This window comes from Prinia subflava, chromosome 4 (genome assembly GCF_021018805.1).
Source record: "Prinia subflava isolate CZ2003 ecotype Zambia chromosome 4, Cam_Psub_1.2, whole genome shotgun sequence".
Lineage (NCBI taxonomy): Eukaryota > Metazoa > Chordata > Aves > Passeriformes > Cisticolidae > Prinia > Prinia subflava.
The window spans coordinates 9,006,209-9,293,300 of NC_086250.1; the positions used below are offsets into that span (position 1 = coordinate 9,006,209).

The 287,092-nt window shown below is 43.4% G+C and overlaps 5 protein-coding genes across 13 annotated transcripts; 3 read left to right on the forward strand and 2 right to left on the reverse strand.

Annotated features, from left to right (window-relative positions):
• Positions 1–21,075: 21,075 nt before the first annotated feature.
• FAR2 (fatty acyl-CoA reductase 2) lies at positions 21,076–142,457 on the forward strand. 6 transcript variants are annotated; one of them, XM_063395375.1, is made up of 12 exons: positions 21,076–21,228; positions 79,845–80,070; positions 113,458–113,633; positions 116,526–116,705; positions 121,252–121,429; positions 122,556–122,600; positions 127,223–127,341; positions 128,400–128,467; positions 131,790–131,961; positions 135,780–135,909; positions 136,756–136,883; positions 137,881–142,457. In XM_063395375.1, exons 2-12 carry the CDS (start codon positions 79,882–79,884, stop codon positions 138,041–138,043), a joined length of 1,548 nt encoding a protein of 515 aa, XP_063251445.1. In that variant the 5' UTR covers positions 21,076–21,228; positions 79,845–79,881; the 3' UTR covers positions 138,044–142,457. The 6 variants fall into 6 exon arrangements, with proteins under 6 accessions (XP_063251445.1, XP_063251446.1, XP_063251447.1 ...); XM_063395376.1 differs by lacking the exon at positions 21,076–21,228 and adding an exon at positions 21,556–21,680; XM_063395377.1 differs by lacking the exon at positions 21,076–21,228 and adding an exon at positions 21,729–21,850.
• Positions 142,458–160,205: 17,748 nt separating this feature from the next.
• LOC134549266 (collagen alpha-1(I) chain-like) lies at positions 160,206–184,625 on the reverse strand. The gene is made up of 5 exons (XM_063394833.1): positions 184,617–184,625; positions 177,919–178,917; positions 170,381–170,488; positions 162,810–162,968; positions 160,206–161,685 (listed from the first exon to the last, which is right to left on the reverse strand). The coding sequence occupies exons 1-5, from the start codon at positions 184,623–184,625 to the stop codon at positions 161,638–161,640; spliced, it is 1,323 nt and encodes a 440-aa protein (XP_063250903.1). The 3' UTR covers positions 160,206–161,637.
• On the forward strand, positions 176,622–211,292 carry ARHGEF5 (Rho guanine nucleotide exchange factor 5). 4 transcript variants are annotated; one of them, XM_063395382.1, is made up of 15 exons: positions 176,622–178,012; positions 196,837–200,386; positions 201,795–201,876; positions 202,247–202,311; positions 202,591–202,850; positions 203,764–203,924; positions 204,779–204,931; positions 205,569–205,698; positions 206,636–206,710; positions 207,245–207,334; positions 207,651–207,805; positions 208,485–208,646; positions 209,018–209,088; positions 209,412–209,516; positions 209,721–211,292. In XM_063395382.1, the coding sequence occupies exons 2-15, from the start codon at positions 196,852–196,854 to the stop codon at positions 209,873–209,875; spliced, it is 5,199 nt and encodes a 1,732-aa protein (XP_063251452.1). In that variant the 5' UTR covers positions 176,622–178,012; positions 196,837–196,851; the 3' UTR covers positions 209,876–211,292. The 4 variants fall into 4 exon arrangements, with proteins under 4 accessions (XP_063251452.1, XP_063251454.1, XP_063251453.1 ...); XM_063395384.1 differs by having other exon boundaries at positions 196,840–200,386; XM_063395383.1 differs by lacking the exon at positions 176,622–178,012 and adding an exon at positions 178,782–179,012.
• Positions 211,293–216,428: 5,136 nt separating this feature from the next.
• On the forward strand, positions 216,429–231,571 carry NOBOX (NOBOX oogenesis homeobox). Its single transcript, XM_063395386.1, has 8 exons — positions 216,429–217,256; positions 217,632–217,738; positions 217,856–217,974; positions 218,853–218,986; positions 224,838–225,111; positions 225,596–225,903; positions 227,914–228,218; positions 228,770–231,571. Exons 1-8 carry the CDS (start codon positions 216,578–216,580, stop codon positions 228,794–228,796), a joined length of 1,953 nt encoding a protein of 650 aa, XP_063251456.1. The 5' UTR covers positions 216,429–216,577; the 3' UTR covers positions 228,797–231,571.
• Positions 231,572–244,910: 13,339 nt separating this feature from the next.
• CD9 (CD9 molecule) lies at positions 244,911–264,876 on the reverse strand. Its single transcript, XM_063395387.1, has 8 exons — positions 264,718–264,876; positions 254,301–254,400; positions 251,549–251,646; positions 250,286–250,360; positions 249,256–249,348; positions 248,653–248,742; positions 246,889–246,972; positions 244,911–246,143 (listed from the first exon to the last, which is right to left on the reverse strand). Exons 1-8 carry the CDS (start codon positions 264,781–264,783, stop codon positions 246,078–246,080), a joined length of 672 nt encoding a protein of 223 aa, XP_063251457.1. The 5' UTR covers positions 264,784–264,876; the 3' UTR covers positions 244,911–246,077.
• Positions 264,877–287,092: the final 22,216 nt, after the last annotated feature.

The following is a 287,092-nucleotide window of genomic DNA, read 5'->3' on the forward strand; positions in this document are numbered from 1 at the left end:
AGCAATGGATGCAAAACAAACCCCTTTGAACGGGGGAAACTGAGAGCCCGAGGGTGACTGAATGCTCTGTGTCATCACTGGGGAATCCTGATCCAGAAAGAGCATCCCAAAGGAATCCCCGGAGGAGAGCAGGACCTTCTGTGAGGATTGAGGCTGAGTGAAGCCCCAGGGGTTGGGTTCTCTTTGTCTGGGGGTGTTTGTGCTGCTCCGGGCTGCCTGGCAGAGCAGAGCAGAGCTGGGTTCTGCAGAGATTGGGGGTGCCCTGGGCACTGCTGTGTGCTGCGGTGGGAAATCAAACTTGTATTCAAAGGAGGAGGCTTCATGGTTAGTCTGGGAATCTAGCTTTTCTCTTTAAAACCAAGTTTAGGAACAGTGTTGGTTTGTTGTGGTGGTGGGTTTTTTTTTGTTTTTTGTTTTTTTTGATTGTTTGTTTTGTTTTGTTTCTGTTGTTTTGTTTTGTTGGTTTTTTGGGGTGGTTGTTGGTTTTTTTGTTGGTTTTTTGGGTGTTTTTTTGGTTTTTTTTTCCTCTAGAGGAAATGGGCTATCATACGATTGGCAGAAATATGACTGATTTCCTTCATTGCCCACTAACACAGAAATTTTGTACAAAGTGAATAGGACAAATGGTAAAACTTATGCTAGACCTTAATGCTTGTATTAGGTGGTGTCAGAGAAAATTATCATTGTTAAGCCCTTGAAAAAAGGGATGTTAAACCCATCTTCAGGCTTTCAGCCTTCCACTATCTGTAGATGATAGTGAAGGTTTTATCAGAGTCTTAAGAATACTTTTTGTCCTTCTTTGTCTCTTTGAAAATCTTAAATATGCAACTTGTAACCCCAAGCATATTTGCAGGTTTTTTTTGTTTTAGTCTATCTCTGCAAGCTCCATTTAGATTTGTATTTTTATCATTACTTCCTCCTATAGCTTATTGCTTTTACTCTTGTTAAAGAAACAGTTCAGCTTCTCACAGCAGCTCCATCCCCACTGAATGCAATCGGCGTAATTAGCGCGGCGGACGCAAATGGCGCAATTAGTGCGGCGTACGCGAATGGCGTAGCCCGCGCTATTCACGAACCCTGCGCAGATTACGGAACGTTCGTGAATACGGGACTTACGCAATCTGCGGAACTCGCGCTGCTCCTGCGCCGCTCCCGGCGCTGCGCGACGGGCGCGACCTGCGGCAGCGGCGTTACCGGGGCAACCTGGGGACCCACGTGACCTGCGTTATCGATAATATATCCCGTGTGTGCATAGAGAATTGATACAAGAGATAGCATATAAAATATAATATATGTATTGTATATATAGTATATTTTATATAGTATAGATTATATATTTAATAACGTCTATTTTATAATATGATAAATAATGGGGAGGGGAGCCTCAGCTGCAGCACCTGGAGCACCTCCTGCCCCTCCTTCTGCCCTGACCTGGGTGTCTGCAGGGCTGTTCCTCTCACATGTTCTCATTCCTCTTTCAGGCTGCAATTGATGTTGCCCAGCAGCCTTTTTCCCCTTCGAAATGCATCATCCAGCCATCCCCGATAGACCCAGCCTTGGCCAGCAATGGGTACATCCCAAAGCCAGCTGACATTGACTGTGCTGGACATGGGAGAAGCTTCAGCAGCTCCCACAGAAGCCACTGTTGCAGTCCCACCGCTACCAAAACCTGGCCAGGCAAACCCAGTGCAATCCATCATAAAAGCACCAGTTTTCTTTCACAGATTGGGTGTCCTGGGAGAGTGCTATCCGTTGGAGTTGAGTTGCTGCTCATGCTGTCTAAAGAGTGTGTCTCCTTTGAGCAGGATGTACACCTCTGCCCTGATGGCTCTGGAAATGAAAGACAACTGTAGAAGAACAAAGTCTCTGAGAAAGAGAGACACTTAAACACTCAAAATAAACACAGATGCCAGGACCTGTACTGGTTTTGGTAGCTGAGAGCACTGCTGTTGTGTTGGCTCATCCGACACAATGCCAGGCTGAGTGACATGAAGAGACTGTAAAGATCTCTGGCTGGACATATGGATTTCATCAGGTTATGTGGCTTCTCATTTCATGTCTTAGTCTTTTTCTGTTTTTTTTTTCCAAGTACCAGTGCTAGGCTATGAATTAATGACAGATGTACTTAGTTTTGCAGATTCTAACTATTATTAAGTGTTTATTATTTTTATAGCTCCTCGAGTCATCAGGGTCAGGACTCTTCTTTCGCTTACAAAGGAGTTTAAGGAATAGTATCTCATTCACTGTTTACATTGTAAGCAATTCATGCTCAATTTAGAATTTCTATGATTTTTTTTCCCAGAAAATGAGGCTGTTGCTTAGTGTTTCATGTGTTTCAGCAGGCAGCACCCTAGCTATTTACAATCATACTGGATTTAATTTTCCATTTCCATTTATAAGATTAGTATTTGAAAAAATTGACTCTGATTGACAGTGGCAGGGAGACTGAGATGGTTTTGCAGAAACAAGGATACTTGAAGCAGAAAAATCTTTATCTCACATTTTGATCATTTAGCAGCTTTCTGTTTCTCACACCTCCTTGTTCTTTCTTTTTTTTTCCCTTTTTGCTGATAAGGGAGTTCATCCAATCCTCAGCATGGTTCTGTTGTGCTTACCCTGGCATTTGCATTTGAGAGCTACTTATCCCGTGCAAGGAGAAGGTTGTTCCTGGGTACCTTTCCAAGGAAACTCATGCTGGAGCTATTCTGAGAGCAGCTGGCACTTTTCAGCTTTGGGCTGTGTCACGCCTTGTTTGTTAGCATCCACAGGGATGTGCAAATCATCACTGATGTAATTGTGTTGGTTTCACTTCCAGAGCTTTTACAAGTGATTATTGTAAGCTGTGGTGTCTGTCACTCATCTTGTTCATCACTTGTTATATGGTGGGGTAGGGGTGGGTGTGGGACACTTATTAAAAGCAGAGATAGATCTGTCACTGAAATTTCATTACTTGTCCAGTTTCTTTCAGTTAATACTGAAGCTTGGTCATTTTATAACAAATGGTAAAAGTAATGTCTGTCTCTATTTAATGTACATCTTTTGCTTTACATAAGCACAAGCCTAATATTTGTTTCTGCTGTATTGGCTTAGATTATTTTTCTAATATTCCCAGAAGTATGAAGACAAAGAATTATCAGACTAATGAGCTCAAAATTCACTTTTATGCTCCAATATGTTTCTTTCCATACTATTTTGTGGCATAAGACTTTATTTTGTCTTCTGTTTATCTATAAACTGAACTGAAGATAGTACAGTACATGATGTAACTAATTTCCATTTTAAAAAATCTTTATTTTATTGTTGTTCCAAAGGCAATTTTAGGAGTCTCCTTGTAAAAGCAAGGTCCCATATGTATCTCCACATCTGGAGATCCAAAGATCTGGAAGTTGTGTACTAGACTCTTGTGCCAAGGGAACAGACCTGGCATTCTCCAGCCTTGCAGTTGAAAACATTACCTGACTGCTGCAAGCATGGTTTTATTTCAATCACTGCACTGAGGCTGTGCAGAGGAAGTGTGAGTTATTCTGGAGTACAAGATGGCATTTTTCAAGACTTACTCCTCACTGTTATTTCTTTCACTTAGCTTGAAAGTCAAGCAGGTCATGAATGTCACTCAGCAGGAATCCTGTTTTTTCTCCTGCCCCCACCTTCTGTGCAATTCCTCTTCCAGGGCTTCTTTCTGACTCTAGGTTGTTCCTGAACTAGGAGAAGTGCCATGGTGCTCATCATTCTTGAAGTCCCTCACTGGGTGACAGTTTCTTTGGTCAGCAGCATACTGTATTTTATATATATATATATATATATATACACACACACACACACACACATATATATATACTGTATATATACTACTCCTGCCCCAAAACTGCATCAGAATCCTCTTATATTTTTCCAGCCCCTCTACAGCTCAGATGCTGTGGCCACATGAAAATATTCTCTCAGCTTTCCAGTGGTCTTAGGTCAACAGCTTATAGGCCTACAGAGACATCAGGAAGCCGCTGATGTTCCTCCTGTTCCTCCAGGACGGGGGCACTGAGGAACATCTGGAACACTTCTGGGATCTGGCCAGCATCTGACTCTGTGCTCAGCATCGAAATCACTCATCTGATCCATCTTCTGGGCATGTGTTGAGCTACCAGAAAATCCTACACCTGGCACATGCCATGTCTCTCCTCAGCCCTGGACTGCAAAGGCAGCTCTGGAGAAAGGCTGTAGAGCCCCTGTGGCTCTGGGGAAACCCAGGAGCAAAGAAGAGGTTCTACAGTGAGGGATAAATTCTAATGATATCTGACAGCAGCGTGTCGTGGTTGGGGGGGGGGAGGTGAGTTTTTCCAGGGGGATGTGGGCAGTCCAGTCGGTGGTCGGCTTTTCTGCTGGCACCTGGATTGGTCACTCGGAGGTTTGGACACGCCTCTGGGGACACAAAGAGTTGAAGGCAGGAGTCTGAGGGGCTCGGTCTCTTTTCAGATCCCGGTTTCAGCAGAGAGACGTCTCTGGCCTCCTTCCCCCCTGCCCAGCCACGAGGCTGGGTGGGGGAGGGGAAGCACGTGGTCGGCTCAGGTAAGCCGGAGCCCTGGGGGGGGAGAAGAGAGTGGACAGGACTGGAACTGAGCTGCCCCGTCCAGGATAGAGGGGTGGAAAACTGTGGAAGTGCCTTCTGTGTGTGCTCACCCTCCTCCTCCCCCCCAAACTCCGGGAGAAGTTGCCCAGCCACATGGGGGTTTGCAGAGCCTGGGAGTGCCTCAGCCTGCACCCTGCCGAGAAGAAACTGTTAACCCTTGCTTGGCAGAAAGAAACTTTTCTTAGACATTGATTCTCATGACTGGTAGTTTTCGGAGAGAGGGAAGCGGCCTGGGACCGAGATGGTAAAGCATGATTGGAAGGAACTCGATGGAAGAATGAGAGGAGTAGCCTTGGAGCTGGACTTTTCTTGCATAATGTCAGCCATGGACTGAACTTGAGTCTCTTTTGAACATAAACTGCATTTTTGGGTGGATGCAGCTGCCCTTGTTTTTGCTACAGTGACTGGCACTTGGAAGAGTGGAGCGAGCAGAGAAGAGAGGGGGAGGGTGAGGTGGCGCCCTCTGCCCTCAGGGCAGACCTGCTCCTGGAACCCCGGCCCCTGGGTAAAAAGGGGAGAGCTCGGCATGCAGCATCCTTAAAAAGCCCTGTATGTAGTTTTCAGCCTGTGGACAGCGGTGAGAGCGCTGGACATAGGAAAAAGAGAGTGTCACCTTAGCAGACTTCTCCGGGCGGTGCTATGGGTGACATGGAAACACATAAGGGGTGGACCCATGTTTTCTGAGGAACAGTCTGTGGTGCGAGAGAGACTCCTCTCTCCCTTGCTGAATTGAAGATTAGTTTGTTTTTGAGTGGTGATTGTTTGATCCAAAACCCAAGGGTTGGTCTGTGAAGAGTGATGGGTGGGGAGGTAGAAACTGGGAGAAGAAATGTTCTAAGAAGTTTTTATTTCTGTCTCTGTGTGTGTTTAAGAGTATTTCTGTCCCTGTTCTTATGTAATTAATAAAGTTTTGGTGGGGTTTTTTTTTTGTTTTCAAGATTTAAGCCTGCTCTGCTCTGTTCCTGATCACATCCCACAGGAGTTGTTAGAGAAAAAACATATATTCATGGGTGCACTAACATCTGGCCAGTGCTAACCCATGACACAGCGCTTGTATGTTAGTCAGCCACTTGTGATGTAACTTGATGCAGGAGACAGAACAGCACATCCCTTATAGAACACTTTTTCTTGTATGCCTTTCCTGTGCAAGTTGCATGGAGCCTGTGTGCTGTCCAACAGTCTCCTCCTGCCAGTCCCTGAGCAATTCATGCTTCTTAACCATCCTCTCTTTTCCTGCTTGTCTGCTGGCTTTTCTAGATGCTTTGTGGGGCTTTTCTGTCTTTATTATTTTGTGGGCATTTTGTCATTCCCTCTTTCCTCCTCTTACCTTCCTCACACACAAATCCTGTAAAGAAGCTGGTCATGTGTGTCTTCTTTCATGCTGCAGGTACGAAGCTCAAATCAGGAAAGTAAATCATTCAGCAGCCTACTGAGATGTCTGAGAGCTTTGTTTCTGCAACACCCTCTGGAGTTTATTGTGGGATATCACCAATCAGGGTGATACAACAGGTCTAGATGATGACAAGCATCCTCTCTGCACACAATGTCCCTGCTAGGAAAGGAACAGACCAGATAAACTGAAACTACTGATTTAAACAAACAAACACTTTAAAAATAAATTTTAAAAAAAGATTGGAAGAGACAGCACCCTTCATATCCCTTGCTAAAATATTTTTTTTAACTCTTCAAGTTCCTTGTCAGCCAAAACATTCCAAAACCAGTGACTTGTCATTGGTGCTGCTTACTGATAGCATGCATCAAATGCATTCCTGATAATCATACAAGGCCAGCAATACAGCCAGCACCTGTGATAATGCTCTTGTGCTATTCCTGTTCTTTAGGCTGAGAGTTATTGTTGAAAAAAAACTACAGTCTCCCAAATATAATTTTAGGTAGGAGGCACAACTTCTCTCACCACCCATCAATGATATCAAATTAATTGTGACAGCTCAAGCTTTTAACCCTGATAAAACAGAGTTTTCCTGATCACTGTCATTTAACACGACCTGGCTAAGCCATGTAGTGTGAACACCTCCTATTTCTGTTTGGGGCTGGTTTTTGTTTGGTTGGATGGTTTCCAAAGCAGCCATACCCCGAAACGCTGCCTTACATTCATCCTCTTGCTTCCACAGAACAAACCACAGCCAGCAGGCAGGGCTGTTCTGACAGGCTTGGTGTTCTGCAAACACAGACTCAGCAAGGGGAAAGGTGCCTTTGTTTCCTCGACTGATGTATTTTGTTACATCCAGCTTAATCAGAGCTCACTGCAAAAAACTGGCAGAGCCAGCCGAGCTGCTGATGGATGAGTGAGCTGGGAGGTTACTGCTCTGTCTGGGCTGGGACTGCGTGCACCAGAGGCAGGGAGTTGTTACACGCTCCTCATCTCTCATTAGCATTTCCTGGGTGCACCTTCAGGCTCTCGGGGTGGAGAAGGCAGTTCAGTGGTGAATCCCTTCTCTACACTGTGTCTCCGCTCCTCCCTGCTGGTGAATGAGGTGAATTAACCCCTCTGATATATTTTCCTTAGCTTCAGGAAGAAGTAGAGATCTGGACCTGCACTGATGTTCTCCTGCGTTATCAACAAAATAAAATTGAATATACAACAAAGCAAAATGGAAAATAAATCTCTCCAAACCCAACTGCACAATGCCACTTCACATTTTCATGGATTTCAAAGAAGCTGTGCCTTGCTCCAGCAGTTTCCAAAACCGCCTTCAATGAACTGTGCAGCAGTCACCTCAGTGTTCTGCTGAAAGAATTTGACTGTCATTAAAAAGTGTTCAAGAAAAGAAAAAAAGAACACAGGGAAAGACTCGTACAGTTGCTTTGCACCTTACTCAGGTGAAGGTTGGATGTTACTATTCTGCTTCGGTAGCATTTTGTGCTGCTGTAATTGACTCTGCCAAGTAGGTGGCAGCAAAGAATCCTTTTGAAAGGAAAAATAAAAGGAGAGAAAATGTGCCAATGCAGCGTAGGGCAATAAGCTGAAATCAGAGTAGAGAGTAAGGCACTGGTAATTGGATGCATCCAAACTGCTATGTAAGTGTGTCAGACCACGCAGTGCAATGCTGCAGGAAGATCTAAGCTTTCACAGAGCTCATTCTGTGGATTAAATCTCACATGTCTGCACAGCTTTGAAAATGGAAAACTGTGTATCAGGCTTTCTCACAGCAGCTAACTTTAGATCCACAAGGACCACTTATTAGGCTGCATCTAGAGCAGTGATTTTCAATTTTTGTTTCGTTTCAGTCCTTAACAATTTCTTACTGCAGGTGAACAACCCTGTAGACTGAGCTCGGAGGTACACCTTGCAGCATCCTTAGAGGTACCTGTGGAATACAGGATAAGATTATTGCTTTATGGTTGAGGAAAAATGGAGAAGTTGTCCCTGTGTGCCTTTCAGGACTGAAGGGATGCACTGTGTCACTGTGGACAAGCCTCCCTCTTTTCAGGGGCTGCAGGAGGGCTCTGTGAAGACAGGTTTGCTGTGGCTGAAGCTGCCCATTGGAGGAGGAGGAAGCCTAACTATATTAATGACTGTACTAATCATTCACTCTAATCATGATGTGCACTTCACAGAAATTTAATACACACAACACAACCCCCATATGCCCCCCGTCCTTCTCCTTTCCTGAGAATGAACAACACATTCACAGATTATCTCAGTGCAAACTCTTACTTATCTAATTAATATTGGCAGAGATGAAGGTTGTCCTACTCTGTTTTTCTCATTTATTTCTTCTCTTTCATCTGGCCTTACTCAGATCAGACACAGGACACCACAATCACTTGGATGAGCTGTTCTCTTGACTCGTAATTTGACTTGTAAAATCTTTTACCACACATTTTAAGCACCTCTGAACTCTCTGAAATATGTGTAGTTAAGGTGACCTTGCTGTTTCCTCAGTGTTCTGTAAGTGACAAATTTAATTCCTTACAAAGTCAGTGTGTGTTAAGAGGCATTGGGAGCGGCTGAAGGGAAATTTGGAGATGAGATCAGGTGATTGCAGATGGAGGCCAGGATTCCAACTTGTGATACTGCTTTCCCATTTAGACACATCTGACAATCTCATCTGTAAATCTGGGTGACAATGCCACACACCTCAGCTAAAGAAACTCTCTAAACAAGGAGTGAAAGGGATGAATGATCAGTGGTTCAAGAGGATTGGGAGAGCAGATAAAGAGGAAAGTGCTTATTCAAAAGTTGTCTACAAAGAGCTTTGGTGCTTATGCATGGCATTTTATTTTTTTGCATGATTTGTAACTTCATGATGCATTGCATGATGTCAGTGTCTTCTTACAATACTGAAATATAACTTTTCTTCATAAGATTATTAAATACAGTAGCTCATTTGTACCAGGTGAAATACCCCCCCTCAAACTCTTGAACATTTACACTCTAATAATACAAGTAACACTCAGTCTAATTTACTAGAGAAGATATCTCAGTTCTCATTAAGAGACAATTCTCCATAATATTTAAAACCCCCTCAAATGTTTTATTTCATACTGACAGCACTATTGCTCTAATGTTGTTATCGTTAGTAGTGAAAAATCACTAAATTCTAACTTTATTTTTTTAAAATGCCATATTCTGGTTGGCACTTCATATATCAAAGTGCAATTTAAAAATGGCAAGTTCCCTAAAGCAATTTTCTTCAATGACATTTTCTGAGCTCTGCAAAACAAAACCAAAGGGAAACTCATTTCACAAACTGATTTTCATTCATCATTTAAACAAAGACAAATTTCAAAACTTAACCAAAATATAGAAATGCAAACTCCAATAAGTTCTACTAATGAATCTCTGCAGAATGCTCCATTTTATACCTAAATTATATAATTGAACCATATTCTTTTGGAAGGGACTTTAAAGCTCATCTTGTTCCAACCCCTGCCATGAGCGGGGACACCTTCCACTATCCCAGGTTGTTCAGAGCCCCATCCAGCCTGGCCTTGGACACTTCCAGGGATGGGGCAGCCACAGCTGCTCTGGGCAAAAGTTGACAGGGTGGGATTCCTTCTGGCTTTTTTCTAAAAGAATGCTGCAATAACTTTATCATTTGTAAAATGTTCCTGCACTGGAATTTATTATGACAAGAGATAAAGTACAAGTCAACCTTTTGGAATTTAATAACAGCCACAGACTTGGTATAAATTGCTTTAAATATCTGAAAATGTTATCACCTCTTCCCTCTCTGCTGAGGAAATTGAAACAGCAGAGAGTGCTAGGAGAATGACTGAATTGGGGACAGAGAGCAGGCATCATGACTTCCAGGTCTTTGTGTTCCTTGGTCCAGTGGTTAAAGTACAGGTAGTAAAACTAAATGGACCATGAGGAAGCTTTTATTTAAACACAATAGCTCAAGAAATGAATAGGAAACATATTCCAATTTAGAGAAGGTGCTTTAGAGTGAAATTGATTCAGGAGTGATGCACATGAAATCTTTTCTCTTTAAAAAGATTTGTGTTCATGGTATTGAGCTTTTAGAGCTCATGTTGTAGTACTAATAACCTCTACTGGGATGCAGGGCTTTAGTGGTAAAAATAAACTGTGTTCAACACAGTGCTATGAAACCATTTGTTAGATGAACAAGAGAAAAAAACCCCAACTAAATCAAGCAGACATTAATCTGGCATTTAAAGCAGGTCAGACAAAGCAATGCATTTTATTTTTATATTTTATTCATGCTACTTCCTTCCTCTCTCTCCATCTCTGTTTAGAATATACAAATGATTCACACAAATTTTGCTTCCAGGCAATCTAACTCACAGCAACAAGCAGAACAATTAGAAAAAAAGCCATTAAAATATTAATCTAGACAAGGAAAGTGCCCTTCTTACAGAATCCAGAAGAATGGGGCTCCAAGGGCAGAAGATGCCCCAGCCCAAAATATTAAATTAGACTCTGAGAATGTGATGCAGTTAGTGGTAGCTGGAAGTTGCCAAAATGTATGGCTAAACATCATCCCTCAAAGTGGTGTGTTTAATTTGGTCTGCTAACTGTTCCCTTGAACTCACAGCAAGATTTCAAAAGCATCTTTATTTGGACCCTGTTATCAAGGTATTGGGGCATCTTGTGCCCAATGATGGTTTTTCAAGCCTCTTTTAAAAATTTATTTAATAGATGTACATATTTTTCCTTGATTTGTTTATTAAGGAGTTTGAAGCAGTTGTTATGACCTGTCTCCTTTTTCAAGCTGCCAAAGCTTTCGCTAGGCAGAGATTTCAAAGTCCTAGTTCTAAAGTCATGTTCAAAATTTAGCTTTTGTTAATATTTCCACTGAAATCATAAAACAATTTTAACCTTTATTTCCTTAGGGCCCTGCTGGGATGTGCGTGTCCACAAAGGTATACTGCCTCCTGGGGAAATTCCTTGGAATTTCAGAAAGAATTTTGTAAACAAGATATTTTTGCAACACTGTTTGCAAAATGCTGAAAACCTGCTCGCTTGGGTATATGCACAGATTTACTTCTTACAAAATGGAGGGAGCCTTATTTATAGCAACATCTGTTTTCAAAAAGAATGTGGACCTTGATCCAACAGAGCTTTAAATCCTCATGATTAAAACTGTGTCCAGGTGTACAATTTTAGTTAATATACTGGTAAAGGCTCACAGTTTTTATTTGCCAGGAAAAGTGCACGTCAGAAAAATGTCTGCAAGTCTTCATGTATATTTTTACATCATTCCTGAAGTGCTATGGCTTTAGTAAATACAGCTAAGAAAACAAACTTTGAGGGGCTATATTCACACATTGAGGATATTTTTAGAATTTTCCTCTGCTTTATATGATCTGCAGCTTAAAAAAAATGTTTCTGAAAAGCTGGAGCAGCATATTTGAAAAATGGTAGGCAGTTGAAGAAGAAAAAAGTTTCTGGAAGTAAACAGTTTCAAAAATTCCTAGTCTCTTGGGATTCTTGTAAAAGCAGATTGATTAGTCCTCCTGCCATATATATTTATATTTATATTTATATTTATATTTATATTTATATTTATATTTATATTTATATTTATATTTATATTTATGAGGCTGACAGATTTTAATATATTCATTTTCTATTGGGAGAAACTGAGGTTTGAATGAAACAAAGTGAAGAGATCATAGTTAATGTACAACAGTCAAAAATAAACAACTGGGTACTTTGCCTCATCATTCACCATGTCAAATGTTATTCTGTGCTCAAGAATGATCAAAGTTTTGGGTAATAGCCAGAAAATACGTATTAGGAGCAGTTCATTATGTCACCACACAAACCCCCAAGGGTTATATTTTCATCACAGCACGAAGTCAGTGTCACTTTGCAGCCCCAAACACTGGCAGCAGAACACCTGAGAATGAACTGCTCCATCCCCTGGAAGAAGTGCTGCTCTGGAAACATCAGGAGGCTTGAGAGGTACATCTCCCCCAGGGAACTGATTCTGGCAGAATCCTTACTAAACAGAGTTAATGCTGCACCACCTGATGCACAATTGCATGCCAGTGTAATTGTGCTTTTCTGTAGAGCAACAAATATGTATGAATATGAATATTCTGTTTTAAATGCAGAAGGTTTTAGGTCTCTTTTATAAATGTCCTGGAACTTTGCAGTGATTAATAGACAGCATATATTTTCACTGCAGTTCAAAGGCATGGCAGGAGTGCTCTTTCTTTTTCCTCAGAAGTCCCAGGAGCATTATGTTATTTTTTCCTTCCTTTCCTCCCTGGATTGCAATATTCCACATATGTCCCCTGAAGTCTCACATTTTACTGAAGCAATGGTAACAGTAAGTGTTTAGCAGTGGGATTGTTTCTTGCATGTAAATTCAATCTTGAAAGTAGTATGAATGAAGAAAGACAAATTGCATTTTAAGCATTTTAACCTTTCTCTCAGTTACCCTTGTTTTCCATTGTCAACATGATACTAATTCACTACTCCTCCATATTAACATTTCAAGGTGCTAGGATATTCTTTTAGTAAAATAGATTACGAATTTTTTAAATTTAAAATCTAGAGCTGTTCTTAGTGATTGATTTTTGTTTGTTTTATTCCCTTCTGTTTTCCTCATGAGTTCAATTGTTCAATTTTTTTTTAATATATTTTCCCCAGTTCCCTTCAGGAAAATCTTATTAACATTCATAAAAAAACAATAACATGCCACAGAAGCCATATGAAATTCCGCTGAAGAAAATGTCATGCTAGGAACAGAGTGAATAATGATGACTGGAGGTTTCAAAGCCAGATGACTGGTATGGATGAGGACTGCAAGGAGTTCAGGAAAAGAGAGGCTCCTGCTGCCAAGTAAATCTCCCCCTCAGGGTGGAAAGCTGTCATCCTGCCTCCATTAGGACTTCCTTTCTCTTCTCTTCTGCCTAATGTTGATGAACATTCAAACAATTCTTTTTAAACAACTTTGCAGGTCCAGTAAATGTCAGACTTTTGCATTTGTCCTGAAGACTCAGAACTGGCTCCTACAAGAAGAGTTTGAATGACACCTGTGAGGTCGCTCAAAACCCATTTTTTTTTCTTCAGTGTTGCTGCCTTCAGATCCAAACTGCTCTAAACAGGGAGGCTGAATCATGCAATGCATTTTCCATCTGAGGGGGAGGGAATTGTTTTCTCCAATTTCTTTCAAAGCTGGATGATAAATAACTCTGCTTTTTGCATCAGACCTCATAACTTCAGCAGGGAGAGCACTCAGCCTTCTGCACTGCAGGTTTCACGTGGGGCAATTTCTAAGGTATGTATTGCAAAGCTTAGCCTTGAGAAAGGAGTGGATAGAGATTGGATGCTCTGTCCATGTCAGATAATCCAGAACTCCACCACACATCCCTGGTGCTGCCTAGCATCTTCTATGGGTCTCTTCAACCTCTCCTCCCATTAAATCTTTTAATTAAACTAAACCTTTGTCATTCCTACTCCACACACAAATAGTGTTTCCTGGAGGTTTTGGTGATTTTTTTTCCCCCAAGCATCCTCTTGGACATGATGGAATAATTCAGCTCTAGCACTGTCTTTCCTCCCATAATTTATACATATATTCATCTTTCCTATGAAATCTGGTCTTTTTACTCAAGTTAATTCAGAAGCAGGAAAAGTAATCCTTTAAAAAGCCCAAATTGCTGAAATTGCCTCTGCTGTCTAGAATCCATTATACAAGGTCTTCTAAACTCAACAAGAGCTACAAACAACAACAAATATTCTTAAAGCTTAATTTGAAATACAATTTTTCTTGATTTTTTTTTAACCACGACTAGTGAAATCAGTAGACGATTATGGCTTTGTTTGTTTCATTGCTTTCTGCTTGTTATTTGTAATTTCTGAAAGTTAATTTCCTCTCTCTGACCTTCTGTATAATGATAGACAAGCAAATTTACCTCTCAAGCTTTCTTTCCTTTTCACACAAACAAATAACTTTTCATGTGAGAAGGATGAGCATTCTCAGTGACCAATCGCAAAATCACACAGGCAGCTTGGAGTTCTTCTTTGGTTTATTTTGCTTTGAATTTTTTTTAGCATTTTTAAGTGTTAAAACTCAGTCCAGATTTACCCAGCCAGAAACCTCCTGGGGGCCATGCTTGCAGAGTCAAAATATGGTAGAGCCTAATCACCACAAATATCAGTGAAGGTGTTTCCAGTGAAAGAGTCAAACATTGTGATGGCCCAAAAAGCACTTGCTAAGAGAGTATTTATGCATAGAGGAGGTTGATGCATTTCTCTCTTCTTGCCTTATGAAAATGGCTTTCTGAAAGTTCCTTGCTGTGCTGCCCAGAAGGTTTGACTGGATGTGCCATCCTATCAGCTTCTGTTGTGGCAGAACATTTCAACACAGGGTAGTCAAAAGGAGGGCTTGAGCAACAAAGCTCATCACAAATCTGATCACATCACTGGGAGCTGAAGAGGTGGAAGGATTTAGTAGGCAATGGAATTGCTGAAAATCCTCACACACATGACCTGCTGAGGTATTTTGGGCTCAGTGCTCTGTTACTTCATGTGAGCACATGGGGGCCTGAGATGGAAATGAATAACATCATCTCATGCTTCAATAAATTGTTATTATTTGTTCCAAATGCAGTATTGGCTACCCCAGGTAATGCCATGCTGTAGTAGCTAAATACAGCAGCATAGAAGAGAATGAAGCCTGTTTGAAATTAGAACTATCACTGTAAGATATCAGTGAGATTTCCTGAAGGCAAAATAATGATTTGCTGAGATGATAAAAAACATTCCTACCAGACTAAAAGAAAATAGATCCTGGGTCACATGTGAGAAATAAATATTAATATCTAGCTATTATCTCTTTGTACTCAGAAGGTCGTGTCTGTGTTTAAATGTTTTTACAAATATATTCTTTTTTCCCAGTGTTGTTATGTAGTAGTTAAAAGGACAAAACAAAACCATCCAGTCATCTTTCAAACATCTTAGTCCAACTGCCCAGATTACTGCAGGCACTTGAGCTCTCTGATCTTTGTCTCAGTTGCATGTGGTGTCTTTTTGTTGTTGTGGTCCTCATTTCCATTTTTGCCAGTTCACAATCAGAGCCCTTTGAAAGAGGAATAGCTAAAATAGCTGAGTGTTCTTTTTTTGAATTCTGAAAAATTGAAAACTGAAAAACCTTTGATCCTGATTTTTTCTGACAACTCATTTCTGCACTCCTGCATAATTAGTAATTTAAGGTTCCTTTTTGTTAAACTATGGCTATCATAGTTCAGCTGTGTTTACTGTGATCTGAACATCTTCCTGCAGTGAAAACAATGCATGAAGGAAGCTCATCAGGGCAATTTAGGCTGCCTGAAAGTTTGGTTCCTTAAGTCGAATAATTTGCTATTGAAGGGCTCTATTTTGTTAAAGTTCTCCACACAGCCTGAGGATGTTGGGAAGTGCAGCTTTCATAAAATGCACATATCTTTTTACTCATTTAGATTACTTTTTAACAAAAGGATGGAGATCTGCTCAAACATGTTCCTGTCGCTCTTCTTCCTGACAAAATAGATTGGGCAAATGCTGGGAAAAGAGATCTCCAGAGGCAAAGGAATGCTATAAATCTTCTTGAGAAGGCTACCCACAGGTCCAGCCTTTCCTAAAAGCCCCTGTGCACGCGGATGTTTGGCCTCCTTGCTGGGCAGCTTTGGGAAACCATTGCCCTGTGCTATTTAAACAGGATCACCCTAACTTTTGCTGAGTTCACTTCTGGCTTTACAATATTATATCTTGAGGTTATTTTCCATGTTGTTATTTTTTCTTGATTCTCTTTTTCTCTCAATTCTTTTTTTCTTTCATTGTCACTGTCTTGATTTCACTTCAGTCTTTTCTTACATTGCATGAGATGTAAAAAAAAAACCTCAGGAAAAAAATTTTCTTTCTTCTTCAATCTTCTTCTTCAAAACTTGCTGAGATCACACAGCCTGTGCTTCTAGAAGGCGGGCAGTGGTCAGGGATAGGTGAACTCCTGAAGAGTAGATCATGGCACAGTAATTTGTTCTGGAACTTTAAGTGTTTTGGAGCCCAAAATTTAATAATTAATTAATAATATTTACCAGCCATTTGGTGTTTAGTCTGCTTCTAATGGTCTACTAAGAGTTTGCCACACTGTGAATCTCTTGCTGAAATGCTTACACTCCCTACTCATGCAAAGACAGTTTACAGCAAGGATTGTATCAGGAAGAAATGTCAGTAAAGAATTGAAAATATCAGAAGGAAGAGCCTGTGCTATCCAACTGCAAAAAGACAAAGCATTTTCACTTGTAAACACTTAATCCTACCAAACGAGACATAGAAATAACAACCTGAATCTTGTAGCTGATTATTATGATGATACAATATTCTGTAGTAATTTTATGAATAAACTGGGTTTGTGCTTTCTTTAGAGGGGTTGCCAAGGTGTCTGCACTTTCACTAGCGTTCTCGAGGAATATCTGGAATATCATAGACCAGACATCAGTAGGGAATAATGGATAGCATGATCTCATATACCTAAAAATGAGTGCCTTCAGAAAATGTAATGTACATTTCTGGCTTTCTGCAGAATACTACTCATGGTAATATTTCTCTAGTTGTATTCTGTGGTAGGAAAATCAAATGAAATGAAGAAGTCTTGTAAATGCATACCCCAGAACTGGGTTTTGCCCTGTCTTCTGTAAGGTTTTGGAAGCTCAGTTTCATTTCTGAAACACAGGAAATAGTGGGATGTTGTCAGCTCACATTTCTGTTCTGATTTCCAGATCGAACTGTTTTGGATACAGACCAAAATAATAAAAAAATGCCATTGCAGAAAACTGCTCACAGGTGTAGACTTACATGTTTAGAGATCAGCCAATCAGGAAAGAAACAATCTACCTTTGGATTCTCATTAAAAAGTGGAAAGATTACAGTACAAACATTGTAAGGTCTATGGTTAAAAAAGCAAGATTAAGGCTCATGTGACAAGGAGCCTATTTGTGTCTGGCATCAATCACTTAATGCAAAGTGGCTTGGCATTTTGTGATGTGAGGCACTTCAGACATGCACAGACTGTTATTTGTTTAGGCATAATTTGACCTGAAAACATGAGATATTTAACTAATTATTTGCAGCACTATGACATTTCACTGCTGGGTACTCAGTACTCAGTGCTGCCACTAAATCAGTGAAAGGGGGCAACGAATTTAAAATCTGAGAATTCTGGAACCGTTTTGGTTGGAAAGGACCTGTAAAGATCATCAAGTCCAACCCTCAAGCCAGCACTGCCAAGTCCACCACTAACCCACTTCCTCAAGTGCCACATCTACGTGTGTTTAACACTTCCAGGGATGGTGACTGACTCCACCACAGCCCTGGGCAGCCTGTGCCAATGCTCGATAACCATTTCAGTGAGGAAATTTTCCCTGTTATCCAATCTAAACCTCCCCTGGTGCAGCCTGAGGCTGTTTCCTCTTGCCTGTCCCTTGTTCCCTGGGAGCAGAGCCTGACCCCCTCTGAGCACTGCAGTAGTCGCACTAGTAGAATCCTTTTTCTAAAAAAAAAAAATCAACATTTGTCTCTTTTTTTTATTATTTGCATTCAACAACTTGCCACCTTCTCTTTCTCCTCAGGTATTATGTCCATATGAGGAAGCTGTAAATGGGTTAAATTGCTGTTATTTAAGAAATCAACCTGTTCAAAGTCTCTTTGGCAGCTCTCCATGCATAGCTATGATTTTCCTTCATCATAAACACCAAGTTTGATACAACTTGATCAGGCTGACAGATGACAAGATCTGTTAATAACATCTTCTTACTTTTAAATATTAATTGCATTAATTGTAGGCTTAATTTTAAAATTTTCTTCTCAGAGTCCCTAATCTTCACCTGTATCTTGGCTGAAGGCTAACACATCATTGGAAAAAAAGTAAAACTGTGAAATGTGAATTCTTTGTATTAAGAAAATAAAAGACACATTACTTATTTCCCTCCCTTTTATAAGGAAAAAGAAATATTTATCAGTAGCAAAATGATTTTTTAAAACATGTTTGCTTTATATGGCAATTAATATTCTGTTTGGAGTTTGACTCATTTATGACTCTTCAATATATCTTACTCCATTAATCAGAATTTTAGTATTTATCTAATAGATGACTCAAAAATCATCAACATCTTCCATTATGTTTCAGTTTGCTTCATTTGGTCTGTATTATAGAATCATGGAATCATTTAGTATGGGGCATCTAAAAACTGCAGAAGATAAATCCTTTCCAAATCCAGAGGAACAACCAAATTGGAGAAACAGTTAGAGGACAAGCTGACTTGATAAATCAGAAATATAAGAAGTGGTATTGAGAGCCGTAGAGATAACAGGTGTCCATGTAACATTTTGTTGCTAAATAAGTATTATGTAAAAAAGATTTCAGTTCAGCTCCTCAGATCATTGAAGCTAGGCAGCCATAAGTAAGAGTGAGTGGTAGGTAAAAATCATTTTAATAGAGACAAGATTTTCTGTTTTGAATAAACTTAATAGTTATTGCATTTGACTTTTTTTCTTTTTTTTTTTTTCTTTTTTTTGTCAGCGTGGAAGCAACACAAGTCTCATAGGTCAAGCTGCTACTTTGTAAAGCTACAGGTAGAAATTTCTGGGAGGAAAACCAAGGTTAATTACTTTTGCATGTTTTCTGTTAGATTTCTTTTCCCCTCTGGATGCTTAATGGAAAAATGATTGCTTTGCTCAGAGTGAGTACCTCAGCGAGACTGAATCGCTTGCATTGGCAAGAATTCAGAGAAAAACTGACATCTGGGAAGGAGCCAAGGAAAGCTTATCTTTTAATTTAATGAAGTAAAAACCAACAACAACAAAAAAGATGCTCCCGAATGAGTTTTGAAGACCTGTAGCATATTTCCCAGTGTATCAAACTCCTTGCAGTCCTCTTTAGAGGAAATTGCAGATGTTTTGACTCCGTACTCTTCTCATGCAGTTCATCCTTGTCCATCTCATTCCAAAAACGCATGTAACACTTTTTTCCTACAAACTCCCACAAGACTTCAGACAGATTATTACTTCTTCTTGAGCTGAAGCCTCCACATTCTCCCCAGCCCTCGACACATTTTAGAGCTTCTCTGCTACCTTCATTTCCTGCGTTCAAAGGGCAGCCTCCTCAGGTTGGCGCAATTCCCTGTTGTTTCTTCATCTCCTTAATCAAATTATGCTCTCAGCATTTTTTTTTTTTTTCTAGAGATTTCTGGGAAGCTGTCATGAACCGACTCTGACACGTGAGCAATTTAATGTTCTAATTGGTTCTTAGTTGGGAACTGTTCTTTTAACCTGCCTGCTTTTCAGAAATTTCCCAAAGGAATTTCGCTAAGTTTGCAGATTTGTATGACTCGTATACAATGTCTCTTGGAAGAGTTTCTGCAGGAACTGATGCTTATCAAGCTCTCTATTCAGTCTCTGAAAGACAATACTTGCAATCGTTCTCTCTCATTGTGGACTTCCCAAAAACTTCCCTTCTGGTTAGTTTTCAAATTGCAAGATCACGGTCTTTGAACAAAGCCATCCCTCACTGACTATGCTTTTATTTCACTTTGTCTATTTGTTCCTCATTTTGGTGTCAAACAGTCACTATCGGTTCAAGTACAGCTTTTCAGTTTCGTCAGAGGCTTGGCCAGCCTGTCCTAGGCAAATGTTTATGTTAAAGAATATGCCTGTGATGCAGGCAACCAAGACTCTGTTTACTCAGAACCATCCCAGCAACCATCAGTCACTTTCTGCAGACAGCTGGGGGCTCCTCTGGTAGAACCATTTCCTCTGGTTTCTTTCCTTGCAAGTTTCCTCCTGCTACATTTCCAGTGAATGAAACCTGAAAGTCCTTTGTGAGAATCACTGAGGTTGGAAAAGACCCTTAAGATCACTGAATCCAGCCGTAAAAAGAGCTGTAGGTTGTTTTTCCTTGTAAATGCAAAAATGAAATTGAAACAGAGCTTCCACTCTGCTGCTGAGTGCTCCAAACCAGTGTGACAGCACCGGGTATTGGAGAAGGCAGAAGCTTTTCTTCTGTCTGTGTGAATTATGAAAGCAAGGCACCCATTTCTGTGGGATGAATTGCCTGCACAGCTCTGTATGACCCTACTCCAATCCCTAAGTGTAATGCAGAGAGCAGATGCCACAGACCTTGTGTCCTGGTTGGATTTTTATGGTCCGTCTGCGTCTTAGAGCCCCATGTCCTGTGTCACATGAAGGGGAGTGGCATGTGTAAGGACACCTGGCAGAATGGGGTGAAAATGAGGCGGCTTTGGAGACTCCACCTAGTCTCAGATGTGCCCACGTGTGCCAGCAGGCACTGGTAGGTCTCGTGTGGAAGTGGCAGGCACCTGTAGCCTGTCAGCTCCCCGAGCAGGAGCTAGAGGTGGCAGAGCTGCGGCTGTGGGTGCAGTACCTAATCCCTTGGTGTGGGGTGTTCTGCTGGCAGCTCTCACACCGATTCACTCATCAGCGAGCGGCTTACCCAACCTCTATCAAGCTGGCTTTTCCCCAGCACTAATAAACTGAAGGAAAACCAATGAAATAAACACAACCTTGTAAAATTAATTAATGCTTATACACGTTCTAAGTGTAGTAAGAGGCTATAAATCCGTCACATCTTGCTGATTCTGATGCTGAGTTGAAAAGATCTAAGGGTGTATCTTCTATTGCCGAAGCAGGAAAATTAATATTGGTGGTGAAAGCAGGTATTCCGGACCGAGTAGATATGCTGCATTTTCCCTAGCGCTTATAAGACAAATCGGGTAGTTAACTTAATTATGCCTATTTTATAACTCAGTTTCCGTGCACAACATTCTTCCCGACCATTTTAATCGCAGCCGTAAATTCTGCTGTAAGCTGAAGGGAGTAAGGAGGTGCAATAGCCTTGGAGGACACCCGAGCGACCACTCGCCCTGCCCCTTCAGCAGAGATTTAGGAGCTTTCGGGGCTCCCCCGCCCTGCCCTGGCTGCCTGCGGGGCTCCAGCGCAGCCCGGCCGCGCTTCCCGCATTCCCGGCCGCCGGCTCACGCCGGCGCAGGCGGAGCGGGGGAGGACCAGGGTGGGGAAGGGGCTCGGGGAGGCGCTGAGGAGGAGCCGCGGCCGCCGCCACTCGCTCCGGCCCCAGCGAGCCCGGAGGCGGCAGAGGAGCCCCGGCAGCGCGGTAAGGAGGGGAGCCCTCGGGGAGGGAGAAGGGAGAGGAGAGCGGGAGCCTTTTCTCGCCTGCCCTGCTGGTTCGTGCAGGGCTGGCGCGGCGTACCCGCACCCCCTGCGGCACGGCCGCCGCGGGGAGCGGCCGGGCCGCCGAACGCCTCTGCCCCACAGCTGAGGGGCGACGCCGGGGCGGCCGCGGAGGAAGGGGCGGCCTGAGGCGGGGGTTCCCGGGCACACGCGGGGCCGAGCGCTGCCGGGGGTGGCCCCGCTCGCCCGCCCCGGCGCTGCCCGGCGGCTGCTGCTGCAGAGCCCGCGGCGCTGAGCCGGCCGGCCCCGCTCCGTGCCCCGGGCGGGCGCGCATCTTCCCCGGGTCCGGGCTCGGAGCAGCGGGGCAGGCACTGCTGCTCCCCGCCTCCCTCCCCCGGCCGGATACACACTGTCACACCCGGAGCGCCAAGAGAGGTTTGTTAATTTTATGTGAGGTTGGTTTTTTTTTTTTTTTTTGCTTGCTTGCTTGCTTGCTTTTTCTCTTTTCCTCCTCCTCTTCTTTTGCCGGGAGTTGCTTGCATGCTGGGGAAGGTGTGGGGCAGCCCTTTGGCAACAGGAATTGGTCGGAAAAGGGGCAATTGAAGGTAACAACCCGCTGGGGCACGGCGGGGGTAAGCAAAGGAAAAAAACCAGAGGCACCCAAGAAGGTGGTGCGGGGGCGAGGGAGAGGAGGAGGCGACGCTGGAGAGGGAGGATGCCCGGGCGGCGGCGGGGCCGGGCCGGCTGCAGCGGCTGCAGCGGGGCCGGGAGGCTCCGGCGGGGCCGTGCCGGGCAGGTACCGCGGCCGGGGAGGCGGCAGCGGCCGGGCGGGCCCCTGGCACGGCGCTTCGCCTCTTCCTTGGGTGAGGTGAAGCCGGGGTGCGACCCTGGGAATGAGGAGAGGATGTGGCGAGCGGCTCCCCCCCGCCTCGCCGCAGAGTTGGCTCCGGGTGCGGGTAAATCGTCAGCGCGATGCTGTTAAAAATAAAGGAAGAGCTAATCTAATTTTGGGGGAGGGTTGCCTTTTTGTTTTCCTGCTGTTAGGCTCATACGTTGTTTTGAGTTTTTTTTTTTAATAGAAGTGTGGTATTAGCAGTAGAGTTTTAATCATATGAGGAAAGCGCCTTACTCAGAGCCTTGGTGCTGTTTTCTGTCTCTTGACTGGGAAATGACTGGATATCCCTGCTACCCTCCCCCCGCACGGTACCAGAAAAATTTAATGCAAATTTTTGGTACCGAATCCTGTGAGGATATCCTCCGTTCTCTGGAAACCAGAGACATGTGACCTTGTCTTGTCTTATACTGTCCTTTACCTTAATGTTGCTACTCAGAACAATTCTCTTTTGCGTGTTTGCCTCGGAGCCTTTTAAGGGCATAGCTAGGGAAACAAATAACTAGTGACAGACCATTATCTTGTGGGGGGAAGCAGTAAAACTAAATGGGAGTTCACCCAGAAATATTACACTGTAAATTCAGTCAAAAGGCTAGTTTTGCATCTTTATTTAGGCTGAGAGTTTGCTATCTCTAAGGGTCATTGTTAGGCCAGAAAAATGTGTTCCAAAATCCGTATCAGCTCTAATCCTGGTTCACTTGAATTTGTATTAAAACAAGTGCATGGTTGAACTGTCAGGTGATCCCAGAAACATAACAAAATACGAGGCCTTTCAGAAACTTCTAATACCAAAGCTCACACTGTTTTGGCTTGTTAGTTTCGAGTGTAACTTTCTGTGCTTGCTGGCATTCTGCAAACCACCACTTAAGAAGTTGGTGGCACAGAGATCTGCTGCTGGAGTTTGTTTTGATTTTCACTGCTATATCAAAAGCATCATCGTTTCCTGCTTACCTGTAATGTTCTTGACTAGAAAAGTACAAGTTCTGTTCATTACTGAGCTAGGTACTCGTCTTGTGTTTGATGGAACTACATAATTTAAAATTGCACTGAGAGTTGCTTTAGTGAAGTTGTAAAATCCCTGCTGCAATGTAGTGCTTTAACCTCTAGATCTATTTATTGTGTTGTTCTGACAACTTGTTGCTGCATAACTAGAGTGTTTTAAAACACTTCCTCTATGTTTTTGGAGTATTTGTCTAAGTTAAAGTCACCATAAATTTCAGTACATAGGTGATGAGAAAATTGAGGGGCATAGGGATGCATTCACTCAAAGGTATCTGAATTAAACATGAAGCAGTAGCAGATTTAGGCCAGCCTTCTACTATATTTAGAGGATGTTTGAGGATGCATCTGATATTGTAACAAAGCTGCAAATTCTTCAGTTCTTCCAATTCAGGATTCAAGTCTAATCCCTGTCAAGGCTTGTTTAAATTAGTGGTGGGGAAATTTAGTTTTAAAACATCTTGAAGACCATGTGAGAAAAGGCTGGGTAAATAGAACCCATAGCATGTCAGCGGGGGGGAAAAAAAATTTAGAGATCAGCTGCTAGAAAGGTAATAAATGGCCTGTTAACTGAGGCACAAAGTTGGCAGCTCTTTTACAGGAGGCAGCTTTGACTGGTAAGATTCTTGTACCTTTTTGGGAGTCAGTTCAGATCGAACAAACCTGAATCTTGGGAAGGTGGGTGAGTTGGGAAGGTGTGGGAGTGCTGGCAGGGAGAACATGGATGATGACAGGGCAGAAGGATTGTGACAGGAAATGTTGGCAATAGGACCAAAGGCACAGAAACTGTCATTTGACTGCACAGGGCAGTAGAGAAGACAAACAAGTGGCCATTGTCTTCAGAAATCTTCTGGATACTGATGATTTAAAGTCCAGTGGCAAAGTGTAGATCCTTGCTCCAGAGGAGCAGTCTGCAGAATTAGGCTGTCATTGGAAAACAACTTTTTTTCCCCCATACATTTCACATAGAAAGCTCTTAGTTCTGAAGAGTGTGCCAGGTTTTTTCCCAGTAACAAGTTATTTTGACCTATACAAGGGACAGTTCATGTGAGCAACTCAGTGGGGTAGAGAAAACTGTGCTGATGAGTACCTGACTTGTCTGGGGACTGTTGCTTATCTTACTATGTTTTTTGGTTTTGCTGTGTTTGGAAGAAAATATTGAGAATAACAGCTGCAGGAGATAATGTTAACATTGTCCTATAGTTGGATTATTTTGCATTATCACTATGAAAAATTATAGTAAGGATCTGTAGGATAGTAAGATTCTGTAAGGATCCTGAGTGCACAAAGGAGGCTTAAGAAATGGAAGTTTGAATATTGTCCAGCGAGATTAAAATTATCTAAATGACTAGGAGTGGGTCATAGAAAGAGTCAGGCATCAGCAGATGTGTCTGGAAATAAGGATAACCTGAAGGACGGTCACTTCCTAGCTCAGGCAGCTATTTCACAAAGGCAGCCCTTGTTTGGGAGCTCTTCACCCGTGCCCATGAGGAGCTGTGCCAGCACTCCCCAAACCTCCCTCCCTAAATGTGGGCTCCTGCCTGACCAGGGGGTCAGCCTGCCTCGCCTGCCTCACCTCTGGCTACGAATTCCCGACCTCCCGCTTGGGATGGGACTATTACTCCTGGCCAAATGCAAATCTGCTCTTGTTGTTGCTCTTGGCCTGGTTTTCAGTTGGATGAATTCCTGGGTCTGACTCAACGCCTGACTGAAACACGCAGAGGGATCGGCGGAGATGGAGATCGTGCGCTTGGGGGAAGAGCGGGCTGCTCCTCCTTGCAGCAGGGGACATTCAGCCTCAGGAGCTCGCTTGGTGCTGTGCTGATGCTTCTGCACGGCCTCCAGATTTAATTTGGCTCCTATCTGGCCAGTTTGGAGAGGGAGGAGAGGTCGCTGCCTGTCTCCAGTCATCTATGTAGACATACCTTTCAAGGATCTGATGAACTGAGTCAAAGAGGAAGCTTTATGTCCTTCAAGATAAAGCTACAGCAGATGCTTTTTCTTTTATTACAGTTCTTTTGCATTCAGTTTTTGAATGGTAAGCCTGTATTTCCCATTTGTACTGCCATCTGAGGCAGACATTTTGTCTGTGGCGTTTTTTGTATTTTTTTATTCTTATTTTCGTAATGCTTTAAGACTCTCTTTAGAAAATGGAGCTGTCTTTGAGTGACATGCAGCATTAAAATTACAGCTAACTAGGTCTTTACATAGTGAAATAATAGTAGTTGGCGTGTAATTAATGTTCTGTTGATAATTACTGAAAACTGGAAACCCTTTTCCCCTGAAATCTGTGGCTGCATTTGTTGTTAAAGCATGAGGCATATTGAAGGTTTGGCAAAAAATACCTGTAATTCCATTATAATTGTGTTCTGTTCTAAGCTTATATTAGCTGTGTTTTGCAAGAGTTGCTTGAATATGTTTCTCTTTGTGTGTACCTCTGCTTAGGCAGTTTCAAGTGGCTGCAAATTGCATGGGGCTCTATTCTTCCACCCATGCTCACAGAAAAAGGTATCTTGTGCCTCAAAAATACGCTGTTGTGTTTGACTCCAAAGTTTTCTCCTTCCACAATGTAATTGTGGTGCAGCTGTGCCCAGAAAATATGGTTATAATAAGTTTTCCTTATACTTCAATTAATTTTTAACCCTCTGTGCCAGTATCCATCTTCCATATTTGCTTTAAGTAGCAGGTGGTTGTCTTGTGGGGTTAACAGAAAAAATACAAAACTTGATGACTGATTAATGCATTCGAGAATGGCGGGACTGGTCACAAATCCAGATGCTTAAAATGCAATTTCTAAAGCCATGTTTCAGCCTTGCCTTTGTCCAAGCCCAGATCCATGTTTTATTGTGTTCAAAGGTAAGAGGCAATTTTACCATGGGGTGTTCTCTGGAAACAAATACAAAGTTTTGATTCCAGTTTTGAATGGCTTGTGTTTACCTTTGTAGCAGACTCAGTTTTCAGTGCTGTTTCTGCAGTGCTGTATAAAATTGTGGCTGGCTGGACTGACAGCTCCTCTTTTTGGTTTGTTTGTTTGTTTTCTGTTTTACCTTTCTGAAAGAAGCCATAAACCTGGTTGTTTGAAGGAAAGAAAGATTCCCTGATTTAATGTAAAGAAAGGAGATTTATTTTGCTGCAGATGGTTCAAAAAGGCCTTTTCTTATTTGGAGGCTGCTGAATATAATTACACAGTAGTGTTAGAACCCTCTCTAGAATATTCCTTCAGAAACTACCTTGATACTGTTAATGAAATTATGTAAATGTTAATTGGCTGCAATTTTGTAAACAGTGCGATGGATAAACAAGAAGAAGGTTCTTACAAAGCTGTGCAGTTATATTGTTTAAAGAAATGTCAAGCAAGAATAAGTGTTACATTGATAATGAGCCAATCACTCCTGTTTCTGAGGAAAATCTAAAATATGGAGATGATGTATAGGAAAAGTACCAGACCTTTTCGAGAGTGTAGTTCCTACCCTACACTTTAGTAAATACTGAAAGAGAGATTATTAATTTACTCACAAAATGTGTGGGCATTAACAGAGCAGAGCAGTGTTCTAAAATGTTCTTTGGAATAGGTGTACGGTGGAGTTAATGGCTGAGATGGTTACAGGTGGTTCTGACAGTAGCCAGAGGTGGCACCATGTAATGATTCATTGGCAGAACAAGAAATTATCTGAGTCATCTTTTTAGGTGTGCAGTGATAGCTGAGAGGAGAGTTACAGCTGACTGGAGCTGGTGCTGTTCTCCAGCTGAGGCAGTGCCCAAAACGACAGCGTGACGCTTGCACTGTCTCTTCGTCATTAGTGGGTCCTTGTTCCCTGAGCATAAATAGCAGTAACTTGGAGAAGGTTGCATCTGTAGCCATCAACATTGCTTTGGCCAAACACACAACACTCATTGGAAATATATTTTTCTGTCATTGCTGTTGTTTACACATGAAGTAATGGTTTTTTTGCCCACTTTCTCTGTTTTGAGACGTAATGTGAATAGCTGTGCTTTGTGAGCTTTTCTCCCATTGCAGTATCGCTCTGTGATTAATTGACATGGAGTTATTCACCATTTGTCAAAGTTCAGCTGTGCAGGGTTGCAGCATCTGAGATGCCTCCTTAATACCCAGGGCCTTCAGAAACAGGTGCTGGTGCTTTGAGCAGAGCTCTGGCCTGCAGGCAGATGTGTGTGCTGGGGTTCAGCACTGGAGTGTGCCATGATGCTCTCTGAGCTACCATCCTCTGGTGTGGTCAGAAGCAAAGTGGTCGTGGTCTGTGGTGAGTGACTGCCAAACCCAGCAGCTCTGCCCACTCTGGTCCTGGCTGGGACCAGCAAACACGGGGGTGGGTTTGTGTCTCATGGCACGTGGGCACCCAGCTGCTCAGCCTGGGGCGATGGCTCACATTCAGTTGGGATTCTACAGAGAGGCAAAAGCAGTTTGGAGATGGGATGAAGAACATGAGTGAGTTTTACCTGTCCTTTCCTGCCTTTGTGGCAACCAGCGAGATCAGCTGCTGCCTTTCTGGTGTAAGAAAAGGAAAGGAACCACTTCTGCCAGTACCCTGTGGAGCTTCTAGGATGATGGAGCCAGGGACTGCCACAAATCTTTTCAAAACCATCTGCTTTTACCACCTGTCACTGCTTATTCACTAACATGTGGTCTTGTTGGGCATTACTATTAAAAATCTTTTTCTGTAAGTACAGAAATGAAGAGGTTTCTTCTGCAGTCCCATACTTGAGCTATGGGTATATAATGGAGGAGTTTCAGAAATGCTCTGTTGTGAGGAGGAGTGGGGGAAGAGAGAGGGATAAAAGGACGTGCCTCCCTGACATAAAGTGCTTTCTGATGTAGTACACGCTCACAAAGCTCTTTTATTTTTGTTATCTGTTGGTCTGAAATGCAGGCCATGATTCTGTTTAAACCTGATTTTAAGGACAATTCTGAGGGTGAAATTTTGTTACAGAAGGAGCCCTTAGCAAAACTATTGCATATACTGGCATCAGCTTATTCATGGCTTCTGGCTTTAAGTCAAGGGGAACATGACAGTCCAGGACGGTTTCTTGATTTCCTTTGGCTATTGAATTAAATATCATTGCTGTAAAGGACCCAACTCCTTTGTTGAACAAAAAAATTTTGAAGGGGCCATTAATAAGACACCTGAACTCATGTGAAATATATTCACATTCCTAAATTGAATGTGACAGACAGAATTACACCCTTAGTTAACCCTCAGCTCATATAGCTGCATCCTTGCTGGTGTACTTTTGACCCTGCAGACTGTAAAGAAACAACCTGCTTACTTTTGTGATAAAAGATCTGTTTATGCAGCCTCAGAGCTCTGATAGCCATGCAATGTGTGCAGTAGATTCTTCTTTATTCCTGTGACTGCAGCTGGAACTTCTCAGCCTAGCTCTTTACATGCCCTGTCATCCTTTCTCCAGTAATGTACATTATTGCTTTAATGTGGTTCTGCTTCTACTTCCCTGTGGAGCTCTGCAGCAGGAAGAAGTGAAATCCCAGGTCAAGATTTTACAGACATTGAATGACACTGGTCAGTGACCTCCTTTGAGTCCTCATTGCTGCTGTCTTCGTTAGAATACTCCAGAGCAATGCATTCCTGGTGTGGAACAAATTGTCAGTGATCCCCTCTGCACTTCTTTGCGCCTTTCTTTGCATCTGAAATAAAGTTGACACTTGCAGAGAGGAGAGGGCGAGGAGCCCAAGGGGTACCAGGGTGTTTATGCCACGCTCTGCTGTGTGTAGCAAAGTAACCATCAAATCTTGCACTTAGATGCAGTGCTCAAACCTGCTAGCTCAGTGGAAAACCTTTCTGGTTCTGCAGCTAACCAGTAACATTTGCCATAATACTGTCTAAGTATGGCTGAAATTTTTCTTTATTCTTACCTTTATGTTTAGTGGCTACTGCCTTGTCCTGTGCATCCTCAAAGCAGCCAATGGATTTCCGCTATACTTGAATTTAAGGTTTTAGGGTACCCTAAACAACATAGTGATTTGACAGGAAATGCTGGATCCTTGGTTCATTTCTCAGTTAGTATTTTTTCATTTCCCCTGTTTCCTAAGCCCTGTGTCCTTTCCCAGGCATTTTGGTTCCTTTGCCTAGTTCTGCTGTCACTTTGCTAAGCTGAGAGCGCTCAGGCTGTGTCCACAAAGACTCATTTCCTGCCAGAGGTGTATCCCTTCACCTTTGTTTTGGCCTGTTCCCGACCCCTCATTCCTCTGTAGTGTCAGGCAGACTCCTAGCTGTGTATTAATCTCTTTGACTCAGAGTAAAATTGTCCCCATCTCTACCATGTTCTAAAGCTCTCTGTATTTACACTAAAATCAGTGCTTTACAGACACCTGTCTCAAATCTGTCTTTTGCTGTTTGTCACAGGGTCCAAATCAGCTGATCTGTGGAGAGGTATCAGTTCCTTGTACTGGAATGCTCCATACATGGGGCCTTAGGTGCTTTGGCAAAGCACCTAAGCATTTTTTTTCTGCTGCATGTTTGTATTGGCCCATATACAGCTGAGATTGTTTTCCTGCCATTGGGAACGCTGAATTTTCCACCGAGGGGAAATCCTATTGCTTTGGCTGGCTCAGGGTTTTTCAAGAACTGATAAGGCATTGCTTACCACTGATAAATTTGTCCACAAAGAGTTCCCAGCAAACAGATCGAGGAGAAGGTGGAACTGTGTGCTTCCAAGATGATGTGATGACAACCCACCCATATTTTAACGATGAGATCTCTGGACTCTGCCAACACAGTAATACTGTTGAACCAACCACATATGCAAAACTAAACTGTGATCTGACAGCAAGTCAGTCACAGCCTACAGATGCATTAGCTGCTCATATTATTCCACTTGGACAGGAGGTGTGTGTCTTAATTCTCAGGTTCCTCTTGGAAACTTTTGCCTGTCAATGCTACATTTACTGCAGCACTGGTTTTCAAGTAATGAATATTTGTGTTTCAATAGTCACCCCTCTGCTGGTGAATCATCAAGAGGCTGAAGTTGCATTAATACTGAACACATTTGTCACCTTTTCCAGAAGGCCAGAATTCCCCCAGCTCAGGATGTTGATATACACAGGAGGACAGGTTGCTTTGCTCTTGACATTCAATACGATTTTAAACTTCCAGTCTTAAAGGTTATAGGTTGGCACATCTAACCTTAAAAATTAGACAAGCATGTTGGAAAAAAGGAAAAATAATATACAATGCCAGAGATACTATTACTGACCATAGATTGCATCCTTGAAGATGGGGAAGTTCTTGCCTTCTGAAGTGACATAATCTGCATTTATCAAAACCCAACTCCTCTGCTTGTCACTAACATTTAATTTCCCTGGCAGCCTAGGTAAGTCTTGTTCTGGGAGATGAAGTAAGGTGATCTGGAGGCCTTCAGAGGAACTTGTTTCTGATCTGAGTTTCATGTGTTCAAAATGTTAAAACAGTCACAATACTGTAAGTCTTTCATTAAATGACAGGGTGCCGTCAAGGAGAGTAGTTCTCTTAATTTCTACATACGCCTACACTGAGCATGACTAATGTGATTGTGACTGTGAGCCCTTAAATAAAAAGTGGAAATCTAGAAGTAGGTCTCATAGCATTCCTAGATACAGAGCAGGGGACTTGTACCTTGTCTCCTGGGTAAGAAGAGTAAGCTGAATTTATTACATCTGGTTGTTGGAATTCATTAAGACAGTAGGATTTGGTTTTGTGAAATTCATGCAAGTCCTCATGTGGATTTTTATTCTAAACATATAATTTTCGGTGTTTTGTCTATATTATCACTCTAGAGTAGCATTGGCAGCATTTGGTGCTTTACTCCATGCAACTTTGTAAAAATATCACCCAGTACTGCTGACTCATTTATAAAATAAAATGGGCGCTTGCTTGCACTTATTTTTTCTTTTTTTTCTGTCTTTCAGTCTGCAAAAATCCTACCTGCTATGTGCAATCTTATGTCCTTTCCATGCAAAGTGTAGTGCCCAAAATATCCTGAGATGCGTTTTATCTGAAGTGCTCATAATTGCTGGCAGCAGCTTCCTTTTAATCATTTACAGACTTTTCACTGGAGTGTCCCATTGGTAGATGGGTTTTTATTCTGTACAGCGCTGTGCAAAAATCTTAGCCAACAAGGAAGTTCCACTTGCACTAGTAGAGATTTTGCATCTATCTGGTAACTGTTTTGAAAGTTCAGGAAGATTAAGGCCAGGAAAATACAGTAAGGATTCTGTGATGAAAAGGTCATACTTCATTGCCGTAGCTTTTTAAAATGCCATGTTTTTCATACTTTATGGAAATTTATCTTCATTCCTTTGAAAAGTAAATTCTGATCTGAATGCACTGAAAATATATCAATTTTCTGTTTTCATTGTCCTTCGGTTCATAAGCTGTAAGCCTACAACTGTAGAAATCTTTTTTTTGGGTGGGGGATGTTATTGTTTTTGTTTTGAGTGTTTCTTCATTGATAAAATAATTTCTTTAATATATTGCAAATAAATGCCTGGTGTAGTGTTAGCAGAGGAACATATGTCCTGATGTTTTAGCATAAACATAAAAGTTCTACTAATATTTCTCCACCAGGACTGTATGTGACAAGCACAAGATATGCTGGGCCACAGGTAGTGAGGTCTTTATCATCTTGAGAGTGTTCTCTGCCAGAAAATGTTGACTTTAGTGGTCCTGTTAAGTCTGCACTTTGTGTTTATTAGCACACTCATTGGAGATGTGCATTTTCTTTTTAAGAGTATGGCGTTAGTACCTGAAAGCAAAGGGAACATAGCAAAGCACATGAGTGATAATAGCTGGTACAAAGCAGGTGAAAATTAGGTAAGTGTGGTAGATTTGAAATCAGCTACAGAGGTCTGCCAGCATTACACAGGCTGAATGAAGAGGAGCAAGGCAGTGCTTTGCACTTGTGTTTCCCACTTCACTGTTAAAAAAGAACATGAGATTAACTCTGCCCAGCCCTGTGGGGCACATCTGGAGAGCTGTGTCCAGTTCTGGGATCACCAGGACAGGAGGGACAGGGGGCTCCTGGAGCAGGGCCAGCGCAGGCTGCAGAGATGATTCAGGGCCTGGAGCATCTCTGACAGGGAAAGGCTGAGGGAGCTGGGGCTGTCCAGGCTGGAGAGGAGCCCCAGCTGAGAGGGGCCCTCAGCCCTGGGTGTCCCTGTGTGCAGGGAGGGCTCCGAGCAGGGCCCAGGCTCTGCTCCCTGGGGCCCAGCAATGGCACCAGAGGAACGGGCAGGGACTGATGCCCAGGAGGTTCCACCTGGACATGAGGCAGAACTTCTTCCCTGGGCAGGGACCAAGCCCTGAACAGATTGTCCAGAGAGGGAGTGAAGTCTCCTCCCTGGGGATATTCCAGACCCCTCTGGGCACAATCCTGTGCCCTGTGCTCTGGGATGGCCCTGCTGGAGCAGGGAGGTGGGACCAGATGACACCATTGTGGTCTTTTCCAAACTGACCCATCCTGCGATTCTGTAACAGGGTGTATGCATTGTCTAAACATATGGAGCAGGGAGCAGTGTTCAAAAACTGCATGTGGTGGAAATGGCTTCCCTTTTTTTGTCCTGAACACTGAGAATTGGTGACCACACAGTGGGCTTAGTCTGAAGACCTCTGGAAACGCTGCCATTAGACAGCATTTGAGTCCTTCTGTTTCTCAACTCAGAAACAAGCAGCAACAAGTCTCCAGCAGATTGCAGGTCCCTGGTAAAGTCAGAGAAAAGGGTAGGTAGCAATCTTGCACTGAGCATTCAGGAAGGTAACCTGGGAGATCTGTCAAGACAGCAGTGAGATTCTTTCATGTCAGTGAAGGGTAGTCTCACTGGGTCTCCGCTGTTCCCCTGAAGGAACCACAACCTAGCAGAATCCATGTGGAATCTGGTAATTTTAGTCCTGTTTAGGAAGTTTAAGGTCATGTGTCAGAAAGGTGAGTTATTTTTCTTCATTCCTTCAGTTACTTTGGAGATATTATTAAGGGAAGGGTTGGAAGTTTTCTGTGTGCTGTGGGTATTTCTTGGCTCTCTGTTCTTCTTGTTAATCAGTATTTTGAGGCTAGTGCTCTGAATATTTGGGTCCTCTTCTTTTTAATATCACTGGCTAGTTGTGAGAAGCACATTTTGGTGGACAGCTGCTCAGAGCTTAAGGGTAGAGTCCTTTCCTGTTTTATAAGTCTGTGTCCTTAGAGCCCAAGCCGTGTGGGATTGAGTGCATGGACAAGAGATGGCCTCTCTTGCAATTTGTCCCACCATGCAAGAGGCATAATATGTTCTTGTTCCTAATAAAATTTTGTACAAAAGCAAAGATTGCACAGGAGAACTTGCACAGGAAACAGAATATTTTACTACTCAGAACTATTTTGAAAAGCTGGCTCTGTTCAAATCCATCAGGCTGGATGGGATTGATGCTAGGATGCTGAAAGACATAGGTGATGCAATTACAAATCTACAGTTGCAATTCTCTGTGAAAATATATCAGGTTCCTGAAAACTAGGGAAAGGCTTTATTTATTACACCCATCTTTTTAAGAAGAGAAAGCAAGCTAGTTCAGGGCTAGTCAGCCTTCTGCAATCCCTAGAAATATTATGTATCATGTCTCCAGGGAATTTGTTTCCAAATGTGAGAAGAATGAGAAGATAATCAAGAATAGTTGGCCCAAATGTACCAGGGTAAGAAGTATCTGGTGAATCTGAATGCCTTTTGTAATCAAATGACTGAATATGTAGATGTGGGCCAGTGATTTCACCTCTCTGTTAATGACTTAGATGGTGAGGTGGAGTGTACCTGGAGAAAAGTTATAGATCACATCAATTTGGCATGAGAGAGAGTTCAATGCATCAAGTGATAGAAATTCAATTCAGGTGGGTCTTGGAAAGCTGGAGATTTGGCTAACAGAAAGTTCTTGAAATTCAGTGAGAATAAACATGAAGTTCTGTGCAGATCAACTCCTTGCAGCAACGTAGTCTGGGAAGCAGCTGTCTGAACAGAACATTTGTGGGAAACCAATGGCATATGATGATTGCTACCAAGTCCAAAATGAGTTAGTGAGGCATTTTCATTGCAAATGAGGCACACAGCATAGTGGTCTCCATGGCCAGCAGATCAGGGGAAGTAATTGTCCTTCTCAGAATTACTGAGTATTCTGTTTCTTCAGTCAGTCCTGAGGTTCCTCAAATGAAAAGCACAATAATTGGAAAATGGAGAGAGGACTACTAAGGTGATTCTGAGCCATGGGAACCGTAAGTAGTGAGGAGAGGCTGGGGTCCTTGGGCTGTTTTAGTCTGACCAAAAAAATAGAGGCGAAGGGGCTATCTTACAGGAGCCTGTAGCTTCTTGAAGACATGTTCTTGTGACTGTGGAGATGAACTCTTGTTTGTGGCAGATCGTGAAAACAAGGAACTGTCACAAATTGCAGCTCAGATTTGCCATTGGAAGAAGTTCAGAATGGTCATTAGGAAAATATTTTTCACCACTGAGTAGCACAAAAATTTTAACATGCCACCCAGAGAGGTGTGGAATCTTTCCTTGGGCCTTTTTGAGACTCAGCTGGGCCAAGCTGTGGCAGACCTCATTTAGCACTGATAAGAGTCCTTCTCCAAGCAGAGAATTGAAGTGCTGATCTGCAAAGCATCACAGAAGTGGTTTTTGTGGCTTTTTTCTGCCCAGGACATCAGGGCTGAGAAATGCAGAGAAAGGATTTTGTACAGCAGTGACATTCCTGTGTCCACAAGGGTGAATCTGAAATGGTGGACAATGGAAGTCCTTCTATACAAATTTCCTCCTTACTGTCAGCTTGAAATGCATCCATGTACTAGGAGACCTTAACTCTTAATGAGATGTGAGTTTATACTGCTTAGCCATCTTAAAATTGTCTGCTCTTTTGCCATGCCTTGGGAATAAACACCACAATGTTCACATGAACATAGGAAACCAGGTGATTTGTATTTCATCAGAATAATTTAATTTGAATTATTTATTGAGCATTATGTCTACTGAAGTCATTACTTCTCTCTTTGTAGGTGATCTAGGAACTGTAGAAATACAAAAATCTGTTTTTGAAACTTAATTTGTCAAAAGTAAGAGAAAGATGTGAGAAAATCAGCTGTCAGAATCATAATAGATCTGTTTTCACAGATTGGTGTTGATTGTTTTCAATTGAGTTGATCCTTGTTTTAAATCTGACTGTGGTTGATTGCGAGTGCTGCAAGATTTAATTGAAGAGGCCAACTCACGGAAAGGTGAAAAAGTAGTCAGCTAAAAGCCAGGATAATTAGGAGCATGATGGTATCAGTAATGCAGGGTAGGAGCAGAGACAGAATGGGGTCAACCTTTGACAAGCTAGAAACACCCAAAGTCCTGGTTCCCCAAACCCACAGCCCAAGTCCCATTGCCAGAAACGTGTGGGTGGGAATTCCCTCCCTTGAGGCTGGCCAGGAAAAGGTGTTGCAATGGTATGTTGGTCATCCTTCGTGTTTTACCTGACTTTCAGATCAAGATGCCAGCTGCATCAGGGGTAGGAACATGCAAATGTACCTGTATTCACTTCAGGGCTCATTCCAGTTCCAAACCAGTTTTATTTCTTTCACTTACTGCCTGGGCCAAGAAACCCTGCAGACCTAAGTCAAGCCAGTTTAAGGAGGATCAGATCTCACATGGGTTGCTTGGGTCATGTAGAGAACAGGGGGAAAACACCCAGCCAACCCCTAAATATTTTGTGTCCTGAATCCAGGAGAAATTGGCTTAGGAAAGCCTGGATTTAAACTCTTGACTTTATTGACATAAACTGGATGAAAGTTCTAAACCCAACAAAACCTTACTTGATGTGTGGTCGTCATTTCCTCATTCAGGATATTTCTGTGAAATACTTTTCCAGACTATGTCTGTGTGATTAAAATTGGTGTTACTCTTGATTTACAGCACTCTTCTGTGCTAAAGGGCTTTGCTATAAAAATAATGCAATGTAGAAATGCTGCTGTAAGTAGATGTGGATTTCCTTCTTATGGTTGATATTGCTATAGCAACGTTTCCCTCCAAGCCATGACGGTAATTACAGAAGTTGCCATTGATCTTATATGTAGTAAATTATATCTGTATTTAGCAATGAACTAATGTGAAGTGAAATAAATACCTGCTTTTCCTATTCATCCCCCACCAAGCCTCAATTTTAATTTCAACAAAATAATTTTATTTTTAGGAATTCAGTTTTTCAATAAGTTATTTTTAGATGTGAACACAGTTTTTAAGTCTCTGGATTCAATGTTTATTGTAGCTTCATTTAAGCATCAGTGTTCACTGTGGCAGTTTTACTGGGAAGGTTCTTGTTAGGAGTGTCTCTGTCTCTGCTGGATATATTGGGGCTTAATTACGACCTTGTGTAGATCTCAGAGGAGGCATACACAGAAAGGAAATTACTTACGTGTGGAACATCTTGAAATTATATTTCAAAGAGAAAATGTTCCTGGTATACATTTCTTGTGTAAATCACATTATTCATGTAATAGAAATATGTCTACGTTCATATTTCTGTTTTCAGTCCAGAATTAGGAGCAGCAATCAGAAGTAGGGGTATGCACAAGGGGTAGCTAAGAAGACAAGATGGGGAGGTCAGTGCCTGTCTTCTTGTGTATGCTGCCTGAAAGAACTGTGTCACTGCAGCCAGCAAATCTCATTGTTAGACTACATGCATAAACCCACAAGCCCATAGCAATTAGAATATACAAACTTGATTTTGGTTAAACCCCGTACATTATGCAAGAGCATTTATGAAATCAACTTAAGAACTGCAGAGTGACAGCAGCTAAGGTTAAGGTAAGAATGCAATCAATCATGTGTAACCACATTTTGCTCAAGAAGGGTCATTTTTATGAAAACAAAAGCATAAATCACTTTTAATTTCTTGGATACGATCTACTGTTCTCTGAGCAGCCCAGCTGGGAATTTCAAGCTGAATTTGCAGTCACATAGCTTTGAAATAAATTGTAGCTTTACCTGAATTTCTTGGTTCTGTTCGTCTTGTAGTAAGGGCCTTGTTCATTTTAAATTCCACTTTGTGCTTAGACTTTAAACTGGATTTTATTTGAGAAATTCAAGGCTCTTGAGGTGTGATATAAATACAGTTTACTGAAGAGCCTTTGTCTCCACAGAGTAGTTGAGAAGTGGTTTTGGGCCCCTTGTACCAAAGTCATGGGGTTAATATCATCCCACCCCTTCTCTTTATTTTTCAGTGAGTTCTGAGAATAAACTCATCTCTACCTCGGGCTGTAACTTAGTTGCCTCTCTCCTGAAATTGCCCCTGCAGAAGAACCCTGCTACTACTTCTCTGTGGGTGCTTGGTGCCCTAAACCAAAAGGAATGAAGAGATTGTTGTCATGCCATAAAAGCGTGTAGGGTAGAGGTAAAATCACTTGTGTTTCTGGAGAGAAGGAGAGGGAGTGAAGCATATGGCTAAAGCTTTATCATCAGGGAGCATCACATTGCACAGAGGATTTTTGGAGCCCAAACATGTTTAAAACAAAGCTGGTTGATGTGTGACTGGTGTCATCACTATGTGGTCACCTGAGAGTTGTTGGAAACATGCCAGTGCCTCTAAATCTTCTAGTTAAGCTGGTTACAAGATACTTAACCTGGCAGTCAGCATGAACTTTATACATATGACAGGCATACAGTCTGTTCTCACTTGGGAATGTTCCTAATGGAACTTTTGTATGAACACCAGCATGAGATTAAAAAGTATAACATGGCATTTGTAGGCAAAACATTTTATGTGTGATTGTGGGTCCCAAAGACTGTGAGCCACTTCTGGCAGAGGCTTGTTGAGTCTCACGTTTCACAGTTAAGACTCAGTTCATTGGCCTCTCTTCTCTAAAATTCTGTCTTTGTAGATGGTTTCTCTCTGGCTTCAGGCTACTGCTGACGGTGAATTGGTGGAGTTGGAGGGGCAGTGTTACATGGGACTGTGCTGCAAGCCAGGTTTTGCCTCCCAGCCAAGCCTACCTGTGAGATATTGGGCATGGAATGCTCACTTTCTTCATGACCTGAAAGCTTAACATGGGCCCTCAAGACCCTGATCTATCACTTCTTTCCACTATGCGAGTGCATAGTCTCTCTTTCCTGTTGGTGCTGGAATAACCTGGATGGTGTAATTTAATATTTTATTTTAAATTCTAATTTTTAAATATTAATATTTTGGTATTATTTTTAGATCATTATTATTATTGATTCAACCTGCAATGGAATTCCAGCAGAATGAGTGATGTGCATTGGTTTATAGTCTCTGAAGATCTTTGGTTTACTTTTTTCATGGTTAAAAAAGGTGTTTAAGTAAACTAGAGAACTTAGTAACCAGCAGAAATCTTTTTTTGTGCATCAGTGTTGGATAAGTGAGGGGAACAAAAAAGTGCCAAGGTTTGTTCTGATTTCCTACTAGATAGTACATTATTTGTGACCTTAATATCATGACTACAGCAACTTTCTTTTTAAGGCCTTAGCTGGTACTTCAAAAGATAGGTCTTTATCTATAAGTTTTGCTCTGTTCGCCACACTTCTTAGTCATGAATTCTGACCTTGTCAAGTGGATTGTTTTCATAACTGCTAAGCAACAGCAAAACCCCACACCACAAGGCATTACCAGAGCAGTAGTTTGTATTTCTGTGGCCCCCTGCCATGGGGTAGAGTCAGTGTCCATGCTGCAAGTGCAACAAACTGCAGAAGCACAGTTTGGCCAAGTTTGAAGGTTTCTTTGGTTTTCTGTGTTACACCATATTACTAAATCTCCTAATTGTGAAGGCATTCGGCGTGATTTTATGAACCAAAATAATTCAAAGTACTGTCCTACATAGTAGTTACTTGGGTAGATCCAATGTCTCAAAACTGCTTTGTGTATCCTCCAAATGCCAGAGGGTATTAGTTCCTGTATGCTGCAGACTGAAAGGGAAATGCATTATCATGCTGAATGTAAGTTTATTAAATGACTCAAGTAAATGGTTTTCATTCGGTTATGAAGCTTGTCAACTGTATTCGTTTAGTTTTTTTTAAGTTGTTGAAAATGCTTTATTTTCTTGCTTAAAAGTGTTACGAAATGCTGTGTCAATACAACTGCGCAGTGAACTGTCACTTTTCTTTTTAAATTTGCCTGCTGTAAATTTAGTTCTGTTTAATGAAGCCTATAAACTGAGCAGATGAGTTGGGAGTGCCTAACCTTGGAACTCTTCCTCTGTGCCTGACTCATAGACATTTTGATTTAGCTTCAGGGATGATTCTCCTTAGATTTTGTTATCCTCAAATGGCACTAGTTTTGCCAAGCTTGGCTATTCAGGAAACATAAATCATGTCCTCAAAAAATATGAGAAAACACTCAGTGAGAAAACAATCGGACAAATAAGCAAATCTGTTTGATTTCCTGAGCTTTAGTCTTCTCACTGCAGTAATTGAGGCTAGAAGAGCAAAATTCACATGTAATCAGGGAGTCCAGGAGCTGACTGTTCAATAAAAATATTACTGTGCAATACTGAGCAAGTATTGTTCTGGTATTGCTAAGGATGGAAATACAGTAATGTGGGCATAGACTGTAACAGATTTTGGCTACAGCTAAAACAATATATGATGTGTTGGATGATGTCTACTGGTTCTTCTAGATTCAACTTTCTCCATACATAAGGTGTCAATTCAATTTACTTACAAGCAGGGCAGTGTTTCTTTCTTTTACTTAGTTGAAGGAAGAAGCCACTAAAATCACATAGGGATTTACTTACTGCAAAAATTGTTGTGCCATGGGTACAAAGCTTGTCAGAAAATGTAACTGGTTTAATCTTCTCCATTCTTCTTGATGCAGAATGAAATCACAGCTCACCCAAAAAGATCATGACAAGGTCTGGCTGAACTCTGTGTAGTTTTCATTTTCATCTTTCTGGTTTGTTTTGTTTAGGGACTTTTAAGCACCTTGTTTTCTTTGGACACAGTGTGCTTTGTGTCCATGGTTGTCCACTTTTACCAGAATACTAAATTTTGGTGATATGCAGTCAAGTGCTCTTTTGCTCTCTAGACTTCGGATGCTTGTATTTAAAAGCAGAAAGGGATGAGAAGGCAACCAACTGGTTCATGCATGAGCAAGAATTTTAATTTTTCTGTTGTTTTACAACCCGTTGTTTTCCTCAGTTTTCATTTTGAGCTTGTCTTTTAATTTGCTGAAGATGGAAAGAGAAATAAAACACGCTTTTCCCCAGCCTCATGTGGCAATAATCTGTAAAATTCAGATTTTAGTAGTATATCTCTAAACACCTTTTAGGAAATTTGGTCTGGGTAGTTATCATTTCAAACCAGATTAACTTTATGTGGTTTTATGTATGGGTTTGTGGGCATTGTGCAGTTTTATTATCTAATAAACACCATTTAGGTGCTGATGATTTAATCTTAAGTAATGTTACAGCTCCTGAAATTGTGTTTCAATGCAGTCATGGTGAACTTTAAATTAGGATCTAGCAGTCCTATACATAATCTCCTAAGGGTTTGTTTTGTTGGTTTTTGTTCTCTTGAGTAGGGAATGTTTATTGTCTCCTTTCCAAGGACTTCCACATCTAATATGTAGCATTTTGATTTACAAAACAATTCACTTGCATTTTAATTTTCATTAAAAGTATCATGGAGTGTAATGGTTTTTAGTTGCAAATTTGGACTGGCATGTAGTGCTGTAATCTTTCTTTTGACTATCTGCCTCAGGCCAAGTGAAATTAAATATTTTGGAACATTTTAATGTTGCTGTCTGACAAGTTTCTTCTAAGTGAAAGCAGATGGGTGTTCATCATCAGGAAGGGAAAAGAAGTGTGGCATGCATAACAACAACAACCCAATGAGTGTCTTTTCTTTTTATGTAGACTTGTGCAGGTACTTATCAGTCTGTGTTTGGTAGTGAAGTGCAAAGATCACTTAAGGTGTGATTTATCTTAAGAGTTAAAGACAGTGTTGTATTTTATTTATTAATATTTTGCATTTTAAGCATCTTAGGCTTTTGAATATTTTGTGTCTTGTGTGATTTGTATTCAGCTAAAGTCCTGTTATCTTAACAGGTACATATAGTCCTAAATCTCTTTGAAGTAACTTTTTAGAACATTATAATTTGTGTCCAGTTAAAAGAAGTGCTTCAGATGCTGTCCTGACTAAGAACACTTTCCAAATTCATGGATTTAATGAGGTCAGCCTGTCTTATTCTTTACTATGTTATGGCATGCATTATGTCCTTGTAATTCTCTTATGAGCTCATTCATTATGAAGCTCTTAACAATGATGTTTCAGATGAGGCCAATAAAATGAAACTCATTTGTAATTCATAAAATGTAGTCAAGCAAGCAGAGTATGTTCCAAAAATGAGTGTTACAAAATTTCTCTGTAATTGTTTTGAAGAGGTTTCCTAACAGCAGATTCATTTTTGTAATTTTTTTTTTTTAAAAAAAACCTCTATATGCTCATAGAAAGCATAAAAATTATGCTCCAGGATAAATTCTAGATGTAAGAAGTTAAGATTCACTGTTTCTTTTAATATAGATGAGTTTAGAAAGTAGTACTTGAAGTGAAAAGCCATCCTGACAGTTAAGGAGCATTTACAGCAGCTGTGTATAACATCACCCATCTTACAGATTATTGCAGTCTGCCCAGAAATAATTAAAGGACGGGCACTCCTTGGAGAAAGAAGGTATGGCCCAGCTGGCTAAGGGATGCTACAGTTTTGGTGCAGCAGCTGGGGGAATTGAGTACTACTCAAAACATAGACCACAGAGGGCTTTATCCCCATGTGAATTGCCTTATTTCTTCATATTCTACTTGTGTGAGCTTTTGTTAGTGCTGAGCTTACAACTTCATGATGAACTTGGAAAAATCCTTGCACTTTTTATACTCCAAGACCTTCACTAGCTTTCCTGAGCGAAGCTTGCTCCTGCTCACCTTTGTGCTTCTGAGGGGATCTTCCACTGGAAACAGAGTTATATAACCTGATGATGAGGAGGTTTTCTGGTTTAGGTTGGTTTTACCCTAAGAAGTGGCATGTTGTTGTGTAGGGTATGGGTATAGCATACTTGAATTACTTTTTGGGGCTTGATTTGGTTGTTGGAAGATCTGAAAGACTTCTAAAAAAACCCATTAATTTAGATGACATGTAAATACATAGTTCCTTTTCCTGTATTTGTGGTCAACAGTATACTTAAATAAAACCACAAAAGAAAACCTGGGTTTCACTCCAGGAAGGGTGGTACACATTGTACCCTAAAGTACAGAAAGCAGTGTCATTCATTACAAAATATGGTTATTTTGTAATGAATGTTTTGTACGGTTAAAACTATTATAAAAATGGTTCACCAGAGACTCTTGGGGAGTCTCTGGTGAACCACTGAATCTACTCTCTTTATTTGTGGCTGCATTAAGTGCTGCTCAATTGTCCTTGCTAATTTGCAATTAAATCTATTTTTGATGTGGTTGGCTTTTTGGTTGTTTATAGGGCTTTCTCCCCTTGCTAAGCAGTACATTAAAGTAAGACCTCTTTTATCCCAGTCGTGTTAAACGTGCTTCAGTGTGATCTGAGTCAAACAAATGCTTGAGAACCAAGAGGAATTTCTGCATGTTTGCAGAGCAGCTGCAGGTGCCACGGACCACATTGTGGAATGGTGTTTATAAGAAACCAGCTTCCACTGAGCATTTCCCTCCAAGGCAAAAGTTCTCACTGTGAGAAGATGCCTTCCAGTTCTGCCCTGAAGAGCACAAGTGGCTCTTCTCCTAAGCCACTGCAGATCTTTGCAGCTATTTCTGGATACTGCTCTGAGATGAGAGGAACAGGGTGGGTTGAGAGCATCAGTTGTGCTCCTGTTGGTAGCATCTTCCATGGCTGGGTGCTGCAAGCTGAGCCTTGACCCCAAAGTGGTTGGCAGGAAGCAGAGCAGCTTGTGAGGAGCTGCCTATGCCAAGAAGTGATTCTTTCTTTTGAGGTTTGGCTGGGGATGCAGCTCCTGGAGGGCAGTACTGCTGACACGGCGAATACTGAACTGCTATTCAGAGCTGAACAGCTGATAAAAATGGGGGATGAGAGTGCAGCACTCTGCAAAATCCATGTGCTTAACTCTCAAAGCTGTTTTTGAGAAGATAAGAAAACAGAGACTGAAGATGCCACTTCCACTAAGCTGTATGTCTGTATCTTTTAGAATTAAAGCTTCACTAGACTGTAAAAGGCCCACAAGACCTGATAAATGTGCATTTGAAAATTGGAAAGGGCAGCACCATCTCCATAATTCCTAACTGGCTTTGGAGCCGAGCAGTCCTGGTATCATTTCTTTGATTCATGAGAACAGCTAAAACCTAATAACATTATGGAACATAGTCATCTCTCTAACAGGCTTCCTTTCAGACAACTCAAAAGTTTTTTAAAGCTACTGTTCAAAATTCATTTCACAAGTCAGGCTCAGAATAGAGATGGAAAAGTTAGGAATTTGTATTTTGCTAATTCTGAGTGAAACTGTGCAGAAGGAAAAATTCCTTGGGAAAGTCAGTTTTCAGGCTGGCTTGAGAATATATTAAATTGGTTTGTCATGCTGTCTTACTGATTTTTAACTCTGAAATGTTTCTGAATTTATGAACGTTAGACAATTTTTTTGTCATGCATTTCATTTGACCAAGACCTACTCCCTGTAAGTGCCAGGGAGAATCAAAACCACCACCTTGTCACTTGTCACAATTCAAAATTGTGCCTTTGGAACTGTTTTGACACTTGGCCAGGCACCCAGGCGCTGTGTTTTACAGCTTCAGCCAATCCATTTACATATATGGCAGAAGGGATCTGATAATCAGATCTGGTTGGAAAAATTCCAATAAAATACCTTTTGCCAATGTTGTCCTCTGGCACATTTCTGCTTGCCTCTGAAGGATCCACAGTGCCTGAACACTGCTGCTCTGTGGGCAGTGCCTGGCCCAGGACAATGGAGTGTTTGTCATGGAGAGGGAAAGGGATAAACCCTGGGAGCCCCCACTCCTGAGAGGCTGTGACCACAGCCCTCAAAGGCTCTCTGGAGCAGAGAGCTGTGAGGGTCATTCCTGAAGGTCTTTGACCTGTGTATTAAAGATATTTGTGTGTTTTTTCATGGTTAGAACATGGTGTCAAAAGCTGAAATTACAGGTTTTGGCATCATTTAAGAGTTTTTTTGGTTATTGTTGTCCTTTTTCAAATTATTTAAAAGGGTTGTGAGGGTTGTTTTACTCCTGGAACTGTGTTAGTCTTCCTGGAAGGGCACTGCAGCCAAGAGCTGCTGGGATTGGGATTTTCTTACATCTTGCTGTGAATATAGTAGTATCTTTGAATACCAATACTGATAAAAATAGTAATTACAAATAATTAAGGAAGTCCTTAGGAATTACTGACTATCCACCTACAGGAGCACAGTAGTGCTGCAAACTTGAGTAGAGAATCTGGGGTCCCCAGCACAGGAAGGACATGGATCTGCTGGTGCGAGTCCAGAGGAGGGACCACAGTGACCAGAGGGATGGAGCAGCTCTGCTGGGAGGAAAGGCTGAGGGAATTTGGATTGTTCAGCCTGGAGAGGAGAAGGCTTTGGGGTGACCTCACTGTGGCCTTGCAGTGCCTGAAGGGAGCCCCACAGGAAAGACGGAGAGAGACTCTTGACAAGGGCCTGGAGTGACAGAACAAGGGGCAATGGCTTCACACTGACAAAGAGCATAGGGTTAGATTGGATATTGGGAAGAAATTCTCCCCTGTGAGGGTGCTGAGGCCCTGGCACAGGTTTCCCAGAGAAGCTGTGGCTGCCCCATCCCTGGAAGTGTTCCAGGCTGGATAGGGCTGGGAGCAACCTGGGCTAGTGGAAGGTGTCCCTGCCCATGGCAGGGGACTGCAGTGGAATGGGCTTTGAGGTCTCTCCCAACCCAAACCATTCTGTGTGTTTATGACCATACAATGTGTGTGTGTGCCCTGCATATGAGATAAACACCTCTATCGTAATTTGTCTAACACCTGTATGAAGATAGAAGATGGGATTTTTTTACATCTCTGCCAGGGCACTAACCCTTTTTTTAACTCTAAAGGTTTTTGGCTCAGTTGAACAGTTTTTAAAATTAATGATCTTTGGAATTAGTGATAAACGTACCTCTTAACCACACTGCAATCATGACTCTTTGTTCAGGCTGACTTACTACTTTTGTCTTCTTTCATGCATACTGCTTTGTCTCTCTTTTAAAAAATCCTGGTAAAACTTTAATTGTCCCATTATTGTCCCACGTGTTCTGCCCTCTAGCAGATACCAGGGATGGAAATGTACTCACTGCAAAGTCAAAGGTGAATAAACTAGAAAAGATGTAGACACATTTTTCATTTGGGTTTATTCCATATTTTTTGTATGTCATGTGTTTCCCGAAACATCTATTTACTAAGGGATTATCTTATTTGTACTGGTAACCATAAGAAAAGGTGAACAAGAATGTTTCCTTTTACAATCTTTTGAAGAATTTTCACCGCAGAAAGGAAAAGGAAAGAAGAGAAGGAATATCTTACTTTTTTTTTTTTTTTAATTTTTAACCAAGCATTATACAGTAATAACTGCCTTCTGCTTCTTGCAGACATGGTGTTTTACCCTTCTGGTGAAAAGCAATAGTTCCTAATGTGTATGCATCATCTCAGCCTGGCAGGCTCAAAGAGAAGTGGACCCCATATGACAACAGGAACACCACAGGAACTTCATCTTGTGGTGCTAATACATCAAGGTTGTTGTGACCTCTCTCTCAGAGAGACTAAAAAGATGGCTGTGTTTAATGATAGATGTTTGTTTGGCTTTCTGGGGGTTTTTCTTTCATCTTGAACTCTGTTCGATTTTATATTTTCCTTTAAGCTGTGTATCTACCAACACAGAAAAATTAGAGTATTTTCTTTTTTTTTTATTAACAAATGCTGTCATGAAAGCTTCAAGGGGTGAGGCTAGGTTTAGATAAGAGTATGTGGGCGTGGTAACATGAGAGCAATCTTGAATTACAGCATCAAACCTAAGGGCAAAGACATGGAAAATACAGATAAGTACCAAGACTTGTCATCTACTCAATTTACTGACTGTTTTATGTGTTTCATACTGCCCCAAGCTAGGATGACATGAAAAATAGCAGAAGGTACCAGCATCTATAAAATCTTCTGCTTGGGTCCTGATGTTACTCTCCCTGCCTTCCAGTCTTAGCACCTGGTGTGGTGCACAGTATGAACCCCTTCTTTTCCCAAGCAGTAAATTGGTGAAATTAACATAAGCAGTGTTTCTGAACCTTTTTAGATTTGTGGAAATAACAGTATCTTTGTGGAAAAAGCAATATATGACCTATATTACAATAGGTCTCTCTCTGTCCCTTCTTCCTGCGGATTTTGTCAGTGATTCATAGACCCCCATAGGATCTGTGGCCACAGTCAGGGACCTGGATTAGTGGCAGGAAACCACTAATTAGTGGCAGGAAACCAGAAGAGAGATGTTAGGAAAGAACAGTATTCGTTGCATGTTAATTTGATAGTGTCAGGCTGAGAACATCTTTATTGTAAACTATGCAAAGAGTGATTTCCAGCAGAGAAGACTGAGCAGCTGCTCCTTTCCTGGCCCTCTTTGCTTCAAAGCCACTGATTTTGCAGGTCAAATGCTACTACCTGGAGTTTTATTGTCGTTCACAGGCAGTATGTGCACCTAGCAAATCCACTTGCTGGAGATGGTAAGAATTTCACTGTTTCCATTCCCTATCTACCTGCAGGAAGGGAAAAGGAATGAGGGCTTTTTAAACTTGGGAGATAAACAAAGTTCTTTTTCCACAGTAGCTGGAAAGATGAAAACTAAAAGGTAGCCAGACAGGGGTAGCATTTACTCAATGTTGTTTAAAGATGTTTCATAGAAATACCATGGAAGGATGGGAAACTTAATTAGAAGTTCTTAACAAGTCATAAATCTTCCTTAGAAATAACTCTTAATGTGGTTTCCTAGAAGCATTTCAATATATCTGAGAAATGGAAGGAATCCTGCTGTGATTGACTTTTTATGTAATGCCACATTTTCCGTAGATGAGATCTACAGAAAGTTTTTTCTTTGCTTCCCTCTCCTCTCCAATACCCTAAAATAACCAGTAGATGATACATTGTAGATTGCTAGCTTGTGCCTCTTTATTAATTTTTGAATAGCAAATATTAAAATAGATTTTTCATGTCCATGCATGTTTTCCTATTAGCAAAAGAAGATTACAAATACATGCATGATATTTAGAGGTATTTTTTTCCCCAGGTAGCTTATTATTAAAGCTCATGTGATACTGTGTCACACTGGGTTTGTCAGATAGGTATGCATAATTAATTACAAAACTGCCGTACATAAATCATTGTTCCTGCCATAATGTGTTAAGTGGAACTAATTGGGATATATTTTCTTCCAGATATGCATACTTTCACTTTCAAAACTTCCTTCCTTCCAGGTACTGTTTTAAATAGTTGGGATTTTTGGCCAAGAACTGTTTCATTGCTTTATAGTGATGCAGACTTCAATAATGAGTTCTGGGCCCGTGGCTGCAATTTAGTGATGTGAGTTGGAAAACAGGGTTTTCTGTACCTTTCTGAACCAAGCAGATAAACTTTCTGAAATAGATTAAGAGAATGAAGAACACTGTCTCTGATAAAAACCATGTTGTTGTTTTCTGCCAGTCATGATGTCACCTCTTTGTTTTTTGGATTTGTATGGCTTCTTAGACTGAGTATTGCACCTTTTCACCCCTGGAAGGAATAGTTTCACTTCTATAAATGTACATATAAAGAAATTGCAGTCTTAAATCACACAAAGGAAATTACCTGATTCACAGTTAACTCCATTTGTTAGGCACTGAAGCCCAAATGCCTATAGAATACCAAACTGTAGGAATTCCAAGGGGAACTTCTTAAATCACTGAAAAAATTAGTAGCTCCAAAATCGGAGCTGTAAGTTGTTTTTCTTTCTTCCAATAAAGGGCTACAAATTAAAGGTCCTCACTGAGAACAAACGCTATGTGCATTTAGTTGACATTTTTCCTGTTGTTTTCTTGTCCTTTTTCCTTAAAATACCAGTAGATATGTGTTTGTATAAAAACCTCTGCCTGCTGACTTTTTCTTCTTCCTCTCCAATCTGATCAATCTAGTAGTAAGGCTGTAATTAAAAATCAAGTTTCTAGGGGCTGTAAAGCGGGAAGTGCTAGGCATCTTGTATCAGATACCTGTAATATATTGTCCCACCTTTATTTCCCTCCTGATGTCAGGCAACAACAATAACAACGTGATAAACACTTCATCTCATCATCCTCCACCCTTCCATGAGAATCACTTGTCTTACCACTTTGTTGTTTTATCAGCTGCTGTCATCACAGTCATTGTATCAGCCTCAAAATGATATTATGCTGCTTTGATGTTGTACTGCTTGCTTACATTTTCCATGGCACAGCGCCTTCTTTTGCCAAGTAAGTTCTGCAGTACAGGGGTCTGCTAGAGTAGGTGAAGGTGCCAGCTGTTCCTTGAGGCAAGAGCCCCAAGGCAGCTCTTGAATAGGAACCAGAATCCTTGTGTGATGCAGGGATTTGTTATCCTGCTTTTCCACGAAGAGAGAAAGTGATCTAGATGTAGCTGTCAGAAAGAAGCTGCTCATCCTTGCACACAGGCAGGACAAGGATGTCTGGGCAGTGCACTATAAACTACATTACAAAGATGCTGATGCACAGATTCAATCCGCCTTGGGATTGCTTGGAAAAAAAAAAGCCTTTCTGTCTATCCACATTCTGTGGGTGCAGCAGCACACACCCATGATAAGGCAAAATTCCTAACATAATTTGGGTCGCCTGTGAAACACTGGAGGATGTAACAAAGACTGCAAGATACCTGCAAACCAAACAAGTTACATGAACTGCAGGTGAGCTCTGGGGTACTCTTTGTGCCTCTCTGGGGCTTTTGAGGGCAGTGTCACAATCAGTCCTTTGCTCATGTAATGTGAAGGGTTCAGCCAGGTTTGTGTCAAAGATGTGAAGGCATGGAGAAGCAATGCAACCAGGGAACCTCAGCTTCCAGCAGCCCCTTCTTCCTGAAGCCTCCTGGGGAAATGCTGCTCTTGTTACCAGATCTAGGTTGTGGAGTCCTGTATGCCAGGTGAGGAAAACACTGTTGGGAGAACTGTTGTATTATTCTGAGGGTCTCTAGCCAGCTATCTGCTTTGCTCAGCAGATTGTTCCTAGATACTGGATATGGAATCACAGAATCATAGAAAGGTTTTGGTTAGAAGAGAGCTTATTAAAGATCATCTTGTTCCAGTGCCCTGCCATGTGCAGGGACACCTTACACTAGACCAGGTTCTCCAAGCCCCACCAACCTGGCCTTGAACATGTCCAGGGAGGGGACAGCCTCAGCTTCTCTTGATAAACTGTTCCAGGGCCTCAAAACCCTCACAGGGAAAATTTTTTCTTACAATCTGATCTAAACCTGCTCTCTGTTATTTTGAAGCCATTCTCCCTTGTCCTGTCAGTCTAGGCATTTGTCAAGAGTCTCTCTCCATCTTTCCTGTTGGCTCTTTCAGGTACCAGAAGGCTGCAGTGAGATCACCCCAAAGCCTTCTATTCTCCAGGCTGAGCAATCCCAATTCTCCCAGCCTTTTCTCATAGGAGGCTAAGAGAATTTGAATAATATAACAATTGGGAGCAGATAGTTCATCTTTCAACAGCTCTGTCAGTGAAAGATACATGAAAAATTAATTTCTTCTGTGGCATGTGCAGTCATGGACTGTCATGGGCTGTAGTGTAAAAGGCAAAATGAGTGTCTGTAGATAGACACTTGTAATACTTCGTTTTGTTCCAGTGGAGGGGAGTCCTGTCCTTCTTTTCTCTGGTCGTTTATGTCCAACAGGAAATGTCACTGAGGCTGTATTAATGATACTTAAGAATGAGATTCTTGGAGTCAAGAGGGTATTTCAAATCATTGTTCAACTTGCTACATCTATGGAGTGTCTGCAGTCTTAAACTAGAATTGAAGGCATATATGTAATATAAGCTTGTTATTCCAAGAGGCTAGAATAGCACAAGCAGTATAGTTTCTAAATTTCCCATTGACTAAAGGAATATTTAAGTAGCACAGGAGATACAGAAAGGGATAATCCTGCTCTTGATAGTACTTTGCAAAGATTGCAGATAATAGTGCATCTGTTAAGTGTCCTCCTTGCTACAGCACAACACGTGCGCTGGCAGGGAAGAAAAGCCTGGAGATAAATGAAGAGGCTCCATTCCTTTGTGGATTGGGAGGGAGAAGCTAGAACCCAAGCAATTACTCCACGTTTTGATTTTTCACACCCATCTGTCGAGGAGGAGGAACAGAGGAGCACATTGCAACTCAGATGCGGATGGCTGGAAACATTTCTGTCCCTCATGCTGTGCCAGCTTCCCCAGTTTTGCTCCTGAATTTTGTCTGCAGGTGTGAGTGGGAGCTGGGTAGAACAAAAAAGAACCTCCTTCTACAAGTTCTCTTTCTGTTTTCCTTTCCTAAGCAAGGATTAGTTGGTTTTCTACAATGTTTTGAAATATGAAAGAAAACAAACCATCTCTGGGTGGATTACACAGGTGAAGGTGCAGTTGTTGGACAAGGATTATTCGCCATTAGAATTCAGTGCTATTGGAAAAATCAGAGAGAAAAAATTACTGGCCTGTAAATTTGCAAAGGAAAACTGTTCTGGTTAAACTGTCCAGGTTGACAGCCCACCTTTCCCCAAGTGATAACTTAAAGCAAAGCTGTTTAACTTTTTAAATTTTGAAATAAAACAGTTATGGTTCTCTATTCTTTTGAAAGTCTGCTCATCTCCCTGAAGTACTAAACCTCTGACATATAATTAACATAGTTTTGAAAATATCTGTTCATTTTAGAGAGACAGCAGTGACAATTCAGTTGCTTGTCTGTCATGGCTTTGCAAGTGAAATTGTGACTAAGATTCTTCTGGTTTTCCTCTCAGTTTCTGCTCAGGGAGCAGATACAAAGTCTTGTGGGAGCATCAAGTGTTGGGCTGTCTTCTTGCACACCAGGACAGTGCTGTGGCTGCTCTAGTAAACACATCACCCATTAAATCAAGCCTGTGGACCTGGCTCTTCCCAGCAGGTAATAAGCAGCACGAGTTCTACTCTTTGGTCAGTCTTGAAAAAACTCCCCTCACCTTAGGAGAACTTCCTATATTGCCAGCCAGCTCCTTTTGAAACAGTCCTGAGCCTTAGGGCTGGAAACACGTTTGTCAGCCAGCTGGGAATCAGAGCGTATGTCTCACTTCCTGCACCTCAGTGATGTTTTGTTACAGAGTGCATCACAGATGCCTTCCTGCTCCTACACCCTTTCTTCTTGCAAAACTTCATCTCCCTCTCACTTTTGCTTGGGATTCCTTCTGCTCTCTTGTCAGGACAGCACTGATTCCTGTTAAAGGAACTAATCTAGGGAGAAGGTCCTAGGTAGTTTTGGTGCAGTATCAGTTTGCAGTGGGTGCAAAGCACTCCAATCTCTGTAGCCAAAATCAGATCATATCCATCTAGATTAGACACAATAGCTGAGATAGCTGTTGCCAGGTGGATCAAGCTGGGGACAGAGCTCAGAATGAGGGCTAACCTGTAATGACAAGCTTTACTGCCTCTTGTCACTGTGCCCTTCATAAGACAGTGGACATTATCTTAGGCTTAACACGCTAACACTGCTCACACTGCTGCCAACTGGAATGCAGCCTTTAGCATAGGAAAACTTCCCCTAAATATATATTCCAGAAATGAAACAAGCCACTTACCTTTCATTTTGTTATGAGAAAACCACCAAAATTCGAATAGATTTAGCTAAAAATATCATAGACTTTGAGAAAGGAAATGACAGGTTTGTCAAAACCCTTTATGTAGCAGCACTGAGTAAAACTCAGTTGTTTGGCAATTTCTTATAATATTAGTCCTATGGGTTTGAGCTTTTCTCCTAACCAAGCTGCATTTGTTCTCCTTGGGAGAATCTTATGTTCCTGTCTCATTGCCATGGTATCCCTGTGGAAGGACTTCCAGCAGGCAGAATTTACTCCTGTAGTCACACTTCCTCATCAGAACATTGATTCAGATTAAGTTGTGACAAAGCAAAAAGAAGTTTTGTTATTGAAACTTTCTCTCAGTTGCTGACAAAATCTATTCTAACAATTCAAAGAGAAAGAAACATCCACCACCACTCCCTCCCCCTCATTGACTTTACAAGTTCCCTGGCAGAATCTGACAAGTTTTGGGGTGGTTTCTTTTTGTGTGTGTTAGTGGTTTTTTAAGTTATCTTTACAGAACTCTGCTCTTTGGTGTTGCTAGTGAATAGGGCAAGCTGACAGTCAACAGGTAGGCACAGGAAATGGCTGAGGCATGAATTCTTATTTGAAACCTTCATCCCGTAACAGCTATTGAGTCAAAATATGGTTTGACTAATTAAAATTAAGAGTCTTCCTGGTGAGGAAGAGGAACTGTCTCCGTGTTGCAAAGACCCATTTCCCTGAATGTAAAATAGGTCAAAAGAAGAAGGCACTGCCCACAGCTCTAAGTCTTTTGCAGCCCTAAATGTTGCACCTACTCATATTTGTCTTCTCTCTTTCAAATCACATGTTTACTTGCCACCTGGGATTCTTTTTTGGCAGATCCAAAATGACTACTCCAGCATTCAAATCCACTGCTCTGTGTGGCTTGGGGCAAGCAGCAGGATGAGTTTGTTCCAGACTTGCTATTTTTGCTGGCTGAGGTGCCCCCTTTTTCTTTGTGCAAGGAGATTGCTGTTAGATGGAGATGTTAAAATAAGAGGGCTAAGAGGTTGTGTCTGTGTTGCACCTTAGTCTGGCAGAGCCGGGGCACAGTATGAGCTGAGAGCTTCAAAGGGATATCCAAAGTGTCAGCTGCACGCGGGTTAAATGAGCAGTGTTAATTAACTGAGAAGCAATGCTGTGTGGAGAGGATTTTAGCACTCCTGGTGCTGGAAGCAGCTTGATCACAGCTAGACCAGGTTATCCCTGCAGTCCTCTGCTGCTTCAGGGTCATTTCAGGATATTCTCCCCTTGGCTGATGGTTTGGATGCTCCAAATTAAAGGGTTTGGTAAACACATCTCTATCTGTTTTGCTTTAGTAAGTTTATCATGTGTTTAGAGCACTGACAATGTTGGGATTGCCTTTGGGGATTTTTGTTTTGTTGTGGGAAGAAGGGAGTGTTTTTTCAGATTGGTCTGTTGTTTTCTTACACTGGTGTTTTGGTTTTTTATTAATTGAAACAAAGGATCTGGTTTTAGTGTGTGACAAAAGTGCATTGTGTGAAGAGTGCTATTAAGAACGGTAGTTGTAGAATGTGTGCTTGTTGCATTTTATTGTTTTGAAAACAAACATGCTCCTCCTCTCTAGCTGCAATCTGCTGATTCAGTTGAAGAAGTAAGGTCAGCTTTCATCTCTCTTTTTTCCTTTCTTCCTGTAATCTAGAAATATTTTAGAATATTCACTGTTCACTGCCAGAGAGCTTTATGCTTTCCTTCTTAGCTCTGCAGTCACCCAGGTGCTTCCTGCTATTTCTGTTCCACATCCCACCACGTTTTGAGTTGAAGCAGGTAAAAAAGGCCTCATAGCTGGGAGAGAAGGAGGAAGGTTACAGGTATCCAGTCAGAGGAGGCAGGGCTCCCAGCAGCAAGGGGACAGACTGAATTAATTTGTATTTGTGTGAAAGATTTTAAAACTGACCAGTGACCCAGTGGTCAACACGGTGGTCACTCCCATGCAGTGACATGGGGCTTGCCATACCCTTCTCTGGGAGGGACTGCAGAGATTCACAGCAGAGAATGGCAGTAATTCAGTGGCTTTTGGTGACATCAGATTTCTGAAGAGCGCAGCTGGCGCTCGGCAAAACAAGAGCGTCCTCTGACAGGATGAGTCAAAGACGTGCATGGAGGGAAGGCCCCTGGACCAAGGGGGGAGATGAAGGAGTTACCTCCTCTTGATGAGGAGAAGGAGGCACCTTCCGTGCCACATAAGATGTCTTGGGCAACAAAGATTTCAAGTCCTCTGCACTGTTGCAATTGAAAACAGGCAAATCCACGCCTTTTTTTTTTCCAGGCTGTTGTGAAAAAATGAGGAGGTGTTTCTGATGGTGACAGAAGGGTCAGGTGGCTTGGAGATAGGGCCTGAATCCTCGCTTCTGTTGGAAGGAGCAGTCCTTCACCAATGTCTGCATTGGAGCCAGGATTTTTCGAGTTTTGTGTCTTTTACCATCTGTTAATCTCGGGAGGGGACTGGGAAAGAAAGCATTGCTAATATTTGCAGTTACAGTTGAGAATTGTCCACGAGTGGCTGTAAGATAAGAACTATTTTTCCTCATGAACTTCCTGGTCGTTTGCAGCTTTGGTGGCAGGTGACGGATGGCAACGTAGCTGTTAGGGCAATTTGGAAAGCTGCCCTGCCTGAACAGATGTTACTTTGCACAAACAAGTTTGGAAAGCTGCTCTGAATGGAGAGTACAACCAGATCATCGTGTTTAATAGCTCTGACGTTCATGTCAGAGAGATCAATAATTTTGAGAATGAAAAACTTCATAAAGTTACTTTTACTACTGTTCTAATTTAATCAATGAGAAATACAAAAAGCACCCAGTTGTGAAAGAATTAAAAGTGACAGACCTGTCATAGGATTTTATCCTGTTTCTATCCCTTTCTAGGCACAGCAAGAAGATTATTTTAATGAAGTAATGAGTATTTTACTTTGTAGTGATGTTTGAAGTAGAAAAGTTCAGTGAAAGATTGAGAATATATGCTCCGATGACATTGAAATGGTAAATATTGCACCATTATGAAATAAATCAGTTTTTAAGATTTCCAACATTTGAAGTATTTCTTTAAAAGCTGACATTTTTGTGTGTCTGAAAGTAGTTCTAAAAGCAATACCTCACTGACTTAAACATGCTGTTGCCACCCAAGCCTTTGCAGTGAATTCTGACTCCAGCTCTGATCCCCTGTGTCCCACAGGTGTCTGTGTGTGGGTGTAACTTGTGCTCATGTGTGTATTGCTGTCTTCGAATGTGCTTGCTAAACACCTGGCCTGTGGAAGAGTTCCTTTGTTATCTCAGGAGTTACAACAGAACTTTGTAATTCCTGTTGCTTCCTTGGGTTGTTCCTAAGCTTGAGAACAGAGGAGCAAGGTCCAGTGGATTTACTTAAGGATTAAATATTTATATTGTATCAGGGTTTTCAAAGAGCTCCCTATTTAACTGTTCCCATATAAAACCATAAATGGACCTGGCCTTAAAGAAAAAATGTTCCCCTAACAGTGCCAAAAGATTAAAACCAGTATTTTTAGTATACACTTGGTGACAGAGAAGAAGCCTGGTTCCTCAGTGCATGTGAAGACAGTCTGAGGCTTGTACAGGTTCTGCCAGTGATTATCCAGCAAATCCCACTTCTAACTGGATGCCTTTCTGACTTGTGAATTAGAAGAACTCTTCAGTCTAGGCTTGGTTTTGATTGACTCAGAAGTGTTCCTAGGCCTGCCTGTAGCATGGCTCTGGGAGGAGTTTGGTGCCTCCAGAGCAGCTTCAGTGGCAATAAATGTCAGGCTTTTCTATCTGAGTTTCCAGGTAAGTGCTGTTAGCCACCTAATTTCTGTTATGTGCTTCCCCAGCATATATCCTGTGTTCCTCACCCTTCCGTGCTTCCTGCCCCCTCTCTGGCCTTAATGGAGAATCAATGCTTAATTCTGCACAGCATAGCAAGCTTCTCTTCCCAACACTCAGGCAAATTCAACCCTTACTGAAGAGAGAGGCAGTCTAAGAACAGATCTGATGCTGTGTCAGTGGTTTGAAGGAAACATCGCTCTGATGTCACTGTGCTTTAATGTTATTTTTAAGACCTACAGATTTTTCTTTTGCCACTCTTAAGTTAGATGAAATCCCTTTGTGTACCAGCTCTCTGGCAGTATCTACTTGGGTAGGAAGAGCAGCAGATAAGGGGTTGTTTTTTAGAGGGCTTTAAGTGTAATTGTGTCTGTGGCATGTTCACCAGGACAGGTGAGGAAATCCTGTTTCAGACGATGAAGTGTAGGTTGCATTTCAACAGTGATTTCTGTTGTTACCTTTTTAAACTAACAGTGGCTTAGGGGAAAGAAGGGACAAACCAGTTCACACCGTGTGCAGCTACACTGGCAATTTTGGCTGTTTCAGTTTTGGAGTTGCAAGATGGAGGTTCTGCAAGTCTCAGCCTCTATAGCTACAGAATTGTCATACCTAATAGTAGAAAGTCATGAGTCATATTATCACCCTGTTCCATTTTCCTGCCTCCAAAGAGATCTAACACGCTTAGAAGCTGGGTGCTTAATGATATCCTTTGAGGTTGTTAACTTTGCAGGACAGGCTCTTTAACTGGTCATTCTGCTACAATTAGAAAATCAGTATTTCAGGTGCCCAGAAAACCACTTTTTTTCCTGAAGACTCCTCAGAGGTCAATGCCTTTACTTGTCCTCCCTTAACCCACACGCTGCTTTCAGTCCTCAGTGAGCTCTGGCTGCCCTCACAGTGATCCTCTCCTTTCCTCTCCTCTCACCATGTGGCCTTCTGCACGCTGTGTTCACAGCTCCCCGGAGGACACAGCTGGTGTGTTAAACTGCTCGGTCAACAATGCCTTGTCATCTGCTTCTCACTCCAGATTGTTCCTCCTTCGGTTTGCTCTGGAATCCCTCCTTAGAACCGTAGAATTTTAGAATATCCGGAGTTGGAAGGGACCCAGAAGGACCATCCAGTCCAGCTCCTGGCCCTGCACAGACACCTCAGTAATCCCACCCTGTGCCTCATGGCATTATCCAAACACTCCTGGAGCTCTGACAGCATTGGGGCTGTGACCCTGGTGAGCCTGTTCAGTGCCTTACATCCTCTGGGGGAAGAACCTTTTCCTGATATCCAGCCTAAACCTCCCTGACACAGCTCCAGCCTGCAGGATGCAGTCTGGTTTTGTCAATTGCCATAACAACTTCACTCAACAATTACTCAGCATCTTCAGCAACTCCAACAGCTGTTCTTAGTTTCTCTATTTGAGCAGCTAGGAACAAGGTTTTTCTCATAGCTGGGCAGCAACTAAAATTGTTTTGCATACGGTATGTTAGAAGTTTCTTGCTTTACAGTGTTCCTTTTATGTCAGAGGGTATGCACCCAAACCCAGGTGCCTCCACATTCCAGTCTGAATTACTAGGCACTGAATGAACACTATAGAAGAATGAAATCCACCAGAGCAGATCTTTTCTGCTCCTTTTTTCCCCCATGTCAAAGGATTTCTGTCTCCTTTGATCAAATTCCTTTTTTTTTATTAGATTAAGAAATCTGAATTAAATACAGCATTATTTCTCTACCTTACAATGATGCAGTGAGCTGGAAACTGCTATGTACGGCTTAGATTAGAAAAGAATAATATGCAGAAGTTAGTAAAATTCATGAAGCTTTTTTGGATTTGACTTTGTGAAAGGTTGTCCAGAAAGAGTGCAATGACTAGAAATAGTGTCCAGTTGTTGTTGGGTCTAGTCTACCAGAGACTATTCTTGAACAAAAAGCCCTATTGTGAAGTTAAATTAATTATTACAGTGCATACTGTAATAAATACTACCAGCTATCCTGTACCTTTAACAGTTCTAAAAGTAGATGCACATACCTTCCCTTATTCCTTGGCTGTGCTTTTATGTGGGAAAGTCAGAGGGTGAAAATCAAAAGCTGCAGGGTCATATGAAATAACTTTATTAGCAGCAAAGATGCATTTCATACATTTTAAAGTAAATTAATTCAAATCTACCATAGCTATTCAGGCAGCTATATTATGGCACTATTTCTCCACAGTTTTTTACAGAGAATCCAAGAATTCTAAGTTTTAGCCATGCTGGTTTCCCACTTTACAGGGCTTTTAAATGTTGTGTCTTTTCTGGTTTAACTTAATGAAGAAAAACAGAAAAGGCCAGGTCAGGCAGATGACCCAGCATTACACTGAAAATCCTTTACAGCTGCCTCTAGGAATGCTCTAGGGAAGCAGCAGTTCCTCTAAATTTTTTTTAAAGTGAAGTGTTTCAGAGTTAAGGGAAAAAGCACTCAGGGGAGAAGGAAAGAGATCTGCAGAAAAGGAGAAAAACGCCCAGAGCAGCACAAGCATCATGGAAAGACAGAGAATGATCAAGACATGTAAAAATATTTCACAAAACAAAGACAAAATTTATTTGTCTTTTGGTGGTCAGGAAAATATTTTCCTTTAAAAACTTCTCAAGACACCCTCTCAAAAAAACAATTTCCTGACTGATACCTTTTTGCTTTTGTTTTTTTGACACACCATAATATCTTCAATAAACATATTCTTTTATTTATATGGCGTCTGAAACACTCATTTGTCTCTTATCATTTCTCTGCTCTAGGTGCTGATTTCTTTCTTACTTTTTGTACTCTTTCCTTTACACTTTTTGGCCCTTTTGGGGTTAGGGTCAGTAACAGTAAAGTAGTATTCTGTAGTCATTCTACTCTTCCATCTGAGACCTCAAAGTTAAGGGCCAAATACTTCTTGCTGTCTTTTTTTTTTTTTTTGTATTTTGAACTGTCCACTTTTCTGACCTTTGGTGACAGCACAGCCAGAAGGAAGAGCACATGGCTGTGCATGGAACAGAGCCACTGCTCATCCCAGCTTCCCACAGAAACCTTCATGGAACTATCACTGGGATAGTAAGATTACATTTGAGGTTTTCATTCTGATAAAACAACACTTCAGAAAGAGGTAAAAATCTGCTCCCAGGGTAAAAGTAATAGAATAATCCAGATCACAGGCTGTGGCTTCCAGAGAGCAGAGACAAAGCCTTTTTTTCTGATTCAGTCTCCCTGCTCGGACACTCCCTGGTTTTAGTCATTCAGTAGCTATTTGGAGGCTTTCCCAATGCAGGAAAGATAAAAATATTTGGTTTTGGTTGTCATTAAGCAGGCAGGGTTCCCTCAATGAAAAGGAATTTTCTGGGGAGCAGGTTGAGGCAGGAGACTGAGATACCTCAGGAAAGCCTTGCTGGCCAAAATAATTATTGGGCTCCATGGTAATCTATTGTTCAAAACCAGGAATTGTCATACTCAGAATCTAGGTGTTTGATTAGTACACTAAAAAAAAAAAAGCAAAAACCAACTATGGTGAAGTTGCATAACTGTGAAACTCAGTGGTTTTGTAAGTATTTATATTTCTTTCTGGATAGAGTTCCTTATTTAGCTTGGAAAAATTAGCTACATGGAAAATTAGCTGTATTTATATCTGTCTATAATATCTAAGTTGTTCTTGCCTAAGCCACAGGATGATTTGTATTGAGTTTTGTTTTGGCTTTTTTTAATCATCTTCATTAGTGCTAATGAAGGCTGGTTTTAAGGCCTGTATTTGGAGATATTTCCCAGAGGCCAGTGTACCATTTACAGCAAGAAAACTGAATGCAAGCCCAGAAAAGAAACTGAACTTGAGTTCCCCTTTCCCCTTTTATGTTTTTGTTTTCTTCCTTGTCTTTTTCGAAGGAAAAATGCTATGAAATGTGGTTACAATCAGAGTAATATGAAACACAGAATTACAGAAATACAGAGTGGTTCATCTTCCACCTCTGGAAGTTTCTTTCTCCTTGCCCATCCTGAAGATTGTGTTGACATTTGCCTTTTATTGTCCATGAGTCTGTTCTCAGTCTCTATGACATTCCCAAAATACCAAATTGTTTACTTCCAATGGCATCAACAAATTCATTCAGGCCCCTTGGATGCTTCCCATCCAGTGCCACACTACATCTTCCTCTAAAGTGTTACCAGGGTTTCTCACATCCCATGCATCAGTGTTTGGCAGTTTTGCAGATAATGACTTATTCCCCTCAAACTGGGCAAAAGCAGCTGTTGGTTCATCAGATTTTTTCAAAGGTTTCATTATACTGGAGTGTAGGATGTGACTTGCCACAGTGCATAAACAAAGGGCAGGAGAGGGGAAAATGGAGAAAAAACAAGAATGATAATTAGAAAAAGAAGACTAATTTCAAATACTTTCACATACTGTATAAAAACATACAATTTAAAGTGTTGTATTTTAAATATAGAGACTTCCATGTGAAGTTGATCTAAATCAGCTTGAAAAATAGAGAGTTTCATTTGCTTTCAAGTTGCAGGAAACCTGAAGTGGTTTTAAAAAACTTGTGAAGGTTTGGTTGGTTGGGTTGGGGTTTTTTTTGCTTCCAAAGTGAAGACTTTTATCTTAATCTCTTTACAGTTGTGACTACTTTTCCTTCTGTGATTGTGCAGTGCCTGGAGCATGTCCTGTCCCACAATTCTCCATCTTCTGTAACTGGTGTAACTGGTGATGCTTCATTCTGACAGAATGGATTTTATGAACAACCTAAGACAATTTTTACCTTCCTACACAGGCAGTCCAAAGAAATTAAGGGTTCACAGATGGTAATAAAATGAACTCCACGTTTGTGGCACAATGGTGAGGAAGGGGGGAAGGCTGAGAAAAAAAGGCAGATGCTGCTCCATGGTAAACAGACAGGAGAAGCCCCCAAGCTGCTGAAATATAAATGGAGATTAACCTAATATAGTTTCATGTGTTTAGGCAAAAGCATTGTGATGCTTCCCTGTGAGGGAGGACTGTAATTCTGTGCCTCAACTCACTCTGATAACAGTCAGCAAATCAGAAAGAGTTTTTAAAGAACAGCTTAAACAAAAAGATTTGACTGGGAAAGATAAATGAGAAACAGTTTTAATAGTAGAAGACATAGCAAGCACTGATTGAGAAGAAATGAGGAGGAGGAATAACTAGAGCTGATTTAAAACTTGGTGTTTCCTTCCCTCAGGGAATTCTCCTAACTTCAGCATTTTTTGTTGGATAGGAATAATAATAAAAAAATCTAATTTCTGTGCTGGAATTGAAGGTTATGAAAAATCTTGGTTTTCAGAAGGATGGTGTGATTTTTTTTTTTAAGGACCAATTTGACATTTTTTCTTCCTCCACCACTCTGAATGGGTCCTGGGAATGGCAATGCAGAGACCTCTACAATGATCACTGTGAGCTGGGGTCACTGACCAAGCATTTCACCCTGATAAATGACATTGATGCGCCTCCTGCTCTGCATCCAGAGAGCTCTGGCAGAGTGGAGGTCACAGCACGTGCCAGGATTTTGCATGAGGGTGTCTCTGTTGGGAGATACAGCCTGTCAGGAGGCACAGCTGATAGTGGTAGTGGATTGTAGGCTGTAACAAAGGGGCAACATTGTCATGTTGTATGTGAGAAATGGAGGAAGGTGGTGTGTGCTCTCAAAGGAAAACCCATGACACGGGTGCTGTTCTAGGTAGAAAAGGGAAAGTAAAATACATCGTCTCTGGAAGCTTATTGAGATGACAAGTGGGTTTTTAATGAGAGAGAAAAGCAGGACATTTATGCAACCCTTTATAAAGTTCATGTTTAATTCAGCTTTGCCATGAAGATCTCCAGATCTGCAGGTGTGCTTCACCCATTGGCTGTACAACAGCCAGCAGCTGTTATTCTGCAGCAAATACTTCTGTGAAAGGGGTATTTATTCATGTGGAATAGGTTTTAATTGGGATGCTCTTTATGTAATTTTTTAGGGAGAAAAGGCACCCACAGGTGCTCACACAAATTTCTCTCTTCATTGAGAGTCTCTAAAGCACCTGCCCTAGGAGTCACAATAACAGGGAAAAAAAACCCAATTAGCTCATTTGAGGTGTCATGCTACAAAGATAATCAAACTGTTACTTGATTAGTTTTCAGCCTGGGAGCTAAAATGACTTCTGCAAGGGCAAATGGAAGTTACAGTGGGTAGGGAATAATGAAGTGCAGGCAGCTTGGGCCTGGTCCCTGGATCCATGGCTGCGTTTGGGTGGTCCAGTATTCCAGCAGGTCTTGGAAGCCTCTGTGGAAACAAGGGCTCTTTCCTGGGTCTCTGAGTGAGAAGGTTCCCTGCACTGATGTCAGCAGACAAGAGACACAGGGTTGAGATCACTGATCTTTCTTTTCCAGGTGTTTCATGCCCTTCTCTTCCACCTTCCTCCCTACAACTCCCTGGGAGTCAAGGGAGGCTGGTGTCATAGCAGGTTAGAAGCTGCTCAGTCCTTTGGCTTGGGATTGTGGTTTAAGGTCCTTACAGTAACAGCAGCAAGCTCCTCTTGTGTATCTTGACTATGTCAATATTGTCTTATGTTAGTGGGAGGGCAAGTTGCATGAGTAAAACAAACATCTTTCCACTTGCACTTTACAATGCTTTTCAAGAAAATACCTTGGACGCAGCTAAGTATATTCTCTATGGGGAGAGAAAGTAATTTTTATCTTGGGTTTCTTCTGCTTTATTGCTGAACTGAATGATTTTGCTCTAAGATAGGGCACAGGAAAGACTTACAGTCTGAGATCTGTTTGCTCTGATATGTGGAGAAGAACATGAAAGCATCATATTAGGCTATTTCAGTAAAAATGAAGATACAATAAACTCTGGACTAAAGGGGCTGTTTTTCCTAGTCATTAGGAAAGGAGTGTCAAATTGTCTTTATAGATTATATTGTGTGCACAGTAGTTCTGCTCTTGCAGGCTGAAACCTGAGCTATGCTGCAGTTGTTCTGTGATAAAGTGACTTACCTTTCAATTCAGCTGAAAATGAAAAATGCTAAACCCATTGTGGAAAGAGCAGGTTATGCCCTCTATAAATAGCTGTCAAGCAAAAAGCTCACCTGGGCTATAGTGTCAACTTGCCTGTGGATGTTGCAATTCTTTTTGTGTGTTTCGTGGTGTGCCGTGATTGCATGTGTCCTTGGAGCTGTTTTATTTCCTAATAACTAATGGCATCTACTGGAAACCTCACAGTACCTCCCTCATGGCAAACAGGAGAGGCTGGCTGATCCCCACACTATCCAGTAAATGTTCCCATGTTACCTGAGAGTTTGGCTGACTTGCTGGGCCAAACTAACTGCTTGCAGATAAACTTGGGTAACAGCTGATTTTTTTCAGGTGAGTCATGTTCCTAAATCCTTGCCCTGTAAGTGATATTAGACCTCCTCTTCAATGTTGGGCTGAGATTTTCCATTTTAAGTGATCCTTGGCCCTCACTTCTCCACTGCTGGCTGTGACTCTCTCATAGAAGAGATGGATTAAGGCTGATGGTGGCTATCAGGAGTTTGTTTTATTCCTTCTTGCTTTGTGGCCATAGAGGATCTGTTCCTACCATAAGTTTCCCATTTTATAAAACAAAACTGAAGGCTGGACTTAAAGGTCTTCTCCATTCTAAACAAAGTTAGGATTCTATAAATAAGGGGAAAGAAAAGAAAGTCTTTGAAGGAGAATTAGCAGAGTATTGGCGAAACATCCACAGGAGATGGAGAGATAGTCTGAAGTTCTTTGAGGCATCATGCAAATCCTGGGAAAGTTGCTGTAACTGTTACAATTGTTAAATAATAAAACTGGAGTACTTTCTGAGAACAGGTGGATGAAATGTTCCTGCTGAGAGGCCAGTGTTTCACTAGGAAAGCTTTGGCAATGATACAGGACCAGTAAATTCTTGCTCCTTCCTGCCCCTGCGTCATCCCACTGCTGCTTCACAACACCCCCGGCAGTGCTGACACAGCTCTTTCTCAAGCCACATCATAAACCAGTCCAGTGTCTTTGTTTAATTCACAACATGATCCCACAGGATTTCTTCCTACACATGTAAAGGGACAAGAAAAATATGGCCTGAGTTGCTAAAGGTAAGAATTTCTAGAAAACCTTAAAGCTACTGCCAAACCCTCCCTGTTTAAGCATTTTGGGTTTCATAAAAGAAAGCAGCAGAGGATTGGGATGAGTCTCCCCTGTGAGTACACTGCACTGATTGTCTTAGGCTTGATGTCAGACCTGAAGAGTGCTGAAATTAAGGCTTAAGTACACATTTAGTAAATTAATGGGCCCAGGCTCTATCTTGGAATTAAACTACAGGTAGCCTAAATCTGGAAGAATCAACCTGCTAAAAGAAAACTTGTCTGTAGTGTAAAGATGGGCTACGAATGTCAGTATTACCTGTGGGCATCACTGTTTGGTATGGTGATTAGAGCTGCTAATATCTTTCATGGAGTTTTTGGCACCTGGCAAGCCTGACATCCCACATCCAGCTGGGAAGCCTGGCAGTGCAAAGGTGTCTTTCTTCTACTCTTCCTTGAGTTCATCATTTGACTTCCAGGTCATAGATAATAATTTTCATCTTTTGTTACTGCTTCTAAGATGATCTACTTGTTCTATGAAATATTTACATTAAGTTCTTTCTCTCCTGCTAAACACTGTGACTTTCTAACCTGAATTTGAATGCTGATGTTTACTAAAGAGCTTGAAAATCTACAAAAATGCATTACTTTAATTTGTAAGAAATAGATCATCCAGTCTCCTTGGACTTGATCTCTTTATACACTTTGGATTTGGGGTACACAGGGTCACTCTACTGCATTTATTCTTCAGTCCATCAGTTTGTATGTCTTTACACCAACCATTTTATCCTGTGTTTCTAGGAGACTGCAGCTGGATCAAATAATTCCCAAATAAGTAGCATCTAAATAAGATTTTTTTTCTCCCACATCAAATCACCTACCATCTCCTTCCTGAATCTATGCTTCAACTTCCTTCTGTCCAAAGGCTCATGCTGCATCCCCAGACATGATTTCTTTCCCTTCTGGTCATTAAGGACTGTCTCTCTTGCAAGACATCTCTGCCATTCGGTTGTTAAAATCCAGGTTTCTTGGCATATGTTCAGTACAAGGTCAAAGAAGAGGGATGTGGTGACAAAAGCTGCTATGGATGTGGTGGCAATCTCCCAAAACCTGTACTGGCTTCCAGCACAAATTAAGGCCACCTTGGTGCACTGTTACAAACACTCTTCTCATAAAAGAGGCATCCTTGGGTTCTACTGTTTACCTGACTGCCACCTTTTTTCTCTTCTCATCCTGCTGGAAAGGGGTCAAGAAAGAGAACTGGCAACAATTTTAACAGAGCATCTCTGTAGGCTCTGAGTACTCAGCCAGGAAAAATTTTCAGGAACCCAAATATGCTGAGTTTCAGGCTGAGGGGAAGGAGGGGGGGAAGGAAGTGTGTTTTTCCTAAAATAGTATTTTTTGCTACAGAGATTTCAAGAACTAAAATTTTGAGCAGAGTGAAACACCTGTTTTTCTTTGCTCTCATGACAACAGAGAAGTTGTTTTATGCTACTAAACTGTAGAAAAAATAGTTACTGCTACCGTATACTACCATATACTGCTTTCCTAAGAGATGTAGTTGAGTGGGAACCATAATCTGTGTGCAAATTTTAGTAAATGTGTCTGTATTGCACAAAGTATCCTGCCTTGAAGACTACTCTTTGTCAAGGTCAGTGTGTGTTTTGGCTGTTAATAACAAAACTTTTTTCTTTCTTGTGGCAAGCCTAGTGGGGTTACATGCTATTTTTTATGTCCTTGCCCAGCTGAGCTGTGTATTTTGGTAGCAACTTTCCAGCCTGGCAATCTCTGTGTACCTCACATCAGCCCTTCCTAATAGGACTCTTATCTGGACCTAAGATTAGCAGGAAGAAATCCAAGGTGGGGGATGGCCAACAAATGTCACAAGGCTTGGAGAATGTGGACAGTAATTCAGTTGATGACACCAGCCAAGAGGACCTTGTGCCTTTTGGCTGCTGTTCAGAGAACCAGGGATTTGTAAAACTTTAGTTGCTGCACCAAGTCACTTAATGTTTATTTTCACAGCATCTCCAGGCTTTGGGCTGAGGACAGACTGATCCTGTGATTGCAGAGATCCGGGGAGCTAAGAGACCTGCTTAAGATGCAGATCTTTTTTATTTCTGCTTGGCACTAATTAATTAAGAGAGAGAGATGTGGCTTGTTCTGAATGTCAAAGTTTAAAATACACAGAACAGAGAGGTTTGAGATGAAATGTGCCTGCTTTGCATGTCTTCATGTGGTGGAGCTGATATTTCTGTCTTCAGACTGTGGGCTTTCTCTCCAGGATCATGAGGTCATACAAAAGTTTAAAAGGGCATAATTTCTTGGAAAAATAAAAAGTTATTAAGAAAAATTGAGTAAGAAGTTATTTTTTGTCAAATGATGCAGATATATCCTTCCTTTTACTTGGGTCCTAAATACCTTCACTTTGGCACATAATTATTTTCTATCCCTGCAAGAATGGAAAAGGTTTAAAAAAGAGAATAATGAAGAAACATATTTGTTTCTGTACCTGTCTGTGGTCCATGAACCTATGCTAATATACCAACTTTGTGTGGTCCTGTGGATTTTCAGAGCATGCATATACTGGTCCCTCCAGAGGCACTACCACCAGATAAACTGCAGGCATTGACATTGGATTCTTCCATGGGATTTGGCTTCCTGAGGCCTGTGAAGCCAGCACACATTCCTCATTTTCAGGTTTAAAATTATTTCAAAATTTAAACTAAGTCAACTTTAATAGGACCAGGTGGGATTTCCTAGAAATAAAAAGGATTTCTTTCTTTATTCTTTTTTTTATAGGTCACGCTGGGATGAGATTGAGGGGTGGAGGAGCCACCATTGCAAACTTTGTGGATATTTTTCTTTATCAGATAATTAAGGTGTTGTTAAATATATAAAAATGTAATGAAAAACCTTTATTCTCTATAAGAACATGGGAATTTTGAATGCTTCTTAAAGGGTGAAAAGGAAGATTAAGGCAAACCTGTACACTAACTTGAATCTGGCACTGATTGCAACAGGATTATTTAAATACTTTAAACTTAATTCAGACTTTTCTCAGATGTTCAGAACGAAATCATCACTGAATTTCTTCTTTCCATTTCGTGCTTGAATGTCAGTGCACAGAAAATGTATTAGATGACATTGGTACAGTTTGACCATCCTTTTCTGATGCTGCTCTTATGTTTTATTCAGTGCTGGGTTTTTTTGAACTTCTGTAAATGTGCCTTGTCATCTCTCATCAGCTTGTCTTCTAATATTGGAGAAGATGGGAAGAAAAGAATTGGTCCCTTTATGTGCAAAAGGAGGAAAAGTTTTCACAGTGCCAGTGTGTGCCAGCCAAGGGGCATTTTCTATTGACATTTTATTGTCTCTTCTTTCTGGAGAAGTGTGTTTCAAAGGCTCCCAGTGCTGCAAAGCTCTCTGCTGCCTCATTATTCAGAGCTGCTGATGTGAAGAGGAAAAGTTCCTTAATGCAGCTTTCACTAACTCCAGGGAATTCTCTTTAGTTTCCTCTTCCTGCTCTTTTCCCTTTATCTGAAGAGTAAATGTTTGTGTTTCTTGGAGAACTTAGGGCAGAAAAAACTGCAGGCTGCACTGCCTGTCTTCCACAGAAATCGAGGAGATTTTAGGGTTGTATTTTCCTTGCAATTCATGACAAAATCTAATTTGGAAGGATGCCATTCTGATCTTCTAGTTTGGCTTCTTCCACGTATAATTATAATTTCCCTCCTGAATCCACAGTTTTGTTTTTTTGCTCTTGAGTGAGAGGAGTAACTGCATGGGAAAAAAAAACAAAACGTCTAGCAGCAAACCAGAACCCACCAAGAACCAAAACAAGAACAACAAAATGCTTCTTAAAATTAACATATGCAGTCCATAACGATAAAATTGTAATACTGTAACAACAACTTTGATAAAAGCAATGTATATTACAGCATATATGGTCTTTTTTGCTGTCGTGCTCTTTGGCTTGTGAAATGGATGTTGCTTCTGCTCCCTGTTACAGTGTGGCCTAAACAATCTCAAGGAATTAAACACAACTGTCCAAAACACCAAGAAGGTGTTTGGTTGGCATTGCATCATTAATTCATTACCAGCCCCTTAAATGCCTATGTTCCTGAAAATGGATATAATAAAATGCATGTTTACATTGTTCTTCTGGGGTATTTCAGAGATCATTAATTAAAGTGTATGGAACAAGGATTGCACAAATATAGTACTGCATTAAAAAAAAAGCATTTTTAGCAACAGGGGGAGTTGTTAGTGGTGAAAGATTCTGTGGAAGTGTTCTCAGTAGAGTGAGTTCTGCATACTCGTAGCTGAGTTTCAAGTAAGGGAAGAGATGATGGGGGTAGAAAAAGAAGTGTTAATACATTTCTAAGTGCAAATAGCACCATGGTTTCTGTATTTTTTTGACACCTTCTTGCGTACTGCACCTTTAAAATCTGTCACAGAATATTATGGCAGTGGCCGTCAGATGCCAAGAAATGAGAGAGTCTGGGTCCATTTCCCATTTCCTAGTGAACTGTGTCCTGCTTGACCAAAGGCTGCTTTGATCAGCACCCATGTTAGCAGACTGTTGCCACCTATCCACAGCAGCCCAGCTGGCAAATTTCATGAGAAGGATGAATTTTTCAAAGCATATGAAGAAACCCTTATATATGGTTTTTCATTTCTTTCATCTATTGGTCTCGGTGTTGAGGAAGCTGTTTTCTGGAAGAGCTCCTTTTCCACTTCATCCATGTTGCAGATTGCCAGGGTATCTCCCAGGAGTAGTTTGGCTTTGTGTGTTTAGAGATCTCAGAACTGCCTGCAGTTTGAAGCTGCCGTGTGTAATTCTGGGTGTAGCATGGTGAGGAGATCTCTTGGATTGGCACTCCCAGTTCACTGTGAGGTGCCTCCTGGTAGAAGCTGAATGGAAAATCCTCCACAAGCACACTGACTCAGATACTAATCATGGAGTCCTAGAGACTTTTCTCCTTGCTCCTCTCTTACTTTTCCTTACTTTTTTTTTCTTTTAAGGTACATTTTGCAGTCACAGCATCTCCAAGTTATGTTCACCCTCTCCAAGCTCAGTGGGTTTCCTTCTTTGATCAAACAGTGCTTTTCCACTTTGATCGAACAGTGCTTTACTCTGTCTTTACTCTGAAAATCCTAGCAGCTACTTTGGAGGTTTCCATTAATGCCTGGCTTGCTTTCATATGGCCAGTGATGGTTTTGGCTTAGTTCGGATGCTTCTGTATTCCCTGACAGAGTTTCCAGAGAAGGCGGCCTGCATGCTGTGCTTGAGATCCCAATGAAAAAAAAATTTGCAAACTCTTAGGATAATGTTTGCTGTTGAAAGGGGCCAAGGTGAAACCAGTAGTCTCACTGGGCACGTCAGCACTTAAGCTTTGATTTTCTGGCCCTGAGCTATCCCACATCCTCAGGAGGAGCAGCAGGGATCAGCCGTGCGTGTAACTCCATGTTTCTCTTGCTAGAAGCACTAGATCAAGGATTAAAGAGGTTGGGAGCACATCCAGACAGGGCAGTCAGACAAAGCAGTGGGAAAAGTCTGCCTGGAGTGGTGAGGTGTAATGGGAGGCAGAAGCATGCAGAATCTGGGAAGTGCCTTGTGTCTCGCTGGCTCATACCTTAAGAGCTTGTACACTTCATAATTTTTGTGCATTTTACATATAAAGTCCTGCCTTTTTCTCACTCTCTCTCCAGATTCCCACAAGCCCCATACCAGATACCACAATGGATACCACAAGTGTTCCACTGCCCCTTCCAAACACTCCAACTCTGGATCCTTGTAGGAGGAAGAAGCCTCCTAAATTCTCCTCACTGTGGTTTCTTGCTTTTCCAAAGGGGGAACGAGGTGTTTGTCAGTCCATCATATGTGCACAGTGAGAGTCACGACAAGACAACAACCAGGCTGGACCTGCCTCAGGTCTGCTGCTGGAGCTGCCGTAGTCTCTGCACCTTGTGCTGCCTCATTATCCCAGTGCCAAGGACCCCAACAGCAAATCTGTCAGTTTGTTGTGGTTCTGATTCCAGTAGAGCCAGAATTGTCTTCAACAAAACAGGGGATGGAGGGAATTACTGGAGAGGTGGTCACAGGTGCTGATTTCCTGGCTTCCTGCAGAATAAGCCAGCTAGCAGTGTGCAATAACCAGTGTAAAATTCCCTGTGGACTTCCTGGAATTATATAGGCTTTGGTTATGCTTCTTCCCTGCTCCTGAAGGGTTCAATCCTGCTCTGGACAGAACAACTTTGCCACGTGCCATCAAATACTCTAAGCCTGAAATACAGAGAAATGTGGGGAAAATGAAAAAAGTAAATGCTTTTTGTTTAGCTTGAGGTTTGAGTCAATGATGAGGGAAAAGGCAAACCTGTGGTCTTTCCATTGATAATGTTCTCTCTCAGATTTCAATTTTAAAAAAGCCCAACCTTTTGGGCTATCTTAAATCTTTGAGTTTGAAAATATGTGTCTATATATATGCTTTGCTATGAAATTAGTAGTATAGACTCTCACATTCACCTGGTCATCCTTTTAAGACTCTTCTTAAAGTGAAGTGGGAAATATTTCAAGCATTTTTGTCTTTCAGCTCCAACCAAGACAAGAGTAGGGTTGTAGCCAGCACTTCTTAATGAAATCCCAATATAAGACTACTCAGGCTGTTGAGCTTGGCCTCCTATTGGAAAGAAAAATAATTACAGTTACTTAGTTAACCTTAAGTCTGTGTCTGAACACAGCAGGTAATATTTTCCTCTCCGTTAGATCTGAGATCTAAAGTGTGAAATGTCATTTTAGCTTGCTGTCACAGGACTGCTAAACTTCTTAGTGCAGTCACCACAGCTACTGTATTTCTGAACTCATCAAGATGTTTCCCTTACATGTCAAGAGCTTCTCAGCTGATAAGTGGTTTCCTCTGTCTTATAAGAAAGGTATGAACGAGTTCAGATGTCAGGAAGGGGTAGAGGAAAAGGAATATTTGCCCTGTTACAGCTTAAAAAAGTTCACAGTTTGAGGTATTCTGTAGCCACTTCCATCGTGGTCTTGATGACCCAAAAATGGATGAGGCTCAAGGAAGAAAGCAATTGGCAGATTTTTCTGTCTACAACCTAAAAACGGTTTTCCATACATGTTCTGCACAAGTATGCACATATTCCTAAAGAAAAGCCTCGAGTGAAAGCTTTTGTGCTCTGGGGAATGCAGACAGACTCTGGCCATCAGAAACTGGGAATGGTAAATACATGTTGTATGTATGTTTGAATCCCTACAGCTGTCTTGCTTTCTTTCAACTTGTGTTATTCAGCCAAGTATGAATTATTTTGCATTTGTTTTGAAGCTTAGTACGAACAAAACTTCACATTTATAGTGATAAATCTGCACAGGAGTACAAAGCTACTTGTATTTTCTATTTACATCTGCCACTGGACATAGCTATGGGAAAAAGTTATAAAAACAGAAAGGTAGCACGGCTTAGATAATTGTTTTTAAAAGCATGGTCATTAGGAGGGCAATCATTTTGACCATGTTCCTGTATATTGTCCTCAGTTTCTCCTTTTGTTGTTTTCTGCAGCGGTTTTTTTTAGATTTTCTTATGAAAGCGTAAAAATTCAGTTTCATTTGATTTCATTATGACTTTGGAGCATTGTGCTTAGATATTTATCTGACAGTAGAACTGGAGGGAGTGACAGTAGAAAAAAGGAAGGCAGTCTCTCCATCATTCCATGGCATAAATTTACTTACTAGAGAATGATCAGTGATATTGATTTACTTGGATCAATATTGCTGTTGACTCTAAATCTTGAGTGAAGACCATTCTTCTTTATGTCATGACAGTGCCTTTGTGAAGAACATAGTTGCTGTAATCATATAAGTATTTGCACTGCTGCTGCCAATCTCCACTTCATTTCCATTTGTTACAGAAACACAGACAGTTTTTAGGCACCCAGTCCTTTTTGGGGCTACTATGGGATAGTTTTCCATGAGTGCTGGAATATGGAAGTTGCTGGGGAGGTAGCAATGCTGCAGCTGCTGTCCTTCAGAGCAACTGTGCTAGCTGGACTTTTCCAAAAGTGGGGCTTGAAAAAAAAAAAACTACCAAAACACCTCAGCTACTGGTTACCCTCAAACTGTATGTGAGTATTCTTAAACTGGCTCAGCCACAGAACCATTTAGGTTGGAAAAGACCTTACACATCACTGGGGAGAGAGACTGGAGGGTGTTGGTGGCTGCAGAGCTCAAGGTGTCTCTGCAAAGTGTGAGTGGGCAGTGGCCCCACCCCTGTGCTGGGCTGAGCCCCCAGCGTGGGCAGCAGGGGAGGGTAGGGGGGATTCTGCCCCTCTGCCCTGCTCAGGTGAGACCACCCCCATCACCCTGCAGGGCTGCCTCCAGCCCTGGGATCCCAGCACAGGAGGGATGTGGAGCCAGTCCAGGGGAGGGGCACCGAGGTGATCAGAGGGATGGAGCAGCTCTGCTGGGAGGAAAGGTTGAGACAATTAGGATGGTTCAGCCTAGAGAAAAGAAGGCTCTGGGGTGACCTTAAAGCTGCTTTTCAGTATGTGAACGGGGCCTGTCAGAAGCCTGGAGAGGGACTTTTCACATGGGTAGATAGTGACAAGGGGAAATGGCCTTAGGCTGATAGAGAGTAGCTTTAGGTTGGATATTAGGAAGAAATTGTTCCCTGTGAGGTTGATGAGGCCCTGGCACAGGTTTCCCAGAGAAGCTGTGGCTGCCCCATCCCTGGAAGTGCCCAAGGCCAGGTTGGATGGGGCTGGGAGCAACCTGGGATGGTGGCATAGGACAGAGGGTTGGAATGAGCTGATCTTTAATGTCCCTTCCAACCCAAGCCATTCTGTGGTTCTGTGCTTCCAACACTGCCAAGTCCACCACTTAACCATGTCCCCGAATTTGGGGACAAACCCAAGAGCCACATCTACACATCTTTGAATACCTCCAGGGTTGGTGACTCCACCACTTCCCCAGGAAGCCTATTCCAATGCTCGATAACCATTTAAGAGCAGAAAAAAAGTCGCAAATGTCATAAATGCTGGTGCCACTATTTTTGATGGGGGACAAGGGCGAGTAATGGAAGAGGACAGAAAATCTTTGTTATTACATTAGCTGATGGATGCTAATAAGAAGTCTAACTGAGATGTCTAAAATAGAATAAATGTGCCAGACAAGCCTGTTATCACACAGAGTTAACTGGACTTCACTGAGACCTCCCTTGTGCCATGAAGGGGTGCAGAGGGATTGGTGTGCAGTGGGTATGGCAGGGGGTTTGAGTTAGGGTTTTGGGAGAGGGCTGCTGGTAGTAGAGATCCTAGGAGAAACAGCAAGAGGAAAATGGCTGTGAAGTGTGAATTGGGGGAATGATGAGGGGAAGGATTGCCTGCAGGAAATCTCTGATGTAGGATGTCTGCATTTAATTATGCTGAGGCAAAGCAAAAATTGCCTTCTAGTCCTGATCTATGCTTTGATCCTGTAACCTGCTCAATGGCTTTGCAACAACTAGCTTTAAAAAAAAGGGGGAGTTGATACATATGCTGGACTATGTGATGCAGAAAGGAGCCTGCAGAAGCTGCACTTTTGAAGTCTCTGGTAGCTGCTGTTCTTATTAGGTGGATAATTAAATAGGGTTGAGGCAGAATAAATTGATATTTGGGCTACTGAGAAATATTTGTTCTTTAAAATCCTACGTGATGCACATAGGTAGGTCCTCAACACCATTGCCTCATCTCAGTTCCAAAATGTTTACAGGCTTGTTTTCCTCAATTTTGGAGAGAAAACATAGTGAGACTGAGCAAGACTAACAGGTTTCACTAAAAAATCAAGGGGCTCCTCCTGTGCTGTGTTGCGTCAGTGGCCCTTCCGTTTCATTCTGTTTTCTCTATTTCTTCATGATGGTCAAACAGTTTGTACTGCTGGGGAGAGTCAGAACATCTGTGAAGCTGTGTAGGTGATGCTTATGCAATCTGGAAATTCCAGCTTTTGCCCACATCTGTCTTGGGGGCAGGTCTTTGGCCCAGCAGCCACAGTTCCCAGAGGTTTCCATGTCTGTCTGCCTGTCATGTAGCGTTCAGCAGTTTGCAGGATCCAGCTGTGCACACTGCTCATTGTTTCCAGCTCTTAATTATGCTGTCACACTTCCCTGTCTCTTTAGATTTAACTGCTATAAATTAAAATGGATTGCAAAACTGGTGTGGTTTTTCAAGGCATGAAGGGTTTCCTGGAGCAATGAGTTTCTCCTTGCGTGTTGCTACTTGGGGATGGTGTTATGGATTTGAATTGCTACTGTTGGCAAACAAAAAATAATTTGAAATGTATTAGCTGGAGAAAAGTGATTTAACCTTCAGGCTTCTAACAACAACATTTATATTTGGTGTAAATTGCTTGGAGCAAAATCTCTTTTGCAAAGAGGATTATCATCAGGGGTTCAGTCTGGCTGTAAATGTGCCCATCTTTGAATCGCAGGATTTTATTTCTTTATGCTGCATTAGTTTCCATAGTGCCTGTACAAAGGGTGGATTATGACCTTCCTTTTAATTCTGTAGCTAAATGAGAGGAGGTTTATCTTTGTTGTTGCTGTTAAGTGAGGTTAAATCACTGAAAGTTCAACAAACCATGAGGAACTTTTCATTTTTCCATAGAACAGCCATTTTATCATTCTCTTTGTTTCATTTTCTGTCATCGCTGAAGTCTCCCTGACTTTATAGGCTACACAAATCTTTCTGTGCCTAAAGACCTTTGGAAATGCATTATGTAACTTCAGTGCCTCCTTGCTGGTACTTTCTGCTTGTTTGTGTCAGCAGCGCTGTTGTCACAAATGGTGTGCAGTGTTGAGCTACAGCCATTTTCTGCTCTGATTCACAGTTGCGTATTACTGAAAATGCAGGAAATACTTTAAATCCAAAGGCTCGCATCTAAGCTAATTCATGTTAATTCCTCACTGAAACATTGGTCATTGCAGTGGAACTTGCCTGGTCTTGAGTTTGGCCAAGAAAATGAAATCAAAGGAGCCGAGTGATCTTCTCCTGGTGTTACTGAGGAGCCAGGAGTTAAGTTGGTATGATGTAAAACAAGTCACTATTTCAGTTATTTCTAGTATGCACAGTGTGTATTTATTTTCTGATGATTAAACAAGCAATAAATGCTTTCAGGCAAAAAACATGTATTAAAATAATTGCTTTTATGTATTTTAATTGCTGGCCTACTTTGGAGAGTCTCTGTAATACATCCTGGGACAAAATGTAAAAGACAAAATAATTATATGAAGATGTATTGTTCAGGCATCCCCAGTGTTCAGTCCATTTAAAACTCATAAAATGATTAATAGACTGAAGAAGTAAACTGATGAGACAGAAATAGTCTGTGACCACTTTATACTGCTTTTTCTGACCTCAGCTATACAAGTTCTCTGAAGCAACAGAGGAATTTTTCTCTCTCTGCATGTTCCAGGTTAATTATAACTCTTCCAGAATCCTGATTAAAGAAAACTGTCTTATGTATGATTGGATATTTTCACCCAAGGTTAAAAATCTGTTTTCAGAAAGTGGCCAAGAATTGTTTTGTCTTAAAGGACTCCTGCTGTCTGTAGCCTTGTTTCAGAAACTGTTGCTTGTCATTAAGTGTAACTTTGGTTGAAGCCAGTTCATTACATTTAATATGATATCTGAAAGACTCATCTGAACAGGCTGACCCTCTTGTTTATAGAAATTACTTCCCTGCATAAAGTTGTGTAACAAGAAGCTCATCAAAACTAGCCTAAGTACACAGAGTTGCCAGAGATGCATTTTTTGAATCTAGATGTACATTTATAGGCATACGGTCTTTTGCTCTTGCACAAAACTAATTTCTTTTTGGTTTTCATTTATGCAGTTGAGATGAAAAGACAGATACCTCAACACATAAGCTTCTGAAATGGCTGCTGTCCTATTCAAATAGGGCAGTGATCCAAACCATACTGAAATAGTCACCTCTTCCAGTCCACCTTCCAGCTCATCCTCCCTTTTGCTGTCCCTTTGTGACTCCCTGCAGGCAATGGAGCTGCCGTGGGCAGTGGCAGCATTCACTGAGGTTCAGGTCCACATTTCCCTTCCCACCACTCTGGCTCTGATAGCAGCTGACCCTCTGCATGACACCATTGCAATCTGGATGCAGATTTGGTATCACTGAAATACGTGAAAGGTGAGGACAATGGAGTAGTTGTTCTTTTCATTAGCAGCTAAGTTGTACCTTCTCTGGACAGGGCCAGGTTCTTCTGTGCTATTCAGCTGAGGATATGAGGGTTGTCTTCTGCAGGAGGGAAGTATTAAGTTGGTAGGATTAGGATTCTCCCCTTTCCCTTTGCTTGTCCTTTGGCAGAAGATCATGGCTTTGTAACGCAGCGCTGTAGCTCATCCTGTTTGATCCAGAGGAGACTGTGAGAGGCAGCAGTACCCTCAGAGCAGCTTGTGCACTTGTGTCTGCAGAGATGCTCAGTGGGATCCTGGCTCGTGGTTTTTTCATGCTCTGGCTGCAGATGAGTCAGCTTCAGAGGGATTTGTGCTGCTGCAAAGATGCTGCGCTCAGTAATTCAGGGGCATCAGTGGTTCCTTTCCTGCCCTGGTTAGTGCCTGAAACATCCAAGTTGCCTGCATATACTGAGTTGAACTGGGCTTCAGGAAACCCTTGCATGGGCTTTTCTCCACAGTTCAGTGGCTTTCTCACCTCCAGTCAGTTTTGGAAGAGCCAGGAACCTCAGCCTATGAAACAGTCTTTATCCTTCTCGACCTCACTAAGGGTCACCTCACTGCAACTTCTGACTATAGTTCAAATAGTTCTACCAGGCACTTTATCCCTTGTAGTTAATTGACTGGAAAAAAGTCAGTGCTCAGTATTGACTAGTTATTCCTTAAAATGAAAGGCCAAGGTATAACCTTCTGCAGGAAACAATTTGAGTGTAAAAAGCCAAAAAGGCATGCATGTAGTTCTCCTTGCTTTGAAGTAGACCCCTAGAAGGGTCAGGTCAGCAGGATTTACTTGGGTCACACCCTTTAACCTCAGAAATCCTCTAGTTCCCAAAAATCCCCATACTTTCTTCAGTACTTTGTTTACAAAGACCAAGCAAAATCAATAAAAACAGAGAAAAAGCAATCACACCCTTAAAAATATAAAAGCTGAAGACAGTTGTACAAAATAAAAAATTCAAGACGAAGTTGAAAGGAAAATATCTTAGCAATCCTGAATATAAACTGGAATCTGCTTTTGTACCTGGAATGTGATAAAAGCCTCTTTAGGTTTGCTTGAACAGTGGAGATTCAGAGATCTGTCTGAACATTCCAAACTGCAGCATTCTGGTTTTTGTGTCATGATCTCAAAACATGACATAGTTTGTGTGCATTACACAAATTCACAGATTTTCTTTCCTGATAATTAGCATGGCATCAGACGGGTACAAGATTTTTATAATTTCTTCTGAAGCTCACTTATGAAATAGAAAAATAAATGTACTGCAAAGACACACGAATCTGCTCCCATAACAGGCAAACACTGTCTCATTTTTTGTGGCTTTTTATCGTGGATGAGGCCCTGAGCAACTGGATCCAACTCTGAAATTAGCCCTAATAACTCTAGGCTGCCTAACTTGGACTGCTTTATTAAGGAAAATAGAAAGGATGGGATTTTTCTTCCCTTTTCACTTAATCCTGGAAGGATAAAACAATTATCAAGAGTAACAGCAGATTGCCTTGAAAGTTTGGGTTTTTTCAGTGGCTGTGTTTGGTACTTCCATTTTCATCAAACCAGAATGTCTTGGGAGATTAAATTTTGGGGTTTTCTTGGAATCAGACATTCAGAATGGTCTCAGACTAGATGGAGAAGAACTGTCAGTTATGTGCATGTAGTCCTTGCTTAATGAAACATGGCTGCATGGTTAATTATAGGGACACTTCAAAGTAGTGTGATTTATTTATTTTACTATTCTAGCAGTCATTGAACATCTGGCCAAAACAAATGAAACCCTTTTTAGATAACTGAAGCAGAGAACACAGATGAAACAACATAATAAATTGATGTCCCCGTGTTGAAGCCTTTCACAGTTATTTGTGCAGTAATCTATAATTCTTGAGGCAAAGCAACAATGCTTAGCCATGCAGGTTGGAAATGCTCTCTACTCCTGAAGTGTGGGAAGGAGAGTAACTGCTCTGGTAATCTCCAAGTTCATGGTGCAAATTACTCTATAAATGTACCACTGTTTGTGCAGTTACAATCTTGTGGGCATGAATTCAAAGAATGTGTCCAGTGGTTGGAAGTGGTCCTTACATTTTATCTTTTTGTTTACTGTTTTTCAGTGGGATTGGTACAGCCTCTAGTGACTAAGGACTTCTCTCCTTTGTTTTTCTACATTGCAGGGCATGTGTCATGCTAAATTTCTGAGGTCTTTTGTCTTCATCTCACTAAACTACTGCCTTCTTCTGGTCCTACACTGCTTTCACTCGCTTCCAGGCTTTGCAAGTTCGTCTTCCAGTATGAGTCAGTTTTTCCAAACCAGAACAAGATGTGACATTTTGTTATTAATAAGTTAATTATCCAATGGTTTTAACCTGTTGGTTTAACTTCCCAAGTGGCCAGCTCTTTAATAAGAACAGGTTTTTAATAGGCCTAGATGAGCTTTCTGCATTCATCTAAGTTATAATCTAGATGACATCTGAAAGTAGGCTAATAACCAAATTCACTGAGCCAGAATACCCACAGCTATTAGTTTGTAAAATAGTGTCCCTGAGAGGTTATTCTGCTTGACCCACTTTCTAAACTGGATTCTATACCTGATGATTTGTCATGGATAAAAAAATTTGAGGATTTTCATTTGTTTGATGCTGAGTACTGTGGTCCCAGGCAGCACTGTAAAGAAGAGTAATATTTTGTTAGGCTTGACTCCCTAGTTTGTGTCTCTGAAGCTTCTGCTGGAGGAAGAGGAGTTTTTCTGGTATACTTGAAGATCATAGTTTTGGTTCTTGAATACATGATTAACAGCATTTTACTATTCTTGTTTCTTTCTGTTTCAAATTCAGTAGGCTTTTTTCAAATCATTTACTGGTATTTTTATGAGCCTTTGCCTTGCAGTGTGTGTTCTGTGCTTGCTTGGTCTGCCCCACTTCAAAGATGGTTGTTTTGCTTCTGTTAGGCTAAGAGGGGAAGAGGGGCTTTTCTAAGAGGATTCAGTCCAGCTTTGTTTGCATTTAATCAACTTAAGAGTTTGAATCAGGATGGCTAGGAACATTCAGGCCTGGAAACCATTGCATCTAATTAAAATATTTAACTGGGACGTGTCATGTGGGAGCCTGGTCCATGTCAGTGGATCTCCAAAGGGGAGCCTATCACATCTACACTCCTTAGAGTGAACTGGGATGAATTCTGCCCATTACAGCTCATAAAGGGTGGTGACCTGCACGTGGTATTGCAGTTGTGCAGAGCAGTGTCACTGCACTGTGTCTTCATGAAGAAGAGCTTTCTTCACGGTGTTATTCCAGGCCAAGGCAACAGGAAAAGACTGAGCGTGTCGATGAGTGATGGCTGACAAGGAATGCCGTAGGCACGGTGGAATTGAAGTGGAAAACACAGCAGTGTTTGTGAGGAAATCTCTTTCTCCTTTGTCTTGTGGAGATAGCTGCATATCTTCATGGCTGCCACTTCACAGTAGCAGATAAACACTGTTCAGCACTGCAGTGAGCATCTCCTGCTGGGAGACTTGGACAGCAGGAGCTATGTTTGACCTCTGTGTGCAGCTGTGGTGTCACGTGGAGGATAAGGCTGAGCTTGATTTTCTTTAAGCTTCTCAGATTTTTGTGTTTATTTTTGCAATACAGACTTTAAAAAAGAAATTTAAATTGCCATTGACTGAACTAATTTGAGTTGACATAGGTGACTAAAAAGGTTATCCCAAAAGCCTTTAAAGCTTTATTTCTGCATCTTCTCAGGTACCTGCTGCAGGAAGGGACAGAACAAGAAAGCACCATGTCTTCAGTCTCAGCTTATTACAATGGAAAGACCGTACTTATCACAGGAGCTACAGGTTTCATGGGCAAAGTACTGGTGGAGAAACTTCTGCGCTCCAGCCCTGAAGTGAAAGCAGTTTATATTCTTGTCAGGCCAAAGGCTGGACAGTCAATGCAAGAGAGAGTGGCCAACATGCTGAAATGTAAGGTAAGTTCATAAGGTTTATTCTGGAATCTAACCTGAAATCCATTTAGCTGGGTGAACCAAAGGGCTTCTGTTTTACTCAGTTTATGAAGAATGAAATGCTGACTTCAGTAACAGCTGTGTATTTTTGCTAAGACAAACAGCCAAAAGAATTGTACATGAACAAACCTGTGTATGTCTGATTTTGATGGGTGCCACAGCATTTTACACTGTAACGATGTAATCTTTTTAATTCCCTTTTTGCATGACCTCCACCCATGTCTCTTGATCCTGTTTAGTTTGCCATCCCAGTGAGGAAATCTCTAGTGGCAAGAAGGATGTCAAAGCCCTCTGCTGTATTTAATGTAAACATTTGTAAGGAGACACTGAGTTGGCCTGAGGCTCTCAAGATTCTCGAGATCCTCTGGATCTTAAGCCAGTGGTGAGGTTGTGAACTTGCTCAGACTCCTCCAGCTATGATAAATGCCAGAGTTCAAGCTCATGCCTAATGCTAGTGTGAATTTGTACATAGCTGATGTGAAATGAGAGGAAGGGACAGATCTGGCCCTAGCAGGCAAGGAATTACTTGGAATTAATCTGAGAAATGTCAACATATCTTTATGGAGTATTGGTCTAAAAGTTTGAACAAGACTTGACTGGAAGAATCCTCCTCCTTCTGCAGAAGTTAGGGGTAAAATAGGTGACTTTGAGACAAGAGGGTCTGTCAGAAAACATGCTTTTTTCCTTTTAATGCTTTGGGGCATTAAGCTAGGAAAATCTTATGTATGTCCAAAACCAGAGTTTGTTTGGTTTTGGTATGTTTTTAACAGAGCATAGATTGTTTTCATATTCAGGAAAATCTGTGAGTGATATAAAAGGAAACAACCACATGGGTTGCTTTTTGCAAGTCTGTCATAGAATGATTTAGGTTGGAAAAGACCCTCAAGGTCTTTGAGTCCAACCCTTAAGCTCACATTGCCAAGTCCACCCTCAGCTTTCATCACAGTGGATAATGTTTTTTATCACCAACCAGGAAAATCCAAAATGTGGTGTGTTTTTGACTTTTGTGTTTTAAAACACTTGAGGAAGTGGTAAACCTAGGTATTTATGAAGACTTTAAGCTCTGTTTGCATTTTATGTGTGAATACTACTGGCATATCTCTTCAGCTGGGCAGCACAACATGGAGGTGTTGTTAGCCCTAGGTGAGGTTCCCTAGTAGCTGTTTTATTGCTGCAGCTGTATTAAATGTACCCATTTTTCTTCCTAGTATGTGTCAGCAGTTTTAGATACGCCAACAGCAAACAGGACCTGATAACCTCTCCTTGAACCTTGGGCAGCCTGCTCCAACGTGTTTCAAATGGACAAAAGGAGAAGGCAGAGCTCTAAGTTAGGCTGCTGGAGAAAAAAACCTGTCACAAGTCATCCAGGTCTTCTCAAGGAAGAAAGTGTCTTTCTGATGCTGATAATTTTAAAATTACTCAATCATTGCGTCAGGCAAAAACCCCACTCCTCGAAGGTGTTTGCCATGTACAAATGTTGACACCCTTGGAGATTTTTTCTAGAAATGAAACTGTTAATTCTACTAGATGTTAATTTAATGACAGATGAGGAGGGCAGGGAAGATTACTCCTAACATGTTTGCTGATCTTTTCTAGTTGATCACAGTCTAGAGACTGCCCTTTCATTTACAGTTGTGATTTACATCCTCCAGTTTGGGAAATCCTTGAGGTATATAACAAATAAAAATGCAGCAAAACTTTGTTCCAAATCTTCAAGCAACATTCACATTTAAAATTTCTGATTGTAATGCTGGATGAGATATATTTGATAAGCACAGGAAACTTTAGAATAAAATCCTTTCTCTTGTTTATGTGCGCTATTTACGTGTACCTTTATAATTTCTAAATGCTAGTGAATAACTATTTCTTTTCCCCACAAACTGCTGATTTAATGCAAAATAGTATTTGTATCTTGGTTTAGAACAACATACTTTATTTCTTCTTTCATATCCTACCCTATGTAATCTTCTCTGTTGACCCATGACACATTCACTTTGCAAGTAGCTCTTTCTTCTTTTGCATTTAGCTTTGACCTAGTATTGTCCTCTGGATTTTCTTGTTTGCACATCTAGAAAGGAAGTATTCCAGGAATCAAAGGAACAGAGAAATAGAGGTTTCTAACTTCTAAATATTCTAAACAAAGAGATAAAATGAGATTGGAGATGAAGTAAGATACAAGAGAAGCAGGTTGGTTAGAATTAGTTGCATAATGTTTAGGTTCTTCAGGTAAGGTCCTCTGGGGACTCCTGATTTTTGGTAGTACTTACAAATATTTTGAAAGAACTTGCCTAGAATTTTGATCCCTTTGCATATATCTCTGTAAAATTTGTGTGGGGTTTTGTTTTTTTTTTTTTTTTTTTTTTTTGTGTCATTATGTCTACAGAGGCTTAAACACTTGAGGTGTCACATTTGTACCCTGTCTTGTTTACAGTGTGTACATGTGAATATGCTGGAAGATGATTCCTGTTAAATAGAAGAGCAGCTGTGGGTTACAAAAGGGTGATATAGTGTGAATGGGCAAACTAACTTTGTTTGTGCTTTTCAACAGTTGGTTACTTGGATTTTTTCAGCTTCTGAATCCAAAATAGAAAGCAAAATACAGAAAATAGTTTGAGCATAAATCAGAATTCTTTTACTGGATTCTGTAGCTGAATAGGCATTGAAATTTAATATAGGATGCTTTCCTTAGGTCTAGTAAAATTAGTTTTACATGCAGGTGCATTAGTGCATTAATATTCAATGTATAATGAACAGAGACTCAATTGTCTCAGCATCAAATCCAAAACAAGCATGGTGACCTTGCCTATTTATGAAAGGAGATGTTCTATTTTCCAGCAGCAAGTCCCTAAGGGAATCAAGCTATTACCCTGTGCTTAATGAAATGCCATGTCTGCCTTGCACAGAGCACAGCTGTTATACTAAAAACCCCAGATTTCAGTGCTGGCTGCTGCCTGGATGTGTCCAGAGATGTGGATTGTGAGGCAAAGCTTGACAGGGCTGTTTAAACGTTAGCTGATGGGAGATGTGTGTTTATCAGAGAGGTGGGGAATTGTTTCAAGGAGCATTTTTTGGTGTCTGATCCCTCTGTGCACAGAAATAGGCAGGGATGCTTGGAGGGGTTGTCTTGGATTCCCTGGAGAGCAGTTTCTGGGCTAGTGCTGAGTCACTGATTGTAGCTTTCCCGTTGTCCCTGGGAGAGCAGAGCATTTTCCATGCCATGCATGCAGTGAACCAAGGCCACTTGCTCCTGCCAGGCTGTTTCTCAGATGTATTTGTTCAGTGTTCCTAATTAGAAAGATCAGACAAAGTGGGGAGTGGAAAAGGTTCTTATTAATGTCCCTGATAATTCAGAGAGAAAATGGGGAGGCTGTGAATGAGGCTGCTGAAAATGGGGATTTGGGTGTGACTGTAAAATGCTGCTGCTTTTTCCTGTGTCCAGCCACAGTTGGCCCTTCTAGTTACAGTGGATGCTACAGACAGAACTTCAGAACTTGTCTCCCCTGCAAAGCTTTGTCTGGACCTACACATTGGGATGGGCAGTGCTATCAGACACCTTTGTCTCTTCAGCGTTTCCTTCTGAAGTGTGCTGTGTTTATCAGCATCCAGCAAGGCCCTGTAAAGTTCAGCAAATCATTCCAGATTTATCTTTCCCCACCTCCTGTGACTGTCCTTGTCTTTGCCCCCTCACTCGTCACCATGAGCAATAAAAGCTCTCCATGCCAAACCAGTGCAGTGTCACTCCATCTGAAACAGCATCCCTGAAATCTGCTGTGACCACCGTAGAGGGGCCTGTATGTGGATGAGGGTTGATGAGGTTTTTAGGCTGATGGAACATGGTGGTGCTACATCATAGGTTGGACTCAGTGATGTCAGAGGTCTTTTCCAACCTGATTCTCTGATTCTGTATGTGCCCCGTCCCTGAAAATGCTCAAGGCCAAGACTGAAATAATTTTTTTTCTGTCTTTGAGTGTTTGAAGAACAAATGAGTTATAGAATTATAGAGTCATAGAATCAGTTATCTTGGGAAAAAACTCCCATGATCATGAAGTCCAGCTGTTTAACCCAGCACTGCCAAGTCCACCACTAAATCATGTCCTTAAGCATCACATCTTCACATCTTTTAAATACCTCCAGGAATGGTGACTCAACCACTCCCAGTGTGTTTCAATGCTTGATAATCCTTCTGGTGAAAAAGATTTTCCTGATATCCAATCTAACCCTTCCCAGACACAACCTGAGACTGTTTCCATTCTATCATTGTTACCTATGAGAAGAGACTGGCCCCTGCTTTGTTAAAACCTTCTTTCAGTAAGTTGCAGAGAGCCATAAGGTATCCCCTGAGCCTTCTTTTCTCCAGGCTAAACAATCCCAACTCTCTAAGCCGCTCCTCCTAAGACTTGTGCTGTAGACCCTTCCTGAAGGCATTTCCAACTGCAAGAAGCTGTGTCCCTTAGATTACATGGCTTCTCCTTGTACTCTCTCCCTGAAACATCAGCCTCTGGTTACTTAGAGAAGCAGTTCTGTGGTGTTATCAGCATGGTTCCTTCTGATCTTGCCCCTTAAAAGCAGAACTTGCAGTATTGGAAGCTCTAGCAAGGATTATGACCTAATGGTGTGATATGTTGTCTTTTATTAAAAGAAGCAAGGCTGCTGAAACCCAGACAAGCCTTGGGGATGCCATTTGTCTCCAGGTCACAAGCTCTGCCAGATGGTACAGAATTCAAACCTCAGTTTTATCACTGTCAAGGAGAGGTCACAGTGTAATACTCCATCTTAGCGAACTGTCTTCAGTCCTTTTCCTGCGGGTATTCACAATAGTAAAGTCAACTCTTCTAAAAAATAGACTGCAGTTTTCAGTTTCCTCCAGATGGACAAATGTACACAGTAAGTCACAAAGGAATTAAGAATGTTTAAATGACATAAGGTTCTGAATGAAAGAAAAGAACACAGTATGAGATGAAACTGTGGAAATGAGGTGGATTACTCTGAAATCAGTAAGTCATTGAAAGCAAAGATACTTCTCAGTTCATTTCAAGTGTGTTCATCATTCTGTGAAGAAAAATGTTCTGGTGTCAAAATCTGACACATCAGTTTCCTCATCTTCCACTGGAAAGAGAAACCCAGCATGAATCAGGGTAGTCCAACGTCAACCAGGGGCCACCTGCCTGGCAGCAGCTGCCAGCTCAGCAGGGTCTTGATCCTTGCAAGGTGTGTGTACAGAAAATTTGCTTTGTATGAAGGGTAAAGCAAGATCTTTTTGTGCAGCTCAGCTTTCTCTGTGCCTGCTTATTCAGCTGCAGCAGCAAGGGGTTTAATGGTTTCTGTCTTCATGTCATTCTACATACATGCCCACCACTGCAGAGCAATCTGCAAAAGCTGCCCCTCACTTTTATCTTTACTTCTTGGTTTCATGCAACTTTTCTGTGGCCTGGACTGGAATCACAATAAATTATTAGATTTCAGAAGGGTTTTTTTTGTTTTTCTGGGTTTTTTTCCCCTTAAAATCACTTCCTGGTGTCAAGTAGATCATGATCTGAACAGCAACACCTCTAGGAGAGAATACAGAGCCTCAAATAGAAGTATTCCAGAAAAATCCCTATAGCCAGTTGTATGCTAATGCACGTGCTGCTTGTGCAGCAAAGTTTAAAAAAAAAGCTGAAAACAAAGGAGAATTTTCTCAGTTTCACATAAGATATCTAAGAAGAGATGTGTATCTTCTCTCTAAGAAGAGAAGATACGTGTTTAAATATTAATACTCAGTTATTCTGCTAAATCTGTAAAGATATTGTGGTTAATAGTATGCTGCTGTCTGAGAACTCATTTCGTCCAAGGAATGTTATGGACAGGCTTTTTAGCAGCCAGCACAAAACTATGCTCTGCAGCCCAATCAACACACATTTGTATAGACACAAATGCACACATACCCATAAGGGCACTCTCTTTCAAGCTAGCCATTTTTATTTTATTTAGTGGTGGGTATCCTGAGGGATTTGTGTGTTAGTGGAGATTCTGCAGTGAAGATTCTGACAGCTGATAAATTACAAAATGAAAGTTAAGCCCTTGAAGCAAATGAGCAGGCAGTACCTTCAGAATGATGCAATTAAAAAAAATCAACAATGATATTTTCTCTTGCCAGTAACAGCATAGAGGTTGCAGTTAAGCTGCATTTGCTGCCATCTGTAAAATGAAATGCATTTTAGTGCTCCATAAGCAATGATATTTTGGGACACTTACAGCCTGTAACTTCACAATATTTTTTCTTTAATGTGCAAGGGTGTCATACAGAAGAAAGAGAGAATCTCATAAGGGAGTTAGCAAACTAAGATTGCAGTTGAGTCACAGCTTTAAAGGATCTGCACAACATTGCCTGAATTTGCATTTATGCCTCCATACTTTATGGTTTGCAGCCAAGGCCCAGTTCCTGGAAGAGTAGATTTTCTCTTGGTACCGTCATGTAGCTTTGGTTGAGGATCTTGTGAGGGCAGATTTCAAAGAGGTGATTGGCCCAAATAAGTAGTTTACAAATTGTCCTTTTAATTCTGTGGCATTCTGGTGGATGTTCTTTTTGTTATGGATAATTACATGTATGACTTTGATTTCCGTGCCAGTATTTCAACTTCAGATGATAGCGATTTAAACACAGGGAAAAGTGTTTGGTACAGAGATGAAAATGCAGTTGCTAGTCTTCTAAATCTGGGAAACCAATACTTTCTGATTCCAGCCTCGGAGCATAAGCAAGCTGGACAGTTTCTGGGTTTGCAAGCTACCAAATGGAAGAAATAATTGTTTTATTGGTACTGCTGACCATACACCTTTATTGGTACTGCTCTCACATACCTCTTTTCCCATGTGATTGCATCTGAGCTCAGCCTTGTGTGTCAAGTTGGAAATGGAAATTGTATCCTAATGATAGATTTTTTTTTCCTGTGACCAAGGGGAAGCTTTAGATTCTCTAATCCACAAAATTTATGCCAGTTGGAGATCTCTCCATCCAGGAAGTTGTGCCTTTCCAGGTCTCCTTGCCAAGAGAAAACTTTCAGCATCACCGCCACTGCTGTCTACATATCCTAAAGGAAAAACCAAGGAAGTGGGAGAGTGTGCACGAGAGGTATGGAGGAGTTTAGCATGGCATTTTCAGAGAGGATGGGTAAAGAACAAAGAGCATTGAAAAGAAAAGCTCTCCTACGCAGGCTTGAGAGTTTGACATCAGTAGCAGAAACTGGAGCCATTTCCCAGCAGCTTTTGCTGGCAGCAAGGCCATGGAGCAACATCATTAGAGAAGTCCTGTTGGGCATCCTTTGTAAGCTGCCGATTCCTCCTGGATCCTGGTTTTGCTCAGGCACACGGGAGAGCTGAGCTTTTAGGCAGCTGCACAGCATGCCTTGTGTTCACAGTTTTGCCAAGTGACCCGTTCACCAACAAGGCCTTCAGCAAACATGTTTTTAAACAATGTTTGTCATTTTGCTGGAGCCCAGGACTTGGCTCTTGATGTGTGCGAGTTGGCACAATTCCTTTTTGGGCTGTTGCACTTCAGAACCACTCTGGACACCGGCGGAGCTGCTCGTGTACCACAGCTCATGTGTGGCTGGGGGTTCTCTGCTTGGAATGGGGGCTGAATGAGGACAGCTGACCTCAGACAACCTCTGAGGGCCTGCAAGTCATAGTAAAAACACAGACTCATCTTTTTCTGGAATGGGTTGGCAATGGAGCCATCAGTCAGCACCTGAAGAGCAGAATTGGCTATTTGGTATTTCAACACAATGTAACATTAACTTATGTTTTATCCTTTGTGTCTGATTTTATTTCATTCTATCCTCAGCTGTTTCTTCCATTTTTTTTCTTAAAGGAAGCTTTTCTGTTCTCCTAAATTGAACTCTGGCTCTTCCTTACCAGTGTTTTTTCTTCTCTGGCAGCAGACTGTGACTGAATGATGAAGGCTAAGACCAATTTTGTCAGAAGACCCTTTGTAGTGGGTTGAGTGGGACACCCTGCAAAGAAATAAATTTTTTTGTGAACAAAACATAGCGGTTTAAGAAGAAATTGTAAAGACAGTGGGGCAGAATGTTTAAAACTTCTGTTTTTACTTCCCTCTCAAAACCTGATCCCTGGCTAGTACATGGATAAACAAACTTGTTGAAATACTGGAGAGAAGGAGGGAATACTCTGATCCTTTGGGACTCTGAGAGAGCTCCCTTTTGTGACACAGGGGTGCATCTTGATATTCACAATCCAGAGCTTTTGATCTTCTGAGCGTCCCACAGTTGATCCTAAAATCCATCCTCTAGAGGATCACACAGCTTAAAAGTTGTCTGGAGGTCACCTTTGACTGCAGTTTACTCTGGCAAATCCAACCTGCTGTTTTTATTACATTTACCAGACCCATAAGAACTGCCAAGTATATCAGGGAGATTGCTTTTAAAAAACTGTGAGGTTCTGATTCACATCATTGCATACACAAATCAAAATGTCTGAATTGTGCCAAGCCTGAAAATTGGGCTTTGGTAATTTTCTGGGGGCTTGTATTAGGCCTTTTGGTTTTTTTAAGGGAGCTGGGAGCTAGAGTATTATTAGTGTTGTAAATTAATTTTGCTTCTTGAAGCGAAACAGCTTTTCCATTCACAGTTAAATGTGAACGATAGTGTGACTGTGAACAGCACAAACTGACTGCAGCCAGACTCCCAGAAGGAGCTGGTCTGACTCTGCAGAGGGAAACCCTATTAATTCTGGAAAGAGGGATGATTCACTGCTGCACTCTGGACTGTGGAGGTGGTTTTCCAGACCCTGCTGTTCTGGCCTGATTTGTGTTTGATCTGGAGTTGGCAAAGGGTAAGGGTTGCTAGTCTAGCTAAATATTTTTAAATTCAAGGCATACTTTATTCCCTCTATTGAAAATTATCATTAGACTGATTTTTGACCCTATATATGTTCAGTTACTGTAAGCTTTCACTTGTTTTCATTTAAGAAGGTTGATGTGTCTTCAGTGGTGCATCAGTCTTGTGCTGCAGTTTGCCTGTTTTATCCTAAATTCAAGGTGATTGTGTTGAAGTGAGTGCCACTGAGGAGTTAACAGAAACTTGCCTTGTGTTCTTACAGTCTGAATTGAGCGAGTTTTGCCAAGTGTGTGGTTTATTATTTATATGATTTAGATGAGAGAGAAAATTTAGAGTGGTCTCCTCATACATGAAGCTTTGGGAAGTCGGTGTCTGCATAAAGATTTAAAAGCAAGGACTGAGCGTGGGATGTCCAGATGGGATTTCTGGGCACTGCTGCAGTAGAAGTAGCAAATATGGATAACAAAAACAAGCATCGACTTGTGGCTTGTTTAAAAACCAAACAAACCTTTGATAGTAACTAACTGTGTGTGTACTTTTGATCTCCATTATTTTGTGGCTTCTTCTCATCTTGTCTGTTCTGCAGGTTGTATCCTTGTGTTGCCATCTCAAACTAGAAGTGGGATTTCATACCTTAGTTTAGGAACAAAGGTCTCTTATTTTGGTTTTGTATCTGCAAAACACTAAAATGTGTTTTCAAGCCTTCAATCTACTGCTGAGCTCAGTAGAACAGGAGCCTGGATCTGGCTCCAAGCTGGGCATTACTGGGATTACAGTTGTGTATAATACTATGAGTACTTCATCTGTATAATAAAATCTTTACAGTGAACAGTCAGTATCTTCCTAGTTGGGAGGGGAAAAAAACTCCCACATGTTTTTTGGCAAAGAAAACATGGGTAAGGATAAGCAAAATGGACTTTCTTCTTGATTTTTTCAATTACCTTGATTGCTTTGGTTGAGCTCCAACCCCAAGGCCCTAAAAACAGGGGAAAAAGAAATCCCCAAGCCCCCAAATACTTTTCAAAAGTAGCAGTTTACTTTTTAAACTATTTCAGTTTTTTATTTTTATAAATGCAGAACTAGAGCTCTAAATTACAGCAAAATTTTCTAGTCAGTTGCCAGTTTTTTCCATGACATTGAAAATTTCCCCTTTGGATGAAGCAAGAATAAGTTATTTATGTTCTCTTTTTTTAGTGAATACATCTTGAATAATTAGGGTGTCCAGAGCACTCCGTACTTGTCTGAAGTTTATATGAATATTTTATTTATTAAAGACGTATCAAAATCTGCTAAGACACACACACACTATAAGTATGGGTAATTACACCTCCATTCAAAAGTTTCATGATATTTTCTGTAACAGTTCTCAGTCTGACCTCTTTAAACCTTTTATAGAAGTACCTCACTCATTTTTCAAGGTGTTCAGGTATAAAGCAGGCTGTGAGAACACAACAATAGGGATGCAGGAAGGTAAGAAAAGAGTTTATCATTCTTCAAGTGATATGCTCATGTTTCAAAAGACCAGGTGAGTACAATTGTGCCACTTCTGGCATTGTATGTGTGCCCGCACCCGAGAAATTAACCACCTGAACTATGCACCCACAAATAATTTCAGCACTGGGAAGGCCATTTCCATACAAAATGTGACAACATTCTCAACGATGGAGGAGGGAAAAACATTTTTATGGGTAGATTTCTGCCTGGGGAGGTTGCTTGCAGGAAGGCAGTAACCTGTTCAGAAAGCTGATGTGTTCCTTGTGCTGTATCTGTGCCTGGAGGCACGCTGTCTCCCTGATGGTTGACTCCCCGTTGGATGTAGGCAGTTCCCAAGCTGCTGCCCTTGCTTTGATCTCCAGGAAGCTGACTTTACTAGAACTCTGTGTGTGGGTATGTTTTGCAGCAAATTTCATTGCCAGAGGGGTAAAGAGAGCATGAAGAACTATGTATTCCATTTATTTCAGAAGCGTTCAGGATTTCTACATTCTAGAGAACACTTATGGCTGGAAAAAAGGGCAAATGTGTCACCCTTTGTCAGAAGGGGCGAGAGGGACAATTCAGTCAGCTGCAGACCAGGCAGTTTCACTTTATTTTCTTTCTGAAAAAGAAAATCATGGTGTGAATTTTCTTGACACATTTCTGGGTATGTGAAGGAAAAGGAGGTGACTTGAAGGTCAGCATGGATTTAGAAAAGAGGTGACCTAGTTGCAGCCTTCCAGTACCTGAAGGGAGCTTGCAAGAAAGATGGAGAGACTCTATTGATGAGGGCCTGGAGTGAAAGGACAAGGACGGACAGTTTCAAACTGAAACAGAATAGATATAGATTGGATATTGAAAGAAATTCTTCCCTTTTAGGCTGGTGAGGCCCTGGCATAGGTAGTTCAGAGAAGCTGTGGCTGCCCCTGGATCCCTGATCTTTAAAGTCACTTCCAACCTAAACCCTTCCATGATTTTATGATTTACCTTTGGTATCCTTAGCTGTACCAATCTGGTTGTGTGATAAAATAAGTGAATCTGTGGATGAGGGGAAAGCTGTGAGTATCATTTACCTTGGTCAATAGTGAAGCTTTCAGCATTGTCTCCATCAGATTGCCAACATGCAGATAAGGATGTTGTAGTCAAGGTGGGGAAAAGAAACCTGCCAGGGCATTCAGACTGCAAGAGTTTAATGATTATGCTTTGTCTGGAGGTCAGTATAAGAATTCCCTAAGGGTTTGTCTGGGAACCTACCCAGTTTAGTACCTTAAAAAAGGAAAAAAATCTCCAGGTTGTAGTGCATTCTTTATGCCACAGGCTCTACTGGTAACTGGCAGTCATAAATAATATCTAATGCAGGAACCTGGAGAGGGGAAACAGGATCTGGATCTCTGAGCTCCTTGGTGCTGATAGCTTTCCTAGTCTTTTTATGCATCCTTTGGCTTTTGCTTTTGTGCCTTTGCTGGGCAGGGTTCATTACAAGGAAGTTTCTGTGTTCCAGAGGTCGCTCCCTGAACAAACCTTAGTGAGATAAGTTCTTCCAGCTGCCTCAGCATGTCGTGGTGGGGTGTTTTAAGTCACAGAAATCATTGCACTTGGTGATAGTGAAGCCAGCAAGCGGCTGGCAGCAAAGGGATTAACACAAGGCAGGGCCATTAACAGCACTTAATGTTCTTGTTCACAGTCCCTGCTCCTCATAGAGGATTTCAGCCACCCAGGGAGCAGGTTAGGAAGGACAAAGCCCTTCCAGTGCCTAAAGGAAGCCCATGAGAAAGCTGAAGTAGGACTTGAGAAGATATGAGATACATCAAAACCTCATATTCGTCCTTCAGAACAACTGTTTAAATATGTAGATTAATCAGTTACCCCTTCTGTCAAATAAATGACAGTTCTTTTCCCTCTTTTAATGTGGGACAAACCAGATGTGCACCTTACAGATGCAGTGTGTCAGAAGCTCATATGAAATTTTGCAGCAAGTTCCCATTTCAACAAATATGATTTAAATAAAATACCTACTTAGGCATTTTCCTGCAGCAAGTTTTATTTGACCTGTGTCAGCAGAAAGCAAGCAAGGAACTTGTGTCTCATCAGGTTTTTTTAATCCTAGAATACTAAGCTGTGAAATCTATTCCCAAGCTGTGGGCAGAAGTTCTAACACAGCCACAGAATTCCCCATTGTGCTGCCAGGATACCCAGAATGTGCTCATTCATGTGAGTGCTGGTTCAAATGTCCTCTTGCCAGCTGGTTTCTCTACCAAGCTTCATGCTCAAGGTGCAACTCAGCTTTCCAGGTACACTGTCCAAGTTACCCAAGTTTCTAAGAACATGGAGGTAGGGCTTGTAACTTCTTCTTGTAAAATGTCATTGTTACTTGCCATGTCATACTTTCTCCACATATATGGTAACAGGAAAATGATGGATCTTTTTGAGAGGTAAGGCCTAAACCCCCAACATGCCTTCTCTGAGATACCCAGGGGTTTCCTCTGTGAGAATAGGGTTTGCTATTTTATTATTGTCAAGATAGTAGGAAAGCTGAGATAGTTTCAGGGTTTTTTCTTTGGTTGGTTTGTTCAGGGTATTTAGTTTGTTTTGGTTTTGGGAGGGGGGACAGTGTTTGTTTGGGGTTTTGTTTTGTTTTCCAGAAAGGGCATAGAACAATAAATAAATGTACATGTAACTATTAATGTCATAAAGAGTGTGGTGAAACATAGAAATAGCCTGCAGAGAAAACCTGTATTGTAGATGAGAATTTGAAGAGGGAGGTGTAACATCACTGGGTGTATCCAGAAAGATAAGCAGGGAAAATACAGGCTTGTTCAAAGGACAGAGAGGTAGGGCTCTCTTCTTCTTCTCCATCCTTTTTGATTCATCCATCTCCTTTATGTTGTCACCATAAAGTTTCCTCAAGGATGGGATTTTCTCTGCATAGGGCTCTTGCTTGGCCCGATGAAGAAATGACAATCAGGTTCTGATTTCTGTCTTTCTACCAATTTAAAGTTCTAGTCCTTACCATTTCATATCAATTAGCAAAATAAATGATCATCTTTTTTTTATATCTGTGTAGAATAAATAGATGATTTTAATCACTTAATATAACACCTGCCAAAATATTACTTTAGCATCTCTTCCTAGCATCCAATAAGTGGTTCTTTAAATATAGTCTATTTAAAGGATTTACATTAAGAAAGGATGCACAAGAGATCAAGGCATGGAATTTCAGAGAGGGGAAAAACTCTTGTATGTGAAGGCTTATATGTGCTAAAAATACATTGTGGCATGTAGATATGAGTCTCACTGTAATATTTTTAACCCAATAAACCTGATTATTGAGAAGATTAATGTCTTCACAAATTGTGAGTACTGATTTTGCTTGTTTCTGTTTTATGGTGAGCAGAAATGCACACTGATCAAAGGCAATGGACTGGGTTCTGTTGTGATGTCCAGAAGGCATCAGGACTCTGCACTGCAGCTTGAGCAGGAAAGGAATACAGAATAAATCAAGTTTGCTGCAATTCAGAATTGTTAATGTAGTGCCCGTATGATTTTGATGGAGTTTTATCAATGGAGAGTCTCTGAGCCTTTAGGGAATGGTAATTAGATTCTTCCCTGTCAGATTTTTTATGTGCACAGTACATTGAGTGAGAGGACAGTAACCATTCTTAGCAGCATGGAGACCTTGAGCTTCCATAGGGCATGGAAGCAGTAAATCATTTTGTCATCCTTCCAAAATTCTGCCCTTCAGCCCTTCCTTTTGAAGCTTGGAAGATGATCATTCTTTCTGCCCTTCCCTTATCCCTATCTTCCATTTCTTTCTGACAGACAGGATTTGCTGCCTTGGGGCCTAGCAACCCATTTCCCCACTTTCCACTAACCCCAGAAATCTCCCAGGAAGGTTTTGGTCAGAACATCACTCAATCATCAACAATTCTAGCTGTACCTTTTCCAAGTCAGCCCTGCCCCAAATCCAGCGGGCAGCTCTACTGCTTGTATCTTTTTAATGATCAGCAGATCCTCACTGCCATGATCTGCTTGGCCCCATCTTCACATCATGGAATGGTTTGGTTTGGAAGGGACCTTCAAGTTCATCTCATTCCAGCCCTCTGCCATGGTGGGACATCTTTCACTGAACCAGGTGACCTTAAAGGCCATCTCCCTTTAGGAAGCAAAGTCCTTTATTCCATACCCCTCTGTATATCTTTGCTGCCTCTCAGCATAATACAAACCTGTTATTCCTGAGTGTCTGCCCTTCTCCCAAATGGGATTAACTATTTACTCTCCTTTTCTTGCATTTTCTGTGTGCCTCCCTTCCAGTTCATAGCTGAAGTGCACTGCAGGAACATCAGCCATGCAGCCCATGGGTACCAGCCAAAAAAATGATCTGTGCTTTGGGATTTGTCCCGCTGGGAAAACTTCCCAGCAGAACTTCCTTATATCAATGTCTTGATATCCTGAGCTAACCCCACATCAGCTTGTGTCTTACTGAAGTAAGTGGTTTAGGTGGTATCTGTATCTCCATAACGAGAAGTTGTAGTCATAAAAATATAGATCAGTTATTGAGTTGTTTGATGGAGACAATTCTCAGTTTTTACATCAGGCAGCTGATGTGTTTCAAAGGTTATCATTTTACTGGGAGCCTCAAAAGGGAAGGTGTTGGCCTCAGATTGTTATCTTATCAAATAGGAACATATTTAATGTTTATTGCTGTGAAATATTAACCATAAATAAACAGTGGAATTTGTTGATGGACATATTCCATCTCCTGAGGTACACTGCAAACACATTCACATCCCTGGATAGAAGGTGTGTCATGCTGAGAGCTGAAATGCATAAAATAAATGAACCTTTGTAATGTCTGCTATCAACTAGGGGAATTTTGCTGCAGGCTTTAAGTGAAATGACAGCATTTTATTTCTTCAACAATATCAGTGTTGATTAGTACCAAAAAAATTATACTGCTCTTGGGCTACCCACATTTTTTTCATAATAATGTAGTATCTCCAAGTAGTTTAACTCAGGGGACAAAGGCAAGCTCTTAGGGTGTTCTGGCATTCTGGTTTCAATGACGTTATTGGAAAAGGTTCACCTTTATCCTCGTAATCCAAAATTATGGACGTCTAAAGGGAAAATTCACGGAGTAAGTGTTGCTCTGTGGGAATCAAGGAGGCCATTTCACAAGGGCAGGTTCAGCTTGTAGCAGCATCAGTGTATGTGCTTTCTGCACAAGCAGGGCAGGTCTTGCTCCAGTTTTGAGGTTATTAGGCCTGGGTCATCACCCAGTTACTAACACAAAGCACAGTCTCTAATCTCTGCTCCTGATCGCCTTAGTCATTACTGGATGCGTGAGCTGAAGGAATCCTGTGAAGTATGATGGGAAGACACTGGAAGTGTTGTCTGTTAAACAACAAAAAAAAACCCTCACAAAAATACTCACTTGAATGCCCATTTTTTATGATTAAAACAGCTGAGGAGGGAGACTGAGTGTTCCATGGGCATAAAGGGAATAGCTCCTAGAAATTTTCTCTCGTGTCTGCAGGATGTTATTAGTAGTGTCCTTGAAAAGAGCTACCATTACACAGTGGGTTTGGAACAGGTAGAAGAGCTGCAAAAATATCATAGTCTGAGCTCAGGTAAATGTCCTGGGCAGAAGGGAGGGGTCCAATCTCCTTCCACCAGGGAGGAAGAAGGAAACCATCACCACAGCTGCCTGTATTTTTCCCTGCCAAGGCACAAAGAAAGAGCAAGCAGAAACACGAGTGACAGCAGAAGTAGAAACAGAAGCAGTGATATATCTTTGAGTCTGCATAACTTCATTAAGCACTGCAAGCAAGGCTTCATTTCTGTGTGCATGAAAATATCCAGCTGCCCTCTCTTTCTCTGGAGCAATCACATTTTTTGGTAAGAAACAAAGCCAGGAAGGTTCCAGACTAAGGCATCATGCCCAGGTCATTGCTTGTCTGTGAGGCTGGGACCTGTTTTCTCTCCTGTAGATAAACTCCAGAGTGTTTTGCCTCTTGTCCTCAAAGAGCAGTGACATTGGGGATAGATTTTCTGCAGTCCTTGTTGTCTGTAATGCTTTAATTTTAGAAAATGCAGGTGTTCCAAAGGGTTATAAAATCTCATGGAAGTAACGACACATTTGGTTAAAAACCTGTGCACATATTCCTAAACTCTTCCTTGTTTCTTTTTTGTTTTCAGAATGTGTTTATGCTCTTGTAAATGGCAATGCGGAAGCCCATCTGTTTGTTAGGGATAAATAGTAAAATTGTAGATTATCTCTAGCAGATATTTATCAACATTGTGCAGACTCAAACATATACAAATCTGGATATCACATTTTAATTCAAATAACTTCATTTCATTTTTTCTTCTTTAGTCACTTTGTGTCTCTCTTTTGGGGAAGCTGTTTGGGAAATACTGATTATTTTGCATTTATTAAGGAACCTTTCCCCCTATATTAGATATATTTCAGTAGGGAAGACCAGATGATAAAAGAAATCAAACTGATGGACTGGGAACAAAGGAAATCATGGGCTTGACAGTCAACCTGTAGCCTCCACCAATAGTAGCTGGAAATGTTTCCTAGGAAACCGGGCTGAAAACCAAATTCTCTCATGTTAAATTTTCCATTTAACTGAGAAGCCAGTTGTATGTGATATTAACTCTCCATGTGTGCCATTGTGTATTTTAAATAGCAGGGCATAACCTGAATTAGGTGCACATGGGATATATTTCTGTGTTCCTATGAGTCTGTGCATTGGTTTTGATTCAAAGGTGAACATTTCTCCAGTAACAGTATGAGAAAGCAGATAATTCAGGTAGAAGTCCCAACTTTTAAACAAAAAATACATGCTGTGAAATTACCCTTTGTGCTGGACAGAATCAGTTGCAGAAGAAATGCACTGGTATGTAATTTGTCAAAATGAAATGTAATGTTGGTTCTCCTGGGAGGATTCAGATTTTAGAGAATGTGATGGATTCCTTATTTGGAGTAAGAGCAGGGGATGACTGAGCGACTGTTCTAAGACCAAACATTTTTTGCGCTAGAGGCCCAAAGGTGTGGCTAAACTGAAGCCTTGCTTATGTCTGTGATAAAAATTAACCTCCTGCTGAAGTGGACATGAAAAAACAAGCACCAGCAATCCCAAGGCATCAATGCCCTGCTGCTGTTTATAGCAATGGTATACACTGAACCTCATCCAGTGGTGTGTTACCCGCACATCTGCACGAAATGGACTCTATGAAGAGTTCTGGAATAGGTGCTTTTGACATCTGTGACTCTTTCTGTCACAGTTCTGTTTTTCATATACCATTTCAGCACTGATTTGGGATCTGTGCTGCATCAAACGAGAGTTGATACAGCTGCCTCGGTGCTCATCGGTGCATTGCAGAGAAGGTTCTTTTGATTTTCTACCTTAGTTGCTATCAATCAATTTTTTCCATTTACCACTGTCACACATCACTTACTCCTTGGTCCTTCTCAGATGTGTCCTCTGAGGACAGGTTTTAATGCTTTCCTTTGGTTTAGATGAAATCTGCAGATCACCAAATGGCAATTTCTGTTTCCTATCTGTGTTGACGCTGCGGACACATCAGGATTGCTATCTCTGGACAGTTTTCCTCCAGATAAATGTTAGCTCCTGATCAGAACGGGTCAAAAGCAGTTTATGGTGGGTAGGAAAGGCATGGAGAGCAAAGCAGTTATTTGTGTCCTCTTTCTTAGTAAGCTTGGAGCTGGAAAGAGTGATGTTCCCAGCCTGCTTGGAGGCAAGAGGCGTTCTCCAGTTAACTTCATCTTTTTCCAGAGCGTTTAGGTTCTCTCTGGGGCTGACATTCCTCTGCCTCACCCATGTGCTTCTCCCTTGCTCCTCCCTGGGGGTCCTCCCAGCACAGGACTGAAAAGAATGACCTGTGTCAGAGAACATGGAACACAAAATGAACTATGTCAGAGCACATGGAACCTACAAAAAATAGCTGCTTTTTCCACAAGCCTGTTACCCAAGTTTTCTGCTATTGACCCCAATGAATCTTACCTTTCATAAACAAAATTTTTTATCCAGTTACAGATATTCCCAAGCCTAAATATGTGCTGGTTTTGGTTTTGTTTTTTTTTTTTAAGCATAGATCTGGCTTTGAGTTAGTGCCAAAATTTTGATGTTAATTTGACCCTCAAAAGGCAGCTCTAAGGAAAGAAGCACTTGGTTAAGGAAGGCATATTGCCTCCTAAAAGGCTTTAAAATAGCTCAGTTCTCCTTCCACTTGTGTGACCTTGGGTAAGTCACTTCAAATCTATGTGACTGTTTCTTCCTGTGAAAAATTATGTGGCTCTTCTTTATAAAGAACTTACTGATGAAGAAGACTATGTAAGAGGTATTAATGGAATATTTAATAAAAAAACCTATTTGAAATCCAAAATACATATCTGGAGACCTTTTGTTACCCTTCTCTCCCTTCTGCCTAATATCTAATCTGGAGGCTGAGGGACATTTAATCAGTGTCATTCCCTGGTCACTTAACAACTTGGAGACCATTCAGTGTGCTTTCCATGTGCACCCATGGAAGTAGTGAGTTCCTTGGAGTGCAGGTGCTCTCTAGGAAAGCAGTCAGCTTTGTGTGCTTGTCTGCAGATTGTTCAGGTACTAATAGATGTTCAAATCCCCGGCATCAAGGGAATCAGCAGAACATGAAACCAGAGTGGTGAGAGACATCTGTGCTAAAAATAAATAAACCCCAAGTAAGATAAGCTCAGTGTCCAGGAAAGGCAACATTCTGTGAAAGTAATTCAGCACTGAAGAAGGAAAGAGTATTTGACTAAACAATGGGTAGATTTTTAACTTAATTATATATGATATTTAGTCAATGAAATGAGTCTTTAAGCTGTACTAAACATTTGTATGGCTAAAAATACATATTTTAATATATACAGAAGATAAGGTTGTAAATGAAACACTTAAACCACTCCCTTCCTTCTATAAACCATGCTAAGACCTGACTGAGAGGATGTAATTTGCTGAATTACCTCTGTCTTTGAAACATTTCTTGCAGCTTTTGTCATACAGTGGCTCAAATAAAATACATCTTTGCTCTGCTCCTGCGTGGTAACTCCTGTGCCCCTGGATAATTTCTCTGCCTACACCTGCTTTTGTGCTCCCATCCTCTGACAGGAGCTGCATTTAATTAACTCACCAGTCCTCTTCCCTTCTTTTTGTTAGTTTTTATTCTGCCAGTAAGGCTAGATGGATTCCAGCTCCAAAGACACAGCTGAGCCTGTGCACTAGGAAGGTGCCAGGACTTCTGAGCTGCATCACTGAAAAGAGGAAGTGGCAAGAAATGCCATTTGTGTTCTGAAAAAGTGACATTTTGTTAAAAGAGATGAGATTTTCTCTGAGGCCAGCAGCACACTTCCAGGGTGTTGATTCAGCAGGTCAGTTTAGAGACTGAGGGAAAATGTTGTATAGGTGAGAGGAAAGAGAAATGCTGTCTTTAACCTGAAACCAGCAATTCCCTTTCTCAGTTCTTCCTAGGAGAGAGTCTTTCCTGTGGAAGGCCAGACATGTATTTACTCGCTCTCTCCTCCACTGCAATTTGACAATTTGGCTTTTTGGGTGAGTGACAGAAGCGAAGGTGACAGCTACCCAGGGTGTACTTGATCCTGGTCTTGGAATGCCTGGCACAGGATACAGTCCAGTTTCTGCCTATCTGTGTCCTGCACTTGGGATAAGGCTCCCACTTCATTGCTGTTATTTGGCAGATGTCGTGGATTTGATGTGAGGTGATACCTTCATAATGGATCTGTTAGCTCGTTCAGTTTAATCTGATTAAACTCTCCCAGCCACCTACTTAGGTAAGGTAGATGGGATGAGTCGCAGTCAGAAAGATTAGGAGACTTCTGCATGATCATGAAAAGGTTGGAGGCTGAGGAAGGAATTTGAGGAGCATCACCCCTAACTTGCACATAAGCACACACCATGAAATTGGGGCCGAAGCTGTGGGAGGGGAAGAAGGGCTGCCATGGCATCATCCATTCATTCCCCATTCCCACTTCTTGGACAGGTCTTGACCTTTTGGTACTGTAGCAAGAGAGTGGGAGGAAAGGGGTAGGCAGGTTCACTTATCTTTCAGAGTCAGTCCTTGAGCAATGGGTATTGTTTTATAATAATGATGAACAAAGTTACGAGTTCGTGTGTTGTCTCCCTGGGGACTCATGTCACCCAGCTTGTTACAGTCGTTTCTTTCCTAATAGAAGAAACTGGTTGTAGGCGTAATTCTGCCGTGGTGTGTGGGAGGGAAATCTTGGGGAACAGATGGTTCTTGGTGAACAGACTCCAGTGACTAAGACCGACACTCAAAAAAGAATTAATCTATCAAGCTGATTTGCTGATGAACAGAAATAGGAAAAATAACTATAATACAAAAGCAAAAATGAACCATGAAGCAAGGCTGTCTGTGGTATGCTTGACAGCGGTATTTCTCCCTGGTAAAGAAATTGCTTTTCAATAGCTTTCTTATGGAAGGGATTCTCTGAGGTGTTTCTTTTTCAAATGCTAATGTATTTATCGTTGAGCACAAGAGGGCAGAAAACCAGGCACTCAAAACTCAGAATAAAAAAAATAATTCTGTACTAGGAGAAACTTTGCATCCATACATTTGTGTCTGCCTACTTGAAGGTGGAAAACATTAAGGATGGAAGACCCACCAATATGTACAGTTGGAAAGGACAAATTCTTCCCTTAAGCTCATCATCATAATGTAAAAAAACTTACTTATCCCTTAAAGGTCATGGTTTAATTGTTGGCACTGATAATGATTTTCAAGACCAATACTGAACAATTTCTGAGTAGGTGGATTAAAGCCTCTCCCCATGAAACAGGTTTTCCTCCACAAAAGAAGTACCCAGGACTGTGGGCTACTGCTCAGTCGTGAGTCATCTCTTAAGAGCTCCTTATCCACCATTTGACACACTGATGTTTCATTTTCAGGGTTTTTGACAATCCCTGCAGCTGGGAGTTAGCATCTCAATTTTACCAGCATGACGTCTGAAAGTGGTTCGATGGAGTGGCCCTTTCTTATATGGTAGTATTTTTTCAGGACTTCTTTGGTTGCTGTATTGATTGAAATGCAGTTTAAGGTCTATTAGGCCTATTAGCACGGCTCAGGGGAGACTATTTAGAAGTCTATATCTATGGCAAACTTTTCAGTTTAGGGCTGACTGCAATGTGGTAGGGAATTCCCAACCTCTTCTGTTAACCAGTAGTCCAGGATACTCTGCTGCTGCTGCTAAAAATGTAGCAGACAAGGCAAAGTTTCACTTGGGTTTAATAGAAGTAGTGCTAAGCAGTCTGAGACTTAAATTCTCCTTCCCTTTGGCATTACAGTAAAAATGTCCATTTTTAAAGTAAATTACTGTAGATGTTCTAAACCATTCTTAGCTACAATAACTGATATTAAACTGCAAGGTCTAAGGGCTATCCAGTACAAAACATCCTGAAGTAGTGTTTCAGAAATGGAATCTGTCCTGGTAAAATCATACCTAACGGGAAAGGTTTTTTGAACAACATGCAAGGAAATGCAGATTTCCATGGATGCAATGCTAAACATAGATTAGCATCCTTTTGGAATCGGGCTTTAATCTTGGAGATGATCTCCTGAGCTGCTGTTTCTATGGTGGCACATCACTGATCTTCATACCATAGGCTAGAGACAGCTCCTGCATTGTCAGTGTTGTATATTAGTTTTTATTTCTCTTGGTTCAGAGAGTGATGATCAGATATTATTATATAAATTGAGCCTTTTCAGGAGATGCTTTTTAGGCATGTGGGAGGGAAGGAAACACAGTGTTTTGGAGAGTCATCTCTTCCAGTGTAAAAGTGAAGAAGATATTCTTGGTTTAGTACATTTTTACTCCCTCTGAATTAGACAAAATTGAAATGCTCTGAGTGTGAATTGGGCAAATGATGGGGAGATAATAGCTGTGCTGTTATTCCCGAGAGAAGATGCCAAAATGGAGTGCCTTTCATTTGAAAGGAGTGAGTTGCCATAAAATGTTCCACATAAGGAAAATTACATGGACCAGGGTTTTCCTTGTGTTTTCCTCATAGTTCTGCTGACCTGGTGAGCTAACACCTTTTTGCTGTGAAAATGAGTCTGAAAGCAGCATATCTCTGCAGTTAGAGCAATCTCAGTGTGAGATACTTGGCCAGTAACTCGGATATGGCTGGAGAACACAAAACACACATTCACCACTGGGGCACGTGCCACTTCAGAGGTCATTTTCTGCAGCTGCAGCACAGCAGTATTTTTCCTTTCCTGCTTGGGCACCCCATACAGCTGCTCAGGGGACCCTGACTCGTGGGTGGTACAAAAGGGTCCCAGAGAGGTGGAGATTCAGTGGTATGGCAACACCAAAAAAGGGTTCTGCAAAAGGAAAGCACAGAGGAAGGTGGAGGGCCAGTGGAGTATGAGAGTCCCGCATCACAATTACGACTTCAGTGGTGAAGATCTGTTCATGCTGTTGTGGTTCCCTCAGGCTGACAGGGATGACACCACGAAACAATTCCAGAATCTCTTAGATCAAAACACACCAGTGGGCTTGTCATTTTCCTGTACAAGTGTGAGAAGCAGAAATGTCATGAGCTGAGCACAGAAAATCCGAGAACATGGAGATTAGCGTTTTCTCATTCTGTTACAAGTGCTCTGGAATTACAGGTGTGATGTGGTGGGAGGATGGAGACAGAGACTGGCTGGGTGTGAGGCTGAGCATCCATCTGGAGGTGGATTGAAGGCTGTCCCTGTTGATTGAAGGATAGAGCTGGTCTTTCAGGCTGGTGAGCCAAAGCAGGTGGCCATACATTACCTTACGAGCCTGCCTCTCTCCTTCAGGGTCCAGGCTTGAGACATAACCTGAATTAAGAGATTATGATGGTATTAAATTAAGCAATACACTGCTAAGAGACTAATAATGCAATTAAATGATAACTAATCTAAAAGCACACACAACTGTAAAGCTACTAATTATCATTATAATTATTATGAATCACATCTAACTTCTGTTGAGTTATAACTCTATCTCCCTCACCACTTCAAGGCTTTCTCCACTGTCTCACACCAGGTCTTTTCAGATGAAGACATGATGGAAGCTCCAGCATGTTATCTGGTAGGGGTCTTTTTGACATCACTGTGCGCTTGGATTAATCACCATTTGTAGGTGTCCACACTCCAGAAAATAAATTTTCTTTTGTATTTGATTTTATATCTTCCTGTATTTGTTTTTTGGACTACACTTGCACTTCACTTTCTCTGTCCAAACTCCTCTCAAATAGACAGTCTGTCTCCAGTTACTTTTTCTCCTAGTTTGTCCCATTACTGCTGTTTCACTCAAGTTTGTTACTCAGGCAGTCTTGATTTGTATAGTTTTCAGATTTATATAGATTTATTTTATAGATCTATAGTTGTAAGGTTGCCTGGGTGTTGGCCGGGGAATCAGCCAGAGTCAAGACAGCACTCAATATGAGTTAAAAATCTTGCTCCAAACTTTACTTCCTCCTTATCCCATCTAAGGAATGGTTCAAGGACGTTTCAGCTTCTATTCATCCCTTAGGCTAAAAGCAGGATTGTGCACATGTCCCTGCTTTTCCAGCCATGCATCCACAGCCTGGGTACAGGTTACTTTGAAGACTTTGCACCACAAAACTCCCCTGGCAGCGTCCAGTTCCTGCTGGCATCATATTGTTTACCATATTCACCCACTAAGACAATTTTATTTTAGTCTTGACTCTTCTACCCAGTTCTAATTAAGCACAAGCAGTTTTTCCTCTTGTGTACAGCCTGTATAACATAGCACCAGAGTAACCCATTTGTCACACTCTGGTTTTGTGCTCTCCAGCATGTTGTCCTTGAGCTGTTTTAATTGCTTTCCTCATTCTCGGGAGAAGCATTTCTTGGTGCTCCATCAGGACCTCCTGCATACACTTTACCACACTGTGGTAGCTGTACTCTGTGCCCTAGAGATCCAAACTTTACAACCATGTAGTTTGGGGCACGTCTGTAAGTAGGCAGGTCTTTGGGTTGGGTTTTTTCCCCCCAGGAATCTGGAAAACCAATAGGCTGCTTCTACCCACTGTGGCAGGACAGGTGGAGAAATGACCTGTACTTTCCTCAGTTAAATACATAGTTAGGATATATCATATAGCCTCATGGCAGTAGTATTTGCAACCATTGTGTATTTCTTACTTGTGTGGGTGAGAGGTGTGTTTCAAACCTCAGGATGGTTGGTTTTGGTATGCTCTGTTTGTTTCTCCTCCACTCCTTCTGCCAGGGTTTTTTCACCGGTAGATTAAAGCATTAAAGGAATTTATAACCTCATGGGACCACAGCCAAGGACACAGGCTCATTACTGGTAATCCCTGCTCAGACGGATGGGGAGGCTTTTGTGTACAAACAGCTTTTTGTTGTTCACAGAATCATAAATCATAGAACACCCCGAGTTGGAAAGAACCCACAAGAATCGTCAAATCCAACTCCTGGCCCTGCACAGTTTAACCTGGTTGGAAACGTTGCTCATTCTGGTGACACGTGGTCAAGTGATTTGTTACACCTGAAGCATAATTAGCCCCAGTGTTCACTTTTCTGCCTTGTGTGGACTGGGTAACACAAGCTTAATTGGTGCAATCTAGAGCTGGAAGCTAAAGGCAGCAAGCATGAATTCCAGTTCATCTTACATGGATTATCTTCGTTGGTCACCCTTGGAAGCAGTATGAGTTGAAAATATACTTGCAGAGAAAAGTAACTTTTCTCTTGATAAATGTATTGAAAAATGCATGTCAGTGTGAAAGATTGGGGCACAAATCCTGTGCTCAGAAGGTTTTAATATCCTAGCTTTAGCTGGAAGAATTAGTAGAGTGCCAGAGGTGATAAATTAGGCTTGTTGATTACCCTTCAGTAGTCTCTGAGGTGCCAGAGCAAGCTAAAACCTGAGCCTGTCTTAAGGACACTTGATACAGTTTTCTTGATCCTGTTTAAAATACGTGTGTGTTTCTTTCTATACTAAACTATCTGGATTTCTCTATTGTTTTTTAAAAGAGAACAAACAACCAAAACAAAACAACAAAACACAGACAAAGTCCTACCTGACTGCAGACAAAGCGCATCTTTCCCTGCCTTAAAGAGGAACAGTCTTGCCAGGTGTGTGAAACATCATCTGACTCGTCTTTTACCATCAGGCCTGTCAGAACATTCTAGTAGGGTGCAACTGCAATGGCAGGAGAGGAAGAAACATTTCAGAGGGTGTAGCTGAGCCATCTGTGGCAACGCTCTGATCTTTGTACGGGGAAGTGAGCGACATCTGCTCCTGGCAGACGTGTTACTATTGCAGGCTGACAGGAAATGGCCCTCCTGACAACAGGTACCTTTGTTGTGAAACAAGACAACACCTCCTGCTTGATGAGACCCAAGTGACTGGGAAAGGGAGTCTGCGTGCCAGAAAGTTGCTACAGGCTTCCTGGGACAGCTCTGCCTTTTCCTTACATCCAGATAATTTGACAAAGTTCAGTGGAATTGATTTTTTTAATAACTTTGTTTTGTTTTGTTTAGTTTTGTTTTGTTTAGTTCTGTTCTGTTTTGTTTTGTTTTGTTTTGTTTTGTTTTGTTTTGTTTTGTTTTGTTTTGTTTTGTTTTGTTTTGTTTTGTTTTGTTTTGTTTTTACCCATGGCCAGGAATTGGTGAATTTTAAGAACGCTTATTAGGGGCAGAACTAATTGAGCCAAGCATGGTTAAAAAGAAGTCCATATTTTGAGTAACCTGCAAACAGGTTGGAATCAGAGAGAAGGTTTGAGCTGTGATTCCAGAGGCGCTTCTGCAACTATATCCAAAAGGTTTCTATGGATTCTTCTGAGAAATGGCTGTAATCAGAAGCATTGGTTACAGTTTGTCTCCAGTAGCAGGGGTACTTGCAGAGCCAGACTGTGCTGTAAGTAGCTGACTCTGTTTTGACAGATGGTTCTATCTTCTTAAAGAAGTTTTAATTTCCCTAAGCTGAAGGCTCCTTGGATGGAAATCAAGGATTACTTGTAACTCTCTTACTTCCTTGCTTGCTTGCTTGGAATAGTGACACTACAGAAAATCGGTTTACAATGATTAAGACATCCTTTCTTAGATGTTTTCTTAGAATATCAACTGTTCTTCACTGGGTTGGTCTCTTGTTCACAAGGGCCCTCACTTCTAGTAGTATCCCAGCTCTTCCTAGCAGTCTTCTAAATTGCATTAGCTTCTGATAATCTCTCAGGGATTTTCCTGTTTGTTTTCTCACTGTGTGTGCTGCCTGTAGCCTGACTGTAGTGGGAATATGGTCCTAGTTAAGTGATAGGAAGGAAGGAAGGCAGGTATTTAACAGGCTGGGGTACCCCAACTTAGGACTTTTCTTTTAAGCATCACTCAAAAAATTACACTGTTGTGATGAAGATAACAAAAATATATGTGGGATGACATAAGGTCAGACTATTTGTGTCAGATGTGACCACAAAAGAAAAATGCTGAAATGAGAAATTGTCCTAGGTAAATCACAAAATCATTGAATGGTTTAGGTTGGAAAGGGCCATAAAACTCATCCAGTTCCACTCCCTGCCATAGTCAGGGACACCTTCCACTCTGCCAGGTTGTTCCAAGCTTTGTTCAACCTGACTTTGAACACTTCCAGGGATGGGGCAGCCACAGTTGCTCTGGACAACCTGTGCCAGGGCCTCACCACCCTCACAGGGAGGAATTTCCAAGAATATCCCACCTGAACCTGTTGATGAGAACAAGAGGTTGCTGAGAACAAGGTCCAACACAGGACCTCTCCTCACTGAGGTCTCTGTCACTTGGAGAAGAAAGTTCTCATCAACGCATTCCAGGAACCTCCTGCGCAACTTCCATCTTTAACTGATGTTTGGCACATCGATAAATTCAATATTCCTGGCAGGAATTTCAGTCACTGAGACCAGCTGGCAGGAAATGGCTCGCACTCATGCCAGAAAGCTTTCTTACCTTCCAAGACATCTTGACCACAGGTAGGATACCTGTTGGGAAAAGTCCTGGTTCCAGGCTAACTCCTTACTTGTGACCAGTGATTTGTTCTTTTTTCTGGTAATCTTCTAGCACAGTTCATTCTAGAAGAGTGAATTATAATTCTGCTGTACTAATTTCCCAGATGTTGAGCTCTCTACACTTGACTGCCCTCTCACTACAATGTTTGATGAATCTCTGTCTTTTATTTGAGTAGCTTTAGATATTTGATGCATTTGTCTTGATTTGTTCAGCTTCTGCTGTGTGTGACATCAAAGGATTTTTACCTCCCTTCACCTTTGAGTTAAGGTGCACCTTGGTGCCTGCATTACCCCGATCCTCTTCGTGGTGATGTTCTCTGCTTTCTGCCTCAGGAGAACAGGGTGAAGAAGTGCAGAACACCCACCCTAGGCTGCCATTCCTTTGGAAGGGCTCTTTGAAGGGCCCCAGGTTCAGAAGACTGCATCTCAAGACTTGCCCAGATGTACTCCTGGCAGCTGAATGGCTCAGATGTTTTGTCCTTGAAGCAAAATTTGGAATTGCATCCCAGCATTGTGTTTTATACAGTGCTGCCTTCCCTTTGTCTGTATGACAGCCAATATCCTCTCAAATGGGAAAGTAATTTTTGGTAATTTCTTTAAATATCTTTCCAAGTCTTTCTTGGTAATTTCTAACAACATCTCCAAAAAGTAGGAGTCTGTGTTTGACACAGCCCTTAGTCCTGGCTAGTGATCCTCAGGAACACAGAGAAAACTCCTGAAGTTCCCTGGGGTCCAAGCAGATTTGGCAGTGAAACTTTGAAGGTATGTGATGCATATGGAAAAGCAGATACAGGTCCCATGTCTGGATAACTTTATACTTACTGATATTTCCATACAGTGATTCTTAAAGACAGTAGTAATAAATTCTGCAAGGCAGGAACTGAGGAAGCGCATAGGGATCTGATTCCAGTTGTGACTGCTGACATCCTTTGGCAATTGACTCCTGTTGACCCATGGCTTCATTAGGGTATAGTTATGGAGAAGGATGAGAAGGAAAACAGTCCTAGGAAATGTGTGGGAAGAAACATTTTCAGTGGTTCCTGTAGGAAAAGCTTCAAGTGTTGCCATTCTCCTACCTTGCACTTACATTCTTCCCCATCAAACACTGACATTGATCTCAAAGTACCACCCAGGGGCACCAGGAACATCTGTGATAAACATCAGAAAACTCCTTGTTCTGTCCATGACTTGTCCACCCACCTATAAGATGGCACTAGAGAACATGGAAAGCTTTTCCATGTCTCTGAAATCCCTCATGCTCCTGTCTGCAGTGTCTGACTCGGAAAGTGTTCCATATTCACTGCTGTGTAATTTGAGTATTCTTGCTAGAAAACAGCAGGCTTGGTCAGCAGCCAATTTTCAAGGAAACTGGCTATTCAAAACCACATCCAAATAGCTGGATGTATATATTAGTCTTAGCTGACCTTTATTGAAACTTTCTGTCCCTCTCTTTGTTTCTGTAGTCTTCATCTTTAAATAATCAGCTGTTTTGTTTACTAGATGTTGGTGGTGGGTCCTGTATTTCCACTATATTAGCTCTGCTCAGAGGAAAGTAATAGCTCTGGATTGAAGCATAAGCCATTTGTTTTTCTGTAATGAGGAACGCTCTGCTGCCTGCTTTCCAACTGATGAGATGAGTTATGCTTTATTTGCCTTGAGAAGAACTGTACTTAAAAGCAATTTTCTGAAGAGGAAATGAGGCAGAGAGTGCAAAAAGGGGAAAGAAAAAGGCTCTATCCCAATTAAAGCTTCCTGATCTGCATTTTCACACATTTCTTGACTGAATAATCCTGGTGTTTATTGCTGGAAATCTACCAGGCTAAAGATTAATTGCTGGCTAATTACTTTGAAGCTGCCGAGTTATATCTCAAATTCGTTACAATGGCAATTCAAAAACAGTTGTGTACCTTCCTTCCTTAAATGTATTGGAGGATTTTATCAAAAGCAAACACAAGTGATAAACCCTTTCAGCAAGACTAAACTGCAGACTTCAGGTGGTTTTTTAAGAGTTGTTTTCATGACTTTGGTACCTTCAGTAGTTTAGATTTGTGATGATCACTTGTATATTTATGGTGCTGTCACTGAAATCACCGAGGATGCACACCCTGGGGAGTGTTGTTTTGTGTCTTTATATATAGGCTGTTCCCCTGCATTTGTACACTAGTGCTCTTTTCAGAAGAGGGATTTCAAACACCCTGCGTTTAAAATGTTCAACACAGCCAGTCAACAGCTTTTTCTTTGAAAAAATTCTTGCCTTGATATTTTACCCCTTGGCCTGTCTCTCTTGAGGTAAATTATATATTTCCTTCCCAAGGAGTAATTCTTGCCTATATTCTCCTGAATCACTCTAAGCAGTCCCTTCCATTTCTTTATCTGAGAGGTGGAAGCTTTTTACCTTTTTTTCTTTTCCTTTTTTTTTTAATTGAGCTTTCTCAAGCTTAATGTTCTCATTGGTTCTTTGTATATGAATCCCATTTTGTGGAAATTCTCTGAATTTTCTCCATTTTAAAGGTTGTCATACAGTAATGCCTTGAAATGTTCATGTTGTAATGTAAGTTACCAATCCTCCTAGAGAAGCCTGATTTCCTGGCACCTATTTAACACACCTGAGGAAAAAAGGTTGCCTATCTTGGCCACACTTAAAAACGTGATGCTTTCTGGGTCAGTCACTAGTGCCTGATGGGGTAGAGGGAGATTCAGGTGTGGTGTCCAAAAAAGAAAGGACCACCCAGACCTTTGAGAGGTTGTTACAAAACCAGACTTGTGCGAGTTCCTTTTTAAAGTGGACCATGGCTTAGGCACTCTACTTTTCATTAGTTTGTATTTGCTTCACTGAAAATGCCTCCTGAGGAAGATGCAAAGCCATTGGCATTTTGTACTGTTCAGTGGTTCCTTTATTTTTCAGCTGTGCTCTTCCACAGATGTGCAATCTGCCCTTTCTTTGAGGTTTTTGTATCTTTGTGGCATGGAAAAATTTCTGATTGGAGGATTGGTAGGCAGAAACCTCTCTGAATTATTACATGCTTTAAGGCAAGAGCAGGGAACACCAAGAGCTGCAGATGTCCTTTGGAAAGGGAGGTCAGAGCTTAGGAGGGCAGGAATAGGGAGAGTGTCCATCAGACACACTCAACTAGAACATTGGGAGAAATTCCAGATGTCCTGTTTTCACATTTTTGACAATGTGTAGTGAAAACACAGAGATTTGATTAGTATTATAAGTGGGAATTGCTTGACTATAAAATGAGGAATAAGAAATTCTCCCCTTCGCTCAGGGGCAGGCAGCAGAGCCCATGCTGAACTTACATCCTATTTTGAGGTTAAAAATGAGAGAAATTCTCTTCACTGTAATTTTGTGGCAACTCCTGTATCCCTTCAGAAGTGCTGCTGACCTGGCCAGTCTTTTCATGCAATTTCAACAGTACATCAGGCCAGTCCACTGACTGGGTTTAATATTGGCAGATGGCTTTTAAGAAGAAAAGACAGAACAATCCTTAGGCCTCACACAGTTACTGGGGATTTATTATTTATGCTCTTGGTGAGTTCATCAGAATTTAGAGATGCAATTACAGTTTACCTTCAGACTAAGCACCATCTTTATGTTAAGTACTCCTTGAACTGCAGGAAGCGGTATAAAATAAGCTGCATTTGTTTTGCCTTTAAATCTTCCCTCATTTCCCTGTAAAGCACTGACAAGTCTGAACCCTTCAGCTTCCATAAAAGAAGCAGCAGACTTTGATTAAACAGCTGCTCCCGTTATCTGATTTAATGGTGACAATGTACTGAATGTTCCTGTGGTGCAGAAGGTTTCCAAAGCAGTGTGCTGACTTGTGCGCTTGCATTTGGAAATTGCCTTCATCCTTCAGAGGAATGCAGTGAATCATTGGAGGGGATGAAAAACTGCAGCAGCTGAGTGGCACGTGGTAGCAGCAGGCACAGAAGCCGAAGGGGATATTATCTGCAGTGGGAATGTCAGGAGGAGATGTAGGAAGAATTTAGCTGTCCAAGGCTGGCACTGCAGAAATACTACTCTTACTTTATATGCCGTGACTGAAATGGAGAACGGGCTGATTCATTCTTTCTCTGTCTTTGCATTATTTATGCTAAACAAGTAGTAAATAACTCTCATTTCGTGGCATTTTGCACCCTCTTTGCAACAGAACAAACAAATGCAAAATAATATTCCCGAGAGTCACACAAGATCCATTTGGTCTCATGTGTGTTCTCTGAGAAACTTTTCCATTTTGTGTCTCATCAGGGTTTGCTGGCATCTCTCAGGAGATGATGCATGTTTGGAGAGCCAGTGTAGCACTTTGTTAGAAAACAAGCTTTTTGTAGACATTAGAGCTGTTAGTGCCTGGGAATTCAGTTCCTACAGTCCATCCAGCTCTCACCAACACATTTGCCCATGAATAACTCTCTCTAGAGATCTCTTTTCTGGCCTAGCGACACTGATGAAAGATGTGTGTGCTCAGGTGCAGCTGAGAACAGTGAAAATGGCTTTGTCTTGTCCTAACTTAGGCTAAGGTTTCATGTTTATGAAGGATGTGCAGCTGTGTGACAATTTAAAGTAAGTACAGAGTGTGGTGATAATGGGGAAGGCTAATGATTCTTTTATCACCTCTTTATCCCTAAGAACCTCAAGGTTTATCTAGATTTGCCTGTCAGATAAGCGGAAAGATGATAATCCTTTAGTCAAACAAAAAGAAAATACTGCTATGAGGATCAATTAATTCTTTCAAGTGTCTTCTAGTATGTTTAATTTATGTCACACAATTTCTGCTCGTTCACAAGCACTGGGCATATCAAAGGCAGAAGAAACTCTTAAGAAAACAAGAGGCCATGGTAGTAAAGATATTTCCAAACTCAGTGTTACAGGCTACAGAGGAGGGAAACACCCCAAAAACACAGAGCTACTGAAGAGTCAGCTGGTCCATCCTCCTGCCCCAAGGCAGGTTCAGCTGTTCCCTGCCTCTCCTGGCACTGCTTGTGTAGACAGACAGCTCTTAAAGGTGTCCAAAGGTGGTGTGATTCATCCTTTGTATCCCTCAGTAATCTCTCTCAGTATTAGGTGTTCCTGTCAGTAGACTTGTTACCTTGAAGGTGTGATTATCCTTTGGAATCTAGATTATACCTCTTCAGATCGCACAGCCTATTCTGTTGATTCTTTCAACTTTTCATGATGTCACTTTGCCCCACCCCTCCCCTCCCCCAAAGGATCTTTTTGTACTTAACAGTTTCTATTAATTCAGTTGAAATGGCTCAAATATAATAATGCAGAAATGTGTCTTGGAAAGAGCTGTGGATCATACTTGTGAGGAAAAAAGGGCTGGAAGATGGCGTGAGAGGCCAACCAGCTACACATGTGTTCAGTTATGCAAAACTGCTGGTGGCACTCAGCAGCTTCAGCAGCGGGGATTATTGAGATGCCACATCCTTCCATCCCAAATGCAGGTCCCCACTTGACTCCTCCGACATGGACAAAGAGTCACAGTAGACAAGGAGCTGCAAAGGAAGAGGAGGAGGAGCAAGACTGTGCGCAGTGCCCCTCCTCTCTGCAAGTCCTTTGTAGAACCCTAGCCTGAGTCTAAAGCTGCACAGGCTTTCCCACTCCATACTCTGCTCTCCTGCTCTTTAGCTCCTGTTTTGGTCCTACAGGCAGCCCTCGAGGTCAAGTGGCAAGTGGTTGCAGGAGAAGTGGACGCAGGAATTTTGGTGGCTGTCTGAGAAAACGAGTGATGGCAGAGAGGATTCCTGAATCTCTTCAGAGCAATGCATTACCCCCTACATTTTTGTTCTGTTTCCCTTGGGAGGGAACAAATGAATGGACTATTTTATCGTCTCACCTGTGTCGCCCCAGACAGGAATTCTCATTTTTGCCAGTTGCTTTGATTGATGTAATCAGACTGGCTGCTAATCAAAGCGATCTCAGCAACCTAATTCTGTACCTGATCTCTCTCTGTTTGTGCTTCAAGGTCTTTGACAGGGTCCGAGAAGATTGCCCTAATTTCCACGAGAAGATTAAGCCTATTAATGCTGAACTCACTCAGCCCAAGCTGGCCATCAGTGCTGAAGACGAGGAGGAGCTTCTGACCCGGGTCAATGTTGTCTTCCACTGTGCAGCCACAGTTCGCTTTGACGAACCCCTCAAGTACGTCCTGCTTTTCTGTGTTTGCTGAGTGTGATCCAGGGTGCACCAAGGCACTGCCCACAGCATCCCTGGCACGGCTGCAGTGCTGATTCCCCACTTCCATGTTCGTGCTCCCCGTGGTTCTGTGCTGAACATACAGGGGGTGTGCTCTGAAAATTCCGTGTGCATGTGTGTGTGTGTGTTTGTGTGTGTGTGTGTGTGTGCACGTCAAAAGGGAGCTGTCTTGGCACAGTCCCATGGGAGCAGAAGGAAGAACTGCAGGATTGGGCTGTATTACTGTAAGGGAGTTAAGTATGGCCTAAAACTGGGGTGGGGAAATGTGTGGTTTAGGCCATCAAGGAGATGTTTTGGCAGAGCTGGAGACAGCTTGAAATGAAACTGTTTCGTGTCTGTCTCTAAAGCTGGTGTTGTTAATGGCCTTTCTTTGTCACTGAGTAGCTGGAGAGGGAAATGAGCTGTGGTTTGAGAAAACAGCCCATCACAACCTTTAAAACACCCAGCTCTCAATGTAATTAACTATTTACAAAAGTGCTTGGTTTCTGAAGGAGTTCCCTTGGAAGTGCCTGTCCAGGCAGGCCTTTCCATTAAGAAAAAACAGCAGAAATAAGCCACTGAAACAAGATTAGATGTGTAAATGCTTCTGTGCAGATTATCCATTTCAACATACCGATGTGGATGATCTTCATTGCCAGATCCTCATAGTCCCTTTGAAAAACACTAAAGCTGTGAAAGCAGAAAACACAATTCTTAATATCAATCTTTATTTGCTCATAGGCTAAAGAGCTACCCACTATGTCCACCATAAATATTTGCTTTTTAGAACAACTAATTAGAGAAATACCACAAAGAAAGCAGCTCTTGATGGGATCTTGAGCCAAATACAAATATTCTTAAATCAATGCACAAATAAACCCACTTCAAAAATAAGTCTCAGTGGCATGAAACATCAAAGGGAAACCACATTTTTAATAGGAAGGATAGCTAGAAAGAAGTTTAAAAGTTTAAAAGGTCATCAGCTTACATGCAGTGTAGATACTATTTAAAGACTATATGTGATCTGTCAAAATCTCTCTAACGGAACAAGGAAAATTATGATTAGAAGGCAAAATATGAGAAGTTCTTCAATTCGGATTATTCCTGACTGAATAATAAAATGTATCAGATGGGTAAAAGTTTTAGCAAGTTAAATGTGAAAGCACAGTATTGCTGGTCAGTCAAGAATTTCGAGCAGCAACTTGATGATGACACATGTAAAATTATTTTTTCAGCATGGCAGAAGTTCCAGGTTATAACAGAATATGTAAAGCCAGTAGATAAGGGACAAAAGCATTTCTGTGAAGATACAGGGGAAGCAGCAATGGAGACGCTAAATAAAATATTGGCATCAACATGCAGTACATTTAGGGAATTCTCCAGATGGAACTCTTGAGGGCAGAAATCTCAGAAATTGTGTTATATTGAAATATTAATAGATGCTGTTCTAATAGAAATAATAAAAAAAGAATGACAGATAACAAACCATCAGGGTTAGATGATACTCGCTTTGAAGGCTAAAGGAACTCTGAGACACTCTGCAGAAATCCATGTTAGGCTCATATTATAAGCACAGTTCTGTTCACCACTTCTCAGAAGGGATGCAGTCAAACAGAAATGTGCATGGAAAAGTAAGTTTTGTCTGAAGGGTAGCTCAAGCAGAAATATTCATCCTGCTAGAAGGGTGAGAGAAAATAGAAATCTACAAAAAATGCTTTTCTTTAATAGCAGCATGTAAAAGGAAAAGCATCTCTAGCTTTAGATACAGTGATCCAAATATTGATTGTACTCTTCAACTGATGTTTTCATTCATTTGGACTATTTACATTTTCTCTTCAACATAATTAAGTGGTTTTAGTGTACACGATGCTCGATAGCATAATTCCTAACATTGTATGTGTCTTTGAAAGCTTCTGCTCCTGGGCTGAGCAGATTGCATATTCCTAAGCCTTCTCCCTTCTGTGCAGGAAAGTGTCTCTATTCCAGTACATAGCATGCAGCAGAGTCTTCTGGCTGAGATCTGTTGCAGATTGTCTCTAGGACAACTTCTAGCTATGCTGAGTGCTTGAAGGTCAGCCTTGCTAACCAGGACATTCTTTCTCTTACACTTATCAGTTCTCATCTCCATTCCTTGGGAACTTAAGCTGTTATCTCTATTTGTGTCTTCTTTGATTATGAGTAGCTTCAGACTGAATGAGAGTGGGTTTAGGTGAGATATTAGGAGGAAATTCCTTACTCTAAGGGTCCTGAGGGGCTGGCACAGGTTTCCCAGAGCAGCTGTGGATGCCCCATCCCTGGAAGTGTCCAAGGCCAGGTTGGATGGAGCTCTGAGCAACCTGGTGTGGTGGAAGGTGTCCCTGCCTACAGCAGGGAGTGGGACTGGATGATCTTCAAGGTCCCTTCCGAGCCAGGCCATTCTATGACACTATGAATCTGTTTTTTTCTGGACCCAAGGACCCTTTCTGGCTTTCTGAAACCATGTGTTCATCTGATTTAACAGTGGTCCCTCCAGAGAACACTGAACGTGTACTGTAGGAACCACAGTGCCTCAGGGGTTAGAAATACATGTTCCAGGGAGGGGTGGCCAACATGTCACATTTAGAGAAGTTAGAGAAGTCTTACTTGTGACCCTTCAAATTGAGTAAAAATATTTGAGAGACATTCAGTGTCCAGAACAGCGAATCCAACAGCGTTGCTTTCAAAGCTGGTTTCACACTGCATTTCACTGACACTTCCTGCTCCACCATGTCCCCTGCTCTTCCCTGACTTCCCTTTCCATGATGAGGTTTGGATAATGCTCAGCCTTTATCCGTTCTTCCCAGTGAAATGCCTTTTGCTTGTTTCCCCTGCGTTCCTTAGACATGCCCTGCAGCTGAATGTGATGGGCACGCAGCGGCTGCTGGAGCTGGCCCGGCAGATGCGGAACCTCGAGGCCTTCATCCACATCTCCACTGCCTATGCAAACTGCGTCCGGAAATGCATCGAGGAGATCATCTACCCACCCCCAGCCGAGCCCCAGAAGCTCTTTGATTTAGTGGAGTAAGTAGGAACTGCATTGCCCCCTCCAGTGCTGGCCTCCCTTCACCCTGCAGCAGACCTGGGGGCTGTTCGCAGAATCGGATTTGTGTTCAGAGGTGCTGTTACTGCTGTTTCCTGGTGGTTTTTGATTTAATGAGAGTCCAGTGTTAAGTTCTGCAGGACTGTATTTTCCACCAGGAGCGAAGTTGCTGCTTTGTGTAACACTCAGCTCTGCTGCTGCCTTAGTAAGAACTTTTTTTCATATACCTCATTTCTTTTATCTTTTCTGCTTCCCAGCGTTGTTTCCACTTCTTTCAGAAATCTTGTGGTATTTAACTAGAGTTATATGGGGATGAGTAAGAAACAGGCTTTTTTAGGCAGTTCAGTGAATCATTTAGGTTAGAAAAGACCTCTAAGGTAACCAAGTCCAAGCTTTGACTGGTCACCACCTTGTCAACTAAACCAGAGCACAGAATGCCACACACTGTTGAGTTTTGAACACTTACAGGATTGGTGATTCCACCACATCCTTAGGAAGACCCTTCCAATGCCTGGCCACCTTTTCAGTGAAGAAAATCTTCCTGATTTCCACTGGAACCTCTCCTGGCACAGCATAAGGCTGTGTCCTCTCAACCTGAGCAGGAATACAGGGCTTTGATGAAACAACAAAAAAAACTTAGTTAACTGAATTTACCAAAATAAAGAATAATTAGAAAGAATAACGAAATCAGCTGATAAAGGCCCAAGGAACATTCTCCTTAAGAGAACTTTCCCACAACTGTTAATGTGTTTTCATTAATTTTCTAGTGGGTGATATAAGCAACTGATCTGTGATCTATTAACCCAAAGAGCTGGTAGAAAATCTTTATTTTTCTTGACTTAGGGTAATGGAAGATTAAATTAATTAATACCCACTAAGAGAACTGATGATTTTTAATTTTTTTTTTAAATAAAAAAGTTTGTCTTATAAAATAATATAACTGTCTAAGCACTGCTCCAGAAAAGTTAGTACAAACTAGTTTTTCTACTTGAATTTCTCCAGTAGCCCATATTCTTGGATAGGTTTACTTCCAGCTAGTAGTCATCAATCATTTATCATTTATTCAGTAAGTAGGGCATGATAAAAACTTGAGAAATGTCTTAGTGCATTAGAGCAATGGCTCCCCAGCCCAGTATCTTGCCCTGAAGAGTGTCACTGAGAGATGCTATTTAGGTAACTACACCAGCCTGGATACTCCTTTCTGTTCCCCTCACAGAAACCTGAAGAGTCTCAGCCTTTTTGCTGTCTCCTCATGTGCTGATGGATCTGTCGTTGTGCTGATGTTAGTTGTTCTTCCTCTCTACCCATTCTTTAACTCTGCTCCCTCCCTGAGGTGTGGGGGTCAGACAGAACTTCATGCAGTACTCCAGGTCACTCAGAGTTCTACTCAAATAGCTTCAAAATTACACCACTGGTCTCATTCTCAGATGGTAGCCAGTGATGATTTTGCTTTTTTTTTTTTTGTCTGCTGCTGCTCACTAACATGGAGGTTTCAGAGCTGTCAGCTGTGATTCAAGAGCTTTTGCTGAGCTTCAGTTGGCAGTTCTGAGCTCAGCAATCTCTAACACCAGTTCTGATAGACTACTTTTCCCTAAAAGTGAAGCTGCTCTGTCATCTTTTTGCCCACTGACTCAGTTTTATGTCTTTTGGTGTTCATCACTGTCAAGACTCCATTTCACTGTACCAAAAAGACTGCAGCACAGGTCTGATTGCTAGTCAGAAGTGTGGAGAAAGGCTTGGCTACCTCAGAGGTTGTTACTTCAGCTGCTTCATATAAAACACTAAGAATTTATGTATCATAGCTTGAAAATGCAGCAGAGAGGATGATGTTTGAGATGTACCTTTAATATTTGCCATGTAAGTGAAAGAAATAGTGTGTGGAATCAGGGTGTAGAAGGTTTCAGAGAGGAGTTTAACAGGTGTTAGAATTTTACCTTCAAAGGGGAGGGAGGGGAAGCAGACAAGGAAATATGAACTACCTTCAAAAATGGGGAGCAATACAGATTGTGTTTTGCATCAGCCAGCTGCGGATGATTCCCTTCACAGCCAGCCCTTGTCTTAAGGTGCTGCTCTGCAAGTGCTTTAAGAGGCATAATCGAACAACTGGATGCAATAACAGATCCATTTAACAGTGCTCTTGGCCAGGCACTTGATATATGCTTATGATTACTTATTCACTTGAAATCTCAGGGAGGAATCCCAGCTGTTTCTTTTTCTGCTCTTATCCTCCTGTTACATCTTGCTGTTTCAATATTCTGATACTTAACCTGCAAATAAACCCTGAGGCTTAAGCTGTGTAAACCAAAAGTCACACTTCTAAGTGCTGCCAGGCCAATAGGGGAAACATATAATCTGCTGCATCAAGCATGGTTTGCCTTAATCTAAAGCTGAAGGAAATCAGCTTTGAAGGGTGTGCTGAGGTAAGGAACACAGCACACAGCAAAGTCTCAGCTGAAGCTGTGGGTTGGTTATTGCAGAAAATACAGATCCATCATTGCTTACAAGAAAGAGTCTTACTAATGCTAAGCCATTAACACAGAAAGTTGTGTTTTCCTGTGGCAGAGTAATTTGGTGCATATAATGGAGAAGTTATTAATGGTTTATTTGCATTTTTTGCTAGGAAGGGACAAATGCAGCAGTGAGCAGCAGAAACTATTGTGAGTTAGCTTTCCAGAATCTTCCAAGTAGGTCACAGAGCAGTTCTCCTTGCTGAAGTGTCAGCTCAGCATCCCTGATGGGAATGTTGGTCAATCAAATCACCTGGCAAGCTACTACCCTTGGGACAGGTCCTCAGGTAATGCAGAGGCCTCTGTGGAAGGATGAGGGCGCAGGGAAATTGCCTCTGCTTGTACTTCTACACCTGTCTTTGCTTTGTGGTAATGCAAACCTGCAACACCCTATTGCGAAAATTTAAAAAAAAGAGAAGGGGGAAAAAGGCTTGCACACAGCTTAACCCGAGTTCCCAAATGAACTTAAGTCTTCCTCCAGGCTCTGCAGAAATAGCCATGTCCTTTTGGTAGGCTGGTAATTAGCTACTCCACAGATTCAAACAATAGCAGTTTAGCTGAGACCCTGAGGTTCAATGGCTGCCTAAGCAGCTTTGCAAATTATGTCAATATTATGTGCTGCCTGTAACCTCTGTGTAGTTCGTATTTTATGTTTAAGTGCTTTCTTCTGCCTTGTTTCTGCAGCACGGGTCCAGGCTTACAAAGGAAGGTGTTTGTGCCTCCATAGGGCTTTTTTATTGAAAGAAAAACACTCCTATATACTACAAATTGTCAGATTTTTAACACATTCCAAATCTGAGGGATTTGCTTCATCCAGCCCTCCCCTGTGAATCAGTGCTTTCTCACACAACAGTGTCCCATCTGTTCCCAATGAGAGCCATCTGAAAAGTGCTGTGCCACCTGAACCACCATGTCTTTGAAGGGTTGACACAATCAACCAATTTTTCAGGTGTGACAGTCAGCACCATATTTCTCTCCCCTTGACCTCTGCTTTTTTCTGAAATTCAAGACAAGGAGGGGTGAAGTGAGGATCTGCAGGAAGCAGTATCCTTGCAGTGCCCCTGGGAAGAGTCACCCCATCAGACTGAACTGTAAGTCCGTTGACTTAATTACAAATTGGATTATAAGAGCTAATCTTTGATTCTGTGGTGTAACACCAGGCTGCTGCGAGCCTGTCAGGGACTGGCAGCGAGGGCTCTGGAAGCACAGCCAGTTCTTGTTCTTTAGACCCAGATGCTGGCAGGACCTGTGAGGTCCTGGTGCTGTGCCAGGGAAGAGCCTTTGGGCATTAGGCCCTTCCTGCAGGTCCATGATGGTAAGGGCTGCTTTTAAAAAGCTATCTGCATAACTGCTTCTGATGGATTAGGTACTTGAATATCTCCAAAAAATAAGAAACAACTTGGCAGAGTTCTTTCAGGGTTTTTTTGATGGTTTGGTTGGTATTTTTTTAAGCACCAGCAGTTTCCTGTGTGACAAACCTGTGGAAAGCCTGCTAGAAGGAACGTCTAACACTGCAGATGTTGGAAATCCATTGTTGGAATAATATCCCTGTAGGAGTTGTTCCAGCTTTTGAGACCTTTGTGTTTTTACATGACTTGCTAACTCAAGGTTACCTGGAATATCCAGAAAGCTATTTGGGAGTATACAGGGACTGTGTTGGCTAAGGATGAGCACTGCCTAGTGGGATTCCGAGGCTGGAGAGCTCCATCAGGCTGTAGACCATGGTAATATTTATGTTACAGATTGCAGTGAAGCATTACCCATGCAAGAGATTGCTCTGAAGTGAGTTTGTAAAGGTACCTGAATTGCAGCTGAGCATTGAAGCTCACCAGGGTTTATTTTGCACCTTGAAGACAAAAGTAACCTTCTCCCACAGAGCTGTTTTAAACCCAAACCTTAAATAGCTTTGACTGGCTTATCCCCTGTTTCAGGTGAGGATTCCTGTCTCACTGGTCTGTTTTGCCTGAATCTTCTTCCCTCCCTGCAGTGTGGATGATGATGTTCTCCTTGTTTCCTGTAGGTGGTTGGATGAATCCATCATTCAAGACATCACACCCAAGCTGCTTGGGGAGTGGCCCAACACTTACACCTACACCAAAGCCTTGTCAGAGTACCTGATTCAGCAAGAGAAAGGAAACTTGAACATTGCTATCATCAGGCCATCCATCGTGGGAGCCAGCTGGCATGAGCCTTTCCCAGTAAGCATGGATACACAATTCCCTGCTGAGGGCCTTTGGATGCAGCTGGAGCTGTGGTACTGTCAGGAACCTGTCCCTCTTTGTAGCAGTGTCTTGAGCAGCAGGTGTCCAGTACATAGGGAAATGTGTGGAAGAGGTGGGGATCCTGTGCTGGAGTAGAACAGCAACCCTTCTTCAGCATCTTCAGGAAGAACTCCTGTGAAAAGACCACATTTAAGCAATAATAACAGGAGCTGGGGTAGTTGTGGTGCAGAATGCTGGGCTTGCAATTGATTGTCTATTCAGGCACACCAGGGGAGTTTCTGTGCTCAAAACATGGGATCTGAGGGTCAGTCGTGCTCCTGGTGCATTCTGGTTGAGGTGCAAATGTCAGGCACTCAGTAATTAAATGCAGCTGTACTTTGGAATGAGAGAATTCATTAAGCTAAATATACTGATAGGGATAACGTGCCCTAACATTGCAGCCAAATTGGAAAGGCAGCACAAAGTCACCTTTGGCTTTCATGCAGCCTGAAGTGTGCCAGAGATGGCTGAGATACAGCCAAGGCTCTGGGCCAAGCTCCCCATCTTGGAAAGACAGAGAGCTCTGTTTGGTGTCACAACCTGTTCCAGGTCAAACAGCTCATCACTGCTCTGAACTCCAGCTCCCACAAGTGGCAGCTTCCCCGACCTGAAGTAGGATAGGATTCAAAAGGAGTGGTGTGGTGTGGTTTGGTTTTGGGGTTTTTTCCTTCCTTGCTTTAGAAATTAGCTGCGGTGACCAAATCACTCTTGGTGACAGCTGCATGTTGTCTGTCAAGGGTAAACACCACTCCAGCTGTTTTCAGCAAGTGTGCCAGCACCAAGACACTGTGGTGTTTAAAGCCAGCTTTTATTCCTGAGGCCAGGGAATAGGAAAGATGCGGTTTCTAAGAATAAACTCAGATCCTGTTGTTGATGAGTAAATTGCAGGCAGTGCGTCCCCTGGTACTGGTTGGCATCCTGGCAGCTGCCCCAGATGGGCTGGCATCCATCTAAACTGGTGTCTCCTTCCTTCTTTGTCTACACAACACCACTGTTATCATTTAGAAGCCTGTGTAAGCAACATATCATTGAAGGGAACACTAATCATCCTTCTTCTCCACAGGGCTGGATTGACAACTTCAACGGGACCAGTGGAATATTTATTGCGGTAGGTCTGGTTACTATTTAGCTGTCCTTAAAGTAGAGTTTGAATTACTAAAATACCAATTCTGATGTTACTCTACAGCTCCTCTTAGAAACTGTGTAGAGTCAAGGGCCACAGGAGTTTTCTGAGCCTGGGAGAAAGATGTCACATGCTTGCCACACATTTGCCAGCTTGTAGGACCCAGAGGATGGTCTGTTTGTGTTGAGCTCAAAAAAGGACATTGAGAGAGTGTTCATTGTTGTTAGTTCACTAAAACGTGAATTGCAATTCCTAAAAACTCTGAAAAAACTAAAGGTTTAAACACATTTGGCCAAATTTTCAAAGAAATGGCAAAAGATGTGTCTTTGAAATGAAGGTCATGCATGGGTGTCACAGCTTGAATCTTTTAACACAACTTTGTTTTCCAGGCCAGGTTACCACACTGTCAGTGCAAGGCAGCAGTATTTAACCTTCCATTTGTCTCTCTGTGTATTGTTTCCAAATCCACTGCTATAACTTGTTATCCCTCCACAGTACCAGAGATTCTGGCTCCCACTTGCCACTGCTTTATACAGGATTTCTCCTTGTACAGACTACACCAAAATAATGTGTATGATTGATTCAGACTCTGCCAGTTACATGGATAAGTCACTATATTTTTTCCTGACTAAATATTCTCTGTAATATGAAAATAATCATTACAATTAATACATGAAAAGAGTAAAGTTGCATACCTTTTCTCCTGCCTTATTTTTTTTTTTCTGAACTAAAATCACTGCCTTAGGTCTCTCTGTCAATCCATAGTGCCCTATAGCTCTGGGCAGATATTTATGTTCATGTATGAGTTGTCCAGCTTCATTACTTTGTCAAAACTATGTTCTAATCAGCCTGGTGCAGTGTATAAAAGGATTAGTGGTCTGCAATCATAGGAGAGCAGAAGAAAATCCAAATATGATCTTGTTAAAAATGCTCATTTATATCTGAAGTAAATCAAAAATAGAAACTATTGCAGTTATGGAGTGCACAGGACAGATAATGCTTTCATCTGAACCCCATCTATACATTTCAGAGGCATCCCAATTTTTGTTCACAAATTATTGACTTCTAATCATGTCACAGTTTCTTTAAAAAAAGCCTTCTATTCCTTGGTGACAACTCAAGAAGCTTGTGCTACCTCTCTGCTCTAGTCCCGGCATCTTGTCCTGGTTTCTGGGTTCTTTCATGATGTTATCAAGATCAAGGAGTGTTTTGCAATTCCTTAATTTTGCAGATGCACTTCTTACATTTTCATATGTCAGGTTCTAACTTTTATACTGACACAAATTTTATTTTGGGCTTTTTTGTTTTGTTTTGTTTTTGTTAGTCCAGAACTGGTTTGCAAGAAACCTTGGGCCAGGTTTTGTTCGCAAATGCAGCCTGTGTCTTTAGCTCCAAGTTAGCTCCGTGGAAAGCAAAGGTTATGAGATTCTAGGGTCACTGTGGGAAATAGCTTCTCTTTTTATATAAAAGATTAGACTGAGATTTGAAAAAGAGGTGTTATTTTTTAGTCCAGGTTTGAAGCTCTGAGGGTTTTCAGTATAGTAGCAGAGACAGTGAAATTTGTGTCATCTGCACTGAGCTCTTGGGTGATGAAATGTGGTCTGTAACTACATTGAGAGTTGGCTAACAAAAAGACAAAAAACAATGACAAGGATGCAGGATGTAGAGACAAAGTTGTTTGGAATGTTTTTTGGAGGGGAAAAGTGTTCATTATTAGGGACCCAAGAGACTTTTTTCTTCTGAAGGGAGGGAATTAATAAATGCATGAATTAATGTGCTTGAATGTGGTGAGTTGTTTGAAAATGAACCCTTAAACATCTGAGTGATGCATCAGTTTGATTACCTGAAAGTTGTCAGTACAAGCAGCTCTCCTGGCCAAATGTATTTTAAACTGTGATTATTAGATGAGTTGCTTTATTTGCTTTAATTAAGTTGAAAAAAGCAAAAGGGAAGTAGTTTTGGTGGTTTGGTTTTATGCATTTCAAGTATCCCTCCATACCAAAATACTCACTTTCAACTTCTAACCAAGCTCATTCTATAGGGTGAACATCCCCCAGATTCAGATTTGGTTCAGATGATCTTTGATGTCATTTGGGCAGGATCTGGACTCCAAATCTTGCAAAGACTTTTTTCCTCAATTGCAGTGTTATAGTCTGATCATTTCATTCCATAAATAGACACATTTCTTTTTAAATATTCATGAAATATGGGAGTCCAAGTTGTTCTTGATAATCTAATTATGTTTCTTTCGCCTACAGTTGCTCCAGCTGCTGTGGGGAGCTGTGTTTGTTGATTGAGGAACAAAATGAAATTAATTACATTTCCACTGGAGTGTAATTAAGGCATTTTGTCTCACTGTTCCCTATTACATGCAAAGACCTTCCTCCCTGCAAGGCAGTGAAGCTGTAGGGCACAACTGGTTTAATTTGTGGTCTGGACAGTGACTGGCCCCAAAGCACCTCAGCTGAGAGGCTGTCCAGAAACATCAGACTCTGACTAGGAAATGATTTAGGAGGCTTCACTTCGCAGTAGCTTCTATTTCACTAAAGAGAAAAATGTCAGCATCTATAAATAGAAATCAAGCCATACCTGATGGAAGTACCACTGAACCATTTTTGATGTAAAAAGTAACCTTAAAAACTTAAGCCTTTGTTAAATACAAAACATAGTAAATCTCAAAATCATTCATGTGTACGACCATCACATGCATCTCTGAACACATTTTGCAGCAGATCCATCAAACATCCTCATTTTGAAGACCTCAGAAAGGTCTTCAGTGTGAAAATCTGATCGTTGATCACACAGTGGTCTCTAGTGGGTATGTGTTCATAGCAGTGGAAAATTCAGAGCTGAGCTTGGTTGCTTCCTTTGTTTCTTTCTGCCTTTTTTTTCCCCTTGAAAAATCTAGTAAGAACCCAAAGAAATTCGTAGTGGTGCTGCAAGTTGAAGTTTTAGTGTCTGAGCCTAACCATAGTTCAGCTTAGGGCAGTAGAATTCGATGCATGACACAGGTTTGAGGAGGATGGAGTGAGCCATGTGGGGAATTTGCACTGTTGTCTATGTCAGAGTCTGTGATTCCTCTGCCCAGTGCACCAAGGATGAGATGGGACTGCTCAGAAGTCCTAGTTCCTGATGGAAATTAGATCAGTCACAAGTGGTATTCCCTTACTTGCAAGCTGTGAAATGCAACATACACATCCAATTGCAGAAGGGAAAAGGAGAACAGCCACCAAAAAGGCCCCAGAAGATAAACACCTCCCAAAGAGGGGATACAGTGTCCCTTAAAATCCACCAATGACCACTAGACAATGGCATGTACTTTACAAGTTAATAGCAAGTCTTAAATGCTTTTTTAATGACTTTTTTCTCTCCTCAGACTTCAGGCAAGGGGTTTTCCACAACTAGGCACTTCCTGTTTAGTTGCTGCATAAAAATTTAATCTATTTTATAATGAAATTGGAGTTTCAGATTGTATGAAAATAATTTAAGAAAAGCTGTAACATTTCCTTTGCCCTAACCTTTAAATATTGATGGATCTGTAGCAGATGTTCTTTTGCTCCTTCACTCAGTCCTTCCCTCTGCTTTTGCATGGCTCTGAATTACAAGAGCTTTTATCCTTCCTTGCTTCACCAGCCCTTTTATCCTCTCAGCTTTTTTCCTGGCTCCTCAGCTTCACTGCATTGTTTCCTATGTGAGAAATACCTTGACTGCAGTCTTGACTCTGCCATGTGGGGTTTTTTCTCATATATGCTCTGTTCAGCCCTCATGCATCCATGACACACCAAGTAAAATTCCTTCACCCTATTTCACTCCCATGTTTCTGTATTTGGCCTTGTCCTCTCTGATCCAGTCTGCCATGGTGTGCCATGTCTCTCCTGTGGAACCTCCAAAGCCTGATTGGTCATCATGGAAACCCCTTGATAAGCATTCAGGTTAAATGTATATATTTTGCAAGCCTGATCCCCTGAAAAATGCACTTCCAACCAGAGCAAGATGAAAATATTTTGTTCTTGATTATTTCTTTTTTCGATTGTCAGTACTTTGTATTTGCACTGATTCCTTTTACTGAGTTTTGGTGGGTGATGTGCTCTTCAAGGCAGGGGCTGTCCTCTGTATCTTTGTGCTTAACAGACAGCTTTGGAAAAGAGGAGAGTGTGAATACATCCAAAGGAAAGGTAGTCAGCTTTTCAAAAATCCTAATTTCCAACGTGACTAGTTTGGAAGGTCTGAGGCACACTCAGACTCTGCCTGCCCGTGTCATTTAAGAAAATATAAGTTTCAGGCGTCACAAGGAACTTTACAGCAGCAAATTCAGATACATTTCTTTCCTAGGGTATTTCTTTCATATTGAGTTAAATTAAGAGTCCCAGCTTTTCTTGTTGTACACAGCACAGACATCATCATGTTTCCAGGCGTCCTCTGAAAATGCAGGACAGTGGGGTCCATGGGAGATCCATCTTTGTTGTCACAGAAACCAAACAATCTACAGCAGTAAAAACCTGCTGCGGTGCTGGCTCGTGCTCAGTGCACGCTGCTGGAGCCCTGCCAGTGCATCTCAGCCCAGCCTGAAGTGGGTGACTGTTTCCCTGTGTCCCTGTGTCCCACAGGCGGGCAAAGGGATCCTGCGGACCGTCATTGCCAACAACGAAGCGGTGGCAGACATGATTCCCGTCGACGTCGCCATCAACCTGACGCTGGCAGCCGGGTGGTACACGGCTGTGCACAGGTGGGAGGGATCCCTCTTCCTAGCATTCCTCTCTGGCTACAAACCTGGAATATTTGCTCCCTGCACCAGCACTTTAAAGGGAACCAGGAGCTGATTAAAAACCAGTGCAAGAGGCTGGTTGGTTGATTTTCTGGTTGGTGTTTTCTCCCTGCGGATGGGCAAGGACTGGGACTGTAGAAGATGCAATAAAAGGCAGGGTTCAGAGTTGGGAAATCTCTACAGCTATGGGTGAGAGCTGTTTCTTGCCTCTCAGAAGTCACTCTTCTGGAGGCCAAGTGCTTTGCAGCAGTGGTTTTTTGGGCCTTCTTTTCACTGAGTTGCTTTTCAAGTGTCTTCTGGAGTTTTCTTGGTAAAAAAGCTCTCCGTGTTTTCCTTGGGAAACACTGCACAATGTAAATATACTATGGGCTTATAGGTTATATGATCTAAAACATCTCCCTTCTTTGCATTGTTGAGAAGAGGATATAGAAGTGATATTAAGGATTTAAGGTCTTTTCATGTGAACCTCTGGCCTGGCCTTTAATCATCACTCTGTACTAAGGAGTACAGAGAATAAACCACATGAATTATTCCAGAAGTTTATGCAACTCTGAGAAATCAAACCCAGGCAAATAAAAGGCAGAACTGTTTTACTCTGAAAGACAAAATAAGCCCTCTGAGCTGAGGGTAGAGCTACATCCAATAACATGAATAAGGATCTTACAAGGACCTTGAAGAGCAGCTCACAAGCTTTCCCCTCAAACATTATTAAGAAATCCACCAAATTAAAACTGTGCAGTTTTCAAGTATACAGTAAGAAAAATGCTGTATTGATGTCATCACTTGACACCCTTGGCAAGGAAAACTTAAGTCAAGAAAACTGTTTGTTTAATTCTTGACCTATGGTGAATGAAGAAATAAAACCAATGTGATCTATGTTTAGTTCCACACCAAAAAATGCAAACTTTGTTTGGTATTAAACCAGGAAATGTCTTGAAATCGGTTGATTTCTTACTCCCTTCCCTAAGAAATGGGGTTTTTCTTCACATCTCAAAATAATACTTCTTTCTGTTTTCCAGACCAAAAAACTTGTTGGTGTACAACTGCACAACAGGGGGAATCAACCCTTTCTTCTGGGGAGAAATGGGTAAGGTCTCATTTAAATGGAGGACATCCACAGTGTTCCTTACACTTTGAAGAATTGGTTTCCACAATTTTGGTGGCATTTGGTGTCTGCCATTCTCACTGCATTTTGGGGACCTAGCTGCAGTGGGGGAGGGTCCTGTGAGGCAAAGGGTACTTCCAAACCAAACTATTCTAGGATTCTTTGATATTGTGGAAGTGAAGTGGTCTTCTTGCCCATCAGAAAATTCTGAACAGAAATAACAGGTGTGCACTTGAGGAGGAAAACATTGAGATGACACATGGGCGTCAAGAACAGTTTGTATTTTGATCATGAGTTTTCTGGGAAAAAAAAATCACATTATTTTCATGGCTGACTTTTCTTCAAGTGGATGTACTTCCAAGGCAGGGGTGAAAGAAAGGGAGACAGATCTTGACACCTTTGCAGAGAGAAAAACTCATGCTGAAGCCAAGCAGCAGAATTTGTCTCAGCTGTGTACTGTGAAATGCTGTGTACAGTTAGTACATTCATGGACAGATGCACTGGGCCTGGTTTACTTTCTGTTACCCCTGCATTCGTATCTTTGTGCTTTTAAATACAGGAGGCTGGCTACTCCATCTCTCAGCCTTTGCTTTGCTTTTCCCCTTGCATTATTTACATGGCAAACTAAGTCGGCAGAGAATGAGACCATAATTGCATTAACAGAATAAATGTCTTAACCATGATATTTGATCTTGTGGCCTAGCAGGGAAGAGGTTTCAACGATTGGCTGAGTGCTGAGGATCACACCAAGCTCCTGGCTGTTTTGGTGTTTTTTTAATGAGAGATAAAATGTTGAGGTTATTCACAGGTCTGTGGCTTTTTCACAGGAGTGAATGCAAAGCTCTTCACAGGCTGCTGCTTCAGCAAAAGCCACCATAGCACCACTTTCTGAGGTCTGCCTTTCTTAACCCTTTTTCAGTGTAAATTTACTGATGAAATCAGCAATGTATTAGTGCATCGTCATTGATTTTATTCTGCTCCTCTGCTTATAACTGTGGATTTAGCCGTGAAATCATCTGGGTGCAGCAGCAGCAGCTTCCATGAGCAGCTCAGCTGTGTGGTGGAACTGAAGGCAAAATTTTCTCCTTGGGAGACACTATGAAAGCTCTTTCTAGCACATGTTGTAGCCACAGTTTTCCTGAGAGCAGCATGCTGCAGAGAATTAAGATGGAGTATTAAAGTGCAAAATTCTGCCTTTAAAGATGTTTCATGGCTGAAGAAATGAGTTTGGGAAAGATTTACTCCATTGTGATGCTACGACTGCAGCCATCCAGTCTGAACCGCAATTCAGTCTCCTACCAATTTCTTTTTGGGAAATAGATATAATTCTGTTCAAGGAGTCAGGGTGTATGACTGATGATCAGGGTGGAGGGTCCTGAGTGTCTGGAAGCTGCTGAGAAACCAGGGAGGGGAATGGGAGTCACCTGGCGTGGGACTGAGCATTTTAGTGCAAAGCAAACATGGGTTTGCAGAGGGGAGGGCCTGGGCTACCTGGTTAGGCCAGGTGACACCAGGACCTGCTGTAGGAGTGACAGGTGGACACAAGGGAGTAGGGATTTTTCAAGGGGAGCATTATCAAACAGAGAAATTGAGGCTGGATAAGCCTGAGGATACCGAGGGTTGGGAACAAAAGTGACTGAGATGGTGATGCTTTGAGTATGCTTTGAGTGATGAGCTTGGAGGGAGAGGGGGAGAGAGGAGAAAGAGATCTAGAAGAGAGTTTATGCTTAAACACCCATTGCAAGGCAGTTCATTCTAGAGTTCCTTAGACACAAATAAAAACTCCTAGTGTTAAAAGGCACCTTAACTGATCTATTTCTTTATAATACTATGGGGTTTTATTTTCCCTTACTTTCTCATTACTTTCCCAGTTATTAGAAAGGTGAGGTCAAACAACTAAATTTTTATTTGAAGAGGCATATTCTGCTTTGCTGCAATGTGAATCTGGTTAGTCTGACTTCATGAAGTACATTTTGCAGTTTACCCTGAAAACTAAACCTTAAAACAGGCTGGAAATGATGTTCAGCGTGGCAAAAATTAAGTTCAGTTTATTCTTGATGGTCTACCTGGGTGAGACCTGTGTCTGATTTTCCCCCTGCAGAACCTGCCTTTGAGTTGTAGGATTTGCTGCTGCATTTTTGTGTTGAGGTTGGAGGGGAAAGACCACCCACCCACCAAGTCATTACAGTAGCTCCTAGAAGTGACAAATTTCTGGTTTGGGGTTCTCAGAAGAAGCACAGCAAAAGTCACTACTTGAAGTGCAGTAATGAGCTGACCACAGATACTGGAGAGTCCTGTCTGAATGTTATGATTGGAATCTGCTTATCTGAGGATGATCTGGATGTTTCTTGTGGCTTGCAAATTCTCATCTGATTCTCTATTTGTAACATAAGCTTAGAGACTAAACTATAATATGAGCACAGATTGGTGGTGTTAACTCTCAAATGAATTTTTCAGAAAGTGAAAAAAGCCCACATATTCTTCTTTCTTGAGCTTGCTGCTGCTCAGGAATAGGAGCACCATCTGTTTATCAGTCCCTAGGATGATAGTCTTACACTCAACTACTGCAGTTTTATTAAGCCTCTGCAATATGCAAATGCCCCAGATATGCACATCTAGATGCCACTTCGTGGCACTGTGCCATTGCCAGAGCTCAGAATCAGACTCAGCTTATTTTGTGCCTTAGCATGCAAAGGGAAGGGAAGATTCCCACCCTATCCTTTGTTTTTGAGTTAAGAATGCAAGACAGTTTGCTGCCTTAGAGCATCCAGAGGTCTTCTGAAAACGGGCAGATATCTGGTGGTATGGGTCAGATGTGGTTTGAAAGGATATAATGAAATCTTTTAAAGCTATCACCTTTAAGCAGCAGTCTAACACAGACATCAGCCCTTTGGAAAATCTGACTGAAAATTAGAAATGTCTCTTTTTTAATGCTAGCAGATCAGAGTTTGCTTTCAGTGATTTAAAGAAATGTTAGCACTTACAATATCTTTTACATCTGCTGCAGGTGAAAGCAGAACTGCAGTTCCTTGAAGCTCTTAGAGCTGCCTGCTTTTCCTCCTTTATGTTTTGGTGCTTTGACAAGGAGGTTTTTGTCTGCCAGTGTTAAACGTGGAGAAGATTAGGTTTCAAACAGATGATAGATGGAGTCATCAATTTTCGTGGCAGGAGGGACAACCTGGTCCAAACTCTGGTGACACAGTTCAGGGAGCTGTGGGCTGGAGGTGTGAAGCACAACAACTTGGGCTGTGCTGCACTGTGGTTCCAGCCCAGCTGGAAATGAAAAATGCCTGTTCCCTTGCAGGGCAGTACGTCATGTCCACGTTCAAAAGGAACCCCCTGGAGCAGGCCTTCCGAACACCCAACGCCCACATGACCTCCAGCTACTTGATAAACCAGTACTGGATCACTGTCAGCCACAAGGCACCTGCCATCCTCTACGACCTGTACATGAGGCTCACGGGGAGAAAGCCCAGGTAAGGAATGGTGCCCTCAGCCTCCTGCATGCCTGCTACTCCTGTGGAGAGCAGAGATCAAACCAGTGATAAGAACTAGAGTCCTTGAGCTTCTTCACATCTCCATCCCATGAGGAAAAGGAGGAAAATGCACGGCTGTAGCTAAGCACAGCCTAGGGCTCACAGCCTTCCACCACCTGGAGAACAGCACATCTTTTGAACTCAGTTTTACACACTTCAGAGCTTCCCAAGGGAGAGGAGGACTGGTAGTCTTCTGTCTTCTCTGTATCCAGATCTGTACCACTTCAGCTTCCCAGTGGGATCACCCTTCTCTGGCATGAGCTTGCATAAGGACTTGAGACTGGCAAGGTTTAGAACATACCAGCTAATACGTTTTTTTTCCCCCACAAATCAGATGCCTAAGTAGCTGTTTCCAGCACTGGCCTGAAATCTAGGAAGCCATTGTTTCTGAGTATGATTAAATTCTAATTGTATTTAGGAGGGCAGTTCACCATCACGGGTGGTATTTGAGCCCTGGCTGTGATATGGCTTGGAGGAACAGCAATATCCATGTCTCATGTGGAAGGAATCCTCTTGTAAGTAACGTTACTCCAGACATTGTCCTCCTTTACTCCCTGCCACCACAGAGGAGGATTTATTACACAGTGTGAGAACAGGATGCCAGTGCTGTGTTGATGCCAGCTGCTCTTGTGCTCCTCTGCTAGCTAGAAAGCTGGCTTCAGCTGTTTGCAAAGAAATCCCTGGCATTTCTCTGATTTATCCCTGACATTCTGCTTCGGAGGCAGATTGGTCTGTAAAAAGACTTCCAGTTATCCAGGAGGAAAGAATTATCCTAGAAACAGAGGTAAACTGAAAATGAGGCTGGACTCTGCAATCTTAGTTGAAATGGGCAGCACTAAGATCTTGGCACTGCCATTACAATTGACATTTCTTTCCATGAAGCTGATTGGCATAATTAACCAGTGGACCCTGCCTGCAATGCTGTAGTTAAATGTCAAACTGACCTCAGCATGATCTTCTGAACTTTAAGATTTGCAGCCTCAGCAAAGAAGGCTCATCAATGAAGTTGAGAGTTTTCCAAGTCTTCTTTTTTTTTCATATAATTCTCCTTTTCTTTTACACACTACTTCAGCTCATGCAGGTATTGCTGCAGTGTGGTAGAAAACACAGTAGCAGCTCACTGTTTCTTCTTTTCCCAGCTACCTGAATACCAGACCTTTATGGTCTAAGAGCAGTAATTCACATCAAAAAAAAAAAAAAAAAAAGCCTTTTTAGGTGTAAGCTCATTTCACATAGATTTCCAGATATCAAGCAAAACTGCCCTCAGTGGTTTCCTGTGAGTGCTGCACATCCATCCATGACTTAGAGCATAATGTGGTTTATACCCTTACCAGTCTCTTGGGGCAGTCCTGTCTCACCTGAGGATCTGCTCATGCAGGGCTCTGTGAGAAGCAAATAAAGAAATCATTTCTGTAAACAGTTTTCTAGAAGACAAAAAGCATATCTGAAGTGTGGCTACAGTGAGAGCCAATACTCGATTTATTCCTCTCAGTTCCTCCACAGAGGAGGATGAGACCTCCTGTAAGAAATCTTTGCCATATTTCTACTCAGCTGACGTTTTTCAGATGACCTTTCCTTCATACAAATTATTAGTCAGTGTTTTGAATATGGTCACAACATTTGAGCTCAGGCAGTTGACATGAAACACGATTTTCACACACACCTCTTCAGATCATAGAATCACACACTGATTTAGGTTAGAAGGGACCTTAAAGATCATCCAGTTTCACCCTGCCATGGGCAGGGACACCTTCCACTAGCCCAGGTTGCTCAAAGCCCCATCCAACCTGGCCTTGGACATTTCCAGGGATGGGGCAGCCACAGCTTCTCTGGGAAACCTGTGCCAGGGCCTCACCATCCTCACAGGGAAGATTTTTTTCCATACACTAAAGAATTTATTCTCTTATCCTTTCTTTTTCTGGCAGTTCCCATTAATCTAAGCACTTTAAAGATTTTGGGGAGTCAGATTGAGGGGCAGCTTCAGATCTTTCCAATCTAGCTGCATAATTTCTTTTTCCCAAGTTCCTAAAATATATAAAGCATTCACAAAGCTTTGCCCAGCACAGGAAGATTAATCTGAAATAATTTTAAACCAGTTCAGATAAACTGCATTCAGTTAACGTGCACATAATTATTCAGAATGAAGGTTCCTTTAATCTGATGGTCTGCTTTGATTCTAAAATGAAAGCCACTTTAAGAAGGAGTGCCTGTCTAAGGTTTTAGTCTCTTTGCAGTTGCTGTGGGTGAGCTGCAGTCCTGCTCTGAGCTGATGCACTCATTGTGTCTCTCTGTGCTTTGCTGAGTGCTTATCGCCGTGGCAGTCACGGCTGCGTGGGGAGAGGCCAGCCTGGCACCATTCTCCCCCAGACTGCCGCCTTTGATTTGTCACAGCAACTCTGTGACCCTCTGGGCAGCTCAATATTTCACATAAAAGAGCTCTGTTTTCCACAAAAATCAGCCTTTTAATGTTTTCTCTTGCCCTTACCCAGGCTGAGAGGATGTGGTGTCCTCTCAGAATTGACCGAGCCCTGTACATCACACTTTAAAACAACTGCCAGAGGCCTTTTTTACTCATGACCACTGGGACAACTAAAATAATCCTGCAGGGTAGGACAGCATTACTGTCATCCACTTTTATATTAAAAAAAAAAACAGTAAGAAAAGGCCAAGACACATGAGAGGACCTGAACGTACATTTCCCAAGTCCTTAAGCAGTTATGCCTCTGAAGCAAGACAACCAGGATATGGAGCTGTTGGAGTGGGTCCCGAGGAGGGCCATAAAGATGGTCAGAGGGCTGGAGCACCTCTCCTGTGAGGACAGGTTGAGACAGCCAGGACTGCTGAGGATGGAGAAGGCACATGGGTACCTATTAAAACCTGGTAACAGTTTTTCAGTACTTTAGGCAGACCAGTGGGAAAGAAGGGGAGGGACTCTTATGGAATGTAATCATAGGATGGGGAGAATGGTTTCAAACTGAAAGAAAGTACATTCAGATTATATAGGAGGAAATTCTTCCCTGTGAGGGTGATGAGGCCCTGGCACAAGTTGACCAGAGAAGCTGTGACTGCCACATCCCTGGAAGTGTTCCAGGCCAGGTTGGATGGGGCTTGGAGCACCTGGGCTAGTGGAAGGTGTCCCTGTCCATGGCAGGGGTTGCAACAAGATGATCTTTAAGGACCTTTCCATCCCAAACCACTTTGTGATTCTTTGGTTCTGTCTGAAAACTGAAGTTGAGCAAATGATTTCTCAGTGTCCATACTGCAGATGTGGTCACCAAATACCAGAGCTAATGCCAAAAGTCAGAGCCTTGCTCCAGTACACAACTCAGGCCTGGGAGCAGAAGAGAATTCCAGAAAGAGAAGAAAGTGGCAGAAAGAGAAGTATCCACCTTGGGAACAGAAGCTCTGTACCTTTGTGTGCAGACTTCACGGTAGCTCAGATGGGTTTTTCCTTCCACAGCAGTACATGAGGTAGATGCAGCTTCTAACTCTTAGGTCTGACCAGTGAGCTGGACATCAGTGGCAAACACATTTGCTCCCATGTTGGAGCCAACAATAAAAGCTGGGTAGCTCTAGGCTCAGGAGCTCAGCTGGAGCAGTTCAGACTTGCTGAGCAAGTTCTCAGCCTAGTGAGCAGCAGGGCAGTGCTCAGGAGGAATTGCAATGTTTATTCACCTGGATTGGTGGAAACACAAACCACCAGCTTCTGTATAAGGTCAGACTTCCTGCTCACCTCTGATGGCCCCCCTTTGTTTCAGAATGATGAAGATCATCAATCGGCTGCACAAGTCCATGACACTCCTGCAGTATTTCTCCACCCAGTCCTGGAACTGGTCTTCAGATAATATGAATATGTTAATGAGTCACCTTAACACAGAGGACAAAAAGGTAAATGTCTTGAACGTGGGTTGCTAATCTCAGATTCTCTTCATCTACAGCAATTATTTTGGTGTATTGTTGAGCTTTTAAATGATATCTAGATGATTGTAATTGATTTTAATGTGAATTAATTTATTTCAGGAGTTCTCCAGTTATTACAGGAGAATGTTTTCAGGTCCCTTACAACCCAGCCTATTCTGTGAAAACTTCTTCCTCTCTACAAAGCCTTTCTTTGCTCTAAGAGACAGACAGGTGCCTGAGAACTTGCTAACAATTTGTCCAGTATGAGCTCCTAAAATGAACTGGGGTAGTTGGCTCTACAACGAGATTTTGTTTATGCCGTCAAATTAACCCATTTCCTACACTTCTGTTGATCTAGCTACCAAAAGAGAATGCAGCACAGCTGAGAGTAACACTGATGCAGAGGCACCTGTTGACTCAATGTCCAGTTAATTTATTTACACATAATTCTGGTGACACGTTAAAACTGCATGTAGGTTTTTATTTGAATTCATTTGCCTGTGTGGAATGCCGTTTTTCTTCCATGATTCTGTGTGTGTGTGTGTGTGTACAAATACATGTATTTATGGAAAAGCTGCCACCTGAAAGATAAACACCTTTATTTTCTGCCAGATAGCACTACATTTCTGCTTGCTTTGCCCAGATTTCCCAGCTGGGTGGGACATTAATCAGCAGCTGTGAAACACAATCTGGCAGTGCTTGGGAGCTCAGTGGCTTTGAGAATTTCAGAGAGAGGGGCTTGTCAGGAACAGATTTCAATGAAGAATTGATGCTTCAAGTGAACTGGTTTTGTGCTCTGGTGTTCAGCTTCCACTCTTTGTCTTTAAATCGCAGTTATACAACTTTGATGTTCGCCAGCTGCACTGGTCAGAGTACATCGAGAGCTACTGCATAGGTGCTAAGAAGTACTTGCTAAATGAGGACATGGCTGGCATTCCAGCAGCAAAGCAGCATCTACGCAAGTAAGTCACACCCAGAGACAAAGATAAGAGCTCCTTTGGGGGAAATAAGGCTGGCTACGTAGCAAAATTATTATTGTTATTGATTAAAATGGAGATAACTAGCTTATTTCTCATCACAGTGGTTTATCAGTTTTTACAAACATAGAATAAGGGAATAGTTGGCATAGAAAGGAATCCTAAACTAGTTCATCATTCATGGATCATTTTTAGGAGGTTTATAAGGACCTCAGGAATGGGCTACTGACTGCCTCAGACCATGGGCTGTGGTGCAGTGATAAAGTTTACCTCAAAATAAAAGGGCTCTTATAAAAATGAAACAAGTCTTGAGGTCTTCAGGTGTCTTTTTTCCCTTGGCCAAGCACTGGGAAAATGAGAATTAGAGAACTGCAGAAACTTTTGCTTGACAGAGAGAAGACAGGATCATTAGGATCTGAAAAATTCAGTAATACCACTGAAACTGATGCTGTAAACTAACTCACTTCACCCAAAAAATAAGAAATCACAGTGGTGCAGTATTGCAGCAGTGAAGCCCATTTATGATCATTATGTAATTTCACAACTCCAAAGACAGGGTTTCACCCAAATAAGAGAACCTTGCTTATCAACTCTTGTGAAGGTTCTCTAGCTGCCCCAAATCCTGCAAAGTGAGAGATAGCCAACATATGAAAGCAAAGCAGAAAACATTGGACACAGACTGTCCTAAAGAAAAACCTCTCCATACAACTTTGCTCTGGTTTGAAACAAGCGTACAGAACAAGAGAGAATTCCAGAACAGCTCTTCCACCTGCACCATGAACCATTCACTGTGCTCCAGCTTCAGCACAGTCCTTGGCAGGACCAAGGACTCCAGCACAGTGTCTCCACTAAAACAGGAGTGGCAAAAAGCCCCAGGACTGCTTGTAAATAGGATTTATTCCTGAATTACCTGTAGGAAATCCAGGGACTGGTGAGCTTCTTGTCATCTGTGTGTTTCCTGATCCTGATTCCTCTTTCCCAGGCTGAGGAACATCCGATACGCGTTCAACACCACCCTCCTGGTGATCATCTGGCGCATCTTCATCGCCAGGTCGCAGATGGCTCGAAACATCTGGTACTTTGTGGTGAGCCTCTGCTACAAGTTCCTGTCCTACTTCAGGGCATCCAGCACCCTCAGGCACTGAAGCCATCCATCAGCAACCAGCCTCTTCCAGAAGGACCTCCATCTCCTCTAATCAGCAACTGTGGGCATCGGGGTCTGACAGTAGCAGAAAAATCCACTCCCTCCAACAGCAGCTGCCATTTATTGTGCACTGTTACATGCTCACCTTTTTAATTTTAACTAATGCTTTAATACATGGTGGTCTTTCTTCCATAGGACCGGGCCAATTTTTAAAGCCATAACTGAAGCTTTAGGAACAGCTCAAGAGGGGACCCCTCATCTAGAGTCTGATGTGCAAGAGTAAGGATTAACCAAAGTCATTGTCTTCCCACTTACTACTCTCTAGGCTCTCTTAATCCCATCTTCTTCCTCAAAAGAGGCAAATTTAAAGCACGACCTTGGAAGACAAAGATGCCACCAGAGAAGACCCAGCCAAGGAAATTAACATGTAAGAGGTCTTCCTAAAGCAGCTGTTCCTTCATTCTCATTCAGTGAAATGGTACCTTATTGAAAAAATAAGATTGCACCTTTTCAAAACTTAGGAAGGGGAAAGATCAGTCACATGAGGCCAGTTAACACATGGAACAGTTTTCAGATCTTGTATTGCTGCTGGGGACCGATGCTTTCAAGCCACACCTGAAGACACACATAGAATTCATGCACCTGTGTTAACTCTGCTCACTCACAAGCTGCATTCTTACAGAGAGGTCTTCTTTTCTCCCTGTGGTTAAGGTTTCAGTCTATTAAAAAAATTCCTGGTCTTGCATTTATCACATTTGCTTGGAACATTTTTGGGGTCTTGAAAAATGCTGTGTTAACCCTGAGAATGAAAAGAAGACTTCATAAACATTGGAAGAAGAATACAGAAACCTGTCATTATTTTTGAAGTATAGGTCTTTCTTTCTCCTGCAGGAAATCTCTCACCATGTAGCTGAAAACCTGTCTGATACTGGGCTTTCATTACAGCTAAGTCACTTTGCAGTTGATAATTTCCAGTGGCAAAGAAAGTGTAAAGACACACATGGAAGAAACATCATTGGGCCTGTTCTGCTGCCACTCCTGTCAGCAGCCATTAAAAAGTCTGAAAGTTGTTTTTCTTGAGAATAGGTTAAATGTTGGATTTAATGATCTTAAAGGTCTTTTCTGACCTAAGCAGCTCTGTGATTCTTTGACTTCTCTGTAAGAACAGTCAGGCAACTGTGAAGGTAATGTACTTTGTCCAGCAATTCAGAATTTTCAGAATTTGATTTTTTCAGAGTTTTAGAATTAAAATGCAGTTTAGAAAGGAAGCCAAGGACCTTCCCAATGCTTATGGCTGTTGGAGATCCTTGTTTTTTGTAGTCAATTATAAATTCCTACAGGAGGCAGAAAGAGAGAGAGAGAGCCTTCTTCAAATAGCTGGTGCAAAAACAGCAACAAATTTACTGTTACCAGATTTTCAGAGTCAAATCTTACACCAAAACATTTTTTTATTCGGCTAACACTGAATAAGCACGTTGAAGATGATCAGTCTTCAAGGCAGCACCCAGTTTCTCTAGTCTTGTGTCATGCCAGTTGTCTGAAAAAGTAATGCTACACAAAAAACACAACAAAGTGACACATTTGCTCTTTTGTGTGCTGAGGAGAGTATTTACAAACCTGGCATTCTTCAAAAATTATACTTGGTTTTGGTAGTGAAGGTGAGAGCAAATGATGACAGTGTATTTATATCTGAGCACTTCAGGCTGGTTCAGAAATCTTCCTAAAGGTTGAAGGAATTAATCTTGCCACGTATTCCCCAGAGGTCTGGTTCCAAGGAGTTGCCAAAGGATGCCTGCAGCAGAACCTGACCAGAAATGTGATGTCCAGGATGGCAGGGCTCTGGCATTGCCTGCCATAGACCTCTGTGTTTGTCACACACTGCTTTTGATCTGTGCTTAAATAGGTCAAGCACCCAGTTTAAAAAGATGCAAATTTCTGAAGCTTTTACTGTGGAAATGTGCTTCCTGTGGTGAAACTGCTTGTTGTGTGTGTGTTTTGCAGCTTCAGGGCATGCTGTGCTAGGTGTCAGCACCTGGGAAACCTGGAGCTGTGCAGTCAGGGGCTGGGGACCAACGTTCCCTTGTTCAGTGCTGCCACAGCAATATTTTGGTGAAGGTTGTGGCATTGTACTTCACCGCCTGGGTGGGACTGAGGCAGGTTGCTGCAGGGATTCCTCCAGGAGGAGTGCATTCCCTCAGTTACATAATCGGGTCATCAGGCAGCTTGCAGTGCTCATAGGAAAGGCTAAAAAACAAAGCAAACCAAACTGGAGATCACTTTGAAACAAACTTCCACTCAAACATTAGGAAATAAGTTCAGCACTTACCCTGAAAGTCTTTTTAAGTGCCTGCCTTATGGACAAAGAGAAGCAACAGTAAAAGGGATCATAAGTCTTGGGCTGCACACATGACAGACAAAAGCTTGGGTCTCAGAAAAGTCAAAGGTGCAGAGCTGCTACATGAACATCAGTCAGCCCTCCTGAGAGTAAAGTGTCCCACCTTTTCTTCCCCTTCCCTGCTAATGCCAGGAATTCCTCACAATATGCCTGTAGGCATTCACAGTTGTGTGCACAGGCTGCATTGTCCCCACAAGTCTGAGGTGTATTTTTTGCTCCCCTGAGCATATCCAGACCTGGTTTTCTGAATACACAAAAAGGTGCTGCACTCAGAACAGTGGTGGTGTGACATTTTAACACTCTTCAGCATTTTGCTGAAAGAAACAGCCACAGAAAAGCTACTCAGCCCCAAAAAAACAGCAGGAGTTGTTTGGGTTGGAAATGAAAGCTGTTGCAGATGGTGTCTGCTCTTCTGCAGACCTTTCATGGCCCACACAGCACTGTCAGCAGCTGGCTCCAGATCTCTGGCCTTGCCTGGGGCGGATCAAGCTGTTAGCTTGTCTTAACACACGCGTAACATGCAGGCGAACTTGAATCTTTAATCCATTTTCTTGTGGCTTGAGATGTTTCCAGCTGATTGTCCGAAGCACAGACATAATTCAGGAAGCCTCAGTGCAGGGGCTGATGTGGGCAGCAGCCCTTGAGTGCCATCTGTGACTGTCATCATGGGGAGCTGGGCATATGAACTTGATCTCACCTCAAGCAGTGGCTGTTTCATGGTTTACTTCATGTTCCTGTGTGGATTTGTTTGTGCTCTGAAGAAACCCAAGCCTTGGGGGAAATATCTGAAAGAAACACTGAATATCATTTCACCATCAGCAATGGGCAGAAGCTTGCAATTAACGAGTATATTTTTTTAATTAAACAGAGATAACAAACAAACCACAACAAATCCCTACAATTAATCTGTGTTTTAACTGCCTTTTGAATGACAACCAAAACTGTTTATCTTCAGCATGTCTGTTATTAAAAAATAAAATTTCTTACCCCTCCACCACCCTCTGTTCCTTGTTAAGAAACAATTCTTGCACAGTAGGGAGGGAGGAGTAACAGACCCACTGATAAATCACAGGTTGTTGGCCCATTACCCACCTCCTGCAGAAACGTGTTCTTTTACATTTTCTAAGGAAACATGAGTACATCTGCCTGTGTGTACAGCTGCATCTTCCAGCACAGACAACAGACGTGGTAAAAGCAGTGGAGCTCATCCTGAAGTGCCAGGCTGTGCTTGTTCAGCGTGCCCTGTTCCACTTCAGCTCACGACGAAGCGACTAAAACATACCCTCATTTCCAGTGTAAAGGGAACCTAACCTGTAGTTGTTAATCGAGTCATTATCATGAATAAGCAACTGGGAAAAGAGGGAGGGGGGCATCCTTTTGTTTGTAAATAAGCTACAGCTTCATGGTTGAAAGCATGCTGTTGCTCTGCCAGCGTTGACGTTCTACCGCTGAAAGCAAGGATGAACTTTCAGTACAATTTTAGTACAATTGGACCCCTTATTCTAGCACGGAGCAAATAACATTCCCCAAAAGGTAAGTGGTGAACATCCCATTACATGGTGCTAAATACTGGTATGAAGGTGGTACAGATTTACTTACAGAGAATTAAAATCCAAAAAATAAAGTGTATTTGGGGAATAATTAAAGATGTACTATCCCACTTTTCTCTATTGCTTAAATGCCAACTATGAATTGTTTTTTTCAGATGAACTTGAAGCCAGTTAAAAAAGGTTTCTTGTCCTTACATGATCTTGGCAGACCCCAGTTTATAGTAAAATATGTACTCTCCCACTGTCCAGAGTTTCTATGGTTCTATCTGCTATTTCTATCCTCTTGTTAGCTACGAGACAACTTCCTGTTATAAATCTTAATTACAGAGTTTCTAATGTTAAGGCGTAACCTTTTGAGCTCTCGAAGCAGATAAAATTATCAAACCACAAATTACGTGAACCTCAGCCATAAAATTGTTAATATGATGTTTATGTTATTTGAAACATTTAATAAAATGAAATATTTTAAAGCTATGGTCACTTTGCATTGCTTGGTTTGGTAGAGGAGGTGATTACTTGAGGTGATTACTTGCTGGCCATCGCCGTTGAGCAGAGGCGACCTCTCCACATCTGCAGCACAGCTGTCGGTGGAACGGCAGCCCCACCTGCAGGACGGAAACTCAAATTTTAAAGGCAGCGATAGCGAGCGAGCCTTATAACCCCGATACAGAAGACTGGGAGGTCCTGCTGTGATGAGTGCCCTGTTCAAACCCACAGGGGCAGGTCTGCAGCAAAGGAAAATTGGGAGTAACCCAGACAACTTCCCTGAACAACATCCCATTTTTTTAGTTTTTACACAATTTTTTTTATTTTTAAGTATAGAGACCTCACCTCATTTTGTTAGTTTTCTGTCAAGCAAGGAGTAGATAATGTCTAGTAATTATCTCTCACTTCCTTGCAATACAGCAGACTTCAATGAGAGGAAAAGACACAGCATTACCATGGTCCTTTGCTTAATGAAAATTATTTTCAATCCTGAAATCCAGGGCATACATCAAAGACACCACTTTCATTTTGTTAGCAAATCTTTCCTTAATATATCATTTTCCATTTTTTATATGTAAATGTGATCTTCATGGAGAAAAAAATCAATTTTCCATTAAGATGCATCAGTGAATTAAAGCCATCAGCAAGAAAGTTTGAATTCTTTCCAAGGAACAGATTTTAAGGTCAACCTGCAGACTTCAATATTTGAAGCTTTTCTTCTGACATTCTAATTGCCCACTATTATCAAGGCAAATAATCAATTAAATAAATGAAGAAAAATGCATTAATCTTCAGTTTTTAAGGGAAGCAAAAATAGGAGGAGGAAGAAAATGATGTAGGACAAGTCCTTAGCTGATACACTGTGGGTCACGCGACAGAATAAGCACCAGGTCTCAAGGGAAGGCATCCCAGTCAATTTTCAATTCCCCCCTCTCCCTCAGTTAAGGACAACTTGTGTTCATTAAGAACTGAGCCCACAGGTCCCAGTTTTTAACTCCCAGGATGATTTGGCTGTGGAATGTGCTGTGGAACAGCGATAAATTGGATTTCTGGACTCACGTCCTACCTATGGAATGGATACCACAGCAAAGGAAGCTGAATGAACCCAGAGCCCGTCCAGAGCCAGGAGAGAGCCACACACTCATCTGCTGTGATGAACAAGGATTTTAAACATTGACAAGTTTTGCTTATTTCATTGGAGGTCTTTTTCAATATCAGTGATCCTGTGATAACTGTGAAATACAAGGATTTTGCTTTATTAGAAGTGAGACAAAATACCGAGAGAAAAGATCCCAGGCAACATCCACTGCCCCAGAGCACAAAAAGCAAGACAAAATCCTGTTCCTCACTTCTGCTGAAGAGATGGTGAGAACTGGATATGCACCAAAACAGAAAGGACACTTATCTCCAGAAATCAGGTGTCTGTAGTCTCAGAGAACCAGGAGTAAGATGCCAAGGCAGGTAAATGCCTGGAGAACATCTAGTGGGGATGTGCATGAAAATGTCCTTTAAGAAACTGCTAAAAATGCACTGCCTCCTACTAGAGAAAGGGAAAAAATGGTTGAGTAAATCTGACAAGCCACAAATTTTCCTACTGGTCTGAAATCATGAACAGGAATGGCGAAGAAGATGACAAGTAGGTCAGATTACATAAAAAAATAATAATAAAAAAAAACTAAACAAAAGAAAGTACAGCCAAGCAAGAAAATAACTGGAACACAGAACAGTCCAAAAACATTCTATAATATTATTGACAGGAAAACAAAACCAAACCAAACCAAAAAAACACCCCAAAACAACAACAACAAAAAACCAACAAAAGCTCTGTGTCTTTGCTGGAAAGATTAGCATAAATTATGTAATAAGCACAACATCAGCCTCAAAAGGGTAAGAACTGAGAGCAGACAGGGAAGAGGTTACAGAGGACTTAATTTAGATTTTTTAATGCCACCTTTAGGCTGGAGCAAGCAGAGGCAGGCTGGTAGATATCCTGCAGAGCTCAGGAAAGATGGACAAGATTGAAGAAGACAGAGGAAATCCAGGAGGACAGGAACATGGGAACTATTTTTAGTGAGCCTGACTTCAGTACAGGAACAATACTCAGCAGTCCCACAGCAGTTAAAAAGGAAAAGAATAATAGTGTAGAATTCCAAAGGCAAATTATGTCACATCAAATTTTCTCTTACAATAGAGTGAGAGGCATTGTTAAAAGCAGAGGAGTTGGAGATGGCATACAGTCTGTTCTTTAAAAGGTTTTTATCTCACATGATCATTCTCACGAATAAGCTGAGGCAAGAACACTACGAAATTAATGCAAAACCTGACAGAAAATCACAATACTTACTTTGCAATTCAGTGTTAAGTTGGGAAGTTACATGATGTGTAATGCCATTGAGGATCTGAATGCTGGGATAGAGAGCAGGCTTTTTAAAACCTTGACCTCAAGGTGGGAAGGCTGTGAGCAGTGCAGGGGACCGGGCTGGTTAGAACTCAGAATGTTCCTGTTAAATTGAAACCCAAGGCTCCTAAAGTTAGTGAAAATTATCTTTCAAATTAAAAATACTTGCACGGCCATCTAATATGGGCTTGTCTAATTTGAGATCCAGTCTTGAAAGGATTTTATACAAATGAGTATTATTAGTTTCCCAAACTCAAGCATTTAAAATGATAAATACCATAGCAATGTGTTGTAACCTACTCATGTATTATAACAGGCACTTTTATTACTTACACACTATTTTTGCATGAAGAGGCACTGCTTTCTTTAGTGAACTTGAGGGATGAATGAGAAAACTCTTCACAGTCCTTTTTGCACCTCTATTACTTGGTGGTCTTACAGGCTATCATGTCACACAGTTCAAACTCTGAGCCAAGAAAATAATTCTTTCTTAATTAATTCTTTTGTGACACTCATCACTTCTATAGGCCATTTAGATAGTGGGAATATTAATCCTTTCACCAACTTCCAATATGTTGAAACCAGGCTTCCATTTTTCCCTGCAGGGAAGAACAGACTTCGCTAGAATGTGATTTATTAGGATGCTGCATAAAGATCTGTTGACAACCAACAGCATCGAATGCAACGAGCTCATTCTCATCTAAATCATGGACTGTGAAATCCAGGGAAAATAATCCTGGTTTATTGCAAAATACTGGCTGTTGCTGTGGATGGGATACCTCTGTCCAAAGCACACAACTGCAGAAAGGCAAAAGCTCAACCAATGAGCAGCACCTGAAACTGCCGTAAAACAAGGTCACGTCATCAAATCACAGCATGTACTGAGTTGGGAGGGACCCACAAGGATCATGGAGTCCAGCTCTTCCCAAACCAATATTAATCCTGACAAGTAAGGGGAAATGGCCTGAAAACCTGAAGTTAAAGAAAATAATCACCTTGGTTTAGAGCAGCACCAAGGGGTGGCTACCACTGAAAGCAGGGGGGACTTAAACTGTGCCCTCAGCTGCAGGATGTCGCTGTCCAAGAGCTGCACCATGGCCCTGGTGTGTGTACGAACAGAGAGAAGGTCTGAGAGGAGCAGCCATGATCCCACAGGGCAGAAAAGGGCTGGCACAGTGAAGGAGGGTGTCTGGAAATGGGAAATACAGACTGTGAGTCCCTCCACAATCCTTTATTAACAACTGCAATGAGCCAAAATGACACAGCTGGAAAACCAGAATGGCCCAGAGGTCTTGTTGCCTTAGGAGTCTGTTATCTCTAAGAGCCCCCAGGATCTGTTAATATGCAGCTATTTGATGTTCTCTAAACAAAGTTAGAGCACCTCTCCTATAAGAAAACACTGAGAGAATTGGGATTGTCCAGCCTGGGGAAGATAAGGCTTTGGGGTGACCTCATTGTGGCCCTCCAGTGTCTGAAGGGAGCCCACAGGAAAGATGGAGAGAGACTCTTGACAAGGGCCTGGAGTGACAGGACAAGGGGCAAGGGCTTCACACTGACAGAGAGGAGGGTTAGATTGGATACTAGGAAGAAATTGTTCCCAGTGAGGGTGGTGAGGCCCTGGCACAGGTTGCCCAGAGAAGCTGTGGCTGCCCCATCCCTGGAGATGTCCAAGACTGGGTTGGATGGGGTTCTAGGCAATCTGGGGCAGTGGAACGTGTCTCTGCCCATGACAGGAGGTTGGAATGAGATGATGTTTAAGGTCCCTCCCAACTCAAGCCGCTCCCTATTTCTCTGATGATGTTCATCCTCTTGGGCTAGCCCTGCATCATCCCCAAGACAGAAGAGAGAAGGTTTATGCTCCTCTTTGGGGTGGCTGGATCAGTCCTTGGGTGACTCTGTGGTCCTGTATCCCCATTGTTTGGGTTTTTGTCCAGAAATGGGTCCTGTAGCTTTGAACTAGGCTTGGAAAAGGTGGGGGAGTGGTGGAATTTTTCACCGCCTGTGTTTCAAAAAACACAGGTATCAGGCTCTCAGTTTTTCTCCTCAGCTCTCTTGGTTTCTCCCAGCTCTCAGCCCTGCAGCAGGGAATAGAGAACTGAGATTTTCCCTTGTTTTTGAGCCAGGTTCTTGTTCATTAGCCAAGACAAAAAGTTTCCCAGGACTGTGGCTTCTTCTTCTGGAGCTGGTCATCTTTTCATTTATTTTCATTGCATATGGTAGCAATGGCACCAGAGGAACAGGCAGGAGCTGATGCCCAGAAGTTCCACCTGAACATGAGGCAGAACTTCTTCCCTGCGCAATCAGGCTGCACAGAGGGCGTGTGGAGTCTCCGTCCCTGGAGCTATTCCAGAACCATCCGGGCGCTCTCCTGTGCCCCGTACTCCTGGATGCCGGAGCAGGACCACGGCTGTGACTCACCGAAGAGCTCCGGCCGCATTTGCAGGGGGTGTCGATGCCGGAGGGCGAACCCGAGGGAGGGCCCGGTGCTCCCGCCGCCCGCGGGCTGAGGGGAGCGGCACTGACCGCCCCGGCCGGGTCTCGGCCCCGGGCAGGAGCGCTGGGATGTGCCGGGGAGAGCCGGCGGGTCTGGGCAGCAGCGGGGCCGGGGCGAAGCGAGGGCCCGACAGAGCAGGCACGGAGCCCGCCCAGGCTCGGGGGAGGGCGGAGCGGCCCCGCGGGCCGGGGATTAAAGCGTGGAGGGAACGCGAGGGCAGGCGAGGAGGGTGGACCTGCAGCACGAGGTCTGCTGGGTGCTTCCCAGGGAGACTGAGCGCAGGAAAAGGCGCTTCTTTGTCACGCTGGTCTCTGGAAGAAGCTCACGACTCAGCCAGCCTCAGGTCTTTGTGGCCCCTCTGTCCCGGGGTCTCGGTGGGCAGGTTTGCTGCTCCTAGGCCGGGCAGTGCCGAAGTGTGCTGTACCAGCGGCCGCCTCCCCCGGCTCCTGGAAGAGGTTCCACGCTCCTTGTCCTCTCCTCTCCTAGATGGAGCCAGCAGTGGAGCCTGTGCTTTCCAGTCTCCAGAGCCCCAGGAGCAGTGATGCTGCAGGACGTCCAGGTGAGGTGTAAGCTCTTCTTAGTGAAATCCTGCAGGGCAGTGTGGTGACCGCATGCCATCCCCGGGGTGCCAGGCCGAGGCAAGGCTGCAGTGGTGGTCTGGGTTTCTTTTTGCTGCGGTTTTCCAGCCCCTCGTCTAAAATACGACAGTACAGTTCATCTGGAGCCAAGGGCAGCCAGCACACTGCCCTTTCCCAGGGTTTCTCACAGGTGAGGAGGCTCCAGGGGAGCTGTGGATCTTCCTCCAAGGTGTGTGAGTGCCCAGCTCTGGGTGCGGGTGGGGATGGAGGGTTCTGCGGTTCCCTGGCACTGTCAGAGACCTGCAGGGCTCTCGGGGAACAATCAGCCTTGTGGTTGTAGCTGAGGAATGGGTGCTCCTGCCAGAGAGAGCCTTCTTCATCCCTCTGGGAGAAAGCTCCCCTTGGGTGTAATTCCTTGATGTAAGAGAGAGGACTCCCTCTCTCAGCAAGTTTGGTTATTTCATTGCTGCTATTTAGATGTTGGTAGCCGTGTCCGTGTAAACAGAGCATTTTGCCTCTTCAAGGACATGTTACTTAAGAATTTTATTCCTTTGTATCCAAGAGGTCGGACTGAAATTGCCCTGCAGGGTTTTATCTTGAATGTAGAAAGCCTAGTTTGGTTTTGTAAGTGGATTAAACAAACTTTTTTTGTGTTAAATGTGTATTATTTTAATGCTAGATCAGAGACGCTAATTGCTAAATCCTCTGCTTGAATTAATAGTAAACACCTGAAAAACACTTGGAAAAATCAACCTTGGCTAAGTGTTTATTAGGTGATCCTTATAATTATGTTAATGCTGAACAGCTGTAAATTTAAGATCCACTCATCTAGATCAGATACCCAGATCTTACTGTGGGGTGTATGATGGTGCATATACACTTGTGAAATAAACAGGTTGCATTCTTTAGGAAAGAAAGGGACATGTTTGAATGTTTCTGGTGAGTTTCTTCCGAATGCAATTTACTTAGCTTGTCATTGCAAGGAAAGTAAATGTTAGGTCTAGCTATGAAAAGCAATTGTAATATTAATTGGGAATTAGCTGATTTTTTTAAAATATGTAAAGAGCCCCTTGACTTGTGTATAAATATACAAGTTACAAGTGGTGTTGTGGTAGAGAAAAAAACCTGGTGTGCCAACCTACAAAAGACGTAATTTAATACTTTTTTTTTTTGTAAATATGAACTAGCACAAGTGAGAAACAATCTAAATCTCCTGCTGGTCTTGCCTAGTGAAGGTTATATGGGCTCTTATGTGCTGAAAGATCCCCACTCAAATGCCCAAGCATTGAAACGGTGTGTTAATGATCATTTAGCAGGCTGGAAAGCTTTTGAGCTAAGTCTTCAGGAACAAATAGCTAAAAGTAGGTATTTGGGATGGGTGAGATGCTTCAGCATAATCCTTTCCTTCCTTTGTCTTCGTTTTTCCATTCTCTGAAGGGAAGAAGTACAAGGAAATGGGGAGAGGAAGGAAGAGAAGAGAAGCATTCCTTCCCTGTCTCTTCTTTCCTTTGCCCCTTTTCTCCCCCTTCTTTTCTCAGTCTTTAGAATTTACGTTCCCCTTTGGGAAAAGGAAATCTGGTGCAAGCTGAAGGCAGGCATAAGAAATTGAGTTATTTTACAAGGAGCAGCCTGTCTGCTTCAGGGAAAGAGGAGTGTTAAGATGGGTCTCTTACTCCATCAGGGGACTGCGTTTTGGGGGAGAATGGGGAGGAGAAGGGCTTCCCTGAAGACCTGAAGCAAGAGGAGCTGCCCCAGGTATGTGAAGCCCAGAGCCCAGAGAGGGGGGCAGCCTGTGATGAGTCCCCTCCTAAAAAATCAGACTCCAGGAAGCTCATCCTCGACACCGATGGCCAGAAACTGCACTGGGAAGAGAAACCCTTCAAGTGTCTAGAATGTGGGAAGGGCTTCAAGGGGCACTGCAGGCTCCTGACCCACCTGCAAATCCACACGAGAGAAAAGGTGTTTGTGTGTGCAGAGTGTGGCAAGAGCTTCAGCAGGAAGGCCAACCTGGTGGTTCACCAGAGAGTCCACACAGGGGAGAAGCCGTACAAGTGCAAGGAATGTGAGAAAACCTTCAGCTGTGCCTCGGGCCTCCTTGCTCACCACAAAACCCACCTGAAAAAGAAAACTTTTTCCTGCACCATGTGCAGAAAGAACTTCAGTGGGAGCACAGCTCTGCTGCAGCATCAGAGAGTCCATATAGATAAGAAGCCCTGTAAGCGTTCAGAGCATGGAAATAACTTCAGTGTGAGCTCAGACTTCATCAGACACCAGCATCTGAGAGAGAGACACAGTAAGCACACAGCAGGTAACTGAATTAAGTTGTGTTTATTTCAAGTTATACAGAATCTCGGGGGATACATTAAATATTCTGGTGTCTGTTTCTTCCTAAACAATTCTCCCTCTTTGCTCTGGATATGAGTGTTGGGAGTTGGTTGATTTGGTTCCGTTACTTTTTTTCCCCCATCTTTAATAAAATGCATTTATCTCTGCCATCTGAGGAGGTTACTTGAAAAAGCTGAAGTTGAAATTTAGGTGTTACCATGAAGGTTGCCTGGCATCTTAGACTCCCCAAAGCCCTCACATCCCACTAATAATAAAGATCTCATTAATTCCTGCTTCATAGTGTTGCCTGATGTCTAGCCTTAGATATTTAGAAGTGCTCAGCCACCAAAATGCTCAGCTTAGGGAGATGCAAGCAATTTTGACTTGCAGAAGGCTGTAAAGAGTGCCTTGGTCATCTCTAGCAGCTAATATTTTTTATATGTGAATACTGGATCCTAGCTTCTTGTGTCTGCAGTGGGAAGTCTCTGGGATAATCTTAGCATGGGCTGTCAGACAAAGGGACTGTTTCAAGTAGGGAGTTTTCTGGATTTTGTAATATTTCATGTTCCAGTAATGACCTGAAACTCAGGGATAAAAACTGGCATTGTGGGGTGTTTTTCCCTGTTATTGTACCCTTACATGGGCAGTCCCTTTATGCTTGGTCAAAAATGTTTTGGGTTTTCATCTTAGGCCTTGCCTGGACACCCACAAAATTGTTGTGGGTGTTGGCATGAGAAGCAGGTGTTTTGTGTGTGAGGTTTTTCTTTGGTTTTTGTGGTTGGTTTGTTTGGAGTTGTTTTACTTGTTTTTGTTTGTTTGTTTCTTCTGTGGGGAAAAAAAAAAAAGATCCTTTCACCTTAACAATGGGAGTAATGATGAAGTTACATGTTCGTGATAGAATCGCAAATCTGAATTCCTAATGTAGGGTTTGAGGCCTCTCAGCCCATAGGTACAGAGAGGTGGCCTAGGAACCCTAGGAATGGAACCTTACACTCCTAAAGCTTGTTTTTTCTTCATGGCTTTTACTAGACGAGTTCATAATTCCTGAAGAAAAGTCTCATTTTTGCCTTGTCAGTTGGACACTGAGTAGTATCTGATTAGTCTAACACTGTATCTGCTTCTAAAGAAAGCATGCAAGTACAAACCTATTTTTACTAAATCTCAACTGCCCTTTTCCTTAACAGATCCCTTGCTCCAGTTTTGCTTCCTCCTTTCCCTGTGCCCCCCACCAAAACAACTCAAACAAACCAAAAACCCTGTATCTATCTGCCTATTTTTTGGTTTAGTTTGCACCATGGTGTGACTTGAATGAAGTTTGAATTTTAAGATGTGGGTGAGAAGAAGGATTGTTGCTGAGCTGCCATATTTGGAATACAGACCTTGCAATTCTTGACTTGCAGTGTCTTCCTTTTAGATGCAAACCAACCTGAATTTACATCTCTGCGTCAGAAAGAAGAGCAAAGGTGTGCTGCAGAGGAAAGTGAGATGGATCACTGGAATCTTGTTTCTGAAGAGTGTAAGTATAAAAAGACTTCTAAACTGCCTCATGTTTTTACATAGCAGGCATTAACATTCCCTTCTCTTTGTCCAGTGAAGAAAATGAGGGAAAATATGGATATGCTTCTCCTGAATCAGCGAAGTCAGCTGCAGGTGCTTCAGGAAATTCAGAAGCAACTGAATACACTGCTCCCAGGCAATGCTCTCTTGAATTCCAATGTTTATAGCTTAGGACTCCTGCTAGGACAGCAGGCAGCTGCTGCAGCATCCATTTCTTGCCCCCTTCTTAATCCCAGCAGTCTCCTCTCGTGTAAAGGTGGCAGTGCCTCATCCCTTTCATCTGGCTCTGGACTCTCTCCAGATCCTGTGCCCTCTGCTGCTTGCTCAGCGCTGTGCTGTGACTGTGTCCACTGTAAACGTGTGTGACTGTTCTGGACCCTTCTGTCACTCCAGGCTGAGGTGTTGCAGTTGTTGTACCTGTGAAGGTGCTGACTGTGCACACAGAGGCATCAGCAAGCAGCAGATGATCAAATCCCTGCCCTGTAGCTGCAGGGATTTTGGCTGGGAATGACCTTTGTCGAGGCAGCTCAAGAGATTATCACTGGAGTGCAGTGAAGTGCAGCATTCATATACAAGATAATGCATCAAACTTGAGTGTGTTTTTTACCTGATATGTCTTTGGGCATGTACTTGGGCAATTGTACCTCTCATAATGAGTTGAAACTAATGATAAAGTCCTCAGGGATGATTTAAGTATCTCCTGTTAAGTCTGATTTATATAGAGGGAAGCAAGATGCTTATGTAAAGATGTTCAGTTTAACTGCATCCTTGTTCCCAGTGTCTGCTTGCAAAAGCTTCCTTCCTTTAGGAAGTTTTTAAATTAGGTGTCCTTGACTTAGCTGATTCTCAGGCCAGCAGCACTGCTGAAAATAGAAAAAAAACCCTCTCTGCTTTTTGTTTAAAACAAACAATTCAACCCCCACCCCCCAAAGAAAATAAACCCTGAAAGCACAAACCAAAAATCCCTGAACAAAATGCTACCTTTTAAGTCTACCTTACCAAGAGTCATGAGGAAAAGCCAAATGGGTTTATAGGACACTTCTTCTTTTGTTCAAAGGTGAATTCAGTTGAGCCTGGGTTTAGATACTTTTGTCATATCCTATTTGGAATACTACATGGTTTTGGCTGTTATGTATTAATTAGGGGTAGGAGTGGGGTAAGTAATGAACACTGAGAGGCTCAGGTGTTACATCTTGTGAAAACAGCACAGCAGAGGAAATGTTTTGTTTTGGTTTGGTTTTTTTACCTGTAGAATTTAGACATTGGGCCTGTCAGGGTTGGAAAGTGCAGAGTTTTAACACATGTTGGCCTGGTCTACCTTGTTCCATCAGTGACAGACTTGGGGCAGTCTCAGAACCTTTACGCTTCAGAAGTGCAAAAAAAAAGCTCCTTTACCTTTGAACTGGGATAAAGAAACTTTGGGGCTTGTGCCTTTGCCAAAAAGTCTTTCTCTTGAACTGATGCTGTGTTTGTGCATGGTTGGTTTTGTGGTTTGTAGTTGTGTTTTTTATGTTACCTTGTTAAAAGGGTGCACTCCCAGCAATTAATAAAATGAGGTTTAGATTTTAGGAATGGGAAACACTGGTTCTCTTAACAAGTCTTCATGTTGACAGAATATCACATTCTGTCCCAAAGCTAAAACTGTGGGACCAGGTATGTCACTTCTGCTGTGTGACTACAAACTGTGAAAATCACATACTCATTTCTACTGTGTGGGATTTTGGATTAGTCTTAACTCATCAGGATATTAATTTAAGTCAAATTAAGAGGCCTTAGAAGACATCCCTTCAGTGTGATCTTGTGCTGGTGTCTTTGAGGTGTAATTTCCATCAGTTGAGCATTTCAGAATCCTGTGCCTCCAGGCTTCAGAGCTTCAGTAAGAGTTGCTGCTGTTCCATGGAAACTCAGGTGTGCTGTTCGTAACTTTTTATGGTGCTTAATGTCATTCTGCATAAAGCAGAATCCCCTCATGAAATCAATGATTAAAGTTTGTATTTCAGTTGGGTTTACGGTGTTCATTATTAAAACGTTCCACTCCTGTTAGAAATGAATCTTTGGTGAGTTTTTGTCCTTCCTAAAATATTACCCTGTCCAAGGCAAGCCAGAGCTGTTGGTCCCAGCAGCTTTTGTCTGGGTTTTCCCTTTCTCTACTGATCACAAATCTGGAGGTGTCCTGGCTCCATTCTCTTCTCTTTGAATGATAATAATAACAATGGAATGGTTCAAGTATAAGAAATAATGATCTGAAAATATAGGAAATTGAAGGCACTTTTTGAGAAGCAGCTGGAATTCCAGATCTTTAAAACTGGCACTAATTTTGCTTTTAACCTGTCAATCTTTAGAAGCATTTTCTTTTCATCAGAGAAAAATAAAATAACTCACAAAGTTGTTACTAAGCTGACAGCAGGAGTGAATTTTGAAGAAGTTTGCTGATTAAAGTGCATCTGAAGAAATTATACACTCAGGCAGGTAATTGAAGTGTTTCTGTTGTGAATGGAAGTTTCTGAAGCTGGTAGCTGTGTGGAGGTCAAGTAGAATAATAAAAAAAGAACTAACATATAACCTCATATTACACCTTAATCACACAATTTATTATGGCAAGATAACTGTGGAAAAAGAGACAGACAATGTGAAATACTAATCCTGTATGACATTTAGGAAGTCTTAATGTGGATCTGTGAATTTGAAGATTGATGTGGCTGGTTTCCCAGCAGTCTTTAAAGGTTTTTAGCCTTGTTAGTCTTGACTGGATCCTGATTTCTTAATCATGGAAGACAAGGATAATTATTTCAGCTAAGTTACATTGTGTTTTTTGTAATGTGGTTGCATATAAGACATTAATTAATTACATTCTAAAAGTTACAAGGTCTTGAGCCTAAAGTTTTTAGGGCTGAAAAAAGAGAAAGCTTTGGGGTACTTCTTCATTAGTGGTGATGGGGAAGACACCTCCACTCTGCACCAGTTAACTTTAGGGATTTTCTGGTACTCTTCAGGAAAAAAAGGCAAGTTTTGTCTTGATCCACAGCTGTTGAAAGGAGTTAGGTTCTCAACACATCCAAAAGTGAGGTTAAAACACAAATGAGATTAAATGTTGGGATCCAAAGTGATCATTCACCTTTATTTTTTTCATGAGGGAGGAAAGAAAGATAAACAATAGAAAAGTAGAAAATGCCAAGGCTAAATAGGTGTGTTACCATGCACTTAACTAGGCTAATGCAACATCTAAAAATACAAATGCAGCGACAGTTGCAATTTCAACTCATGCTAACCATTTTCTCCATCCTGTAAGCCCTGAAGGCTTTAGCAGGGTAGTAACCCATGATGCAGGTTCTAACCCATCAAACCAGGCTCGTGGTTGCATAGACTGAAATAATTCTCCAGCTTGATCACTTCTTTTGTCTTAGCTTGTGCCTCCTCAGTGGAGGATAAGGCACTGTGGATGGTAATGTGGCACTCAGTTCCAGATAAATTCAGCACGTTCCCAAATATATTCCCTTTTCAGTTCAGACAATTCAGTAGCTGTATATGGGGTATCTTTGGTGGCAATTTGAGATGTTTCGTCTTCCAAACCCTCATTCAGTTTTAACAAGAGGTCGTTGTGGAACCAGCACTTTGTCAAATTTGCTGTGTAGGGATTCCAACTTAGTGTGGATCTGTTGTTGTTTCTTTAGGCAGCCTTTTTTCTCATTCATCATCCCCTTCTCTTGTTAATCTCTCTGAAAAACTGAGCCAAATCATAAAACTTGAAACTACAGCAAGGGAGAGAGCTGGGCATTTGCCCTTCACTTACACAGAGCTTCAACAGAGGACAGAGACAAGGCTGTGTCACAACTCGTTTTCCCTGATGAAGATCCTATGCCAGGATCAAGATGATCTTTGAGGTCCCTTCCAACCCAGGACAAAGTGGTTGCTTTTCCATCTCAGCAGAGCTATCTGGAATGTGCAGGTGCCCAGGATCTCAATGGCATGGTCACCAGAGGATAACAAATTCATCAGCTTGAGTATTATATGCAGTTCTTTCTTTCCTTAACAAGCAGGAGTTATGGTCAAGTTAACTTTTTCCTCTCTAAATCAGAAGTTCAGTCTAATTTTGGCAGCAATATTTGAAAAACCCAGCAGGTGGGGATCTACAACTGTGTTTTATTTATACAACACCAGCTTCTTAGAAACCTTGAACTGGGCAGAGGCAGCTATACTTAGATATTGTACAAAATGAAACGGTGTTTCCTATCACAAACAGCTTTCAGTCTAGAGCAGCATTAATGCAATTCCCTCAAATGGGAAGCACTTTCATAGAGAACAAACTCTAGCGTGATTTATTGTATGTTTTTTGTCTTTTTGTAATTGAATATGGCCCAGATTTCAGCTTTCCAAAATCTCCAGGACAAAAGAGGGCCCATCACATTCCTAAGGAAAATGAGGAATTGCACAAAGCTTGGTTACACACGGTATGGCTGTTGGAATGAATGCTTCCTGGAAACACTTGAAAAATTGTGCTGAACAAACAATTGGAAAAGCATCAAAGGGGTCTAAGACTAGGATTAAAGCTTGATTTATCACATTTATTTTTACTGCATGCATTTTGGTTTGGGTAGTAGATTGTAGATGCATTTTGCACTTTGGCAGGCTCCCTGGTTTTGAGGATTTTCTTGTTTTTCAAGGAAGAATAATGAAGTGAGCTTCTCAAAAGCAGAGGATTTAATTTTATTTTTGATGGTAGACTACGGTTACAGGAATGGAGAAGCTATGATGGGAAGCACAGACTCAGGAAAAGGCTTCAAAAGCCATGGTGAGTATCAGCACAACATAAGCTCCAGTGGTGATGCTGGGATGCCCACAGGAACAAAAAAACAGGGAACACTGCACAAATCCTAAGTGTCTCAAAATATTCACCCTGTATTTGTCATTCATGAAGATTTGTACAGCAGTGACAGATTAGCTGCTTGGTTTGAAGAAAGAACTAAAACCAAGAAGTTCCTTGGCATGTGTGAAAGCGGAAATCAAATTATCACAGGGATCCTCTGTGCCCTCCCTCAGAAAACTCAGTGTTACTTAATGTGCTGATACCCCCCAAATTATATGGAAATATTAATAAATACTGTGGATATTTTGCATGGTATAGAAGACACAGGAACTAAATCTGCACACAGATGCTTTAAATCAATAGCACTTAATTAGTTTACATACATAGACACAATCATAAACAGCCCTCCCCCAGCAGGTCTAGTCAATGGAGTTTGATTTAGCAGAAATTGAATAGGAAGAGCAGATAGCAGATAACTTGAGCTTAGGGACTAATTATACTCAAAAGCAGAGATTTTCCATTTTAAATGGAAACCACTTAAACAGCATCAGAGGTATGAAAGAGTAACAATTTCGTCTTTAACCGGTGTAGGAGCACTAGGTTCCATTGCAAAACAGATAGAAAGGACTTTAACATTCTCCAAATCTGCCACCACCTGGGTACTCAAGGAAACTGCATTGCACTCAAATGCAGGCAGACATCCCTCGCAGTTTTGCCAGGACTGGCTGGCAGGATAAAACCCACTGAAGCCATGGGATAAGTCCAAAATGTCCCACCTGAGATGCCAGAGGGTTCTTAAAACACTGGCAAATTCTGACAAGACAGGTAAGATTTACCCTGTGCTCTGCCTGAAGGGGAGCCTACATGAAAGATGAGAGGAAACTCTTTCTATTGAAAGGCCACAATGAGGTCTGCTGCAGAGCTTTCTCTTTTTTTCTGGGGGTGGAATGAAGAAATGTGAGGGAGGAATCAGAGACAACTGTGATACAAAGAGATGCCGGGGAGTGTCTGGTGAAGAGAACAACTGAGGCAACAGGAAAACGTGGCAGTGCAAGGGAGCTTGTGAGGGCTGCATGGCAGAGGAGGGGCCACAGGACAGCCCTGGGCACTGCTGGGGCCACACCTCAGATCCTGTGTCCAGTTCTGGCTCTGCACTGCAAGATGGACACTGAGGGGCTGGAGCGTGTCCAGGGAAGGGAACGGAGCTGGGGAAGGGGCTGGAGCACCAGGAGGGGCTGAGGGAGCTGTGGGGGCTCAACCTGGAGAAAAGAAGGCTCGGGGGGGACCTTGTGGCTCTGCACAGCTCCTGACAGGAGGGGACAGCTGGGAGGGGTCAGGCTCTGTTCCCAGAGAACAGGGACAGGATGAGAGGAAACAGCCTCAGTCTGTGCCAGGGGAGGCTCAGGTTGGACATCAGGAGGAATTTCCTCACTGGAAGGGTGATTGGGCACTGGATGGGGCTGCCCAGGGAGGAGATGGAGTCAACTGGAGGTGTTTAAGGGGAGCCTGGTCCCAGTGGGGGTGGCCGGGGCCAGCAGAGCTCTGTGGGGAGTCTCTCATGAGGGCAGCTTCTCCTCCAAGCTGTGACGGGGACTTGTCCCTTCTCCCGGGGACCTGGTCCCACAAGGCTGTGGAGGAGCAGAGGTGCTGCAGTGCCGAGCCAAGGGTGGCACTTGCTGGAGTGACAGCTCTGCCCTCACCCAGGGCTTTCCCGGGGGAGAAACCTTTCAAGTGCTGTCACTGAGGGCAGGGCTGGTCACACCAGCGCCTTCTGTCACACCAGCAGGGCACAGGGGGTGGGCAGCATCCCTGGGTGTGCTCTGGGGGTGATCCCAGGTGCAGCTCCTGGTCCAGGCCTCAGGTACAAGGGAGGGGACAAGGACAAGCCACACCAGGTCAGCTGGACATAGTGATGCCTTTGGCCCACACTGCCCTTTTTGGTCACTTCCTTCCAACATACGCCAGGCACGGACTGGAATTGTGCAGGGGGTTCCAGGGGCTCATTCTGCATCCCAAAGCCCAGTCATCCTCTTTCCCTGGTACTAGAATCAGATGCCATTTGCCACATGGCCAAGGTGCAGGTGTTTTCTCACCCCTCCTCATGAGAGGTGTCTGCCCCTTCACATCAACCCTCAGGGTATTTGTTTTCCTTTCTCAATGCTTTGTGAAGTGCTGTGTATATTTAGCAATGCTCTGTAAATTAAAAGGATTGACATGGATTTATTTCTAAGATCTTTATTAATTTATTTTAAACTATGCCAAATCAAAGTGGCCTTAGGGTTGACAGCTGTTCCCTAGTAGCTAGGATGAGATTGTTCTCAGTCTAAGCACATAACTGGAGTTCCTTTCCACAGCCACTGTTAGTTTTGCCTGTTCAGTGTCACTTGGCTGAAATAATTAATTTCTCCTGGCCTGTTTGCCCTTTATTTTTTGTGGTCATGTAGCTAGAGAGGATACCAACCCTTCCTTTGCTGTTGCAGGTGTTACAGGGTATGTTCCTCTTCTTCCTGGGATTTAACCACTTTGTGGGCAGCATAAACTCACGAGACAAATTCAGAAGGTACTGGGGATGTGCAAAAAGGAAAGAACCAGAAGGTTCACTCTGACAGCAGCTGCCTCGCTGGCTTCTCTACCAGCCAGCTCCTCCCTCAGGACCAGTGGGAACGATACTGGAAAAAGCAAATTGGCTGCTCTAATTCCAGCAGAGCATCCCCAGCATGCTCCATCCCAGACCTGTGGTCACCAGCTGGTGCCAAAATGCTCCTGCCAGTTGTGGCATGTAGAATACTATAAATTTCTGTCATGCTAATAGTGCTTAGATCCTGCAGTGGGACTGTGGCAGTTTAGAAATACCTGAGAGAAACAAATGGATGAATGACGTCTCTCAAATAAAATCTGTCACCTTGGTGTTGTTATCTCGACTTTCTACCTCTCTCTCTCTCTCTCTCTCTCTCTTCCCTTCTTTTTATCATTCCCTTCCCTCCCTTCCCTTTTTTCTTTCTTTCTCCCTAGAGTGAGTTTCTCATCACTTTCTCAGCCTAAGAGTCTGGAGTTGAGGGATGTTCTTAGAACTGGTCTTAATTTTTTCACATTTCTGAAAGACTCTGAAAAGCCAGAGGAGGGCACTCAGTGCTCACCCTTCCTTTATGAGGGAAAGTTGTTTGTCTTTTTTCTCTGCAGTGACACACCATCCTGCTGGTAGAGGAACCTGGTTCAGAGGAGATTGTTTTCTCAGAGCTACCTGGGTTATATAGGATCCAGTTTTCCAGTCCACTGCTGGGAAAAAACCACACGTAATAGTGATGACTGAAATACAGCTTTTTACACTCTTTGCTTCATTGTGACTGGAAAAACAGATTTATTTTGATCTTGGACAAAGAAGTGTGTTTTGTGTTTTCAGCAGATTTTTAGAAGTATTTTATGCCTATTCTCTGAAACTTTTTTTGAGATATATCAAACAAAAGTGTCCCTGCCCGCACAGGAGAATTTTCTTTCAGGTTCTGTTTCTTCTGCACCTCAGCAACACTGGTCTGAATAGCCAGAGACACATCAGCAGGAGCCCCCATCTCTAAAAAAAAAAAAAAAAAAAGGAAATACAGGAGATTTCAGGAGACTGAGCAAAGGGAGGAGGAAACAGGCAACAGGGCCAAAGTCAAGGTGTCCCAAAGCATTTTGCCATTGTAGTAGTGAATGGCTGAACCAGGCCACCACGTGAGGGGAAGGGAGAGTGGAAGGGATTGAAATGGGATGGATGAACAGCTAGGAAGGAAGACTGGGGGAGGGTTGGACTTCCTGGAGCTGCTGGGAAGATGTAATTTGGAGAGGTGACAACAGCTGCATGGGAGAAGGGTCACCACTTCCCAGATCCCCTACTGGTCCCTCATACCTGGAGTTGCTTCTTTTTGCTTTCCAGAGCTCTTGCAGTTGCCCTGCTGCTCGTGTGTTGCCTTGGGCCATTTTCTGCTCTGTCTTTCCCCCCAGCTGACCTTGCCCACAACGCTGCTGAACTCCGCCTGACTGTGCCTGAGGTGTTTGTGCTTTCCCATCTTCAAGCATGGAACCACAGAGGAGACTCCTCTGCCAGTCGCTGTTGTGTCAGTGTTTCCCCTCACAAAAGGGCAGCCCCGCCTTGCTCACCCCAGAGCACCTCCAAGCCCGCAGAATGTGCCCCTGCTTGTACAGATGGCAGAGCTTTTGTGTGTGTCCTTCCCTTTCCCCAGCCTTAGCAGATCTCTTCCAGTACAGGCACTGGGGAGTTTCTTGCCACAGCTCTGCACCTGGCTGTTGTTCTTAAGAAGGTGCCTCTTTGCTGGCCAATTGCTTTCTTTTCTTGCCTGATTTCTTTAACAGATGACCTTTGGATTTCTCCTGATGCCTTCAGGCAGAAATACCAAGCAAAACAGGAAAAACAGAGTTTACATATAGTACACATTGGAGGGATTTCAGGCATCTTCCCAATTCTCTGGACATATGATCAAGCCTTTATGTGAAGGTAGGGTGAAACAGGAACCACAAGATGAAAAAAAAAAAAGTATTTTAACTATTATTGGGAGAAGGGAAGCAGCAATGGGAATGCAGGGAGCAAAGGGCTGAAACAACATTCTCCCTGTGTCTAGAGAAGGAAGAATTAAGATCAATGAACATAACTCATATTCTTAGGTGAAAGAAGATGGCAAAATATGATGGTATTTGGCGTGGACCCTTGAATCCAAGTTCCCTGGCATAGTCAGCCTTGATGTTATCTGTCAGGGCTGTCATGAGGACAGGGGTTGCTGTGAAAGCAGTCAGGGTTTACCTCAGGGCAGCCACCTCCTGCCCTAAGCTTCAGGCACTTTCTTGCCTTTGGCTAATTTGGGATGCAGCTGCCAATGTGAGTGTGGGCTTCACCTGCATCTTTCATCTCCTTGTGACCAGAGCCAGGAATGCATGTGGAGAGAAAGTGAGTTCCTTTCTCTGGAAATGTAACCCAAGAAGATCCTGAAATTCCTCAGGCTCTTAGTCTCTGGATTCACATCTTTGCCATGCTCAAGTCACTCACCTCCCAGCAGGAGCATTCCTAGGGAGAGAAGCAGTGAAGTGCCAAGTCAGAAACAGACGGGAAAGAAAAAGGAAATGACTGGTACTTAAAAATACTCAACCCAGGAGGCATGAACCATGAACTGAAGAGAGATGCCAGAAGAAAACCAGACACAGCTTGGAATACAAGAGAGAATGACTAATTACAGATGCTTCCTCTGAGTCTGTGAGTAGGTGAAAGTGATGTCACTGCTGGTGTGATCATGAATTTTAGTGCTGGTGCATCACAGCAGTGGCATTGTTTCTCTAGAGCAGAGAAGAGGAATACATCCTCTTCTGGAATGCATCCACAAACTCTTACTTCACTCTGTACCATGAAGCTGTCTGTGAAGAAGGCTCTTTTATTTCCTTTCTTGGGGATAGCACAGCCCCCAGATTTGCAGTACACTTAAGAATCTGGGTAGCTTTCTCCCTAATCCACAGAATGAGGAACATCCATCAGCGGAACAGCACACACTGCCACTAACTTTTGTTCCAAAGCATTATGTGAAGGACTGCTAAAGCAAAGCCTGTGTAAAAATGTTCTGTGCTGCCATCTGGGCACAGTGAGGTTTGCTCTTTTGTCTTGTATGAACATGGGCAAAGGATTCCTGCCTCCTCTTTCCCCAGGCCCCTTCTGGGGGGGCTGAAAGATTCATATTCCTTGTATTAAATAGGATTTCTCAGGCTGGACTTTCATGACATCCTGAAATGGCAAACAGCTCTCACTGATTTGTGACTGCAGATTATCCTGGATGGCTAAAGCTCTTGCCATCCCCAGCCACGCTGCTGGGTTATTTTTAATTTGGATTGCTCCCTGATCCAGTGCTCAGCACAGCTCCACAAACAACAAGGCTGGCACAAGGGAGGGAAAATTGCAGTCTGGGGTGGGTGGTAACAAACATCTCAGGATTCCTTAAGTTGGTAACACCACCATGCAATCCATGCCATCAAACAAGAGCCTGGGAGGAGCAGCAGGGAGTGAAGAGAAAGCAGAGCAAAGGCATTAAACAGAAATGTGCTCTTTTTGCACACGAGGAATATCTGCAGGGGAGGTTCAGTTCGGGAATCTTTTCCAAGCAGATGGCACACAGCTGCAATCGGTGCTCATCTCTTGCTAAGTACCTCTGAGGAGTGGAGCTGCCAGGTTTGTACTATTCTGCTCATCTCATCGAAGCTCTGGTGCCACCTCCTTCTCTTCCAAAAGCCCCATCTCTTCTGTGTGTATTTGTGGTCATTTCCTCCTGAGCTCTGCTCGTGGTGCCAGTGCAGCTCTGTGTGCAGCTGCAGCACAATGCAGATTGAAATTTCAGTAGCTGAAAAGTAATAGTTTCCCACTCTACCCTTGGTTATTTTTAGCTAGGTCAGTTCCTGATCCAATCCACTGTACAGACACACAAACAGCTGTGTCAGTGTGGCAGGCAGAAAATGTTTGAGGGAAGCAGAGGAGAGGCTTAGCTGAGTTTAATCATCACTGGTACCAAGTGGGAAACCACAATCATGAATGATTGCTCTAAATGGCTGGCAGCAGTTATTTAAACTTCTCTACAGCTCCATGTCTTACTTCTTATGTAAGAAAAAAAAGCCTAGGGAACTTCTCAAGTCTGTGCCACAGAAAGGAAATGGCCCTGTGTCTGGTACAGCTGCCCCTTTCTGCATGAATCAAGGCAAGCTGAATGCAGGGAGCCTGAACAACTTTGCTGGCAAGCAAAGCAGTTCTTCACAGCTTCCTTACCTGTTTGGCCAGCCTGTACATTTAAAGGTCTAGTCCTGCAGAGACCAAAATTTGTCAAAATTTGCCATGAGCAGCTACCCAGAAGTATGCAAAATGTCTTTATAGTGGTCAAAACCCATGCCTGAGACACATGCTAAATACTGGCCACTGCCAAAAGAGAGTGATTCTGACACAAAGATGCAAAGTATAATTAAAAATTTAGAGATTTATTCAGAAGCTGAAAAATCTATTTAGTCAATTAAAATCACTTACTGAGGCGTATGACCTGCTCCTTGGTGCCTGACCAACTGCTGCTGTGGGCAGGAAATGGTGGGGATATTGTTCCATGAAGACTTTGCTCTATCCAAAGGCAGAAGTACAGAAAGGATTTACAGAATAGAATGGTTTGGGTTGGAAGGAAGCTTTAAAAGTCATCTGGTTCCAACCTCCCTGCCATGGGCAGGGACAGCTTCCACTATCCCAGCTTGCTCAGAGCCCTGTCCAGCCTGGCCTTGGACACTTCCAGGGATGGGGCAGCCTCAGCTGCTCTGGGAAACCTGTGCCAGGGCCTCATCACCCTCACAGCGAACAATTTCTTCCTAATATTTAGTCTAAACCTACTCTCTGTCAGTTTGAAGCCATTCCCTCTTGGTCCTGTCACTCCAGGCCCTTGTCAAGAGTCTCTCTCCATCTTTCCTGTGGTCTCCATTCAGATATTGGAAGGCCACAATGAGGTCAAACAAAACTACTCAGAATCTTTTAGGTTGGAAAGGACCTTTAAGGTCATTAAGTCCAACCACAAATCATCTTGCTTTGCATGGTTCATTAGTGTGTTTTCCTTTCTTTATGATGATCATGACTGCAGCAGCACTCTGAAAACGTGGACAAAGCCACCACTTATTTTGGGGTTGTCCCAGGAGATTACAAAGCTGTGAAAATACTGGCTTTTTTTAAAATCTCAGAACTGCATCCAAGGATGACAAGCAGCGATTTCATTTAGGAAATTTTTAAAAGCCTTTCAGGTTATTATACCTACAGGTTTCCTACATAAGCAAGAAGAAATACAAGGAAAGGCGTAAGCACAAGGACATGTTTTCCCTGGATGATGCAAATCATTATGGTAACCTCCCTCCTGCACAGTCACTTGGAGTTTCTCAACTCTGGTTCAAACTAAATACCAATGACCTGATTCATTCTTCCACTGAATTTCACTGTTAATAATTGTAAAAAGCACATTTGGTGGCATGACTCAGTAGGCAAAGTATCTCCTGCTCCTCCTGGCTGAAGTTTGCTGTGACCCACACCCACCTCCAGCAAAGGCTGTCCATAAATGCCCCCATGGCTCCATAACCAGGCTCCTGACACTCACTTTTCTCATTGATTAATGTCTGAGCCTCCAGGGGAATTTGTCATCAGTACCTGCAACAAGGCAAGCCCCCCACCAGTTATGCTTTAAAATAGCATCCCATACCTCCCAAAACTGAAGTCATCACAGACACATCACAAATTCCCAATTTACAAGCTGCTGATGTTTTGGAGGAGGGCATTAAGACAAATACTGAGTGATCTGTGAGAGATGACAAACAAAAGCAAAGTTTTTTTAGTAGGCCTGCACGTACAGCAGCTGACTGGAAATGTTCAGGGGGCCTGGAACTGAAAAAAAAGAAACCTCACATCACAACCCCTTTTGTAGCTCTGAGATCAAAATTATGGAAAATAAGACGAAAGACCATGTTGTTATCAAATCTTTAATTCCTGGGAGTCCCAAGTGGCCAGCATTACATAAAACTTCTATAAAAAATGAATGCCATTCCATGAATAACTTGTATGTATTATGTAAAATATTTATTGAAGACAAATGCCATTCCATGAATAGCTCGGATGCTGCTTACTTTGAATAACAGCGTGTTATTTCTGCTCAACAGAATTACTTTTATCCCTCAGTCTATCACCCTTTTCATACGTAACGTTTATGAACACATTTCTACTTTTAAATACAGATTTCTTAAGAGCCTGTACATGAAAAAGGACACTGAATGCAGCTCATTAGTTGCTCTTGACAAAGGCTCAGTGGGAGGGGAAAGTAAATACAACAGAGAGAATAAAGTATCTGTGATAAAGAACCTCTAAACCTGGCCTAGGGCTGGGAGACAACCACAGGAACATGAATTAGAGCTCAAGTCTACATCCCTATGAGTTAATCTTTACATTAGGAGACCATCCCTTAAGTGAGGTCCCACCTGCAGGTGTTTCTTAGCTATACTGAAGGGTTAGAGTTGTCTCAGCAATTTTAAAAAGCTGGATCACTGGGCATAGGAAAAAAATTAATGATTCCACCATTTTCCACACACAGGTCCTTTTCTGTAAAGCTGCTCTACCCATAGATTTGGAGTTTACAACAGTACACACACACACACACACACGTAAAATCTCTAACAGTATATCCTGATATTGTACAATATCTAATATAATGATAGTGGATAGTGTGTGCAATAAATAATCTGCCTTTTTTATATACAGTTAGTAAAACTACAGCTATGCATACACAAATTCCCTTTCCTTCTAACTGAACCAACAAGCTTTTTACAGAAACCACATCATCTGCGTTTCCTGACTGTGTTGTTTCAGATTCTGACTTGCTCACCTTTTTCCCCTCTGGGCTTCTGTCTTCTCTGGTCTTACGACTTCACTGTTTGTATTCCACACATCCCTCCCAGAACACGAACTGCAAAATCACAGGAGTGAAACTGCTGATTTTTTGAAACCACAGTTCTCAGAAAAAATATCAGCCCATCCTCATCCTGAGCAAAGATTAACTTAGTATTAAAAAAATGGTAACATATTATAAGTAATAAAGAGAGACTAGATCATCAAACAAAATAAGAAAAGCCCCTTTTTCAAATATTGAAGCAGCATTTCTAGGGCATGATTCACCTATTCCTAAGGTAGACACCTAAAACAGGTCAGATGAATCACCACCTAACTGTCCATTTCTCCCAGAAGTTTCAAAATCAAAGACAGTTCAGAAGCTCTCTTTGATTTTAATACATATTTTCAGATTTGGAAATTAATTTCATGCTGTAATTTTGACAGGCTTGGGGATGCTTTTTTGTCTAGTTTCTGAAGGAAATACAGCTTTTTTTAATCCCGCTGCTAGCTTCCCATTGGGAACCAGCTGTCTCATTTCAATCAAATACAAGCATGTAGAGGAGTCAGAGGTGAGCAGGTTCCTACAGCCAGGGATCAGTGGCCAGGTGCAGCAGAGAGCTCTTACTGGTATCCCCATGGGAGGATCAGCAGAGAAACTGCCTTATCCATGTTTTTTGGCATTTTAAGCAGTATCTTGTCCAGGCAGTAGAATAAAATACCTGGTTTGGGGTCACTGAATCTGTTGGGCACATGGGAATCATGTAAGGATAATTTGGGGGAGAAGGGTGTTGGGAAGAGAGTGAAATAAATGACAGCAGAATGTGCCAGTTTTATAATAAAGCATTATTTAGAATATTGGTAATAATGAGCTCTCTAGATACTGTTTGCACTCTTTAGAAAGGAAGGATTTGGTGTTATAGCACTGCATGGGACCGTGATTTCCACTGAATAGCTGATACAAGGAGGCTACATAACTCCAGCTGATCCTGGAAGCTGATGCTCCTAAAATGAAGGAGGAGACTTACACCTGTTCTTTGGCAGCTCTTCCTCCTCAGGAATTCCTGAAATGCTCACACTCCTTAGAAGATGGGAACGTCTTTTCCCCTAGGAGAATCTCCAAAGGAGATTACCAGAAATCAATCAGAAATTACATAACTTCTCCTATGGGGACAGGCCTAAAGAGTTGGGGCTCTTCAGCCTGGAGAAGAGAAGGCTCCAGGGAGACCTTTTGTGGCTTTCAGTATGCAAAGGGGTCTTTGCAAGGAAGATGGAGACAATAAGGGCCTGGAGTGACAGGACAAGGGGGAATGGCTTCAAACTGACAGGGTAGATTTATATTAGGTATGAGGAAGAAATTCTTTACTGTGAGGGTTTTGAGGCCCTGGCACAGAAGCTGTGGCTGCCCCGTCCCTGGAGGTGTCCAAGGCCAGGTTGGATGGAGCTCTGACCTGGGATGGTGGAAGGTGTTCCTGCCCATGGCAGGGGCTTGGAATGAGATGGGCTTTAATGCCCCCTCCAACCCAAACCATTCTCTGATTCTGCAATCTGGGAGCCCCTGAGGAGAGAGCTGGCGACTCTCCTGAACCTGGGAACTGAGGACAAAGCCCTGAAGTCCCACAGGGACTCTGGTTTCCTGGCAAGGCTGGGCGGCACGAGGAGCGAGCTGCACATGCCGGTTCCTGCGCTCGGCAGGGCCTGGGGGCCTGGCACTGCTGCCAGCACCTGGCCCAGCAGGGCCCCCCACACCCACGCAGGAATCCTGGCCAACCCCACCGCGGGAAGCCACTGGGAACAGGGAAGGGGTGCAGCAGCACACGGCCGGGGAGAAGCAAGGAGCCACCACTGGCACGGGACTGGGAACAGCAAACAGCCAGGCTGGTGCGGGCTGGGTGTGGGAACACATCTGCAGTGATAAGTGGTTTGCAAAACAACCTCTGGGAAGAAATCAGGGAACTGGGTTTATTGAGTCTAGAGGAGAGGGCTGGAAATAGGGCAAGACATGATAGTGCAGTTGCAGTACACGAGAGGTTGCTATTACGAGAGGCAGCGACTACACTGCTGGAAGGACAGAGATAAGATCTAACCAGCTTAATTTCCAGGAAAGAAAAGAAGACAGGAGAAAAGATTAAGAGTAGATGTTGCAAAAACTTTCTCTGCGTAAGCCGGAGCTGGAAAATATTATCTGTGAGGTTGTGAAACCTCCTGCACCAGAAATTAACCAGACATCACCATGCTCTCGCAGTAGAGGATGGACTGCCAAGCTATCCCCCAAGCTAGCCTTTGGAAAGCAAAAATCCATCTATCCTTTTCAAAAATAAACTAAAAGCCATCCATGCATGTCATATAGATCATTAAAAATATGGGTGATGAGTAAAAAGTTTCGCATTTGGATAACAAAGCTACTATAGATTTAAAAGTCCTGATTTCAATGCAGGCATTTAAATTCAAAATATTATTTGGATAGAAAACTTTGATCTTTCCTCTCAAAGAAACCTGCAGTTGTTGAGCAGGTAAATGCTGCCAAGACCTTTTACTGCTATTTCTGTCACATGGCACCTCCTTCCTGCAACCAACCTTTCTCTTCTGTTATCTCCTGCTCCCATGCAGAGAAGCTGCAGCCACTTTTATATTCTGTGAAGCACTTTTACTCCTGTTGAGATGTCTGTGGGCTGGGCCAGCCTCACAGCAAGATCACAGAGTCAACTCTCCACCCTCTGATGATACAGGGCCGTAATATACCTCAGGCACTGGAGGAAAACCCAGACTACATGGATCTTTTGGGATCCACTGCAGAGAATATTCCCAAGATAGAGAGGCATTCCAACCTTCCCAGTCCAGCAGGAGTAATTAAGGCCACCAGGACATCTTATTGTAATGGAGTACCTAAAGGACACAGAGTTACAGGGTTTTTGAGTGGGTATCTAAGCTGAAATAATCTCGGCAGATTCCCACAGGGCATATATGTGGTAAGGGTTTCCGTGGGAATTCTGACCTGACTCAGGATCAGCTGGTTGACCCCAGAGAAAAGCCTGATCTGTTTGGTTCTAGTGAGAAGAGCTGGAGCCAGGATTCACCTTTCCTTACTCAGCATCAATGAAAGCACCTCAGCAGGAAACCAGCCCCTGAATGAAACGTGCTCACTGTGAGACCTGCCAGGCATTCCAGCACCAGGTAAAGGCAAAGATATCCAAGCTACTGCTGGGAATCCTGCAGGGAAATTGAGGCACAACCCCCAAAATTACAGAGAACAATCTGACAATGCTCCAGGGGTAGCAGAAGGGTTGGATGTGAGTACCCTACTAAGATGATGGTGATGGGCCTCATATGTTTTTTTTGAGAATCACTAACAAGGGAGAAGGAGGTCCTGGGAATGGAACATCAAACATCTACTTACAGTTGTGACAAGGTAACTTTAAAACAACCTTTTGGTCTTTGTTTCTTTTATTCTCTGATTCCTTGGGCACTTCAACTCGTGTCTCAGGAGGTGTGAAAATGTCAGAAGAGAAAGAAGAGTCTGTGACAATGCACGCTGACCACAGGACAAGGATGTGGCCCTCACCACAGCCACTTTACACCCTGAGCCTCCATGGTAATGAACCAAGTTTTTGGCTGAGGCAGAAACCCCCACTCTTTTTATAGGGTCACTGCTTTTATGTTTTATTTGCAGGATTATTCTTGTGCTGTTCCTTACTAAATGCAAAGAAAAATAAAAATATCACACAGTGTGAATCACAAAAAAGGCCCTTTTTGTGTGTTAAGAACAAAAGCTCATGAAAATTCATGAAAAATGTGCCTTTGCTCATAGGAAACAATCCTGCTTCAGTCTGCCCCTCAACAACAGCATCAAAACTCCAAACAAACAATGCTTTCCCACCCTGTGTGCATGATTGTATTTCTGTGCAAGCTCACATCCTATGGGAAAAGGGAAAGGTTGCTTTTTTCAGAACTGAGGGGCACAGGGAATCCTCTCTCAGTATACAACAGACCAACATCATGGAGATGATTCAGGAATATGTACTCATTTTTTATTATGAGATTGATTATCTAATTACAGGACTCATGTTCCACAAGTTTAGGGCCTCCAGAAAAGCCACCACAGGTGGCAAAAAATCCCAGAGATTTGATTTTTTAAAAGGTGAAACTACAATAAAACGATGGATATTTCTTGAACACTCTGAGAGAAAGCCTTAAAAGTAATCCAGTGCCCAATCCTAACAAAAGCTGCCTGAGGGAGGAAAAGGGAAGTGGCTCTCTAAACCTGCTGATGGACAACCACCGACACAGAGGAGCAGGTACAGCGACCAGAAGGGTGTTTGGGCTGCTGTTCTCTCACCTGGATGCAGCCAGGAATCAGCGCCAGGAGCAGCTCCCCGTGAGGGGGCACTGCACTATCACACATCCAGGCTCGCAGATCTCCACCTCCAGCACTTGTGCAAAGACACTGCACAGAGAGGGAAGCACATTTCAGCTTTGTTTATCCTCCCCTGCAAAAACTGAGATGATGAAAAATGACTGTGTTTATCTCGTTAAAAGATACACTATGTGTAATTCTCTCTACCAAGATAACCAAAGCAAAAATCACAAACAGTACATCTGGAATGCAGGGAGAATTGGGGATTTTTGAACTTTTAAGTGCTTGACTTCACAGCTATTGAAGAGGACCTTAATACAAACTAAGGACTTCTGTGTGTGTTTTTTTAATGAACAGGGGATCCTCTTTTTTGGTAAATGGGACAGCTTAATTTGTGGGCTGGATTTTGTGTCTAGCCAGCAAGAGGCAGGAAGGTGAAGGGCTGGCCTGAGTCATTACTGCTGACCTACACCACAAGCAACAACACTTGTAGGACATTATCATCTGAGGATCTCACCTAGGAAGAAGTGACTTCCTGGCACAGTGGTTTTGCAGTGGGTAGGGATGGGCAGGATGGGACTGGGGCAGAGGCAGCTGCCTCTGTTCTGAGCACAGGGGAAAGCTGCTGAGTGTCATCCTCCACCTGGCTGCACACACTCAGGTGCTGCAGCTGCCTGCATGGGGAAAAGCCTGCACACGTGCAGCTCCTACACAGCCACATCCTCCATTTCAGCTGGAACCAGAGGAATGTTTGGCAAGCCCCTCGAAGGCAGCATGCTGCTTTCATTTCTGCTCTCCATGTTCAGTTTTGTAGAGGTCCCAACTATTTCAGCAAGTCTGGACTAGAGTACCAGTACCTGCAGTGGTGTGACTTTGTCCATATTCCACCTTTCCCTTACACTAATTCATTTCTAGGGTTCGTAGCTGGAGCAGAAAGCCTGAAGAAATGACCACAGGGTAAGCAGCCTACTCAAATCTGAGAGAAATAAAGAGAGAAATAAAGGCAGAAGGAAGTGTTCTAGATGTTCTGGAAGTGAATTGATTGGTTTGTTCAGAATCATTTCTACAGAAGCCTTTAAATGTCAGCCCCCTCTGCAGCTCAACTGACGTTATTGCCATCAACACCATATATAAAAGTACAGAGGAAGACTGATGACGTTCTTGCTTTAGCATTTCCAAATGGAGCGGAAGTATTTTAAAAGTCCCAGTAATGTTCTCCAGGACTTCTCAAAGGGGAAAAGCAGACAATGCTCATTATCCTGGATCCTCTCTCTTTAGGCATTTTCTCACTGCTGAGGAAGGAAGGGAAACACCAGTGTGTGAGGTGAGGTAAAGGGCAAGGCTGAGACTCCAATCCAGCAATTACCTGCACATGGATGTGAAAGCATGGGCTGGGCAACAATTTACTGCAGCATGAGGGCTCTGCTTCAGATTTGCACAAGGATTTAGCTGCAGCAGAACAATCACAGAAGGATTTGGAGGAAAATCCAGCTTTTTGCAGAGCTTAGAATCCTACAACACGGAAATGGAAAGCACCACAGGAAACCAAGAGCTGCCTCCCAAAGGCTCCCTGGAGCTACAGGAAACCTGGAGCTGCAACTGGAGATTTCAGTCTGGGAAAGACACCTGTCAGGAACAAACAGCTTGGGGTATCCTTTGCAGGGAGCATCTCAGGGAGAAAAAGGATTAGCCCAAAGATTTCCTTGAAATTGTAACCGAGCTTGGAATTGCCTATATTGACTGCTGTATAAGAACAGCTGTTTGGAAATATTTGCATAACCAGTTCTCCATAAGTTTTTCCAAAATTTGTTTGTGGTATTTCTGGATATATCAATGTTGTGATCCTGGATTACCAAAGCTTAAAACTTTGGATAATGGAGAAAAGGCAAAGCCCACTAAAAGCTTTCCCGTCTTCCTCTTTGTCTGACTACTCATTCCCCCAGTACACTTTTTTTTTTTTCTCCGTAATGTCTTTCTGCCCTTTTGGAGGCATCTTAATAGTATGAAGCACTGGAGTTTTTCAAGTTGCTTTTATTTTTTGGATCCTTGTTTACAGGTATTGTGTTTTCTGGGTATCTCTTGTGGGTCCTCCTCAGGCAGCCCAGAGACCTCCTGATATGTGTGGAGTCCAGGCCAGAAATTATTGCAATCATTTTATTCAGTAAAAGACACTGCTGACATTCAGAGTAAAGTACCAAAAAATACCCTCATTAATGTTCATGGCCATAAACCACTCTTCCACTGAACTATGTATTTTGAAAAAAAAACACCTTTAAATTCAAGTTTGTGTTATTTACCTGCACAGACACTTCAATATAAATCTCCATAAATTAATCAGGTGGGAATAAGGCTTAAAAAGCCACATATGCCACAGGAAGAAAAAAAATGTGCTATTATACTGCATTATGTACATCAAATGTAATTTTTGCAAGTTTGGCTGAGAGAAATCCTCCTAAAAATGTAAGAGTTTACTACTGTTCCACTAGAGTTCCACTGAGAGTTCCATCAGTGAGTTTCCAAATGCTACTGGTGAGTAGGAAACAGGTGGCTTTAACCACAGTATGTATCATTAAAGGCTGGGTAACTGCTTCAGAGAATATAACCCCTTTAGTACAGCTCCTTTTCCCCCCAAAGAAGCTTCTTGCTTGTGAAAGGAATCCATATTTTATTAAACCCAAATAAAAGGATTTTAAAGGAATTGGACTAACTTTTAAGCTATTTCCTTATGTCTTTTGAAAAACAGTACATAAGCAAATAGATGTGAAGTTCTGAGTCATGTTTGCTGCAGTTGTTCATCTGAGATCTTGAGCAGCAGAGGCATTGTGGGGATTTCTTTCTTCTTTCTTTGGTTTGTAGCTATGCTTTGAGCAGCAGTTTGTGTTGCTTTCTGCCCAGTTGACATTTTTTACACCCTTAGAAAAACTAAAGTAACATCTGAGGCAATCTTGCCTGCTGCTTGAGACCAGCCATTCCTACCCTCAATTCCATCAAAATCAGGGAAGGTCAATGAAGACAACATCTGCATGTGTGCAGCCCACACCTTTCTGAAGCTGTGGCATGAGCATTCGTTTTCCTTAATATCAGTCTGGATTGCAGCTGTAAACTGAGCTGGGAAAGGCCAGCAGCCTCCCCCAGGCTGACATCCACAAGAACCACCTCATCCCTTTTAGAACAGGCAGGAGCTTATAACCAAGTGAACTGTTGGGCAATGTCAGGCTACAGGATGTGTGCAAATAAAAACATTCTTTTACCACCTTTCATGGCTGACAGGCAGGGACTCTCCAGACTATCCCATACTCTCATGCCCCTAAGAGCAGCCTTTGTCTCAAGACAGTCTGTAGCCTTGTCCATTTATTTAAATTTTCCTGGCAGATCCTGTTAAAAAAGGGGAATTTAGCTGTGCAGTACAATGGCCCGACTTGCACATCAGGCCAAGCACTGCAATTATGTTGGAAAAAATTTGTACAGTACACTAAATGGGCCATTAACACTTCATCCATCCAATGCAGACCTTCAGTGTAACTGGTCCATAAATCCATCATGACAAAAAACAATCCCTCCATGGCTCACATGCAGGTATCCACTTGTACAAACAATTCTTACTGCTTTTTGTATGAAAAAAACCAACCCTGGATGAAGTTGAACAAGGATTATAAAGATATATAATTTGGGTGGATTATTTTTCTCCTGGTTTTACTCCATAAGAACAAACACAGCATTGTATCTAGGTCACTTGTTGGCTGCAGGCTGTTTGGAATTCCCAGGAGAAGGCACTTGAGAAGGAAATGGGGGAAGTCCATTTTGGTCTGTTCTTGTCTTGGGGTGTTCATGTTCTTTTACAATATGGGGTTTGTCTCAGAGCTACTGTTTTTAACTCAGGTCACATCAGCAATGTGGATTTATAACTAGTTTCACAAAGAAAAGCATTTCTAGCCACATCACCCAAAGCAATTTCCCAGTTCTGTATTTTGCTAAACTTTTCTGTCACAGCCACCTGGACATCTCCTTGAACAAATTTCAGGAAAGATCCCAGAAATCAGTATATGTCTGTGTGAAGCCCATAGTTTCTTGAGCACCTAGGATAAATAACGCCTCTCCCAAACAACAGCAGGATTTCACCCTTGTAACTGCATCCACAGCTGGCACTGAAGCAGATTCTCAGACTAAGACACCCCAGCTCACTCCTACAAATGAAGAACTTCCTGTAAACAAACCAAGAAACAAAAGCTAAAAATAGTCCTCCTCCCTAGCTGCTGTCATGTGGGGAAATCACAACATGAGATACACCTCAGTCTGAAGCAGGGAAGCTCCAACCCGTATCTCTGAGGGATGGTTTGCACACTTAAAAGCAATGTAATACCCCACTGCATCCTTTCTGCCCTACCAGGCTGAAAGAACCTCTGTCAATGATACAGCTGCATTCAAGATTTTTAAAAAGCTTTATTGTGCAACTGTGACACTTTTTCCTTTCTTACCTCAGCACCTGTTGTAGCTCAGGAAGGCGCTGGCACCCACAACAACAACAAAAGCACTGCGGTACCAAAGCTGAGCTGAGGCCAGGGGAGGGTCAGCACTTCTCCCAGCCTGCTGCAGCGAAAGTGCAGTGCTGGAGGCTGGAACTCTGCTCCCTGCTGAAGGAAAGCTGTAAACAAGGGGAAGGAAAGGAGACAACTGGATTTCAGAAGGGCCGCTACCGCTGGATGTTCCCAGTGAGCCTTGGAGGAAATGAAGGAAACGGCCAGGACTGACTCACCGGGGATGGGTGTTTAACTTGCTGCTTGTGTAAACTTACTCTGCTGCAGTTCCAAGCTCTCTGTTCTGCTCCCTTCCATTACTACCAAGGCTTTTCATGCCATATGCACATTTGAGTCTGCTTGGAGTTAGGAACAGCTACTGAACATGCCTAGGGAAGCAAACTGGCTTCCCAATGAGGGCTCAAGCAGATGATTTTAGTTTCAAGAAGACCCTTAAACAACTCCCCTCCTCTGCAGTACTTGTGATATGTCAGCAGCTGAACCAAGTTACTGTTCTGTCCTGCTGCCTGCCTGGATTTTGGCATGCCCAGCTGTGTGCTCTGCATATAGAACTAAACCCAGAATAGCGTCTGGGCAGAGCAGAGAGGATGTGACAGCACAGGACTTGAGCGGGACGGGATGTTTACGAGGAGGATGTTGGAGTGGGAGGAGTGGGAGGTTAATGTCCCAAGTGCCCCTCAGCCTGCCGAGAGGACAAGGCACTGCAGGAAGCAGGAGCACTTCAGGGTACAGGGTTCTGCTCTTGGTGTTGCTGGGCCTCTTTGCAGGGAAGGGACACACCAGGGATACACATATATACATATATATATGTATACACCCCAAGGAGGTATGTCCTTGAAGGGAAAGGGGCATACCAGGCACTCAGCTGCTGCAGCCCAGAGTTTGGTGGGCTAAGACACAGCACAGCCCAATCCACCTGGGATACTCCCAGCTTGGGACAGGCACTCACGCTGTGCTGGGTTCCAGATGTGTTCAGGCACTCAAACTCTCTGTGCAGCAGGCAGAGAAAGCAAGGTATCTCAAGATATGATTCACAAAACTGAACAGAAAACTGCCTCTGCAGCTGCTGGAGGTGCCAAGGGCAGGGGGAGAGGTTAAGCCCACCTCAGTCAGTAAGTTGCCCTTTTCTGGATAGAAGAGGAGCAGTTTTCCAGTCAGGATGACCAACTCCAACCCGCTGCCAGCTGCTAGGAACTCAGAAAATGCAGTGGGAAGATGCACTGGCTATTTATGTAACGTCCCAGAGGTCTGACACCAAACTAAGAGAGACATGATCCAGAGTCAGCTTCTGGGAATTTGAAGCATCCCTTTCCTTGCTGCTGACTGTAAATGCAGTGATGTGGAATGGGAATCTCAGCTGCAGGAGCTGATCCACTCTGCTGAAAAAAGGCACCCACACAAATGAATGAAAGGAGTACTTGAATCAGAAGGCAACAGCAGGCACAAGGATGATTCTGTGGCTGGCTGGGGAAACTTCTCACTGTGCCACTTCTGAGGGGAGTTTTCCTGCCTGGGAGACTCCACACGGGTCTCGCAGGGAAGGAAGGGTTCAGGATTGCCTGCCTGTGGGCTGAAGGGTTTCTCTGGTGGTTGAGCCAAGCTCCCTCTTTCTCTTTTGCTGAAATCTTCAGAGCACATCCTGGAGGATACACACCTGCAAACCTCAGGAAATGATCAGGAGGAAAAAACAGACTTAGCAAACAGACAACTCTGGATACCAATTTGAAGAGATAGAATATATAATATAGGTAATGCCTTCCTCAGCCTAAGGATGATGTCTAAGATAATTCTTTGCACACTTTGCAATTTTGGTGAGCAAAGATCTATATAATACACCATGGCAAAGTGCACCCTCACATAAATCCTGTATCCCTTTAAGCACCTGTGTATCTACAAGAGACAGATGCCCAGGAATTGTAGCTGTCGATTCAGCTTTTTAATGCAGCCTACAGAGTTTTTCTACCCACGTCCTGGTCAATTTCTTCTGTATTCAGATGTTTCATTAATTTACATTTATTTGACAATCTTGGATGTAATCCTGCCTGGGATCCTGTAATCCTATAAAGCCTAGGATAACCCACCACTTTTCCTTGAACCCCCAGCTGCCTGCTGGAGGAAACACCAAGGGCTCACGCAAGTGAAGTTAAGGAGTGGGAAAACAAGAGATTCGGGTAATGAAGGAAGCTTAAAAAAATAAAAAGCACCTCTGATTCTTAAGCTGGTTTGGACACCTGGGCTGGTGGGTCAGGTGCACTCCAGAGGCAAAGCAAACAAGCACTGTGTCTAAACCTGAGAGGAACACAGTTATTACAGAATCACAGAAGGTCTGGAACTGAAAGGGACCCACAAGGATCCAGTCCAACTCCTGGCCCTGCAAAGGACACGGCGGCAATCCCACCCTGTGCCTAAGACGGTTGTCCAAGCACTCCTGGAGCTCTGTCAGGCTGCGTGCCGTGACCACTGCGCGGGGGAGCCTGTTCAGTGCCTGACCATCCTCTGCGGGAAGAACTTTCCCTGATATCCACCCTAACCCTCCCCTGACACAGCTCCAGCCGTTCCCTGGGTCCTGTCCCTGGTCACAGAGCAGAGATCAGCGCCTGCCCCTCCTCCTCCCCCTGTGAGGAAGCTGCAGAACTCCAGTGAGCTCTGACCTCAGTCTTCTCCAGGCTGAGCAAACCGAGCGACTTCAGCCGCTCCTCGTGTGGCTTTCCCCTCTAGGACCTTCACCCACATTATTACCACTACATTAAAAAAAAAAAAAGAAAAAATTACGGAAAATACCTTCCGCTCGGACGTGTCGGGGGGCTGTGGCCGGAGCGGGGCCGGAGCCCCGTGTCCGCCGCGGCCCCTCGGCCGCGCTGCCCTGCCCCGCCGCGGTGCCGTCGGAGCGCGGCCGCGGCCCCGCACGCCAATCAGGGCGGCCCGCCTGCCTTCCTGTAGGTGTGCCCGGCTCACCTGGAGCCGCGCTCGGCACTCATGACATACCTGCGGCCCCGCGCAGGGCGGCGGCGAGGCGGCGGCCGAGGGGCGCCGGGGGGGGCAGCGCTGGCCCCGGCCCCGCGATGTGAGCCCGGCGCAGGTAAGGGCGGCCGCCGGGGGCGGCGTTGCCGTGTTCCCGGGAGAGGCGTTGCCGTGTTCCCGGGACCGCCGCTGCCGTGTTCCCGGGAGAGGCGCGGGCCTGGCGCCGGATCCCCGCGGAGCCCGGGCAGGGCCGGACGGAGGGGCGGCTGCCCCGCGGCGCTGGGGCGGGGGCGACGGGCGGGCTCCGGGAGCGCGGGGGGGACGGGACAAGGGGGAGAAGGAAGGGGAGGGAGGGCGGCCGACCCACCATTTTAGGACCCGAGGGGGACGGGAGGAGGGATCTCCGGGGAAGGAGAGCGTCGCTCCTCCCGCGGCGGGCCCGGTGCGGGCGCCATCGGGGCGCGGAGCTCCGCGGGGTCGCGGCCGCCGCGGGAGCCCCGGCGCCCCCCGAGGGGGCGGCGAAAGCGGCTCAGGTCCGCCCGGCCCGGGGCGGTCCCGGGGGCCGCATCCCCGGCCGGGGGCTCCGCGCCCCGACGGCAGCGCCCGTCGCGCCCGCCGCCCCCCGCTCCCCCGCCCGCCGCCGGCAGCAGGGAGGGCCCGGAGCGCAGGCCCGGTCCCAGGCTCGGCTGCCAAGCGGCAGCAGGAGCCTCTTCCCGCAGAAATGGTGCCTCCCACGCAGCAGCGAGATCCCACGGTGTTCGCCGGGTTTTCGGCTCCCGCCGGGAGCTGCGGCCCGGGAGTCGCGGGGGTGCTGTGCTTGAACTCTGGACACCTCCTTGTTTTCCTGCTTGCCTCGTGACTTTTATGGCCTGTCACGGAGGGAAGGCAGAGGAACGAAAGGCGAGATCCCTGCCTGCCGCTCGCTTCCTGCCTCCTTCCCGCAGCCCCGGCCACCGCAGCAGCTCCGATGGCAACCCCAGCGCCCCAGCCAACCTGCCGGGGGCGGATTCGGAGCTCCCACGGCTCTCACCTGGCCCATCGTCCTCCCAGCACCCATGTTTGTCCCTGCCTGATGCTTCGTTTATTCCCAGATATTGGCTAAGACTGCATCAAACCTGGTAGGAATTATGGGGTCAGAGGTGTGAGCTCAGCTCATTGGTGTTGACTTGTTGTAGACTTTGCCAGGGTGCTGCTGGATGTGGATGCCCGTGTTGGTTTCTCCTGGAGCTGGGTACCTGTTCCTCCTGGACCAAGCCACACGTGTTAATGTGTCGTTGGAAGTTTTGTGACCTGATTCCTCGGTGTTTTGGAGTTTCTCATAACCTAAATGACTTAGAGATGGCTGGGATAAGGACAGAGTCCTTTTAAAGGGTTGCAGCAGAGGGAGGTGGCTTGGTTTGGAGGAATAATGTATGGGTGACCCAGATTTCAGAACTGCACCTGAACTGGACGAGGAGGAGGCATCCATAATCAGGCTTGAAGTTGTAACAAATCTGAGTTCTCATTTGTTTTTGTTAATGTTAGGAAGAGCTCAGCTGGCCTCTGAGTAGAACCTCGTTTTGCCAGGTGGTGGTGGAGGATGGCATTTTTACTGTCCTGTCAGTACAGCAGCCTCGTGGTCTGGGTCAGTCTCAGTGGGGTTACGTGGTCCAGTCGCTCGTGACAGCAGGTGACTGGGCTTGGGGTTGATGCTCCTGCTCTCTGAAATAGTGGGACACAAATACTTCCTCTGGGAACCTCTTGTGCATCCTGATAGATTTTAATGGTAAGAGTCTGTCCCACAGGCCAGGTTTTTGTTGTTGTGGGTTTTTTTTTTTTCATTTCATCCTACTAACTTTAGATGGATGTTCTTGTGCTTGTTCTGTTGAATCTTATCCTTTCTTATGGTTCACTTATTTCATATGCTTTGTAGCAGGAAAGAGCCAAATTATTCTTTAGTTTTTGATTTTTTTTGATTTTTTTCCTTTTTAGTGTAATCTACTTTGGAGTCTTGTTTAAAGTGGGCTGTTTTATTTAATTACTTTGTATTCGTATTACATTCATTCTCCACAGTTATCCCAGGCAAAATTTAAGGAACAGCCCGCAAGGGATTTCAAATTCTTAATTGGAATCACATTTTTTTCCAAGGATGTTTGATTCTAAGAGTTTACTGTGCTTTCTGTCATCTGGTATCTTTCCAGTTGATGTTGTTTGCTTAGTTACTGTTTGGCTAAATTATCCACAGCTAGTTTATTTCAGTAGTCATGCCTCAGAAGTTTTGCAATTCCTTTCCGCTTTGCAGCTCCTCACTGAGCTCCTGTTGAATCTTTTAATGAAGTATTCAGAAGTGACTTCAGTGCAGATGCTGTTGTGGGCTATTGTTTTGGCACTTGGACTCTACAGAGAGGTTATTTCCCTCTTTCCTGAGGTAATCACACAGTTGATATTCAGAGCATCAGCCAATTGGGGACAGATACCTTTGCCTTACCCCTGGCAGGTATTTACATTCCCAGCTGGTTATCATTGCATTGAATCCAAAATTCTACTAGAAAAGTACTTAGTCTTGATTTCAAGATATCAAGTGATAGGCTGCACTGGTTCCCCAGGTAAATTATTCCAATGGCTGATTACCCTCGCTAATTTCTTATCTCCATCTGTCCGGCCTGGCTTCTAACCACAAAGTCTTGCTATAAGTTTTTGTGCCAGGTGACAGGGCCTGTTGCTGCCAGGATGACACGTTCCAGCTAAAAAATGGCCTGTGGTGCTGCAAGCCCATGGCTGTTAGCTGTGCTGAACCTTTCCTTCTGGGAAGAGGCAGCCGTGGAGCTGGAGTCTGGGTGATCTGTGTGGTTTAGAGCAGTGGTGGAGGGTGCCTGGCATGGTGTCTGTATGCAGGCAGGGCTTCCCAGGAACTGTGATTGAACAACTCGAGTTGCTTGGAGCTGGGCTTCACATGATGAGCAGCCCAGCAGCACAACAGGCTGCTGCTGAAGGAACAATCCAGGTCCCATCCAGTCCTGACTGCAAGCTCCTGCTGCTTCCCTAGGCTCGGCTCTGGTGACCAAATAGCCTGAGATCAGTCCAGTCCAACTGGATATTAACTCCCTTCCCTAAAGATAAAAAGTATGAAAGTTGGATTAGCCTGCCTTGTTGCCAGAGAGATTGCTGAAGAAGTGTAGTGTGACACCGAGCATGAGAAATGTGGTGAGGGACCACCTCTTCCAACAGCAGGATTAGATGCCAGAGGGAATCACACATTTAGTTTCTACATTTCTGTGCTTGGATAAACAGGCTGTGTGGTTGCACAAATCCTCTCAGCTGGCACTGCTGTTGAAAGAAGCCGTCGTGCCTGGCTGTTGTCATCTCTGCTGGTTCTCTGCTGCGGTTTGTTGTGAGACCACACATGCACCTCTGCCACCAGAAGAGAAAGGGCAGAGGATGGAACTCCTTTTGGCAAGGTGAAGAGTTGGTGAAACTAAGAGTAGTCACAAGCACACCATACCTTAAATCTTCATAGAAGGCAGTGTATCTTTTTGCCCTTCCTCTGCAGCTGACATGTGAGAGCAGCTGCCCTGATTTACTGAGGAGTGCAGGTTAACTCTGTTGCATGGCTTGGGATAACTGGGTTTAGCCAGGACTGGGTTTAGGTCAGCTGCTTTTATGTCTTTGGTTAAGAAGTGTGTGTTGAAATTTGTTGTGTGGGAAAGAGCATTTAACTCTTTAAGTAAGAAGAAGGAGGTCTGAGCCTTGGCTGTGACACACTGCTACCTATGAAGGGTTCAGTGGTGCAGAAAAGTTCCAGATTAATGCATTCATGCGTTCTAGATGTGAGTTCTCCGTGGTGCTCAGTGCTGAGCAAGGTGGGGTGCCCTTTTGGGAAAGCTTCATTAATCTTGTCTCTTCCATTAACAAATGACTCCAGCTTTCTTGCCCTTCAAGTAGATTTGGTTTGTTGAGACAAAATCCATTCCCCATCTATTATTTCAGACACCATTCCTTCAAGTCCCGTGCAGAACACTGCAGGATGAGGAACAGAGCCTGTCGTGGGGACTTGTTTTGACCTCATGTTTGGAGGGTTGGATTTAAAGAGAAATGAAGTCGAAGAAGAAATTCCCATGACTTTAGTACAAGTTCAGTGCAAGGTCAGGGAGAGGGTTATTGGTTTTGATAGTGGGAAAAATTAACAAGAGGGAAGGTGATTACCATGACATGTGTACAAATGTACATAGATAAACAGACATACATATGTAAATGTATACAAAATAGAGGGTGTTCTGATGCTAGGAGAGGTGGAGAAGGAGTGGCTGAAGAAACTGTAATTGGGTAACACACAAGGAGGGAACTGAGGTGGGAGGAAGGACAGGAACCTGCTACTGGGAGAATACTGCATTAAAGCAGAGATGGCCATGAATTCCCTTCCTGAAAACATATCCTATTTGTAGTGTCACAGAGAAATGTGTGACGTTTGGACACCAAACCACCTTGTTGTGATCTCAGATTGGACACCCAGCTGCAGGCAGGGACTCAGTGTGTGAGATTCATTGCCCGTGGTCTTGCTGGCACTTAGAGTCATTAAGCACTGGGGTTCCTAATGCAGATCATACACAGAAATTCCCAAATCCTTACCTGGACCAGGCTGGGGTGGTGCCCTGGGTGATCCCCTCCATGGGCAGAGCAGGGCTGTGCACTGGTGAGCAGACCCAGCCTTGCACAGGTTGTGACTGGAGGAGGTGAGGGAAAGCTCCTGCTTCATCAACAAATCCAGCAGTAGAGTTTATGAATCCAAAATACACCCTCTGGAGGCAGGGGAGGGCATTAGGATCCTGGTCATGTTAGGGCCTGAACATGATTTATTCAGGTTGTGGAAGCCCAGGGATGATCAGGGGACAGGAGTGTGGGTTACAAGCAGACCTGTAACTAGTTGGAAGTGGTCCCTGTTCACATCTGCCACAAAGTAGCTGCCATGGCTACACTTGCATATTCACTTAGTAATAGAAATAGATGTGCTAAAGCAGTGCTAAACTAACACAAAGGCCACTGTTGGGAGGACTAGAAGAAGAAGATGCTTTGCCCATGATCTTGCTGGGCAGCTGCAAAAAGTCAGGATGTGTAAGCTATATGGTATGTGTGTTTTACACTCACCTTTACAGGTGTAATGATCAAAAATGCCTACACAGATTGTTTGAACCGCTTAAATCTTACCTGGGCCCTTCAATCTTCACTACAGATTGCCATCTGTGATGAGGGGCTCGTGGAAACTTGGAAGAGTAGATGGGAGGAGTATGGCTTTCACAGGAAAAGATGCCATACCAGTGCCTAGGAAAGCTCTGATGCCTTAGCATCAGAAATCTCTAGTGGGTCTGGGTTCCAGGCTAAATCCTTGGATTAAGCCTGAGTTTAGATGCAGAAGTTTTGCTGTAGGTGTTCTATAGTGCAGGCATCCAAGGGTAACTCTAGACCATGAAATGCAATCCAGCTGCAGCATTTGAGTCACTCTCCTTTCTGAGGTGCCCCAAGATCACTGTCTGGTTTTACAGGGGAGGGCTGCCAGGCTGTTAGTAAAGTTGTGAAGGTGCAGTGTATCTATTTCCATTCTGTTGCTGGATTTAGGGGAGAAGGGGTGTTCTGAGTATGCTGCCAGCTCTTCAGGACAGGAACAGTGCACAGTATTTAGAAAAGAGAGGATTCAGGCCTGATGGTTGGTATGGCTCACGGCTCAAGTAACTCTTCTCGTTGTTTGTTCTCTTTTTCTGTGACTTGCTTTGCACATGAAGATATTTTAGGCTTGAGTCTGGATACAGTAGAGCTGGTAGATCTTAGAGTGCTTTGAGAATGATGCACTTTCCTCTCCTTTCTCTACCCCTCCCCACAAGACTGTAGAATATTCTGAGTTGGAAGGCACCCACGTGGATCACTGAAGTCCAATTCCTAGGCAAGATGTTTTCTCCTGGAAGGGCACGTCCCAGGCACAGGCCAGCAGAATCTCAGGATGGGCAGGGAGGGATAGCACTGGCAAGGCTGCAGTTCAACACACAACCCTGTCAAGACTCTGTGCTGTGACAAACCCTGGAGCAGAGAGAGAATGCTGTGGGGAGACAGGCAGAGGGAAGTGGGACTATCCCACAATTTTTACAGCAAATTATGGGTTGTGGCATGTTTTCTTACATGTGCAAGTGATTGAGGGAGATGGGTTTACCCCTCAAGTCACCCAGTAATTTCTTAATAACAGCTGGTGATGTGTATAGGGAATACATGACTGCACTGACACTCTCTTCTCATCCCTGGGCACAGCTGGGAAGAGGGAATATTCTGTCAGGGCATGTGGGGAAGGCTGAAAAAGGCTGAAACGAAGGCTGTAAGGTGTCCTATGAGCACAGGGTGAACACTGCTTGTTCTGGTGCCATCTGGGAAGGCAGTCATCCTCTCACATCACTCCTACAGCTGACCTTGTCTTCCTGCCCCAGCACAATGAGTAAACTGAGCTGTTTCATTAAAAGAGGGGCAGAGAGAGCAAAGTGAGCGATTTGGAGGTATGCTGGAGCAATGAAATGTGCCTTATCCTGGAAGAGCAAGGCCAGGCATGCAAGTTATGTCATTGTAGTGTGTGCTCTGTCACAGGGGAGGGTCAGGGCTGTGAAAAGCAGCTAAAACTTGTGTCTGTGTGTCTAGAAGAATCATGACAGCTGAACTGCCCAGTGGGTGTTACCAGATGCCCCACAGACATTTCTTCCTTCATTCCCTACCAGCGTCATTTTTGCCTATCCAGTTGCTGAGTGTGTGGTAACAGTAATATCAGACATGAAAATAAGCATCTGAGTGTAAAAGGGGAAAGATGGATTGATTGTGACTCTGGTGGTCATAGCAAAGTGACTTTAGAAGAGACCAGAACAAGAAAAGGTGAGATATGCTGCATTGTGAAATATGCAGTGAAAACTGGCACGATCAGAAATCTCATTTTCAGTGAGGCAGTATGGAAGCAAATCTGCCCTGAAATGTATTATAATTGTGTTCTACTAGAATGTTGCCTTTGAAAGCTTAATTGAAGAGGTGGCATTGTAAAAGGTTTTGTTGTGAGTGCTAAAAAGAGTGAACAAAGTGCACTGAAAGGCAAGAAAAGGTATTAACTGATATGGGAGACATATAGAGAAGTATCAAGCAAAGCATGTGCAAAACCACCAGCTTGGTTTTAAACTATGGTTTGGTAGAGAAATACAGTTTTGTGCTTCGTGGGAACAAGAAATAACTGATTCTGTATGTCCCAAGTTCATAAAGTTGATGGAATTGGAGAAAGGGTGTTCCCTGAATGTGGGCACAGTGGGAAATAGATAACTGTGAATATCTGATGTGTGGGAGTGGGGCTTTCCCTGACTGGGCAGTGAGACTCCTCCAGTACAAGTGTGATACCAGAATGAGCCAAAACAACTGTATGTACACTACATTGTGTGAAAAATCTGTGTTACTTGTAGTAAACAACTTTACAGCACAAAAGGAAAATATCTTAGTAATATGTTTTGTTATCTGAAAGAACTTGGAGGCAAAAAGACACGGAAGGAAAGAACAGAGTGAGCAGTTGATATATTTTTGTTGGGGAAGGGATTGCTTAAATAAGACTTTGCTTATGGTTGCAATCAGATACGGGGTTTATAACAGGCCTTTGCATATTCAGTACACTGAGCAGCCACACCCTGCCTAATCCTCAGAGTATGGCTGTGAGGTAGGAGGGGTTACTATTACCCCAGCTGCACAGATGACCCTCAGACAGGCAGAAACTGCTGCAAGCAGCTAGAATTAGGAACTGGAAATTTTGCTGGATGGGACCATTCTTGGTTGCCCTAAAAATACACAAAAACCAGTTACAATCTAGGTCTTCTGTAGATACTCCTTTTAGTGAATGACTGCAGTGGGGCACTGAAGGAAGGAGAGCTCCTGGTATCCTAATGTGTGTTCCCCTTCCAGCCTGGATTATGTTACTGGTGATAACAGCTATCCTTTGTGGGCCCCACTGGCTGGAAATTTCTAGTGGCTGCACCCATGTTTAACTGCTCATAAGCTGTAGCTGTGAGGAGAGACAAGACTTAAAACAGCAGGGTGCATCTTTGCCACCTTCTGTTAGAGCAAGTGCAAGAATGGCCAAAGGTTTGGAGTGCTGGGGTAATTCCCCATGTTTGCATCAGCAATGCTGCTTGTCCTGCTGTGGGGATAGCTGTAATTGCACTTTTGCTGGCACAAAGGGAAGAGGTGAGGTGCTGGCTTCAGTAATAGGCAGCAAAGATCTGTGCTGAAAGCTGCATTCTTCAGGTGCATCAGTCTGGCAGAGGTTAGACCAAATTTTCTATACAGGAAGGTGTTTGGGAAGAGGACCCCAAGAAGGAGAGCTCTGGCTCTTATCTCCTTGGGCATGGTTCACTGATAATCCCAACCTTCCCCCTTCAGGCTCTCTATTGCTCTCAGCTTTCCCAAACTACAGTGGTCACACCACATCATACCCTTTGCTGTTACATCCAGTGATTTTTTTTTTTTTAAGCACAGCAAAGCATTTTGCCCCATCCCAAATCCACTGAACTCGTTGAGGTGACTGGAGGAGCTCTGCAGCCTCTGGCTGGCCTTGGCAGAGACGGGATGTTTGCGTGTTTGTTTATGCCCCGCTGATCAAAGCCTGTCACGGGTAATGGGAAGGCGAAGGAGTCTCCAGTTTCATTTGCCTGGTGCCTATGGCTTCCCAGGGGAAGCCTCTCATGGATGGAAGGTGTGCACCAGTCCAATTAGGATATGCCATGCACGCCTGCGTAGGCCGGGGGACGCGAGGACTTTGCATTCCTCAGCCAGAGCTGTCGTTTTGTGACCATGTCATAAAAGAGGTGAAGGAAATTTTATTGGCTCCATTTTCCACTGTTACTCACAGGCCACTGTTAAGTTGCCTCATCCTCTAATTTCTCACTGTCACACTGAAGTCAGGAGCAGGGGGTGAATTTGAGGCACACAGACCTTATTTTACTCCTCAGAATTGCCATTTGATAAGGTGGGACCTGGGAGGGAAAGAGAGAGGTGGTGTTACATGCCACAGGGCTGAGGAAAAGGAAGCTGTAGGCCAGTCAAGAAGAGTCAGAGCTGATGTCTTCAAAGACTCCCAAAGGGCAATCTTAGGATCCTGATTGCTCAGCTAATATCTGAAGAGTCATGAAGCCATCAAGGAGTGCTATTTTAGAAGATCTGGAAGGGTGGTGGTGGGGAGCAGACTCTGCCCCCTCATTCATATGCAGAAAAATGAAAATGGAGGGAGGAGGGATTAAAATAGTTGTTCTTTATGCATTGAAACTTGCTTAATTATTAAAATGGGAAAAAAATAATGCATCAAAGAAATGTTAGTGATATTTCTGATCTGGTATAAAATTAATGCTTTAAATTAATCCACACTTGGAGGTGTACTGAACATGACACTATGTGGATGTAATTTTTGCCCATTGACAAAGAAGGGGAAATAATACTGAAATAGAGAATATCAGTATTCATTCATTCATTCATAACAGTGTGTGCTGTTGATAAATTTTTTAAAGATTGTACCTGTAGGGCTCTACTTTTTTTTTTTTTCTTTTTTCTTTTTATAATATGCTGTGTTAGTATTAGGAACTAATGCTAAATCTTAACTACAACATCTGTGGGCTGTAATTACTACTATAAACCTTGAAATAAGGTAATACTAATTGGTAAAGCTGGTTATAAAAAGCATTTTCTAAGACTGATGTGTATCAGTTGCAGTATTTAAACCCCTGATTTATACAACTTTTCACAGCTTGATCTGAAAGACAAGGTCATGAGAATGTCTTTCCCTTCCCTGCCCTTTGGAGTGTTTGCAGGTGGTTTGAGGAGGTTTCCAGGGCTTTTCCTAGGATCTCCTGGGTGTTGTTACTTATTTTCAGAGTTGGTCACAGGGGCTGTCTCCTAATTCACCTCTCTTCCATGCCACATCCCCTCAGAGCCAGCCCTTTCCTTCAGGGCTGTGGGTTCACCGGAACGCCAGAGTCATTGGCAATAAGGAGACAAGGAAACATTAAACCATAAAAACAATGGCTCATCTGGAAGTGGGTGTAAATCCAATTAGAATATCCTGCTTCCCCTGGTGCCTGCTTCTCACCTGGGAGGGCAGCAGTGTGTTTGTAGCAGAGGGGCAGGTCTGAGGGTGTAAAAGCTCCCTGCCCTGCTGCTGGTGTGTGTGGGCTGCCAAGGGAGCACCTGGCTCTGTGTGTGCAGTGCTTGGCAGACACACATGGAGAGACACCTACACGGGTGTCAGGGACTGGCCTGGGGATCCTGGGTGTGGTTTCACCAGAATGTAGGGCTAAGTCCAGGTTTCTGCTTTCCTGCTCCTGCTTTGCTACCCAGGCCTGTGTTTGGTCCTCTTGTGCAGCTTGTACAGCTGCTCTGGGGTCCCAGCACGTGGAGGACATGGATCTGCTGGGGCCAGTCCAGAGGAGACCACCATGATGCTTGGAGGGATGGAGGACTTCTGCTATGAGGAAAGGCTGAGGGAATTGGGATTGTTCAGCCTGGAGAGGAGAAGGCTTTGGGGTGACCTCACTGTGGCCTTGCAGTGCCTGAGGGGAGCCCACAGGAAAAATGGAGAAAGACTCTTGACAAGAGCCTGGAGTGACAGGACAAGGGACAATGGCTTCAAACTGGCAGTAGATTTAGATGGGATATTAGGTAGAAATTGTTCCCTGTGAGGGTGGTGAGGCCCTGGCACAGGTTTCCCAGAGAAGCTGTGGCTGCCCCATCCCTGGCAGTGTCCGAGGCCAGGTTGGATGGGGCTCTGAGCTACCTGGGATGGTGGAGGGTTGCTTCCACAGTGGAAGTACAACATTGACACTGCCTTTGTAAAGGTGTCCCTGCCCATGGCAGGGGATGGGAATGAGATGAGCTTTAAAGACCCTTCCAACCCAAACCATTCTCTGATTCCAAATACAACTACTGCAGGAGGCTGTCAGATTTACCTTTACTTACTTATCTTTCCTCCTATGTCATACCTTTATGGCTGCTCGCATGACTCAGCTGCTGGGTTGTTGGGGTTTTTTTTTGGCTCGACAACTCCCTGAGATGGCTCATACTTGGTCATTGTGCATTGGCTGCATTTGTATAAGGGAGATGTTGGCAGCAACCTGAATGCATAGTAAATTGGTCTTTTCTGGATTTCAGGTGTTCCAGATTTTCAGGGTTCTATGTCAGGTCTTAATCGAGATTTGTTAAGATCCAATTCCAGGTGGTGTTGGATAGTTTGTACGGTCAGCAGCAGAAGGAATTGAAGAAACTTTTTTTTTTTTTTTTTTTTTTTTTTTTTTTTTTTTTTTTTTTTTTTGAATATAAACAAAGGAACTTTGCAGGATATCTGCAAATATCTAAATTGGGCCTGACAAATGTGGTAATTCATCTTTGTTAACTCAGTTGTATCACAGTGTATTTCACTGCCGTTCTTTTAGTTTCTGGTAGCTCATGTAACTCACTTCATCAGGCCTAAATATTCTGCACTGTCATGAGTCCCAGCCTTTGAAAAACAGGGATCAGGCAGAGAGGGAAAGAGGAGTTGCCCTTCCTCTCCTTAGTTACAAATCAAGGTTTAGGATTAAGAAATTAAGATAAACCCAGACAGCAAGATCTAATTTTTGAGTCATACTTAGTTTTTCAGGCCTTTTCCACGCCCATTAAAGGCCATACATCCATTTTTTCTTAATTGTAAGCCAAAACTCTCACAGACCCACATGATTCTAGGAAGTGGGACTGTATGAGAAACAGAAAATGTTGTGATGTGCACAATAAACCTGTGCCAGTTGGCCATACAAGCCTTAGACCGTGAGTAACAACAAGTTTTCCATCTGTTCACATTAGTACCTTCCTATTCAGCACCCACACAATTCCTGTGGCTTTGGGTGTGTGAAGCTATTTTTCCACAAGGGAGAGGGAAGGGGTCCCCGCTGGTGCTTTCCCACATTTACATTTCTTATAACATTTTATTTATAGCTAATACTTTTTGCTTCCAATACCAAACTTGTCTCATCATAGCTTCTTCGATCTAAGGACACCAATTAAATTTCCAAGAAAAAAATGGTTTGTTCCCTGAGCTGGGTTAGGGGAGGGTTGTACCAAAACCTGTTTTTCCCACATCCCTACATCCCTTTTGGATGGATTTTTTTTTTCTTTCTTTAGCTGCAGTTTTCAGTACAAAGCTCCCTCACTGTTACAGTATTGCCAAGTATTTTTGATTTTGATATAAGTCTCATAACTTTTTAAAATAAATCTCATTGCTGGAGTCCTAAGGTAATTAAAACTGATATGGGGAGCTAAGGCTGAAAACTTTCATTCTGAGGGCACAACACGAGGATAAATGTGTGATTTTGTTGTTGTGGTTGCTATCTCGTGGGGTTCTAAATCCAGTGATTTTTTTATTGTTCTCTCCAATTGATGGTACAATATTGAAGCCAGAGCATGACAGAGTTTTCTGCTGTTGTTATGGCTGATGACACTGTGCTGTCACTACCATGGAATGATATACAAGTGCAGTTTTATGGGTATTTTATCTTTTTTTTTTTTTTCATTGCCTAGGATGTGTTTTACCTATTGATACAAAAGCAGGATTTTGCCAGTATATTTATGGCTGGGTATATATCAGTGTTTAGCTTGTCAGTCATCCCACACTGCTAAAATGTTCCAGCTTTATCTTCTGTGGGGTTTTAACAGTTCATCAGAAATCTGACAGTTTTCCAGGTGGATCTTGATCTGGCTGTGAAAGAGGTTACATTATGTGTTTGCATCAGACAGGATAACTTTGGAGGCCCTCTCTACAGGGCAGGACAGTTTGTCCCAGTTCACTTTGCTGAATATTGTTCATCCTTATCTTCCTGTAGCTTAACTGTGCTCAGGATGGGTACAGGTAATGTGACAACAGCTGCAACAAATGGTTCCACCATGCAGGCTGGGCAAGGCCAAGCTTTCAAGTGCGCTTCCAGGTCCTTTGATGTCTTAAGGGCATTTGCATCTGTCAGAATGGTTTGGTGCAAACATGAGCGTTCTTTAATCTGAGACTCAAAAACAGCAGTGTGGGATTCTGGCTCACGCGTCCGTAGCGTAGTGAGAGGCTCTGAGATTTCTGCCACTGACTGGAGAATCTGTCCCATGGAAGTCCTGAATCATCCTGCTCAAAGAGGAGCTGGGAGCTCCTCCAGTTCATGGCAGACATGCCATCTGGGAATGTGTCCAGCATGCTGCTAGCAGCCACCTCACCTTTTCATGGGGAAAGTAATTTGGGAAGCTCTTGCCTCCTTTTGTGCTCAAGATGTTTCTGTCAGTTGTGTCTCCATCCCCAGAGTTTGCAGAAGACCTGCACTGAGCAATTTGCAGTGACTCAATACATTACTTCCACTGTGGGAATTCTGCTGTTCACCAAGTAGTGTCAATTATCTTTCTACTGAGCTCTAGCAGTGAGAATCACACACTATTGTTGTTTATTCTCATATTAAAAGACTGCAGAATATCAAGGTTCATTACCTATCACTTTTATGAACATAAACTTAACCTCTGCTTAGAGTGAGCTGAGTTTTCTGCTTTACAGGTGACCTCATTTTATCTTAAGAATGAATCACTTTTATTGCATCTTGGGGAAGTGCAATGTACAATCCAAGCCATGTTCTTCACTCACTGTTTGCCAAATGTTCCGTACCAATTTCCAAGATGAAATTGTATTCAACCCAAAATTACGTTTCTCTGACACTTGCTTTTTATTAGCATTAAGTATTATAATCTACTTAAATAGAAACCAATGTCAGAAAAGTATGGAAAAGTATCCTCTTCTTTTTTCCCTCAGTTAGTGAGTCATTAGATAATTAATAGGCTCAGTGTATCTTGAGTGTGCCTACGATGAGTGAAAGCTGTGACTGGGTATGTTAAAACTCCAGCAAACTCTCTGCACTGGTCTGACTGGGAGGTCTCAGCTGCATTTCTCAAGCTTCAGTAGCAGCTCAGCAGCATTTTCCAGGAGCTCAGGTGCTATTGGTGGCTTTGCTTTGTTTTCCCCTGCCTAAGACATCTGAAGCAGCTTCTGGTTCCCAGAACATTCCCAGCACTGTGTAGCACAGCAGTAGACCCTACATTATTTTGCTTTTTCTGATGATCTTTTTTTCTCTGTAAGTATTTTCCTTCAGCAAGCCCCTTCTGCTCTCCATGCCCTCAAAGCTGCCTCCATGTTATTTCCCTCCTTCTTTCTTATCTCTAGCACCCTGTGTTATCTCTTCCTGAACTCAAGAGTTCTGACCCCCCTCCTTCACCTCCCTGGATGGGTTGTACAGCGATAGAGCAGCCCGAGGTGGTGTGTGAAGATAGGTGACTGTTTCTTTCCAGGGGATGGAATATGTGCAGGGGGAATCTCTCACGTGGAGGGACATGCAGCTGAAGAAGCCAGCCTAAGCATGGCAGGACTAGCTGAGGAAATACAAAAATTGAGGCTTGTGGCAGGGCAGGCTTTTGTTCTGTTTCCTAGGTGTCTCACCAAACTGAAGCCCAGTGTGTGGCTTCCTGGGAGAGATGGTGCTGCACACTGAGCTCTGGATTTTGTAAGGACAAAGGCTGGCTCTGAGCTGATTCAAATTATAGAATGTTAAGGGTTGGAATCTTAAAGATCACCTAGTCTCAAACCTATCTGCTGTGGGCAGGGACACCTTCCACTATCCCAGGTTGCTCAGAGCCCCATCCAACCTGGCTTTGGACACTGCCAGGGATGGGAACGCCACAATCTCTCTGCACAAACTGTGCCAGGGCCTCACCACCCTCACAGGAAAGAATGCCTTCCTAATATCTAATCTAAATTTCCCCTCTTTCAGCTCCTTGTAAAGTGTACCTGAATCGTGTGACGAAGATGATTAAACCAAGCTAGCAGATAGCAGGAAAAGGCTCAAGGCAGCCTTGTTTTTTGGGTGGGTGTTAGAGCCAAACACAAAACTTTCCTGCCTGAGCTGCAGCCCTTAACGCCAGCTTTGGCATTTTTACACCAGGCTGTGGCTGCTTCAGCAAGGATAAGCCCAAACCAGGGACTACCTGGGAAACCCTTTGTTCCAATAAGAAAAAGGGTGTCCTCACTCATGCATTGTCATGAACGGCTTTCTCCTCTCGCTGCCAAAAGCTCAGGGCTGGAGCAGCTCCATCCCCGCGTCGCAGGGCAGGACTTTCTCTGCTGGGAGCGTGTTTGCAGCAGCCTGGGCGTGTGGGCTGCCCCATGGCCCGCGGCAGGGGAGCAGGATGGGGATCAGGACAGGGAGCAGGATGGGGAGCGGGGCCGAGGGCGGCCGGGCGGCACCCGCACCACGCGGGGAGGGCCAAGGTGGCAGGCAGAGAGCTCCGTCTCTCCCCGCTTTTGGAGGAGGAGGATCTCAGGGTTCCACTTGTGTGTAGCCTTGCTTCCTGGCTAGCTGAAGGGCTTGTCTGTGCTTGATAGCACTTGTTATTGCTCCTCTCTTGTTTGTTGGAGGAGGAGGGGAGGGAAGGTGAGGTACTTTCTATTTAAAACCAGAAGTGTTTGTCATCTCCGTCCAGGTGAATTAACCCACAGTGCAAGGAAGTACGACATTCACGTTGCCACTTGTAATCTGGGAAAGCTGTGGATGGATTGTGCCCTCAATCTGATATTGATATGCTTTCACTGCTGTTGTTTTCTGCTTACCAGGCCACCTCCTTCACCCTTCTCTCAGATTTTGTGCCTGTGACTGCAGCAGCACCAAGCATCGCCCCTTTGTTGTCTTGCTGGCAAGTCACCAGCTGCTCCCTCTCACTGTTCCAGCTTGGAGGGGTTCTGTGCACCCAGAACCACCCTAAAGCTGGGTGCGTGGGACCTGAAGTCTTGTGTTTCCAGGCCCTCTTGGGAGAACAGCCTGAGTGGCTTTATCTCAGCAGTGACAGTTTACCTTGCTCCACAGACAGAGCATATGAGGGAGTGATGGCCAGCTCATCGTCTGACTCAGTGCAAGATGTGAAAGATCACTAAGCCCTAAATGGGGAACCAGTGAACTTTCTTTCTGTCTGCATATCCTGCCTAGTGGAAGATGCTAGATAAGTCCTGTGTGCTGCTCTGTCACATTACTGCCCCTGCTGAAAATGCTAATTGAAAGTTTGCTTTGGGTAGCTGAGCTCCTGGGGGTCTCCTGGGCCCTCCTCTGATGGAGCAGACTTGCATTGGGAGTTAATCCTGGCATTGCTCCACAGGCACTGTCTTCTGGTAATTACTGGGCTTTTGTACACAGCTGCTCTCCATGCGAAGACTACAGGTGCTGTCAGTCTTGTTTTATTATTTCCTCTTCCATCTTATTGCAGACGTGTCTTCTACTGTGGTGCACCCAGCCTTTGACCAGGAGGTTAACAGCTCCCCTGGCAAGATGCACAAGTGCTCCTCTCCTGTCTCTGCAGAAAGTTTGCCTGCTTCTCCTCCTGCCTAACTTCCCAAAGCTCCTCTCTTGCTCTCCCTGAGGTGTGCAAAACACCTGGCAGTAATATGATGAGACAAATCTCACTTGGCAGCTTCCAGTGTTGATGTGCTGTGCACCTCCCTCTACCCTGCCTCCCAGTATCGTCATGGAACTGCTCCAAATGCAGCTTTAAACTCGTCCTTTTGCTTCTCCAAATCCCTTGCAACAGAGCCATGGAAGTGCAAACTGGGGTTTTGAGCTTAATAAGAGGAGATTCAGTGCTGTGTACATCTGTGAAACAGCACAGTGAGCAAGAGTTCTCCCCTTACAAAGTGTGGGCCTGAGTTTGAGCACCTTACTATTCAGATCTTTATGAGCCATACTACTTTTAGTAATAATAAACCTTCCTTAGCCAGCAGCTTGTGTCTCCCTAAACAGTCTCCCTGTTCCTGGGGAGTCTGTTTCTGAAAACTGTCTGTATTAGGTGTGAGAAGTAGTACTTTTCTAGGCCTGGAGCTGAGGAGATACAGGTGGGGTAGCCAGGAGAGCAAGAGCAATCCAGCACAAGAGTGATCTGATGTGGAACCTTTGAAAAGACAGTTTAGCAGCATCCAGGTAGTTTAGTAGCAGCTGACAGCAGCAAGGCCTGGTGGAAACCCTGTGGGAGCTCCCTGAATGGACATATCCCTTTGAAACAAACTGGTTGTTAAAATTATAGCTATTACAACTACTCACTGCTTGGGAGGGAAAATCCAAATTGCTGGAAAACCCTGGTTTTGGCCTGGTTTTATAAGAAAGACTGTCTTTTCACTATAAACAAAAATTAAAGATTACATGAGAAAAAATACACAGGAAGTAGTTAATGGATGAATTAACTCAATTAGCTCAATTATTTTTCTCTTTTTTTTTTTAGAATTGGGGTTGTTCAGCCTGGAGAGGGGAAGGCTCCAAGGAGACCTCATTTCAGCCTTCGAGTACTTAAAAGGGCTGTACAGAAATAGGGAGAGCTACTTTTTTACATGGGCAGGTAGTCCTAGGACAAGGGGGATATGTTTTAAACCAAAAGAGGGGAGATTTAGATTTGATATTGGGAAGAAATCCTTAAAAATGAGGGTGGCAAGGCACAGGTTGTCCAGAGAAGATGTGACTGCCCCATCCCTAAAGTGTTCAAGGCCACATTTTGCTCAGGGGCTCTGAGCAACCTGGGATAGTGGCCCCTGCCCATGGCAGAGGGTTGGAACTGGATGATCTTTAATGCTCGTTCCAACACAAACCATTCTGTGATGACAATACCCACAATGAAGGTGCATAAAATGCTTCAGTTCTATCTCCAGAGCATGTGTTCCTTGCCTTCAGAGCAGGTGTTTTGTTTCACTTGACGTAAGGGAAAATAGAAGCTAAACCAGCTTTCAGGCCAGGCGTGCCCTGGCCATGGAGCTAACTGGGACAATTAGTTCAGATGTAATTATGCCCTTATTGCTTTTACTTTCTGTGTGGGATCAGAGGTTGGTACTTGTGACTGTAGAGCCACTTTAACACAAGGAAATCACTGTAGAAAAAAAGAGAGGGAGCCACAGTGGTTTGTTTCTTTCTCAGGTTTTTTCCAGGTAGGGATTGTGGGTCATGGTAGAAGCCAGAGAGATAAAAGTGGTGAATCAGATTCTTCCATCCTTTTCACAGACATATCCCAACTGTGCATTCCCTAGTGCTTTGTCATGCCTGAACTTCAAATGCAATAGTGGATGGGAAATTCCACTATATCCTTTGGGAAAATGTCCAACAATCCTGAGATTTTTTTTCTTTCTCCCTCCCTAAAAGAGTAGACTAAATGATGACATAGTTTCTCTTTATAGTCTGTAGATTTGTCCACACACACCAGAGCTATTCCTCTCAACCCATGTGGTTTACAGCCTTCAAATATCTTGTGTCTTGTGTCATGTCCTAGTTACCTGTTAATCAAATTCTTATGTTCCTGTGTGGTGTTAATTAATTTCTGTGATCATTTGCAGTGAGGTCCAGACCTACACAGAGATCTGTAAGGAGAGCCATCGGCTCCAAAGAACAGGCAAAAATCAGACAGAACTTTTAAACTCAGCTAGAAGAGGCCAGGAGTATTTGTCCACCAAGGCCCATGAAAATCAATGGAGATTTTTGAAAATATTCTTGTTGTCCGGATGCCTTCTGATAACCCCTTTTGGGTCTGAGATAACCAGCCATGGCCACCACTTTCCATAAGTTGCCCTCTGGCCATTGCAGAGAGCTCAGCACGTCTGCTCTTCAACCAAAGTCACTTTCTGCATTTGCATGTGAAACTAAAAAGACACCAGTGGGGTTATTTTGGTGTTACTCTCATACTGCAAGCTTACATGTGGTGTTTGCCTATTCTGAGTCTTTGTTTGTTTCCCAGCTCTTATCACCCATTAGGTATGTGGTGTTGGTTTTGGTTTTTATCAGCTTCAGTAGAAGCAGTGAATTAGATCTGTCGTATCATTGTGAAGTAGTAACAGAAAAATGCTTTTTTCTTTAGCAGGATGTGTCACTGATGGAGTCTGAAGAAACCAGTGAGGGAGGCACCACTCCCCCAGGAGCCAGCAGCATCACTGGGGAAGCCTGGGATTCTTCAGCCGTGGAAGGAGAGCATCATGCCACTCACACAGCAGCGGGAATGAGCACCAGCCCATCTAACTCTGCAAAAGAAGCAGAGCTCAGCACGCCCAAGGACTGCCTTGCTGCTCCAGGGAAAGCAGCAGAGATGCTGGGCAGACCCTCTAACTCTATGCAAAAAGTGCCAGCAGGACTGGAACAAGGCCGAGGGGATACAGAGCCTCAAAAGGGACTCTCAGAACTGGAAGGAGAAATGCTTTTAGAGGAGGCTGGACTGGATTGTTCTCTGAAATTTAGGCAATTGGAACTGGCTGACCTGGAAAGCAACCAGGACCCTTCCTCTCACAGCAGAGTCCAGGATGAGCCAGGCCCTGGCAGCCCCATCCTGCAGGCTGTGAACCTCAGCACTGAGTTTCCACAGTGCCAAGCAGAACTGGCTTTTCTTGGCTCAGACCCTCAGGCCCAGCAAACAAAACCCCCTTTGGCTGCTGCCATTTCCTCTCAGAGAGAGACACCTAAGTGCTTTTTGGTGTGTAAAACTGTTTCAGAAGGGCATTATAAGGCTGAACCCTTTCTGGATAATATCTCCAAGGATTCTTTGCAGGAAGTTGATGCTTGTGCAGAGCAGGAGCAAAGCACCAAAAAGTTGGCACCAGCATCTGATGAGCAGCCTACCTCAGAGGGAGCAGTAGAAGACACAGCTACACCTTACACTTCTGAAGATGTTCAGGAAAGTTTAAGAGCACTCCAGGGTTTGGAAGAGAATACAGAATCTTCCTCTTCCCATCAGTTGTCTTCCACCTTAACGCATAACAGCCAAATGAGTTCACTACGAGCAGAAGGAAATGCCTCAGCTGGTGAAACAGGGAATACCAGCATGGTCAAAGACCAGGGAATGGTTCCTGAAGAGAACTCATCTGCTTCCAAGTGCCTTCATCTAGAAGATGATCACAGAAAAACTGAGGGCAGACCTCTCCCTTCAGCAGAGAGTCCTTTCCAAGGAAAGAGTATTGCTAAAAGGACAGAGGAAGCGAATGCTTCACAGCAGAAGGAGCCAGCTTGGGAGGAGGCAGTGTCTGAACTTCAGCAAGAGGAGGAGGTAGAGTGCAAAGAGCAGAATCTGCCGGAAGAAGGCAAACCTTTGGAGCTCAAAGATCAGAAAAACAAGGAGCAAAATGAGCAGAAACAACTGCAGAAGGAAGAGCTCAGACTGGGGAAAGAGCTCAAACTAGAGGCTCTATCATCAGCTTTTGGGTCAGAGATACCTTCTGTTCCTGGGCATAATGTGGATGTGTGTGGTTTGGAGTATGCTTCCTTGTCTGAGCAAACAGGATCAGCATTTCTTCCTGGGGAACCTGTCTCTGTGGATCAGCATCCTGACGAGGACGTGCTGCTGACAGCTCATGTCACAGAAGCAGGTTCTGGATGTCAGCCACCAGCTGTCGGCCCTCTGTCCTCAAATAACCCAAACCCAGAGGGGGAAACTCCACATATGAGCTGTGTCTCTGACCAGGCAGAAGACCTGGAGGACTCTGGCAGCTTTTCCATAGGTGGTCAGGATATTGGAGAAGCTCACTGGGATGAAAAGACACGACTGGGCAGGGAGAATGAGCACACTGGTGGTCATGGAAAAGCTGTCCAGAGGTTTGATAAAAGAGATGCATCACTCTGTGGAGGGGTGACAGCACCTTTTAGTGCAGAGAACCCAGAGATTCTTATTCCAGCACACTCTTCCTCTGGTATCAGTAACTTGGAGCCACCTGCTGATCCCACAGATCTTCACCCCATTACAGGAAAAGCTGAGCATTGGGACTTCACTCCAGCTTCCCTTTCAGAGCTCACCTCAGCAGCGTCAGGGTCTGTTCCAGAGCAGGAGGGTGCCAGAATAGCCCCTGTGACACCTGAGCACTGTCCTGCCACCAGCCTGAATGAACTGCCAGACTCTGCAGGGAAGCCACCCAACCAGGCTGCTCCTGCACAAGGGTGGGGCCCATCACCAGCAGAAACTGCTGGTGTAAGGACAGATGCAGGGGAGGCCAAGACTTCCCATGAAGTCCTTACTTCTGAGGAAGGCTTTCATGAGGATCTCAGTGGCCCATCTTCTTTCTCTGTAATGTGCACCAGCTCTGTTCCTCTACAAGGGAGCTTTCCTGGGGATAGGAGGTCTGTGACTAGTAGTGCAGGGCCTCTGGAAGCATCCCAAATACCAGAAAGGACTTCCACTCCCCTGAGCCACCCAGAGACAGTTCAGCAAAACTCTCCCCAAAAAAGTGCCATTATCCAAGGAAAAGAAACGGGAAAAAATGTGGATCATAAAGCACAAGTGCCTTTATTTGATGAGCCTGACTGCAGTTTATACCAAAAAGAGCCTGGATCCAGAATTTCCAGTGTCCTGAGCATCCTTACTTGGCCCTCCGAAGATGATACAGTCCTTGCTGTGAACGAGCAAGGACAACCTCTGTCCCCTGTGTCCCACTCAAGCCTACCTCTGGTGTCTGAGCCTGATGCCAAACAGCTTCCTCATCCTCCTTCCCATGTCCAAAGGCCCAGTCACACTCAGGCCCCTGCACTCCATGCAAATCACCTTGTTCCACCTGCAGCCCCTGCAGGTTACCAGCTGCTGGCTCCTGGAGCACCCTCCAGGGCCCCCCTCAGCTGTGGGATGGATGAGGGTAAGCTGGGAGCCATCCACCCTGCTCCGAGCCATCCTCTCCGGACTGCCACGTCTGCATCTGACTCCAACTCCGTGGCCTCTGCTTCTGATGGAGAAAGTCTTGCAGAGAGAGATGACCTTGTTCCAGCGAGTGCAGAGTGGGATCTCGGTGACTCAGGTCCCCATGATACAGAGACTTCTGATGACTCAGGGGTCAGTTTGCTGACCAAAAGTTCTTCGGCTCTTGGAAACGAAGTGTTGGTTGGCTGCTCTGACACCAGCCCTGAAACAGCGGATCCCCCCGTGGATATAGAGAGTGGAAAATCCTCACCTGACCACCATTCTTGGCCCTCGTTGGAAGGCCTGATAGCATCCCCAGACTCCAGGAGCAGAGACTCTGCACAGCTCCTTCCAATGCTTGCATTCACCAACCCAATCCACTTCCTCCGGCTCAGCCCCCCGTCGCCTCCGACCACCGGCACAACCTGCCAGGACGAGGAGCTGCGATGGGAGCAGCCCGCAGGCAGCTTTGGTGTGGACACAAAGAACAGCCAGGCTCCACTGGCAGTGACAGAGAAAACAGAAGGGGAGAGGAGAGTCAGGCAAAGGCTGGAAGGAGGAGAACGCCAGCCAAAGGAAGAAATGGCCAAACATGCACCCTTGGAAAAATCATCAAGTTGGCCAGACAAAAAAAAGATTGGGGTAGCTCTGCAGGAGCCAGCAGCCAATCAAGAAAACCCAATTAAAAGCCGAGTAAAAACCAAGGATTGGCACCGTCAGGGCGTGAAGAGGATGTCAGTACCACCAGACATCTTGCAGCGTGAGTCCTCTCTTCCATTTCCCTTCCTCCTTCCCCCACCAACTTAGCACAGTTACCAAGAAGTAGGATTAAATTAAATAGACAATGTGATGGAGAGGCATGAGAGCTGAGAGCTTAGCATGGCTCTTGTGCTTTTCTGGTGATATTCCTTGCTCCTGCCTTGTAGCCCCCTCCTATCCTGCCCCAAGCTTCCCTTTCCAGCTTCCCCTCCTTCCTCTCTGCTGCCCTGTGTATCCTGCTTGTTCCCTTGAGTAGGGAACATTCCTCCCATTCCACATTAATACCTGCAACAATAAACTTATTTAATGGATCCCCAAGGCAGTTAGGAAGAGCCATGCACACACCCTCAGTAGCCCATATCTCCTATCAGTTGTTTATTTGCTGCCTCCCCTTATTTTGCAACTGGCACTTTTAGGTTCCCACTTGACCTTCTAAAAAAGATGATTTTCCTGTGAGCGCAGGATTTGAGAGTACAGATAAGAATGCAAATTTGTTAAACCCAAGGTCCCAGCTTGCACAGAAGTCAAATCACTGATGTCACAAGTGGAAAACATGCATTTTCTGTAATGCAGCTCATTCAGCAGTACTTGCTATCAGGATGTATGTCTGTTCTTTACTATATCTTACATGAACTTTAAATCATTGCTTTTTTTTAGGTCTTACTGTAGTCTATTTTTGAAGCTCTGAAACATGCTGAATTTTTGGCAGAGAGGAAAAGGAGGGATATGTGATATGTGGACATAAAAAATAGACTAAAGTAAGAGCTAAAAAGAAGCAATGATTTAAAGTTCATGTAAAAGGTTTGGCAGAACTTGAATCAAGATTTGTTCATATGTTTGACCTGTAATTTCTTGATTCCAATTTTTAAAATATTCAGGGCAATAGTACTGTCTTTCCCCTTACCCATAACTGCAGGTCAGTCTTTGGGATTTCTTCCTTTTTCTGCTTCCAGTTATTTCAGATTTAGAATTTCTTCACACCTTATTTGATTAAATCCCTCACAAACCAAAAGGATTTCTCCATTTTTACACTTTGGCTCCACTGAACTCCTGATGCTTGGCCCTAATAGCTGAAAGTGTAAGGACAGCACCAAACGGGGCCCACAGGCAGAGTCTTTGCTTGCATAACTGGAGAGGGAAGCTCTTGGAGTTACTGTCACTGCCTCAAATGTCAGCCTTTTTCTTTGTGTGAAAATTAAATGTAGCTAACAGGTGTAAAGTGTAATTAATGTCAAGGATTATTAAAACTAGAGTGTTTCTGACCCAGAAATAAATGTCATGAGGGCACCTGTACTCCAAGGCTGCCACTTAGGTGGGGTATAGGTAAGTGGTATCTGGGTATCATTTGGATTGTAGATTAAGTCTAAAAATGGACTGATGTTTTTACTTTCCATATATTTTCTACACAGAGGTTTCTTCTGTTCCTTCAGAGGCAGAAGCTCACAAGGCACAGAGGGAACCACCAGTCAGCTCAGAAACAGTTATAATGAGGTGAGTCTCTCAAAAATCCCTTAGAATTTGCCCCAATCCCTGTGCAGCACAGACACCTCCATTGTTTCTGAGTTACCAAAGATGATGATAAGGAGTGGAAAACTTTAACTAAATTCCCTAGGCCTGTGTTTCAGTCTGTGCTTTCTTGAAGAGGACTCTACTACAGAGTAGGGTATTTCTGTGCTGTCAGGACAGCCTTTCCATTAAGCCACACTTTACCCTTTGTGTCAATTAAAGCTTGTGGAGCTTGAGCTAATTGGAAAAAGAGATGTCCCTGTTGTGACAGAGCAGTTTCTGTGGTTTGGATAAGCCATCTCTGGTGCTGTGCCCTTTGTTCACGCTGTGTTTTGAAACCTTTATTCCCTGGCAGAGAGAAGAAACCTGCAGACACAACAGAGAACTTCAAGCGCCGGCACTCCAAACTTATGAACTCCTGTGAGTACCTCCTGCCTAGGGTGCTGAGGCAGGCCCCTCTCCACCAGCAACTCTCACCCTTGCAGTGAGCACAAAGGAGAGCCACTCCTGCCACATGGTGGTTGTGAGGATGTAGTGTTAGAGAGCAGGGAAAGCAGCTGGAATCCTGCAGTACACTTGGGCAGCTGGGGAGCTTTGCCTGGATTTGGCTGTCCCAATCCAGGGCAGAGTTTTCTCCAGGTTGAAGCAGAGGGTGAGTTGCTACACAGAAAAGATAAATGTACCTGTCTTTCTTCACAGCAAGATTGCTATATCAGGAGTACAGTGATGTGGTTCTGAACAAGGCCATCCAAAGCCAGAAGAGAGTGGATTATCCAGAGGATCTAGAGTCAAGTTTCCCAAGCTCCCCGAGGCTACGGAGGAAAGTGCTCTCTCCCCAGGACTCATATTTGCAACGTCTGTCAGTCTCATCTAATGCATCCCTCTGGCAGGACATCCCCATGATACGGGGCAGCAGAATGCTGCTCAACATGTCCCGTGAGGAGCAGAGGCTGCAAGAGGTAAGGGACAGATGTGACATGGTAAATGGGTGGTCTGTAGTCAAGAAAGAGTCTCTGGAAGAGAAGTTAAGGCAGAGAGCAAAAACTTGTGATGTGGGAAGGTGTTGCTGTGGTTTTCGGACGGCACAGAAATAGGAAGGCAGGTGGTTGAGGCAGAGGTCACTTCTACCCCTGGAAGCAGCATGGGGTGTGAAGTAGAGCAATGCTGAAGTGCTGAATTTTAGAGAAAAGCAGCACTGAGGGATGGACTCAACACTGTACCAATAACTCCAAGAAAACAAACATGGAGAAAATGGGAACAAGATAAGGAGATTTGAGTATGCTCAATGTAAAAGGGTGTATAAAAGTAGACTTGCAGCATGCTCCCACACATAAGCTTGTGAGAGATGCTAACAAAACTACAGTAAATTGTATTTTCTGTGGTAGAATATAAGTTAGCAAATTGACCTGTGTGAGCTGCTGGGCTGAGAGGACACAGGGAGATGTATGGATTCAGCACAACGGTACAGAGAAACTGAGTAAGGAAAATGAGAGGATATGAAAAGTGGAGAGGGGGACCCAGAGAAAGAGGAGAACATGACAGCATAGGAAACGTGATGGAGAAAAATGTGTATGGTACAGATGCTGGACTTCATGGGAGCTTGTATAAGGGGGAACCTTGTGAAAGTGGTGTTGAGGGGAAATAAAAAGTAAAATGAAAGCAAGTAGCTATTTTTAAGTCACACCACAAGTCTGTTTTTAAAAGAAAGTCTATAATAGCGTGCTTGCCCTTAATTTCTAAAGCCTCTCTTCTGTAATTACATGTTCCTTGCATCATGTGCTGGGAGGTTTCTTTGCCCATCTCCTCTCTGTGAGATTCCTCACAGACTTGGGCAGCGTACTGATGCTGTGCTCCCTTGTTTTCTCTCCCAAGGCCAAGTTTGAGTTGATAATATCTGAGGCTTCCTACCTGCGCAGCTTGAACGTGGCAGTGGATCACTTCCAGCGCTCGGCAGAGCTCCAGGCCATGCTCACCAACCAGGAGCGCCAGTGGCTCTTCTCCCGCCTCTCGGACGTGCGCGATGTCAGCGCCAGGTGAGACGTGGCCCTTTGCTTCCAGGTCTAACAGGCATGTGGTGCTTCCCTCAGGAACATTTCTCACTCCTCTTCTGCGTGTTCACTGTTCAAGGCAGATGCAGCACCTAGGGATGACACACCAACACTGCCTGGAAAGGAATATTTGAATATTCGCCTTTTTGGGTGACAGGCAGTGTAAATTCTGGTGTTAAATCCCAGATATTATGGCTCGGCTGTGCACAGAGCTCATTGCAGGGGATCAAAATGTTGCAAATGGTAACGTAGCCTTGAGCCACTGCTTTCAACTACAATTAAACTTCACTAACTAGACCCCAACCCAAACCAGCTCCTGCCAAATACAAGACAAAAGGGGCAGCTGCATGCACACTGACGAAAAGCAGGGGGTGTGAAAGTAAAAAAAAGTGAGTTACAACCATCACTTGACAGAAGCTAATGTGAATCAATAGAGCGTAATTCATGAAATGTGGACATGATCCCACATGCAAGGAATCCTGTATGTTGTAGGATTCTGTTCTGCTTTTTCCTCCTGCAAGGCTTGACTACATAAATCACTAAGCTGGTAAGGTTTGCTGCTACTTTTTCCATTTCTACAGGATTATTCTGGTGAGTTGTTAGTTTCCAGCTGTTTCCTGACCATGCCTGTAGAAGCATGACCTCTCAAGAACAGAGGTCTTTTGCCTCTGCTTTTGCCTTGCTGATACCAAGTCCTAAATTGTCATTGTCCAGACATTGCACTCTCTCTAGAACTAAAGAGCTGCCTTGTGCTTTTCTGTGGGCTGTCAGGGTTTTAGAAGACTAAATGACACTGTTATTTCCCTCTCCTTTTATGGCACCACATCCACGTGCTGCAGTTTTCTCTTTGACTTGGAGGAGAAATTTGAAGAGGACATGTTCACCTTCCGTGTGTGTGACGTGGCTCTGAAACACGCCCCCGACTTCCGCCGGGTGTATCTGCCGTATGTGACAAACCAGACATATCAGGAGCAAACCTTCCAGAGGCTACTGTAAGTTTTTCTCATTTGCTGCACCCTTTTCCCCCTTACTTCAATGAATATTGACTCTTTCAAATGATGGGGAAGGCTGCAGGAATGGGCTGTTGAGCAGTGCTCTCGCTATGCCCCCAGAAGAACCATCCTCAGTTCAATAGCATTTGGGACAGCATGACAGAGCTCCTGCAGGCTTCTCTGCCATAGCATTGGAGAGGAAAAGCATACCTAATAGCTGATCTTGTTGCAAGCTGTTCTCTGTCTGCCTTCTACTGAAGAAAGCAAAAATTACCATCCTGGAGAGTGGTTTTCAGTCTTGATCACTGAGAACCAGAGTGCAAACCACCACTGTCCCCTTGAAAGGAGCACTGCTGGTAAAAGGAGTTGAAATGTAGATGTTACTTCTGGCTTTTACTTCAGAGGGCTGTAGAAAAACAAAAGAGATAATAACAGCTGTACTGCCATCCTACAGCTGTTACAAACCCATAGTTGCTCTTCAGCAGCAGAGTGGTGCAGTTTCTTTACACCTTATTGCCCCAGGGATAAAAGCTGACTGTTGGGAGTACTCCAACATTCCCTGAAATATGATACTAGGAAGGTTATTTATTTACTCTGATGCCTGGATGTCTTTTTCTTTTCTTTGCCATTCCCACAGAAATGGAAATGCAGGGTTCCAGCAAGTCCTGGAGAGACTGGAAAGTGATCCAGTGTGCCAGCGCCTCTCGCTTAAATCCTTCCTCATCCTCCCCTTCCAGCGCATCACTCGACTCAAACTCCTCCTACAGGTAACCGTGGTGATTCTCCGCCCTCCTTCAAGTTTCTTCAAGCTTGGAACAAGCTTGTCTTGGAACAGCAGAGGGATCTGGGAGGGCTCAGCCTGGAGAAAAGAAGGCTCAGGGGGGACCCTTGGCTCTGCACAACTCCTGACAGGAGGGGACAGCTGGGTGGAGGTGGGAAACAAAGGACAAAATGAGAGGAAACAGCCTCAAGCTGCACCAGGGGAGATTCAGGTTGGACATCAGGAAGAATTTCTTCCCAGAAGGGGTTGGCAGGCATTGGAAAGGGCTGCCTGGAGACATGATGGAGTCCCCATCCCTGGAGGTTTAGGAAATGATGGATGAGGCACTGCGTGAGGCAGTGCTGTTTGTGAATCATTTAGGGCTTTGTTGTGACACTGCTTTAATTGTACTGCAATAAAGAATTTAGGGAGTCTTCTCAGAACATGCTGATTTACATTCTGTTGAACTTTTTGGCTTCCTGCTAGGAAAACAAAGCAAGGGTTCCTTGGCTGCCCTCTGGAAGGCAGCCTGTGTCTATGCTTTGCCTGCAATGTTGACTAATAAGGAGCCATCCAGACAGGAGACCAGCCAGACCACAGAGAATTAATTATGAGCTCTTTCTATGATATTCTTCTTTTTGACTATTTGAGCCTCTTTTTAACAGGAGAAAAGGACAATTCTCTTCTGTTCATGCATCCATTTGGATTTTAGCTAGTGGTTGCTTCCTATGCCATGTAACTTCTATGTGAATATTAAGACAATTTAGATTTACAGGAATACCCTGGTCAGTGTGACTTACCAGAGACATTCTAAATCTCAGATTTTTGGCCTTCTTGTCTCCATATGGCATCAGCTACTTCTGCTTTATTATTTATCCTATTCTTCAGCGGTGGCAATGTCCACCTTTCCCTGTTTGCATCATGAAAATCCTCTTTTCTCACAGAATATCCTGAAAAGAACTCGGCCTGGGTCTGAGGAGGAAGTGCAAGCAACACAGGCCTATGATGCACTTGAAAAGGTAATGGTGCCTGCCCTTTCTGCAGCCTTGTCTTTGTCTCTAATTAATCATCAACTCCCATTCTTGTCCCTTCAAGAAAACCTTGCTTTAAAAAAACCCACAGCATTGCTCATTGCATCCCTTCCTCTTATCCTGTTTATTATAGAGGCAAGGTTTAAAGTTTTCTGGGACAAATAGTTATCTACAATTTGTACAGCATCATAAGGTGGATTGTTCTGTCTAGTGATGATTTGACCTTCCAAAGGAGAGCCACCAGGATGGTGAAGGGCCTGGAGGTGAAGACACAAAAGGAGTGTCTGATGTCACTTGCTCTGTTCAGCTGGAGGAGACTGAGGCCAGAGCTCACAGCAGTTCTGCAGCTTCCTCACAAGGAGGAGGGGCAGACCCTGAGCTCTTTTTTGCAGGAGGATGCCTAAGGAATTGTCACTTATGCTGAGTCCTGAGGGGCTCCTGGGAGTAGTACTGATCCCACCAGGCAGTTCTGCTCCCACCTCACTGCAGCTCATCTGAAAACTCATCTGTTTTCCTCTGCAGCTCATCAAGGATTGCAATGAGAATGTCCAGCGCATGAAGAGCACTGAAGAGCTGATCTACCTCAGCCAGAAGATTGAATTTGAGTGTAAGGTGAGCTCATCCATTCCCTGGGCCTTGCTCTAGCCTAATGTATTTTCTGTCTATCCCCAAAAGCCACTTTTTGTTCTCCTCTCTGATATATACAGAGCTGTTGAACCAGAACATCATCCACAGGCCAGCTCTTCATCAGTGCGCTTCCCTTGCCCAATCATTCATGTCAGCCTTCATGTGAAGGTGCCTGCCATGACTTACACCTCTCCATCTGGGGAATTGAAAGCACAATTCCTAAAGAGAAAGGCAAAAATACAAATCCAAAACTCATAGGGACTCATTTTCTTATGCATAAATATTTATTTTTGTCTTGCAGATATTCCCACTCATCTCACAGTCGAGGCGACTTGTGAAGTGTGGTGAGTTGACAGCACTGGACTTCAACAACCCGAGTCCAAAAGGGAAAGTCAACAGCCGGCCCATCTACCTGCACCTTTTCAATGACTGTCTGCTCCTGTCTCGGCCCAAGGAGTGAGTGCTTCAACACAATTCTTGCTGCCCCTTCTAAAATACCTGTCTCTTTCGGGGTCTGTGCTTTGGTGACAGAGTCCTTTCCCTCTGCCTGCCAGCAAGTGGCAGCCTTTGTCAAGTCACTCTCCTGTCCCGACCTGATGTGAGTATCATGCAAGTATGTGGAAATTGATAGTCCCAACTCTTAATTACATATCATAATATAAAAACATACCTTGTGCTCCCTAGCACAACACTTACATTTTGCCTTTGCATCTCTACAGTGTGAAATACTTGAAAAATAACTATTTATTTTAGTTTTACTTGATAAATAATTTCTTCCTAAAGGACATTATGAGGACTAGTGAATGTGCAAATCGCTGGTTTGTCAAGAGAGTTGTTGGTTAGTTGTGTTGGGGTTTTGAGGGTGGTGGGTTTGTTCTTAAGCTGTAAGCTAACAAATAAAATTCTGACAAGACAGAGTTTACTATTTCTACCCTTTTCATTAAACCCCTTCTCTCTCTTCTCTGGCCTTCTGAGACTTCTAACAAGAGCACTGCTTAGGATGTCAGAAGCAGATGAAGACTCTTCTCAGAAGTCTCAAAACCTTTTTGCTTTCCTGCAGACTACATGGACTAATTTTGTAACTCTCATCACGTTAAAACTCACCCCTTATTTTGTTCCTCCTCTTCACCTGCAGGGGCGGACGTTTTGTTGTGTTCGACCACGCTGCTTTCTCGTACGTGCGCGGGGAGAAGTGTGAGATGAAACTCCACGGGATAAACAAGAATCTGTTCCGTCTCTTTCTGCTTCAGAATTACAAGGGGAAAAGAGTGGAGTTCTTGTTTGGGACAGAGACACAGTAAGAACTCGTTTACCCTTGGTATATCCCATTACCATGGCCAGACACCTCCTAGTAACCTGATGGTTGTCCCTCAGCTACAAATGTTGAAATATCAAATACAGCTGCTGAGCAGAAGTCTTAAAAGCATTCTCTTGCTGTAACTATTTCCTTGTGAACCACATTCCTCCTCTCTTGTCATAGCTGCTCATACAACACTACCACATTACGGCATACTGTCAGCCTCTGAAAATGGAAATTTTTGCCTTTTCCCACCTCCTTTCTCTGCTTCCCTTTGTGTGAGCAAACACCCCCCCACCCCAGCCCATTTCAGTTCCTAGCCTGCTGTCCCTCACACTGAATGCTGACACCTATGCTGTGCTGTTCTCCAGCAGTGAGAAGCTGAGGTGGATCTCTGCTTTGGCTCCTCCGCGGGGAGAACTGGATCTCCTGGAACACCCTGGTGAGACTGCTCTGCTGCTGCAGCAGTGGGGGTGGGCTGGCTCGCAGGAGTCACAACCACTGTGAGGTGGGACACCCCAAAGCATGAATACTCAGGGTTTTGTAGATAAAGAATGTACTCATGGGCTTTCCCTCAGTGCCAGATGCTGTCAATTATTTTACCTATTTTAACTCCTCGTTTTAGATGAAGACCTGTAGTGTCCCTTCTAGTTCTCTGCTTTTTATTTGGGCAGCTCCTTATTCTCCTCCTCCTCCTCTGGAGCTGATGCCCACAGGTTTACTGTTGCTTTTCAGTGTATCAATATGATCTTTCCTCCCCTTCAGATGCACCACAGGTTCAGTGCATAAAGACCTACAAGGCTCGGGAAAATGATGAGCTGGCTCTGGAGAAGGCAGATATCATAATGGTTATGCAGTACAGCAATGATGGTGAGCAGAATGACCAATGCTTGTCTTAAACTGTAGCACTGAGAGGACAAAGGGATTCTTCATCTTCTTTAGGACGCTTTATTTGGAAGCTGAAAGGGGATCTTTTTCTTTGCTCTTAAGGTCTTTTTGGAGGGGCCTTTTTTTGGGGAAACAATGGAAAAAACATGACTTTTGCCTCATGTTGTGCTTTTCCCTACCCCACAGGGTGGATGGAAGGAGTAAAACTCTCAGACCGGGAGAGAGGCTGGTTCCCCTCGGAACATGTGGAAAACATCTCCAGCAAACACGTGCGGCAGAAGAACCTGAAGGAGGAGCAACGGGTGAAGTTTGCCAAGCAGCAGGTCTTCTGCAAGAAATAAGACACTGTTTGGACCTGTAAAGTCTCCCTGCCATGGGGAAACCGTGGCTTTTCTATTGTGCCTCAGAAGAAATGCCTCTGAGAAGAGCATAATACACAGCACTTTGACAGGACCAGGTGCTTTTTGCCAAAGAAAGCGGGAATTCAATCACGAAAAGCTTCCTCTGTGTCAGCAGGACTACGGCAGCAAGAGGAGGAATAAAGGTTGCATGTATTGCTTGCTTTGTGGTAGTAGGGAGGGACTTAAATCGGACAGAGGTCTGGGGTCTGGACTTCTGAAAACATATTCCTGGTTTTGCCACTGACAAGTTGCGGGACCTTATGCAAGTCACTTCAGAGTTTTCTGCCTTAGTTTTGCCGTCTGCAAAATGGGGGTAAACTCACCTACCTCACTGCATGTTGTGAGGCTAAATTCACTAGTATTAGCAGCCTGAGAGCTTCGAGTTCCTGAGAAGGAAGGTGCTAAGTGCAAAGCACAACAGAGCTGAGGAGAATGTTCCGTTTGAATATCCTCTGGATACCTTCGTGGTGTTGATCTCCACGGTGTAATTTCCATTTAGGGCAATTTATGTATTAGATCATGCAAGTCTACTGGGGTTTAGATAGGCAAATATTTCATTGTACCCAAATGCTGTTAAGAGTCCTTGACACCATTACAAAATCCACTGGAATTCAGCAGTTTTCAGAAGCCACTGTGATGATTTCCCCCACGTAAGAGGTATGCTGAGGAATCTGCTTCACAAAGGTCACCTCTCTTCTGAACAAGCATCCCACTAAGCCATCTGAACTGACCGTTTTTTTCTTTTCACTCTGCCTGCCCCTGGAAGTAGATCAGTGACTTTTGACAAAGACTTCTATTTTGTGTTGATATACACCCCGTACAAAATAACCAGGACTAGGCACATGCAATGAAGTGGCACTTTACTGCTGCTCTTACTCTGATTGCTGATGTGGTATTGCATGCACCATTTTGCACACTTACGGAGAACACTGAGATATTTAGCCACTGTAGATAAAGTCAAAATATGCACCAGGGTCTTTGTTCTTTTTAAGAACTCTCTGGTTTTAAGTCCAGTTTACATGCATTTGGGCAGAACCTGTTTGAGAGTATGCCTTCAACTGTAAAATATTGTTTCTTTGTTAAAGTGTTCAGCTCAGTCAATGCAAGATCAAGTTTAAAAATTAATACACCAAAGAAAGCCACTTGTAGCCTTCTTGCATTTAATATATTTGAAGAATTAGTTACCTTCATATCTCCAGCTTTCTGTCTCTGTAACATTCTGCCTTTAAATCCCATTTACATTGTATCTAGAATAGCTTATTACAGCCTATTTATATCAATAATTTTAGCTGGATTAAAAGAAAAAAAAGAGTTGCTTTTAGTCCTAATAAACTCATGCACTTCTCCAGTTAAAAAACCTTTCTGCTTGCCTTGTTACTTAGGTTTTCCTCTCAAATGTAAGTAACTCAATTTACTGAATATCCAGGCAGTGTTTTTTTGCTTTAACTTGAATTTCTAAGTGACTGTTAAGTACAAACAGCTCTCTTCAGCAGAGGTAGTGAGGCAAGCTGGGTTTATCCAGCCTTAAGGTTCTCCAGTATTATCCCCAGCCCTGCAGAGCCGATGCTGCTGGTTCCACAGTAGTGTTAGTCATCTATAACTGAAGGTAAGCTGAAGGGGTGAACTACAGAAAATGGGAGTCCAGCCCACTAGAGCAGAAAGACAGGACCCAGCTATTCAACTTTCAGTCTATGGCCCAGACAACAATCTGCTAACACCTTTTCTTCCCCCAGAAGGGCTGGAGCTGGGCCAGAGCTAAGAGCCAACGCAGAGCAGAGCTCTCAGAATCACCTCAGATTCACACAAGAAGGGTTATAATCCTCCACAAGACTCAGAATGGTCAGATAGCCCAAAAGCCTGATTGTCTCAGGCTATCATAAATTTATGCAGTTCCCAAGTCCCCAGAATTGTCAGTGTCTCAGGTAGGACACAAAACGCTGCCATGGGATCAATTCAGCACGTCTCAGTTGGTCATCTCACACAGGCAGTTGAGGCATCCCACATCTACTTCAGCTTCATCTAGGAGGAGCCAGCCATACATACTCTCATTCTAAATTAGAAGTCATCTTTTTCAACACCTCAAGTCAAGAGTTCTTTACTCTTTCAACTTCTGCTGTTGAAAGCAAGCAGGCAGATTGTTCATTAGAGCCTCCCAAAGCGGTTTCTATGCTAAATTCCGTACGTCATGAAAATTCCGCTTGACATAGGAAACTTCAAGAGTACTGTTGTCGTGATTGACAGCCCTTCTATACTCTTTTTAACTAGCTGGATCAAAGGTTAACTTGTTCCTGTCACAGGTACAGCTTTTATTTCCTGATGTCAGGCCTGTGTATGTTGAGGAGCATTTAAAGGTCAGCTTATGCTTCTAAGAACAAGTGCTTATACCCCAGGTTACTTTGATTTCTTACATTTCAGACAGGCTGCAACTTCTCAATATTTAGTCAAACTCTTAGCCCCAGTACCATGCTGCCACCAAAATCCACAAACAAATCTACACTGAAGTATTTTTTGAAACTGATTGACATCTCTGATTTGTACAAACTTCATGAAATTAGTACAATATCCTTCCCAACTGCACATACACAATTCAGGAATCATGTGGGGTCCTACTGTGTCCTATGACAGTCTTAATTATGTCAGGATTCCTCCCCACATTATCTAATGTGGATAACCTGGTTTACCAGACAATTAGTATTAAACAGAAGCATAGGGAATGTCATGTAAATCCCAACACTTTCCTGCTATTCACAAAGACTCTGAGAGCCGTACCACTGTATCTTCCCCAGGAACCTGTGGAGACTGATACAAAGTGTATCTGGACAAAAGAAATTCCCTCCGAGATTGTTGCGTCTTGTCAGCTGAATGCTGTTAACCAAATGCCATTTTAGCCCCAACATCTTGCAGCTGATGGCTGAACTTGGTGCACTGTTACACCAATTATACTGGCGCCAAAACCTTGGCTCAGATGTTTCAGCTTACACTCATTTAGCCTGATGAAACAACTCTCAGGTGAAGGCATGTGCAGAAGCAAGGCCTTAGAAGCTAAAAGTGAACCTTGAAACAAAGACAGGAGGTTTGAGGAAACCCTCAGGAGAACGGTGCTGTGCCAGCAATATGATGGTGAGCCAATGAACAGGAGGAGGATGAAGGATGCTCCATTTTGGTGCATCAGAACACAAGTGCTTCTCATTCTTCATGCAAGTACTGCCTGGTGCTGCTCTGTTAGGAGCATTCTTTTTACTAAGAATTGTTAAGCATTGAAAGGACACACATTATAGCACCCAAAAGTCAGGAAGTGTCATTTGTTCCTTGCAACCCCCAGATGCTGAAGAACCAGAAGCTGCTCGACACCTGCAGCTAGAAGATGTTAAAACCAAGTGTCTTCTGCCAGGCCACAGGGAAAGAACAGAATCACAGAATCCTTAGGGTTGGGAGGTGCCTCTAGAGATGCTCTAGTCAGGGTCACCCAGAGCAGGTGGCACAGGAACATGTCCAGGTAAGTTTGGAATGGCCCCAGAGAAGGAGACTCCCTTCCCACCTTGGGCAGCTGTTCCAGTGCTCTGCCACGCTCTGTGGAAAAAAAGTTCTTCCTCATGTTGAGATTAAACTTTTTGTGTTTTAGTTCATGGCCATTGCTCCTCGTCCTGTCACTGGTCACCACTACAACGAGGCTGGCACCATCCTCATGGTACCCCTTTAGAGATATTTATATGGATTATGAGATTTCCTCTCAGTCTTCCGCAGCCAGAACAGGTCCCGCCCCTGCAGTCTCTCCTTGTAACACTCCAGACCCCTCAATCATCTTTGTTTCCTTCTGCTGGACCCTCTCCAGTAGCTCCTTGTCCTTCTGGTACTGAGGAGCCCAGGACTGGGTCTAGCAGTGCAGACAACGAGGTTCCCTCACCCAGGGGTGGGCGAGTTTTGTAACACCGAGGTCCACACGGCTGTATTTCGGCCAGCTCCTGGCGGGGACCATTTTCCTCACCGAGCCTGGAGCGCTCCCGTCCCTCCGTGTGGGGAGCAGGGCCCGTGTGGGGCAGGGCGGCCTCCCCCGCCGCAGGTGCCCTTGATGAGGCGGCCGGGCCGGGCCGGGCCGGGCCGGGCAGGACGCGCCGCCGGGCGGGGCATTAACCGGGCCGGGCCGCAGCGGGGCCGCCGAGGAGCGGCATGGACGGGCCGGGCGAGGAGCACCGGGCGGCCGGAGAGCCGGGAATGGGCTGTGGTAAGGGTATGGATGAGGACAGGGGGATGAGTGATGCCGGCTCGCGTTAATGACCGGGGGAGGCACCCGGCAATGAGCCTAATGAGCAGCCCCGGGGGAGGATAATCATACTCGGCGATGGTGTCTGCGCGCTCATTAGCCTCCCTCAGCCCGCCGGGTCCTGGCCCCACGATGGGTTCCTCGGCCCTCGTGTCGCCTGTAAAAGCACCTGGCCGAGGGTAGCGGGCAGGGGTCTTTCCTTTGTGTCACACCGAGGGGCTGCTGCTGCCTCGGGCTTTCTCATTTGCACCTTCCCCCGCGGTCCAGATTTCCTCCTCCTTTTGTGGAGGGACCTCTAAAGCCATTTCTTTTACCCTGCCTTGTGTGTGTGTTCAGGTGGCTTTGTACCAAATGCCCCAAACAACCCTAAAAACCTTGCAGTTCAGGTGGTTGGCGTGTTCCGAGGAAAGTCTAAGGAGGTGGTGGTGAGATGGAAAGGGGGCTTGGCTTCCTGCAAGTGCAAGTGTTCCAAACTAGCTGTCCCTGATGTTCCTACTTGGTTAAAATCCCTTCTGCTTAACATTCAGTTTGTCTGAAAGTGGGGCAAAGTTATGTTCAGTCTGGTCTGGAATGATGGGAGAAAGGAGTGGTTTTATAACCTCTGTTACCAGGGAGGCCCATCTTTCTGTCCAAACTTGGTTTTCATTTCAGCTCTTTTCCTTGTCAGTCCCAAATGGTTGTGAGGTCTTTGCTATCTGTTCTAGAAATAAAGCACAGCAGTCTGCTTTCACTTGGAGGACTATTTCTCTAAAGAATATTAAACTCCCAGGTGCCCATTTCTGCTACAGATACAAGGTACTCACATAAGACTTGGACATTTATTTTGTGATGTAAACACATACTGGGGTTCGCATAGAAACAAGTAAAAACCCTGCTCAAATCAGGTGAAAATACTATTTTTTTTCCCCACATAATGAGCTAGATAAGCTCAGATGCAACCAGGAGGATGGTGGAAAAAGGAATTGTATAGACCAGAGACATCTTCTGCCTCATTGAGTTCTTGACCCTTCCCATCAGGATATTTCATCTTATTTAACTGCAGTGGAAACTTGCTGTTGCTTAGCATGATGAAATTATTATAGCTGCATACTTTCCTGCTTCTGTTTCTTTTCCCTGCAACTAATTTGATTCTCTTAATCCTGTAAAAAAGCAAATTAGATGCTCTTGGAGCAGCCTGCCATCCCCTCATACTTCTATGAAGTTTCTCTTGTCTGCTTGGAATTGTGAGGCTCCTCCTTGATTAACAGTTGTTTCAATAAGAGACATTGGGGCAGAAGCAAATCCTTTATTTTGGCATTGCACTAATATATATTAGAAGCAGAGCACAGTGAAATGAAATTATTTAATCTTTTTCCCCAAAGAATTAAACTAAAAAAGAAAAAGCTAAAAACTCAAGTTTCTCTGTTGTCACATGCTATTGAAATGGTGCCAACAGTGCTCAAAATTTCTTCTCTCTAGATAGAGGCAGATACATGGGTTTGAGTTTATTATTCTACTTCCTATTATGAAATAATCACTTTTAAAAAATTTCAAGTAGCAGAAATCACACTGACTCACATGTTCTGAGCCACTTGGGAGGTTTTTGGAACATTTTTGTTTGTGGGCCAGCTGGGAAAGTATAAAGCCTGTGTATTATTCTGTTGCCTACTTTAATTATTTCTCTTACTGTGTTCTTTCTGACCTGTCTTCTACTATTCAGTCTCTCTTATTGTAATACACTTTGTGGGTTTTGTTAAACTTAGTTGGACTTCTGCACCTAATTTTGTCCTTATCCCTCTATTTCACTTTCTGTCTTGTAAGTCTGTTACTCAGAAGTGTGGCTGAAGCTGCAGAGAAATAATTTAAGGCAGTTATTAGAAGTTTGTACAATTAATGTTTTATTGTTTGGCCGGCTTTGGTAAGATAGAACTCTATAATAAAATAAAAACGTGATGACGTTTGTCAGGTAATCCCTGCTGACACACACAGTAGACCAGAATTTTGCTTCTGTCTTTCTTTTGCTCATTTTAATAAGGTGACAGGATCTTGCCACGTCATTGATTTTTGTTCTGTTGCTTGTTCCAGAGACCTGTGTTATCCCTGGGGCTGTTTTCCCCCTGCTGTATTTGTAATATGCAAGCTTCCCTTTATTCTCTGTGTCTGGAATTATTCTCTGTGTCTGGAATTACTCTCTTCTGTAGTTTACAGTTTGCTTTTAAAATGAGGCTTTTCTCATCACACGATTGAATATTGACCATGTCGGGTTCTTTGCTGTTGCTTTCCTGGCAGCACCTGTCTTTATTTTGAGCTCTCTGGTTCTTGTCACAGTTGGGTTTTGTTGTGTGGGGCTTTTCCTTCCCCCATAACTGAAACTCTCAATCCAGCTACATCCAGCCTAGGCAATGGGCATGTGGGGTGAGCTTAGGGTATGGCACTTTTTTTCCCATTTTTGCCTTGTAGAGAGCCAGGATGAGAAGGAGAACACGCTGCTGCATGCAGAGCACTTTGTGGTGGATGCTGATGCTGTTAGCCACGGTGCAGGGAGCAGTGTGCTACCTGCATTCCCAGGCACAGCCAGACAAGAAAAAGTTGAGGATGACTTGGGAATAGAAGACAGGAGCAGCTCTGTAAAGGAGGTGGAAGAAGATGGGGGATCCAGCACCCTGCAGGCAGCTGGGTCGTCTTCCCAAGGCTCCGTTGTCGTTGATGGCCAGCACGGCTTTGCCTCGGCGTTTGGGCAACCATCGGATTTCTGCAGGGACGCGAAGGTTGGATTAGCACAGGAGCCTGCGGGTCAGTCAGGGTCACTGGAGCACTCTGAGAGTTACTGCCCTGCTGGGACAGAAATGGAGGCAAAGAAGGAAGAAACCAAGCAAGCATCCAGTGGAGTGGCTGGAGCTCCCTGCAGGCAGGAGGAGAACGGCCCGGCCCCTCACCGATCCGGAGGTGCTCCAGCCAGTCCTGCAGCTCAGAATTCCTACAAGAGCTCTACAGTCCTGGAGTCCAGAGGCAGCCGTGATGTGGCCAGGAGAGAAAAATACTTACCTGTCAAGAAGAAGCCCCGCACCTTCTATAGTGCAGGTAGATCCCAGGGCACACACTGGCACACAGTGACATTGGCAGTGCCAGTGGCACTTGGTGTTCCCTTTCCTGTGCTGATCTGCTCTGATACTGCACTGCACGTCACACCACTAGATGTGTGAAGACTTCCACTAATAAAGGTTGCTGAGTGTCTTCCTTTTGAAGCATCACTAGTAATGCTCTTTGCTTTTGAAACAGCAAAATAAGATTTTTGTTTATTTTTGTAGTTTATTTAGAAAAAATCTTTTATGTTACTCATGTATAGTAGTAATGTTTATTTTTTTATGCTTCCCTCTTTTGTTAATTTTTTTTCTTATTTTCCTGTCACATACTTCCTATCTCTCTCTCTCTCTTTGGACAATGCATCATTTGTAGAGCAGCTAGAAGAGCTGGAGAGGATGTTCCAGGAAGATCGCTATCCTGACAGTGAGAAGAGGAAGGAGATTGCAGCTGTGGTTGGTGTGACACCACAGCGTATCCTGGTAATACCTGCTGTGGGTTCTGTGCAGAAAAGGGATGGGCAGGGACTGGGACATTGCCAGTGTCCCATGTGTAGATGGTTTCAGCCCTGAATGCATTCCTTTCTTCCCATTTTTAAGGTCTGGTTTCAGAATCGCAGGGCAAAGTGGCGGAAACTGCAGAAGTTGAGTGTAAAAGGCAACAAAAAGTATCCAGCATCATCAGCTCTGTCAGTCCCCTTTGGGTCAGAGGGTTATGGGTGAGTAACTTACTGTTTTGTCATTTGTCCACAATTGATACCTAAGGAATCAAATATTTCCTTTTGCCATTTCTCCTTTATCTTTAAACAGTGGACAGCTGAGCATTGAGTTGGACCTAGGTAACCTGTCAGATCTCTGGGCAAATTGTGGTGGACATTCCAAAAAGCCCTTTTGATTAACCTGTAGCACAGATTAATCAAATTATTTTTGAAATAAAAGTATTGAAATTGCTCTGTCTGAAGTCATATACAGAACAAGGGATGAGAGGGTAAAGTTTATGGAATCATCTCTTTATTTTTAGTTTCTATGAATGCATTGGCCTGGTGCTTTGGGTGTGCTTGATGATTCTTTTAACCCAGTTCTCCCACCACTGCTTTCCATTTCCATGAATTTTCACTTGGTGATGGAAATGGTGCTTGCTCAGATAAGTCTTAGAAAGTCATGGACTTCTTTGAAGAAATACAAGGTAGCACCTTGCATAAATGAGCAGAGGACATTAATGGGGGGAAGGGGAATATGTTAGAGGATAGATGGTCTTTCAAGGGATGGTGAATGTGTGAGGGGAGAAATCAATCTCCATAGGGATGTACTTATGGTAGTCTGGAGTGAGTGTCTTCTTATGAAGAAAACCAAATGAAAAGAGGAAAAATTAAGTGGAAGAGGAGAAGTTAAAGATTGGAGAGCACCTTGCTTCATTGCACTCCTGCTGCCAGTCCCATACAAGTGACCTGGGGCTGTCTCCTCAAAGACTTTTGATACAGCATTCCTTTCACTTGTAGTGAGCCAGTGCTTTCCCTTTGCACTTGCTGCCCCTTGTTGGTTAGAAGAGTGCATGATTGGTCATAATGCACTGCCTTGTCCTCTGTGTCTGCTGCAGGGCACCTCCTCTGCCTGTGCCTCTGTTGCCTGGTGCTGCTGGAGACCAGCCTGCCGTGCTGGGAGGAGACCCTGGAGCTGGGAGCTCCTCCAGCCTGTTCAGCACACACCTTGCATCCCCCACCTCTGCCTCAGGTGAGACCCCAGCCAGCACGAGTGTTGTGCACAGCTGCAGCGTTAGCTGGTGGAGCTGGGAGGTTCCCAAATGCTTTGGGAAAGAGCCTTATGCCATCAGTGCAAAAAGTCAAACCAGGTAGCTCCACAGGCTGAGAAAGGTGGGGCTGTTCTGCCTGAAGGAGAAAAGGTTTTGTGGAGACCTCAGAGGAGCTTTCTAGTATCTGAAGGGGCCTACAAGAAGGTGCAGAGGGACTTTTCATCAGGAACAGTAGTGGTGGGACAAGAGGGAATGGCTTCAGTCTGAAAGAGGAAAAATTTAGGTTAGCTAATAGAAGGAAGAAATTCTTTCTTGTAAGGGTGGTGAGGCACTGGCACAGAGAAGCTGTGAATGCCCATCCTGGTCTTGTTGCTGTAAAAGATGAGGGAAGTGTTGCACTGGTTCTGATGTTCTCCATGGCAGATACACAGTCCCCATATTCTGGTTTAGATGGAAATACAGTGGCTACAGCCTGAGCCAAGTCAGCTGTGTAAGGAAGATGCACTTTGTGAACTATTGGTGTTGTAGAGCTCCACCAGGTACTCCACACCTTAAAACAGCCAGAGGGGCTTCCTTGGCTTCTCCAGGCAGGACAGATTTCCCTTTTGTGCAAGAGGCAGTGAGAGTAGCTGAGTTCCAAAACTACGGGCTGAATTTAATCACTGTTGCAGTGGAGTTTTAGGTCAGTGGGGTGTGCTGTTCAACCAGTTTTCTACCCAAGCTGTGTTAAAAGATTGTTGGCAATGAAGAGAGAGGATCTGTCTAATTGTTTATTGATGTGTGCAGTCCAAGAGCATTCCCTAGAGTCAGGGGTGCTCCCTAAAGCATTTCCTAGATACGTTTGTATTCCCAAGTTGGCACAATATGAAAAGATTTCCAAAGTTATGAGGACTCCACCACTTCCTTAGGGACGGATATCTCAAGCTGTAGATGTGCTGATGTGTGGTAGGTACTGCTGTGTGTTTTCCTGCTTCCCAGTGTAATTAATTCTTTGGAATTTCATGCCATTATGTCTATCCCCTCCTTGTATTCTAAATATATCAGTATTTAGGGCAGTTCCTGCAATTCGTTTTGTAAGAATTACTCAAAAATTTTAATAGTGCTTTTACCTTAAAGGTATTTTAGTACCGTGGAAAGCAACTGTAAGAATGCATCAATAAGCTTAGAATGCTTTGTATTTTGCTAAAAGTATGTAATTGAGATAATTTATTTATAACCTAATCTAGTACTTCTGTCATTTAAATTTGCCTGTCATTGTCTCAAGGCAAGGGCTCGTTTAGTCAATCCAATGACCTCTTTAACCAATAGGACTGTAATTCAGTTAGTTTCAGTTTTTCCACTTCTTGCAACAGTGTAAATATGGTCAAAGTGTTTGAGTAATTCACTGCTTTCAGAGTGATGAAGTGGTGTAGTCAGTTGAGCCCTGTATTTAATTGGATGGAAACCAAGGCTTTGCGAAACAATTCGTTTAAAGGAAGCAAGCCAAATACCCTCTGATTTCTGTGCTTTAGGAACCTCTCCTGGTTCCTAAAGTACCTCTGCAGACACACTCCTTGGTCAGGAGAGAGTATCAGGGAATCATAGAATGGTTTGGGTTGGAAGGGACCTTAAAGATCTTCTCATTCTATCCTCCCTGCCATGGGCAGGGACACCTTCCATGATCCCAGGTTCCTCAGAGTCCCATCCAACTTGGCCTTGGACACTTCCAGGGACTGGGGAGCCACAGCTTCTCTGGGCCTGTGCCAGGGCCTCACAGGGAAGAACTTCCTTCTAATATCCAACCTAAACCTACTCTCTGTCAGTATGAAGCCATTTGCCCTGTTAGATAATGTCTGTCAGAGAAATAAAGTTTCATTCAGGGACATGATCTTGTACTCTGCTTGCATTGAGCTATTTCTTTCTGGGGGATCTGCATACTGGGATGCAGCTCTCCATGTGGAAAACACAAGCAGTTCTTTCTGATAGGAAAGAAGAGTCCCATCTGAATTCTTGGTGCAATGTGTAAGGAAGAAAAAGGGCAAGTGTCCTCTCTGAGGGAAAAGACTGATATTACATGTAGAGAGTCCTTGTAGAAGAGAGATCTGCACGGTACAATCACCTGGAAAGCTCCAGTTGCAGTTTTGCCTTCCTAGATGCAGGATAACACAGCTATGGGGAATGAAACTTGATTTTTTTGTTGTTGTTTACCATTGCAAAGTCCGGCTTCTTCTCTTTAAGAATGAAAGCAAAAAATGAAACAGAAGGAAAATCAAAGCCAATGTAACTTTGAATACGTTCAGCATCCTTGTTCAGAAAAAGAGCTTGCCTGGAAATAGTGCCATCCATGGACCTCCTGTTTTCTTTAAAAGGATGTCTCAGAAGATGAAGGAGACAAAACTTGGACAGGATAAAATCCAAATTAACAGGAGCAAAACAAAAGAGGAAACAGAATAATAAAAAAGGTTAACTATTTACAAGGCAAAACAAATTGCTTAGTAGTGTCCCTTGTGGAAACAGCTCATGGATGGTTTCAGCAAAAGCCTCTGTGATCTGTGCATTGTGGTGCAGCTGGGCTCACAGAGTGTGACCTGCTGGAGTGGCTGTTCAGGTGCTTTCCTTTTTAACCACTTTCAGCAGGACAAGAAAATTATTTAAATACATGAGAACAGTGTGACCTATTACCCAAGACCTTTACAGAGTGTTCAGTGCTGCAATTTCCATTGGTTTTCCTTTCTCTACCCAATACTTCTAACTGTCTATTCGTTTGTGGGTTTGTTTTTTTTTTTAATGTCCCACTGTTTTTACCAGTTCTCCAAACAAGCTGATTAAAAATGTCAGTGAGTTGTATTTGAGATGTGTTACCTTGCTGGCAGTTAGGGCTTCTGATTTGGATATAGTAGCCACACTACTTGCCATAAGAGCCTTTTGTGCCTCAAAACTTCAATTTTGAGTTTGCTTTGATCTTAGAAATGTTTTGGTTTTTGTTGTTGTTGTTTTTGCTTTTTCTAGACAGCATGATGGAAATTAATGTGGGTTTTTTTGACACTGGCAATTATTTGAAGCTTTTCTTGGTCTCCTGAGATTTCTTACTGATACATATATATCTGTGATTCACTGGCTTATGTTTTCTTCAGAGTTAACCTATTACAAAGAAAAGTTCCTTTCTGTGCCTCTGGTTTGTGGCAGAGATTTTTGTGCCCCACTGGTGCTTTTGCAGGAAATGCTTTGTTTCATGCATCTGCCTTGTTGAGGACACCTGTCAGGAGCTCAGCCTGTGCAGGTAACTCTTAAGCCAATAGCAAGGTGATTAAATTCACTGGCAGAGATGGGATTCTAATGGAAATCTTGGGAGCAATTGGATGAAGTTGGATATGGTCTGTCAAAGAACATTAAATAAATGACAAGCTCCCATGACTTCACTTGTAGGACTCTGGCTTTCAAACAAATTTTGAACAAATATGTTTTCTCATCATTTCAAGACAAGGACGAATCTGTGAAAAGCTTTGTGATGGCCTGTGATGCTCCAGTCAAGGCTTGAAACAGAATAACCATTCTAGAGTGAAGTCGAGTGTAGTACCAGGATTGATTCAGAGATCTGAAGCTGTAAATTATTAAATTGCTCTCCGAAAATTCCCAAGGTTGTCTCACGGACTGAGAACCCAGAAGTAATGGAAGCAAGAAATAAAAATCCCATTGTTACATTCCCGTGTTCCCTGGAAAGCCTTCTGAGGCTCTCTCTCTCTCCATCAGTGTCAGGAAGAAACACAGAATTGTACAATGGCAGTATTATCTCAAGCCAGGGGTCAGAATTCTTCATGGAACAACTCTGGAATCTTCTGTAGATATGTCAGATTCAGCAGAGGTAGCTTCTCTGGGAATTGTTTCTTCTTACAGCATTTGTGACTTTATTTAGAAGACACAATTTCAGTGTCTCTTTGAAAGGGCAGAGAAGCACAGGTGACTTTAGAAAAGGCTGAACCAGCTCTTTGGAGATCAAGGGTGCTGTCTCACAGTCTCATTGCCTGGGGGTCCTATTTCCATGATCCACAAAGATTATCTGCACTAAGCATTGCAAATATTTTTTTAAAAAATAATAATTCTTAGTAGGTATGAAGGTGGGCTTAGAAGTGATTTCCTGGGCTGCTTGTGTTCATCCTGAGGAAGAGCAGGGCCATCTGCAGAACAGCTCCTTCTGCTGTCATTATTGAACTGAAGCTTTACCTGGATATAGACTGCTTTTCAGGTAAGTTGTGTCCCCCATGGCTGCTATTCCATAAGGTTTGTGGGAACGTTGTGGGGCACAATGGTCAGGAGAACCAGTGCTAAAGAAGGGTTTAAAAAAATCAGAAGAGATCTTCAGGTTCATCTATGGCTAAGCCAAAAACCTGGAATGTGACAGGTACATCAGAGATGCTGCCTGGCATGGATAAATCGTGTGTTCAAACAAGAAAAATAAAACTCTAATAACTGCCTGCGCATGTGAATGCTTTAGAGATGCCATCCTAGATCTTGCTTCAGTTTTCTGACTGAGCCCAAAATCAGGACTATTGAAAACCTGAAAAGTTTCTATTGAAACATTGTGATTCCTTCTTCTCTCCATGGCTGCAGAGAGTTGGAAAAAACCAGAAAATGCGATAAGAGGCACAAATTTGGGAAGATGCAGTAAGAGGCACAAAACTGCCCAGCACACTGAGGAATCTGAGAAACAGTGCTGCAGAGTGTTGAAATGAAAACTCCTCCTCAACTCTATGGACATGCATTCCAGAATTCTCTAAAGGCTGCTAATACTTGTGCCATTTTTATGTTTAGGTTTGTGTCTGAGGCCTTTGAGCCACACCTGGTGGAGTGCATTTGATGTTACTCTCTGTGCCTGCAAGGGTGAAGTGCAGCTGCAGACTTTCCCTGGAAGTTTTGCCATGTGGGAGAGCTTTGCCTGAGCAGCTGGTGATATTTTCTCTTCTCTTCCTCATCCTTGTGCTGGTTCAGCCTAGCTAGACTGGAGAAATCATTACAGCTTCCTGCATGTAATGGCTACATTTGTGAAGAGAGAAACCATTTGCTAATTGCCATAATAAGAGAGAAACTCATTTTCTTGTCCCATGCCCAAGCTTCTTGAGATTCATGTATAGTTGTTACTCTGGATCACCAGCATACCTGATTCTGACCTTTAATTTCCTCTACTGTCCTCTTTCCACAGAGGCTGTTCTGTAGGAAGCTGTTCCCCTCTCCTTTTCCAGCTGTGACTGAGGAGACAGGTCACCAAACAAGATTCTAGCAACCAAAAGGTGTTGGTTTCCTTTTCCATCTCCCATCTTCTTTTTCCCAAGGACCTTCAGCTGCTATCTCTACTTTTTTGATTTTTGTTTTTGGCATGACTCATCAGAGGCAGGAGTGAAAATGTGTTTCAAAGCAGTCTAGGCAGTGGATTTGTAAAAGCACAGCTTTATTTCTTTCAAAGCACAGTTCATTTTTTCAAAAGGGTGATCTGTGCAGCTCACTCCTCCCAGAGGACAGTAGAAATGGAAGATGACTGGGGGATTGTTCCTGGCTCTTTTCCAAGAAGTACTTTGCTTCATTTGGCTGCCTTCTTGAGAGCTGGATAAAGATAGTATGCAGAGACTGAAATCACAAAGGTAATTTTATTTAACCAATAAACATCATCCTGTGTTCCACAGAGCTTGCTTCTACTCCCTTTTGCTTCTCCACAGCAGTGCTGGTACTCATTTATTTTTATTCCCATCAATTAGCGTCTGCTCTTTCACTGCCATCTTGCTTTTCTGTCCTGCTCCTCTTGCCATTCCCTCTGCAGTGCTGCAGATTCCCAGTGTGACAGTCTCCCCGTTTCCTTCACAGCCTCCTCGGTGGCAGGAATGGTGGCACCCTGTGAAGCACAAGCTCAGAGCAAAGCTCTGCAGCAGCTGCACCTCAGTTCCAGCGGCGTGGAGCGCTTCCCAAGCTTCCCCAGCCCGCCTCCCATCCGCAGGGCCGGGCTGGCGCTCGGCGTGCCCTTCCAGCCCCACAGCCACCTTGTTCCCCTGATGCTGGACACGGCCAGCAGCGAGTGCAGCTTGGCCAGCCAGGAGAATGGCTCCGGGGAAGCCTTCTCCTACGACGTCCAGAGCCAAGGGTAGGAGCACATGAGAGTGTCCTTGAGGGAGATGAAAAAAGCGGCCCCTGGGAGAAGCCTTGGGAGGGTGAATGTGGGACAGGGGGTGAGGAATTAGGTGGGAGCATTAATGGAAAGTGAGGTGCACGTGTGACAGTATCCTTTAAAGGGAGTATGAAAAGCTGTATGATCTGCATAATAGGATGTGGCGCCTGCTATGAGACAGGTGCTACCTGTACTCAGAGTGCTCTCAGAATTGCATGCCTCTCAAGTGAAAGTGAGGGTGTTCCAAGCTTTGGAGAGTGGGAAGATAATCCCCACTAATACCCATTGTTCAAGAAGCCTGCTGTGAAAGCGCTTCGCTCAAGTGGCTTTTGTTGCCCTTGTCCTGTGGCTGACATTTGGGAGGAAGGGTTGGCAATAAAAGAGCTGTTAATTGGACAGGTTGGTATAGCTGTTGACTCTCCATTAATCTCTGGGTTGCCTCTCTCCTTGCTCTCTGCAGCTTCAGTTCTCCAATTTCCTGCCCTTACCCGGAGCAGCTGGAGCCTGCAGAGAACCTGGAGGCTGAATACTGTCAGTACAGCAGCCAGGGGGGAATCTATCAGCTCTCCCAGTTCTGTCACCAAGGTCACCTGGGCAGCAATATGTTCTCCAGTGACCACCTTCCTCCTTCAGCATCCCTGGAGTCCCATCCAGCTTTCCCTGACTTACCTGGTGACAGTGGAGCCATAACCTATGGAGCCACACAAGACTATGAACAAAACCACACAGTGGGACTGCTCATGTCACAGCAGCCAAGTGGCATTTCAGGTAATTTATGAAATATTTTGGTGTCCCACTCCTCTGGAGTAACTAAATAATACCCTGAAATGTTCAGCATGATCACTGATGACTATGACAGAAAGAAGGAACCTCCACATGCCTACACAAATCTATAGATGTGCCCATCTTTTTTTCACTTGATTTCCTTGTAAGCTTGACTTTTGTAAAAGTGCTGAGTGACCTGTTCATTTGAATCAAAAGTTATGACCCAGACTGCACACATCAGGAAGAGTGTTAAATGTGACTGTGTCAGTGCAGAGGTTTTGTCTGGACTGGAGAAGTAACTTTTCTTTTCCAGGAGTGTCCTGTTGTGTACATGAACATTCTTTTGTTGCATGTGGTGGGAGTCAAGGGTACAAAGTGGAAAAGGTGCCACAGCAGATGGGATAGTTGGAGACAGTGAGGAAAAAGAGCCTTCTCACTGTTTGACTTCTGCAGAAACCACTTTGAAATCATGTTATGCATCTTAGGGTAGTGCAAAAGAAGAGAGAGAGACAGGAGCCAACAGAGTATGGACATAGATTCTTCCTCTGACTTGAATTTGCAACAGCACTGAAATAAAGGCACTCCAGCATAATTTTCTGGAAAAAAACCCAAAAAAAACCCAACAAAAATAAACCTAGTAAAAATGGCATTGTTGATCTCCTTGTTTTGTGTCTGGGCTTTGTATTTTGAAGTTATTCATGCCCAAGAATAATCAAATGACAAACTGTTGTAGTTAATTCATTTGGACTGACAGGTTTGTTAAATTAAGGTCACACTCCAAATGCTCCATCCCTTGTCTTATGACATGAGAGAACAAAGAGTTTTAGCCCACAGTTTTAGCTGCTGTTTTTGTACCAGTTCTGTGGACCTTGTCAGGGAGGGAAGTCTGACTCATATCAGGCTGCAAGCTGGCTCCTGTCCCCACTTTTCACAGCTGACATTGTGCAGGACAGGTTGGCAGCACCCATGCTGTCTAACACACTTGGCCCTGCTCCCTGCTCTGGTTCCAAGGCATAATTGTTATTTTCTGTGATTTTTCAGTCTGAATTGCCAGAAATAATGAGAGGGCTGTGCCCCAGACTGCATCAAATTAGTTTTTCTAGCTTGATGCCCAAGTGTGTGTTGCATTCCTTGGGGCATGTTGTATGAGCATCAAGGGGTGTGTAAAGGTGCAAGCTGGTGAAGTTGGAAGGCTGCTGAAGGAACAGAGGCAGAGTTGATGTTCTCTTACTCCATACTTCTGTCCAGAGCACAATCAGCAGTGAATGGTTTTCCTCTTATGCAGTGGGGATGACCAAGTTCACAGAATCATGGAATGCTGGAATGGCTTGGTTTGGAAGGGACCTTAAAGCTCATCCAGTTCCCATCTCTGCTGTGGACAGGGACACCTTCCATTAGACCAGGCCCATCCAGCCTGGTCTTGAACACTTCCAGGGATGAGCCAGCCACAACTCCTCTGAGTTCCAGTGTTTTACCACCCTCATAAGGGAGGAATTTCTTCCTGAAATATTCCAGGATTCCCAAAGCGCAGGGCTGGAAACCAGTCTGTCAGTCCAGACACACCTGTGAGTCTTACATCAGCACATAAGCAAGTGAGCAGCTTAGTTGAATTATGGATATTAATTAACAGAACATTCCTGTTTCCTGGTTTGCATCTTTTATAAATAGAAGTGAAGATTAAGCATCCCTCTTGTGTCTGGCAGAGCTAACTTGGAAAATGGGACTGGAAAAAAATCGGGGGTGTCTGTACTATCATTACATACACTCAGGGTCAGTGCTGAGTGGCACAGAGGTTTTTTAGATTATAACAATGCTATGAACTTCCTAAGCTTTTTTTCCAAAGAGCCATGCTTTGGTTAAATACACTGCAGTGTACAGAGCAGTGATCCTTGATGTGTGTGGTGATTGCTGCACTGCAATGCTGGGTTTGCACTGAGCACAACACACATCTTGTACATAGACATGCTTCCATTATTTTCATTATTCTTCTTTTCTTGGTGGCTTTTCCCTCAGCAGACATGCCTGCCTATCCAGCTGTGTCCTGGAGTGATGTCTACATGCAGGGAGCGCCTTTGTCCAATCAGCTGCATTCCCAAATGTCTTTTTCTAGCACGGCAGAAAGACAGTACTTCCCAGAGCCGTGTCTCCTTCAAGTGCCCAATGGAACAGTGCTGGAATCCATGCCACAGGCTGGAAAACAAAAGGGACTGACATCACTAGAGCAAAGTTCCTTCCAGAGCCACCAAACGGAGCCAGAGTTGGCAGCACTCGCTGAAAAAGAGGACATAGAGAGCAGCAGGAAGAAAGGAGAGACTGCTGTTGGTAACCAGTTGATTGTTTTCTTGGAGAAGAAGTGGGGGGGAAGGAAAGAGTTCCCAAGACAGCAGTAGCTCCCCTGAATGCAGGATGAAAACTGTGGCATTATTTGGGTTTTTTTGTGAGCTGCTGCCTGAGACAGCTCCCATGATCCTATACCTATCCTATATCTAGTTCTTAGATCCATCTGTTTTTGGAAATGGAGACAGAAAAGTCAGTAAAATAGATGGCAAAGTTCCATGTTTCCTCAGACATCATCTGCTGTGAGCTGTATGGCTACACAGAACTGATTATTTCTAAGACTTCCAGAGGCATAAACACCTCTCTTCAAGGCAGAACTTCACCAAGGAGGGAGAGGGGGAAGAGAGGGTTTTTATCTTGGAAGCAGAATTACCTTACTCTAAAATTGTTGAAAGGTGTCATATGCCATAAATATTCTTTGGAAGGGTGTCTGTGTGGGGAGTGTGTTTCTAATTTTGAGATGTAAAACATTTGAAAAATTCAAGGTATTTTGTCACATTTTCTTATTAATCTGTTTGGGGTTTTTTTTCAGAAACTAATGACTGATGCTGCATTCTGAGAAAAAAAAAGGAAGAGGAAGAATTGCTTTTTAAAACTGCAAAATAAGAAGAGTCAAAAAAGGAGAGATTAATATTTTTTGCAACAGATGCACTTTTTAATTTCTTTTTTTGGTTGTATTTTTTTTCTTGTTGCCATGATTATTTTCTTGCTGAAGAAAGAAGCAGGGCTATTTCACTCAAAAGTTCCTGCTCTTTTGTTTTTGGTTTTGTTTTGTTTTATTTTTTCTGCAATTCTCCTGACTTTATCCTTAACAAATTCTAATCTTGACCAGCCCTCAGACAAGAAAGAGCTGATCTGGGAACCAGAGTCCCATGGGTGAAAATTCTAGAGAGTGCAAGTGTCAGAAGGTCTGTCTGCTCTCCTGGAATACAGGGAGAGAGGAATCAAGAGGAATAAGATACGTGCAAAATAGGAGGAGAAACTCCAGCAACTACACCTGATTTTAGGGACTCCAAGACAGCAAAAGAAGTGTTGTTGGAAGTCCACCAGTGATTTAGTGTTTGCTAGCCTTGAATTACTTCTAAAGAAATTATTTTCATTGTAAAACTATAACAATAAACAGCAGCAAGACTGTAACTATAAATGCTGGCAGTGTAGCCAGATCCCTGTCTATTATTAATTGCTTTAGTATCACATTTGAATTGATCTGTTTGAATTTGGCTTGATCGTCTCAGCTCCTGCTTTGCCTGGGAAACAGATGAAATGTGTCTGTAAAATCAGTGGTCAGCAGCAGGAGCAGAGGACTCCAGTGAAGGGATTGTTCACTCTTGAGAGCTGCAGTCCCTAGGAATTGTGCTTCCCAGAGGAGCTGTAACCACCTGGATGTGTAGGATGCATAAAACGAGTGGCTAAAATGGATGTCAGGCTGTGTTGTTGTGAGGTAAGACCATCGTGTTGGAGGAAGAGGGATGTGCATTTCCTTTGTTATTTCCTGTGTTTAACCCTAAGTCTTTCCACTGGCTTTTAGACACAGGCAATGCCCAAATCATTTTTACATGTACTGTGATGTGGGTGCCCTTCTTGTACCTTTTGAAATTAGGCATTACCAGGTCTTCTGTTTTAGTTCCTCTGCAGTCTGGCCATGCAGTGTCTGCCAGGAGCTGGATGCTGCAACTCCCTTCTTTTTCTTCTTCTGTAGAACACTGGTTTATGTCTGGCAGTGGCTGAACACTGCTGAAAGACTAAGCAGTATAGACAGGGACAGATTTTGAGTCTACAGCTTTGTGTGGCTATTCCCGAATTTCCATTTCCTACAGCAGAAGTTAATTCTTGCCTGTAATAAGCTGAGAATAGTTGGGAATGTGCATTAGTTCACACTTGTTTCACTCATCCTCAGCTGAACAGCCTAAACCAATATTTCCAAGAGGTGTGAATAGGAGTTTTCATTGCAATTACAAGTCACTCTGAAAGCTGTTGGTCGTGACAAATTCGTCATAGTGAGGGCTGGCTGGGAATCTTGCCTGGATCCCAAACCAGCCTTTCCGGGTTTCAAAGAGTACAAAACCAACAGCATGCCAGCTTGTTCAGCTCTGCCTGCCCCTTCTGATAGAATGATAAAGAAAATAATTTAGTGTGCTTTTTGAGAAATGCACATTTATAGCAATAGGCTTTTGGGATGTGGTCTGGTGGCAGAGTCCCCACCCCAGCTCGCATCATCTGCCAACAGCATTCCCAATCCAAATGGGACACTGAGCACTGAGTTTTATGTGCTGCAGTCTCATAAGGTTTGGGGAGTAAATGAGCACAGTGAAATGTTTTGAAATGTCCAATCTTTTGCATTTAAGCTTTTGGGTAAAACATGAACTTTTCTGGGAATGGTCCGATTTTATTTCCATGTTTATACGTTAAACTTGCCAGGTTCAGTTGGGCTTGGAGTTTTGAACTGGGATTTCTTTGCTGTCAGAAAGAGGAGGAAAGGGTGGGTACATGGATGGCCAGATTCATCCTCTTTGTGCTCCTGCTGGCTTTGGAGCCAAACCAGGGTTAACCAGAGGCAGGATTTTTTTCCCTCTGGCAGAAGCAGTGATAGCTCTTGACCATGTGGCAGGTGTCCCACCAAGGTGCAGAGCCTTCCATCCTCATGTGACCCTCCCTGTTGCACCTGCAATCCGTGCTGCACTGGTATCTTGGAGTCCCAGCATTCCAGGCTCCTCGTGCTGTTCTCTCTGCTGCAATTTGTACTGGAATTAGTGTGAGTTTGACAAGTCACCATGGGTGCTTTCATGACCTATTCTGTTTTCATGTTAAGTCTCAAGAATGCTCATTTTGTTAGGGTGGGCAGGATCAAAATTCCAAATTCCAGGGCTGCCTGACTGGCACCTCCTTTGAAGTGTGGAGAATTGTTTTTCCTGTCTGTTGTCATTTGAACTGGAAGTGCCAAGCAGTCAGGATTTTGAAGTGAGTCAGACTTGGTGCAAACAGAGAAAGCCCTGTGTGTTGTCAGGTGTTGCTGGGGGTTTTTTTGAGTTGACAGGGCAGATTGTGGTTGTATTTCTGTTGGACTTATGCAGTACCATGGCTGGAAGACTGGAAATGGGAGTGAGAATGTTATCACAAACTTATTTTCAGAGAAGAAAAGCACGGTGAGGTTTTATACAATTGCCCAAAGTGTAGCTGTTCAGCTGACATTGCACATATGTGTGTGTCCATCCCCTATTTGCATATTTTAGCATAATTATTTTTTAAACTTCTGCTACTTAAATAGCTGAAGTGTAACCATGTGAATTTGTTATATTAATCTTTTTCTGTGTGCCTTTGCCAGCAAAAAGACACTATTTTCTACAAACAAGTCCTGTTTTATGTGATGAGAGTACATGAACTCATGTGAGTTAACTCTTCAGTTTTAGTAAACAAGAGAAGCTTTTCTTACATGCCTCTTAGTTTTTGTGAGGTGGGATAAATTAGAAAGTATCAGCATTAATTCAGTTCTACAGCAGGAATAATTTTTTGCATTTATGAAGATTGCTACAAATCAGATGAGACAATCATCTGTTGCTGGGTAATAAATGTTGATTTCCCTTCACGCAGCTGTACTAAGCAGAACACATTAAACCCCCCACAAAACAAACCAGACTCAAATCAGTCACCTGCCAGTGCCCTCCATCTTCATAGGTAAGTGCTGAGCATGGAAACACCTGTGAGAGCTCATTTAGCCTAATGATAATCACAGCTTCAGCACTGATAATGCATCTGCCAGCTCTGCCAGGTGAGCCTGCATGGCTCAGTCATCAAACCAACTTCAGGGACGCATTCCTTGATCTTCTTGTGTGTCCCACATCCCACGTCTGCCTGATCCATCAGCAAAAGGGGGTGGTTAATTTTGGACATCAAGGCAGGGCTCTCCAGAACCCAGGGCAGTGATAGCTGTCTCCTAAGGGGTGTTGCTGGAGAAAAGAACTGTTGAGAAGTGTTTGATTTTACAGCAAGGCAGCTGTAAATAGCCAGGAGTTTAAAAGTTCCAGTTATTTACAGATTAAAAGCCATCCTCTTGGGATACTTCCTGTGCCCTCTGTGCTCATTGCAGATTTTTACAGTACTTTAAATGAGGTGGAGAAGTTTGTCCCTTGGTTGTTTTCAGGGATTTGGAGCAGAGTGCCTTTTGGGGCCATCTCACCTTCTGGTGCTGGGGCACAGAGGGAACCCAGATCCCCTAGCACTCCCTGCTGTGACAGATAAAAGCCTCTCCATATTTTTGGGGAGGGGAACCAATCTCCTTTTCTTCTGGGGGAAGATGGTTTCATCCTTGCCTTTCTCACCTTCAGCAGGGAAGTCACGTGGCCACTTCTTCTCAACGCAGCTGCTTTGGGAAGTTGGGTATGGTTTTCTTTTTTTGCTCTTTTTTGGGAATGGGGGGAGGCAGACCTGTGTGTTCCCGTGTCAGTCCCACCTGCCTGCCTGAGGGCTTGGGCAGAGCCTCTTCCTTGCAGCACACAAGGCCCCAGAAGGTGCCCAAACCTTCCTAGTGCCTGGAGCCTTAGAATCACAGAAACATGGAAGAGTTTGTGTCAGAAGGGATCGTGGAGATCAGCTTGTTCCAACCCCCTGCCATGGGCAGGGACACCTTTCACCATCCCAGGTTGCTCAGAGCCCCATTCAGCCTGGCCTTGAACACTGCCAGGGATGGGGCAGTCACAGCTTCTTTGGGCACCCTGTGCCAGGGCCTCAGCACCCTCAGAGAACAATTTCTTCATGATATCCCATCTAAACACACTCTCTGTCAGTGTGAAGCCATTCTCTTTACCCTTTCACTACAGTTCCTGGTGAAAAGTCCTCCGCCAGCTTCCCTGTAGGTCCTTCAGCTACTGGAAGGTTCTGTGAGGTGTCCACACACCAACCATCCCTTCTCTACAGCCCCAACTTCACCAGCCTGTCTCCTTAGGGAAGGTGCTCCAATGACTTCTGGACAGCTGCATCATTCAGCCTCTGTCGGGAATGAAGGAATTGAAATTAAGGTAATTTGGAGACCCCATGAGGGGATCCCCACCCCAAGTCTGGGCGTGCTGGGCTGGTTGGAGCAGAGCCCCGGGGAGCACATGGGGTTGTCCTCTCCTCAGCACAGCACTGGGAACACTGGGAATGCTGGGCAGCCTTGGAGCTGCAGGGCTGTGAGCCATCCCACACCCGGCGTCAGCCTGCTGTGCCAGCTGGGCTGTTTACAGTCGCTCCCTTTGCAACGGCAAAGGCTGAAAATATTTCCCATAATTTGTGTTTGCTGTTGTCCGCAGAAGAGTCATGATTTATTTTTACAGTAACCTCACATTTTGAAAAGGCACCTTCCTGTTTGTGTCCTGTTTGTCCCTGCAGTGGCAGAGGGATACCCTGTGCTTTCCCAGCCTGCGCAGAACAGGAGATGGGACTCGGGGGAAACGCTCCGCTGGAAATCTCTGCTGATTCATTTAGCTAATGGCTCAGGAAGAAAAGCCCTTTGTGTACTGATGGCTGAGTATCAGCCAATGTATCATAAAGCAAAAGTCATTGCCTTTTATTTATTTTTTCTTTCTCAAATTAGGCTCCCCACCCTTGCCAGCGCTGCTTTCCTGAGTCATTCCCCTGATTATAAACACTGTTTTAAACTCTGTCTGCACGAAGGGAGGAAACGGAAAGGGAATCCCCTCTCCCTGCCTCCCTATAAGTGTGACTTGCCCTGTTGTGCTGAGCTGTTCCCACGGGAGAGCCTCTCCCTTGGGGAAGAGTGAGCAATTGAAGGAATGTGTATCTCTCTCTACTGTGGCTCAGAAGCAGCTGGGTGAATGTGGAAAAGTGAGGTGAAGTGGGCAGTGTGGGGCTGGTCATAGAGAATACAAATTAGGAATGGAGGACAATTCCTTGTGCAATGAAATTGTTTGTACCCCAAGGCTGAGCTACACTGAGCCTCCCTGGGTGGGTGGACAGGAGATTCAGCCCGGGGTGCATTGGGAAGAGCAGGTCAGGGAGTGAGATCCTGCCCCTCTGCCCAGCCATGTGAGACACATCTGGAGAGCTGTGTCCAGCTCTGGAATCACCAGGACAGGAGGGACAGGGAGCTCCTGGAGCAGGGCCAGCGCAGGCTGCAGAGATGATTCAGGGCCTGGAGCATCTCTGACAGGGAAAGGCTGAGGGAGCTGGGGCTGCCCAGCCTGGAGAGCAGCCCCAGCTGAGAGGGGCCCTCATCCCTGGGTGTCCCTGTGTGCAGGGAGGGCTCCAAGCAGGGCCCAGGCTCTGCTCCCTGGGGCCCAGCAATGGCACCAGAGGAACGGGCAGGGACTGATGCCCAGGAGGTTCCACCTGGACATGAGGCAGAACTTCTTCCCTGGGCAGGGACCGAGCCCAGAACAGACTGTCCAGAGAGGGAGCAGAGTCTCCTCCCTGGGCATATTCCAGACCCCTCTGGACACAATCCTGTGCCCTGTGCTCTGGGATGGCCCTGCTGGAGCAGGGAGGTGGGACCAGGTGACACCACTGTGGTCCCTTCGAGCCTGAGCCATCCTGGGATTCTGTAGAGGTGTGGGTGCAGACTGCTGTGACATCTTTCCTCTGCTTGGCTGCTGTGAGCCAGAGGGTCTCCAGCAGCACCTCTGGCATGTGCAGAAGGTGACTGCATCTGTGAAAACACAGAGCACAGAGGTGCTGCCCTCCAGGCCAAAGGAAGTTTGCCAAGTCCTACAGAGATTTAAAGAATCTTTGTGCTGGTTTTGGCAATGTCATTTTCAGCAGGCTTGGCTTTAGTGAAAGCTGTTTTTAGGAGTGTTTGCTATGGAGCCTGAGCAGGTTCCAGGCTGGTAGCAGGACTCCTCCCGTGGGCAAAACTCTTGGTCAATGAAGTGCTGGATCAACACCCTCCATCCTGCCCCAGTTCAGGGACTGTAAGCACAGAAAAAAAAATTAAGAAAAGGATGAGGAAGAGGAAGAAAAGAGGGAATTCCCTATCCTGCTGTGAAAAGTGACTGTATAAATGTGATGCTGCTGAATAAAAGACTAAAATAAGAACTGTTTGTTTAACTTCTTGGATCTGCAAAATCTAACGTTGCCAGGGGAAAAAGAGTGAGGAACTCTTGAGCCCACACACAGCATTGACTAAATTAAGCTTCTGGTTCAGGAGCACCTTTTGGCCTCACAGGTATTTGCACAAAATTAGCTACAGCATAGTTGCACTGACATAAAAAGGAGCTGTTATCTGGAGAGGTGCAGAGGCACGTGTGGAATTCTCTGGGAGTTTTTTTACTGGTAGTTGCGTGCAAAATGGAAAATATCCTGCTTGGAACAGAGCTGGCAGGCAGCAAACAAAACCCAACTTAGAGACTTTCCATGGAGCAGGCAGTGACAGTAAGCCCTAACACAGTCACTTTTTAGAGGATAAAACAGCACTTTGAAAAGTGTAAATGTTTCACTTCAAAAAATGCAGAAAATTAGTCTATAATTCAAAAATTAGGAAAGGCTGTTAGGAAGGCACAACTTCTTTTTGTACTATTCGGCCTCTTTTTGTGCCTGTGCACATTTGATCTGGTAAGTAAAGACTATTTTTACCTCAGGAACCTCTGACTTGCCTCACATCACTTTGGGCCTGAAGCAGGACAACATCAATGTACCTTCATCACAGAACTGTTTTATCTCTTCCTTGGATTCCTGGATTTGTTCCATAGAGCCTTCAAGATCCTGCCAGAAGGATCTTGCAGATCTTTACTGTAATGCAGGTTCCTCTTCATGCCAGCATCACCTGAAAATGCATCTTAATCTCACTTGTGCTCTGCTTCTGTCTGAGTTTTTTTGGTGATTTTGTTTGGGTTTTGATTTTGGGTTTTTTGGTTTTCTACTTTTCAATAAATGGAAAAATTTGTGGTGTGGGGTTTTGCTGCCACATATTGACCATCAGAAAGTTGTGAATCCTTGATATCATCATCTAAACCAAAGAACCACTTGCTGGATCCTTTAGTGGTGCCAGAATTTCAAGCTGGGAGAGCCCTTCATATATTTTACACTTTGTCTGACCTCCTGTATGCCCAGACCATTACATTTTCTCCCAAATATTACCTGTTCCCGTTGTTCCCCACAACTTGCTGTTTTCCCTCACTTTTATCCTCATATCTGTGCTCTGCATTTGCCCTCTCTGCTCGGTTTCTAGCACTGACCCTCTCCTATTTTCTCCCTTCCCTTACTTTCTAAGCCCCTGTCTTCAGGTTATTGTCCTCTGATCTAAGTCCCACGTTGTTGCCAGCACATCCTGCTCCAGGTCCCAGCACAGGACACCTGATAAAGCTTTCCATGCCGTTCCTAGCAAACACAGGGAATGATGTACTGCTGTATTTTAAAATATTGCCAAAAAGGGGAATAGGAGTGTAAGAAGAATGTGGTTCCCTCAGCCCCTAGTCATCCCCTTTAGGTTACCATGGCTGAGGCTCTCTCCCAGGATTTCTGGGATGGCTCTGTCACTTCTTGGTAGCTCTAGGGATTGGCACGAAGATAGGGGTCACTGGTTACCATGGGATTTTGCATTTTTCTGTGGAAAAACGAGAGTTTTACCACTCTGGGAAGCTGCTGTGGAGTGTTTGGTATCAAGCTGAGAGAACTGATGTGAACCAGTTAACCAGGAGGGCTGACTACAGAGAAAGCTTCCAGGCTGCCTTACCAGGTCACCTGAAACCTGAACAGTAAGCTTGGCACAGCAGATGCATCTCCTGAGATGGAGATGCACTTGGGATTCCAGTAAGATCCCTAAAACCTGTATTCCTTGATGGCCTTAGCTGCAAAACCCCCAGAACAAGGCACCCTGCTCTGGGGCAATGCCTGGGCACCGGGTGTCTCCCAGCCAGGAGAGACTGGGACAACTGGAAGAGGTAAAGACAGGTTAGAGACAGACCAGGACTGCCTTTCATGTTTTCTTCACTTGCAACCTCGTGTTCCCACACTCCCCTTAAAGACAAATCCCTCCTTTAAATCTTGCTACATCCATTCTCTTCGTGTTTCACAAGCCCGGGGGTGGCAGAAGAAAAAATGGGCAAATCCAGATGAAACCAGCAAATCCACAGGGTGTTGTCCAGGGGCAGAGGGCAACTTCCAGGAGTGCCTGAGAGACTGGCACCTCAGGACATGTGTCAGTAGCCTGGCTGCTTGTTGGGCTGTGCCAGCTCTGGTGCTTTCAGGTTTGTAGCTCATCAGTGTCCCTCCAGAAGAGTCTGTGTTCCCCCACACAAAGCTGATTGCAGAGGCGTGCAGGGCACCCAGGTGAACCAGAGCCTTGTGGAAAAGGAAAAAATGCCTGGTCTCCTCCACTGATTGCATATGAAGAAGGAATTTGGGTGCCCATCTAGAGGGATGGGTGAGGGAAATGCATTCCCTGGGCAGACAAGGGGCTCTGGGGGGAATCTGCTCTATCAAATGCCCTTCATCCTGCCATGTCCTTGAGAAAATTTGCCTCTGGAGCACCCACACCACATCCCATCCTCCAGGCAAGTCCATAGCTGTCCATAACATCCAGGAAGCACCTTCCTACACAGGGAGACCTTCCCAGGGAGGCAGGTGAGGGCATCTCCTCCTGGGGGCAAGCCTGAGGCAGGAGCCACTCAACTCAGCTCTGACCAGGCTCCGGAAATTTGTTTTGCATTAGGGAACAGCTCCTGTTCCCAGGCAGAGCCCGATGAGTATCTGCACATTCCAGGGGCCTGGGGGCTAAGTGTAGGCAAAGCTCTTGAGCTTTGCCTGTTAGTCCTAAGGACAAGCTTAGGTGCCCAGGTATTTTAGTGACTTCCCCTCCTGGTCTATCAGGACTGTATAGATGAAGATGTCTCCCAGAAGCTCACACTTCCATGACTTTTCCTTTCTAAAAAGCCATAGGCACCTTTCTAACAAAAGGCAGAAACCATCCACAGCTCTCAGGCACTGCTCCCAAAACAGAGGCTGAGCTTCAAGTTAAATAGCTGATGCCTTTTTTTTTTTTTTTTTTTTTTTTTTTTTTTTTTTTAAAGTACAGGCAAAACAACACTTTTCTGCTCGAACAATTTTTGGCAGTAACCAAAGATACTTCAGCACATACAAAAAGAAATCCTCCACTCACCTCGAGGAAGGCAGGAGAGAAAGTCTTAGCCCAGACACTTGGACTCTGAAAACAATGACGTGCTGACAACAGAGTCCAACCACAAAAAGCAGGGAGGAACTGCTAGGTACAGCTGCAGGGCTAATTTTACAGATAAATGTCACTTATACTGTAAAACAAAGCACTTATAGAAGGAAAACCTACACTGTTTAATAGGACTCTTTCCCAGGAGTGAGATGGGAGCTTTTCCAGCTGGCCCGAGTGAGGAGGTGTCATCAGCAGTGAGCAAGAGGCTCGCTGTTCTGGGAAGGGATGTGGCCACTTGTGTCACTCTGCAGAGCTGGAAAAACAGAGGTGGCAGCTCACGAGATGCACTGACAGGCTCAGGAAAGGGAGCTGGTGGCAGCAAACATCAGCTTTTCCTACTTGCAGTGCCAAACCAAGGGTGGAGCAAGGCTGGCCCCCACAAGGAAGAGCAGCTCACTCTGTGTAGGGGACCTTGGCATGTGGGATTAACAGTCCTTGATGAGAATAACCTGCCAAGTAGTGTTTGCTTATTGCTCACCTTTCCTGCCCCATTTTTGGGGGCAAACAAACAAAACTAAAACCTTTAGTTTTGTTTCCTTTTCCATAATTAAGTCCTAGAACAAAACACTCTCATTCACCAAGACATAAAAACCCAGAGGAACTGTGCATTGTTTTCCTCTGTAAAGGCCTTGGCTACTAATGGGCCACCATGCAATGATGACAGCCTGGGCTGCATTGACATGATCAGGCTACAGGCCTTGTCCAGCCTGGAAAAGAGGGGCTTTGGCTGGGAGGGGGCTCATGGCAGCCTTCCAGTACCTATGGGGAGACAACCAAAAAGAGCCAGCCTGCTCAGTGTGGTGAGACAACAGGCAAAGGGTGAAACCAGAGAGGTTCAAACTCATGAAGAGAAACTTTCTAATCAGGACACCAGCCCAGCAGGGGATCAGGAGATTGTGCAGGTTCCATCCTTGGTGGTTTTCAAGGTCGGGTTAGGTGCAGCCCTGAGTAACCTCCTCTGACTTCATGGCTGACCCTGCTATGAACAGGAGGAAAGGTCTCACTCATTCACCCCACACATTTGCCATTAAAACATGATCTGCACAATCTGGAGGGAGCAGACTTGACTCAGTCTTCCCTTTTCCATCTGTTTATACCATATTTGCCACCCTGGTTTCTTTTCTAGACCATTTTTTGATGTGCACACCACGCACAAACCTTCAGCTCGGCGCTGAGGACAAAGGCTGCAGCCACAGACTGTGTGCGAGGGGAAAAAGTCTCTTTCTGTGCCCCACCTAACAGGTGAAGGTTTATGGTCTTCCAGGACAGTTTTAGAAAGAAGGAAAATAGGAGTAAAACCACAACAAAAAATTATTTTCTTTACTTGGCAGTCCAGTAATGGTAATGATTGAGGGTATACAAACCAATGCCCCCATGCTACAAAGCAGCCACCCTGTAAGGGCAGAATCCCCTTGTATGAAAAATCAGGATAACCAGCTGCCCCTTGATCTCACACAACAAATAAAGCCATTCCCCACCTGTGAGCAGCCACCCCACTCCATAGAAGCACAGCTTTGTGGCCTCTACCTGAAAACAGCAACAGACCCCATGGCACCCCTGATTTTCTCCATTTGTTCCCACACAGAATAAAGCCACAGAGAGCTCCAAAGGAGTGGCTAATCCCACAACAGAAGAGGAACATCTTTGAACACTCATGGTAACCTTCCCCATCTGTTTGCACTCACACTATGCAAGTGGCCCAAGCCATGAATCAGGACCTGCTGAACGCTGGCCCCACCTCTGCTCTGCTCTGCTGATGATGATGGCTGGACATCATCTGAGCTATGGCCACGTCAAAATTCCTGCTGAGAGCTCACTCTGCTCTGTCTCCACTGCCAGGATATTTAAAGCTGCTCCTTTTAATTACAGACCTGCAGCTGAGGTGAGTGTGTGTGTCTGGAAAGGGCTGGTGAGGGCTCCCCCAGCTCTCCACAAGCAGAGGCGATGCTGGCGTAAGCTGGATGCACAGCCGGCCCAAAGCTGAAAAACCTGTCCTGTGGTGCAGTTCCCCAGCTCTCCTCCAGCCTGCTCTTCCCTCACACACAGCCATGGAGCAGCAGCTGGAGATGCCAGCTCCTTTCAGGCAGCAGGACCTACCCTGTTGGTGCTGGAAAGGGAGCTGTGGTGCTGGTGGGGCAGGGCAGAAGCGCGGCCACCCAATGCATGGCAAGGCAAGGACTAAATGCCAGCATTAGAACAAGGCATAAAAGGTCAGTTCTCAGCCCCAGCCTGAATTTCTATTGATCCCAAAATCAGCACTGAGAGAAGAGGAGGCATTCAGCAGGCCATGAATGGCTGCCTTGTGGATTCATTTTGTGGGAGTCACGCATGTGGAGGCCTGTGTCCAGCAGTGGAAAAATCTCACTTAACTATTTTTGTCACTGCCAGCAGAGCCTGGCAAGTGTCTAGAAGTTCTAGGTTCAGTTACAAGTGACTTCTGATAGGGTTCAAGGTCCTCACTGCTGGAAGTTCAAATTAGGTCATTTCCTGAGAGCTGCCAAGATGCAGAAACTGAAGGGGTGGCTATTTTATAATCATAATTATACAGTGGCCATGAGTATAAACCACCTCCTAAACATAGAAACCCAACAAACCCCAGCTTGGGCTGTGCTTGCACTCTGAAGCTGGAACAGCGTCTCTCACCTAGGCACAGCAGACATCCCTCATGGGACTCCCAGGTCCCTTCTCAGGCAGTTCAGGATGAAAAAGATGCTGGAGCAGGCTGAGGGAGCCTTGGCAGTGTGTTAAGCACTGCCTGCAGCTGGAGGCTGGCTGGGCAGCTCCCTGCAGAGGCGTGCCAGTGCCTGCAAGAGAATAGGGCAGGGCTCAGCCTGAACTTCACAGCACATGCCCCATGGAAATGGCATCTGACTCACATTTATCCCTGGGATTTTAGGCTCCACTGCTTTTCCCCCACACCCCAGACAATTTCTCTGAGCCCAGCTTCTGCAATGCTTGCTGGGGCTTGGAGAATGCACCTGAAGAAAAATAGTGAAGTACAGGCAGTTCTTAAAAAACTGTCTGCAAGCACTTGCTATTCTTTTTTTCTTGGTGGGTGGAGAAGGAGAAGTATAGTCATGACTTAGGGAGCCTGTCAAATAAATCCAGGCTTTTCTTTCTAATTGGAGCAATTCCTTTAGGAGCTCTTTTGGAAGTCACCCTGCAGGTAATGACATCCTCCCCTTCTGCAAACACGTCTCTACACCCTCTATGAGTAAGACTGTTTGCTGCTGAAACATAGGGAATTACGTTTTTGAAGTGTACAAGAGGATAGAATTTATTTCAACCGTCCCAATGTGTCAGGCCCACATCTCTTTCCACTGTAGCCAGCTGCTTCCCACACCCTTTCCCCACTTCATGAGCCCACTGTCATTTTTTCCCTGTATTCAGTTATAGGGCTCATGTGCCAGGACTGCTGTAAAATGACATCGTGCTGTACCACAGACAACTTTCCCAGCTCCATTGTAGAGGAGGAAGATGTTTCCCAGCAATAAGCTCTGTCTCCCTGGAATACCAGGCTTTCCCTGCTTTGACACACCTTCCCACAGAGCTGACCATGCAGCTAGCTTGAGACTCCCTCCATTCCTGAAGCAGGCTAGCTCCAGTTTTCCAAAGTCTAAAAATCTTTCTTCTGGCAAAATTACCATGTAGGTAACCAAATACAGCCTCCCTCAGGACTTCACTGCTACATTCTTCTAAGTCCAACACTTATTTTCTTAAGCTTCTGACAGGCTATTTTCCAGTACAAATCCCCTTATTCTGGCATGATGCTGTTACAACAAATAAATAGCCACATCTTTTAGTGGTTTGGCTTCATCTGATCCTTATTTTCCTCACAGCTGCCAAGGGGCACAGCTGAGAGTAGGAATTCCCACCCCTGGAAGTGTCCAAGGCCAAGTTGGATGGGACTCTGAGGAACCTGGGATAGTGGAAGGTGTCCCTGCCCATGGTAGGGGGGCTGGAAGGAGATGATGTTTAAGGTCCCTTCCACTTCAAACCATTCAGTGATTTTATGACTTAACAGTCTTGCAGGCAGTGTTTTATGTTAGTCCTTAACAGCACTTAGATTACCAGTTAGCCTCTCTTCTACCACCCAAATCCAAGAAAATATCTAGACCAGGATTGCTCAGAACCTACAACACTTTGCTATCCATAAGCAAATCCCCTAGATAATATAATATACAGTGTCAAACCTGGCCATGAACCACAGCTATTTTAAGCAAATTTACAACAAAGAATTAGCACCACCTGTGTGTAAAGAAGAACTCTGCTTTTGTTTGGAAACAAAGCTGCTTAAGCCCTTTTTCTTTCTGGAGTGGTTTCTCACATTCCAGGCAGGCTTTAAGGTCTTAACACAGCTGCACCTTTGTTTACTGATGGGGAAGGATGACATAGAAAAGACAAAGTGTTTTATACTTTTGTATGTTTTCCTCCATTCTCTTTTCCACCCAATAGACATGTCATCTCTAGAATAATTTTTCCCTGTTCCTTCTTTTTCCCCAGCATCAATACTTGCTTCTCTGCTGACCCTCTGAATCAGGGCAGATGTATTCCTCAAAGGGATCCTTAGCTCCCTCCCCAAGTATTTCACCAGTGTCAGCCTCTTCTGCCACAGCTCTGACATTGTCCTAAACACTGTTTCCCCTTCAGGATTATAATCCCCCATTCCTGTTTTCCAGAACAATCTATTTTTTGCCCCTTTTTCCCCTCTGTATTAACTTCACAAGTCACATTCTATTCCTGACCTAACTCAAAGACAGAACTTGCTCCCTGCTTAGAGTCAGTGCCACACACTCAGATTTTTGGGGCTGCCATTCCTCAGAACCCTGAATTCTTCAGGAAATTCCATCTCAACATTTTGCAGTAAGGTGAAAGTTGACACACAACTCATTAATATTCCTTACTGAAGCAGTACTCATTCCAGACTAGCCCGCAGCTCTGAGGCTGAGTGCACCCATGTTTTGCAGCTGTAGTCCCTGTTCTTGCTAAAAGGAAAGTAATACTTGAGTAATAAAAATCAGTTCTTCCCTCTTAGGTAAAGTAAGACTTACCTATCCGTTGATTCCTCAGAAAACACCATCCCACATGCAGAAGATGTTCCAAAGAAGGGTAAAAAGGGTGAGTTATACACTTTAAAAACCACATGGGGATGGAGGGTGGGTATCAAAGAGGCAGAGTGTGTCATAAACACTGTGGGGAAGGCAGCAGCACTGCAAGCTAAAGATTAAATCCCAGGAAACCCCTCTCCAGCTTCTGTGGAACACAGGAACAGGGGCAGATATTCACATCAGGATCTTCAGCTAATGTGGATGCCAGCTGCCTTTGCAGTCACTACCCAAACCTCAAGATCTGGGGTGCTGAGCCTACAGCTGAGTTCTCCTCCCTAGTTACAATCTGCTGGAATTTCTTGGACTCTGCCAAAAGCAGCAGGACTACAGCTACAGCAGATGTTGGCAATCTGAATACAGGCACCAGCATCAAAATGTGAGGCCAGCAGGGCCAGGACAGTGATTTCCCCTCTGTGCTTGGCACCTCAAATCCCACATGCAATTTGGGCCCCTCAGTTCAATAAAGATACTCAGGTGCTGGAGTACATCCAGGGAAAGGCAGAAGAGCTGGGGAACAGTTTGGAGCACAGCTCTGCTGAGGGGCAGCAAAGGGAGCTGTGGGGGCTCAGCCTGGAGAAAAGGAGGCTCAGGGGGGACCTTGTGGCTCTGCACAACTCCTGACAGGAGGGGACAGCCGGGGGGAAGTCGGGCTCTGCTCCCAGGGAACAGGGACAGGACCAGAGGGAATGGCCTCAGGCTGTGCCAGGGGAGGTACAGGTTGGACATCAGGAGGAATTTCACTGGATGGGTGATTAGTCACTAGAAGGGCCTATCCAAGGAGGAGGTGGTGTTCCCATCCCTGGAGGCATCCAAGGAATAACTGGACTTGGCACTCAGTGCTCTGGTGTGGCTGACAAGGGTGTGATTGGTTAAAGGTTGGTCTCTAAGATCTTGGAGGTCTTTTCCAACCTAAATGATTCTGTGAACAAGAAGCAAAGAAGTCAGCAGTTGACAGCATTTCACCCCAGCTCTTCCGGGTGCCAGATTCACTTTCATGGCCTGAATTACCCAGCTGACAAAAATGCTGCTTCTCAGTTCTGCAAGAGCTCAGTTGGGGGCATGGCTGCTCTCAAATTCCCATGAGACATTTTCCCCTCCAGGCCATCACATACAGCCACAAAAGAAAATTAGATCAACTCCTTTCTGGAGTCATTTCAGTCTCTGCAAGACATACAAAAGCATGATTACCATTTGACTTTTTAAATAATTTTTTTTTAAAGAAGGCCCATGAACACAGAACAGTGCAACATGTTACAGAGGAGAGCTGCATGGTTCCCTTAGACAAATGACAGTGGGTAACACAAAGATGACAATACATTCATGCATCAGTAGAGCCTGACACCCACCAATTCTGTTATTTCTCAAATAAATACCAACCTCCTCGCAGGAGAAAAAGGGGAACAAGCAAGGACTACCCAGAGACACCTGTATTATTTAGAGCACAGAGACCAGAAGCTTCCAAGAACACAGATGAGATTGTACAGTAAGCGAGCACCAGGTACAGGAACAGCACATCAACTTGCTGGTAAGTCCATAGGCAGCCTCCACAGAAAGTATTTTAGAGACAAAAAAAACCCCACTTAAAAGCCATTTAGAATAGAAATACTGGACAACTTGGTAATTCTTTAGGCTAAGGGTTCCACACTGGTGTCTCTGCTCTCTCCCATAACCATATTTAAACTGAAATAGGACAGCCTCAACTCTGCAACTGCTGAGCTGGACACTTAACTGCTCATGCAACTTATATTTATTCCTCTTGGAAACCTGAGATTTGGCACACTGGTTGTAAGCCCTTGAGACTGCACCTTGCTGGCTCTGGGGAAACAAAGCCCCAAGCCAGGCAGTGAAAATATCCTGAGCATACACTAGGGAATGTGCCCTGCCAAGGGCCTGAGGCCATGCCAGGTGCCAGGGGACAGCTGTGGCAGCAGACAGGCTGATGTCAGGAAGCCCAGCTGGCCCCAAGGCAGAGCCCAGCCTGGCTGCACTGAGCTACCACTGCCTGCACATCACCTGTGTGACAGCCAGCCTTTGCCACCCTCCAGGGAGACGACAGTAAAAGTGTTACAGCAGTGACATTTTAGGAATGTATTCATTCATACACACCAAGGAATGAGGAATGATCACACCTTCCCTGACATGCTCTGACAGCATCTCCCATTCCCTTCCAACATGGGGCACTGGCATAGGAGTGATTTCCTGCCTTATCCCAAAAACATTTAACAGGTTATGCAACTTCAACTCCTTGCTATGCATCAAACTGTGGGATTAATCAACATAGCAACATCTCCTCTCCCCCACAAACAATATATCTTACTCTTTATTAAGTATCAAATTGTCTGCAACATAAATTACATCCAAATTATGTAAGTTTCAAGAAAGTCAGATATTTATGTACAATGTTTGTCTTGAGTCAGATAAACCTTTATCTTTTTAACCTGTAACATAAAAAGCAAACCTACATCAGTACCAAATAAAGCATTAAAAAGGTAACAAATATATAACATTTTAGAAATGCTCTCAATGCGGAAGTTAATAGTGAGGATTTTTATAGTGCAGGAATCTTGGGTTTGCAGCCCTTAGACCATCTCTCTTTCCCTGCGGATGGCACAGCACAGAATCATACTGAATATCATGCCAACAACCTGGAAAGAAAGTAAACAGAACAGCAATCAGGAAAGCAAAGCATATGCTTTTATCAACATGAGGATAAGCTGCTCTTCCCAGCCCAGACGTCACACTTATTCTGTGTTTTTACACTTTACTCTGCCATCCCCACCCCAAATCCCTAAAGTTCATTGCCAGGAATCCCATTCACCTCACTACTTGAAAATACATCACAGAACATGCCAAACTGGAAGGGACCCACAAGGATTTTCAGGTCCAACTTCTGGCCCTGCACAGCACCAGCAGCTATAAACCACTGCTGTATCTCCTAAGACATCTTTGATCATCTCAGCATGTGCTTTTCTCCAGAGAAGTCAAACACAGAAGTGCAAGTTTTTACAGCAGCCCTGTTATTTCAGCCCTCTAGCAGAGTCTGTAATTGTTATAAAGGAAAGAGAAGGAGAATCCATAAGAGATATCAGGATTAAGATGTGGGCCAGCAACATGAGCAGTACATCTTCACTTTTATATTTACACACATCACTGGGAAGATTTCACCACTGCTGAAAGTGCAAGGAGGCAGATCCTAATCCAAAGCAGAAGCAGGGAGGCCTGAGACATCCCAGCCTCTGCACTGCCTCAGGGCCCTGCAGCACACGCCCTGATCCTGCTGGGACTTGTCCTCAGTGGAATGGCCTTGTGGGCTGCTGGGCCAGGCACTGCTCTACAAGACTTCTGCTCTGAGTATCCTCTGAGCACCCTCTAACTAATCTGGAAACTCACCATCATCACAGCAATGCCAAGGCCAACTGCTCCAATGATGTTGAACTTGGATTTGAAGACTTCATCAATGACATCAGGGCAGGACTGAAACGGAACAGATGGTTCATTAGTGTTTTACACACACAAGGTTCATTTGAAGACTCATCTTTTAAAAGCTGCTTTGATCTGGTCTTTACTGTCACATCTCACATCCTTAAAGAGTCAGGGATGGTCCTACATAAAAGTTGGTGGAGAATTTTAAATCTACTCTTCAAGTATCTCAAACCTGTTAACAGCACCTTGACTGCTCCCCTCTCAATCTGAACATGCAGTTTATCAGGCTTGGCTTGTTACTAATGGCTGTCAGCACTTCAGATGATGCACTGATCATCCCTTACCAAAAGGCATTTAAAGCCACTCTTGATATTGCCAATTGCTACTGTAATTTTGTAGATACCTCATGAACCCATAGTGCACAGGAATGGCAGGATATCCTAGACCAAGATCCATGTCAGGGGCAGATTCATAGAGGGACCAGTTTAATGTTCCCAGGATAATCAATTACCCTTGCAACTGGAAAAATGAAAAATAATATATAAGTATAGTCCTTTCCCCAGAACAGACACATGCTTGCCAATAAAAAGAACAAGGTGTTTTTACAGCGGTATAAATCTTTAAGAGCCTGGTAGCTGGTCAAAGTCTCATCCCAGCTTGTCCTGATTGTTCCAGAAGTAAACATCAGTGAGCTGCTGAAAGCTACCTTATTCTGTTGTTGTTCCTTATCCAGTCTGGAAAAAAAGACTGAATCTGGGATTAAAGGGATATACTGGCAAGAATGAGCCAGTTGAATCAGAATACCAACAGAGCATTGCTTCTTAGAGGCACACTCTATTCCATCCCTTTGATCTTGCAGTCTATCCACTGTTTTTCTACAACTGGGAACACGCATCACAAGATGAAGTCAACAGATGAAGCCAAAACACACAGCAGAATAAAAACAAACAATAAAACCTGCATGCTGTCTCAGCTACTCTCACACACTCCAATTCAGACTGCATGGACAGGAATAAAGACTGAAGGGTCTCATGTGGGCAGATATGTGAAGTCGTCAAAGTGAAAAAAACCCAAGTCATTAACTGAATCCCTGCATGTTAAGAACCATAGAAGAACTCAAATTGTCTTGGAGCAGGAAGCAAGAGCACAGGATGGTTGTAAGGTGCAGAGGAATGGTTAAAAACCACACAAGCTGTTTTCTCCTGTTATGTGTGGCAAAAAGGCACCTCTGCAGCAATATCCCAACAGGAAAATCTCATTCAGAGAACTGCCTTCACAGTCACACACTCACCTGAACAGACTACCAATGCTTCACCCCTGTCCCTGTCCTTGCTGAGGCTTCAGACCTGCTCCCACCACAAGCTCTACTTCTCCCTAACCAGAAGGGAGGTGACAGCTCCCAGCAAGCACCAGGAAGATGCAGTAAGAAGGGGAACAGAGTTCTCAAGGCACTGTGAGGGTTTTTTTTTAAGCAAAGTTCTGCTCTTCCTCTGTCCTCCCCACTAGAGAGTCTGTGACACACAGACTGCACATTTCCTGAGCAAGGTCAGACTTCCTGATGTTCTTTCCATGGTAACAGTGGGTTTGCTTTCCACAACCAGCCTGATCACAGACACAGACTGCCACACCAGTGTGACATGGGGATTTCCCACAGACTGGGAGGGTTTCCTAAAGTGTATTTCTCACTCTACACACTGGGCAGGGCTGAAGGTGAATTACGTCAAGCTTTACCTTGATAGAGAATGACTCAGACAGAGTCTTTGCTGGACAGGTGTCCATGTACTGCTGCTCCACAGCTCCAGTAAGGCCACAGCAATTTAGCTACAACAGAAAACAAAAAGAGACTCAGGCGAAATAATCCTTATTTTTGCTCAGTAATCTGGTTAAAAAATATGTTTACATTAGTTTTTATTGCAGACCAAGTCCTGTCAACATGACTGCTACAAAACTAATTTCAGCACGCCTTTATTAAATTAAAGGACATGGTTCTGAAAGGAAGAGCTAGATCTCTTTAAGTACACACAAAACCAGTTTGGTGACAGCCTGTGCTCCTTACACACAGTGCTGAAACCCTCACACATATGCAGGTGTGCATACTAGCATTTACTAGCCTGCTGCTGGAGTTTTAGAAAAACAAGAACTAGTTCTAGACACTTCAGAGGGACAAAAAAGGCATCCTGAATTCTACACAAAAGACACACTACACAAAAACATCTTTGCAATCTTTTGTTTCTTTTAACTAGTAAGAGACTTGTAAAGGGAACTAGGTGGCATGGAAAACAGTATAAGGAGCAGGTGCATTACTGTCCAAGTTAAGCAGAACCATATACTTACAGCAAACTGAAATGCTTTCAGAGTGTCTCTGGCACTTGTCTGAGTTCTCCTTCTGTAGGTGTCCATGTAGAACTCCTTTAACTCATCAGTTATCTAAGGAAAAGCAAAGCGCTGTCTATTAATGGTGTATTACTGTCATACCGTGTATTAATTATGAAAAACTTGCTTTCAGCAAGTCATTCATCAAAAATCCTGCAGCCTGCAACACCCATTCTCCTGCTGAATATAGAGAGAGGGTGGGCAGAAGGCTCACCTGTTTCAGGTGAGAAATAACTGTACACTCTCTTTAATAGCCACATCTAAACAGATAAGACTGTTTCCTCTTCCAAATCCCTGAGCTTCTAAGAGGAGTGAGAGAACCAAGTCTTTGCCTACTGGCTGCCCAAAAATATTCCCTATTTTACTGTACCCCAGAAGTTTAAATATCTCCCCATTGTATAATACAATGTGAGCAGAACAGTAACCCTGGTCACCAAGCACCTGATTTTGAAACAAGACAATCTTGACTGCTTGGGTGGGACAGGCTATATCAGTCATGCTTCAGGTGCAGAAACACTCAGCTGCCAGCTGACCCAGCTCCTCTCTTGAAGTAGTGAAGCTTCACCTCACAGCTCAGCCAGGTACTGTCTGGAGAGCATGCCTCTTAAATTCTGGCTTTCCTGCTACAGTCTCATGTTTAAATATTAGTTAGATTTTTTGTGTTGTTTTGCTTGAATCGGCTTTTTTCCTCTCCCCCAAATTCCCTGGGTAATAAAGATTAGACTTGTACTAGTATAGATGTCAGCAGATTGCTGACTGTGGGTACATTCACACAATCATGGAGTGTTTGGGGCCAGAAAGGAGCTTTCAAGATCACCTAAGTCGTACCCTCCTGCCATGGGCAGGGACACCTTCCACTGTTCCAGGTTGCTCAGAGCCCCATCCAACCTTGCCTGGAACACTTTCAGGCATGGAGCAGCCACAGCTTCTCTGGGAAACCTGTGCCAGAATCCCACCACTACCCCAAAGGTAGGTTTTAAGAGTAACCTACCTTTTCTTTATTTGAAAATCCCCAGATCCCAGCAGCAATTTCAAGGGCAAAAATCACAAAAAGGAAGAAGAAGAACTAGAAAAGAAAGACCATGTTATTCATGAAGGCCAGAGCACCACAAACCAGCATCACACATGTACACTGCAAGTTTTTCCAGACTTGTGGGAGCTGTCACTCAAACAGGACACAGTTGGAGGTCTGAGACATTGGTAACACCAGGAAAAAGGACATTGGGTCAGCACTTCTTCCCAGGAGCGTCAGAAAGTCTGGCAGTGCTCTCCAAGCACCAGTCCTGCTTTTTGATCAGTGTTAATTAAAGCCAATCATCTGTTAACTCCAACTTTGAAGTTGTCCAAGTCATTCAGACACATCACAACAGCTAGCAACAATTTTTTAGTCTGCTTTGTCACTCCTGTTGCTTTAGGAGTCATTACTTAATTCCTACCTTGCCACCAACTCCCAGAGAGCTAATGGTCACTTTGTTGTATATCCCATAAAACACAAATCAAAGTGCTCCGTCTCTCACTGACAACCAGATCCAAAACACCACTATCATTCTGAAGCATTTTAAAGAGATACTCAGAATTACAAAAGGCTAGAGGCATCATTTTGCAAGAATTACTTGAATTCAGGTTCCTCTGTGACACAAAGGGAATTGTTCTTTCAGTGGCTATAGTAGTTGTCTTTTATTAACTAAGTCTTCTGATTATTTGGATGAGTAGTTCTGCAAATGTACACATGTGCACAAACCCAGTAAGCTCTAGTGGCCCCTCCAGTGGGAAACAATGAGGTTGCTCTCCAGTAATTGGCTTGCAGAGCAGTTGTCAGCTAGAAGAGCCCATCCTGTGATTGTGACCAGTAGAGTCTTGTTGTTTCAAGCATCAAATACCACAGTTCTGGTCTCAGAGATTAAAGATTGCCCAATCTTTAGAGTCCAAGATGAACTATCTAGCAATGATAGCACTGGTCTTATCAATATTTTAGTTCTGTGTTCACAATACTCCCAGTCTTGGCTTTGCAGTATATGCCAGACATAACCAGCCTCTTGATGTCACCCTGTGTTCAAATGCAGCAGGAGAATTTGGATTTCAGGCCAGAAACAAAAACTATATTCATTCAACATTTTAGCATTATGTAGGTGACCATGAGTTTCAACACTGTGATTGTTCTGGGTCCACAATCTGCTGCACTTGAATGACACAATGTTTTCCTTCCTTTCTCATCATGCTGCTCAAAAATTTAAGCATTACCCTGAGCACTTACCAGGCCAAGCATACACTGAGATTCCTGTGATGCACCACAACATCCCAAGAAACCAACCAGCATCATAAGGGCACCAGCTCCAATAAGGATATAAACACCTAGGGAGGAGGAAAACAAATGTGTGCAGGTCATTGAGACCTTAGCAGCAAGGCATGAAATCAACTGCTCCACAAATAATATTGGTAGCTTTTGCCAAGGTTTGAGTTTATTTACTGAAGTGCTTCAACTAAAAAAAGGAGGATTGTGCTTAATTTTCACAGCAAATGTATTTGAAAATTGATAAATAAACCCCTCAGTTTGACACAATTAATGTGTACCCCCTACTGCAGTTTTACAAGTTTCAGAAAATGGGCAAGATAAAGCCATAAAAGACAAGCTGTAAGATCATCAACTTCTCCTTGGGTGAACATGGAGACAACTGGAATTAGAGACAGCTGGAAGAGTGACTTAACAAATGCAAAGTCTTGAAGCAGATACTTCTTTGAATTATAAGTGTCAGTTTGTAAGATATTCTGCCCAGAAATTAGGTATTATGTTGAAGCAAGCATTTCCGAGGTAAAAGGCTCCATTTATGCCAAATCCTCTGGCTCCTAAACTTGGGAACAACCAGCCTAATCATCATAGCTGTGAGCTGGAGACAATAGCAAGATGTGGTGAACAAGAAAACTCCCAAAGGATGGCAAGGAATAATACAGGGGCAGTGAAACATCAAAGAATCAGCACAAAGCATGTGGAACAAGCAGGGCATTTCTATCAATACGAACAAAAATACAGTTTGGAGACCATATCAGGACTAATAAAAGGAAGCTAGATATAAGCATTTGCAAATGATATGTTCTTGATGCAAACCAGTAAGATTAGCTACCAAAATAAACATCTATTTTATACAGCATTTGTAAGGGATTAAGCCTGACATTTCTTATCAAGAGGAAATTCCAATATGGACTTTTTAATCTCAGCTTAAACTTCTTTCATTTTGAAAAAGTAGAATAAAAAAGGTCCATCAGTACCTCTTATTCCAGTTGGAATTGTACAAAAAACCTTTGAGGTAACTTGCTTTGTAACTTACTGCAGTCAGTAACTACTGTCAGAAAATTATGTTAAAGCAGAAATTCCTATTGAGCTTCTTTTTAAAACTCACTTTAACCCACAGAGATTTCAAGCAGGTTTCACTGGCTGCATCCAGCCAGTAGCTTAAACATCACACCATAAAAATTTTATGGTTTAGGAGATGAAAGAGTTGTTTTAGATTACCCAAAATAAGATTTGTTAAATATTCAGCTCAATGGCCAAGTTTAGATTTCTGTTCTTTTTCTGAGGTCCATGTAAAAGCATCTGGGAATCTTCCTAGCAGCTCCAAGAACCACCCAGTTTGCTAAGATGCCATCATATCAAGGGCAAATGACAAATTTTCTCACAGATAACCTGGCTGCATGCCTACAGCTTCTTCATGAAATCCCACGAGCATCTCAATATTCCCAACTATGTTCTCTATGCCATTCCTGACAGTATTCCCTGTAGGCACAGACCACCCTAGGACTAAGAGGCTGCAACACAAGTTGCACCTCCTTGCAAAAGACTCTTCAGACACCAATCTGGGAGCTGTCACAGGTGAGTAGCTAAAGACAGGAGCCAGTTTTCTGGCAAGAGAAAGATGAAGCCATGCTTTAAAGACTGCCTAACTCTAAACCCCTACCATGGGCAGGGACACCTGCCACTGTCCCAGCTTTCTCAAAGCCCCATCCAGCCTGGCCTGGAACACTGCCAGGGATGAGGCAGCCACAGATACTCTGGGCAGCCTGTGCCAGGGCCTCACCATCCTCACAGGGAACAATTTCTTTCTGATATCCAGTCTAACCCTCCTCTCTGTCAGTGTGAAGCCATTGCGCCTTGTCCTGTCATTGCACTGCAAGGCCACAATGAGGTCACCCCAAAGCCTTCTCCTCTCCAGGCTGAACAATCCCAATTCCCTCAGCCTTTCCTCCCAGCAGAGGTGTGAGGAAGGTTTGAGTAGATGACAATAACCAAATTATGTGTGTTCCCCTGCCCAAGCTTAAAAACTACTGTAGAGATAAAAATCAAAGTTTGCATAAAATCCAGTTCACTTAGGAATTCCTATGACATTAACAAACTAAAAATGTGTGTGTCCCCTAACTAATCATCTTACAAACACCTTCCACATGCTCTAGCTAAAACCATACAAATCCATGCTGGCCAGAATAATTCTCATATGTAGCAAGATATTTGTGTATCCTTCCCATTCAGTTCAGTATGAATTAGGAGATGTGGGGCTTTAAGAGTCAGACAACAGTACACGTGCTCCTTCTGGGAGATGAGGCAACAGAGTTGTGTTTTGGGTAGCTCAGGTTGGTCACTCCAGAAAAAAATTATTAATTACCCAATTAGTTTAGTGTGAAACTTTGCTGACACATACAGTGATGAGCATCAGGAAGAAACATCCTCTGCGTCCTTCAGGAGCCCCTGGGATTACAAAATGTTTACTCATGGCAACACAGACAAACTACTGTGGGAAAAAGGAAGAAGAGCCAAGAAACTACTCACACGACAGCACTGCTGTCTGCACAAGAGCTCACAAGGGAAGCTGCCCCCATCACCAACCAGGGGAAGCTGCTCTTGCGATGTTTAGGGCTGTTTTGCCTTTTTACCCTTTAAGGAAGGCCAAGGTTTCTCAGCAGCCTGGAAATCAGGGCACAGAAGTGTGACCTATCCCTTGAGTGATCCCTCAGTTTACCTGTGTAAAACTTTGTGTCAGGTTCCAGTTCAAAGACACTTTTGGTCTGTGAATCAAAGTGAAGCCATAGTCCAATCGCAAGCACTGCTGTCCCTGCAAGCTGAAAGAACAAGGAAGACTTGTTAAATGATACCACCCAATCCACCCAGCCTTACATTAGTAACAAAAACAGAAGCAAGCACAGGATACAGCTTTCATTTAGAGAGGCAGTGACAAGGGACAAACATAAAAGGATGAGGGTACCAACACACGAATGAAGTTCCAGACAGGAGGCACCTTGTTGACAGAGGCATTTACATAATATAAACTCCAATGTCACAGGAGAACAATGCCATTCTTGTTCCTTTCTGAAAATATCCAAGGTTTAGCCAAGTGTCAGTATTCCCACTGATCCTTCCAAATGTTTTTTTATTCAGGGTGGCTGCAGACATTGCATGGCTTAGCAACCTTAAAGCTTCACACTGAAGAACAAGTGTATCACAGGGAAAAGTGCCTTGTAAGGCCTGCTGGAAGTTTTAGTGTATTAAACAGACTGCTGAGAGGTCAGTGTACCATGGAAGGGAGTTCAGGAAGAGTGCTCTTCTTGCAAAACAAGATAAAGCCAACCCATTAAATGACCACACTGACTGGAATACGAAAATACCAGCTGCAGAAGTAGCAACCTTGCTGATCTGGAGCAATACAATTGAATTTTAGGTAGTATTTAGTTTTATTTCATTATCATCTCTGCCTATGTTCCTCCTAGTTCCTCTTAACATTGGTGCCTGTGTTTGCAGCAAGTCATTTCGTATATAAATTAGCCTCTGGATGAAACATTTGGCAAAAGCCATAGGAAGTGTTGCAAGAAAAAGGGAATTGCACTCTGGTAAGGCCAATAGCAATAGTTTGCTTTGAACAGACTGAATCCTCCTTTAAAAAGAAAAAAAGGGATTTTCTTGCATGTAAAAAAATGAAGAAACCAGGGCAAAGTAGAAAGCTGGAGTGTGCTTCTCAGCTGTTCCTTTGAAGACCATTTAACTATTAAAAAAAAAAAAGCTCTACAAAAGTGAGATGAGGACAGAAATCTCAAATGTTGCAGCAGACATTAAAAATTTAAACTAAGAGTGAGCAATAAGTTTATAAAGTCTGGCACTTTGGTCGGGCAAAGCACACATGAAAAGCAAAAATAAAAACAAAAACCCAACAAAGCCTGATCTCTGATAAGAAGGTCCTTGTAGAAGGGAACAACATTCCTGGATTTACCTCTAAGAAACTGAGAAGTGTTTAATAATGGCAATTTTGAGTGGGAATATGGGCAGCATTCCCTTGGCAAGCACCTGAGGATACACCCCTTGCACACCAAGGCCACCTGAGAGGAGGGAGCCTGAGAGCTCCTTCTCCCTGCTAGGGGAGAGTTCCTGCTCACAGACAGCCCCAGCTTTCCTAAACCAGCTTTTCTTGTAGGGCAGGAACCCGAGTGCCAGGCCTGCCTCCAAGAGGAGCTGCAGGGCTGTAGCTGGGAAAACATATCAAGTGACATACAACCCAAAGAGCCAAACCCACGTGGAGGTTTCCAGACCTAAGCAAAAGGCCTTTGTTCACGTTTCTGGTGCTCACTCCCAAGACACACCTGCACTCACCTCCTGCTTGCCTTGCTAGGGCTGCCATGACAAATGATTGAGTTATGCTGGAGCACCTTGGTATGACACAGAATGTCAGAACAGCATCGTTATTTCAATTTCTGGTGCCACAGCTGAACCCTGAGGGGAGGGAGAGGCAGAGAGAAGGGAGCTGACAGAGAGAAGGGTTGCTGCTCTACCTGCTCTCCTGGCTGCAACATCACTTCAAAAAGCTTTTGCTACCTCATCTCACCCCAGAGGCTCAGTTAAAACCTCAGGAAGGCTTAGTGATGGAAAAAACTCTGCTTTGATACTGCTGTTAAGTCACACAGTATTTAATAACACTCTGCTTGAGACTCTCTTTCCTGGGCCATCCAACAGTCTTCAGCTTTTACAGCTGATCCAGATCTCCATCATTAGAAGAAATCTACAGCTTCTGCTGGTTTTGCCACGAACTCACAAACTGTGAAGTCACAAGCCTGAACACCCAGCTCCTCTCACCTACCAAATGCATTTGCAGCTTGACAAGCTCCAGTATTAGAGCAGAGAGCTCTGCAAGTGGAGCAGGGCACAGAAAAGGACTGTAAAACTGAAGAAACTCTTAAGCCATACTGTAATCATGCAGATAATCTTAAAACTCCAAGCAAAGGGGAAGGCTCAGTTAAAGCCCTCCAGAAACAAACTGGTCTGTTCACATTGGGCAGTGATGATGTATCTCATATAGTTCCTTTCAAAACAAAAATTTAACCCTTCCCCACCACCACCCAGAGAGAGGTACATGGCATGTTTTCTCCTTGGAAAAGCTGTCACTCTGTGGGAAAGGTTAAGAAGATGCCAAAGAGACAAGAGACTGACAGGATCACAGAACAGTGGTGACACTTCATACCAGTGAACTGCTGCACAGCACTAAAAAAAGTGGTAGAATTAAACAGAGTGACAATTCTCTGCATGGTGGATTAGAAATAAAATGCAGCTCCTTCATGCAAGAATAAGAGACTTTTTGTCTCAGTTTCTTAAGGAAAGCAGACTTATGTTCTCAGTTTGTGCTCTTCCTACCCACAGTGACCACTGAACTAAAAAAAGACAATTTTAAAGCAGAAGGCAAGAAACTTGAAGTTTCAAGTTTCCATCAAAACAAGGGAGAAATGAGGACACAGCAAAACCAGTCTCTGAGGAAGAAAAAAGCACAGCCCCATGGGCACTTGGCAGCACCTCTGGCCAGTGTGGCACACCAGAGGCTGAGGCACTGTCACCTCCCTGCTCACCCATGCTATGTCAGCAGGACGGGCAGCTGTGGTGGGATGCTTTGAGAGCAGTGTTTTTCCTTCCTGGGAAAGGGGTGCAAGGCCCCCAACCTCGGCTGCAGGGAAGCAGATCCCCAGATAACCTAATTGTTGCATTTTTGTTTAGTAATCCAAAGAGATTCCCCATCTAACAGACCTATTTTGTCACAGGAATTGAGCAATACTGTGTGTTTCTAAGTAGCTCTATCCTGGGCCGAAAGAGAAATTTAGCAGGAAAAGAACAACTCTGTATTCCTGAAAGTAATCTATTTTGTCTGGTTTCACACACACAAAAAGAAGAGTGTGTTTGTTTGCTTATCAGACAAGTAAGTAGTATGTTTCTACAGTGACAAGTACAGCAAAAAGAGGTCAGAAGACAGGGTTGGGTTTATTTTTCCAATCTAACCAAAACGTAAAGTTAAAGGGATACTGCTTACTCGTTGTTTTGGAAAAGTTTGTGGCAGTGATTTTCCAGTAACAGCATGTCCTGGCACAATTACACCATGACTTCCCTGGCCCAGCTAACCAGGCTTCCTTGTTTTCCCTAACCACTACCCCCAGCTCATTTCTGCTCTGCTTGGCTGCAACAAGGATAAAACTACTGGGCCACTCCTCTCCAAGCCCTGTGGAGGCTTCTCAGGTTGTTTTTTTTTTTTTTTAATTAAGTGCAAACACACCCCTTTTGCCCCTAAAGCTCACTCCTGCACGCAGCTTTCTGCCTGTTGCAACATGAAACCCAGCTTTTTGTGGTCTATCTTCCTTTCTCACGTATCCCTGCACCTTCCCTAGGGAGCCTCCCTTGCAGGATTTCCCTCCTCTCACCCATCCCATCCCGCACCTTCTCCAAAGCCAACCCCTCCCACGGCTCTGGTGTGTCCCCCCTGCTTTGCCTCTGGGTACATCTAAGGGTGTGTCCCAGCCTTCCATGTGAGAAGAGATAACTGAGAAAGGACCTGAACCAGTCCGGATGCACTTGAGAAAACCTGTGTATCCTGGAGGCAGCAGGCACACAGAACACTCTGCCTCCCTCCCCTCACCATCCCTGGGTAGCTTGAGCTGAGCTCGGAGTGTGCCTCAGCACTGAACCCTACCAGGCAATTCCCATCTTGAGGTTTAAACAAAAAAAAAGCCCAAACCCAAACTATCAATTCTGTTAACACATCCCATAGCAGCACAATGTGTGACACTATTCTGGAAAGCTGGAAAGTTTGTTTTGGATTTAACCACTATTTTGCAAGGACTATTTTGTTCAGTCCCTTCTCACCTTGATAAAGGACAAGCACCCCACTTGCCTCAGACACCTTAGAGTATCTTATCTTTCCACAGACAGAATCACCTCTTAAGGAACTCAAGGTCCAAGCATTTACCAAGTCCTTAGACACTCTTTGGTTTGCCCTAGCAGACAAAGCTTTGGGAAGGGGATGAGCATCATCCCCCCAGCCCTTCCTGCACTTCTCCAGGACAGAGGCAGGGATAGGAAATAAATCAGACACTTCAAGAACACCTGACAAGTGGCTCAAAGCCTGTAAAAAAAACCCCACCTTTGCACAAAAGAAAAAAATGCAGATTTTGACACCTTCAGGCCAAGATTACATACAACCTCTACCATGCTCATGGCATTCCTCCAGCAGAAGGTAAGTCGCTACATGAAAATAAAGAAGTCAGTCAAAAATAAATATGACTTTCAGTGTTGTCAGCTAAGTATGGCATCTAACAGAACATTTATTATTTTTTCTTGAAGTAAGAAGGTGTGTCAGGCTCTACACTACTGTTTCATATATAGGTTTACCCCAGAATGATCAAAAAAGTCACCATCTTCACTTCATAAATCTATAACATTGCAAAGCACATTTGAGGAAATTAAGAATATTACGAGTAGCATTGAACTGTTTCTGTCCTGTTACTGGCTGGTCCTCCATAAATAAAACCCCATAAAAAGTAAGTACAGGTGAGGCTCAACATCACTCTCAACTCTCAATTACAGAATTAGTGTTATTCAAAACAGCACAGGTTTTCAGAGCTTTGAAAAAGCTCCCCTAACTTGTGCTATGTGGGCTTGCAGTTCTACAAGAAACTGCAGCTATTTTCAAACTAGTTTGGAAAAAAGTGGATTGGAAAGGAAGTATTTTCTTTCTGCTTAGCTAGTTTCAAGAATGTTGTGGCCTATGTTAATGTCACAGCACTTTTTGCAATAAAATGGTGCTCCAGTACAGTAGGAGCAGCGTTACAAAATTCCTGAACCACTGCCAAGACTAGTGCCCATTTCATACAAGTTGCTATTCAGAAGCCAGTCTACTATATTTGCAATTAGAATTGCAAATAGGAGCTAGGACTGCTGGAACTCTAAGTAGCTCCACATCACATTTCTCAAGGCAACATACTCCAAACTCCATTCCTGACTTCACAGAACTTACTGGAGTCAAAATACTCTTATAACTGAGCCCAAGCAGCATTAGAATCACACACTGTAGCCAGCAACTGCACCAGTCCATTACAGAAATCAAAAGCAACTAATTTCTAGGTTTTTCATATATGCCTGCATATATACATTACTAACACACACACACTTCCCTGCCCATCCTGCAAGTCCTCTGTTCCATTGGAGGAGGAAAGACTCTCTGAATTGCTGTTCTGGGTGCACAAAAGCAGCTGAGATTATGGCTCAGAACAAAGTCACAGGTATCTTCAAGTTACAGAAGGAAAAGAACTCTCCAGGCCTAATTCTGCTCATCTTACTTCAGCAGGCACTACCACACACAAATGCATTTATTCATAGAACACACAGCACTCTGGAGAGTGCAAAGTCAGGACAAAAGAGCTGCCTAAGAGTGGAAAGGAACAAGAAAATGATTGCTCAAAACGTCAACATGAACCCTGCCTCTGTGCTACAGCACTTGCTTGCCTAAAATACATTAAACCATAAATATTAGCAGCAGATGTCTTCATATTCCACAAAATTCCCAAGGGGAAAACCCAGCATTGAAGTTTAACAATGCAAGACCTTGCTTTTGTTCAGCAGCAGGAAGCCAGTGGGAGAACATGCAGGCACTTGCCTGGCATGATCCAAGCTGCTCAAGAGCCCACAGTTCTCCTAGGAAAAGCCTTCATCACCAGGACCAACAAGCCTGTGCACACCCAGGGAGTTAAGGGAGCTCAGCTAAAGGCAGTCACTCATTACACAACTCAAGGCAATCCAGCATTGCTCACACTAAGGTTGGTTCAAGCCAGTTTTGCCAAGACCACACCATTGCTCAGGTTTAAGGCACAAAGTGAGTTGTTTCCATTGCCTTTTTGCCAAGCCCAAGTCAGCCTTCTGGAAAAAAACTAGTTCTGTATCAGGCTTGACACCTCCCTCCTACATCCCAAATCAGCCCCTAAACTTCTGTTACCAGAGAGCAGACTGTCAGGGATGCCAGGGCCTGCACTGGCCGTGCCAAGACAGCAGAGCTGTCCACAAACCTGGGTGGGAGAACACCAGCCCCAGCAAGGGCAGCACCACAGGAGCAAGGAGCCTGGTGCCTGCTGCAACACTCCATCTCAAGAGGAAACACAGCCATCCCCAATTCCTACACCTGAGAAGGGATTTAACCTCAAAACTTACTGATCCATGCTGAACCTGACTTGGTGCAAGCATCCAGAGATGTGCCCTTCCTTCCATTTAGGCCACAAGCATGCTTTAAGCCAAGCTCTCAAGTCCCAAAAGTTTCAGAGAACACCATGTTAGTGCCAAGTCTTCCCAACTGGAGAAAGGCCATCAGATCAATCAAGCACAAAATCCTCAGGAAAGGTTAAGAAAACAGGACAGACAGTAACATTTTCCAGGACCACCCTCCTGGTCTACACATCCAGCACATAAAGATTGTGCCAAGACACAGACAGTACCTTGAGAGAAGAAAAATTAACAAAAGGCTGCTGAACTCCATGTTAGCAGGTTGGACGAGATGAGCTTCAAGGTCTTTTCCAACCTAGTTCATTCAGTGATTAGCCAGGTATCCCTTGACCAAACTATTCCTCAACATCTGCTGAGGAAAAAGCACCACCACTGTCCCCACAGTGGCACTTTTCTTCTGCAAGTGTCCTCTTTCCTGGCTTAATATCCCACAGCTCTTGCTCACTGCCTCTTTCAATACAGTCAGGGTCTACCTACTGCCTGGACAATCATGATCCTAAGGATCAACAGCACACTTCCATGCTGAAGAATCACAATTTACTTACAGCTGCTGATGGCAGAAACCCTCCTCTTTCCCAAACATTAACAAGCTCCACTATGATCCTTTCAAGGCAGGCACATGACCAGAGCAGCCCGCAGCACAGCAGGACACCAGCAAACCATGGATTTAGGGAACTTTACACACCATCTTCTCTCAGTCCTTCACTTCTGAAGCTGGTTTTGCTATGTTGACACTGAGCACCCACCAGTGCTTTTGTAAAGCCATCAAAGATCCTTTTCTCCCAAGGCTTCACTGCTCCATGGCAGCAGCTGTTCTTGAACCATTTAGTTCCCATCTCCAGGCAGCTTCCTGCTGGTGCCTCCCATGGGAATTCCTTGATGCCTGCCTTTGGCAAGAGCCTCACCCCGCTGTGTCAGCACGCAGCCCTCACCTCCATCAGCCTGGACAATGGGTGCCAGCCAGCACCTCGGTGGTGTCTCCTGTGCTTCTCCAGATGAGGGGGGGCTACACGGACCACCACGGAGTTTGCGCCAGCACCCCTGCTTCTCTCCACAACAGGAGAGCTGCAGCTCACCACAGCCCTGCCTCCACTGCAACAGCCATCTCATCCTCGCCAGGACCCTGCTCCAGGACTGCCTGCTTTTCACAAGAGGCCTGAGATTTCCAGGAGAAACTGAACAAGTGACCAACATCAGTCCTTGCCCTCTCCAGGCATTTAAAGGCTCCAAGGCAGCAGCTTCATGAAGTCTGACTTCCCCTTGCAGCAGCCAATGTCCCATCTCCACATGTACACCAGCTTTTAAAGAATCTTCTCCTTGGATTTTTCCAGATACTCCATATGTGCCACTCTCAGGGTATCCAGACTACCAAAAAGCAAAAACCCCAGCCCCTAATTCGCTGCATTCCAGCCTCGAGAGGGACGGTGAGCAGGGAGAGTTACCTAATCACAACCCACTTTGAGTTCTGAAGTGTTGTGTGACCTTGGAGGATTGTTATTCAAACATTTGCTGCGCCTCCTCTTTCACCTCCTTTGCATCAAGAGGTCAGCTCAAGCCTGTGCAGGATTCAGAGTCAAAGACAGGTTATGGCACAGAACTTTTGTTAAAATCTTCCCCAGTAAAATAAAGTCCTGCCAAACATTGCTCCCATAACTTTTACACCTGAAGCTATTATTGCCTGGAAGGACTCCCTGAGAAACTCCCTTTTCCTCATGTGTCTGAAGAGGGGTATGCTACTTGGGTTTGCTTCTGCAAATTACTCCTAAAGCTCTCCTTTGGCTACATTACTGTAGACTTGATTTGGCTCACCTTAATCTCCTTCCATTGGATCCAGCTTTGACTTTAAGAGTTTCCTTTTTTGTTTTAATAACTTCCTTTACCAAGCTGTTTGAGCCTTTCTGCTTCCTCTTACCCTTGTTCAAGCCTCTGATGGAAACAAATACATTCCACCTAACATGGCATCCACAGCCATCTGCAGGTTTGCTGCAGACCACTTAAATTCCTCACCTATCCTTTGGAGGCAACCTATTTCAAAAAAAGGAGGTAGAGAATTGCACTTGGCCTCAACAAGTCTTGTCAACATACTTCAGCTACTTCACAGACTTTTCACATCTGCAAAGCTTAAGAAACATTAAAGCGTTTTTTCTTATTAGGGTGGTTCTTGCCTTTTAATGCTGGCAGAACACACTTTGTTTTCATGCTGCTCAGTGCAGAATAACCCAAGATACAGCTATTTTATTTCTCTACAGAGGACACAAGGTTTGCTAACACCATACCCCCTAAACTCCCCGCCAACTGTTTTCAATAGGTCACAATGACATGGTCCCAAGAGCCAAGGACCACTCCAGCCGGTCAAACACACACTTATCTCTGGCTGACCCAAGTTGCTTATATTTCACTGCCTCCTGGGGCCTCCAGACACTTAACTGGGATCTCCAAGATGCATTTATCTCCCTTTGGTTGTTTTTTCTTCCTCTTTCCCACATCCTAGCTGCATACTGCCAGCCTCAAGAAGGCAAATTCAAAAAGCCATCATCTCTCAGCTCCCCTAGGCAGCAGCACCACTCCTCTTCCATCCATCCTATCCTCAGTAGAATTCTGTATATACGAGCACCCAAAGGTACAAGTAAAGCCTCAGTGCTTTATTACCATGACACTCCCAAGCAACAGGTATATCCTGAGCTAAAAAAATCCTCTCCCTATTCTCAGCCCTGCGCCCCAGACAGCAAGGTGGTGATGCTCAGCTTCAGAGCTTCTTTGAGGCAATGCCTTTGCCACAACACGAATTCTTGTCCCATAAAATACTCTGCAGAAAGTCGGCAGCTTTGAAACAACCAAACAAAACAAGCACAAGCCAAACCATGATTACTTCAGTCTCTTCTAACAAGAGGTTTAGAAACTCGCTAATCGTAAATTTCAGGCAGTGCTTTGTTAGGCTCTTCCTTGTGATCCTCTCTCACCCTGCACACGGGACAGCCCTGCTCGCTATCTCGGAGAATCCCGGGTGGCAACATGTGCTTTCCAGGGTCAAGTTCTGCACAGCTTCCCTCAACTGCAGCCCAGCTCTGTTTCCTCAACTCTGCTGTGAGACATCCCGAGCACTCCACCCATTAACACTGCAACTTCCACTCGTCTCATGGGCAGTGCTGCGACCGACTCCACACGAGGCTTCTTCCCACAGCTCCAACTTCAGAGCCGCACACAGCCCAGAGAAACCCCAACTTTTCGAACCATACACCTCGCACCTATCCATCACGCACATAAACAGCTCTCCCGAGCTTTTCCACGCAGGAGCCAGCGCTGAATCCAGGTGCCCACACCCTGAGAGCTCGGGAACAGCCCCAGCCTCTCGGCCCGGCCACGCTTTCTCACGGCGCACTGAACCAAACCGGAGATGCGATTTCAACGGGTGCCGGGCTGCGCCGAGAGATTAAACCCGAAGGAAAGCCACAGCTCCCACCAACACGAGGAGTTCACACACACACACACAACCACCACAGGCTGCAACTTGCGAGGAAGCGGCTCAGCCCGGGCAAGCCACCGAGAGCCCGAGCTGCACACAGAGTTTCAGGCGAGGACTGGATGGAGCGCTGAGGGTGCTGACTGGGGGGGCCTGGCCACAAACCCAGCACCCCCTCCGCGCCTGGCAGCACACTCAACCCGCCTTTCGATTAAACCCGAAAAACGTGAAAAATAAAGGCACATCCTCCTCTCCTTCAGGGGGGCAGTAAGTGGGGAAAACAGCAAAAAAACCACGCAGCAGAAAAACAAACAAAACGCGGCTCCCAGCGCTTCCCCTCCCCTCCATCCCCGTCCCGCGGGCTCCCCGCCGGGCAGCGCGGGGGGCACAGCCCGGGGCGCCTCACCCAGAAGATGAAGTTGAAGCCGAAGAGCAGATACTTGATGCACTTGGTGCCTCCTTTGACGGGCATGGTGGCGACTGCAGGCGCGGTGACCAAGCCCCCGCGCTCCGACGCCGCTCCTTAAATGCGGCCCGGCCCGGGTGTCTCGGGGACTCCCCCGCCCGCCCCCGGGGCCGCCCCCGGCCGCGCCCCGCACCTGCGGCCGCCCCGCTCCGCCCCAAGGCGGGCGGGCTCCCAGCGCTCCGGCAGCGCCACACGGGGCCGTGCAGGGCCGTCCTGGAGCTCGGAATGCTCCGGCGTGGAGGGGAAGCACGGGGATCGTCCGAATCCCGCTCCCGGCCCTGCACGGCGCAGCCTCAGCAGTCCCACCCTGTGCCTGGAGCGTTGTCCGAGCGCTCCTGGGGCTCTGGCAGGGTTGGGCTTGCGACCCCTTCCCTGGGGAGCCTGTTCAGTGCCCGACCACCCTATGGGTGGAAAACTTCGTCCTAATATTTAACCAGTAACCACCCCCCCCCCCCCCAATCCGACCTGCTCTTGCATAGATCACAGAATCCTTAGGGCTGGAAGGGACCTCTGGAGCTCATCCAGTCCAAGCCCCCTGCCAAGGCAGGGTCACCAAGAGCAGATGGCACAGGAATGTCTCAGGTGGGCTTGGAATGCTTCCAAGTGGGCTTGGAATGTCTCCAAAGAGGGAGAATGCACACACCCTCCCTGGACAGCCACCCTTAGCATAAAGAAATGCTTCGTCGTGTTGCGGTGAAACTTCTTGGTTTGTTTATGGCCATTGCTCCCTGTCCTGTCGCTGGACACCACAGAAGAGAGTCTGGCACCGTCCTTTTGACACCTGATTTGAGATACTTATGTGCATTAATGAGATCCTCTTTCTGACTTCTCTAATTAATCAGGCCCAGCTCCCAGAGATGCTACAGACCCCTCATCACCTTTGTGGCCTCTGCTGGATGTTGAGTTTAAAATAAATGCATCAGTCTGGCTTAAATGGGTGTTTTCCTGTACAAGACAAACTTGGAGCATAGTTTAACTCCTTTAATCTTTCAAATATATCTGTATGAAGTTACAAACATCCACTTAAGGAAAATAAGGCGGGATAAGTTTCAGCCCGCTGCTGATCCATGGTAACAGGTTGCGCACGTGCCCTTAGGTCACCCCAGTTATGAGAAAAAACATGTTAAATTTCAACTATGAATTTCCCTTTCATCGTAACAGGGTGTTCAGCACTGAGCTTCTGAGCCTTTTAGCTAAGGGATGAAAACTGAGGGCTTGTGCCTTAATTTCATACTGTGGGATTAGAAATTCATCAGGTATTGAGAGTTAAAAAAACACCCAAGCAGAACCGTAAAAACAGAAAAGCCATACTGAAATGCGAATAAAAACATGTTGGAGTTATTGTTGCAAAAAAAAATGATAAGATACAGCACATTCCAGAGGCAATACGAAGGGGGAGACTGGCTTGGGCAGCTACTTCCCAGAGCAGCTTACAAAACAGGAATGCATTTCCTATAAAATAAAGAGAAGAAGAGGGATGCAGGCTGGCCACAACAATGTAGGTCCAGCAAGGATGGAATTAATAAATGCATGTGACTAAACTCTTGTGGTGACTGGAAACTGAGCAAGGGGAGGTCCTGTGTCCCAGTCTTGAGCTCGGACTGGTTTTCTGGGTGGCTTTTGGGTTGGTTTTTTTTTGTCACTTTGCCATTAAGAATTTATGCTGTTAGTTAGCATCAGTATTATGGCTTCCCTTAAGTTTCTAAAATTAAGGATCACAGAAGAACTTTGGATAACTCCCTTCCTACCTTTGTATTATTTAGCTTTTCATGCTTATACTGTGTTAAAGCAACTCATTAAAATTCATGGGTAGTAACCTTTTGATCAGAGGCAAGAAATGGGCCTGCTGGATAAAAACCTCCTGTGAGTTTGTAAAAAATTAAACTCTCCCCATTCACCTGGCAAATTAAGTTTATGGGGAAGTGAAATGAGTTTGTGCATCTTTAGTATTCTCAAGAATATGGAATGAAAATAATGCTGTGCCTTTTTTTTTTTTTTTTTTTTTTTTTTTTTTTTTTTTTTTTTTTTTTTTTTTTTTTTGTTCCATGAGAAGGCTCTGGAGAGAATATTTATGTTTCATTCTCCCAGGGTGTGACAATCTCGTAGATGCAAATCTCTGACCACACCTGAACTTCTCTGACTAGTGGAATGAGATAATAGTCAACCAAATTTCTGTGTAATAGAAATCACTAATGGAAATTCCTGACCCCTGCAGAAGTACTTCCAACTGATTTATTATTTTGAAATTCTGTATTTGCGTGGGATAATAGGCATTTTACATGAAATATTTATTATCTGCACTTAAAATCGTGCTGGGTGGTTAAAGTGTTATTTTATCCTGCTGGCACAGAGAAAAGCAAATTCAGGATATTGATGATAAGAAGAAATCAGAGTTTACCAGAAAGCTTTTAAAATTACCCTTCTAATAATCTAGACACAACACTAACTATCTGTAGAGCTTTTCTCTACAGGTAGGCTGAATTATTTTATCCTGTTTAAATGTGAAACTGAACATCATGTTTGGGCCAACAGTAAAAAGGAGAAGCATTTGCTTCTCACCAGGAAAGATTTTCTCCTCAGACTGCACAATCCAAAGGACCCTGATCCTTTGATTAGTATAGGAAGGCAAAGGATAGTAGGGGTTTCTCTCCTGAACTGTATTAAAGGGTGGTGGGATTCTCTGGTGAGTACCACAGAATTTCTTGCCTCCTTGACCTGTTTTCCCCATATCTTTACTTTAAGAACATGTGGAAGGACTAGTGTCAGCTAGCTTGAGGCCTTTAGCCTTCTTTGCATAAACAGTTCCAGGTCTTTTAAAAGGTTTCAGCTCCCTTAAAAAGTTGGGCATAAATGGTTGGAACTACAGAGAGCTAAAGTGCAAAGCTTTCCCCAGCAAAGGACGGGGATTAACAGATTTCTCGAGTGTCAGTTAAAGGAGAAATAAAATAACAACGTTTTGTTCCTTTTAAAGAAACAACATCTCTGACTGTACAAGCCAGACACAAAAGAAAAACCCTAAAGGTTGTTTTGCTTGCTTTTAGCTTCAGTGATTTTTTGCAGTGACTGTGATGCTGGGCTGGATCTGTCCGTCTGGTGAAGGATGGGGCTGTACAAACACTCTGCTTCTCAGCTGTCAGGGAGCTGGGGATGGATTTTGAGAAGAAAGAAGAAATAGGAAGCCACAGACCCTACGTTGGTGTCATCTTGGTCCTCCTAAAGTCTTGAGTTCATCCATGAAATATAAGACAAAGTGCCTCACTTCTGGTCTCACCTCTCCAAATAAATTTTAAGGTTCTTTGGTTTATTTCAGCACAGCAATATTTTGGAATGGTGATGATGAGTGCTTCCTTCCACATCTGGGGCTGTGAGGGAGAGGCTGGTCCTGGAGCTGGAGAGTCAAGGCTGGCATTCCATTGCAAAATGGAATGAGTTACTGCAAAAATGACTCACAGGGTCAGTCATGCTGATAACATCATGCGGAGGGCACTGGCCTTTTTTCCAGTGCTGGTAGAAATGTGTTTGGTGTTTGGTATCCATAGCAGATAGGTTCTGGAAGAACTCATGCTGGGAGTAAATCTGTGCATTCTAGAAGTGTGTCTGCTTTCTACCATGAGAGAAAGACTTTGAAGAAACCACAAAGCCCTGGGGGATTTCACTAGAAATTAGGTCTTCCGCTATAACTGAAGGTGTATCTGGAAGTGAAAAGTCAAAGCCAGACTTTCTTATTTTCCATTTTTTAAACACTTTTTTTTTGTTTGTTTTTAACTGAGATTTGAAGAAGTTTAAAGGAGATTTGGGCACATCCGTGCAAATCTGTGGCACAAGACATTTGTGTATGATGCGTGAGTAGTGATAATGTCAGGAGAGCAACTGGAAAATCTCAATATGAACTTAGGTACCCATACAAAGTTGTTTCATCATCAGTTATCATTTTACTAGAAAATCTCAATATGAACTTAAGAACCTTTATGAAATTGCTTTGTAATCAGTTATAATTTTCAAATTTTGAGATAAAATGCATGGGATAAAAAGCAAAAATTCCAAAAATTCCAAAAAACATCCATTCAAAATAATTCAGATATTCTTAGTATTACCAGTTATGAAAGTAGATTCCTTCAGGAAGGAAGGATGATAACAGGATGAAGCCAGGCTCTGCTTGGTAGTGCTGGGAAATAGGACAAGAGGGAATGGACAGGAATTGATGCCCAGGAAGTTCCACCTGGACACGAGACAGAACTTCTCCCCTGTGCAGTGACTGAGCACTGAACAGAGCCTAAAGAGAGTCTGGAGTCTCTCTCACTGGAGACCCCTCTGGACACAATCCTGTGATGTTTTCTGGGATAGCCCTGCTGGAGCAGGGAGGTGGGACCAGATGAGTCACTGTGGTCCCTTCCAGGCTGGCCCATTCTGGGATGTGGAGTATGTCATCATTTTACTTAGGGAGAAGAAAACACACTTTTTAATTGTTGTGAAATACAAAAAATAGTCTGGATGCCCCTTAATTTTTCACAGCAGCAATTTGACATCACTGAAAGTGTAGCCCATGGTTTAACTCCTTTTGAAGTTAAATTATCATTTAAGGCCCTCATGCTGCAGATAGCAGTGCTTGTACCTGGTTTCAGTGGGAGAGCAGGCTCGTGTCTGGAGGACAGGAGACCAAAGCCTTACCAAACAAATGCTGCGACTCTGAAACATTGCAAAATGCCTCTTTGGAAATCATGGCTGTCACAGGGGTGCAGCTCCAAGGGTGATTCATCTAACTGCTATGTTGATGTCTGTATGTGTCAGACCTTTCTGTGTGGGTGAAGTTATTTTAGGAGCAGGGGACAGGAATGGGACCACAGGCTGTGGCTGCTGTCGAGGTGCTGGCAAGTTAGGCAGGTTCTTGAGCACAGGGCCCTGTGATGTGACACATCTCTGTTGTCATAACACAGCACCGAGATGTGTGTGGGGACTTAGGGCAAACCTTTCTAGTGACAGATTAAAAATCAGCTATGTGAGCCTCAGCTGTGACTGTTGTGGAAAAATAATCCTGGTTTTTCTAGCGCACGTGAGAGAGAAATGCAGGCAGCATCAGAAAAGAGCGAGATGGCTTCAGGTCTGTGTCTGACAGCCAAGAAAGCCACAGCTAAGTCTTAATAGTCTCTCTACATGTTTTTATTTCCCCTTCAAAGGAATAGAATAGAATAGAATAGAATAGAATAGAATAGAATAGAATAGAATAGAATAGAATAGAATAGAATAATTTCAGTTGTAAGGGACCTACAACAATCATCTGCTCTGAGCACTTCAGGGCTAACCAGAAATTAAAGCATGGTATTAAGGGTGCTGTCCAAATGCCTCTTAAACAGGGTTAGTAACAATGATCTCAAATCTGAAAATATTTCTGGTCTTTGTCTCAGGTTCCAGCCTGAGGACGATTTCTAGGTGTTTTCCTCAAATTCCCCTGGCAGTCCCAGTTTCATGGATCCACAAAGCACAGGTTAGGGAGGTTCTCAGGCTGTTCTTCCCAGTGCTGTCAGGTGGATGACTAGGAAATTGTCAAGATATTATTTTTAATCAGATTCATGGTTCCATTAAGAATTTTACAATTTAAATTTCTGGTGCAAAGTAATCTGAACACTCTGGCAGAATCTCAATTAACTGTATTTATAAATTCTTTTGTATGTATAAGTGTAAATATTCTTCATAACTAACTAGAAACATTAGTGATGGAACTGAGCTTTGAAATGTTGGGGGGTTATTTTCAGTCAGTTTAAGAAAGCTGGAACAGTAATGTTCAACAATAGAGAAAGGAGGATGTTTCCACTCCGTTTTTCAGTTATGCAGAAGTGTTTCAGGACATTCTTCCTCCTGTCCTCTCAGAAAGAGAATAAGCCTTCTTTATGCAAATGCCAAGAACAACAGCAACAAAAAATAAAATCCAAAACCTCAAAAAGCCATACATAAAAATTTTTTAAAAAATAAATTACTAGATGTTTTTCATTTTTAGCAGGAATGGTTTAATATTAGGATTTGTTTTGGCACAGAAAAAAGCTCCCTAATCTCTGTCCTCACTCAAAATTAGCAGGATTTAATTATTTAGTGGCTATTTTAGAGAAGATATTGCAGAGTAACTTCCTCCCTAAGCAACCTGTCTGCAAGGAAGAGGATTTTATTTAGGGGTAACCACACAGCACCAGCAGGTGAAGTTAAATAATTTTTAATTCTGAACTAGCACTCATCTGAGGGAGCTGATCTAAACATATATTCCAACACAGGTCTAATAATGTTGGACTAGACAGGTTGATTTTGTTTTCTGGGTTTGTTTTCAACTTCATTTTCCAAACATTGGTTTTAAGCCTGCATTTCACTCTTTAGTAATTAAAGCAGCTATGCTTTGCCTACAGTGTACGGATTTAAAAATAGCTGCTTGTAGGGTTGAACTTTGTGTTTTATTCTATTGATTTCTCTTTCTTATTCCTTACCTGCCCCACTCCAATTCAGTTCTTAAACTCTTCTCATATTTTCTTGGTGGTTTTCCTTTTCTCCCTTCAGTTTCTTCTAACTGTCTTGAGAACTGAGGAGGAAATATTGCTGAACAGAAGTTGTGAATATTGCTCCTTTGAAGCTGTCAGTTCTTAAGATGTCATGTGAAGTCTCTGAGAAAAAAAAGTGGTACAGATCTATATTTCAAAATAAGCTATTTTTGCCATTCTAGTGAGGTCATTGACTTAAATAACTTCTGTGAGATGGTCAAATGTGCAAGAATAGGGTTTCCAAATATTTCTGGTTACAGCATCTGTGTCCTCTGGTCATTTTCTGCTGATTACACCACAGATTGCTCCATAGCTTGGAAAGCCTGTGAAAAATCACTTCCCCTTTCCACCAGCATCTCTTTTTTTACTTCATTTTTTTTTCTGCAAGCCTGGAACGATGTTCAAGATTTGCAAGTGGAAACTGCTGCTTTAGACCACAGCGTATGGGTCATCCCAGCCGGTGTCACAGGAGGCCTGTTGTTATTATGTGTAAGAAAACTTAAGAGGGCTTTAATTGGGCTTTAGTTGCCAGTGGTGTTGGGCTGCAGCTTATCTTTTAATGCAAGGGAGGCTTCTAACCTATTTTACATGCTGAAAAACAGCTGACAGAATGTGCTTTTTGTGGACCCATCTTTCAAAGTGCAGGTGAGCATTTATCTCCAAAATTACCAGGAGGTACTTGAGTATCTTCTCAGACTTTGATGAATAATGCCAATGTCATAGTGTTGCCCTCTTTCCCTTTGTTTATTTCTAATGCTGTCAGTGTGGAGGGCAGTGTAGTGGGCAGGACTCCAGTGAGTATATGCAACATGTTATGTAATTTATTTAGCCCCAGCTGCTATGAAAAGCATGATAGGATGGATACCTTTGCTGCTCTCAGCATTTCAGAGCCTTTGAGCAATCGCAATTGCTGTTGTCAAATGTAAATGAGCTGGGAAGCTCTTGCAGGAGACTTTGTACAGGTGATGGATGTGATCTTGGAAGCTGAAATCCATCTGCTTCGATTCTTTTGTTGCCTGTGCTTCCTTGGGCACTTATTTTTTTAATTCAGTGATTGAAACTGAGAAGCATAGATCATCAAGACCTGCTTGAGGCAAACCAATCTGTGTCTTCCAGAGCAGAAGTGAGAAATAAGGCTGCTACAATCAATCTATGAGCTTTGAGCATTGTAAAATGGAAACAACTCCCACCTTTCTTGGAAAGAATTTTAAGACTTCAGCAAATAGCATGGAAAAGGAACACATCATGTACTGTCTGCTATTTAGAATAGGTAAAAGTTGTAAAAGCCAAGGTGGGGAAACTCTGGATGTTGTGATCCAGTTTGGACAAGGGAGGTCACACCAAACTCGAGCTGATTGCTCAGTATTCTGTCAGTGAGTGTATTTTCAATAAATCAACATCAAAGAATGATATTCAAGGAGGAACAGATTGCTAAACATGCTTTCCCTTTTCCATATGATACCATCAGGGCAAGGTAACATCCTCTCCTCAAAGACAAGATGTGGTGGGTAAAGTAAATACATCTAGAGCAAAGTAAACATGTTTATAATGAAGTAAATATAAACATATTTACCTCAGTATACTATGGCTTACAATTATTCTCCTGTGTTTCTTGTTACGAATCACACTGCCTTGAAATGATGACCACACTTCTCCAAGTGCTCCAAATCACCATTAATTAAATGATGATTAGTTAAACCCTCCTGAAGGGAGCTGGACCAGCACATACCCTGTGGTATTCTTTAGGAAGGTTTGTTTCTATAGGAAGATTTTCAGAGAATTAGGGCTGTTTTTAAAGCCTTGGCATTATGTTTCTTCCTCTCTCAGTTTCAGCTTGAGTTGTGTTAAACAGAAAATTTTCCTTTAAAAGGCTCTTACTCTACTTACATCATATGTTGACATAACGCGTGAAACTTTCTTTTGTGGAGCAAAATTATCAGACTTTTGATTGTTTGGTGAGCCTGTAGGTGGGTTTAAATTTGGTACTGACAACCACAATGCCAGGACCTCCTTTGATTAAACCTCTGATGAAACGGATGGATAAAAACAAGGGTCAAGGTAAGGCATAATTGAAGATCATCTCTTTCATACCTATCTAATGAAGCAATGAATGAAAGCCTCCTTAGAAATGGCATGTGCATTTTTAATTTTATTTTTTTTGTAAGGAGGCACCCTTGACTTCGCTACATCTGAAGTTTGGTTTGTTCTCTTATCTTAATTCTTGTAATATTTTCTGAAATGAATCACCACCTGAGAAATTAAAGAGGTTTTAAAGAAGCATCATTATGTTGTTTTGGTTCTTTTTGCATTGACATAATTCAAATCCTTTGGGTTTGATTAAAGAAGTCATCTTGTTCAGCTTGCTATTAAATTTGAAATTATACTTATACTGCACATAGCCATAATACTGAGGGAGAAAGATGTTAATAATTAATATAACTGAAGCAGAGGGGAATTATTTCCTCTTCAGAAATCTTTTGAGATAACTGAAGGTGTGCTTTTTCAGAGCTAGACTAGGTATTCTTATTTTCTAAAAATATTTTAGCTGCTTTAATAAAGCCTGTGAAAAATCCTTATGGAGGAAGGAGGAGTAGTTTCTTCAGATCATAGGGAGGATAAAGGTTTCAAATAAAATAGACCTAGACCTGGATAATCCAGACCTGAGAAAAAAAAATAAATAGGAGCAGTAGACCTTTTAGGGAGTCTTGGGAAAAAGAAGAGTGAAATTTTTAACTTTAACAACCAAGTCTTCAAATGCCAGTAGGCAGAGGCAGACTGTGAGGTGTGTCTCAAAACTGGCATGGATTCTAGTCTATTAATAGCTGTGAAACTTCAAGAAATGCCAAGTAATAAATCACCTTTCTAATAGAATACTGCTATCCTACTTGTCTGGGGGCTTTGTGTGGTTCCTTGTGAGTACATTGGTATTGGAGTTTGATTTATAGCATGTCAGCTTGTTCCTGAAAATTGAAAATAACCTATTATGTATCTGACACACCTGTACACAGAATGAACCTCAGTTCTGCCTGTCTAGCTATGGTCTCTAATATGGTGTAAAACCTGACATATCTAGTTAATATTAAGTGTGACTATGGGTCTTGCATAAATACTGTGCATTTGTGGTTCTTTTTAGTGATTTCATTTTTACCTTCTGTTACTTGCATAGAATCTTGTTGCCATGAAGGTAACCACTGTTTGGTGTGACTCATCATAGAAACTTGAGGGAATGTTTGGCTGGAATTTCTAACTTACCAGCTCTATATAAAGGAAGAAAGGGTTTGTTTTGTTCAGTCACAGAGTTTGGTATTGACTTTAGGCTGTAGTGCTCAGATGTCCTCAAATCACCATACTTTGCTCTCATTAAAAATAAGGGTCTCTTAACAATGCTCAGCAATGACTCAGGTGTGTGGTTATCTGAATTTAAGTTTCTATACTTGGAATTAAAGGCTGAATTGGAATTGCTAAGATTGAAGATTCTGCCAAGTATCTTTATTCAGACACAAATCACAGAAAATAATCTGAAAAGTGTGTTTAATTTTCTTTAAGATTACTTTTGTGACTTTAGCAATCATAAAAGGTAATGGAGAGACCGGAATGGAAATAGATCAGAAACCAATCGAGTGTGGTGTGAGTTGTAACAATGGATTTACTGTGGCTCCACCTGGAAATGAAGAGACCAGCAGAATTTTCCCTGCAGAATGGCACCCTTTTACCTGGCATGGATATCCTGATGCCTGTCATGTGCCAGGAGTAAGCATATTCTCTGTGGCTATGGCTTGAGGTTGCAGTTTAGGGCATAGCAAGTGTCACTCTGCCTGAAAATGTCATTTCCTGAGTATTTTGCTCTCAATTCTTTTTATGGAAAGGATGAGACACATAGCCCTTTTTTTTTTTTTTTTTTTTTTTTTTTTTTTTTTTTCTTGGTTTTTTTCCCATGTAGCCTCAGCACCCTCCCTGCTCTAATTTCTCATCAGAGCTGTTGGTTTATCCCCTTTTTCTCTATAAAATTCTGCTCTCCCTGCTTTGCACTCGTCTTAGCTAAAACACAAACTTTGTATTTCCACAGCAGGGTTTGAATCGCTTCTTTAACTTTCTGGGTGGAGGAGGGAAGTCTTTTGAAAAGAATACGGGAATACTTTGTGCAAAGGGCTGGGTTCATAATTCAGCATTATCCTGGAGCACACTAGGATAGTCAGCAAGTATGTGAGATTGAAGATCTGCCAGATACCAGAGCTCTGGATGACTGGAATATATTCTTCAGAAGGCTGTGAGGTCTGACTACACAGCTATTCTTTTCTATCCACAGAACTAACAAGTGTGTCAAAGCTGGGTTTTCCACTGCTCAGCTGCTACTTGGAAGCAAAACTTCTAGGGAAGTCCCACATCCTATTTGAGTACCTGGATTAAAAATTCATATTTCAAAAAGTCTCCACATGTAATTCAAAGTTGTTAATTTTGACATCTAAATATGTGTTGTTCAAGTGCTTGATTGCACCAGGCTCGAGCCTGGGATTAGATGATCTACAAACAAGGCTAAAAACCCCACTGCAATGATATGATATTTGTGATGGATATTATGAGTAGGGTTTTTTTTTTTTTGTCATTTAATATGTTCTGGTTCTTTCAAAGTCAGGGGCCATGCACCTAAATGGGGGCAGCTCTTTGCCTTGCCTTGGCTGCTGTGACCTGGTCAGGAATTGGTGGGGAATGAAGAGGGGGAATTGTGCCTTCTGAGGAGCTTCAAATCCAGGCTGGGAGACTTTCTATTCCTTAGGTGTCCAGCTTGAGATACTAGGTCAGGAAACTGTGAATATTTCAATCCTCAGATGTTTATATGTAATGTAACAAAATGCCTTCTATATGGAACAGCCCCACCCCAGTTTCTCCAAGGAATCTGTGGAAAACTTGCATCTGAACTGAGGTGTCTGATTTTCCAGATAATTGTTTCATGTATGTAACAGATACATATAGTCTGCAAGGAATATACAGCTGTTCTGTTGTGTTATGGGTTTGTCTTTCTTTTCTCTTTCCTTTTATTCACATCAATAGAACTGATCTCACGTTTGGGATGAAGGGGAGGAGAGGAATGTCATTCTCTCTGCAGATGATTTACTTTATGTGTCTAGGACTAAAGCAAATATTTCTTTTCTCCTATTATATTTCATTCCTAGGGTTGCATCCAGATGTGACAGCCTTCCCATTAGTGTGATTTGTGGTTGGTTTGTTTTCATTTCAAGGGCTCCTCAGCACAGCTAGGAGCAGCCCAGTAGGTACTTTTCCACTGGATGCAAATCCAGGTGTGTTCTTGTCATTTTAAAACTTCACACTTAAAAGTGCAGAGAAAATATTCCCCCAAACCAGCTAGAATTGGATTTGCACAGTTAGAATAATGTAACTTCCTTCTCTTATCACACCAATCCTAGTATCGGTGTTGAATCAGTACCAAAAAGAAATCCAGGAAATAAATTTAAAAGTTCAAAGACATTTTTATATCTTAATACACTAGCATGTGATCTGGGATTATAGCAAATATAGTTGTGCTTCAGAGCAACCTCACCCTGACACATCCTGGGCTTTCTGGTGAGCAAAGACAGCTCTGAGTTCAACCCTCGGCTCAAAATTGGTATTAATAAACCTCAGATTTAATCTGGCCCTTGCTGGACTTGGTCTCATGACACTGCAGGGGCTCGTGCCTGTCAGAAAGGGAATTTTCCATGGATCTGAAGATGTGCCAAGATACTTCCCACAGCAAGACTGGTTCTGTGGCAGCAGGAGCTGCAGAAGGGTAACAACACTCTTGCTGAAGAGTAGGAAAAGTGAGGAGCCAGGGAGAAAAGTCCTGGCAGGGGAAAGCCCTCAGAACTTGTCCCTCCTCCCTCTTTCCAGCTGGGCTGGAAAGCTTGGGGTGCTTGAGGCTGGGCTGGGCTCCTTCTGCTCTGTTTTCTTCTCTTACTCTGGTAGAAATGGTTTACTAAGGCTGGAAATGACTGCTGGGCACCCAGCAAGAGAAACTTAGATTTATTCCCGCTTCCCATTGAACAGAATGGATTTAAAGTATTCATCTCCCCACAAAGCAATCTCTAACTCCACATTTCTTGCTTCTCAGCAGTTGGCATTTATAGCATCTTGTTAGGCCCTGGGTTTGGAGATTTCTTTAACACTGGGGAAAAAAATATTGCTGCCCATCCTTACCTTCCCATGAACAAGGATTTTTGAAAATTGCTGTTTTGTACAGATACATGTGATTTTTGAAGATAGTTCAGGATAATTCTTTAACCCTGGCTGACTATTTTGGAGTATCTGGCTTCCTGGCAGTGACTGTGTGGGACACACAGTGCTTTGGCTTTGTGCTCGTTCTTTTCATGTTTCTTGACCTGCCATGCTCCCTCTTCTTGCTTAGTGCAGCACTTTCTGTTATTTCCCACATGAGGCATCCTAGGATGTGTTAATTGCTTAAAATGGTCAGAGAGAGCAAGAATCAGGGCCATTGGCTGGTCTGGTAATGAGGCTGTAAAGGACTTCTAGAAAATACAGTTGAAGACCATCATGTTTTCACAGCAATAGCTAACAAATGCAGGTTCTCAAAATGTTGGGCCACAAATATTCAAAATGACCTTTGTAAATAACTGAGGTGGCCTTGGTAGATTTTTATCTGAGGAGCTCTTGGTGTGTTGACAAGGAGGGGGGCAGTCAGCATGAACCTCTGGTGCTTAAAATCTTCTCTGAAATAGTCCCAGTGTTTGCTATTGAAGGGTGTGAAGCTGTATTTCATGCTATGGCACTGCGTTTTTACTCCTTTCAGTGTACAAAGCTTTGTCTAGACTTGGATTTATGTCACTTGTGTGATTAGCTCCTTGGTGGCTGTAAACTCTAGCCTAGGTATGAATGTGTCTTTCATCACTTGCAAAGGCTTTACCTTCCCTCCATTCCACGGGATTAAGTTTGACAGGTTCAGTGTGGCAGAGCTCAGTTTTAGCTTTGTTTTGTTTTGTTTTAGGTTTTTTTTTTTAATTCCCTGCGTGGTATGCTAGTGATGCTATTTGTAAGGCGGGGTTGTGGACCCTGTCCCCACTTTAAGCACTGCACAAACTGAAAACAGCATCAAGGTGTCAGCTCCAAATCATTTGCACTGTATGAAAAATAGGAAACAAAAATTCCTGGTAGACAGGAGGAGCACAGAAATTAGTGACCCAATACTGGCATGTCCTTGGCAGTCCCTGCAGTCAAGCCACCATTCCAGTTCTGTTTTGCCCTTTTGCCCTTATGAGGTGATGGCCTGAGCAGATCACCCTGCCATCACACACTTTAATCTTTGTCAGGATAAATGTTGTGAGTAGTATTTGCATTTTATGGTGCCGCTGAACTGCTCAGTTCCGGTACAATGCAGCAGTGACCAGATAAAACCAGACTGAGAACAGCTGTAAGCGTTATACTGTCCAGAACATCTGTATGAGATTTATCTTCCTGCATTGTTGAGTGGCATTTCTGGGGAAGTCCACAAGCCTTCCTTTGTCCCCACCATGAGTCCTTCAAACAACCTCCTTGTTCTCCTGGTACATTACTTGTTAAGCAAATTAATTGATGAGAAGGGACACTGTGGTACTGTTTGAAGCTGTGAACCACAGGAGCTGTGGTTCCTGGGTTGGTCAGAGGCTTTCTAGTATTATCACTGGAAGATTCTAGATCTTCAGGAGGTAGGATGTGCCTGTGGCACCTTTGGTTCAGGTATCCATCTGTCCCCTTGCCCAGTTCCCTTTTTTTTCAGCAGACTGCTTGATTAGACTCCTAGGGATCTCAGGAGGCCTCCCAAACTGGGATGGAAACTTTCTGGAAATGCGAAATTATCTAATTCCCTGTCCCCCCCACTTAGCTCAGTTCAGGTCTAATGGGACTTTTCAGACTTTGTGCTTCTGAGCTTCTTCCTCTTTGATCAAGGGGCAGGACAGGAACTTTGCAAATCCCATATCAGATTTTTCCAGATGGAGCGTTAAAAATGTCTGTTTATATATAAATAATTTTGGGAACAGTAGCAGAGTTAAATATCCCTCCTTTGTTTACAAACTACAGTCAGGGGAAAAAACCCAAACACGGACTTGTTTGTAGTGAGGCAATGCTGGTAAGTACTGAGTGGGTGCTTGAGCTTTACTTTTTTGGGAACAAGATTCCCTCTTCCCCCAAAATTGCTGAGGAAGCACATAAACCCCCTTGATTTGGTCAAAAGTGGCTGAGAAATTAAATATATATTAAAATATGTATATAAATAAAGTTTAAACCAGGCTGAAAAATGGGCTTTAAGTACCTACCTTCAGGAAATTTTGAATTTTACTTTCCAGTGCTGTTAATTCCCAGCTATCAGCCAGGAGCCAAGAGTTTTGAAAGAGTCTGGTCCCGCAGGGAGAAGCTCAGCATGAATTTGAGTTCAGTGCCCCAGAACCACTGTCAAGGCAGAGCCCTTCCACAGTTCAGTGGCACACAGAGCTTTGGACATAATAAAACATCATATGAGATGTTTTCTGGTGCTTAAAAATATGGCAGCTGGATGTTTTTAAGTTTCTGGAAGGATTAAATCTGTAGCTTACTAATTTTGTAGTTCCCAATGCTAGTCTAGTTACTTGCTGGTTGTAGTTACTGGAAATTCAGGCTCCAGTGCTTTCCAGCTTTTCCTTGAGGAATGCTTTCTTTGCTTTGCCTCCTCTGAACAGCCCTTTTCACTTTAACTCAAGTTACACGTTTAAGACTGCGGAGCTACAAATAGCTGAAAGTAGTGTTAAAATATTTAAAGCCAAATTTACTTATAAAAGCAGTAGATTCCCAAGTCATGCTGAGGTCTGCTCAATGATCTGTGTAATTTTTTTTTGCATAACTTCCTTTCTCAAGCCTTCTTTCTGTGGTCTTCCTGCTGATGCTTTGGTTTGGACAGTTTTTTGTCTTAAGTTTGTGCAGGTCTTAACATGGTAAGACACTGGGCTGTGGGTCTTGTAGGTGCTCCTAGGGGTCTAAAATAAAGGTATTTTTATTTCCTCTTTATAAATAAAATTCTTTAATAAGAAATAATACTCCTTTTCTTTCCTCTTTATAAATAAAATGTAATGTGGAAGGTGTTTTCAGTTTGAGATTTATGCAATTGGCTCCATTCTTTTGAGTCTGGAGGAAAATCAGTGTGTGTTCATGAGAACTAAGTTCCATATTGTCTTTTAATAAACAAGATGTGACTGTGGTCCTGATTTAGAGAATGAAAAGGTATTGTTCTTGCTTTCTCTTCCTGTTTCCTCCAACAAATGCCTATAGTATAATGTCATATAATGGCTATAAAATATTTTCAATGTTTTTTATTTACAGAGAAGTTGTTGTATTTTTGCCACCATCCTGTATAGAGTAATTGATGGCTCTACATGTTAAAGAAGTAGTTTATTTACAGAATCACGGGATAGTACTGGAAGGGATGTTAGGAGATCACCCAGTGCAACCCCCCTGCCAAGGCAGGGTCACCTGGAGCAGGTGACACAGGAATGTGTCCAGGTGGGTTTGGAATGTCCCCAGAGAGGAAGACTCCACACACTCTCCATGGGCAGCTGTCCCAGTGCTCTGCCACCCCCAAGGTAAAGAAATTCTCCTTCTCCCTCATGCTGAGGTGAAACTTGATTTAGTTTATGCCTTATAGTAGTAATTAAACTAGTGGCTGCTCATTACTTGTAAGTGAGGGAAAATGCTCCCTGGAAGCAGTTGTGGCACTTCTGCTTTCACTGTAATGGCTATAAAATTGTCTTTGTGCAATGAGTGTAGCACCTGCCCTAGCAGTGCCTACTGTGCATCTCTGCCTCCTGTCACCTGAGAGCAATGACATGAGCTGGGATGTGATTCCTAAATCAGGGGAACAAGGAGAGGAAAAAATGAGAGTAATACATGGAATGGTGAATGCATGGTGGTCACAGCATGTTAATTAAATAGTCTGTATTGAAGTAAAATGGCTGAAGGTGACTTCACTTTTGGGAACCTTTGGTGTTCATTTTCTGAAGGAAATTTGAGGGAAGATGACTTTCATGGCCAGTGTTGGAAGGTGGGATGGGAAAGAGCAGGAAAGGCACTGCAGCCAACATGGTAATCCACCAGAATACCAAGTCCCAAGGGTGGGTGCACTCTCACCAGCTTCAAATTAAACCTGACTTTTGCCATTCTGTGTATTCTGTAAAATCTGCCTTAACCTTCCCGAGATCTCTCCGTATCCATGTGTGAATCTGTCCTTCCAGAAAGCCTGGGAGACTGCTGGGATTGATAACTCAGGAGTGTAGGTGCCTTGGGACCTGAGGACTTGCAGAACTCTTTGGGTTTGAACCAGCAGGATGTGAACAGAAGTAAAAAGCCAATTAAATATACAGATGTAATCATGCTTGCAAATATCCTCAGGCACTGTTCCTTTGAATACCTTGCATTTTTCTGCTAGGCAAGAGAAGGAGAAAGGAATATGATCTGATTACTTCTGTTTGACAAAGAAAGGAACCCTAATTTTTAACTGTTTTGTATTTTCTGAATAATTTATGGCCATGATTTTGTTATTCAAACGCACAAAAAAATACTTTTTATTTTGCTTCTAAAGATAAAATCTTTGGCAATGGGCTCATAAAATAGTGACCTCAAGATATCACTAACCTTTGAGATGTTCAAAAACTAATTTTTATGCAGTTTTATACAGTTCTTGTCTCATGCCAAATGGAAAAAGATTGGACTGCTTGGTGTATTTTTTTTAATCAAGTCAAACTTAGAGGGTATTTTTAATGCAATTTCTATAAAGTTCCATAGTTTTAGGAACAGTCCAGTGGAGAAACACACACACCTTCTCCATTACCTCCAGTCTGTGAGGGGTGAGTACCTGGCTCATGGGTTGGGCACAAAGGGAATTAGGGTGACACCAGGCTGATTCCATGATCCCAGGATAGTCTATGATTCCAACCCCTGTATTATCTGTATTGTCAACCCGCTTGATGTTTTGGAACTGTAGAGTATTTGGAGAGTTTTATCTTTTTTTTTTTAGATGTTCAGTGTGGGGATTGAGAGTTCTTGTGAATGTCTTGGCTTTGTCTTTCATCTTGAAGTCTCTACCCTTCATATTTCTGGAGAAAATCTTATAAATGCTAATCTTTGATGGTAGAAAAAAGTCAAAAGGCATATGGGAGAGCCAATTAATATTCTAAGATTTCAGAGTCCTTGTATTGTTTTGGGATTGATATCTTTTCTAGTGATTTTAGGATATGTACTGTATAACCAATACATGAGGAAAAAGCAGGAACTGAAGGAAAATGTCACCATCTGAGCTTTTTGCCTTTTTCCTTCTCCCCCTGCCCCCCCGACTCCTTGTGCTTATATTGGATGACTGCAAGAAAAAAAGGGTGGTGGTGGGGAATGTGCATAAGACACAGATTTGTTGATCACATAATGGTGTCAATTGTTCCCAGCAGAGCAGTGAATGTTTCTGGGACTTAATTGTCCTCCACAATGAGTAACATGCTCTGTCTTGTACTGGGGTAAATCAGCCTTTCAGAGAGAGAAGCACGTGATTTTTGTCTTGGCGATCTGAGTTTTCTTGGAGTTGGTTCTTTCTTAAGATGACAAAAATGACTGAGATAGATTTTTGTATGGATGTGACTTCTTTCCTTTTCAAAAGGGATTAAGATAATGCTATAAATGTTTAAGGTAATGCAAGGAATATCCATAGGTCAAATTTCAATCTGAAGGGACGAAGATCATCCTTCCTGGTGAAGACTTTCAGAAACACCATATTCGTCAATGGGAACTGGCATCTCTCTGCAGTTCAGTGGAATTCATAGCACTATTTCCAAGCTTTTTCAACTTTTTGCTTGATAGATTAGTATTTGTTATGCTGCTTGAGGGTTTTTTAAATGAATTTTGATGGGCTTATGAAAAACACAATGTATAACAAAACTGACAAATCTTTAGTGAGATCACAACTTTGGCAAATTGTATTAATGCAATAATGCATGCATTAGGTGCCTAAAGGTGTTTAGGCACCTTTAAATTTTGACATACCATCATTTAGGTGAGTAGAAAACACCAACAACTGCGTGGTCATCTTATTGGTTATATGCTACCAAATGATAATTTACCCTTCTAATTATTGGTAGTATCTATCTTTGCCTTATGCTATTTCAGCTGCAGAAGTGGCAGGAGATGCTGGTGAAGGGAGGAAGGGATGTGGATGATGCTGCATTCTAGGAATAGCAGCAGTTTTAAATATTTAAACCTGGCCGCAGCTCTGGTATCTGGAGTTAGAGATGAGCTGTGAAAACTGTAAAAAATGGGGAGAAATGCACTTTAGAGAGGCAATCTGGGAGCTCAGTTCATTGAACTTGAAAAGCAGATGGTGGGGAATTGTCTTGAACTCATTGTCCAGGAAGGCATGTGGAGAAAACATGGTAATAGAAGTGTCTTAAATTTCTGTTAATGTGCTGTCTGAAGCTTGGGCTAGCAGAAACCTGAGTTACAGCAAGTGTTTTTTAATGTGGTGTGGTTTTAATTGTCAGAACAGTTTGCTAACAGTTGTGTTGAAATGTTAAATGAATCCCTGGTGCTGTTCTTGTTTGAAAAATAATTAATTTGGGACAAACCTACAGGGGTCAGCCTTGAACGCAGAAGCTCCAGCTGGCTCCTGAGTTGGGAATTTTATAACACTTGCGACCCTGGAAGGAAACCTGTGCTTGTTCAGGAGCATCTCAGGAAGTCTGTCATTAGTAAACTTCTTAATTAGCGAATCTCCCTGGGCCCTAGACCAGCCCTGTTCGTGGAGCAGAGGATGTTAATTAATTTATCCTTGCTTACATGCTTGTGATGCAAATACACAAAGTATTGTTTCTGTTGTACTACACGGAGGGGAGAGGGGTGAAATTGCTTCTCAAAGCAGCAGCACGGGGTCGTGTTTGCTCCCTTCTGTAATGGTAAAGTCTCACTCTGCAAAAATAACCACTCAGGCTTTTTCATTCTCATCTGGGAAACTGTGGCTCTTGTTTCAGTTGCCATAACTGCTGCAATTCCTGGGTTTATATACATGATCAGTTGTGATTTAGGACTAGAATCACAGGTACTTATGAGATAGGTGATTCAAAATCAGAACTTTTTTTTTGTAAGAACACAAACATGAGAAAGAAGGCTTCCCTCCCCTATTTATTTTCATCTGTCTCCCCACATGAAGGGGATACTTCCCATCTTTTGGCTGTTCCTGTTTATTTTTCCTCCTTTCTGAGTATATTAATATTTTCTGGTCAGGACAAATTTAATTAGTGGATCTATGCAGGCAGGTGCATGTATTGGTATATATCTGCACATGCATGCATTTATTATGCTTGATTAAACCTCAGGTTAAAAGTTAAAAGACGAACTGAGGATATTTTTCTTATCTGAGATTTGGAGAGCTCTGTGTATCTGAGGGTGACTGGCTCATTTAGTAATTAATTCTTCTACTGAATCTACAGAGTCACAAGGCGAATTGTTACTGCAACTGTTTTACAGACCTGCAGCCCAGAAGTGTTGGCTACTCGTTATTTGCATGGTTTCATCTAAAGACATTTCAGCAGCCATGCATTTGGACAAATTTAATCCTAAGGGGAGGGACAAACTTCTTTCAAAGCACAGAGTTGGAAAACTGACCCAATGTCATGCTGCATAATACAGGCTGCCATTCTCATATTATATTAATGGAAAAATTCCTTGGCATTTTATGCTTTTGGTTTGTTTTTCTTCAGCAGCCTGATTTTGTGATTTTGTGGTGCTGGTGGAGTGGTTGGTGTCTGATGTCAGTGCTGATGCTGAATTATGACAAAGATGCTGAAATGTTTTGTTCTCTCCAGAACAGGCTCCATTAATGGAAAACCTCCCACAGGATAATTGTGAATAACATGGATGCATTGGGTACCCTGCTTACAAAATCTTGTGCCTATACATACACCCTATAAACCAATAAGATTATAGAGTTTTAACAAGTTGGGAGTAGGGAGGGAAAAATAGGAAAAACACAATTCCAGGGGTGGGGGAGGAAATAGTTGAACTGGCCTTGGCTGGCTCTCTGTATGCAGGGAATTTCAGCTCGGGGTGGAGGTAGAAGACATTAACAAGTCAAAGAGAGAGAGCAGTGAGTGCCTGCTCCAAGCTCTTCCAGGAAGACACTAAAAGCGGGCCCCAGGAAGGGCTGTGAAATTGGGGATCCCGTGATCTTGCCACCAGGGGAGGAGTTACATCGGTAACAAGGATTATCTTGGATAATGCCCTTCCCTGCCCAGTCAGGAGGGTGTTCAGATGTTTGCTTTGCCTTGTGAACTTCCCAGCTTGTGAAAGGATGTCCGGAGGCTTTCAAATGCAAAATGAAAGTGCCTCCCATTCTCTCGGAGGGAGCCTTTTTGTAAACCGTGGATCGTTAACTATGCCAGGAAAAGGAGCTGAGCACTGATGACCCCCAAAATGCACTAAAGCCCCTGCAATTCATAGGAACTAGAGCTTTAGCACTTTTTTTTTTTTTTGTGTGTGTGTGTTTTGTTTTTGTTGTTTTTGGGGTTTTTTTCACCCTTTCCTGGTCCTTTTGCATTGTTTCAGTGTTGGATCTGTAATGGAAAGGTTAACTTGAATCTCACTTGTGGAAAAACACTGAAACGTATCTTCTTGCAGACTGGGATAGGATAAAGAAAGCTGTTTATTTTATTTTATTTGGGTGCTTTTGTTGGTTTGTTTTTTGTTTGGTTGGGGGTTTTTTTGACCAAAAGGTAGGATTCTGGTGGCTAGCAGCATGTGCTTAGGAAAAAAGAAGAAATAAAGTGTAACATTAAAAGCTGGGATTTCTGCTTCTAATACACAGCAGGGTAAAGACTTTCTAAGCCAAAAGTTGTCTCTGATTCATCACTTGATCCCTGAGATTTGATCCCTGTGATGCTGACTCCTTTTTGACACTGTGACCTGTGCTGAGACTTTCCAGTTAGGTGCTTTAAAGGCAACCAACCCCCTGAGGATTTCATTGATCGCTCCCAGACTTTACCTGGGAAAAGAAAGGAGCACTGATTTCCCTTCCTTCTCTGTGCTACTTGTGATAGGACACACAAGGACTTTCTATAATTTCTCTGATTTTCCAAGGCTGGAAATTTCTTCTGCTCACAGAGAAGTTGCTTCCTACCTCTGATCATAATTTTAACTTTTCCCTTTCTGTCTTTTCCTACATTTCTGAGTGCACTCTCTGTTTGATTTTTGTCTGGCATCTGAGGATGTGGCATTTGGGGTTTCTGTTTACTTTGGATGCCAGGAACACTTTTTTTTAGATTCTATAAAATCAATCAGTGCAGTTTGCTGCAGAAATTAGGTGATTCTCATGCAAACAGACTTTGTCCAGGACAGAGTCCTTCAGTTCAAATATACTTGTAGCAGGGCTAAGACTTGTTGCATGCAACATGGTATTTGAACAAAGCAATGAAAACAGTATTATAGATAATTTTTCTCAGAAGTCTTTCCTGTTCTGTTTCCAAGAATGGACTATAGAATTTTTTGGCAACACTTCATGGTTGCTTATGTATTTTCTCCCGTGTCTCAGGTGTACCACTTGGAAAACTACTGTCAGAAATGCCCAGCCATCACAAAGCTTTGTGCAGGAACAATGTACAATATCAATGAATAAACATACTCTTTAATTACCATTTCATTTTTTTTGTGGGGGTGAAGAAAAAAGAGTCAAGGTGAAAATAGGATGTTTGTTCCTTATATGTCTATCTCAATTAATTTTGTTTATTGTGTTCCCCAAAGTTGCTAACATG

Coding starts and splice junctions, on each gene's coding strand:
- FAR2 (XM_063395375.1), top strand. CDS start 79,882: ATGTCTTCAGTCTCAGCTTATTACAATGGAAAGACCGTACTTATCACA. Junction 80,071..113,457: donor CCAACATGCTGAAATGTAAG/GTAAGTTCATAA, acceptor TTGTGCTTCAAG/GTCTTTGACAGGGTCCGAGA. Junction 131,962..135,779: donor CTCACGGGGAGAAAGCCCAG/GTAAGGAATGGT, acceptor CCTTTGTTTCAG/AATGATGAAGATCATCAATC.
- LOC134549266 (XM_063394833.1), bottom strand. Junction 170,489..177,918: donor CGCCCTGCGCGGGGCCGCAG/GTATGTCATGAG, acceptor CTCTCTGTGCAG/TGTCTTTGCACAAGTGCTGG. Junction 162,969..170,380: donor TGATTCCTGGCTGCATCCAG/GTGAGAGAACAG, acceptor ATTGTGCTGCAG/CTGCACACAGAGCTGCACTG.
- ARHGEF5 (XM_063395382.1), top strand. CDS start 196,852: ATGGAGTCTGAAGAAACCAGTGAGGGAGGCACCACTCCCCCAGGAGCC. Junction 200,387..201,794: donor ACCACCAGACATCTTGCAGC/GTGAGTCCTCTC, acceptor TTTTCTACACAG/AGGTTTCTTCTGTTCCTTCA. Junction 201,877..202,246: donor TCAGAAACAGTTATAATGAG/GTGAGTCTCTCA, acceptor ATTCCCTGGCAG/AGAGAAGAAACCTGCAGACA.
- NOBOX (XM_063395386.1), top strand. CDS start 216,578: ATGGGCATGTGGGGTGAGCTTAGGGTATGGCACTTTTTTTCCCATTTT. Junction 217,739..217,855: donor TGACACCACAGCGTATCCTG/GTAATACCTGCT, acceptor CCCATTTTTAAG/GTCTGGTTTCAGAATCGCAG. Junction 228,219..228,769: donor GGAAGAAAGGAGAGACTGCT/GTTGGTAACCAG, acceptor GTTTTTTTTCAG/AAACTAATGACTGATGCTGC.
- CD9 (XM_063395387.1), bottom strand. CDS start 264,783: ATGCCCGTCAAAGGAGGCACCAAGTGCATCAAGTATCTGCTCTTCGGC. Junction 249,349..250,285: donor GATTTTCAAATAAAGAAAAG/GTAGGTTACTCT, acceptor GCTTTTCCTTAG/ATAACTGATGAGTTAAAGGA. Junction 246,144..246,888: donor TTGGCATTGCTGTGATGATG/GTGAGTTTCCAG, acceptor CTTTCTTTCCAG/GTTGTTGGCATGATATTCAG.